This window comes from Bactrocera dorsalis, chromosome 1, assembly GCF_023373825.1.
Source record: "Bactrocera dorsalis isolate Fly_Bdor chromosome 1, ASM2337382v1, whole genome shotgun sequence".
In the NCBI taxonomy this organism is placed as follows: domain Eukaryota; kingdom Metazoa; phylum Arthropoda; class Insecta; order Diptera; family Tephritidae; genus Bactrocera; species Bactrocera dorsalis.
In genome coordinates this window covers 7,564,628-7,808,420 of record NC_064303.1, presented here as the reverse complement: position 1 = coordinate 7,808,420, position 243,793 = coordinate 7,564,628, and the positions used below count along the sequence as shown (strand labels likewise).

The 243,793-nt window shown below is 34.3% G+C and overlaps 5 protein-coding genes and 5 long non-coding RNA genes across 23 annotated transcripts; 3 read left to right on the top strand and 7 right to left on the bottom strand.

Moving 5' to 3' along the window:
• The first annotated feature begins 401 nt into the window (after positions 1-401).
• On the top strand, positions 402-183,475 carry LOC105233641 (protein FAM102B). 10 transcript variants are annotated; one of them, XM_049457062.1, is made up of 12 exons: positions 402-557; positions 1,589-1,864; positions 41,015-41,086; positions 118,828-118,889; positions 152,503-153,311; positions 155,609-155,920; positions 155,990-156,237; positions 156,313-156,704; positions 156,826-156,908; positions 164,323-165,681; positions 179,384-179,589; positions 179,659-183,475. In XM_049457062.1, exons 5-12 carry the CDS (start codon positions 153,136-153,138, stop codon positions 179,775-179,777), a joined length of 2,895 nt encoding a protein of 964 aa, XP_049313019.1. In that variant the 5' UTR covers positions 402-557; positions 1,589-1,864; positions 41,015-41,086; positions 118,828-118,889; positions 152,503-153,135; the 3' UTR covers positions 179,778-183,475. The 10 variants fall into 10 exon arrangements, with proteins under 10 accessions (XP_049313019.1, XP_049313042.1, XP_049313037.1 ...); XM_049457085.1 differs by lacking the exon at positions 41,015-41,086 and having other exon boundaries at positions 164,353-165,681; XM_049457080.1 differs by lacking the exon at positions 41,015-41,086 and having other exon boundaries at positions 179,393-179,589.
• On the top strand, positions 63,029-67,936 carry LOC109580083 (uncharacterized). Its single transcript, XM_049457100.1, has one exon. It carries the CDS (start codon positions 64,285-64,287, stop codon positions 66,205-66,207), a length of 1,923 nt encoding a protein of 640 aa, XP_049313057.1. The 5' UTR covers positions 63,029-64,284; the 3' UTR covers positions 66,208-67,936.
• Positions 183,476-189,615: 6,140 nt separating the features above from the next.
• LOC105233159 (probable cytochrome P450 6t1) lies at positions 189,616-191,426 on the bottom strand. The gene is made up of 3 exons (XM_011215140.3): positions 190,855-191,426; positions 189,981-190,790; positions 189,616-189,926 (listed from the first exon to the last, which is right to left on the bottom strand). The coding sequence occupies exons 1-3, from the start codon at positions 191,314-191,316 to the stop codon at positions 189,642-189,644; spliced, it is 1,557 nt and encodes a 518-aa protein (XP_011213442.2). The 5' UTR covers positions 191,317-191,426; the 3' UTR covers positions 189,616-189,641.
• A 2,397-nt stretch (positions 191,427-193,823) lies between these two features.
• Positions 193,824-194,537, bottom strand: LOC105233011 (uncharacterized). Its single transcript, XR_852856.3, has 2 exons — positions 194,374-194,537; positions 193,824-194,317 (listed from the first exon to the last, which is right to left on the bottom strand). It is a non-coding gene; the product is annotated as an uncharacterized LOC105233011 (long non-coding RNA).
• A 2,405-nt stretch (positions 194,538-196,942) lies between these two features.
• On the bottom strand, positions 196,943-198,555 carry LOC115065718 (uncharacterized). Its single transcript, XR_003845483.2, has 3 exons — positions 198,400-198,555; positions 197,443-198,337; positions 196,943-197,386 (listed from the first exon to the last, which is right to left on the bottom strand). It is a non-coding gene; the product is annotated as an uncharacterized LOC115065718 (long non-coding RNA).
• A 3,478-nt stretch (positions 198,556-202,033) lies between these two features.
• LOC125778617 (uncharacterized) lies at positions 202,034-202,756 on the bottom strand. Its single transcript, XR_007422824.1, has 2 exons — positions 202,671-202,756; positions 202,034-202,603 (listed from the first exon to the last, which is right to left on the bottom strand). It is a non-coding gene; the product is annotated as an uncharacterized LOC125778617 (long non-coding RNA).
• A 1,140-nt stretch (positions 202,757-203,896) lies between these two features.
• On the bottom strand, positions 203,897-204,644 carry LOC125778615 (uncharacterized). The gene is made up of 2 exons (XR_007422823.1): positions 204,260-204,644; positions 203,897-204,201 (listed from the first exon to the last, which is right to left on the bottom strand). It is a non-coding gene; the product is annotated as an uncharacterized LOC125778615 (long non-coding RNA).
• Positions 204,645-205,405: 761 nt separating this feature from the next.
• LOC105233644 (uncharacterized) lies at positions 205,406-206,198 on the bottom strand. Its single transcript, XR_852889.4, has 4 exons — positions 206,049-206,198; positions 205,712-205,908; positions 205,563-205,645; positions 205,406-205,499 (listed from the first exon to the last, which is right to left on the bottom strand). It is a non-coding gene; the product is annotated as an uncharacterized LOC105233644 (long non-coding RNA).
• A 10,481-nt stretch (positions 206,199-216,679) lies between these two features.
• Positions 216,680-220,703, bottom strand: LOC105233647 (keratin-associated protein 16-1). Of its 4 annotated transcripts, XR_003845481.2 has the most exons (5): positions 220,575-220,703; positions 220,374-220,504; positions 218,198-218,681; positions 217,185-217,601; positions 216,680-217,117 (listed from the first exon to the last, which is right to left on the bottom strand). XR_003845481.2 is itself a non-coding variant. In XM_011215779.4 (4 exons), exons 2-4 carry the CDS (start codon positions 220,479-220,481, stop codon positions 217,107-217,109), a joined length of 603 nt encoding a protein of 200 aa, XP_011214081.1. In that variant the 5' UTR covers positions 220,482-220,504; positions 220,575-220,703; the 3' UTR covers positions 216,680-217,106. The 4 variants fall into 4 exon arrangements, 3 of the variants coding, with proteins under 3 accessions (XP_011214081.1, XP_011214078.2, XP_049313096.1); XM_011215779.4 differs by lacking the exon at positions 217,185-217,601; XM_011215776.3 differs by lacking the exons at positions 216,680-217,117; positions 217,185-217,601 and adding an exon at positions 219,295-220,072 and having other exon boundaries at positions 218,541-218,681.
• Positions 220,704-222,834: 2,131 nt separating this feature from the next.
• On the top strand, positions 222,835-236,951 carry LOC105233645 (collagen alpha-2(XI) chain). 2 transcript variants are annotated; one of them, XM_049457012.1, is made up of 11 exons: positions 222,835-222,964; positions 226,777-227,056; positions 230,566-232,037; positions 232,102-232,176; positions 232,235-232,345; positions 232,416-232,676; positions 232,736-233,653; positions 233,713-234,288; positions 234,346-234,616; positions 234,673-236,378; positions 236,438-236,951. In XM_049457012.1, exons 2-11 carry the CDS (start codon positions 226,921-226,923, stop codon positions 236,579-236,581), a joined length of 5,670 nt encoding a protein of 1,889 aa, XP_049312969.1. In that variant the 5' UTR covers positions 222,835-222,964; positions 226,777-226,920; the 3' UTR covers positions 236,582-236,951. The 2 variants fall into 2 exon arrangements, with proteins under 2 accessions (XP_049312969.1, XP_049312962.1); XM_049457005.1 differs by having other exon boundaries at positions 222,865-222,969.
• The last annotated feature ends 6,842 nt before the right edge of the window (positions 236,952-243,793 follow it).

Genomic DNA, 243,793 nt, shown 5'->3' with positions numbered 1-243,793 from the left:
AATAACTTTGCGATCATATTTCTATATAAAATAAATTGTTTTACAATAATAGCTAACCGAATCGCATTCCTACAACCAATGCGAGCAGGGAAAAAACTGAAGAAAATATTGAAAAATATCAAATAATGCCCCAACATCTTGCAAATATTGTTATTAACGTTTACTAAGTTCATAAATATATTTAAAAATGTAATTTAATAAAAAAAGTCTTCATAAAATTCTTATTATTTTCCTTCACCAACCATATCCACCATACAGTACCTTTCAAACTGCTGACGCTGTACTACCAAGCTTAACCGCCAGTGTACACCAGTTTTGGCATTCAAAGCAGCGCTGGCATACGAACATGCTGCACAAAGCAGAACTGTAAAATTCACGGAATTATTTTTCGCCGTTGCGAGGCAAAACGTCAGTTGAGAAACAAATGGCGGATCGATTGTAAGTAAAGCGGAAGAAGTGCGTGTCGAATTTTCCATAATTTACGGGCAGTGCAAAAATAATATATACACACATTGTGAAAAATTGTTTAAAATATCAACACAATCATATATAATTAAGTGAGTATTCCCTTAATGGTGTTTATTTGTGTATTTTTGGCAAAGAAAATACAGCAGAGTACCGTGAAAATTTTTGCAAAGTTTTGTGAATATCGGTGAAAAAGTGTACAAGTGTGTGTGTGAATAAATTGCATAAAATGTAAATTGGAAATGAGAAATATGTGAAAGATAGACAACGAAACGAAACAATTGAATGTTATAGAATTTATGCAAAATGCGCTGGTTTTTGGAAATTTCAGCCAAGTGGGGGGTCCTTAGCAGTTTTCTTTTTAGTTGTATAGACAATTTTATCAAGTAAAACAGCAACTGCCTGAAAATGTAGTAAATATTATTAATAATAGCAATATTGGCACAAAAGTAAGGTAGAAAGGCTACAACAATAGCGTAATTGCTGGTGTGGCTATGCTAGCAGCAACAACTCGCCACGCCAAACAATTTTTATAGCTTGTGCAATAAATGTTGAAAATAAATAAACAAAATGTATACTATGTATTGCTATACAAAATTTGATTCTTTAGGGATTTTTAGGTTTTTGTCCATAACTACAACTAATAAGTTGAAAATTTTCATATAATTACTTCTTTTTTCCCTATTTTTCTATCGCCACTTATCTGCTACTTCTTTCTGTTTGCGCTGTACGCTTTGTGCTGCGTCTTCTTGTTGTTCATTCATGATTCTTGACGTCTGCTTTTCATCTACATTCGTAGTTGTTTTCCTACTTTTCTCCTTGGCATTCGCCAATTGGATTTTTCAATGCTGTTCAGTCGGCTGTCGGATATTTTTCGCCAAACGTTTGCGGAAAATCTAAAAATTTGTTAGTTAAAATTTTCAGTTTTATTTTTGATGACAATTTACAACAATTTCTACGATGTGAATTTAAAAATACATAACTGAAATTTAAATAAAAATAAATTTATGTAATAAATTATAAATGTGTTATAGTTCGTATATACGTTTGTAAACGTTACAATCGCTGTTTACTAGAAGAATTATCACTGTATTTAAAATAATATCGTAAATTTCAACTTTAGGCTTCCAGTTTATAGTAGTTCTGCGTGTTAATAATCGTTATTGTGCTTCGATTTAAAAATATATCAAATTGTTCAAAAAAAGTGCATATTATACCCGGCAATTAGTGTCAAACGCTTCTAAAACACAACAAAAATCCATAGCAGCTGCGTAAACAGTTAATTGGTATACAAAGGTGCGGCTCGCCTGTAATCTTGTCAAAGTAAAGCCTGTAAGCAGCGTTTAACTATTGTGCAACAGCATTACTTCATTTACTTCAACTCCTGTAGCTCAAAAAGGTAAGTAAGCCGGATGTTTTTGTGAAAAAGTGTTAATTTTATTGCGCGATGTTGGAACAAATTATGTATGTTGCAACCGAATGTAATATATTTTTTTTACTTTTTATTTTGCTTTATACATAGATATTATTTTTTAAAATTTTTATTTTTATTATTAATTTTTTTTTTATCATTTTTTATTTTTTTATTATTTATTTTATTTTTTATTCTTATTTTATTATGATTATTATTATTATTATTTTTAATTATTTATTTTTTTTATTTTATTATTTTTTAATTAATTTTCTTTGTCACTCACATATTTTTAATTTTTATTTTATTTCATTTTTTTCATTATTTCATATAATTTTCTGAAGCTTTGTTCGCCTTATTCAAATATCGTGTGTGTGTGTAAGACTTGTGTAAAAAATAAGTTGCTAATAGCTCAAACTTGCTTTGTGTAAATATTTTCTTAAGAAGTGCTTTAATATTTATTGTGAACTCGCAGGTGTAAACAAAGTAAACTTGAGTTAGTGATCCGGTTAATTAGGGAGTGATTCTCTTAGTGTTTTGGAAAATAAACTATAATATTTTTCAACAGAAAACACGCATGTGAATGATTCATATTAAATTATTAAGCATTTTGTGGTCAGGTGTATTTCTACATCCTGTACGGCGTATGCTGTTATAGAGAATCTTGCAAACATATTGCTGCGAAGAGTCCAAATCAAAAATTGTTCGAATCCAACAAAAACTGCTCAGCGCTTGGATAGTGAATACTTATATGGACCCAGTGTGTGAGATATAATTTGGAAATTCAAAGAAAATCCATTCCTGAAAGATATGTCTGTGTGCCACAAATGAGTTGAATCGGGTCAATAAATTCCTCAGCCCCCACATACCTAATATAAAGATTTTCGAACTTTCAGGTGACTTTATACCGCATATATCGGACAATATGTGAACTATCTCAATAATACAATATTAAAGGAGCGTGTTTTTTCTAATAAAGGTGTATTTTTTTGTTAAGATTGTATAACATCGGCTGAAAACTCCACCTAGACTGTGCATATAAGTAGTATGACTTACATATGTACCTGAAGGCACTTCCCTGGCTTTAATCCGGGAAAGTTGCAAGGGTATGAAATATTCGGTTATACCCGAACTTAGTTCTTACTTACTTGCTTATATTTTACCTATACTCCCTCTCCATTACAACGTAATCATTACTTATTCCACTCATTAAGTGCTTGCTTCCTTATTAAACTCTTCATTAGGCCTCCTCAGCACCACTGTCATGTATGTTGTTTCCTCCTTCTTTACTTAGCTTTTTCTTAACACCCTGAGCAACAGTAAGCCGTACATAAACAACAAGCTGATAAAAGCATTAATCCATTTTAGTTTGGCCGAAACTTAAACATTCCTTGAAATCTCTCATTCTGCGCTTCTTCATTTATTCTACTGCTTCAATGTTATCTTTCGTGTTTTTACTTTTTAGACTTTTTTATTAGCACTTGGAAACAAGTTTAGCCAGTTTGCTTGAGGCTCGTCTAATGTTGGGCGCTAAAAGTGGTGGCAATTTCTATACAAGTTCGACTTCATAAAAAGCAAAGAAAAAAAATAAAAATAAAACGCAATAAAAAAAAAGAAAATAATAATAAAAATAAGAATAAAAATAAGAAAATAATAATAAAAATAACAAAAAAATTACTCCAAAATAAGATCATAATTAAGAAGTGCTGAACAACAAAGAAAAAGTTCTAAAGAAAGCAAAGAACTTGAATCGCTGTATGAAGAAAGAGACGAGATTGACTAAAGTAAAAGAAATTAAAAATAAAACTAAAATATAAAGAAAGCGTAGAAGCCCCTTTAGTCGATTTTAATGAACGTGTGTGCTTCAACTGGTTGCCCTGCTTACGTACATATGTACAAACATATGGTATCTACATGCTTTGAAGTGGACGGCACACAGAACGCAAGCAGCCACTTGAGCATCTCAAATGACACAACAACAACTATTTTTGTTGCCCCACATGTCGGTGCGGCGAAGTAGCCCCAACGGCTACATATATAAAAATTTCAATTCAATCAAAAAAGAAGAGGTTTTGAATTTTCTGGTTTGCCTGCTGTGCTGCTCGTGTGTTTTGAGTGTGGCAAAATTAAATTGGAATACCAATTCGCAGTCTTTCTACAAGGAATTTAGTCAGTAATTGTGTACGTACATATGTATGTACGTATACATATGCTATATGTATGTGAAAGGGAAAATTGTAGTGAAGTTGCAAAAAGTTAGCTAGTTTTGGTGAAAAAAAAGAATGGAAAATAAAAAAGATTAATATAATATTTATAAACAATTAATTATTGTAGAATTTAGTAGTCTTTGAAGAATTTCTTCGTTTTTTTTGATATATTAGAATTTAGTGCTGCATAGTTTGACGAAAACAATTTGAGTGATAAAATAAATAATAAAAAAACACCAAAAAGACAACTTGTCAACATTTTGCTGTTTCGAAGACAATATCTATCACAGAACCATTTCATATAGCATAAGAGAACATAAAAAAGTATTTATCTTGACATTGATCGCTCAGATGATGAAGTCAGATCGATATGTCAGTTGATTTATTGTTGTTTTTATATATATGTACATTTAATACTTTATTTTTTTGATTTTCAAAATTTATTATTAGATTTTTTTGTAAAAATGTATTAAAATAATTTTTTAATGTTTTATGTTTTTTTTAACAATTTTTTTTTCTCTATTTGAAAATAAATTTACAGATTGTAAATGGTTTTTTCAGCTTTTTTTCTAACGTTTTATTTTATTATTTATTTATAGGTGCACTTTTACATAGTTTTTTATTAATTTTTTCCATGTTTTTAATTTAATTTTTTTTAATTTGCTTTAATTAATTTTTTTATTTTGTTTTTTATTTTTCTTTTTTTTGCTTCTTTTTTATTTTATTTTTTTTTTTAATGTTAATTTTTTGTTTTAATTTTATAACAATTTCTTTTTTCAATTATTCTTATTTTTTTATTTTATTTTTTTTTTTAATGTTAATTTTTTGTTTTAATTTTATAACAATTTCTTTTTTCAATTATTCTTATTTAATTTACTTTAATTTCTTTTAATTTTTTTTATTTGTCTTAATCAAAAGTTTATTAATTTCTTTCTTTATTTTATTTTGGCATTTTTATTCTTTTCTTGCTGTTGATTTTTTTTTAATTTAATAGTTAAATTCTTTAATTAATTTTTTAAATAATTTCTTAATTAAATTATTATTTTTAATTTTTTATGTTTCTTTTTCAATTTATTTCTTTTATTTTCTTGAGATTTTATTTCTAAACTTTTATTATCAATTGCTTTATATTTTTATTATTTTTTATATTATTTTTTATATATTTATATTTTTCTTTAATATATTTTTTTCTTTTTCTTAATTATTATTATTTTATTATATCTCGGTCGTGTAAGTCGTATAGGGAAAAAACAAGAACATGAAGATCTTACAGTGTAACATGCAAAGAAGCGAAACGGCTGACCACCTCCTGCCGCTGCTCATGCTAGAACTCGGAATCGAAGTAGCAATCATTAGCGAGCAATACAAAATAGCGGAAGATGGAACATGGCTAGAAGACACCACAGCAACAGCGGCAATATGGCTAACGGAAAGGAGTAGTTTCAAAAAAACAAACAGCGGGAGTGGAAATGGGTTTGTCTGGATAGAAAACGAAAGCATTACGGTAATTAGTTGCTACCTGACACCGAGTGACCCTATCACAGACTTCCAAGCAAAGCTCGATGCTATAGAGGAAGCTGCACGACAAAGAAATCACTTAGTCATAGCCGGAGACTTCAACGACTTCAATGCCATGGAATGGCGCGCACCGACTACAAACTCAAGGGGCCGGAAAATTCTCGACATGGCGGCTAGATTAGGCCTTATCGTCGCCAATAGAGGATCCCAAACCCTATTCGGAAGGCGAGGATGCAACGACACAACCTCTGATATCACGCTGGTGTCTGAAGGATTAGCAAACCAGGTGCATGAGTGGAAAGTTTTGGAAGACTATACTGGTAGCGACCACCAATACATATCCTACCTCATAGGTCCAGATAAAAATCCAGCAACGATGAAAAGAAGAGGAACACGTAAATGGGACGCTTCCAAGTTAAACTCAAAAAAGCTCCTTGCGGCCATAGATAAAAACCCACCAAAATGCCACGCAAGTAGCACAGCTAGGTTGATTGTCCAAGCAACTCTGAGCACCATCACTGAGGCATGTAAAGTAGCAATGCCCAAAATAAACGGCAGACATCCAAAGAAAAAAGTTTACTGGTGGACTGAGGAAATCCAAAATCTTATACAAACTTGCCTGCACAAAAGACGACGATATACAAGAGCTAGAGGTAGAGGAAGAAACGGAATGGAAGAGCATAAGGAATATAAAGATGCGGAAACTGAGCTGAATAACGTAATAACAAAGACAAAGAAAGATAAATGGGAAGAGCTATGTAACGATATAAACGAAAATCCGTGGGGTCTCGGATACAAGATCGTAATGAAAAAACTCGAAGCAAAACAGTACACCCCTGAGTTAAACGCCGCAACTATGGAGCACATCGTAAACACTCTGTTCCCAACTCATGACCTTGCAAGAGACCCACCAGAACATGCACAAAAGAGCTCATGTCCGCCTTTCACCTTGGAGGAAATGAACACGGCAGCAAACACTTTAAAGATGAAAAAAGCACCTGGGCCTGATGGGATACCAGTGGAAGTGTTAAAGCTAATCGCTATGGAACGCCCGCGCTTACTGCTATTCATGTATAATGCATGTCTGAACGAGGGCATTTTCCCAGAAATATGGAAGAGGCAGCATCTGACCCTAATAAGCAAAGGCAAAGGAGATCCAGGAACACCATCAGCATACCGACCTCTATGCATGCTAGATACAGCAGGAAAGCTACTAGAAATACTGTTGAAGCCCCGCATCATAGCTGCCATAAACGATGCTGGAGGCCTATCAGAGCGACAACATGGCTTCAGACCAGGCAGGACTACCATCGGAGCTGTGGACGACGTCGTGCGCAGCGTGGAGGAAGCTCATCGAATGAACAGCTTCTCGAGGCCAATAGTCCTCCTCGCAACAATTGACATACGAAATGCATTCAATAGCGTAAAATGGGAAAATATGATCGACGCACTAGAAAGTCGCTTCAAAACGCCCCTCTACTTGATGAAAATGATACGAAGCTATCTTAAAGACAGGAAACTACTGTACGATACGAGTGACGGTCCACAAAGTAAGGAAATAACCTCTGGAGCAGCGCAGGGATCAATACTTGGACCAGATCTATGGAATGCCAGCTACGACGGAATTTTAAACATTGAAATGCCTGACGATTGCTACCTCGTTGGCTATGCAGACGACGTCGCCGCCGTCATAACCGCACCTAATACCGACATGGCCAGGCGTCGACTAACAGAAGTTATGATACGAACACAGACATGGTTGGACTCACACGGCCTCAGCCTAGCTGCAGAAAAAACAGAACTGATCCTGCTCACTAGGAAACGTATCCCGCTAGAGGTAAACATGCAAGTTCATTCAGAAACTATTCAAACTACGAAAACCCTAAAATATCTAGGAATAAGAATGGACAACAAATTAACGTACCGGGCTCAAATCCAACATGCTGCAGAAAAGGCAGCCAATATAACCATGGCACTATCAAGACTTATGGCAAACACCGGAGGCCCACTTGCAAGTAGAAGGAAATTGCTTATGGACACAACACAGTCAGTGCTACTATACGGTAGCGAAATATGGGCCGATACATTAAATGTAGAATGTAGGCGGAAAGTGCTTGCAAAGTGCAGAGAACAGCAGCCCTGAGAGTCGCCTCGGCGTACCGCACTGTATCCGAAGCCGCAGTGCTAGTGATAAGCGGCGTCATCCCAATAGACCTTCTCGCAAAGGAGAAAAGACAACTCTGGCTATGGAAGAAAGACGGAATAGAAATAGAAGTGGCCACAAGACAACAGGCGAGGAAGCAAACTTTTAAACTCTGGCAAGATCGGTGGGCAAGGGAGAGCAAAGGAAGATGGACCGCCACACTGATTAAAGAAATAGAGAAGTGGCACAGTAGAAAACACGGCGAGGTAAATTACTACATAACACAGATGCTGTCCGGTCACGGGTATTTCCGAAAATACCTATTCAACATGGGATTAGCAGAAAGCCCAGCATGTCTTTACGAAGACGAACCACTAGACGATGCATACCATACCATTTTCGAGTGCCACCGATGGACAGAATCACGAAGCACTGTAGAAAACAAACTCGGAGAACTAAGTCCGAAAAATATTTTAGAAAAAATGATATCTAGCAGCGAAAACTGGGAAATAATTGCCTCGTACGTGGAACATGTTCTACGCACTAAAAAAATAGAAATGGGCGAGGACTCCCAATAGAAGACGAGCCAAATGGCTACAAAATCGTAGGCATCCCTGGACGCAGGGAGAGTAGCAATTGACCTGTAATGGGTCCATCTTGGAAACCTTACCCTGAAGTTATGCGAAGCGGTCCCGGGGTAGGGAAAAATTCCATGATAGAAGGGGGGAGTGTTTTAGTGGGCACACCACTCACGTAGGATGACGATCTCTATATGGTGCGAAGGCATTTTAAACCCTCCTTACGGCCTAAAAAAAAAAAGAAAAAAAAAATAATTTAACTTATTTTGTAATTTAATTTTTTATTTTATCTTTTTAAAATTTTTCCTTAAATTTTTTTTTATATTTAAAAAAATTAGCAAAGAAGCTGGTTGAAGTTTTCAATTTTGCTTAACTGCTTTAAAAAACAATTTTTTTAATTTTTATTGAAATTGCGTACTCTCTTAAAATTCTTCAAAAACCACATTTTTCCTTTGTACTTATATACAAACATTATTATTTTTCGGTTGATTTCATTGTTCTAATTTATTTTTGAGTTTGAAAAATTTGCAAAAAGTCGTTTGGAATTTTAATGGCATCAAGCAGTAATGAAAGCAAAACATTCAACAAAAATAAACAACAAAACAAAAAAAGACATAAACGTATGTGGAATTGAGCATCTTTTGAAAGGAATGTTATGTATGTACAAATCAGAGTTAGAGGGAGTGGCGCTTAAAATTAGATAGAGAACAATTTAGACTTAAATATATTAATATGTATGTATGTTTAACATTTTTGAAGGAATACTCCAAAAAAGCTTATTTGGAATTTTGTTTGTATGTAGGGAAAGCAGGGAGTGAATGTAATTCCATTTAAAATTCTTTGTCTTTTAGAGCCCTAAAATATTTTTGGTCGTCGATATCGACTTTGAAATTTCGCAGACGTCGTTTTTTCCCTAAGAAGCCACACATTTGTCGATCATCGGACAATAATAGCATATAGCTGCCATATAAACTGTTTGATCAAAATCAAGTGCTTGTATGGAAAACTTCTTTATTTGAAGAGATATCTTCACGAAATTTGGCATGGATCAGTTTCTGAGATAAAGCTTTAATCACCGAAGAAATTTCTCAGATCGAAACACTATATCATATAGCTGCCACACAAACTGACAGATTAAAATCAAGATAAATATCTTTATATATATAAATCTTCTGACCGTGTGTTTGCATTTGAACTGCTCCTAAACGAATGGACCGATTTTGATGAAATTTTGTGTGTATGTTCAAGGAGATTCGAGAATGGTTTAGATTTACAATTTGGTCCATTGCACAGAGCAATACAATATTTAAACGGGAACGATAAATACATATATGCGTACAATTTCAAACTGATCCTTCCTGAAAAATAATAAAATTGTTAAATATTGGGAATGGTAGAATAGAACTGCAATCAAATACACAATGCAATGAATTAAAACTGGCTCATTTATCATTCGATGAATAATATACCACGGGCATCCCAAAAGACTGATGCCATAACCTTGCCAGCCGATTTTTTTTGTCTTTCCACGCTTGAGAACCGTTTCTTAATATGCAGTCCACCAAGCTGATAATCGATTGGACTTTATTGATTTCACTGATGCAAAGCCCAAATTCAATAGTATTTTTACACCAAAAACCAATTCTTTCTTAACGCACGAAATGCTTTTTGATTCATTTTTGTTGCTTCATCAAAAATGCGATTATTCATTAACTAATACTTATAATCTAACTAATAGAAGTCATATAGATGATATTAGTAGTACTACCTATGTATCAGCCACAGTAAAACGTAGGCGGATCCTCTAGTATTTTTATAAATTTTATGCTATAAAAATGTACCTGTGAAGTGTGAAACCATAATTCATTGCAATCGAAGTTAACTTTTTCCCTATTTTTATATAACTCCAATATATGGTATGTACAGTGATAAAAATCTATAAATACTGCAAAAAATTTAATATTTTTATTCAAAATATTAGAGAAAATAAAATTTTTATTAATCTCGACATTTTCTTTCCAAAAGAAATAATTTTGAAAATTCGGTGGAAATTAAAATATTTCACACTCCCAATTCCAATACCCATCACATCAAAACTTGCACGCTATTAATTCTATTCGTCCAAAATATTCCACACTTTTGCTTACGATTTAATATTTTACACACGACTGTGCGCCGATAAAATCTAGAAATATTCGAAAAATGCTGCTATGCAAATAGCAGAAATTGCGCTGTGATTCAATTCAAACTGCTGCAGCGATTTCAATTGAAGCAAAATAATCAAAATGAGAAATAAAATCGCTAAATCAAATATAATGCGATTTATAGCGAGCATCCCATCAAAAAAAAAAAGTTGCCCAATGAAGCAAACAAGCGCACAGCCAGCAGAGCGGAGCAGCTATTTGCGCAACAATTGCCAGCTTAGAACCACATAGAAGCACACATATGTACATGTGTACATGTGTGGGTGTGTGCATTCGCCTCCAGCTGAAACAGCAGCTGCTCGCCGTTGACGACAATCGCGCAGCGGATCCCACAAATATGTAAATATTGGGGAATATGGGGCGCACAAATTTAATGAGGATGCATTCAATTAAATTCATATTTTTCACTTTACACAACAACAACAGCAACATGCAAGCTAATGTTTATGTGTGTGTGTGAAATAAAGATAACTTGTGTGCTGTCGGTGTACGAATTTGTGAGGGGGGTTGGAGCTACATATGTTGGGTGCCACAAAAAATTGAAAATTACTGCATATTTTTCACTCTTAGCCACATTAGGGTGTGTGCATGTCCATGTGGCAGTGCTATGCTTATGCACCTTTGCTTTGAGTCCCCTCTTGCTAGCTTTGTGCCCTCTTACAAGCTTCGACCCCTCTTACTAGCTTTGCCTCCTCCTCCCTTCACTCTCTGTTCAATAAATTCTGGCAAGTTCTTTGCTTGCGACGCTTTGATCAATACAGTCTTTGACAGTGCACACACACAATTCTTCTCCAAAAGAATTTGACACGCGCTTTCGTTGTGTCTGTCTGTTTATTCTGTCTGCTTGTCTACTTAGTTCTGTCTTCTTCAGAAAATGCAGCGCTGCGGATTTGAGTGTCTCAAATTTTTGTTGCATTCATATTTAATGTTTTTTGTTATTGTTGTTGCTGTTTTCGGAATTGTGCTGTAAGATAATATGTGACAGCAGTGTTTTAGTTCCATATGTACAGTTATATTTATGAAGATATCAATTTAATGCGCTTAAGAGTCTGTGTGGGAGGAATCGTGTGTTTGCAGTTGTTCTCTTGAATATATTTTTGTATTATTATCTTCTGGTTTTCTTTTGACTTTTATGTGGGTAGCTCTGTAAAACTCATTTATTAGAATTATTTAAATTAATTTCAGAAAAATTGATTAACAATTGAAAAATGAGTTATGATAATCAATATTACCATCATAAGATTAGGTTAGATGATTGATCAAAGATCGTACGTCGACTGATTTGTGATTCCATAGAAGAGAAGAACCCCAAAACTAGGGAGAGACTAACCTTAGTGAATGCAAAGAGATCACTAGACCTCTCGCGATCCATCTTGGGCCAAATGGATTTTGCGACAGCGCATGTACCGATGATGTTCCAGTGCTGCGAGTCCAGCTATTTAGTAGTAGAACGTAAGAGGATACCGGAGCACAGACCCATTTTACCGATAGCGGTTCTAGGGTGCCTTTTCTTGCTAGCCCATCAACTGTACAGTTTCCTACGATTCCGCCATGGCCTGGTACCCATATCAGTCTTATAACAAAGATACTCGATGCTATTGATAGCGAGGCACTCTTCGATTAGCCTTGAACGCACTGTTAATGAGTTAGTATCACCGCTCTATTCTCTTGTAGATGGTCACTTCTCTGAAGGAGTCTGTACTCCGGTGCAAGTAAATCTACTGCTACAATAGTGGCTGCAACCTCGGCCTGGAAGACACTGCAATAGTCAGGAAGACTGAAAGTGAAGGTTATAGAGACCTCTTGCCAATACACCCCTCCACCAACCTTCCCCGCAAGCTTTGATTCATCAGTAAAGAAGCTCACAGCCCCTCTCCTCCAACAGCTTCTTCCCATCCACAATTCCTTCGTCGGTATATGGGTAGAGAAGGAGCCGCCAGAGTTCGGTTTGGCGACTCCATAATTCAAGTGATACGGTATGAAGTCAAAGTGAGTGAGGATTTCCGAGTGTTTAGATCCCTTTTCTTTTAGTAACCCAGTCACTCTGAGTCGCGGCCATACACCTTCCGGCATTATACGTTAACGACCAGAGTCCATAGAAGAGGAGAGAGAACTCCACCTTGTGAGGTTCCCTTACTCACATTTCATCGAGCGCGTCCATTTCCCCATTCCGTTTCAATCACTCCGTCGCTCAGAAGGCTTAAATTGAGGTGTTTGAGGTTTGATTTAATTAAGACCGTCCAGAGTAGATACGACTGCTTCCGGCAGGACGTTAATCACAGCTGCCTCTATATCAAGGAAGGTCCCAACAGCGAATTCCTTAAGTTTAATGGATTCTTCAAGCCATTACACGATAGTATTCTTTCAATTCACTCATTTAATTAAATCCGCACGTCTCTTAAATATTTTTAAATAAATTATGATTTTTTCAATCTAAAATATTTAACATTTTGCCACCCATTTATATCAACCGAAATTGCTTATCATTATTCTTCATTATCTTGGTCAAATAATTGCCCGTGTACTGCTCCGCAGCTGTGCAACATATTAACGCTACCAACCTAACTGTAATTATTTTCCACCCTCATAATCGTCGGTAAACATAATTGCTTTCCATTTTTAACTCACCTTTTTTCAGATGATTGCTGAAACAAACTGAGTGAGCTATTAGCCCACCTCCCTCACCATCCAAGTAAACCTTTGCGCTCAGCCTTGTAAATTCAACCCTCAATTTGAATACCCCATTTAATGTCGACACTTTGTTGCCGTTACTTACATTGCTGTTTGTTTTTTCCTCTTATCTACCGATTCCCTCAACAATTTTGTTTGTTGTTTGCTTATTTTTGCTACTGTTTTCTTTGATTTCTTCGCCTTTGTGGCTTTCACGCACTCGCACAACACGATTGTCTGCCAGGTGGTTGCACGCTTTTTGGACACCCTTAGGTGTTTGTTAGAGTTTAATGCAGGATTTGTAATTCTTCTGTGGATTTTGTATCCTTACTTTGTTTGTTTGTTTTGTTTTAATTATTTTTTTTGCTTTCGCTTTTAACGTTATACTTTACTCACCTTATGACGGACTTTTTATGTTTTCCTTTGTTTCAACCCTTTTTTTGTTTATTTTGCTTTCATTTTTCCCTTCACTAGAGTTTGCATAATTTTTGTGGTGGGCAAGGTTAAGACAAACCATTGAACTCGTGGATTTCGGAGAGTTACAGGTTAGTCGATGAGCTTACTCAGCCTTAAAGGGATGTTATTTGAGAGCATTAAAATGTATATCCATCAAAATTTCAATTATATCATTCCGCTGAAGCTTTTTTTTATCTCTAAAAATAGTACAAGCAAAGAAATAGATTAAATGAGAGTTGAAGTAGTGATGCAGTACAAGAATATGAGGTTTACGACATAAATTGTATGGCTAAAATATGTGGAATCAGAACGAAATGTGTGTTAAAATATATTACTTGTCAGAAGAGGCATATTTAAACGAAACGATAGAACACAATTCTGGATAAATTTGTTCTAGGGATGGGATTTTTTCTTCGAAATCTTCCTTATATTGATTTTGAAACAAATACTTAATATAGAAGAGAAAAGACGAGGCTATAAAATATATAGATTTTGAAACAAATAATATTGCCAAAAGAGGCGTTTAAACATGAGAAGATGCTAAAGAACACAATTCTGGATAATATTGTTCTAAATATTAAAATATATCCATTTACAGTGTTTAAAATGATTTAAGATTCACGTGAAAGTTTAGATCTTGAATTCAGAGTATATTTAATAATTATGTTAGCAAAATCCTTAAATTCTATAAATGTGTTCCAGCTTCAAAGATTTTTTTGACGTAACGGTACATTGAATATTTAGGCAAGTGATATGAAAAAGATGTGCATACAATGTATAAAAGATGTGCATTGCAAATTTGTGAAAATTTGAACAGAAACAAATCACAATATTCAACGAATGTACCGTACTGAGAGAAAAACTCGATGTACAATGTTTGAAATTATTCAAGATTCACGTAAAAAGTTAGACCTTGCATCCAACGCAGTATATTTAATAATTATGTTAGTAAAATCTTTAAACTTTATAAATGAGCGCCAGCTTCAAAGATTTTTTTTGACGAAACGGTACTTTGAATGTTTAGTGAAGTGATATGAAAATGATGAGCACCTAATGTGTAAACGATATGTAATACAAATTTGTGAAAAACCAAGCAGCAACAAATCAAAAAAGTCAGCGAATTTACCGTACATAGAGAGAAACTCGATATATTAGTACAATTTGGCAGTGCCTATTGTTAAGAAATAATTTGATTTTCTTATGAAACTTTTGGAGGCATTTTAATAATATTTTCATCTTACACTAGGAACTGAGAAGTCTTGGAACATTTAGTTGGACGAATTTTTTTTAAGAATAAATCGATTTTTTTAAAAAGATGAAACATAGAGGCTCATCGAAGGGAAAATGGAGAGATTATTGATCTCTTCAAAAGTATAAAATGTTGTTCTTGGATTATCTTCAGACGCGAAAATGATCCGATCACTATCAGCGCCGTCAAAGATCGCTTTGAACTCCAAAAATTTTTAATTTTTTTTTCTTGTTTTGTTTTTCCAAAATTTCTTTACATATGTACAAATATACCCTATTTTTGTTTTCTTCTTCTGAATTTTGAACAATTAATTGTCATTATTTTCTTCATTCCCAAAAAAGTTTTTGTTTGAGCTGTCACACCAGTTATACCCCATAATGTCTTTACGTAACTTTTTTATAAATATCATTCGAAAGCGTATGCACATAATTTTCATCACATAATTGCTTCATTATTACATCAAAGTCTCACACTTAAGTACCGTTATTGACCGCGAACACTTCTACCCGTCACACCACTTAATTTTCCCACAAACGAAAAATTAGCGCTGCGTCCCAGTGAACTTTCCGCACCTAGACAGATACATACATTTAGACGCCCATTTACAGTTGTAATACAGTTATTCACCTATGTCTATATGTTTCTAGTGCCCTACAAGCAACACATTACTGCCTCCCATTCAAGCATTTAACTTACGTGTAAGTTTCCACGTGCCAATTTCCGCTTTGTTTCTTGTTTCTTTAAATATTTTTTGTTTCACATATTTTTATTGTTGCTATGTGGTCATGGTAGAAAATTGAACGTAATAAAAAGCCGGCTCTGAAAAGTCATAACTTTAATGTATAACGTAACACTTGTAATATAGCGCTCATGCTGATAACTAAGCGCTCGCTTGGGTGTGATGTGGAAAAGGTACCGACAAAAGACGATGAAGACCGTACGACGTCGCACACACTTAAAACAACGATTTAGTTTACATAATACAAGCGTAGCTGTAATGGAGTAAAGGTTTGAAGACACACAGACATACAGCCTGTCTGCATATAATGTCTTGGTAGTTAATGATTGAGTAAGACTATGCTGTACCGTTAAATGCTTGAAGTGATGCCAACAACCCACATGCTGGTGATTTACATATGCAGATACATATTTGTTGTTGGCTAGTTCAAAGTTAGATAGACTACGAAAGCAAGCCCTCTACATTGAGCTTGAATACATACTTACATATGTAGATTTAAAAGCAGAAATCCGGAAAACTTGCACCAATCACTTAGTTACGAAGCAAAGAGTGAGCGATAAGAGAGGTTAGCTGCTGTTAGACCCCCCTATATTATATGCAACTGAGTTTACACAGCTTCTTGCAACACACTGGCAACGTTGACCAAGTGAAGACCACTCACACAGCGCCAAAGCGTTGACTCCAGCGCTCGAACACATGAGTTTCGTCTCTAAGTCATACGAAATGCACATAGAACGACAAAGCAGCACCAGAAATCACATTGAAAACTGTAAACATAACGAATGGCTCCCTTAGGAAGCGTGGTTCTTTATGCCTCTCTATGTTGGGGGGCAAGTTGCAGTGCTAGCGTGCTAGCTAGCGGCGCCATGACCTCTGCGCGCTTACAGTTCATGCCGCTGATATGCGTGTTCTTCACACTTCTCACATGCAGCACAGGCCGGTGCTTGAGTTTTTATGTGTGTTCGTCGAAGGCATTGTCTATAAATTTTCATGTCTTCTAGTTTTATTCGTATACTTATGGTACATAATATATTTGTTGTAATTGTTGTTGTTAATATTTGTGTGTAGCTCTTTACAATTTTCTTTCGTATTTCTCAAATTAGTTGTTGTATTCAGTGACGTAGATCGCTTTTACGATTTTTCCCATGATATTTTTTTCAGTATCATTTAATCTATTGTTATTTATTTTTTTTATTTCGAATATTGGTCGATCCAATTATACGAAATATGATTATTAGTTAGCCCTTCAAAAGACGAGTGTATAAATTGCCGATCGGTAAAGCAACTTTTGTTATTGTGAAAAAATTGAAATTTCGCGTGTTGATAAAATCTTGCTTTTTGAAGAGAAAAAATACGGTTGAAGCAAAGACTTGGCTTGATGACGAGTTTCCGGACACTGCCTCAGGAAAACACTGTTTGAAGAGGTTCAAGCGCAGTAAACCTGATTTTTTTCATCGATATATGATAATGGATAAAGCATGGCTCTAACATTTCACTCGGAAGACCAATCGATAGTCTTCCGAGTGGACTGCAGCCGAAGAACCCGCGGGTGATTGGATTGATTGGACCATTTAAAAGACCAAATCTCTGAAAAAATCCACATTTCAAGAAAAATAAAGTGAAAACGATGGCAAAAATCCTTGATTTGGGCTTCGAATTGCTTCCACATCCACCGTGTTCTTCCTATCTGACCCCTAACGACCATTTCTTGTTCTCAGATCTCAAGAGACTGCTCACTCGGAAAATATGAAGAGGTGATCGTTGAAATTGAGGCCTTTTGTGGCGTAAAGGACGCATGGTACTACAAAAATTTTTATCGAAAAGTTCGAGGGCCGAATACATTCAGAGCTGGAGCCGCTGTCTCTTAGTTCGCTGAAATGCCGTTCCAAAGTACGCTTATACCGAGTTGTTGACGAGTGCTCTTAGAGAGCAAGAGGGCAAGTCGAGTAGAAAATCGTTCAGATGTCTATTGTGCTTGCAGATTCTCGACGTCGAGCGTTCCTTCTGTCTGTTGACGGTCGTTTTTTGCTCCACAGAGGCAGTTGCGTATCTTGGCTGCAACGCAATAGAATTCCAAGTCGATGTTAGGACCTCGAAGTGTCAATTTTTCTATGCTGGAATCTAGTACTACAGGTAACCATATTTCGGACCCCGGCGAAGTCGATCAGCCTCCACTCATTTGAGGATGTTTCATCATGGAGGCTGAATTTATCGACCGTTGTGCCAAAGATACCTTCTTTACTAATCCTGGTGTTATAGTCGCCAAGCACAAAATTGATATCGTGGAGAGAGGTAGGTACGCTCCAAGCGCTTGTAAAAGACCTCCTCGCCTCAGTCCTTGTCCCGTCTGTCGCATTTCTTGGACGGCGGTAATGTTAGCCTTTACTCTAAAGAGGAAATCAATCAGCTGGGCAGCGGTAAATTCCCAATTAAAGCACCGTACATTCGAGGTGCATGCCCTTAAATCGTAATCCTTAACATTTTTGCAGGGGTCGTCATCAAAAAGGGGATCTCACAACCGCGGATGTTTTTTTTGGTAACCCAGAGTACAGTCGGTTTACTAAAGAGAGTATACTAAGCGGAGAGCTGTTTGAGCCATGTGTAAAAGAATCGTTTCTGGCCACTCCCAAGTGAATCGCGTTCAGAGAACTTTCCGCACCTGCGTGAAATTCTACACGTGTCTCCATCCCCCAAGCTTAACTTAACATTCAAATATTATTAAAAATATGTCGATAATATCAGCGGAACTCAAAATGATTAAATGAGTTTAAGTCAACTTAAGCTATTTTAACTTAAAGCCAATAAATTAAATTTTTAAAATAGTTAATAAAAAATGTGAGGTCCATTGAGCGAATCTCTAGAATCAGAAAAATAAAAATCCAACACCTAACGTTTCAAGTTTCGGCGCGTTGAGTGCTTGGGCACCCGTTGAGCAAAAAACAAAGAAAAATAAAAATTCAATCAAAAAAAAGTTTACCTGTGTATGTGTATCCACTCACATACACACATATTTAGGTTCACAAAACCAGTTTTTGGCTCCGCAAAGCTGCTTGCCACAGTTTATTAACCGCTTCAAGTGTGTGTTCTACGCTCTTCAAGCTCAGCTCTGCCGACTCTGACTGGTTTTCGCCTAACTCAACCGATTCTACACAACAATTGCCATTAGATTTTCGCGATCAAATTATAGCATGTAATGTACATACATATATGTATATATATATAAATATATAGAGTATAGTACATACATACAAACACATGTGTCTGTTTACCGTAACTGTTGGCTTGGAGCAGCATGTGTAGCTCGCATTGCGGAGCGTTCGCGCATCCGCCGCATTGTTGTGCGCTTAGTAATTTGCATATGCGTCGCTTGCCGCATCAGTCGCTTATTAATTAATTACGTTTTTCGATTTTTCCGCCGATTATAAACGTAACGAGCATTTTTTGGTGTGTGTGCTCGGCTGTGTGTAGCCTCGTTTTTGAGTTTGCTTTACAAAATTTCACAGATTTCGGTTCAACGTTTCTTGTGTCTGACATTGTTACGTGTTTTTTGGTTTTGTTGTTTTATTTTTTTGTTTTTGTTTTTGTTGTTGTATTGTTTTTTGTTGTTTTATTTTTTCTTATTATTGTCGAATATTTTTGTTTATTTTTTGTTTTTGTTGTTGTATAGTGTTTTTTGTTTTTGCTCTTCTTTTACACATATTTATGCGGCGGCTCATGAATATATTCAATTTGTTTTGTTAGTTTCTTACCTGTACCATTTTTTGTCAAGGTCGTCTACACATACCGCCTGCTTTGTTTTTGTATTTGTTTTCAGTAATTTATCAACTTTTGTATTATTGGTTTTCTAGGTCTGCCTTTTTGACCATTTATGAAATCTATTAAGCTTATTGGATGTTGTGTTACGAGATTTGGCGATTTAAGTCGCCCTAAATCTCTTTTCAATTGCTTCCAATTAATGAATTTTGATGAAGAGTTGTTGATTTTTGGGTTCACTTTAATTTTTTGTTGTTGTATTGAATGTTTAGTTATACCCCGAACAGGATATATTAAGTTTGTCACGTAGTTTTTTATACCTAGAAGTGATCGTCAGGAACCCTTTAAGGTCTACATATAAAATGGTTAGCGGGAAGAGCTGAGTCGATTTAACCTCTTTGAACTAGTCTGTAAGTCTTTAAGATATCCATCTGAAAATTTGCACGTATTCTTTTCTCTTCAAGAAGTGGTTCATTAGTCGGAAGCGTTGATTTCGTACCACTACAGCATATAGCTACCGTATAGACTGACCTAATCAAATCAAGGCCTTGTAGGGAAAACTTTTTAATTATGAGACCAATGAACATCAACCTCCATTTTGAGTATATTAGGGACTTAATTTTGATATAAAAATCGAGTACAGGTTGTTCATCACCAAAACAAGGATAGGTGTAGTTTTTAAATATAAGTGTGAACATGGTTCGAACTTATTTTCTTCAATAAAATCTTGAGGCAAAGGATATACAGAGAGAAGTGTTGTATATCGGGCTCAGTTAGCACTAGCTGTGCCATTTGAGGGCCTAGTCGTGGACCTTTTTATTATTGCTATAACGTTTCGCTTTCTCTTTCAAATCATTTTGTGGTTTCAATTAAGCTACTAACGTCCGTTAAGCTTTTTGTAGAATCTCCGATAGGGCTGAGCATTCACAAAGAAAGTGGAAAATTATTTTCTTACTCCCTACTCGACAAGTTCGGTAGACGGATAGAGAGAAAAATGTCAAGATCATCAGAATATACTCCCGTGCCTACTTCGCAGGCCATTTTGAACCCGTCGGTATTGACTTAGATGGTATCTTCCTCCCCTATAATGCTCTTCCTCCATTATCGTCTAGAGGTTTGGTAAAATACAAAATTTTCTCGTCTATTTGACGATAAACAAAGAAATAGTACCTTGCTTCAGAACTAAGTTTCTGATCAATTAAATTGCAACCCTGTGTTTTCGAAATCTCTCAAGTTATGAGTGTTACATAGCCCCTACTGAAATTAAGGAAGTATTTTTCAGTATATCACTTTTAAATCTGTTCAAATTAAGTAAATGTAGCTCCGAATTTTTTTATATTTAAGATTAGGTGGTAACCTTAAAGTTATAAATTTTTTGAATGCTTTCTTCAGTCTTATAAAGTTATATACTTAGACTTAAGCTTTCTTGAATAATAATTTCGTATCAGTCCAACTTGAGTAAATGTAGCTTTCAAAACATTTTTCTAAAAATTTCGAATTAGGTGGCAACCTTATAAATTTATGAATTTCTTTAATACTTCCTTAAATAATATTTATTTTACACTAATAACGCCTTATATATTTTTAAAAAAAGTAGTTATTTAGAAGTTTTTGTTATTTGAGGTTGCCAGACTTACCATTCTCACATAAAAATGTGTTTAAAAGCTAAAAAATCTGGAATTAAGAATTTTAAAAATATTCTTTTTTAAGCGTTGTATAATATGTATTATTGTAAAGGGTGATTTTTTAAGAGCTTGATAACTTCTTTTAAAAAAAAAAAAAAACGCATAAAATTTGCAAAATCTCATCGGTTCTTTATTTGAAACGTTAGATTGGTTCATGACATTTACTTTTTGAAGATAATTTCATTTAAATGTTGACCGCGGCTGCGTCTTAGGTGGTCCATTCGGAAAGTCCAATTTTGGGCAACTTTTTCGAGCATTTCGGCCGGAATAGCCCGAATTTCTTCGGAAATGTTGTCTTCCAAAGCTGGAATAGTTGCTGGCTTATTTCTGTAGACTTTAGACTTGACGTAGCCCCACAAAAAATAGTCTAAAGGCGTTAAATCGCATGATCTTGGTGGCCAACTTACGGGTCCATTTCTTGAGATGAATTGTTGTCCGAAGTTTTTCCCGCAAAATGGCCATAGAATCGCGAGCTGTGTGGCATGTAGCGCCATCTTGTTGAAACCACATGTCAACCAAGTTCAGTTCTTCCATTTTTGGCAACAAAAAGTTTGTTAGCATCGAACGATAGCGATCGCCATTCACCGTAACGTTGCGTCCAACAGCATCTTTGAAAAAATACGGTCCAATGATTCCACCAGCGTACAAACCACACCAAACAGTGCATTTTTCGGGATGCATGGGCAGTTTCTTGAACGGCTTCTGGTTGCTCTTCACCCAAATGCGGCAATTTTGCTTATTTACGTAGCCATTCAACCAGAAATGAGCCTCATCGCTGAACAAAATTTGTCGATAAAAAACATTTCGAACCGAACACTGATTTTGGTAATAAAATTCAATGATTTGCAAGCGTTGCTCGTTAGTAAGTCTATTTATGATGAAATGTCAAAGCATACTGAGCATCTTTCTCTTTGACACCATGTCTGAAATCCCTCGTGATCTGTCAAATACTAATGCATGAAAATCCTAACCTCAAAAAAATCACCCGTTAATTAAAAAGTTTATAATCGTTATTTTCAAAGATTATATCTTAGCAATATTAAAAATTTTCAAACTGTTATCTTCCTTCACCCATATGGTATATTATTTTTAGATAGGTGGCAATACCAAAATAATTGTTTTCTTTTTTTGGCGATTTAGAAAATTTTCAAATCATAATTTGTTTTTCAACCAAAATATTAATTAGATAGGTGGCAACTCCATAAAACTATATTTTTGTAATTTATAAAATTTTTATATTATAATTTTCTTTCACCGAAATATTATTTTACTATAAATTATTATTTATAAAGTTATCTTCAATATCTTTACCGTTAGATGCATTATTACCATTTTTCCACAAATCTCCAAATCCCCTAACAAGAATACGTAAATTCCATCAAAGTAAGCGACAAGTTGTAATTTACGTCAGCTTAAAATATTATTTTGGCAAACACTTGTCAGCGAAAGAGCTCGAGTGGAAAATAATTTGCAGTGAACGAGTCCAATACGAACGACCTTGAACAAGGCCGTCATTTCAATCAAACCGAAAATACATAAGCGCACAGCTAAAATAATTTAGCAGGAAAAAATATTTTAGCAAAACCAACAACAAAGACAAAGAGACAGTTGCTGGCAGCGCACAGTCAGTCAGTCAGCCCATCCATCACAAGTAAACATTTCAAATTGTTGCAGAAATATTTTCGCTTGCAGCGCATTCGTGAAAGGGTGTGTCCATGCGCGGCAGCAATGCGTTCGCAAACACATACAAATATATGTATATATATACATATGTATGTATATGCGCTTTTTGTTGTTAATCCAGTACTCTATAGCTGACTCCAGTAGTTTTGCTGTTGTTGTTAGTGCTGTCAGTTGTCGCTCAAAATGCATTTACGAGACAAAGCAAAGTCGAAATGCATTAAAAAACGTAAATTTCCCACGAATTTCAACAATTTTTGAAGCACACAGTTGTTTTGGTTTATTTCGTTTCTGTTTAAGTTCTGTGGCGGTGGAGCTATGCGTTGAAGTTTTTACGTGTTGGCGACTAATAAAAATAACTTTCTGTTTCACTTTTGTTGAAAGCTTTCAAACGCATTTTTATTTTTTTTTTTAATTATTATATAACTCTTTCTTTTGTAATTTTCATATTCCATTTAATTTTAGTATGGACAAAAAAATTAATTTAATTTTTAATCAATTTAATTAAATAATTATTTTTAAATTGAATTAAAATTTTTCTATTTTGTTTTAATTTTTTTTCAGAATACTTTTTTAATTTTTGTTAATTTTTAATTAAGAAAATACAATTTTTTTCTTTCGTTTGAAATTTGCATATTTGCAAAATAAATAATTTAATTTTTAAACAATTTAATTAAATGTCTTTTTTTAACTAAATTTGATAATTATCTTTTAAATTTAATTTTTAATTAAGAACATAAAATCGTTTTAAATTTTCATATTTAATAAAAATAATTAATTTTTTTTTTAATTAATAAATTAAATAATTAATTTTTTAATGCTTAATTAGTTTAATTAAATGACTATTTTTAAATTTTATTTTCCTATTTTGTTTTTAATTTTTATCATTAAATTTTAAAACTGTTTTTATTTTGTAATTAAGGAAAATTTTTTTTCTTTCTTTTTAAATTTTCATATTTTCATAATTAATATAATCTTTAATTAATTAAACTAAATAATAATTTTTTCTTTAATATAAAATTTTCTATTTTGTTTTTAATTTTTTTCGGTAAATTAAATTTTTTTTCATTTTTAATTAAGAAAATATTGTTTTTTCGTTTTAAATTTTCATATTTCATTATCTAAAAATAACTAATCTAGTTTTTAATAAATTAGATTGATTTTAATTTTTTTTGTTTTTATTTTTTTACAGTAAATTTTTAATTTCTTTTGTAATTTTTAATTAAGAAAATACATTTTTTTCTTTCTTTTTAAATTTGCATATTTCATTGAATTAAACTAATTATTTTAATTTTTAATTCCTTTAATTAGTTAATTTAAATTAAATTAAATTTTTTTTTAATTTTTAATTTTATTAATTATTTTATTTACTAATATTTTTTAACTATAAAATTTTTAATTTACACTTTTTCATTTTGGTTTTAAATTTTTTATATTTTCTTTTAAATACCATTTTATTTTTTTTTTTAATTATTTTGAAGTTTTTTAAATATCCTTAATTTTTTGTAATATTTTTAATTCACTTCACTTTTCTTGATTTAAGAAAAAATTTTATTATACATATGCGGAAATGTCTATATTATCAAAAACGTTGCCTACCTTTAGGGTTATAAATTATATTTCATCAAAGACACACACCTAGGAAAATTAATCATGCAGTAACCTTACTAAGTTTCTAGCAAAAATATGTAATATTACAGGACTGTATATTATAAAGTCACACACCAAAAAACAATATTCTCTAAAGCTTTGTCAAATGGAAATTATTGCCTACATTTCGGCTCACTTCGTATTTTTCAACAAAGTTACTCACCTAGAATAATAAACAACATAGATATAAATTATAATTTCGAAGTTATTACAATAGACTAGATATATTTATGTAAATGAAGCCCTGCGGTATTGAAAATAAATAAATATATAAAAAATTCTTTGAAAAATTCAATAGAGCTGCTTTTCAGAGTTAATTTTTTACCTCTTGGATGTCCATATCGGTTGCGGTCTATGATTTACTAAATTAACAGTTGTTCTCTCACAGTATGTCATACTTTCAATGTTTCAAGCGATCAGTTTAATACAAAACTTATTGTATTAGGTAAAAAATTTGCCTACATTTAGGTGACCGACTCCTATTTTATCCAAGACACTTACCTAAAGCAAAAATTTAAAAGCATAGCTGGCATTTCTGTTGCGGACTATGGTTTACAAAATTAGCAGTTGTTCTTTCATATTGTGTTATATTTTCATTCTTTCGAAGCACCTTTTTTATTGACACAATAGAGTCATAATTAAAATCTTTGTCTGCCTTTAGGCGCCAATTTCTTATTTTACACAACTCACAAACCTAAACTAAAAATATGAATTCTATCAGTTTTATAGTGACAAATATGTGAGGAGTAAATTGAGAGTAATGATTTTGAAGCATAAAAATAACCCTTCAATGGCTTTCCTTGCTCCCAAAAATAATTTCCACTCCAGCTTTGCCTTGCTCTTGGGTTAAAAACATAACATGCTTAATAAAGCGCAATATTTATAGAAAATTTTCATCACAAAGTTTGTAAAAGCCCCAGCTAATTAGGTGTAACCCCCTCTCTAGCTAAAACATAAACTCTTTAAAGTACAAAGTTAGTCAGTAAGCTGAAAATATCCTTTAGCGCACTGCCAAAAACCACAACCGCCAACATTTTGACTCATTCAAGCGACTAATTGTCTGGCAAACGTGGCCCAAAGCGCGTCTACGGAGCGGTAGTGTAAATATGAACATATACAGTGAGCAACCACGTTCCTATACCGTTGCGTATTGGCAACGCGAGCAAAAGCGACGCTTGTCAACAAATGCGCTGGCGTGTCATAACATTTGAATATTCTATATAATACATATGTATGTAAGTGTATGTATTTCAGGCGTATATTTACATATCGAAACGCGTGCTGGTGGCTTGTTTGTTCACAGCACATGTCAGCTGTGCGCATGCGCAAACTTTTCATTCATGCTACAACCGAGCGACCACCTTGCGGGCGTGGAAAGCGACAACGTAGCCGAGAACCCCACCCAAAATGCCGCATAATTTCATAACTGAAATGTTCCTATTTTACTTGTTTTTCGCTTGTAGCAAACACAAATTACGAAAACATGCGCTGCATGACTGAGCTCGCGCGCTTGCCTGCCTGCCTGCCGCTCTCGCCTTGCTGCCTGGCTGTTGCTGCCAGAGCGTGCTATGTGCAAGTGTGGCAGCACAAAATCAATAAAATGCTGTTAAAGGACGTTGTTAGTGGCAGTGGTTGAGTGAGTGGCAGGAGGCAGAGAATTTGAATGTGAGTGAAATTATGGCTTGGAAGGGGGCGTTTGGATTGCGTTGTACTTATACATATGTATGTGCATGTGTGCGTGCTTAAATTATGTATGTTTTTCTTGGATTGTGTTGTGGGTGGTTGTCTGCTCGTGGTGCGCTACGATTGTTCATATTTGCCTGGCAAGATTTCTGGGTACACTTGTACTGATAGTCGCCTAGTTGCTATATTATGGAACTGAGTGAGAAACGAACGGACGGTAGTGTGACAAATAAGCAATAGCAAGTGACTTTTTCGGTACTGATAAACAGCAATGGAACTACTAGATGATTCCAGCAACCGAATTTACAAACAAAAAACGTAAAATCCACAAAATTCATTCACAAATACGAAAGATTCTTTACAAGAACTTAATTTTTATTGACCAGTTTGTATGACAGCTATATGCTAAAGTAATCCGATCTGAATAATTTCTTCGGATATTGCACAGTTGGCTCAGATAGTTATCCATGCCAAATTTCTTGAAGATATCTCGTCAAATGAAAAAGTTTTCCATACAAGCACTTGCTTCCGATTGTTCAGTTTGTATGACAGCTATGTGCTATAGTGATCCGATCGGAATAATTTCTTCGGAGATTGCACAGATGCCTTAGACAATAATCCATGCCAAATTTCTTGAAGGTATCTCGTCAAATAAAAGAGTTCTTCATACAAGCACTTGTTGCCGATCCTTCAGTTTGTATGGCAACTACATGTTATAATGGTGCGATATCGGCGGTTTCGACAAATGAGTAGCTTCTTGCGTAGAAAAGGGTGTGTGCAAAATTTCAGATCGATATTTCTAAAACTGAGAGACTAGTTTAGGCTATAAAAAATGCACCTGTCAAGGGTATTATAGCTTCCGAGCAGCCAAAGCTAACGTTTGTTATTGTTTAACAAAATTTAATGAATTTATAAAATTTTAATCATTAAATAATTTGAAAGTTTGTACAAAAAATCACTATCAAACTTTCCGTCAGTTTCATTTCCTCATATTTTTAAGTCTCTTTATTCGTATAATAAGTACATATATGTACAAGTATGTATGCATGTACATACCACCCTCATGAATGTCAGCTCTCTCGCCCAGCAAAACTAAAGCCATTAAGTCAGACCAGCGGAAAACTGATTTCTTGCCACGCTTATCGCACAAAAGCTACAAAAATATATTCACACACACACACACACATACACATAAGCATATACGCACGGATAACTGTATTTATGAATGAATTATGCTTAATGAAGGGTAACAAAATGTTGATATTACACAAATTTAATTCACATAAAAAGCACTAAAAGTTTCCCCACACAACGGAAGCAGGCCGCGCTGCCACCCTGCCTCGCCACAGACCAGCCGCTGTTTGTTGTTGTTGATTGTGGCATAGACATAAAAAGCGCTACGTGCATTATGCGCTCTGCCGCTTACAAACAGCATTGCAAGCTCCACCCAAAACGCCTACATACACGTTGCGTTAGCGCTGACGTATACGTTGACGTATCCGTTGCACATTATATACGCCGTGTGTCACCAGGAAATGCAGCATTTGTTTGCGCTGCCGCGCAACGTGTGGGCTAGCGTGCATAAACACACAGGCACATGCTTTGCTGACGGATAGCGAAAATATTGAATAGTAAAATCCACGCCTTTAGCGTTATATCCAACTGCCGCTGCGCCGCTGCACCAGTCCGCGCGTTATCTATGTGTAGCTATCTCGTTGACTTCGGTTACCTAATAAAGATTGTTTGCTTTTTGGTGGCAGCCATCAAGTGCTGTGAAGAGACAATGGCAAAATGGCTGTATGACAAAACCGTTGAAAGTCAACTTAACTAAACTAGGTTAAATGGCAGTTGAGCTAATCTGCGCTGCTGTGTAACTAAATATGTACACACTCCGTTACGTATGACGCGCTGGCAAATTTATGCGAAAATGATAAAGCTATCATAGTTTTATTAGCGTGCTAACGTCGTTTAGCGAGAATTCTGCATTATTTATAGCTGGTGTAACGGTAAAATAATGTACATACACAAATATTGAATTACGTTGCTGTAATGTGGAGCAAACTATGATATTTGGACGCAGTAAATTTGTCAAATGTGGAAAGAAATACATTTTTGGAAAGTGTGAAGGTTTAGTTTGTTTGTGAGCTTTGCTTGTTAGTTAAAAATGTTTTCCAAATGATATTCAAAATTTTAAGTTTCCAAGAAATTGGTTATTTTCATTCAAAAATCGTTTGATTTTTGAAAAATTGCAATATTTTTTCAGTTTTATTATTTTTATAATCTTTTACACAAAAAATGGATATGTTAAATCGTTATTACTACTTTTTCAAATTTTTTTTTTCAAAATTAATTGAAAAATTTTCAAATTCAACTTAATATTTTTTCGAAGTTAATTTAAAATATCTTTAAATTTTATTTAATTTGTTTTTAAATTTTTTTAAAATATATTTATGTAATTATAAGGTTTCAAAATTAATTTAAAATATTTTCAAAATTAATTAATTTTTTTTTTTCAAAATAATTTTAAAATTTTTTTCAGAATAATTAAAAAAATTTTTAAAATTATTTCAATAATTTTAATTTAGTATTTTATCAAAAGTAATTTAATTATTTATTAAAATTAATTTAAAACATTTTCCTAATTAATTAAAAAAATTTCAAAAACAATTTTCTGAAAAAATTTAAAACTTTTTCAAAGTAAATTTAATACTTTTTTAAAATTAAATAACATTTTTTCAAAATTAATTAAAAATTGTTTCAAAATTAATTTAGTATTTTTTCAAAATTTGTCTAATATTTTTTTAAATTAATTTAATATGTTTTCAAAATTAATTCAATATATTTTCAAAACAAATTTAAATGTTTTTTAAAATTGATTGAAATATCTTTCAAAATTACTCTCGAAAAGTAAATCGATTGGTATTTTGGGTAATTTACTTTTTCGAATAATTTACTTTTCCAAATATATACATAAATTATCTGTTTTTATAATATTAAATGCATTTTTAAACTTAAAAAATTCATTCATTTATTTGCTTCAATAAAACATATGGATTTACATGAAAAACATATGTATTTATTATGAAGAAAAAAAATTTTGAATATTCTTTTGTTTTTTTCCTTTTGCAATATATTTTCTGACCATTTACATATGTACATATCTCAAAGTTTATTTACTAAACAGACGCGATAAACAAGAGAGTAAGTGTTTTTGCAACATCGTAAAAAACGCTGCTTGCTTCGTTTCGAATTTTTTATCACATTCTCTGAAAAGTAAATTAAAAAATTTACTTTTTCGAGGTGCATGTGTAATCTTAAAGGTGATTTACTTTTCCGCGATTATTTACTTTCTGAGAATTTACTTTTCGAGAGTATACTGTATTTTCAAAATTAATTTAAAATTTGTTTCTAAATAAATTTAAAATTTTTCAAAATTACTTTAAAATTTTATGAAAATAATTTTGAAATTTTTTCAAAATAAATTTAAAAATTTTTCAGAATTATTAAAAAAATTTTTCAAAATTAATTTTTTGAAAATAAATTTAAATTTTTTCAAAATCAATGAAAAATTGTTTCAAAGTTTATTTAGTATATTTTTAAAATTTATCAAAAATTTAATTTAGTATTTTCTCAAAATTAATTTAATATATTTTCAAAATTTATTTACAATTTTTTCAAAGTAAATTTTTTTTTTTCAAAATTAAAAAAATATGTTTTCAAAAGTAATTAAATTTTGCTCAAATTTTGAATTTTGCTCATATTTTGAAAATATTAAATTAATATTTTTTAAAAGTTTGTTTAAATATGTTTTTTAATTTTTTAAAACCACATTTTTTTAATAATACTTTAAAATGAAAAAAATCATGTGCTTAAGAATAGTTTTTTAAAACTGAATTTGCCTAGTAAAAATAATAGTGTTGCCACAGAAAAAAATTAAGAACTATAATAATATTTTAAAACTAAAGGATTATAAATAATGTGTATAGTTATGTATATAAAATTATAGAAACTGAAAAATAAAATTTTACATGTAACAAGTAAGGAAGGGCTAAGTTCGGGTGTTACCGAACATTTTATACTCTCGCATGATAAAGTGATAATCAAGATTTCATTATATGTCATTTACATATTTCTTTATTTTGCTGTAAAATTAATTAGAATTAAATTCTGGGAGATTTACCGATATTTTCGGTGAAAAATTAGGTTAGGTTAGGTTAGGCACTGAGTTCTTCGTGTTCGATATCAGGGACCTTGAAAAGTTATACTCCGATCACGACAATTTTTCCACAAGGGATACCTCAGCTCAAATACCGTATATCCGTATATATATTATACAGAGAAGTGTATATATTATACAGAGAAGGCATCAGATGGAATTCAAAATAGCGTTATATTGGAAGAAGGCGTGGTTGTCAACCGATTTCACCCATATTTCATACATGTCATCAGGGTGTTAAGAAAATATTATATACCGAATTTCATTGAAATCGGTAGAGTAGTTCCTGAGATATGGTTTTTGGTCCATAAGTGGGCGACATCATGCCCATTTTCAATTTTAAAAAAAACCTAGGTGCAGCTTCCTTCTGCCATTTCTTTCGTTAGTGTTTGTGACGTTTTTTGTTAGTTTGTTAACGCACTTTTAGTGATTTTCAACATAACCTTTGTATGGGAGGTGGGCGTGGTTATTATCCGATTTCTTCCATTTTTGAACTGCATATGGAAATGCCTGAAGGAAACGACTCTACAGAGTTTGGTTGACATAGCTATAGTAGTTTCCGAGATATGTACAGAAACCTTAGTAGGGTGCGGGGCCACGCCCACTTTTCCAAAAAAAATTACGTCCGAATATGCCCCTCCCTAATGCGATCCTTTGTGCCAAATTTCACTTTAATATCTTTATTTATGGCTTAGTTATGACACTTTATAGGTTTTCGGTTTCCGCCATTTTGTGGGCGTGATAACTGTATTTTTATTGTAAAAATAATAGTAGTTAGAGTTGCCACCTATTGGAAAAATAAGGCTCAGAATAAAATTTTGAAATTAAGTGGACATAAATGAGGTGCTTAAGGAAACAATGTAAAAAACTGAATAGTGCCTGTAAAGTAAGAGTGATCAGAGTTGCCACTTCTAGAAAAAAGGAAAGCTAAGAATAAAATTTTGAAATCAAGACGACATAAATACAGTTTTTTAAATAATTTTAGAAGCTGAATTTTGGTAGTAAAAGTACAAAAAAGTAATAGGTTAGAGTTGCCACATACATATATAGAAGAATTAAGCTGTGATTATTGCTTGTAAAAATAAATGTTTTTTCATACTCTTCGAATTTGTTATTATGTAAAATTATTATTTTTTCCAAACATTTCATGTCAACAAGCCTCACCTCTTTTCCAAAAAAAATCAATATTTCAACCAATTAAACTTTTAATTTTGCATCTTTCGCACAAAAACGCTAACCCACACTTAACCCCGTAAGTGCCGCGTAAATCCACAAACCAAACAACAACATAATTCAACGAAAACCATCAAACTGTAAACTCCAATTAGACGATATGTTGTGATGTTGCGAAGAATTTCGTAAATCCACGCTTGACCGACCGAAGATGTTTCCTCATAATGATCAATAACACACGCACACATGCAAATACCTTGAATAAAAAAGCAACAAAACCCTTAATAATGCCGCTGGCTGTGCAGTGAAGCGGCGCAGCGGTCAATAAACGCAAATTGAGGAAGAAGAAGCAGCAGAAGAGGCAGCAAAGACATTAGACAAATATGCGAGTGGAGGAAGTGGTGCTGCCGATGGCGGAAGAATACATACTTCATATGTGTTTTTATTGTTTTTTTTTTCTTTTGTTGAGCGCTCATAAAGTAGCAGACATTAGCCGCCGGCTCGTTACAGCCAATTACTTAACAATTATGTGTCTGTGCCTGTGCGTTTGTGTGTTTATGTTAAAACCCCGCTTGATTGTTGTGTATGATTATATATGTCTGTGTGTGCGTTGGATCTGCATGAGTGCTTAATATAAGCGAATTTGCGTCGTTAATTACTTGAAAATGCGTGAGTATGTATAAAGTTGCAACTTTATTGCGAAATTATCTGGCTACTTATGCCACCAGCGCCTCACGCCCGCTCCCATCCGCACTAATATTTTCGCACTTCGAGCCGTACAAGCTTCCATTTACAGTTGCAACAACCAACGGTTTACAAATACAGCACACTTCACTTTTGTTGTTGTTGTTGCACATTTGAAAGTTTTTTGTTGTTAGTTTACTGTGTTGAATTTTTTGTTGTACCCATTTTTGTTGTTTTGTCTATTATTTTTTGTTTAAATTTGTTGTTGTTGTTGCAAATTTATGTTTATGTTTTTGTTGTTGTAGTTTTAAGTTTTTTGTTGTGCAAACAATTTTTGGTTTTTTGCTCTTCTCAATGTAATAGTATCTTATTGTTGTTGTTGTAAATTTAAAACTATGTTTTTGTTGTTTTTGTAAATTTGATATTATGTTTTGTTGTTGTTGTTGTAAATTTAATATGTTGTTGTTGTTGTTGTAAATTGTTGTTATGTTGTTGTTTTTCTTGTAATTTTAGTATTTTGCTTTTTTTGTTGTTGTTGCAAATTTAATAATATGTGTTTATTCTTATTGCTGTTGTATGCTGCCGGTGGCATCATCAGTTAGCAACCACAAAACCATCAACACAAGCTACAACAACAACAATGAAACTTGCAACAGCAACAACAAAAATAAAAACCCACAATAACTGTCTGCGTGTCTGCCGCTGATGTGTGCAATGCTTTTCCCCTTCACCGTTCAAGGACGTTCAGTTGCACATGCATGACAACAACAGTAACAATACACACACACACATGCATACAAACGCACATGCGAAACCGCTAGTTTGCTGCCACTACCGCGGTGCATTTGTTTGTTGCAAAAGTAGTTGCAATAAAAACTTTTTTGTTTGGGGAAAAAATCTGCAACAACAACAAAAACGAAAAAACCTGTTGCAATTTTTCGCCTTTTTTGTATGATTTTTTTCTGCCTTTCGTTGTTATTGTCGCTTAAATGTTTCTGTTTTATGATTTTTTACGTGTTTTTGTTATTGTTGTTGCCTGCTACTCGGTTTGACAATTATTTTCGGTTGCAGCGTCGCGGTGCAGGCATTGTGGCTGCTTTGCTCACCGCTTTTGCTTGTAGCTTTGGTTGGTAATTTAATGCGCGGCAAACAAATGAACACACACACTCACAAATACATACAATTATATATGTACATTGCGTGTTTGCGGCGTGCAACATGCAATTCTCAGTGGCACTTATTATTATATATATTTTGTTGTTGCTTTGTGCGCCACTTGGCGTCCCTCGCTTGTGGTTTTTAGCACTTATTTCGTTTCAGTCACAGTTTTGGCTGCCTTCTTTGCCTTGACTTATTATCGCCTGTATAATTTTGGTTAATTATTTTAACCAGCCTGGTATCTCGGTTGTTGACCTAGCATTGGAGACTGCGAACGCAAACTAAGCTTGTGTAAAAGTAAAGCCTCAAAAATATTTTATTTACAACTTTTGGCAATCTCCTAATATTTCTAAATATAATATGTATATTTTTGTAGAATTGAGGATTGAAGTTCAGGATCATGGGTGTGCTGTTGGAACATATCCTATGCTTTTGTTCATCGTTATGTAGAACTCGCCTTAGATATCAAGGGACTAGTTACAGTATCAAAATTAAATATCAAGTGACTCTTAAAGCTCGCGTTAACTGAACCTCCGTTACTAAGGAACAGTAGTATATAACCTAACCAATATAACACAAACCAACCTGACATTGTATATGTATATCAAAATGAAATGCCTTTCCCTTATATGCCCGCAGCATATCCAAACTACAACGTCTGGTATGATTAACGTGGGTACGACGAAAGCCTTACCCCACGGCACTCAAAAGCACAGCGGATCAAATTAATACTTTGATCCTCTTGGTAGCGTTCGAGAACCATATAAAACCTCTGCGGTAGTTTGAGTCCGACACCCGGTTGCAATGCAATTGCACATTCAACTAACAAAATGTCAGTTCCTCCCCCATTCTGGGTTTTAACCACAACCACCACGATACTTCTCGAGGGGTCAGTCCGCATGAGTAGGTTGGAGCGAAGTCCAAGAGCTCCTGCTCCCCGTGCTATCAGAATTAAGTCTCCGGCCAGACCTCGTAGCCGAAACTATTACCAGTTGAGTTTCCATACTGCCCTGAACTGGTGACCGCATACGCTTATTACATTCACACAAGAAGCTAATCCTAATTCCCAGTTTAACGCCTTCGCCGCCTCAATAATTCACGCGCAAACGACCCTAACTGTTCGGTATTCCAACTAGTAGACATCACACCGCTAACATCTAAACGTCCATCAGCGCAGCTAATTTCTATACCACCTAAATCCCTAATATCCTTGTATATTGGGCATATTGCAATTATATGCACCCAATCCTCTACCCGCGGCCTACAAAAACAACCTGACCTATCAGATAGGTGCATTTGACGCCGTAGGCAAAGAAAAAACCCAGACTCAGGCAAAATCTGAAGTCTGGGTTAACCTCAACAAACCCAACGTCCTGATCATCTATCTTATTTGCCTGATTTAGCCTGAATGACTTCTGACTGTTCACCAAACTCAAACGACCGCTCCTGGGAAACCGTTTTGAGTCAATCGAAGCCAATAAACGTGAATCACAATGCACATTAATGGCTATACCGGAAATTGATTTTATCAACTGTTTCGAGGATTGGAAAAAAACATTGGCACAAGTGTATTGGGGCCAATGGGGATTACTTTAAGCGGGACAACATACATTTTGAAAAATGAATTAAGAGTTGTAGAGTTATGAACAAAGACTTACTATTTTCTGCTCATATTAGTGTTGATGGTCTGTGTCTATGATGATTCAATTCTAAGATATTGAGAATAAGAAGCGTTGACTTTTAAAAAGGCGTAGAGAGACACTGTCCATAAAATACCACCAAACTTGGTAAATTATAAAAGTTTTTTTGTTTGTTTTTTTTTTATGTTTTTTTTTTTTTTGGTTTTAGTTGGAAATTAAATTTTTGTAGTCGGTGAAATCAATTAACTACGTCTGTTTGTGGTGTGTAAATGGGATGTGATACTTACTCTGGGTGACCGATTAGAACTTTGGGCGCAGTTTTGATTTCTTGGTATAAACCGACTCACGGTTGTGCAAAAGGCGAAAAAATAGAAGTTTATGGTGTGTGTCTTTGATAAATGAGTTTAACTCAGATTGAGTGACATTGTATTAAGGGTTGTGTCTTTGATAAATAAATTAACTCAGATGGAGTGGCATTGTTCTTGTTAACTCTTAAATGTGCAGAGCAAAGAAAAAACAACGAATTGTGTGAAAATATTTTCATATCGTTATATATATATTTTTTTGTCTAAAAAATGTTTTAAATTTTTATGTCTAAAATAATTTCTTATTAATATTCAAAATGCGCTTAAAGCGTTATTTTATTCATTATTATTAACATCGCATGTTTCTTTAGGGCGCATACCGCGCATAGATAAATTCCAAAAAAATATTGTACGTGACTTTACGAAAACACATAACACATTTTAGACGAAAAAAACTTGCTTTTATCACAAATTGTATTAAATCACAGTGTAGGCCAAAAAAGCAATACGCCATAATATAAAAGATTGTAAATACGATGACAAAAATGAACACAACGATTACACAAAAACGTGTAAAAAGTGCAAAAATAGCGTAAAATAGAAAAACAAAACGAAACGTAAGAAAAGTAACAAAAAACAGACGCACCGAAGTAGCGCAGCGCAGCACCAAAACCAATTGATTGGAACCGAAACTGGTTTGACACAACAAACCTTGTCGCACGCTAGCCGGAGAGGCTGTCCAGCGGCGATGAGTTGCCAAACAAAAGTCAGTGTTTTTTTGTATATTTTTTTTTTTATTTTTGAATTTTTAGTTTATTTTGTTTTTTGTATCTTATTTATTTAAAATTTTTTTATATATTTTTTTTTTTATTTTTAATTTACATTTTTTTTATTTTTTTATTTTATTTTTACTTTTTTTTTGAATTTTGTGTTGTGAACGCTTTCGGTTGAACTCATTTTTGTCTACTATTTTTATTTTATTTTTTTATTTATATTTTACTTTGGTACTATTATTTATTTTTTTAGTCTTCTTTTATTTTTTTTTCTCGTCATTTATTTATTTTTATGCGTCATTTATTTCGTTACGCTTTATTTACTTTTATAGTGATTTTTCGTTTCAAATCAAACTTTGACTTGGCAAACATTTCTTCATTTCTTCGGACGTGAAAAGAAAGGTGTCACGACTATTTTTGCGCCATTGTGCAAATCTTTTCTTGGAATTTCCTTTATTTATTTTATATTTTCTTTGTAGCAGCGAATAACATAGGCCGGGAAGTATTTGGCACGCTCGCTAATCACGCATTTTCTGGCGAAACGTGAGTGCCGATGCTAACTAAAACTGTATTTCACGATCTCTAAAGCAGCCGTAACAGCTGATAAATAATACGAGGTCAACTGTATGGCAAAAAATTACCTTTTTACTTCCATATAAATTACATCATGCCTTACTTTGTTATCAAGGCCTGATAATTGCAACACAATTCTTCGTGATTTTTGGCACTTTTTGAAAAATCCACTTCATTTAAAGATAATTCTAGATCTCAGTTGGCATACGCCAAGGTCTTGTACAACTAAGCCCGTAACGAAGAGCGACATAACCTCAATTAATCCACATATTTTACGTGTACAGATTCAGTTGTATATGCTTGACAAAATTATGCAACAACCTCGTGCCACATTGTCATGTCCTTCTTGAAATTACGCCGACACTTTGGCACATTTCTAGGCGACTGTCAAATTACCGAATTTGGTATTTTCAGTGCGTCTGCACCAGTGCACGGACGTGCCAGGCATTACCAAAAATTGTTGTGCACGAAAAATAAGTAAAAATTTAAGCTAATTATGCGCATATTTGTTTTTGTAAAACAGCGCTTGCTTGGCTTCCACTTTGGGGGTTTTATATCATTTTCCGGTTTTTTGTTGCTGTTTTTCAGTGTTTTTTGGTTACATTTTTCCTTTTTTTGTAGTTTTTTAGGCGTTGCGGTAAAGGAACTTAGCAACAGGCAGTTTATGCTGCGTTATATTTTAAATTTCTCGAAAAAATTATCTTGGTGATTACCCTCTTGGTACTCATTAAAAAAAGTTCCTTCGGAAGATTGCAAGATTATCTTATTGTACACTACTTAGCGGTTGAAAACTGGTCATGAAGATTTTATAATTCTTGTCATATGAATTGTAGCTAAAAAATTTATATAAACTAGTTCAAAACTAGTAGATTTCAGACTAGTTAAATTCAGACCAGTTTGTAACTAGTTATTTTTATTTTTTGTTCTTCCTAAAACTTAACTGAATTAGTATTACAGAAACAACTGTTATTTGTAGTAATTGCAAAGGTTGTATTCGTACTTTCTTTTCATAATTAGTGAGTTTCTGAGGAATCTTATCATGTTGAAGACAAATTAAAAACGTTTGAAAATTAGTCAAAACGATATTTAAGTTTGCTACCTGAAAAGTATCTAAAGTTATGTTAACAAACCACTACGAAACTAGCTACTATCGGTCTAGTTGCAGACTAGTTATATTGCAACCAGTTTGGAAGCTAAAGCCAGTCTGAATTAAGTTTGCTATCTTAAAAGTATTTACATTGTATGTTAAAAACTTGTTCAAAACTAGTTACGATCGAACTGGTTGCAAACTAGTTGCATTACGACCAGTTTGGATGCAGTTTATTTTAAACTCAAAGTTAAGTCTATTCCAAAAATTTAACCATCACAACCAAGTTATGACAAATATCAGCAAATAACGAAAATCGCGCTCTCGATTTCCTACTGGTCCCGCACGCACATCAACGCATGCCGTTGCGCGTATGCGTGTTTTCATGTCAATGCGTAAAATTTATCACCAACTTGGGCGCGATAACATGCCACAAGCAGCGGCAAGGCGGTTTGAGGCAATCACCAGCCATTGCGGTCTATACCATTTTGACATTGACTATGATGCAAGAACAACACGCACACAGTGAAACGAAAAAACATTCGCGTCGTGCGTGCCTTGCCACAATTGCACTAATTCCGCGCATTCTTCGCGTTGCTTTAAGTTTCTATGCATTTCTACACAAATATTTGCGCCGCAACTTGTGTCAACAAGCCGTTGTTGTTATTGTTGTGCCTGTTGCCACCGCATGCACCTAGCTCCACCTCCTGCATACATACATACATGCATTTATTGCCACCTGCTTGCTTTTGCTGCACATCCGCATTTTCTGCTGTTGCTGTTGTTGTTTTTTTGTTGTCTTCTATTGGAATTCTATAGAAAGTAATGTGTGGCATTGGCAAAGCGGCAAGGTTTCAATGCTCATCAACTCATCGTTGTTTTAATGCGATTTTACGATTTACGATGAAGCGCAACAATAACAATGCATCAAGTTTTCCACCACAATGCCATGCCATGCCATAAGGTAGTAGGAAGTTTGTCTTGCTCGGATTTGGATTTCGTCTTAAGTGGCAAGTAGACAAGGCCGCCGGTTGTACCTCCGGCTTTCTCTTCCACCTTCAGTCAAGCTTCTTCCATACTTCTCTCTTCTTCCTCCATACTTCTCTCTTCTTCTCTCCTTCCCTCTCACTCGTTTCGCTCGTTCTGTGTCTACTCGTCTTGCTTCGTTTCTCTTGAATTCATTTCTGTGGGACGTTTCCATTTCACTGCCTGGAATTGCACTTAATTAAAAGTGAAATATTCTGCCTCCCATTCTTCTCTACTGACAGTTATTGAAGCTTTGCCGCACAAATTTCGTTATGCGTAGCAATGTCTATGGGTTTGTCTGTTCTCTGCATATCTGTTATTAATTAAAACTTTGCTCAGATTCCTCAACAAAGTGAATTTGATTATGCCAACAGCTGGTTTGCTGGTTTTACGCAAAAAACGGTTAATTTGATAGGAAATTTGAGAGTTTGTTTGCTGTTATTCGTGCCTTATTGGACTTTATTGTGCTCGAAGACAAAGTCTTCTTCTCAAATTACACAAGAAATTGACATTTATAATGATTTATTAAGGCATTCAAGTTCCTGCAGAATCTGTTGTTAGAATGAAGAATAGCAAAGCTGTGCCGTTCATCTAAAATACGTTCTCTTACTATCTCAACTGGTTAAATGTATTTTAAATTTAACTAAATTGGCATTAGTGAGCTTCGAATTGAGGCTAATTGAGTACATTTTTGCCTTCCGATTCGACTAACTGAGTTTTTTTTATCCTTCCGATCACAGTGAAGCATTATCTCAGTTCACTATAATAAGTTCGAAAACCTATAGAGTTTCAATTAATGCGACTCACTCCAATGAAATTCTCTCAGAGCGGTATTATTACCTCGTACTTCGAAATTGTTGTAATCAGTTTCGAAATCGAATTATTGTATTAGTTTTCAGTTTATTTTTGTAATTTTGAAACTATTGTTGAAATCAAATAATTACTTTAGTTTTCGAATATTTTTAATTTCGAAATCGAATTATTGTTTTAGTCTTCATTTTATCTTTGTATTTTCAAAATTAGTGTTCAAATCAAATAATTGTTTTAGTTTTAAATATTTTCAATTTCGAAACCGAATTATTGTTTTAGTTTGCATTTAAATTTTGTAATTTCGAAATTAAATGATATGAAAAATGTTTTAGTTTTTGAATATTTTTAATTTCTAAATCGAATTGTGCCTTAAGCTTTCAATTTTTTAATTTCGAAATAAGTTCAGTAATATTCCAAAATTCGAAATCGAATTATATTTTAAATTTTCAGTTTGTTTTGGTAATTTCGAAAATATTATTTACATAAAATTTTTATTTTAGTTTTCGAATAGTTGTAATTTCGAAACTGAATAATTTATTTATCTTACTCTTTAAATCAAATTATTGTTATAGTCTTTATTTTATTTTCGTAATTTCGAAATTATGGTTGATATCTAATAATTGCTTTCGTTTTGGAATATTTATAGTTTGGAAATCGAAATATGTTAAGTTTTCACTGTTTTTAATTTCGAAATTATTTAAGTTATTTTCGAAAAGTCTAAATCGAATTACTTTTTTTAGTTTTCGATAAATTTGGGGATTTTGAAAATATCGTTGATATCATTTTCAAATTTTGTAATCGAAATCGATTTACTCACTTTCAAAATTATTTTCGAAATTTCGAATCAAATTATATAACTTTCTCAATTATTTCATAATATTTTTTAAATTTTTTTTTGCCCCTTCGTGGTGAAATTTTTTTGTGATTTCGAAATCGAATTATTTCTTTATTTTCGAAATTTCAAAATCGAATTATATAATTTTTTAAATTATTCCATAATTTCTTAAAATTAATTTTGCCGTTTCGTTGTTAAAATTTTTTGTTTTAGGTCTTGTCCACATTTCCACGCATTTGCTAATAAATTGAGTTTTCGAAGATTAAACTTTGAACCGGAACAACGTCATAAGTAGTTTTTGTTGTTTGCTAGCTACATTGAAAATCCGATATAGGTTTTTTACAATGTTGCTAGTTAACAGTAATTTTTGTTGCCAGTTATATACACGTTAGGAGAGCTTTTTCTGTGTGTGCATGTACTATTTTAAGTTAAATATCTGATTTTTATGAAATATATTTTTGGATTTCCAAATTTAAATTTACTCAAAAATATTTTGAAATTTCTATACTATTATATTCTATAATATGTTATCTACGCTCAATATCACTGTTTTTTATTTTATAATGACCTATGTCAAACTCTTACTTACTTTTATCTCTCATATCCACTAATTTGCCAGCATTTTCTTTTACTCTCTTTCTAGGTGAGTCTCAAAACCTGCATCAAAAATGTATTACTATTTCAACTAGTGCTTTAGAATGTCTGGCGCCAAAGGGTAAGTGCCGCAACAACAATAATAACAAATCGAAAAATTAGCCTTTCCGAAATGTAGTTCGAAAGTTGAATGAACTGTTGCACTATTCACCACAAAAAAACGTGAAAATTTCCGCTACTCACATTTCTCCTTGCTGACAGCTGTATCAATTTCCTTTTAGTTCAGTTTTTTTGTGTTTTTTTTGCACACCGATTTTAGGCTATGCTGCCAGTCACTAGTGAACTACTTCAAGGGTTTGCTTAGTTTTTCGAAGAGTACCAAACAAAAAACTACGAAAACCAGAAACAAACGCGGTTTGATAACCCAAAAAAAATATGAAAAAATAAAAAATGTCGAAAAAAGTGTTGGAAAAGGTACAAAAAAATATTGAAGGAGCATGCTGAAGCGTCAGAAAATGCAAATTCCACATACACAGTTTGCCAACTAGTTTAGTTCGCATTCTATTTTATGCTTTGTGGGTGTGTCTGTTCGAAATGAATGCAAATAAAAGCAGGAAAATGAAAAAAGTAACAAATTAAAAAAAAAATATATTAAGTGCGTGCTTTGTACCACTTCCAGCTGCCTATTTTAAATATGTATGAACCTATGTACTAAACACACACACCCTGCATTCACATTTTAAGTCCATAATGTCTATTTCCAGCATTGTGCATGTTGTTTGCAAATCAAAAAAGTTCGGCTTCGTATAACCTCACGCCATTTCGGTTGGAAGTTGTATGCTCACCCACAAAGGATATGTACATAAATACAATAATACAGTACCGTAACTTCCGCGTTTCGTAAAGTTTTCACCAAAACTGTACAACTTTCAGTTGTTAGCGCCAAAACGCCTACATGTAGGCAATGTTTTACAATTTTTCTTCGTTTTTTTGCTCTCGGCTTGTTTTCTCTGCGCCGCCAACTTGTCGTGCCAAATAATAAATTGTCTGCATTTTGCTTACTAATGCTTTGTGTTAGCCTGTCAGCGCTATAAACGCACATTTTTTTTTTTTTGTTTTGTGCTTCTTATTCACTTTTTTATATACTTCCCTTTTTGTCCTTTTTTGTTGCGTGCGCTTCGCATGTGGTCGCATACGCCGTTTGCTGTTTACCGCTATCCACTGCTGGGTCAATAAGCGGTAATGATTCGGTACACGTGCTCGAAAGCCTGTCCTGCCACAAGCCACTGGGTATATTATGGTAATCTATTTTGAGTAGTTACACTCATATGTTAGTTAAGAAAGAGAAAAGAAAAATTAAGGACATTTAAATAATAAAGAAAGAAAAAGCGTTAACTTCGACTGCACAGAAGCGTTAATACCCTGCACAGAGGCATTTCTTATAGCATAAAAACAAATAATAGTTTTAGTTTTCGATTATTTTTATTTTCGAAATCGAAATATATTTTTGGTTTTCACATTTAGTTTCCGAGTTTATGTAATTTGGAACTCAAATTATTTCTTTATACCTCACTTTCGAAATTAGTTTCGAAAACGAAATAGATTTCGAAATCGAAATAAATCTCGAAATCGAAATAATTTTTTTAGTTTTCACTTTATTTTTGTAATTAGTATCGTAAAAAGTAATGAATTTCTTCACATGCAAAAACTGTTTAATTTTCGAATATTTTTAATTCCGAAATCGAAATAATTTTTTAGTTTTCACATTTAGTTTAGTAGTTTTAGTTTTCGATTTTTTTAAATTAAAAAATCGAATTATTTCTTTATATTTCACTTTCAAAATTATTTTCGGCATCGAATTATCGTTTTAGTTTTTCACTTTATTTTTGCTACTGGAAGTTATTGTTGAAATGATATAATTGTTTTGGTTTTCGAAATGTTTTTAATTTCGAAATCGAAATATTTTTTTTTAGTTTTCACTTTTTTTAATTTTGAAATTATTTGAGTTATTTTCGAAATCGAATTATTTTTTTTTTGTTTCCAGTTTATTTTGGTAATTTCGAAAATATGGTTGACATCAAATTATTGTTTTAGTTTTCGAATTTTTGTAATTTTGAAATCGAATTATTTCTTTATATCTCATTTTCGAAGATATTTTCGAAATTTCAAAATCGAATTATATAATTTTTTAAATTATTTCATAATTTTACTTAAATCTATTTTGTCTCTTCGTTGTTAAAAATTTTAGTTTTTCAATTTTTGTATTCGACTTCGAATTATTTTTCGATATCAGAACTGGATTTTTGTCTGTCAGGTTGCGGGGCAATTTTTTCTCAACTTGCAAAATTTTTTTGGACCATAATTAGTAACAAATGTCAAGTTATCATACCAAATAAAAATTTTTCCTTCCAATAACGTGATTTTTTCAATTTGTATGGCAGCTCCTTTCTATACTGAGCCGAGCGCGGCGGTTTCACAATTGTTTCCTATTATTCATTTAATATTTATCTTTTATTGAACTCCATTTTTAGTTTTTGCTAGTCAGCATGATTAATTTCTTTTCATGCTCCCTTTATTTTCTCTGCTTAGTTCGCCGATTTATCAAAAGGGGCGCTTTGGCTTATTGCCATTTTTATGACTCTTAAAAATAAGTCGTTCCAATTTTTATAGGAACATTTCTTGTTCTCTTTAACTTTTCGCCAGTAATAGTTTTATGACACGTATTTTTTAATGAGCCAGCGATATCGCACTGATAAAACGTGCTAATGCCATTGTGTATTTTTTCTGGAACAAAAAATTAATGAAGAAAAAAATGCCTCAGGTGTACCATGTCGATAACAGAGAGTTAATGGTTTAGCACTAATTTTGTTTATGACTTCTTCGAAAAGAACAAGCACACGTTGCTATCGAATTTTTAATATTGAAAATTAATAATTGAACATGAAAAAAATATCTCTAAAAGGCTACAGACAGCATTTTTTACTATCTATCCCATTGGATTTTTCGCTACTTTCTTGAGCTATGCCCATAACATTCCTATAGAATAGTGGGCAGAAGATTGAGCTACACACTCCACGATCTCAATTCTATTTTCTCGAAACCTTATTTTGACTACGACGAATGAAAGCAAACTGTTTTAGATAATTTTTAGATAGATATCAGTTCTTGACGTCACAGACTAATGGAAGATTCTGTCAAACGTAACTGAAGATTGAGCTACACACTCCACGATCTCAATTCTGTGAAGTGAATAATTTTGCCAATGCTTCTTAAAAATATGCCACATTCTGTATCATAACTTCTATATTTATGCCCTCAATATATTAAGTTTTAGAAGGAATGGTCGGGAACCCTAAAAATCATATGGATCTTTCCATGCAAACTTTACAGTCAAAAAAAAAAAAACAGGATTTTTTTCGTGCGAAACATCCTTTTTCCGCAAGAATCTGCCCACTCTAGGCTGCTCGCAAAGTTTTAATATGAGCAACTTTAATATTTGACAAGATATCTTCACGAAGTAATATTCAAGGCAGCGCTATAATCTCCCAAGAAATTTTCCGAATCGGACTTCTATAGCATATAGCTGTCATACAAACTGAACGAACGAAATCAAATGCTTGTAAGAAAAATTATTCATTTGACGAGATATCTTCACAAAATTCTGCGTGGGTTATTCTAGAAGGCAATGCTATAATCTACGAAAAAATGGTTCAGATTGGACCACCCTAGTCTATAGCTGTCATACAAAGTAATCAAGCAAAGTTAAGTTCTTGTATGACAAAATTTTCTATTTGATGAGATATCTTCACGAAATTTGAAGAACGTTCTTTTCAATTTACGAAAATAACCTGGACAATGAAAAAAAAATCCCAATTCATATCTGAAACAAAGTGTTCCACTTGTTCAATTTTCGAAATCCACCCGTCCACCCGTTCCACTTGTTCAGTTAACTTCTTATTCTTGGCACTAGTAGCTTCAGTGCGGTCGATGTTAACATTTTTTCCTGTGTTTTTTTTTATTAATTTCATTTTTCTTACTTTTCATTTTATATACACAGATTATTTTTCCAAGAAATAACATTTCCTTAAAACAAATAAGTCCATTAATGAAAGGGTAACCCATGTGTTTGCGTACATATATACATTATCGTGTATATAATTAAATACAAATTATTGTATTTTTTGCATATTTATTCTTATTTCACTTTTTGAGTTCAACGCCACTGAAGCTGCATAGTTTCTGCCACACACAGGCACCAAGACAAAGCGAATTTTACTTGGAATTTACTTAAAGTATTGTTCAACCCATCAGTTGGCAGTTCCATCCAAAGTAAACACTGTTAATTTGCGCACATCACTCACTAAAAACCGAAAAGTAAGGCAACTCAACACACACACTCACTCAAACGCACTGAAGAGTGCACGAAGCCTTGACTGATTGACGAATTCCGCTGCGCTAAACTGACGTTAATGCGTTAAAGCGACCGAATATCGGTGGCAGCTTTGTCTTAATAAAAAAGTAAATCTTCGCTGCAAATTTTGCACATTTTTTGTTTACTCACGTATTTATATTTGTGTGTTGGTGTGTGTACTTTACTCTGTGCTGTTTGCCACAACTCACGGTCAATAACATCTTTATTAATATTTACTAAAGTTTTTGAGCGAAATTGTACAATTTTGTTTGCGCAGCTCTTGACGGCAACATTCCGTTACGCATTACAAGCACACATACATATCCACATACCTAAAAAGCCTCTACAGCAAACGTGCTCCAACGTTGTGCTTTTCTTCGCCATCTCCCGCTTCCACTCCACTCCACTGCACTCGTTCGCTTGCGCTGTTTATCTGTTACGCTCGTTATTTCCAAGTGTCTGACTGATTGAATGAATGAATAACGCAAGACTTGACAGTACCGCGTTTTTGCTCCACACTTTTTCTTCACACCTTCATGTACAATCAATTGTTGTAATTGTTGTCGATGTTCTCGCCTCTGTTCTGATCATTATGTACGCCACATTTGCCATTGCCAGCCTGCCTGCTTGTAATAAGTGTATTGACATTTCTTTTGTTGTTGCTATAATTGTTATCATCGTTTTAATGTTCTGTGGATTTTTCGCCTTCCTTTGTTGACTTTTTCCAAGTTGGTGTTACGTTTTATAGGTATTGTTTTGTATAATTTCGCTCAGCTTGTTGTCGGTGTGTTAACTTGTCGTTTAGAGTGTGTTTAAATTGAGTTGTTTTGGAGATATTTTTGTTTTTTGGTTGGTGCAAATTATTTGAAATTCTATATCTAATGTATTTAAGCGGCACACCTAGTGTTAAATTACAGAAAAAATTGATTTTCTTTTTTGTTATTTCTATAAACTAAGGAGTTCTACATAGTGATGAACAGAAGTCTCTCCCATGCCTACTTTCCTGAAGTTTCCGTATTTTTACGTATAAATATACCCTTTTAATTATAATAGATACAGTAGCTCTTTTTTTAGGTTCCTTAAAATCGTCTGTTTTAGGTTGTCATACCACGATTCCCACCTTTAAGGTTACAATTCAGTTATTTGTGTTGACTTTTACTCAGACTGTAGAAATTTTAGCAGCAATTCAAGTTTTACTACCCGAAATTGTTATTCCAACCAATTCTTCATCGCGATCTAACGTTGAATCATTGTACTCTGCTAAGAAAAATATGCAATATGTGAAGTTCTATGACGCTTGATAATGATAATGTAGGTTTCCTTCCACTTATTTTGTGTTTTATCGCAATAACTTTGTTCCATATTGCTGCTCTCGCTTTCTCTTGGCTTTGAACAACTTTTGTGACATAAAACCATAGTGAGATCATACATACAATAATTCCTCTGTCTTCGATAAAGCCTTGCAATGTATATCTAATGCTATATACAATAGTATAACACATTTTCCTATACAAAAAGGACTCAGTTTGCTGCGGGATTACGATAGATCGGTGTTTTCGCTTAGCGGTTTCAACAGTGGAACATTTATAAACGGAATATTATATGCATATTCGGCATATATCTACAGGGTAGGCCATTTAAAGTTGACCCATCTGGCAACGCTGTAACTTTTAACAGCGCTGACAAATCGGCTAATGTCATACCGCGTTAGAAGCGTCATTCGAAGACAATTTATACCATGGAACAGTACACTCCAAAAGAACGCGCTGAAATTGTTCAGCTTTATATTCAAAATAACTTTTCAATTGTGTTAACTCAACGTGCGTTTCGCAAAAAAAATAAAGTGAAAAGTGCTCCAGTTAAGAGCACAATTAAGTCTTTATACGCAAAATTTGTGAACACCGGTAATCTCAGTAATGCCAGTCATGCATCCAGACAACGCACAAGACGTTCTGATGAAAATATCGAAGCTGTACGAGCCAGTATTGAGGAGACTCCATCGACATCGAGTTATCGCCGCTCTCAGGAATTAGACATCTCTCGCACCACTCTCCGACGCATAATTCATAAAGATTTGAAGATGTTTCCATATAAAATTCAAATGGCACAAAAACTAAACCCAGCTGATTATCCGCGACGCCTTAATTTTGGCAAATGGGCCATCGAAATGGCTGAAAACGAACTTGACTTTTGGCGAAAACTCATCATGTCAGACGAGGCACATTTCTCGTTGAATGGAGGCGTAAACAAGCAAAATTGCCGATTTTATGCCACCGAAAAATCCTCAATTAATTGAAGAACAGCCTCTTTACGACCAAAAAAGTAACAGTTTGGTGCGGTGTTTGCGCGAATATGATCATCGGACCGTATTTTTTCGAAGACGATGATGGAGCCACGACAACAGTCAATGGTGAGCGTTATCGAGCCATGATAACGGATTTTGTGATACCCATTATTCGCGAAAATGACATGGATAACTTCTGGTTTCAACAGGACGGGGCTACATGCCATACAGCTGGACCAACAATCAATTTATTGCGACCATTTTTCCCCGGGCGATTGATATCGAAAAATGGTGATGTTGACTGGCCACCGAGATCACCAGATTTGACGCCACCAGACTTTTATTTGTGGGGTTATTTGAAATCCAAGGTATACGCTAATAAGCCAAAGACCTTAGCTCAACTGAAAGCCAACATTCGACGTGAAACAGCCGCCATATCATCCGAAACATTGGCCAAAGTCATGGAAAATGTCGAAAAAAAAGAGTGCATTTAGCTGTCAAAGCTAAAGGTGCCCATTTACGCGATCTAATTTTTAAATATTAGCTGAAACAAATCCCCTTGGACCAAAATAAATTATTTTTGAAATGAACAAAAAACATTGTTTTCTTTTGTTCTTTTTTTTTTAGAAACAAATGGGTCAACTTTAAATGGCCTACCCTGTAGTTAAAAGTAAATAAGTACATGCTATCTGATAGGCTTCTGCCATTCTTAAAATAGATATCAAGCCATAATAAATAACATAATCTAAAAATAACCAATATAACCTTTGAACATTTTTTTTTCAATTTCTGAGGCATTGAGACATTGTTCAAATAACACATTTTTATTTCAACTTCAATAATCATTTCCAACTGTATAAATAAAAAATATACATATGTGTAACATAAGAATAAATATCATAAAACTTGCTCACGACCCTCACACACATACACATGTACACATAAAAATTAACTTCCTTATAACACTGAACAAAGGAAGTAGCCAAGGTCATGGCAGAGTGTAGCTTGAGTTAAAAATATGAAACATAGCAGATATGCATACATACCATGTGAAATATAAATATGTATTATATCAACATACATATATACAAAGCCATATGCATACATACTCGTATTGTTCATATAAGTGTATATATAGTCAATTTCCGTTTTGGGTACTTTTTCTGGCAACTGAAAAAATTTAATTAAAATTTCTGGAACTTAGCAAAGCTTACTTTGCCTAATCAAGTGTATAAAGATAAATAACAATTCCAAAAAAAATTTCCATAATTGTATTTCCGCTGAAAACAGAATTTGAAAGAAGTTTATGGTTGAAATATGTGGAGATTTTGAAATACAAAAAAGCACCGCAAATTGTAATTAAATTCCACTGGTAAATGATATTTCAGAAAAATATATTTTACTAAGTTGGTAGGACTGTCCTTAATTACCATGTCAAATATGATCGCGATCTATCAACCAATTTGTTTACAGCAAAGTCGGTACACCTCAGTAGTGGGTTAGGATTTTTACAATGGATAAAAATATCGAACAAAGAATTTGACTCCAATTTTGCATTTCTAACCAAATTTCGGAAAAATGCGGAATCGTTGCGAAGGTTCGAAAAGGCTTACGGTGATTCAGTTTTATCAAAAACATAAGCCTACCAGTGGTACAAAGCCTTCAAAGACGGTCGATAGATCGTTGAAGACATATGTCGTTCTGGACGATCTTCAACTGATGAAAATACAAAAAAGTGCATGATGTGGTTCTTGAAAATAGGCAAGCAAGTGTTAGAGAGATGACCAGAGAGCTCGACATCTCTCGCGAGTCCGTTCGCAAGATTTTGGATATGAAACGTGTTCCTGTTCGACTCGTCCAGATAAATCTGACTTTCTTTTTTAAAGAGTACCGTAAACAGGTATCTTTGGTTATGCTTGATAGTGCAAATTCCATTCCCCCATTCATGGAAAGCATTATAACTGTAGATGACACGTGAGTTTATAAGTTTGACATGCAAACAAGTCAACAATCATCGGATTGGAGAGAAAAAAACCAGCCGAAACTAAAAAAGCCGCTAAAAAATCATTGTCATATTTTTGTTTTCATTTTCATGGTTCGTTTTAAGGGACAGACGGTAAATAAAAAGTTCTGATCGGCCGTATTGATTTCCCAAACTAAAATTGCCGCTCCGTGGAACTAGTTTTCAGTTGATCGAAACTACATTTCTCTATCTTTCTGGCAATTTGTGGATTACATCTGAAAAGGACTATGCTAGTTTGGCGGCCAAGAATCAAGCAAAGTTTTGATAGTCTGTTCTGATGAGAACCATATTTCATTGATATTGTTCTGCATCGACCGGAACAAATGGTAATCAGAAGGGGTAAGATCTGTGCTTTAAGGGAAGTCAGACCAAACTTTTCTGTCGCTGTTTTGCAACTACTTTTAACTGGTCTTGTAACATGAGGCCATACGTTGTCATGTTGGAAAATTATTGCCTCCTTTCTAGTCGTTATTCGGCAAGCACTCGCTGCAGTTTGTTGACTTCATATCGGTAGTGTTCCCCATTAATGAAATCACTTGATTTTAGAAGTGCTTAATATGTGTAATACGAGTATTATGGTAGAGCAGGCTCTTCTGATACCACCAAATACAGTGCAGTACCATGGCGTCATAGATATTCGACTTTGCCGTTGATTCGGCTGGTTGGCCAGGTTTCACATACATATGATAGATTTTTTTCGTTTAGCATTATGGTATTGGATCCAGTTTTGATCAGCATTCACAGTTCTGTTGACTAAAAACACTTTCTTATCTTGGAAATGCAATCCATCTTCTTTTAACTTCGTGGTGGTGTTTATTGTTATTTTTTAAATAGAAGGAGATTTCTACAGATTTTATATTGTCTATTTATATAATATAGTCCTAGATCATTGGTTTATAAACCGATTCCCCCACTACATGTCAAAGATTTATATTGATCTTAATAGCATTTGATCTCTAAATTTTCGAATATTCGGCATATTTTACTCTATGTAGATTGGTGATGGCATGATAAGCTCTTTAACGAAACCCAACAAGCATTTTATTGGTTTGTGGTATTGCCAAAAATAGATAAGAACAGGTCACTACGATCACCAACTCCCATATTCGATTAGAAGATAACACTTGTGATTGGATTTAAACTCTGTAACACTCTTTATAAACAATTCTTACATCAAAGATTTTTTACTTTACGGATTTTTTTTTAGCTTAGAGAGAGTGATCCTCTTTTATGACTTTTAGTTTGTTTGTGAACTCAGGTATAACAAGCTTTTAGGTCTCTTTGTTTACATTTATTTGAACAGCTTTGACTTCAGATCCTCCCTTTTTACTACATTATTTTCAGATTTAGAGATATGTAGCTTTCTTATTAATTATCTGTTAAGAGATTCGTTTTTCGATTGTTAATGAATAGTGATCAATATATGTATAAAACACATTAAGGAAACCAAACCTTCTTAAAACAATAATAACATAAAATTTACTTATTTCAAAGCTAATGACTTCATACTGCCTCATCAAGAACTGTTTTCCTGTTCAAATGCAAACGAAAGTTACTTAAAAACAAATCCAGTTGTAATTAGCATGAGAATCATAAACACGCTTTACAACCAATTTCTAGCGAAAAAAAATTATTTCAAAGTCAAAGTACAAACGTTACTTTGTCACTTTTTGCGGTAAAAGTGTTTACATTTCGAAAGTACTCGCGAAATTAGCGACTAATCAGCGAGCATTAATTTCGCTTTCTTTAATTTCGCTTACGGCTTATTATTTTTGTTGTACTACTTTACGCTTCAACAGTAGCACGTTACCGTTAATGATATCACCGGCTAATTATACCGCCATTGTTTAACTTATTTCGTACTTTTTATTATTTTTTTTATTTTAATTTTTTTTATTATTTATGTACATTTTTCTTCGCAAAGGCTGCCTTAGCACAACGCGGCGACACTGGCGTGTCACGGCATCGTCACATCCGTCACGTGCTGTACATTAAAAAACAGAAAGCTAAAAGATGTGTGAATATACATATATATATATACTTGTATGTATATTTTTGTATTAAATACAACATAATTACCGCAATAATTTAAAGCAAACCGTCAAAGTTTGACAACAAACAGCGAAAAGTAATCCACAGACAGAGGCAGGCGTGTGGATTCTTACAAAGAGTAGGCAGCAGCTGTGAAAAAGTAAAAATAAAAAAATATTTTAAATGAAAAGAAACGTATTTTATTGCCAAGTGTTCACAGACTAACTGCACTGCAGTGTCCACTGACCCGTGTTTTTGTTGCGGTACTTTGGAAATATATGACTAAATATACATATGTACACGTATAGCAGACCTCTATTGGTACATTTTTTGATACATACAGTTGCGGCAAATTCTTAGTAATGCTAGGCATTCTTTTCAGGGGTTACATGGGTTCCCTCGGGTAAAAAACAGCCTTCTTTCAACAAATTTTTTCTTTTATAAATATGAAATATTTTATTAGAACTTTTTATTGTTACAAACACACACTATTAACAAAGAAATCCTGAAAGTTTTGTAAAAAAATTGTTTAAGCTCGGCCATTTCCGGTGACCCCTCGGAAATAAGATGCGCCCGCGTTGGCAGGATTACTCCTTACAGAATCATCTACAGGGTCCGCGTGTTACCAACTAAAAGCCATAAATTCGGTTTGGAAAGTTATTTTTATTTATATTAAAGTACAAAATTTGTGAAAATAATCATAAATTCAGGACCAATTCACTTTTGCTCGATATGACCACATTTTGCCTTAACTATGGCCTTGAGACGGTCAAAAAACGAATCGCAAGCTGCTCGATTGTGACTTGCCGGTACAATGACTTTCTTCAGCATCTCGAGACTGGTGTATTTTTTACTTCGGACCTTGCTCTCCAAAATGGTTCGGAACGTTGTTTTTCAGCCATTTTTGGTTCACTCGTGCTTTGTAAGACGGTGCTGAGTCTTGTTGAAACGTCCATGGCTTGCGACCGAAATGTTGGCTTGCCCACGGCTTAAAAGCAGCCTCCAGAACACTTTCCCGATAATATGTCGCATTTACATTGACGCCAGGCTCGATGAAAATAATTGGAGAGCGCCCATCTGAGGTGACAACGGCCCAAATCATTATTTGGTGCGGGTGCTGCCTTCTGGTGGCTAACCGATCACTTAGATTCTCATATGAACGGTCGGTCAAGTAAACCCTATCGTTTTGAGAGTTTACGAATTACTCAATTGGAAAAATTTTTTCGTCAGAAAACACAATGTTCGGAATTTGACCGCTTTCAGCCAAGCGAAGCAACTCCTTCGCTCTCTCAAGTCTTACTTGTTGCTGCTTCGCAACTAAATACTAATTTCATAAAAAGGCAATATCCAATCTGAAAAATAATATATTTTACTACATTTTTGTCGAAGTTTCGGGTTTAATTTGTAAGTTTTTGAGCGCAGAAATTCTTATAATTTTTTGGATATATTTATAGATTATTACATCAGTACATTCGTTAGGGCTTTGATGGTATAAAATAAGTTTTTTTTATAAAGACGATATCGAATACTTTTTTGACAGTTCCTCTTCTACGTTTTACACACTACTAAAATCCGCAGCTGTACATACATACATATGTAGACATTTAAAACCACATTGTTAAAAGAATTTAACGACCTAAATTCTTTTTGGATTGATGAATGTGTGAATAAAAAGCACGCGCTTTGTTCTCAGTCCCTTACTCAGCCAGCGAAAGTGTCAGAAATTTTCTTGCTTTTTACTATAGACTCTCATTCATCTAGTACTGATTTGGGAATTACCAAAATATGTTATCAATAAGACAATATTTTCTTCTAGTTTCGAGCGATCGCTATACTTCCATGAATGAAGAACAAAAAATTCTGAACTGAAATTAAATATGGCAACGACGTAATTTTACTCACTTCTCCATACATTATTCGGTCAAGTGATCTCAAATTTCTTCTTATTTATTGCAAACTCCTTATTGTTCTCATAAAAGGAAATGACAACGAAGTGACCTTATTTTTATAAATCTCCCAGATTCTAGACTCGCTTCTCTTGAAATTCCTATACAATAAACTAGTTGTACTGAAATGAGTCAAGAGAAGGTGGGAAGATACGTTTGCTTTCCTATACAAGCCTAACCCACCATATGATCAAAAATGACCCGGACTGGATCACTAAAAATTGTGTTTCCTAGGTTGGTACAGATTGAAATCGATCAACGAATTTGCATATAATGAATTAAATCTACTGAGATGAAATAAGGGAAGGTGAGAAATAACTTAGCTGCCCACCATATGTTCAAAATGATCCTGTCCGGTTAGATCGATAAAAAATTTGTTTCCTAAGTATCTGTACCAACCAAATAGCGAATTTGCTTGAAATTTTGTTTTTTAAGGAGTTAGCTGTATGACGAAGACAAGTACTGGAGTAGCACAAAGCATTCAGAGAGTGTCGTAAAATCCTCCAAAACTTCAATCAAACGTTTATCATCCGAGGCTTGTAAGAAGTGTAAGAAAAATTTGATTATGCGTTGGCATGCTTGTATGGCCTCAGGAGCCCGATGTCATGTTAATGATTTGTATTAAAATACGTAAAAATATAATTTTTTGTCAGTCCGGGTCATTTTTAATCAGACATTGAAGTGATAAAGTTAACCCAGAGGGTTATATCTTTAGCTCTATCTCTATCGTAGAACCGAACAGCGTTGGTATATGCTTTTATGTATGATACTTCGAATATGATATATTTTTATCATGGAATTTTCATTTGTTCTTTAACGATATTCTTGGAAAAGATCGTCATATTTTGTACAGCTTTTACATTTAGGTTGAGTTCACAGTAATTGTAACATTTTTCTTCGAAATTTCATATGTTCCACGGGTCGACTCAAATGTAGTGAACTTTAAGGAATCTCAGGAACAGTTATATAAATAGTTTTGTTTCGATGTTTAATCGGACTTCGATAGAGTTCTCCTTAATTATCTCATCTTGACCGGTCTGAGCTTTAGAAACAAATCCTGTCAAAATATAATATATGTAATTCCTTGAGCCGTGTCAGAATGGAATCTTGTAATTTAATTAAGCTCTCTTTTGACAATATCCATAATGCTTCAATATTCGTTCTATAGTCAGTTATCTCAATGGCATAGCGAATTGTATTATTCTAGCGCTTATGGTTTACCAAATTTTTGTTGGTCGTGAATATGCCTTTCCTTAATTATGACGTTTCTATTCCAAAGGTCACTCCAATAAAGCTCAATTTCTCTGAAAGAAATTTTTGAATTTTTTGCGCTTAGTGGGTATACTCGCATTTCTATTTATCTCCAGTATATACAATTTACAAGCTTTTAATCTTTTCCGCAGCGAGTTATTTTTACTTTTATTGCTCAGAAATTGTCACACTTCATAATAAGGCCTGCTATCAACTTACGAGTACAACAACACTTTCGTGCGTGTTTATTTCGCTTTCATTTGTCATGCGTGAATGATTCAAATTGTTGTTGCTGTTGCTGTTCTTGTTATTAATTTTTATTATCTTCCTCATAACAATTCGCGCAAATTAATATTTTATAGAAAGTACATGAGCTTGTACTTCTTGGTTGAGTGCCTCGCGCGTATTTCTACATGGATATTTCTACTTTTTTTTTATTTATTTTTTGTTTTCAGTTTTTAATTGCGTTTTCAGCATTATGTTGCAAAGTACTTACGCGTTTGTGGCAAACAACATTGTTGAGTGAAAGTCCGGTTTGTGAAACGGAAAATCTATTTGCATTTACCTTTTTTGAATTGTTTCAACTGGCTTCTGGTAATCCATCCCATCCATATTAAAGTACCGAAATATCATATGTGTTTGGCTTGCTTCGGCATCAGTTTCAACTGATCCATAGTAATTTTCATCTATGTTTTCTGTTTTCTTCGATATCCCATCGTAGGAGAGCCTCAAGCAGTTCTGTTGTTTGGCTGATTGTTTTGATATCACCGCAGCTCTTCTGATTGGTTTAAATGTCGTTTGCTTTAGTCGGTAGGCTACCAGATCGCCGAACCTAACCCTGGCTGTCGCTGCTCTGCTCACCAACCTTCGGTGGGATCATGGGAGGGCAGAACTCGCGTGAAGCCTTGAGTTTTTCACAGATGGTTCTCAGCCTTTGGGGTGGGTTGGTGGAGAAGTACACTGTCGAAAACCCTCTATCAGCTCCAGTTTTAGGCTTCCTGACCACTGCAACGTCTTCTAAGCGAAGGTGGCTGCCGTAAAGGTAGCAGTAGATATACTCCCCCGCAGCGCAGCCTCCTTCAAGGTCCACTCCGATAGTCTACTAACCTAGAGTTCGCAGACTGTGCGCTCAATACTAGTTAAATGTAGTCTACACACTCTATCTCTAACTTCCAGTTATTCAATAATTCGGGTGGTTTAGATGCCTGGCCCTAGCCAGGAATGTTGGGTGTCAGACCAGCTCAGCAAAGTTCAAAGTGTAGGCCAACTACTAGCAACGCTGCAGTCGAAAGATCCTTCTAAGACACGGTAAATCGTGAGAGCTCTACAGAACCCTTCGACCTCAGCAATGTAGGAGTTCTAATTGTACACTTTCCGATCCGGAATCATTCAATAAAATTGAATATCGTACCGCATATCAGTTGCATTAGCTGTTTGGAAGAATATTAAACAGAATCATCGTCTAGCTCGAATGTCCCGCTTTTGCCAGTCCCTTGGATCTCACATTTTTAGACATCCACGATATTCACCTGCAGGAGTTTTTGGTATGGCTTCATAAAGGAGTGTACTTAGAAGACCAAGTGTGATCTCCCACCTTGCCGAGGGATCAAGCGTCTAACCTAATCTAAAACAAAGAACCCTAAGCATTCCAAGCTTTGGAATTTCGCTGTTCCGTTTGTACTAACCATTCGGAGAAGAAGTAGTGAAACTTAATTTCCTTCTCAAACTTACTTGCTTCGCTTTTGCCAGATGAAGTCAAAAACACCTTGGATCTCACATTTTTAGGCATCCAGGATATCCACCCACAGTAATTTTCAGTCTCCCTTCTTGCCGAAATACCAGCGATCTAACCTAACCTAAACTAGGAAGTTTCGAAACAAAGAACTTCTAACTACAATTCCAACGAGTTTTGAAATTCCACTGCCCCGTTAGTACAACAATTCGGAGTAGAAGAAGTGAAGCTCAATTTCCATCTCGAAATTACTTGCATTCCTACTTTGTCTTGGATTAATTTGTATATTATCATATTTTCGGACGTTGGCAACTCTATTTCCTTGAAAAACTTTCGGAACTGGTACTTTTTTTCTTGTATAAAAACAAAACAACTGCCTGACTACTCGTAATTTTCTTTTCTCCATTCAATATTTACAATGTCATTTCACTCTTCTTTAATTTCTTGAAATCAAAACACAAAAAAATCTGGCATTCAAAATAATTTCGGTTCAAAATTCTATAAATACATTTCGAAACGCCATCGATGCAACCAAACAGTGAATTCCAACGATAGTTAACGGTACTAAGCATTACTCATATAGGAACTAAATAAATACAACAAAATCTTTAGAGAAAGTCAGTGAATTTCAAGCAAGTCCGTTTATTTCAAAACATGTTACGCCCCTGCAATTTCGCGAAACCCGAAGAATGGCAAACATTAAGCGAACAACATCCTTGGCTGAAACAACACATGCGCTGCAGAAAGAAGTTGAAAGGCGGCGGTGTGCTACGAGAGTTCTCGCGTATACCCGGTCTCTCGGAGCGCACAATACGCTCTGTGCTTTTCGAAGAGAAATTCGACACAAACAAAGGCAAAAAATGTTGCGACGAGTGGAACACTCGCGATGTCGGACTGCATGTGCCTTTCAGTAATAACATGCTAGACCAGCCACCATTGTCGGAAGACGAATTGCTCTTACAACGATTAATGCAAAAGATGGGTTTCTTGAACGATGACGTGACAACTCAGTCGGAAAGAGAAATGTTACGCCGATGGCTAAAGGAACTCAACGATTTCTATAATCTACGTAATAATAATGTTTTGAAGCGTAAAAAATATGATTTTTCTAAAAGATACAAACTAAATTATCTGGATTATACACTTTTTAAATATCCTGGCGTCGATACGGATAGTGAATTTGACGAGGATGATGAGGAGGCAGTAAGAAAAAGAAAACGTCGCCAACATAAACCAATAAGAGAATTACCCGATGATGCGCGCGCCGATCTACATCATATGCGTTTTCGTTTGCGCAGCTTGACGAAGAAACGCAAAGCTACAGTCGAAGCACTACTTTTCTACCAGCCATTCGTAAGACAAAACACTGGCATTTGGCAAAGTTTCAATCCGGAACTGGGTTCAGTTGCCTTGAGAGCCAAGTTATCTGAGCTGGGTTGCGATCCGAAATTCACTGAGTGGGAAATGAAGGCGATGGATTACATAATACGTGGCGATCCGATACCAACACATCTTTACGATATTGATTTAGTTAGGGCACTACGTGCTGACTTGGCCAAATTGTTGGTGCGCAAACCGAAGCCCATCTATGATTTCTTTGGTTTTGAAATTAAAAGAAAGCACCGTCGATATTAATATGAAGCGCTCAATTTGTGATTGTTTGGTGGTGCTGAGATTCGAAATTTCATATGAAATTGAAAAAAAAGATAATAAATTAAATTATGCATTTAATTAAAGTGTGTTATTGCGAATTTTTTTTAAGTGGAGTGGAAGTGTGTGGAGTTGTAATGAAGGGAGAGTTAGGTGCCTTTCAGTTTTTTTTCATTTTTGTGTTTGAGTATATTACTTAAATATAGGAAAGTCGTCTACCTTCGATTTTTTTGAGTTAAGTTGAGCCGAGTTCAGTTGAAATAAATTTTAAGTTGAGTTGAGTTGAATTAGGTTGAGTTGAGTTGTGTTGAGTTGAGTTTAGTTCTGGGTTCAGTCGAAATAAATTTTGAGTTGCGCTGAGTTGAAATTGTGCTCGAGTTGAGTTTAGTTCTGGGTTCAGTCGAAATATATTTTGAGTTGTGTTGAGTTTAGTTGTGCTGGGCCCAGTTGAAATAAATTTTGAGTTGAGTTTAGTTGATCTGAGTTCAGTTGAAATAAATTTTGAAATGAAATTGTGTTCGAGTTGAGTTTAGTTCTGGGTTCAGTCGAAATAAATTTTGAGTTGTGTTGAGTTGAGCAGATTTCAGTTGAAAGGAATTTCTAGTTGTGTGGAGTTTAGTTGAAATAAATTTTGAATTTGGTTAAGTTGAGTTGTATTGAGATTGAGTTGACTTAAAGTTAATTTATAAATTGAATGAATTAAAGTTATTTAAATTAAACTGTAATAAATTAATTCAAACTAAGTGAAATGTGCTGGAAAATTTGCTGACTCTTCAAATATTTTTTTTAGATTAAATTAATTTTACATCAACTAAGCAGAATTACGATTATTTAAGCCAAAAAACTCCAAAATCAATTTGGGTGATTTTCTTAGATTAAATAAAAATGAAGTCAAAGTCAGTTTAAGTGACTTTTTTCGATTTTTCGTCTCAAATTGTTTAGATTAAATAAAAATTAAGTCAATTAAGTGGAATTGAGATTATTCAAGCGAAAGAAATCAAATTCTTTTAAGTGATTTTTTCCCATATTTGAGTCAGATTATTTTGGATTAAGGTTATGTGAATTGTACTGGAAGATTTTGCTTTCAAATCAGTTTAAAATAATAAAATAAATATGAGACTAGTCTCTAAAAATCCACAAATTTCTAAAAGTCGCAATTTTTGTCATTTTCTCACATTCGCCGCCAAGCAATTCTGTTACCTAATCGTTTATGTGCTCTAACAAATTGTAACGGATTCACTCAATTGAAGCAGAATGCATTCCACGTACTTTTTTTCAATTTTGTTATTGTTGCTTTTGCTTTTTCTGTTAATGTTTTTTGCCTTTAGCAATCGTCACGCCAATAGCTTTGCTCGATTTCAAATGCAGAGTGAAATTAAGCACCCATTGGAGTGCTACGCATACAGAGACGCAAGCACACATGCACCTACATACACACATATGCATATAAATACCGATACTTTGGAAAGATAAAAATGACGGCGACTTTTCTATTAAAACAGCTCAAATTACAAACAATAACCGACCGCCTTCTCCCTCGCTGTTGGTCTCTCGCGGCTGGACTCGCCCATCAAACAGCTGGCCATCCATATTATTCGCCCCTGCTGTGCGCTTTTGAGGCCTACAATTACTTTAAGCGTTGACAATAATTTTTTCTACGTTTTTGTTGTTGTTGTTGATGCCACACAGACACAAGGCGGCAGTTGATGTTGCCTCAAGTGGTTATATGCAGGCGACCGCATCACAGCTGCTGCGCTTAGAATCGCCACAAATGAGTACGCACAGAGGAAGTGGAGAATTGAGTATTTTATTGCTATTAATATTTTTTCTATTTATTTTTTTTCTATTTATTTATTTATTTTTTTTTTGTTTTTGCAAATTGCTGAGCATTTTTTTCATAGCAAAAGTCTAGCTGTTGCCTAACCGCAAATTACTTGAAATTCGCTTGGCAACTGACAGCGTGCGCCATTTTTATTATTAGTTGATGTTTTTGTTGTTGTTGTTTCCAGAATATTGCATAAATTCACTTGGAATTGTGCAAAAATGAAATGTATATGCATATGTTTGTATGTATTTACATATGTTTATGCTTGTATAGCTGTGTGTGTGCACACATTTTTTCTCGCAACTGTGTTAGTTGCTTTATTGGTGTCAATTTCACTGCAGGCGTGTTTTTCACTGCATCAATTGATTTGTATTGTATTTTAATATGGGTGGCAACAAATTGTGAAATAAATTGCCAGTATGTATAACATAGTTTCCGTTATGCAAATGCTGCTAAATTATTATTATTAATTCACTTTATTTTATTTAATATTTTACTAGTTTTTATTTTATTGAATAATTTTGTTAGTGGAACATGTAAAATAATATCTGTATGAAAAAAAAAAATTTATTGTGCCATTTTCGGTATATTTAAGCCAAAATAGCGTGCGAAGGTTGCCACATAGTTGAAATTTTTAAAACAAAAAAGAATTTACAGTTCAGTGAAAACCGCTAAAAACTCAAAACAATTAAGCAGTATGTCGTGGAGAACATTTTTTTAAGTGTTGCCACCTTTTTGCAAACAAAAAATAATTTTTTATATAGGCAAAAGTCGTTGGAAGCTGAAAGCAATTAAAACTCTTGTAGTTGTGAGCATTTTTTTGTAAAAGAGTTGCCACCTGTTTTTGAACAAAAATAATTTTTTTATAGACAAAAAGAAGCTAGAAGCTGAAAACAGTTAAAAAAACTCAAGATAATTAAGAAGCACGTCATGTGCAGCATTTTTTTTATAGTGTTGCCACCTTTTAAAAAAAATTATTTTGCATAAACAAAATGTGTTGCAAGCTGAAAGCAATTGGAAATCTTGTAGTTGCGAGCATTTTTTTGTAAAAGAGTTGCCACCTGTTTTCGAACAAAAATTATTTTTCTGTTAGACAAAAAGCGCTGGAAGCTGAAAACTAATTAAAAATCGTGTAGTTGTGAGCATTTTTTGTAAAGGAGTTGCCACCTGTTTAGAAACTTTTTATTTTTAAGCAAGCAAACACTGGAAACTGAGGAGCCCTGAGAAATTAATAATAATACAACCTAAACATAATGAAAAAGAGTTACCAACTGTTAAAATTTATATATGCAATTAAATTAAAAAATAAAGAAATATTTACAAATTAAGAAATATACGTACATTGGTTTTTAGGTGTTGCCACCTGTTTAGAAACTTTTTATTTTTAAGCAAGCAAACGCTGGAAACTGAGAATCCCTGAGAAATAAATAGTAATAGAATGTAAGCATATTGAAAAAAGTTGCCACCTGTTATAATTTATCTAAATAAAATTAATTAAATTAAGAAAGTTTAGAAATATTTTCAAATTATTTTAAAGAAATGAAATAAAAACAAAAAAGGGAGGCTATTGAAAAAAATCATATAACGTAAAGCCTTTTTAAAAAATGTTGCCAGATGTTAAAAAATTTAAATAGAATTGTAAGAAAAATAAAAATTTTGCAAAATAGGAAATTTATAAACTATCGGTAAATTAAAGAGGTTTACAAACAATTGCAATAAAAATGGTTATTGAAGGGTTACCACCTGTTTATAATTATTTTTTAGTCATGCAAATATGACAAAACTACAGTGATAGTATCAAAGTACACAGGATTAATAGAGTTTATTGCTACATACATATATAATTAGATGGGGTTGCCACCTGTTAGCAATTAAAAAATTAAATTTACACATTTTTTAAAAGAAAATGTTAAAATAATAACAACAAAAAATTTTTGGTATCACAGTAGAGAGAGTTAATAGGGTTTATTGCTGCATATATAATCAGATGGTGTTTCCACCTGTTTACAATTATATACAAATAAATTTATAGCATATTTTTAAAGAGAAAATAATAAAATTATGTAATAATTTCATCACTGCCTAATAACTGCTTTTTATTATAACATTTGTGCTAAATTTTTTCTGCTTCAATTTATCTCTTCGTTCTTAATATACTAATACTTGTATATAAGCACATGTGATTTACATAAGTAATATGCGTGTTTAATTGCTTACATTTCTGATTGTCGGTTGCTTGTTTATCAACTTAATTAAACATGTGTGACTGACATTGCTTTCAATGTCTGCTGATGTCTGGTTTTAGTTGCTTTCTACCGCCCACTTTGTTCCTATGATTTTATGTTAATTAGTAATTACTAGGAATTAGTGGCATGTCTGATTACTAAGGTCCTTGGTAATTGCTGAATTTATTCAGAAAAAATTCCCTGTCAGTAATTTTAGCTATTTAGTTGTTGTTGGTACAACGAAAAGTAACCGCACCAGTAGAAATGTGGGAAATGTCATTTCTCTTTGTAAAGGAAAAAGTCATTACAGTCACAACCAGTTAGTTGTTACTGAAATATGAGTGAGAAATTGGTATACGGATTCCTACAGTTAATTTTGCATGTTGTTTTTTGATAAAATCCAAATATTTTTCCTTCTTCTTCTCTTTCTATCACTCCCTCTTTCTATTCCTCAATAAATCTCTTCCACTCTTTTCTTCGTTTGCTCTCTCCCTCAATTTCTATAGCTTATATTATTATTTTCTTGGATTATCTGTCTTACTATCTTTATACTTCTCACATTCTTCGTCTTCCTCTTTCTTTCCGTTTGTCTCTCGTCTTCCTCCCTCTTTCTCTCTCTATCCCCTTCTCTTTCTCTCTCTCTGTCTCTCTGTATCTTTCTCTCTCTCTATGTATCTCTCTATCTATTTCTCAAAGATTTATTTCTCCCTTTCCCTTCTCTATTTATATATCTTTCTCTCTATGCCTTTGATCTCTTCCTCTCTATATATACTAGATACATGTATCTGTTACTATCAGATTTATTTTATCTCTTTTTTCCTTATCCTACTCTATCCCCCTATTTATCACACTTTTTCTACTCTCTCTATTTCTCTCACCCTTTCATTTTCGCTCTCTCTCTCTCTCTTTAACCCTCTTTTTCCATCTATCTAACATCTTGCCCTCTCTTTCTCTGTGATCATTCGAGTTTCTTCCTTTTTAATCTCCTTTAAAATTAATCCTGTACAGCTTCCCTCCCCAAGACCAATCGATTACGTAAATGAAGGAACTTACTCATCAAATTTTAATAGTTGTACAAATACTAAATGCGTTAATTTACTTCCTCTAGATACTCCGGCTATCAACATTCCGATTTCATAACTGACTTCCACAATTTTGAAACATTTCTACTCCAGACATTATAGTCGTTATAGTAGTTTATCTCGTCCATGCCCCACCACAAACAGTCAACTCCACAGTCTTCGATTTTTATCCGGTTACGAACTGTCAACTCAGTAATATTCCTTAAGATGTTTCTAGAGATATAACAAAATAATAGAGCTCCAAATTTTATAAGTCTGATATAATTAATCATGAGTCTGAAGTTTCTGTAGTCTTCGTTGCACTTTTACATTCCGATATCCTTGGATTTTCATATATAAGGTTAAGCTTTCAGCAAGCAACTTTAAACTTATTTGTTACTGAAAGAATTTACTTAGATAAGAAAAGGTCTTCATGGTCGAGACAGATGGTCCGAACCGCTCTACGAACCCTAACTTATGGTCTTCGTAATAAGATCGCGATAAGCGAAGCGAAAATGTTTACAAATCCAGTTCAGGAACTAACTGTTGACCCAACACTCTACTCTGTGTTCAGCTTAAACTATTAATTTGTCGTCTCTAAAGTGTAAAAAATTGATGTCATACAATTATCGGTTTGTACTTTACACCAAAAAAAAAAAAACACATCGCTCATTATCCGAATTTTGTACTTGACTTAAAATAAATTTTCCTTCTTGTCAAAGAATGAAGTGAAAAAATTAGAAAAAATAGAAATAAAAAACAAAATATTTTTGGCGTGCAATTTAATATATATATTTTTTGGATTTTGTCTTAATAAAATATATAAAATTTAATTTGCATTTTTTGTTGTAAATTTTTGTGGCGGTCTCCAAGTCAGACCATGCATACGCGAAATTTTTATGGCGTCGATATTGAAGAGGATCTGGGCATACCGTTGTCATATGATGCGGCCTGGAAGATCTTCAATCGTTGGCCGCGTGAAGTGCGTGTACAACGCCAACGATTGGGTCAACGTGCCACGCCGTCGAAGCACGCTTGGTGCTTTTGTCAGGAAAAGAATTGTACAACGCGTTGTCCGTTCTTCGGCTTCTATAATAAGAAAGACGGACCAATGGAGAATAAGATACAAAGTATAATGTCTCACACGCAAGGTACGGGACGTAGTCCACCGGAATATAAAGGATTGCTACGTAGTCTCAATAAATGGTACAACAGCCGATGTGCCGAGGGCTCGAGTCAAGTACTGGATTTGTCGAAGTTGGAGCAATTAACAGTAAAATATAAATATCCCGTGTTTGCATTAAACAAGCAGAATAGTTCGCGTCGATTTCGTAGACACGACAGTAGATCGGTTTTTTACCACGACACGAAGTGCAATCCGTCCTCGATGACGAGTAAGACTACGAAGCGTAACAGAGCTACCGAAGAGTACAGCTCTTCCGAATTGTATTACACAATTGAGAACCAATTACGCAATCTCAGCGTGAGTCAGTCGCGTCTCAAACACATGAGCGCAAGCCTCTGCCGTTTGGCCTACGCTAAAAAGCATGCCTCGCGGACGGGGTTACGGCCGAAGATCTACAAGCGTAAAGTTGTGCGTAGATATCGCAGTGACATACCGATTGTCAGCAATAGCGAGAGCACTGGCAATACCAACACGAGTAAAACATCGAACTTTTGTTGCAAAAGTAGCAGGAATAGTAAGTCCACGAAGAGCACCGATGCCAGTAAAGGCAGTGGAACAACCGAAAGTAGCAAACCTAGCAAAGACAGGAAGATAAGAAAACGTGGCAAATCCAACAAGAGCAAAAAGCCGAGCAAAAGTAGCAAGCCGAGCAAAAGTAGTAAGCCAAGTAAGGGCAAGTTGAGTGAGAGTAGTAAGACTACCGGGAGCACTAAGTCGAGCAAAAGCAGAAAGCTTAGTAAGACGAGCAAAGTGAGTGATACCAGTAAGACCAGCAAGACGAGCAAAACCACCGAGAGCAGCAAAACGAGCAAAACCAGCGACAGCAGCAAGACTAGCGAAAGCTACAAATCCGTCACTGGCAGTAAAATTACCGGCACCAGCAAGAGCAGTGAAAGTAGTCGGACTAAAGATACTAGCAAGAGTGATTACACCAGCAAAACTGGCGAAACTAGCAAGAGTGGCACGGCCAACTTGAGTACCGGCATTAGCAAGCGCAGCAGAACCAGCAAAAGTAAGGCGCCGAGTAAGAATAGCGTCAGCAGCAAGTCTACGAATGTCACAACAGCCAAGGCGATCAGCCATCCTGTCGTGAGAAGCATACGCTTCAACCTCGCCAAAAGCAAGCGAGGCGCCACGCGCTCCGCTGGCGATGAAGAGCTCAATTGCAAGCGCAAAGCCACCGGTAGCATAATGAAAGAACAAGCCAAAGTTGCCAAGCCGCAGATACAGCGTCTCGGCGGTGGTAATGAGTTGCTGAATCGTAGCAATCGTAGACCCACCATGGCTTGGAACAGCGGTGCCGGCGCTCCGAGTCGTAAGTCAGCAGCTGAAGCTGCGTCGAAACCCAACAGCCAGTTCGCGGCCAATCAGTTGGCGCCCAAGTGTTGTCTAATTAGAAAACCTAATAAACGCTCTATCTTCATTGATGCCGGTGGTGCCGGTGATGCCGTGGCTCATAGAGCTGGACGCTGCAAGGTTACTAAAAAACCATCGGTACGCATCTCTAAGCCGATATTGTCCATGTTTCGCAAGAAGTGTACCAGTTCCAAGCAAAGCCTGGCAATGCGCGGTCAAAAGTCAAGGTGTTTCTTCATTAAAGGCGGGCGCCGCAAGTAATCGAATCAAAAATTTCTAACGTGTGTTTGTTCTCACAAAGTGCGTTCTCGAAAATTTCTTACATTAATCAAATTCGATGTGGTTTTGTGAATAGGTTTCTGAAAATTATTACACAAAATCACATCGTAGTTTGTTGTTGTAAAAGTATATGTAGCTTTAGTTATATTTAAATTTCTTGTAATGTTATGTATTATGTTGTGGTCTCTAAATTATTGATTTCAAATATATTTGAAGATTCGAAAGTTTTGGGTTTTAATTGGAGTCTTCGCATTTATGATACTAGTATGTATAGTATGGTTTTGGTTAGGTTAATCTGGTAGGCCAACAAGCCACGCATAGACCAGTTTTGGTCCTTTGCAATACCAGCTGGAGTTCAGTTACTAGGTCCAAGAGCAGTCGTTTTCCTTTAGAAATTTTGCACTTGACGCGAATTTACCGTGAGGTCCCCAGATGCCCTGCTACATTTCCTGCAATTTGCCCCAATTTTGTGTACTTCCGATCTACCGTTGTGCACATAACTTTTGCAGTTTTCCACCCAGGTACCTCATTTCATCGGGTTTTGATTTTCTTTATCATGCTTCGTATAGAAAATGCATGGGTTTCCCAATGTTGATCACGTTTTCGCATGTCGTACACCATTCCTGGCAGTCTCATCCACTAGTATGGATTCATCTCGAGTTTTATTTAACTCCTAGCTTGAATACCAAAGTCAAGGCTTGGATACATCCTTACAAATACAATCATTTCTGCGAAACTATCTGCGGCATCAACTTCAGATTTTCGGATAATATTCTCTATATATAGAATATTTAATCTTCTGAACTAGGTATGCGTGGTTTCTATCAAATTATCGAAAATTGTTGATTACTTCTTTGAAAGTATTGAATTTTCTGAATACTTCGTTTCAATCAGAATATATTGAGTTGGCCTCCATTGGATTACTATCTCTTCGAGAAAACTGTTAGCTAGACTAAATGGCTTTTTCCTCATCCACATTTATTGGCTGTAATTCTCAAAAAACGTGAAATGCATAATTTTAAGAAGTTGACTGAAGACTCCTACATGCTGTTATCTCCGTAAACTTGTAAGGGTTGCCACTTAATTTTATCAATAATTATTACAATAAAATTCCAAAATATATTTTTAGAGCAGATTATGAACAAGTCGCTTTAACTATACTGGTATCAAATTAAAATACTGATATAAAAGTCAACATAATGTACCGTTAGGGTTGCCACCTGAAACATACATATATGCGAATGAAAATATTTTTGAATAAATTATGATGATCATACCATAAATTATGCACATAGAATAAGATAATTAGTGTAATTAAGTTAAGACTGTCATAGGGTTGCCATATATTTATATGAAACGTAATAGTTGCTAAATTAAAAATCTATATTTTCAGATTTTGTGGTGATTTATATATAAAAGTAAGCATTTTTTCATATGATTGCCAGCTAAGAAATACATACTTATATGAACAAACATTTGCAATTTCCTTCTGAGCCTCTGGTTGCCAACTATTTTTTAATTAATTAAGGAATTTTAAGAATGAATTTATAGAGAAAAAAATAAATAAATATCAGAACACACTTGAGAAATTCCTACCCACACAGCAAACCAATTTTTAATATTTTAGTAGGGTTGCCACATATATTTTTTTCTTTAATAAAAAATTTCATAATCTGCTTGTATAGTGGTCGTAACGTAAAGAAAAATTTTTATTGGAGGATACATTTTTTTTAATTAATTTTTTTAATAAAATAAAAATTTTGTATGAATATTTTTGTTATAAAATTTTTAATATTTGTCGAAAGTTTATAATGTCTCTCACCACTGGAGAGCCAAAAATTTGAAACCAGTAATATATTTTTTTATTAAATTTTTAATAGAGTTGCCACCTTATTTTAAATATACATACATAACGATAATTATACCAATACCTGCTTAAAGTTTCCAGTTAATACAAAAACTATTTTTAAATCATATATTTGTTGCCTACAACTTTCTAATCAGTTCGATTAATCAAAAAATTTAGCTGGTACGTTTTCTTCATTCTAATTTTTGTTTGGAAAATTATAAAAAAAATTAAATTAAAATTTTCAAATTAAATTTCTTTAACTATTCCCAAAATGTGGTGCTGGTTCTATCCGCGCGATTTCGATTGCGGTGCTGTCGACCCGCATGCGTGGAAACGCAACGTTAAAATGTGTGCCCTTGAGCCAACGGGAAGTCACCAAACCAACTTAAGCGCCAGCTGTAACATACATGGTTGCAATGACCACACGCTCCAACGCATTTTACTTCAGAATACAGTCTGCAACGATGTAATACAGAATATGTGGGATAAAAGCGTGCAGGTGCCGTTATGTGAAAATTACGAAAAGTACGAAATCGGGGCAAGATCGAATCTAAAACGTCGCTATGCTATTAATTCGCAGCAACCTTTGATGAAAAAATCCAAAAATGATCAAGAATTAATAAAACAGCTGCTGAAAGCGCACCCCGCGGGGTATAAATATGCTTGCAAATGCGAACGCACATTGGCCGGAAGCTGTAAATGTAAAAGAAGAAGCTTGGAAATGAATGGTTCATATTATAACGACATTTACGAGCGTGAGAATAATTAGAGGAAGAGCAGAAAACCATCGAAATATAAAAATGCAAAAGAAATAATTTACTAAAAAAATAAAATCTGACATAATGCAACGCGAGAAATAACAAAACTGTATTTTTTGTAGGCCTATCTGTCTGATAACTATGCTCTGGCAACTCTAGATGGTTGAAAATAATGTTTGATTATCCAAATCTAAAATTTTTAAATTTGTGTCTATATAATATATTCCAATGTTTGGCACAGTTTTTCATATTTTACAAGTTGGCAACTCTATTTTTTTTAAATTTTCCTGAATGTGCAAAAATACTGCGTTTTCAAGAAAACTTCTCTTCTCGAAAACTCTTTTTCACTCATTTTGAGTTTTTCTAATTTTTTTCTACTTGGCAACCCTTTTTTCATTTAAGCTTCTACAAATTTTTCATAAATTTTAACTTGACGTCTAAAATATTTTTATCGGTGTTTAGCACTATTTTTCAAAACTTGCAACTTGGCAACTCTAAATTACCTTTTTTTAGCTTTCAAACAAATTTTTCTTCTTTTCTTTGCAATGTTTGAAACTTTTTCCCAATTAATTTGGAGATTTTATAAAAAGTTTTATTATATGGCAAGCCTGTTTTTTATTTTAAATTCTTCCAATGACTCATAAATATTGAGATTGGTGTTTATAATTTATTTTTCTTGTTAAAGACAATTTTTTCCAGTTTTTTTTATGGCCCAATTTGGCAACTCTAGTCTCTGTTATGGTCCAAAAATGCTTAACTTATTTAGGTTTCAAAAAAACTTCTATTTGCAATATTCAAAAATTATTTGCAAACTAGTTTTAAGATTTTCTCAAATTTTTTATTACTTGGCAACCCTTATTTTCATTTAAGGTCGCAAAAATTCTCATAAATTTTGAAATTTGCCGAAAAATACTTGAAGTAAAATATTTATCAAAAAAAAATCGTAATTATTCCAAATCTTTTTGACTTCTTTTGAGATTTTACAAATTTTTTTTGTACGTGGCAACCCTATTTCAGTATTGTCACTCCTCCGTCTTTTAATTGTGAAATTTGTGTCTGTGACATATTTTTCTGTGCTAAAAACTATATCTGAAAACTTGCAACTTGGCAACTCTATGATTTTTTTGGTTTTCATTATCCTTAGTATTCAAACACACCAAAGTTTTTGGTTTTGAGAAAACTCCCTTTTTCAATATTCGAAAAAAATTATCGTAACTAATTTTAAGATTTGATAAAAATTTTAATTACTTGGCAACCCTTTTTCTGTATTTTCACTTCTCCCTGTTCAAATTTCAAATTTACATAATTTTTTTCTTTTTGAAGTCGTTACTCAAATTTTTATTGTAAAATTTTTGTTATTCGAAATATTCCATATTTTTTCTTGTCTACTTCTGGACTGTGTATTTGCCTTCAATGCCTCATAACAAAAAAAACTCATAAACTAAGATCCACAAAAACAAAAAACAAAAAAAAATTTAAATCCAAAATGTGCAATCCGTATTATAACTGTTCCAATTATTGCTGCACCTCGCCGGCAAATAAAAAGTGTCAATCGTCCTCTCGTCTCGATGAGTGCCACGGGTTAGTGCATTTGCTCCACCACTGGTACGACACCCCCGAAATGCCAAAGAAATGTACGTGCTGTGAGCAGATCAAGTGCAAGAAGAATAATCTCCTACATAAGTTGTGTCCCGTACCGGGTCTGCGTGGTGAAACTATGAAGCAAGTATTAGGCATGCCAACAATACCGTTATGTGTCTGTCCAGCCCTAAATTACACAACGATTGTACCAAAAACCGAAGCGTGTGAAGAAGCTATCATACAAAAGAGTATACCGAAAGTTGAGAGAGATGCTGCCGGACGTCTGTTGTTCGAACTCAACGAGAGCGCAGTGCGACCCCGCAAACGTGGGGGCGCAACTCAAAAGCGACAAATTAATACTTTCCTTAAAGGTCTCAAAAACTGGTATGCCAAACAAATGAAGGGTACAGCACGTTTACGCACGGCACGTGACACCGGCGCAGCATATGTCGACACAAAGCCACGCAAACAGAAAGCGAACCGGAAGCAAAAGCGTAACTCAGCGGCACGCAACAGCTATCATTGGACTCCAATTTTCTCGGATTTTAATTTTGCATGCGAAGATGACGAATCGCCAACCGATTCGCCAGCCGATTCGATTTTATCGATAATATCGGGCACGCGTGTAACGATTATAACGACCAAACCGGATGTCGAGGTTGTTGACGAAACGATTGCCATGGAGGATATAACGAACTTGTTGAAGCAAATACAAGCTAAACCGAAACGGCCGATACTCTTTCATTCGCCCTTCAATAGAGATGTAGTGTGGACTTGGCGTAATTATGATCCCTTAGACGATTTACCCAAAACGTTAGAGAAAAAGAAAAGGAAAAGGAAACAACCACGCAAATCCGAGTACACACCGTGGACTATGAATATTGTGAATGATCTGATTGAAGGTAAACCAGTGTCGGATAAACAATTTAAAACGAATACTGAGTTGCAAAGTGTGGTCAATGAATTGGCGCTTGAGATCAAGCGGGGCAAAATGCGGCGTGTCAAGCATAGCAGCAAACTCTAGCTGAAAAGCACGAACTTTATTAGCTGGGGTTGAGTTAACCGTAAATGTGTTGAAAGTAAGAGCGGACTACGGAGGATGGAGATGAATGGAAGAAGAAGATGGGAGGACCACTCATGAATACGCATGAATTGTAGTTGAGGTTCTGAGTGAAAATTGTTTCTTTGGTTATAATGCGAATTGTATATTTAGAAAAATTAGTTTCCGCTTAATTCAATTTGGTCGAGTTTTCTGTAAATCTTTAATGTAAATAAATCAAGTTGTATTAAGTGAATTGTATGTGTTTTATATACCAAAGTTCCAAGTGGAAAATATCCCTGAATATACCAGTGTTCCAAGTGAAAAATATCTGTGACTATACTGAAGCTGTTTCTTCTCTGAAAGCAATAAACTCTCAGCAACTACAAGAGAAAGAGTTCGATAGCTTTTCGAGGGCGTTAAAGCGATTTTTTTCGATAAGAATGATTACCTTGGAACTCTTCAATGGTCCACAGATTAATCCACGCGTTCTTTGGTTTTCGGATAAACTCAGAAAATGAAGTCAGAGAAGAGCACTCTGCAAATTTCGGTCATCACTATTTTTCACATTAGACATCCGAAACTTTTTTGTCACAGAAACTGTGTAGTTTTGTTCACAGTGAAGCTAGATCTCGTAGTCATTAATCGCCGTCACCAGAGACACTTCTACGGACTTTGTTGAAAAGTTTCCTACTCGAAAATCTGATATCAATCAACTCCGATGTCCTCCACTGGGGTTTCCATTTATCTTTATGAGCTTTCAGAGGACAGCAGCTTTCAAGAGTATCCCTACAGAGGTAGCTAAAGAACTCGACAAACTTATCAAGCGCACCCGTGAAAAAGATGTATTTGATCGTGGTTGGAAGAGCCGATCGAAGCTTTATGCAATGCAGATACAATTTGTATTACTGAGGTTCTTTTTGTTGGACGAGATTTAATGTAGGCATGATCGTGGTTGGAAGAGCCGATCGAAACTTCTTACAATACAGGTTCAAATTTTTTCCTGAAATTCTTGAAGGCGATCCGCCCAAGCTGAAACTAATGCAATTATGATTAGATCGTCTAAAACTTTCCCATCCGATATCAAGGGAGTGATTGCTGTAAAAGATAGCATTACATCAAGGAACTCTGCCCTGTTTGGGGTCAAAAAGTTGGGAAAGTTCCGCATAATAAATAACGTTTCACTACATTTAAAATTGAAAAGCGACTCAACTCTCGTACTTGTGTTCGAGCTTCCCCAGTCGAGCATTTAGTCAACAATGGGTGGTGGTTTGACTCCAAGTACGCCATTTACTGAGAGGGAGTGCCGATAAGGTTTTAATGGCTTCACAGTGCATGTCTAAAGTTTGTTGCGTCCGAAGTCTGTCGTCGACGTAGTTGAGGAAAGTTCTCTTGATGCTCCTAGGAGGCGGTTCCGCTCCAAGCACGTGGCAAAGATGGTTTCGCGTAATCATTATGCTCCTCCTTATGCTACGTGCCTCACTGTGCAGTTTGCTGGGAGGCACCAAGAGACATCCTGTTGTAGTCCGAAGTGCAATATTCTGACAAGTCTGAAGCTTCCTCGTCAGCGTTTCACTGCATCCAGGCGACCATATTGATGCGGCGTAGTTAAGGACCGGTCACCCGATTGCCTTATAAGTTGCCAACAACGTTTCTTTTACTTTTACCCATGTGCTGTCGGCTAGCGACTTGAGGATTTTTGTGGCTTTGTACTTTGGCAGTTATCCCGGTCGTGTGAGGAGTGGAGAAGCACAGGCTGTCGAAAGTCACACCCAAAATCTTAACTGGTAATTATTGAAAGCAACGCTTCATATAACTATTATATAACATTATAACATATCGACCGACTACTGACCGGTCCAAATCGAGTTCTTGTATGGGATCTTTTGTAGTTTTCAAGGGACGAGTGTTTGCTTTAGGAAACTCGTGGTAAAAAAGCTCTCAACCACTCATTTACATCAGGTTGTACAATTTACACAAGGTTTTACTGTATTTATTTTAATTTCTCTTCGCCCTATTTGGCTTTCTGACATTTACAAATCGTTTTCAGAAATTATATTTTCATTTTAAATGTCGAAATTGCTAAATTAAGTAAACATATTTTGGAAAACAAAACCAAAATTACAAGTAAGAGATATCGTTAAACAAAATGTTTAATGCGTATAATATCTACAGTTACGAGCAAGATTATCAAACATATCCCAATTGTTACAACAATAATCCCGATGACTGGCAATTCAACAAGCGTTACCTCAACCAAAATTCCGATGAACGTTTGCCAGACAACCAAGTGGTATTCCATCCAACTGAAGGCCCAGAGCCACCCACAACACCCTCAACGAAAACGCTGAAACAAGCCATTGCCTCGCTGAATGTGATGTACAGCGCCGCCAATGAGGAGATACCACTCCAGAATTACACAGCTGAAAGTGATATTTATATAACTGATTCACTAATGAGCGCCAAAATGAAACGGAGTAGATTTCGGAGGATCACAATGCCACGTCGCTTAGCCGATCCGAAGAAACTGGAAATGAATACTTGGTTAAAGCATATGGACGAATGGTATACGGCGGAAATGCGTAAGGATTGTCCCAAATTGGCGCTGAATCACAAGAAGGATAGAAGAGTGCGTATTGCGCAATTGCAACGCTGCTAGTTTGATGATGAATGGAACGATGAGAGCTTAGATCGTGCTTTAGCTATCTAATGCCGCGCATAACAGCTCCGCGGAACATGATTTCTGGATAAAATTAATACTTGCGAATCGAAAGCTTAAAATACTGGTAATCTGTCAAGAAGCTTGATATATTCATATAACTGTCTTGGAGAGACCGTAGATATTGGTCTAGAAACACTATTTTGCTGGTATACCTATACAATATTTAAATTTTTTTTTGAATAAATTTTACTATTTTACAGACAATTTTACTGTTTAAGTTACTGAAATATCTTGATACAGTGGTAACAGATCCTTAATGCATGCCTCTTCGCATTTTATCTCAAAGGTTTAAAAAAATGTGCTACTGTCCACCAGGAACCAGGCTCCATTAGATCCTGCGCTAAGAGATCGGTTCTGCTCATTTGCAGTATAAGACCCCCATTACACCCACGAAAGAGTTTGGCGCAATGTTCCCAATATCAAGTTTTATTAATAGAATCCAAAAACGCAGTGTTCAGCTCATATTGATGGACTATTCCAAAAAATTTTACCACATGAATATGAAGATTCTTTAAATATCCTTAGCTCCATGTTAGGTAGTGACCATATAAGTAGTTGTCAATTTTATTACTGATTATTTTAAACGCGAACGGTTCGACACCGATAGTCAGAGTTATTTTCCTAACTTTAAGGTCTTTCTGATAGGGATCCGTCCTTCTCCTCTTGATTATTCTGGCGGAGGAAGGTTCGCCACCAATCGTCTGAGCTATTTTCCTAACCTGAAGGTCTTTCTGAATTAGATTCGCCCTTCTTCTCTTGATTATTTTGCAGGAGGAAGGTTCGTCACCGATCGTCAGAGCTATTTTCCTAATCTTAAGGTCTTTCTGAATCAGATTCTCAATACATACCTTAACTTGGAGCTCCTGGAACTCTATTTACTTCTTAATGGCTTTCTAAATGTAGGACAAATTTTTGTGACCATTTTTTTCATTTTGACAGACCGAAAACAGCGTCTCGTTCCGAAAGCTCATTGTAAGAACCATTTTACGTAACTTTAGAGTTTCTGCTGAGGGATGCTGGAAAATATAATTTTTTACGAAATACTCTTCAAATTTTTACTGTCGGATTATAGATTGTGCCTTAATCGGTTATAAGTTTGCTTATTGTTTTGCTTATTTCTAAATCCTACGCTGCTAGATAATCAGTCGTATTCGTTTTATAAAACAGCTAGTCTAGGAATTTGCCTTCAAAGCTGAAGTCATAAAATAAAAATTAACAAAATAATAAATATTTCGGTTTTCCAAAACAATAAGTTGTGGCCGTCGTCAAAAAGTAATGGACAATCCACATTGTAACGAAACATATTCGAACGAAAAACCATTAGAGGGACTCAAGTGTGTCACCATGCTGCCGGAGCAGTTTATGAACTGGTGTCTCACCGGCCTGGAGAGAGCCAACGAAAGTCTACGCATATTAGTCTCAACTAATTCCGTAAAAACGCTGTCTAAAGATATGGCGACCATTACCGAACCACAGCTGCTTAACGCAAAAGTGCCAACAAAAATTGCTGGAAACAAAAAAACATTTACGAATAACACCAAAAGAAAACCCCAACCAACAGAAAAGAAAATGGACTGCAATGTTAACGAAATGTTTCCTTATCAACTGGATCGGCTGCGGCGCGTGTTGTATGCCGATGACGATCACATGGTGCGTCAGGAGTTGGCCGAGAAGCATTACAACGCAAACTTCTTCAATCAACTCGATAACGCGGAGTTAAATCATAATACTTTGAATGCGAAAATGGCGCAAGAAGCGCTCCTACAGAAGCTGCTACACAAGGATCAAGCGCCAGCTCGTACGGAGTCGGCCTCCACGCACAACGTGCTACAAAATCGCGAGAGCCGTTTGTGTCGTCTGCTAGGTGGTGGCGTTAACGAACGAAAGTGTCGTTGCAACTGCTGTGGTAAAGTCTGTCAGCCGAAACGCAATAACCGAACTTTCGTCGAATATGATTGGACCAACTATGATTGGTGTAAGCAGCTCAGAGCGGAGTTGCAGCGACGCACGAAACACTTGAATCGGCTGAAGAGAGAATTGCAACTGCGCGCAATACGTGTGCTGCCGAATGTCACACATTTTTAATACACAAACCATGGATTTATGCAATCAACTGTATGAAATGCTCAAAATTTTGCTGGAGTGAAGTTGCTCTCGAGCTGCTTTCTTTCTAGAACTGGCTTTGTGCCTTCGCTCCAATAGAATTTTTAGTATTTTCCATATAACGATCTAATGTGGAATGAAATATCGCATTTGTTGATGTGGATTGTCGATTTGCTTTAAAAAAAATTGAACTGTATTTTAGTAAATTTGAAAATTAAAAAAAATCGTTCCACAGAAATATTAATTTGTCTATTGAGTTCTCGAGGAAGTTTTCTGTCGTCTATATGGTTTCAGGTGTAAAATCTGCTCTCAGGAAACAATTTTTTTTTGTCCTCTAACAGATTGATGCATTTACATATAGGATCATATCCGGGAAAAGCCTCTGAAACCGCGTATGTAATCTATAGTTTCTAAAAAATTTAATTCTTGAATCCCTAAATCAAAAACGGAAAATATGAAATCTTCATTATATGTGTAAAAGGTTTTAAATAAGATTGAGTTGAGGAAAAGTTGGTAGTTTTGGAAAATTTTGTAGATTTTATGTATAGTCCAATAATCTCTTACTTGCCGAGTTTCAGTTCCACTACTCTGTACAAAATTTTCAAACCCAGAGCACTATCTATCAATGTAACATAATATTGGCTAACTTCGTTCAAGACTAGAATACTAAATCAGCTCGTCAAGGCCGGATTTCTAATATACCATACAAGATAAGCCTAACCAGAGCCCTATCTACCAATGAACCTTGAAGTTGGACAACTTTGTTCCAGACTAGAATACAAAATCAACTCGTCAAACTCGGATTTTTAAAAATAATACTAAAATAGATTCAGACCCCGTACTAGATAAGCTGTCTAACTGTTTAAGTCAAGTTAGTACATCTCCAAAGTTTTATACTTAAACTCATGAAGAGACTGGATCACTTCAGCCATAGCAACAGAACATATAATACCTTGCTCAGAACTGGTTTACCAAGCTAAAGAAGACACGATTCCTTACTTTTATAGCGAGCTTAAATTACCCAGCGTTTGAGAATGGTATTTGTCAGCGACTACCTCAAGAAGCTCGGATTTTTCTATACGATAACAACTCCCAAAATACAATGTACCGACTTTTCGTCAAAAAAATAATTTTAAGTCAACGAATTTTCAAACTTTCTCACATTACATTTCTTCCCTCCACGAAGCTTACAAAAACACAAAACTATTTCAATCAAAAAAATTAAAATAAACTAAATTAGAATGTGCTGTCCCTACACAAACAACTGCAATAATAGCTGCCCAGCAGTTACATTGGATAGTGTGCCCTTTTATTGTGATGCCCAAGATTTGAACGAATGGAAACGTTTCATGATTGAAAAATTCTGGCCCGAAGACGGACCACGCTGTCACTGTTGTGGACGCATAAAATGCAAGAATCGTGGTTTATTGCATAAACTATGCATGGTACCAGGTATGACAGGGCGCACCATGTACGACATACTCACCAAGTTGGATCCGAACTTCAGTGTGTGTCAATGTGGTGAAGCCTGGAATTCCTGGTCTAACGTAGCAATACCCTTCACAGACTTCCAAGAAAACTGGACAGATCGCAGTGGCAATGAAAGGAATGGAAGCAGATTGCCGTTAACTGGCGTCACCGACTTCCAAGAGAAATGGACAGATCGCAGTGACAGTGAAAGCAATGGAAACGGATTACCTGGCGTCAAAGGTGGCCACTCTTTGAGTACGCTACCAAATGATCCCAATTGGTTGAAGAAATTCAGTAATTTTTACAAACAAGCTTGTTTTACCGGTTTCGACAGAGAATACGCCTACAAAAAAGGCCGTAAACCCTATAATGACAATTACTTCTTAAATTATCACAAAAGCGATTATGAGATGTTGCGCAGTGAATACGATAGGCGTAATCGTTCGGAAAATGAAGGAGAACGTGAGCAACGTGGCAGCCGAAATCGCAGAAGACGTTCAAGAGGTAGTGGTGGAAGTCGCATGCGCGGTAGTAAACAACGTCGCAGCCCATCCATACACTTGCGCCATCCACAGCTGAGGGGCTTTAGTAATTCTAATCCTAATGATACTGCCAATACCAATCGCGATTCCATTTCCAATAGGTCCCTCGACAGATACTCATTAGGCCCGCCACTAAGTCAGCACGCACTGAAGAATTTACGTCGCCTGCTAGATGCCTTACGTGAAAAGCGTAAGGAAATGCTCCACATTCCAGTCGCCGTGCTCTATCATAGACCAAGTGTTTATCAGGAATTCTTGACGCAGGGAGATTTGAAGGAAATCGGCAAAACCCTCGTCGAAACTGGTTATGACGCAAAAGGATTGGCGGAATTTCTAAATTTAATAGGTGACGCTACAGCGCGTTACGATGAACCGAACATAATCGAACCGGTAATTAGCAAAGAGCCCGCACAGAAAACGGCATTCACCGCTAAAGATTTGGAAAAAATTGAGAAACATTTCATCAGGGTCATAAAAAGAAACAATGATTTGTATATTTAATTGTGTGGAAATCATTTGTGACTGCGGCATAACTTTCGACCGTAAAAAAAAACTAAATTTATCTGCTCTTTTTGGGTCTTAAAAAGGTAGACAGTTGAAAATTTTGCTTCCTTGAAATTTTTGGTGAAGTTGGTTGTAATTTGGTCGACTAAAAAATTTAATAAAGGAAGTAGAATTTAAAGGTTTGTGTTTCGATTTGGGAGAAATGTGGGGGAGGCCAGAAGCATTGGAGATCTGTAGTTAATAACCGTATTTCGTTTTCAAGAATCTGTGTTAAGTACTAATAATTTATTAGGAAGGAATATGGTTCCATGAATTGCTTTTATTTCCAAGTTCCTATATTCAGAGGTCACAAACTAACCTCGAAAGATCATTTGTGGACTCCATCTCTAGTTTAAAAGACCGAAGCACGAAATTTCGTTCTGGTTTCTATTGGAACCGAGTTTGTACTACCGTTATAATTAAGAATTGTTGTGGTGCTCAACTCCATCTTAAAGGCCAAAACCTGAGAGGATATTGCAAGGAATAGAACGGGGATCCAACACAAATAAAAATTAGGGTTGCCATATAAAAATAAAATAATATTCTAATTATTTTAAAATAAATCAATTTAATCAAAATATTTTTTCCACCTTTCTTAAATATCAAAATTAGCCTTAAATAACATAGAGTTGCCACTTAATTGATATTTACATATATGTCAACCATTTTGTATATTAAAAATTTAATAACGATTTTCAAGTAATATAAATTGAAATATTGTTTTAGTGAAACTTAAAATCAACAACAGTAATAAAAAATTAGGGTTGCCATATAAAAATAAAAAAATGTGCTACTTATTTTAAAATACATAAGTAAATTTAATACAAATATTTTTTTTAACCAACTCTCTTAATCTCAAAATTAAGCTTTAAATTACGCATAGAGTTGCCACATAATTAATATATCTAAACTATTTTTAACTTAAAAAACTTAAAGATGATTTTCAAGTAATACGAATTTAAAATATTGTCAAACTAATGTTTAAAAAATTCAAATAGCGTTGCCACATGGACGTAAAAAATATACAAATTATTTTACAACAAAATCGAAGTATAAAAAATATATATTTTTTACATCAAACGTCGTAATATAAAAATGTATGTTTACCTTTCGCATAGAGTTGCCAGATAACTGCAAAAATAAAACTTTTTTTAAAAACTTTATGTTTTATGTAAAATTATTGAATTAATGCTCAAGCCTCAGAATCTATGAAGAGTTTAATACTACAATAATTTTACTACCATAGTAAATTTTGCGCAAGGCCTCGCTTATGTTGCTTCATACACTTCGCCACATTCTACATAAAACTGTTCGCTCACACGTTTATTTGTGTGTTCCTTTTGTGTTACAATTAACGCCATTAAACGATTTAGATTTGCTAATCACTCTCATTTTGTGTGCAGCTGTCCATTGCCGTCTCTCGTTCGTCTTGGCTTTGTTGTGGTATACTTGATCGTAAACAATATTATATAATAATCTCATATTATCTGCGGCGTATGTATGTATGTGTTCTTTTGTGTTTTACTCTACTTGTACATTTCTGCAGATACATACATATGTATGCAGACTCTGCAGACAAGTTAATTTTAAACGCTTAACTTTATTTACTTTATTTTATGGCGCTATTAACGGTAATAAAAAGAGATTTGGATTATTTAACAATTGCCAAATACAAAAATAGAAGTTCATGTTGGAAAAATATTTTTATATTTCAGATTTTTAATGTACATTAAATTGAGATTACCAAAAAATTTGTAAAAGGAAATATTTATTTTCCATGTTTTTCTGCTGCCATCTCTGCTAGCTGTTAACTATTTATCATGTTACAAAAATTAAAAGTTTCGGACTAGTTGGTAACTAGTTCATTTTGGTTTATTGTTTAAAATATCCTAAAATAATTTTTGTAGTAAAATACCAAACCAAAACAAAACTAGTTACCAACTAGTCTGAAATGGAGTAGTTAAGAACCAACCCAAAAAGTTTAAGAAAAGACTTTTACATTCTTTTTCACAAATAAATAATGTTAGAAAAGTGGAATATGTAAAAATAAATGGAATTTGGGCTCGATTTATACAATATTAAAAAAATAATTAAATTTAGAAAATTATTTAATGAACAAAAATCTTGTTGACCATTTCCAGAAAATTAATTTATTACATAATATACAAATTAAAAATGTTTTTCTGTTCAACAATTGTCTATGAAATATTTTTCCTAACCACTTTTATTAATTTATATTTTCCTTTTATGCTTTCAGGTATGTCTTTCCAAGGGTTTCGCTAAATACCAAAAAACATAACGCTCAACATTTGCTTTGTGTGTATTTGTAAATATTTCCGTGTTTATCATATCTTTATTTACAATTATTTATTAACACTAATCGATGCCATTCAAATTTAAGGTAAATAAATATTTTCTTTCACAAAAATTTTCGGAAAAATTTTACATCTGCCAGTGCATGCCATTAGCTGTATTTATAATAGTGAGTCTGATGGCAATATATTGTATATTTATTTTTCCAAAATAAACTAAATGCTAAGCAACAACAGGAAAAACTGATAAATTTAGTTCTACAAAAGCTATAATACTCTCCACAAATAAAAAAAATCTCCATACAAAAACTTGATTTTGATAGCCCACTTTGTATGGCAGCTATATGCTATAGTGGACCGATCAGAACGACTCATTCGGAGATTGTAGCATTGCTCTGGATAATAATATATGCCAAATTTCGTTAAGATATCTTATCAAATAAAAAAGTTTTCCTTACAAGGACCTGATTTTGATCGTTCAGTTTGTATGGCAGCTATATGCTATAGACCGATCTGAACAATATATTCAGAGATTGTACAGTTGCTTTGAACAATAATTCATGCCAAATTTAATCAAGATATCTTACCAAATAAAAAAGTTTTCCATACAAGGACCTGATTTTGATCGTTCAATTTGTAAGGCAGCGACATAAATTCTTTCAAAGCTTGTTCCTTATTTCTTTTACCTTCACTGTTTTGCACCACTGTTTACTTATTTACATATAAATGTAAATCATGCGGCAATATTGTACTAGTAATACAATATGCACACTTGTCTCACTCTAATCTTATTTATGTTTTATTACGGCGGCGATTAGCTTACCGATCTACCAGACTCACATACGCTATACAAATAGCAACATACACATACATATATTTACCAACTAATGTACAAAGTGTATACATTTTCTTATGTTGTTTATTCGCTTGTTGCGCTACTTGAAAGCAAATTCTTGCGGGTAATTTTGCTTTCTGTTTATGGTGTTTGTTCCGTGCCATCAACTAAATCATTTCGAAGCTAGCGACGAGCTGCAGTCATATAAACAAATAATTTCGCTTATTGCGTACAACAAAGAAAAATTCCGTTGAAATGTGTGTTTATATATTAAATATATTTATGTATATGCTTATTTATATAATATATAAACAAATGAAGCGGACAAGGTCGTTCAAGGCCTTCTCAGTGGCTGAGTGCATTGTGGCACTATGATAGGGGAAATACAAATATAATATTTATGTGATTACACTAATGTGGAAAAAGTGTGCACATAGGTATATCTTATGCATACATATTGTTTCGCACCTGCGTTCGGGATCATTTGCACTACTCCTGATGTTAATTTTGACATAATTTTACTAGAGCATAGCCTTTCAAATAGGCAAAAAAGTGAAAAAATGGTGGTATAAAATTTATTAGAATAGGAAGATCATACAATGAAAATTAAAAGAAAAATAATTTACAACACTCTGGGTCCGGATTTGAGAGTGATTCCCCCTCATTTAACGTTATAAAGGTAAAAAAAAAAACTGTTGAATTCGATTTCCGAACAAACTACAAGTTCTATGAAAACGATTTATATGATAAAATTATAGGTAATAGGATAGTCTAGCAAAACCACGCATAGACCAGTTTTGGTCCTTAGCGATATCAGCTGGAGTTCAGTTACTAGATCCATGAGGAGTAGTCATCCTTTACCATGCCTGCGCTTGGCGGGAATTTCAACAAACTCTGTGGCCTTCTTTATAGATATCTCTTCCAGTTTTTCATAACGTGGCAATTGTATAATTTTTTTAATTTAAAGTTTTTTTTTATAAATTTTTGTTTTTATTTTTTTTTAATTTTTTTTTTAAATTTTTTTAAATTTTGTTTTAATTTTTTTCTTCAATTTTTTTTCTTTACTTTTATTCTTTTTTTAATATTTTTTTAGTTTTTTTATTTTGTTTTTGATTTTTTTCTAATTCCTACCTTCTAATTTCTCGCTAATTTGTCCTTTTTCCCTTTCTCTTATCACTTCAATTCACTAATATAATTTTGCAATTTTCAACTCACATTTGGCAAGCAATTCCAATTTTCGCAAATTATCTGGCAAAATTTCGTAATTAAACAAACTTGTTACGGTTTTCACTATTTTGCTTTAATTTCTGTTTTTAATGAGTTTCGTTTAACAAATCGAGACGTTCAACCGCAACATGTGTCAAAAACAGTGGCGGTGACTCAACCAACCATGCCACATACTAGTAGTTAGTTATTTACTTAGTTAGCACAAGCAGCCTTCATACATACATATCTACAAGTGTATATGCACATATGTACGTATATATGTATATATCTACATATATATATATATGTACACATGTGGTTTGCACCACAGCACGGTTAGCTGTTTGTCCGTCGGGACGTATGAGTAATTAAAAGTAAATATAGTTAGTCTACATATTTCAAGTTTTTATCATTGGGTACAGTTAGTTTAGTGATTTGTTTTGTTGCTTGCCATTCATTAGATATTATTGCATAGCTTTGTGTAACTTGCTTTTAAACAAACAATCTATTTTATTTCCTATAAATTTTCTTTATGTTATTTTTTAAATAATTTTTTAAAATACCAGCTAATCAAATACGAACTAGACAGACAAAAAAATAACATTTAACGTATTTTAATACAAATTTTATTATTAATATCGCCTTCAAAATAGGTTCCTTGTGAACCAATACAAGCATGTTAAGGCTTAATTCAATTTTCCATGCACTTGTCATAAGCATCGGTTGGAATGGCCTTCGGTTTTTCAGGTTTCGGCTCATTTTCATCGAAAAAAAAAACAATTAATCAAACTGTATTGAGTTGATCCATAGATAAGATTAGATAAGTAAGTGAGGATTGTTTAATTATTTTTCGAATTTAATTTTTTAATTATTCTTTTACTTAATTTTATTTAATTTAAACTAATTTTGTGCCGAATTTTGACAATCATTTATCTTTTTTATTTTATTTTTCATTTTTTTAATTAATTAAATTAAATTTTAATTAGTTTTATGTTTTTTTAATTAATATTTTTTACTTTAATTTTTTTCACACAAATATTTTTTATTATATTAATTTTAAATTTATTTGTAAGAATTTTTATGTTTTTATATCTAACAAAAAAAAACTTAATTATATGTATTTTTAATTTAATTTTTTTAATTACTTTTTTAATTAATTTTTATTTTATTTAAATTAATTGTATGCCGAATTTTGTCAATCATTTAATATACATACATACATATGTTTTTTTAAATTTTTTTATTTAATTTTTTTTAATTAATTTTATTCTTAATTAGTTTTTTTTATTTCTTTTTTTCATAATTTTTTTTTATTTTACTAATTTTTAATTTTTTTTTTAGTTTTTATTTGTAACAAAAAAAATCTAATTTAATTTAATTTTTATTAATTTTATTAAATTTAAATTTATTTTATGCCGAATTTTGTCAATTATTTATAATTTTTATTAAATTTTAATATTATTAATTTTATTTGTTTTACTTAATTGTATGTTTTCTTAATTAATTTTTTTTATTTCTTTTTTTCATAATTTTTTAATTCTATTTATTTTATTTATTTTTAATGTATTTTTAGTTTTTTTTTGTAAAAAAAAAATTTTCTAATTCAATTTTTTAATTAATTTAATTTAATTTAAATTAATTTTATTCCGAATATCGTCAAACATTTATATTTTTATTGAACTTTTTTTTATTAATTTTATCTAATTTTAATTAGTTTTGTGTTTTCTTAATTAATATTTTTTACTTTCTTAAGTTTTTTCATAATTTTTTTTTTATTTTATGAATTTTAAATAATTTATTTTTAATTTTTTAATTAATTTATTTAATTTTTAATTAATTTTTTTCTTAATTAGTATTTATTACTTCCTTAATTTTTTTCTATTTTTTTTTTATTTAATTAATTTTAAATTTAATAATTTTTTATCTTTAAATCTCTTACAACCATTCTTCATGTCTCCAATTATTTTTTTATGTCGGCAATCACTTTTCCTTTGACAATTTAAACCGTTACACACACTTATCCAACAAATATTACGCAACACATTTTGGTCTTAATTAATGATTTGCCAATGCATTGCGTCGCTCTTTACACAACATTAACGACGTAGAAGGGGGGAAATTACAAAAAAAAAACTCCCCACTCTAACTAACTTTACTTTCATTTTCAACACCAAAAAAGCAAAAGCAAAAAATTATACTAAAATAAAAAACAATAGACCTCGAAAACTCGACACCAAATTTAATTTCCTGCTTTATGAGCACGAACGAACGAATGCTCGAATAAGTTTTTATGTGCGAGCACGATTCATGCGGCGGACAATAGCTGGCAGCCGTGCAAACATTACCATAATGCCACTACATGCGGCAAACAAGCGACAACAACAACAACAATAACACAGTCATAAACTCAACTACTTGATTGTGGGCTTTGTCGCTGGCTGGCTGGCCGGCCTGTCTACCTGTCAAAATCAGATGCAAACGTGCAGTGATGGCACCCACTCGAAAGCGTTGATTTGGAAATGCACAAAAAGAATATTGCTGCCGAGCAGTAATGTGCTGAAGAAGAATGCACAAAAGAGAATGACAATTAATGAGTTACGAAATTTAAATTGTAAATTTGTCAACTTCCGTTGGGGTTTAAGAAAAGCGGCTGATTGAGTGGATATGCTTGGTGGAGGTGTAAATGATTTCTAAAGAGTTGCCGCATTGAAAAAAAGAAAAATAGCAAAAAAAAAGATTAAAATTGAAAAGCGTATTAAAATGAGATAAATGAGACAGTAGGCGCAGAGCATGAACGTTTATTAATTGCACTAAAACGAAAGAAGGAAGTCTTAAAATAAAAATAAAAAACACTTCGTGTATATTTTGCACGAACCGCACATGTGTCTAGCTGACTTCCCCTAACCGTGTGAGGTCACACAAAACACCCATTAAACGAAGTCGAGTCAACAAGCGAAGTGCATTGATTCACAAAAACAAAAACAAAAAGAAAATAAAATAAACGCCGCGACGTGACATGCATGCTGATTATGATTATGAGTTTTTAAACGTTGCCACTACGTTTAACTGTACATACATATGTACCTATTACATACTAAATTAAACTACATAAGCATAGAATTCTCATTGTGCATACCATTCACCTCACACAAATTAAGTAATGACTCCGCACCGCAACACTTGGTGGTTTGGTGTGCTAAGCGTGAAAGCGTAATTATGGTTGCCAGATAATGTTATATTTAGTTTTAATGACTTCATTCAACCACAGGCCTATAGGCACGAACAATTATGTTTTTTATTATTACTCATATAGTTTTAGTTTATATTTACATATATACATACATACCTCATATACAATTGCGGTCAGTTCTGATAATGTCAACAAGATTTCGCAGAATTTTTACAAAAAAAAATTATTTTTGGAGATAAAAGCAAACAGCGAACAAAACGCAAAACCAGACGTTTTTTGGAAAAAAATGTGGTTCTTGAATTAACTTTCATAATTCCGCACATTATTAAAAAAGTTTTTTTTTGAAAAATCAAATATGTGGCAACCCTGTTTATACATTTTTATGTCTAATATTTACTAAATTCTTGAAATAACTTTCATAAATCCCCGAAGTACCTCAAAAATTAAAATTTTCTTTAAAGAGCAAATATGTGGCAACACTGTTTATAAATTTTTAAGTAAAATATTTTTTAAATTCTTGAAATAACTTCCATAAATCCATAAATTACCTCAAAAATGTATTTCTTATTTAAAAAGGCAAATATGTGGTAACCTTGTTTATACATTTTTATGTATAATATTTACTAAATTCTTGAAATAACTTCCATTAAGCTACAAATTACCTAAAAAAATTATGTTTCTTTAAAGGCAAATATGTGGCAACCCTGTATAAGAATTTTCAAGCAAAATATTTTCTAAATTCTTGAAATAACTTTTTTAAATCCACAAATTACCTAAAAAAATTTATGTTTTCTTTAAAAGGCAAATAAGGTGGCAACACTTTATAAGCATTTTTATGTATAATATTTACTAAATTCTTAAAATAACTTTCACAAGTCCACAATTTACCTAAATAATTTAAGTTTTCTTTAAAAACTAAATATGTGGCAACGCCGTTTATAAATTTTTGAGCTAATTATTTAAAATATTTTCAATAAAATTCTAATTCCACATGCTATCAGGGACGCTTATATTTCTATGTTTTATGACCATTTTAGCTCTACTTACATTATGTGGCAACTTGGCAAAAATTTAAATTGGAACTATCTGATGTAATTAATTTTCACTCACCATTTTCCTTACTATTTTGCTATAAATTTTAAAAAGTATAATCATTTTTTTTAAACTGCAATGTAATTTCTAAATATGTGGTAACCCTATTTTTACATTTTTGGGTCAACTATTTTCTGAACAAAATTTTATATCACTCTCCATGCCCCCAGAGTCGCATATACTCTTATGTTGCTTATTTAACTCAAGTTTTTAATTTTTCTTTTTCAAAACATATGGCAACTCCGCAAAAATTCAAAACGTATCTAGCTGAGTCTTTGGAAGTCTAGTTAATATTCACTACCGCATTTTCTTTATTTTGTGCCATCATTTCTACAAAAAACATGTGGCAACTCTATTGTTTTTTTACTTTTATTTAATACCCTTCACAGTAAAACTTCACTTTCGCATTTTCTGTATTGTTTTGTAAAAATTTAAAAAAAAAATTGTTCATATTTTTTATTTAAAAAGCAAAATTTTTATTAACAGAAAATATGTGGCAACTCTGCCTATGAATTTTAAGTAACTGCTTTTATAAAGAAAATTTACTGCTTTCAGAATCACTTACATTGCTACGTTTTATGGGGTATTTCTTAATTTGTGTTATTTAAAATTATGTGGCAACTCCATTAATATTCAATAGCTGAATTTTCGGAAAATTGTATTTCTTAAAAATGGCCAAGTTTTCTGAATATATTGCATATTCCTTTCAGATGTTAAGAGTTTCCTTTTAAACTGTGGTTCATAACTTCAAAACAGGTGGCAACCTCAATTTTTTTACTTTTCTTTTTAAAGAATTCTAAATCTAGATTGTATTTTTTTAAGTGCCTCCTGAACTAAGTTCATAAATCCAAAACAGGTGGCAGCCGTGAAGTACAGATGGCAACACTGAAGGTTTTTGTTTTTTTTTATAGGAATTCTAAATCGTAAGGGTATTGCTCAAATATCTTGTTTTATGACGGTACATTTAGTTTTAATAATTTATGCTTGAAAAGGTGGCAACTCTGTTTCAATAAAAATTTAAATTTACATCAGATATGTTAACCCTATATTTTTATTAGCAGTTTCTATGTAATTATATAACTTTTTTCTATAGAATTATATGGCAACTCTATTTAAAAAGAATTTCCAGCAATTGATAATTAAAAGTATTACCTTCTGTCAATATAATGTTAATAGTTTATAATAACAATAATTTCTTTAAATAATTGAAGCTGAAAAATATAAATGCCTGGCAACCCTTAACAGCTAATATTTGCCTATGTATTATGTATTTCAATATCAAACATTCTTATAACTTTTAGAATCCATTCTTGTTGGTTTTACGTCTACATTCTTCTTCACACTGCACTTTGCTTCTTCATATTTGCAACCTGCTCACGCCTGCACTAGCCTACACCTTCAAGCGCCTAACGGTATTTCTACCAGCCAAAATACATCAATTTAGTTATTGGCAGGCGCTGAGCTGTCAGTCCGACTTCAACAACATAACGGCGCAACATTTTTTAAACAACCAACTTACATACGAGTATACGCACACACTCAGGCTCATAAGTATACCTACGCACACGTTCACCTCAGCGCTGATTCGTCGATTACCACATAAATGATTGTCATTAACGAGTTATTATTTTCATTGTGCCTCCTGTAATATTTTTTAATGTATTTATTAACAGTCTGCCGTGGTTGGCCAATGTCTGCAATTATGACTATACCATACTAGCATTGACTACATTCTTATATATGTACATACACACATACATAATATATACAAACATGCTTAAAAGGCGAAAAGGCAGTTAAAAGCTCATTATGGCTCGCTCGTAGCAATAAATGTACGCTGTAGGTTAATGATTTTTACATCGATTTGTAGGTCGACTAATTATTTTCATACTGTAAAATTGAAAGTTTCCAAGTGCGGCTGAATTAAGCTGTTTGTGCTTACAACAAATACGCTTTAACTGCGATTTGTTAGCTTTGCATCAAATTTTTATATAAAATTATAGAGTTTTGTACTAATTTTTTTTTTTTAATTTCTATAAATATTTTAATGTCTAAAATTATTTTAATTTTTATATAAAAAAAAATTTTGTATGGCAACACTGTTTTTCATATTAAATTGTTTCAACTCTCTTCTTCGGAGTATATTATATACATTATTTTAAAAATATTTTTTACATATGGCAACCCTGTTTCTGTATAAAACTTTTTTCCGATATTTAACTTAAAAAAAAACACTTTTTCTTTAATTTCGTTAAATATATTTTTTTAATATCCAATTTTTTTTTTGCTTTTGGCAACACTGTTTTTGGTATTAAATTAAATTTTTTTCAACCGTTTGCATTTGTTTACTTTTTATATGTAGTATCTTTTTTTACTTGTGGCAACCTTCTTTTTATATAAAGTCTAATTTTCTTCCATCTTTTAACTTAAAAAATATGTATAGTATAGGTTTTTAATTTCATAAAATATTTTTACTTTTTAGTATCCATAAATATTTTTTCACATTTGGCAACACTGTTTTTGATATACATTTTTATGGGTTTTTCAACCGTTTGTATATTTTTGATTTTTAATGTTTTCTATTTAGTTTTTATGTAGGTATTTTATAGACTTTAATTTATTTGTTTACATATGGCAACCCTGTTTTGTTCAATTTTTCATTATCTTCCAATGTTTTGCATCGTATTTAAAATAATTTATATAAATATTTTTTTTTTTTATATGGCAACACGGGTTTTTAACTTTTTATTTTTGTTTTTTTTTTTTTATTAATTTCTTTGCATATGGCAACGTTATTTTTGTAAAAAAATTATACTAAATTCAAATATTTTCGAACTTTTCATATAGGTTTTTATATTTAAAATTTGCTTACATATAGCAACCCTAATTTTGTCGAAAATTGTATTTGTAGAATGTGCACAAAATACCATTTTCGACAAAATCAGGGTTGCCATATGTAAGCAAATTTTAAACATAAAAACCATACATATACATATGTATGTAAATATGGATGTACCGTTCACATTTTAGCCATTGTCAGCGGTATTCGGCGTAAATTTATCTTCAAAATATTTTTCCATAAAAATTTTTGGTATGTGGCAACACTGTTTTTGTACTAAATTCGAATTTTTTCAAGCCTTTCTATTTTTAGGTTGTTAAACAATTTCTTTCATTCGGCAACACTGCTATTGTATTTATTTTTATTTTTTCTTTTTTAGGTTTTGTGATATTTTTTTCATTTGGCAACACTGTTTTATATATTTGTTCTTTTTTTGGGTTTATAAAAATTTGTTTAAAATGGCAACCCGGTTTTTTTTATAAAAATTTTTTTTAATCTTTGTATTTAGTATACCAATCTGACCTCTATAATTTTCTTTCGAAAAAATAAATACATTTTTTTTTAGATTTTATAATATTTTTTCATTTGGCAACCCTATTTTTGTATTTTGTCTTCGTTTTTCATGGTTTATACCATTTTTTTCATTTTGCGACACTGTTTTTATATATTTTTTTAGGGTTTTATAGTATTTTTTTTCGTTTGGCAACACTGTTTTTGTATAATTTTTTAATTTTTTTATTCATTATACTTAGTATACCTATCTGGTTTCCATATCCCCTCTTCAAAATAATAAATACTTCCGTTCATATATTTACGGCCGTCAGCTGTATTTTGTCTAACCCATCATCAGCAAATTTTATTAAAATTTCACGTCAATAATTAAGCATTGTATACTTTTGTTGCATAAGCACCATATTCTAGCAGCTTCTGTGCTTCTTTTTTCATACTCTTTGCGGTCGTAAAGTTCTTTTTCTAAGCACTCTTTGAACTCTAAGTACGCCACACATGTCGGGGATACTCACATAGCCACACACGCACACTCAATGAGGTGCGCGTTCTTCTTTCGCAAATCCGCTAACGAACAGCACATCAGCTGTCTTCACCGGCAATGTTATTGCTGCCTGCCTTGTTATTAATTCCGGGAAAAGTGCTACAATGCTACACAAACACAACAAAGTCAGTGAAGTAGCGGAAAAAATCGCTTAAAATAACAAATTAATATTTTGCTTGTTTACGCAACGCCATATGCGCTTTCCGTCAGCAATTTGCAGAAGAAATAAACGAATGTGTCTAAAGTGATTGAAACTAGAAACAATTTTTGTAGAGTGAACTTACAAAAACAATGCCAATTTGTGCAATTGGTTGGGAATGCCAAGAAGAAAAGAATTTTGCTTATGACAATGAATGAAGGGTTTTTCCTGGAGTCCAAAAAAAATATTTTTTTTCTTGAATTTAAAGTTAAAATATTAGAAGAGTTATTTGATTAGGATGTTACTGCTGCTTCGATTCAAAAAATATTTTTTTTATAATTCTTGATCAAGCCGTATGTGGCGACCCTGCATATTTTAGCGATCACAAATAATATTTCAAATATTTACTTTTTTTTGGCTAATATTGTTAATGATAATCATTTTTATTCGTTTTCTTGTGGCAATCCTGATTTTCTTTCATTACGATTGTGTATGATTAAATTTTTGAAACCTCTTTGAGAGTAGAGTATATCAACTTATTGCCGAATATAAGCATATTATAAGGTTTATATATATGTGAAACTTACAGTTGGCAACCCTAAATTGTTTCGATAACGCTAAGTGTAGGCTTAAAGTCTTTTTTGGCGATGTTTCAATGCTTAGCTCCAAAAAAATATATATATCGCTTCCCTATTTCCAAATTAATACAAATTACTTTACTTCCCAAACCTTTTTTGGCTTAAAACCATTATTCCATATGTATGCTTTTAATCCGTAAATAATTATGATGAATTCGTAAAATCGCTTGTCAGCTCAAAAAATTCGTAATTTATGGCTTTCGGTATTTTATAATATTATTTTTGTATCTGTATAGGTATGTACCCACAAATGCATAACACATACACCAACAATAATTTATCTCACAAGTTTCGCTGCAAATTTTGTTTACATTCTCCTCTTTGTTTGACATGACTTATTCGACTTGTGGTGTTATTATAATTTACCGCTGACGTGCCACATAAACCGCGTGCTAAGATTCTATGTTTATAGTCCAGCAATTTTTCATTTGTAAACAATTTATGCAGCAATATTGCATGTACGGAAATTTGATTGATTCAGAATGGTTGCGAGTGCATACGAATATTTCTATATTTGTATATGAAAATGTATAAAACTCTAAAATGCGTTAATAAAGAATATGAAGAAAAATTAAATTAAAAAAAAAAAAATTAAGACAATTAAGAAAAAAATTAGAAAAAAAATATTTAAAAAAATATACATAAAACATTTTTTTTTAATTCAACAAAATTTCGAATTTTGTAAAATTAAAAATATAAAAATTGAAGAGAAGTTAAATAAAAAAATTAGGGAAATTAAGAAAAAAAAAAAATTATTGAAAAAAGAAAAAAAAAATAAAAAACATAAATTAAAACAGAAATAAAAAAAATAATTATAAATAAAAATAAAAATTAATTATTTTAAAAAATAAAAAATAATTTAAAAAATTTAATTTAGTAACAAACTTAAAAAACTACAAAACGAAGTTAAGAGAAAATTAAATTTAAAAAATTGTTCCCAAAAATATATAATAGTTACGGAAATTTACAAAAAAGTTCATTTATTATTATACTTAAATAAAAAAACGAGAAAAAATAACAAATAAAAATTAAAAAATATCAAAACAAAATTTTAAAAATTACTCATAAAATTTATAAAAATTAGAAAATTAAAAACACTCGTTAATTATTTTCAAATAAATTTGATATAAATAACATTCAAATAAAACAAAATTTAATTAAAATTAAAAAAATAAAAAATAACTAATTAAAAAAATTCATATTCAAAATTTATTATAATTACAGTAAATTAAAATTACAAAAATTAAAAATAAATAAAAAATTAAAAAAAAAAAATTTTCTCAATTTCTAGGCCTTCATCAAAATTTTTATAAAAAAAATTAAATTGAATTAATTAAAAATTGATTTAAAATTTTTTATTTATTATTTATAATTCTTTATTATTTTCTTAATTAAACCCTTTCTTATTTTTTTCACCTATTTTTTTTTTTTAATTTTTAAAGAAAAAAATAAATAAATTTCAATTATTTTTTTTTTATTAAAATTATTTATTATTGTTTTAATTAAAATTACTATTTGTTTGTTATTAAATAAAAAAGAAATATGTGTCTAAAAAATTAAAACAAAAAAAATATTCTATTTTGTCTAAATGGTTAATTACCTTAGAGTTGTGTGCTATATATGTAGATGTCCTAACTTTCCTTCACTGTCTCCTTGTGTACTTCACTCCGCTGTCAGCATTTTTAATCACTCTTCCAGTTGTAATCATATATGTATATATATTTATATTAGTATGTGTGTGTGTATGTTTTTGAAATAAACATTTATCTATGTTTCTGCAAAACAAACAATTAATCACGCTCTAGGAAAAGGCTACACACGACACCTCTCTACTCGTGCAAACACATGTTACTCATACGCATCGTGCCACCTTGCAGTTTACTGCACTGTCATGCATTCGCACATCTATTGGAATATCTTTCTGCGTAATGCTGTTGCTTTATATAGCTTTTCAGCCTAAAAATGGCAGTTAACGCTAGCAATTAATGCAAGCATAACCCCATCCATCATCTACGCTTTCGTTGTAATTTTTTTTATAGTTCTAGCGTTTTATTTGCTTCGATGCATCGATTTTTTTTCTATTTTTTTTTTAGTTTTGTCTTGAATTAATTTGAATTTTTATTTTCTTTTTCCTTTGGTTTTCGTTTTTGGTTTCTTTTTTTTTATTTACTTTGTTTTTGTTTTTATTTTCAAAATTATTTATTTTCTTTTTAATTTGGTTTTCATTAAATTTTTTTTCACTCTTATATTTGTTTTCTTTTCATTTTCTTTTTATTTATTTTTAAGTTTTGTTTTCTTTTGCTATTTTCTTCTCATTTTCACCCACATCGTCGCCCGCATTTATCTTACCACACTAGTTGATGTGCGCATTGAAAAGTATGCGGAATTAATTCTATCTGCCTTCATCTGTTTGCAATTTGCCAACGTCTGGGGCACGCTGAGCGCTCACGTCTTTTCACAAAACAGTCAACATTGCTGTCATCTCGAGTTTATCGCCTGGCATTTGTTTATTTCTTGCATATCTTTCTCGGAATTTTTGTTTTGCCTATTTTCTTCGAACGCTGGCGGCGGCTGTCTTCATTGCTTTGCTTTTGCTACTTAGTGGTTTTGCCATTTTTAATTTATCACTTTTGTTTATCTCGTGTGCAGTTTATTTTGCTTTGCTATTTGAGCTGTGCAGCAGCTAGTTGTGATTTAGTTTTTCTTTGAGCGCTGAAACCTTTATTTATTTTTTTTGTATTTTATTCTACTTTTTTGTTTATATTGATTTTTTTAAATTTTTGGTTAAAATATTTATTTCAATTTTATTTATTTTTTCGGCATTTCGTTTACTTTCTTACATTTTTTAATTTCTTAAATTTTTTAATTAATTTAATTTTTTTAATTAATTTAATTTTTTTAATTTTAATTTTTAATGTTTTTTATTTCTTATTTCTTTAATAAATTAATTTAATTTTTTCTTATTTTTTTCTTCTTATTTTTTATTTAATTTTTTTTAATTAATTAATTTTATTTTTTTTTTAATTTTCATAATCGTTGTTTTTATAATTTTTTTAATTTCCATCATTTTGTTTCCTTTTTCCCCATTTTATTCTCATTGCTCCGCTTGCTGCGGCGCCAGTTTTCTCATTTCTCACATTTTTCGCTTTAAATCATTTGTCGGCTGCCTCGTCTTGCATGAGAAAAATCGCAATTATTCGCTTAAATTCTCGACGTAATCGTTTATATTTAGCATTAACTTTTACACCTGTAAATTGGCCTGTAATGTGTGCCAATTAATTGTGCTGATTTATTTGATTATTGAAAATTGGCTCAAAGCAAATTAGTTTCACGATCATATAAACCTTTTTATGTGTTTATATTTCGCTCAAATTTTCATGAATCACTCGGTCAGTAGGGGTTAAAAGTGGAAATAATGGCTGCTTGTGGGATTTACAAACCACATGTTGGGTGGAGTAGGTGGGTTTCAGGAAAAGTTGTGACATGAAAAATATTTCTTGAAAATTTAGGTGTGTAAATATTTATAAAAAAAATATCTCATGCTATATTTTGTGGTACATAGTTCGCATTTAAGTCAAAAATATAAATTTATTACTGGTTTTAACTGAAAATTCATTTTATTTTTAACATTAATTTGTAAAATCACTATTTTTATTCAATCATCCTCAATAAATTGCGCCTTTCAATTTTGGTCTGGCTGTGTTACTAAATGTGTTCCATAAGTTCATAATGTTTGCGCTATAGCAGTGTAGTCATAGTGTTTCACAAGTTCATAAATTTTACATAAAGCAGCAAATATCATGCTATCCCGCTCACACCCACGCTTGCTCCTATTTACTTCTTAACAAGCTACTGTTAAGCTGACGTTCCCTTAAAAACGCTCTACTTACTTCAACTTCATGTAACAGCTGTCAGATTTGACACCGTAAGCAATTTATTTAACTTAGGTGCATTAATATTGCGCTCGTATTTATAGCAATTAAATATCATGAGCGCGTGTATCAATAAAACACGATTGAATTGGCCGACAGGCAACACAATGTCAGGGACAATTAAATGTGGCAGAGCAATAATAATAATAATTTGAAGCAATAAAACAATAAATGGCAATAAAAGCTGGAATTTATATAAAAAAAAAATATTGATAAGTAAATGAAACTGCTTGGCGACTGAAATTGAAGGGAATAGAATGGAATAAATCCTGAAACAGAACTGTATAACAAACATATAGTATATGAAAGAAACACAGTAAAACAAAATGGGATGAGATCAATAAATATTTACTCAATAGTAGGTGTTCTCAGAGGATGAAAAGTAAAGACGTATAAAAATTAAAAATGTAGAAAATCGATCAAATGGCTAGCAAGGTGGGATTAGATTCAAATTAACCTCAAAAATAAAAATATTGTTGTATGGGAAATCATACTTTTTTTCCTATCATTTAACGAGATATCTTTGAGAAATTTCGTGTGCATTATTTTCCAACGCAAAACTATAATAACCGAAAAAATTTTGCAGATCGGACGCTTATAGCATATAGCTGTCATACAAACTGACCGACTGAAAGAAATTCTTTGTATGGAAAACTTTTTTATTTGACAAGATATCTTCACGAAGTTTGGTATACATTATTGAAAAAGGTAACAACAATATCTGCGAAAAAATTTTGCAGATCGGACGCTTATAGCATATAGCTGCCATAGAAATAGATCGTTCAAAATTAAGTCCTTGTATGAAAAACTTTTTTATTTGATAAGATATCTTCACGAAATTTGGCACACATTATTTTCCAAGGAAAGTCTACAATATCCAAAGAAATTTCGCAAATCGGACAACTATAGCATATAGCTGCCATACAAATTGATCGTTAGAAATCATGTCTTTGTATGAAAAACTTTTTTATTTGATAAGATATCTTCACGAAATTTGGCTTACATTATTGTCGGAAACAACTGTTCAAACTGTCCGGACATATTGTTGAGATCGGACCACTATAGCATATAGCTGCCATACAAACTCACCAATCAAAATTAATATAGAGATATTTTTTACGTATTTTTACGAAATACACCTGTTAACGATATTCTAGCCTCGTTGCCACCAGATATAGCGTTTTTTTTTTATTTTTGTATATTTTTATTTCAATATTTTCCGATCAATAAATTCTAAATTTAGCTGACTTTTGTTTACATTTGACTGAGAATCACTATTTATACCTTTCATACAAAACTTTTTTCAACAAAAATCTCCCAACGACTTACCGTTTCCAACATACTAAACCAAAAAAGGTTTTCCACAACGCATCATTAATAATTTGCGTTGCCAGCTCTGCAGTTTTCTACTGAATTAGCGTAATTACACTAACCCCTACTTGACTCAGTGCGGCATGCGGGGCGTATGAGTAATTAATGTAAGCACATTTTTCTGTACTTACTAAGTTTATTTAATAAGCGTTACACGCCGTTGCTTCCCCTCAAACCTCATCACAACAGCGTTTTTCTGCGAGTGGCAAACTTATAATAATTAAAAGCCGACAACTCAGCTTTTCAATCATTTCAACTCAGCTGAGTACACTTTTGTGCTCTTATGCTTTCAACTTTGCTGTTGCCATCGCTGAAATTATTTAATTTATTAACATTCGCTCGTGCTGTTCGCCCGCTCTACTCCACTCGCTACTACTTCATTGATTCTTTCAGTTTGCCCCACTGCATCACTCTCGTTTGTACTGCAACGGCAAACCAATCACTCAAACTTTTTGCTTTGCATGCAATCTTTTAACGTTGAAAATGTTAAAAAATGCGCGAGTTGTTCAAATTCATTGGCGCCCTGTTGACTCGCTCACTAACTGCAAGCACCGCCTGCACGGCTGGCAATGTAGCGACAGGCAAATGCGCAGTCGGCGGTCCTTTCAATGCCAAAGGACATGCTAAAAGCGCGCTGGGAAATGACAGAGAGTGAGCTTTTTGCAGTTTTTTGTGCTGAAATTTTTTGCATATTTGTCATTTTTTATTATTTTTACTATTTGTTTTCATTGTTTATTCGCTTGTATGGTTATTTAAATAGCGCAAACATATTTATTTATTCATTTTATGATGCCAGCAGCCTTTTGAAGGCTTGATGACACATTTTTTGTGTGTTACATTTTGTTGTTGTGATGGTTTTTGGTTACCATTGATATTTATTTAACATGTTTTTCGTATATTTTCGTGTTGGATATCAATAATGTAGTAAGGTGCATTTATTGTTTAAGTTTCTATTGCAGATATTGATCAAGGTATGAAGATCAGGGTATATTCAGTCTGTCAGGTAGCTGGTAAAAAAAAGAAAGAAACGTCTGAAGTTTTGCGGACCTTATTTTCTCTTCAAAACGCTGCTCATTTGTCGTAATCGCCGTTATCGGACCACAATAATATAAAGCTGCCATACAAACTGAACGATCCATTTAAAGTTTTTGTATAGAAAACATGCTTATTTGTTAAGATATCTGGACGAAATTTGGTATAGAATATTTCGCAAAGCAAAGCTACAATCTCCGAATAAATTTCTCAGATCGGGCCACTATAGCATATAGCTGCCATACAAATTTATCGTTGAGAACCAAATCTTTGTATGGAAAACTCATACATTTGACAAGATAGCTCGACGAGATTTGGCTTAGATTTTTGCGATAAGCAATTCTGAAATATGCCAAGAAATTGTTCAGATCGGACCACTATTGCATACAGCTGTTATACAAACTTACCGATCCATTTAAATTTTTTGTGTAGAAAACATGCTTATTTGTTAAGATATCAGTACGAAATGTGGCATAGACAATTGTCCTTGGAAACGTTACAATCTCCGAACATAATTTGTAGATCGGACCACTATAGCATATAGCTGTCATATAAACTGACCGATCCGAATCAGGTGCTTGTATGGAAAACTTTTTTATTTGATAAGCTATCCTCACGAAATTTGGCATAGAATATTTTTGAATACATGGCTACTATCTTCGAGGAAATTATTCAGATCGGAGTACTATAGCATATGGCTGCCATACAAAGTGATCGCTGAAAATCAAGTACTTGTATGGTAAACTTTTTATTTGACAAAATATTTTATTTAATTTTTTATTTTTATTTTTCTATTTTATATTATTTTATTTTTTTTTTAATTTTTTCTTAATTTTTTTTTTAATTTTTTTTTTTAATTTTTTTTTTATTTTTTTTTTATTTTTTTTTTTTCTCATTTTAAAATTTTTGTTTTAAATTTTTCTCTGAACTTGTTTGTCTTAATTTTCTACTCGCTTCATATTACTATCCAGCTGTTAAATCGATTTTAACTACACAAACATTTAAGCTTGTATACAAAGCACTTATTTGTACCACAATAAATCATTTGTTATTACTCATATCATATCGGCCAACACAATATTTATAGCGAAATAGCTCCCCCGCCTGTGCTGCACTGCAAATTAATTGAACAAACACCGACGCTTTTAGCCAACAAATGCTTTTAAAGGGCATAAGCACATATGAAAATACATGCGTATATACATGCCTACATAGATATATGTATAAATACAAAATTACACAAATATATGGACATATGTATATGAACATGCTTACAGGTATGACATTTTATTTGTTATTATTTTTTTTCTTTAATTTTTTTTCTTTAATTTTTTTATTACTTTTCGTTCACAATCACACAATTAACATTCAGTTTGAATTATCCGTCAGTTCCAACGAAAAGCTGGTCGATTGCACATAGCAACCTATACACAAATATACATACAAATATGTCTGCCTCGTTTATATACTAAGCCGCAGCGGCCTTCTATCGAGTGCGTCAACGTACTCGGTGCAAACAAATAAAATATCCACTGGATATATGTACATATGCTTGCAGGCACACACATGAGTAATATAATCGCTCTACATACATGCAATATCTACTTCTAACCTGGCAAACAAAGAAACTGTGTGTGTGAGCGCCGCTTATCGTCAAGTGAGTTGTAATCATAATGTGAACGCATGTTTTCCAGCTAAAACTAGAGTGAACTTGAACTTTTTTCTCGCTCAAGTTTATGGCCATGTTTTGGTGCGTAAATACATATATAAACATAAGTATATAATCATATCATTGGTGTACACGGATAGTTATGCTTTACGGCAGTGAAAATTTAGTGCCATGCCGGGCCACAGGGCGTATGAGTGATAAGCGCTGATAAGCAGATGCCTCAACTGGAGATTCATTTTATGTTGTTTGAGTGCAAATATGTTATCAGTTAGTTATGTAAAAGAGTTTATAGTGCTTCCATATACATATAAAAAAGCAAACATTTTTTTTTTTAATCATTAGTTGCTATAACCTCTTAAGGGGTATTCTGATCTAAAGGTCTAAACTAAAAATTCCAAAAAAAATATATAAAATTTTCTAAAATAAAAAATAGTTTTTCACAATCGAATTTCTAAAAAAAACTAAAAAGAAATATATTTAAATTTTTTTTCAAATTTCTACATATAAAAACATATTTTTAAACTCCAGTTTGCGCATAGTAACGATGACGTGTTGTTCTTTTTGACTATTTTGACTACTTTCCAGTTATATCTCGCTTGTAGCTTGCGGTTAATATCAATAAATATGCACTCATTTCCATCATAAAACCGTCATTACTAGCACGCTTTGTTTTTGTTGTGCATGTAACAATGTCATAATCGCTATCTTAACACCCACTGGCCTTTGTGCCGCGTATCGAAGTTCAATAAATCTCATTTATATACTCACATATGTGTTTTGCAAAGCAAAATTTTATCAGTTTGCACTCTGACAAGTATCTCTCTACACACAAGCGCTCATAAATACACCTATCGTTCGGAATCGAAGCAATTTTAATCGTTGCTGTCGCGTGCGATAAGCGAAATGCCTCGCGCTAACAGCAAAGTAAAGCGTTTTTTTTTCTATTATAATTAATTATTTTATTTGTTGTTTTTGTTTTTTTTTTTCTCTTTATTTGCTTGCTTCATATACATGTATTGCACGCTTTAGTACTTGTGTTTATGTTTAGTCTGTTCGCCTAAGCCACACAAGTGAGTGACAGTGATAACGCGCTCCCTCGCTCGCTGATAAGATTGCGTTGGCGTACGATTTTGTTTTTGTTGTATTTTTTTGCAACGGTGTTCGTTTTATGAAGTTGCGCTAATCTCTTTTATATTATTTTCATTTTTGAGATAGCGTGCAAAAAGTGCGAGCTTTTTGTGGTATTAACTAATCATTAACATTATCTTTGGTGCTTAGTTCCTGAAAATCGCTTTTAACGGAAAATATTAGTTTGTAATTATAAGATAGTGTGCATATAAATATATTATGTACATGATCGTATATAATATACATATGTATATTCAAACCTACTCTTAGGTATTAACTTTTGTAATATGGATTCCAACCTAGCTTAATATTATTTAGAGCCAGTGTTTTAATTTAAATTTTTATTTTATTTATTTTCAGGTAAGCAAAAATTGATCTGTCTTGAAACACATAAATATGGATAGTACAATAAAGTATAATAATTGGTAAGCTTAGAATTAAGCACTGAATTTTAACAATTAACTAATTTTTTTTTTTCAACATTTCCATAAAAATATGTAAATATTTCTTTTTTATAACACTCGCGAGCAACAAATCTCGATATGAGAAGAAATTCTATAAGTGGATAAATAACTCATCAATTAAAAAAACTAAAATTTTTTAAAAAGTTGAACATATCATCTGATCATATTTGACCCAGACTGACAAAAACATTTTCCAATATTTAAATAACTATAGATTTATGTATTTGTGTAATTATTCTCAACAATCAAAAAAAAATGTTATTGGTCAAATTTGACCCGGACTGACCAAAAATAAATTTTCAACTATTTAAATAAGTGTAGATTTATGTACATATGTATAAATGTTTTCATTCTCATCAACTTAAAACAAAAACTAAAAATTTTATTAGTAAAGTATACCGTCTGATCAAATTTGACCCAAACTGACAAAAAATCTTTTCAAATATCTAAATACCTGTAGATTAATTTATATTAAAAAAATCCCAAAACTTTTTTAGTTGAATGTACCTTCTGATCAAATTTGACCCGGACTAGCTAAAAATACATTTTTAAATATTTTAATACGAATCTCTATAATAGCCATAAAATTAGGCTTCTGAACCAAAAACAGACTGTTAACTATTGATGCAATTTTCCATACACTAGTTATATACCTCAACTGGGATAGCCTTTTCTGCTTTAAGCAAATTCTAGTTTTTCGGTTTCAGTTAATTTCTGGAGCGACCAGTTTCGATGTAATATTCTTTAATTGCCTTCACGACTCATCACCAGTGATCATGCGTGAAGCGTCGTCAGCTACTTGAAGCATCTATTTCCTACCCCTACTGGATGACCTTTTTGCAAAAGTGTCAAGTCTTTTGGTATGAGTCTAACGTTGACACGTTTCGTTCCCGAAACATTAACCAAACTGTCTTGAGTCGATTCTAAAGATATTTTTGGATGCTCTGTTGTCTCTCAGATGTCAATACATTTTCGATGTTATCGTCATTAACAGAAGTTGATGGATTAACCTGGCTTGCCTCGATTAAAACTTTAATTTGACTGTTTCCAATTCTGTGGGTTGTTGTCCAAACTAAAAATTTGGTTGTGTGCATGGAACACCAAGCAATCGGCCGACGTACAAAATGAAGAACACAAGCTAGTATAGCATCTGATCGTTAATTGAGTCTTTCGTTAATCGCGTAGCCGGCTATGCAAACAAGGTTTCTGAATTATAATCTAAATGAGCTAAATTCATTTGGCTGGGAAAAGGTTATAAGGCAAGTTTTCGTTCACTTAACGATTTTCACTGCATGAATTACTTATGTTCTTGATAAAGTAGAGTCCCCAAGCACTTCTGCAATATTTTCAATAATTCCGTAGCTGTGGTTCCAATAGAAACAGAAAAATCAAGGCAATCTTTTTGTTTGTTTTTTTTTTTTAAATCGCTAGAAAAACTTTTAGCTTTCTTATTGATCTAGAGAGAGGTGGGAAATATATATGTGAGAGCAATAAATTTAATAAAATACAAGTAGTGCTTTTGAGGTAAGCCAGATTTCCTGCAAGTTGCGTACGTATAAAATGTTCGGTTACTACTTAGCCCTGCCTTACTTGTCAAAAATAGTACTGCTTTCTGACAACATAATGCCTCTCCTTATCTCTCAATTTAGCCGCTTCGCGCAATTTCGCAATTTGCACTCACTTATCACAATCAACTGTTGTTCTGTTCTAGAAAAACTTCACCATAAAGCCCCCACATACTTCGATCAATATATACAAAACTATATTTATAGCCTTGTATTCGCCCTAATTTCTACACTATCTCTTTTATTTTCACTTTATCAGATAGCATTTAATTCACTTTTATGCGAATTTCCTTTGTTTTTATTTTATACACATTTCAGTGTTTTTGTTTTTTGCGTTTACGTGCCTTTGTGCCTTTCCGCTTAGTGTCTTTATTGTTTTTATTGGCAAATTTTTTTCGCTTCGTACTTTTTTCTGCGTTCTTTTCTGTTTTTATTTTTCTTTGTTCTTTTTTTGTTTTTATTTTTCTTTGTTTTGTTTTTTTGCTTTTACTTTTTTTAGATTTTTTTTGATATTGTTTTTGCTTCGATTTTGCCCGGTTCGATTATCGGCCGCCTCTGCCTATCTGCCTGCTAGTTTCGCCAATGTTCGCTCATTCCGTTAACCAAATCGACACACAACGGACGGATCGGTTTGCCATTTCGCCCGCGAACAGCTGCTTTTTCGATATTTACACGAGTGTGCATTCTAAATATTATTGTGTTCTGTTGGCTAGCGCTAACGCTCGTGCTCGTGCGGCTGTCTCGCGTTTGTGGCGCAAACAAGTTGACTTGCGCGAAAAGCAATAAAAACGCTGTAAAACAAATAGATTTTGTTAATTTTAATGTCGCCGATTTTTTCGCGTTTTTCGTGCTAATTTTCTGCAGCTTTTTATTGCATTTGCATGTTCAGTGTGTAAAAAGTAGCTGCAACTGTGTGCATTTCTCGTTTAATGAAGTCATTAAATTGTGAAAACGTCAGCAAAGTGCAAAACAATTGTCTGAAATTAATGACTATTCTGTGCGCCCACAAACATATGAGTGTAAATTTTAGCAGTTTCTTAAAAGTAATTTTTTTGCCATAATTAGTTCAATTTACTAAAAATAAATGAAAATTATTTCACAAGACTGACGTGTGTGTATTTCAATCAGCTGAAGTGATATATTTGTTTTTGAAAAGCAATTGTCTGAACAACAAATAATAAAACCAAAAAAGATTATAAAATTTACGATCAAGATAATGCACGTCACGTTTTAGATAAGCTTAAATTGAATAATAATGAGTGTTAAGTAAACTTCTTTGAAAAAATTATCAAAAAAAGGCTTCAGTCTGAAATACCTCGTACTGAAAATTACTTGAATATTAATGAAAAAATTTTTTGAAAGCAAGTTATAAATACAAAAATTGATTTTGTGTAGTGTGTGAGTTCACTTAGACAGCTCTATTAGTACAACATTGCATTTAATTTCAGGAAAAATTGGTGAGTTGGAAATAATATTGTGAAATTTTTCATAAAAATTCCAACAAAAATATAATTTAAATATTATTGTCTCAAGTGCATGAAAAGATTTAATTTAACCCCAGTATACGAACATAATTTTCAACACGCTTACTGTTGCCGAATAATAATTTGTTAAAAATCAAATATGGTGAATATAGTATGTGGTTCAAAAATACTTTAAGTGAGCTGAATAAATTTTTTTTCTTCTTGATACTCATAGTGACACCTCCTTTTTGGCTTCAAAAGAATTTTTTCCTTGTTGTACTTATAGTGAAGAATTTCCTAATTGAGTAAACCAAAACCAAGCCAAGCAAAGCATTTGAGGCAATTGTCAAATGAATCAGTGAGCTGTTGAATCCAATTATTTAAGATTACTTAATCAATACTACATATATTCAAGAAGTGATAAGTAAACAATTTGCTATTTGACACATTTAAGGACATGTTTGAAAAACATTCAAGGCAATTAAGTATTTAATGTAGTCAATTGGGTACTGAAATAAATTACTTAAACTTAGGTAATTAGTATACGAAAGGTAAAAAAACAAACAAGCAACTGATTGACTCAATTACAGACATAGCGTAAAGCAAATTAGTGTTAATATAGTAATTTAAGTCTTGATTCCGATCAATAAAGCTTACACAATTAATATAGAACAGTTGGTAGAACACATAAGTTACTAACTGACTAATTAAGGATATGTTTGAAAAGTAATTAAACAATTAAGTGTTAACTAGGTCACTGAGGTGTTGGTCAGTCTATTATGCCACCATAATTAGTATTCAATAACTAATATATATAAAAAGTAAAAGAAGTAATAGCTAAAACAGTTTGCTAATTACCAAAATTAAGTTTCTGCCTCAAAATTGGTGTTTGTTGCAGTTAAATGTTAATTAAGTCATAAAGGTGTTGAGCAGACGATTAAGCTGTACAATTAGTATTTGAGAAGTGATGAGTAAACAACTAGATAATTGTCTGAATTTACAAAAACTAGATAATTGGCAAGCTAATAAGTCTTTCAGGACGTACATATGTGTTAAATTGAGTCACTGAGCTGTTGAACATATTTAATTAAGCTTGCAAAACTAATATACTGCGGATAAAAAAGGCACCAGTTTATAAATTTAATAAATTAAGAACTTGTCTGAAAAGCCTCTTAGGCAATTAAGTATTAATGGAGTAACTGAGATGCCAAATATTTTCAATTAAGCTTATACAATTCGTTTCAAGACAGTTGATTGAATTAAGCAAATTTAACAAAAAAATACTAATTAACTTAAACAAATTAAAAAATTTTTATTGACTAAATTAAGCAAGATTAAAAAGTATTCTAAAACAAACTAATTAAAAAAAAAAATACTACTTGACCAAGTTAAACAAATTGAAAATTCTAATTGAGTAAATTAAGCATAATTAAAAAGCTTTCAAATTAACTAAATTAACTTAATTAAGAAATTGTAAGAAAAAAAAATTCTAATTGACTTAACTAAACAAATTAAGAAACTCTAATTGACTAGATTAAGCAAACTTTAAAAGTTTTAAAATTTACTAAATTAAGGAAATTTAACAAAAAAAATTATTGATTGACTAAACTGAACAAATTAAAATTCTAATTGACTAAATTAAGCATAATTAAAAAGTTTTCTAATTGATTAAATTAAGCACATTTGTAAATAATTTAGAAATTTTAAATAAACTGTAAAATGAATTTTCGCAAAACACTTTTTTAATAACGTTAGAAGATTTTTTTTTTTATTTTCGTTTTACTTTTAACAGTTTTCGTGCTCTCCTTAATAGAAAATTCCCCACATGAATTTTAAACAAATGAGAATATTTTCTTATTTTAATTCACTTTATTAACAGTTTTTTTCTTTCATACCGAACTAGTTTTAAGTTTGCCTAGGAAATATCGCAAAAAATTATTCAAAATTCGAATTTGGTTTTGTTTTGTAAAATAATTAAAAAGCGAAAGTCCAAAAATCAATTTTTTCTATAGTATAACGAAAGTCTTCTGTCAACCAAGTTTATTAGAATTCCTTCAAACTGAGAGTATTTACAGTCATGAGAAAACATTTTAAGCCCCAAAAATTAATTTAATGTTCAAATTGCTATGGAAATTTAGTTCAACTAGTATTATTCTTGCAGTCACCATATCAATTTATACTTGGCCTAATTGCCTCGACCTTCAATCATATTAGAAAATATTGCCTTCCTTGATCTAAACAAGCACTCAAAACAAATTCTAAAAAATTTGCAAAATTTCATATTTTCAAAAATGTCTATGGCACTGACCCAAAATAGCTTTAGAAACAGCGAAAAATTGCTCAATAATTTTCATATTTGTTTTCTGCAAAGCAATATATCGCGCACATTCCCATCGTTTCAAGGCCAATTTCGGCATTTGAGTAGAAAAAGACTCGAAGGGTCTCTCCACAATTTGCTTAAAAAATTCATTACATTACTTTGACTGCTTTTTAGACGATGAAGATTGCTTCGGCAGCCACTGAATGGCATGAAGGATAGCCGCTTAGCAACTTTAGTCTGTATATATAGCTGATGAGCCCTTTTGTATGTACTATATTTCACTTTACTATACTTCCCTTTATATGTGTGTGTATGTATGTTTCTCAAGTCCCTTGTTTCACGCTGTTTGCCAATGCAAAAGTGAATTATTTTCATTTCCGTTTTTATCGCTACCCCACATTCCAAATTTAAGCACTCGCAATTATTTTTACGAGCACAATTGCTCAATAAAAAAGCCTCAAATTGAAATGGCAAATTCGAAATGTATTTTTTATGTAAACATTGCATGACATACATACCTACATATGTATCTACATTAATGTTGAGAGCTATTTAGAGCGTTATATTTCAATTTCACTGTGAGGTTTGTGCACAAAAGGATGTGTTTACTTATTTTAGAAGAAAAGAGAAATAATTCAAGTTGCTAAAAAGATATTAAAACATAATATTATCCCAATGTGTCTACTCCAATAAAGAAGAAGAATAAGCTTTCTGTTAGCACTTAAGGCGGAATGAGACTGAGCTCAAGCCGCCAAGGATTGCAGTTTTTTGAACTGTTTGCGGTCTAAGACCTTAGGTTAGCTGTGAATACCCACCACAACCTTTTTTGGGTTCTGCTATTGGCTTATGAGATTTTGTTCTATAAGAAAAATCTGTAGGTTTAGGCGTTATATAATATATAGATTACAGTCTCGGCTCAAATGTAACAAAAAGCTTTTCAACTGTCTTCTAAAATCATCAAAATACATTTTTTTAAGAATTCCATGTACCCAGCGCCACCTAGCGACTCGATCGTCAAATATTATTTTCTTGGTAAGTTGAGAAAACAATGTTAAAGAAACGTGTTGATTACAGCTCAGGCATTACCACCACTTCACCACTTCTAACCCGCCATACCTTCTTAATGAAGCAGTAGACAGCTTTTAAAACTTTGTAAACACTTTTAATGAGTTCGAACGAAGTTTATAGGTACACTACACACATATTTTGTACCTTAAAAGCTCATGAGCAAGCTGCTATTGCAATAAAGTTGTGAAACGTAAGGCAGCCCGAGCAGATAAAAATTACATGAGCTAACTTTTTAATGCTGCATGTTGCTTTTAACTTAAGCAGAAACTGCTCTAAAGCAACTTGGTCACAAAAATATTTAATATTGTTACAAAAACAACATACCGTTACACTAAAAGTTTGACCAAATTGAGTGCTTTCCTTAAATATACTAAAGTCTTTCGCTTTCTATCACGAAAAATCACGACACGCCACTTGCCCAGTAACCTTTTAAGATTTCGCTAGATATTTGCGCTTGCAATTTTGCAAATTTGTCGTCAGTTGCAAATTTACAACCGCACAACGCATTTCCTCAGCATTATCCTTGGCAAAGAAATTGCTTACAAAATGAAGCGGAAGGAATCTGTATGCAACTCTGCACACATACACACGCTTTTTGCATTGAAATATGATCTGCTCTACTGTTTCGCCACAATTTTTTGGCAAGCCTTCGAATGGAAAGTGTGCTGTTGCCACAGCGCCACAGTTGCACAGGGCCTCTATGTAATTTTAGCTATATATATACATATATATATATTACATTTGTACTCTATTGTGCTTTATGCCGCTCTCTTCTCACTCCTTTTTTGATTCCTTGTTCGACCATCGCAAAGACTCTGTGTCACCTGGCCAAGTGCCAAGTTGCGAGTTGGCCCATTACAGTTACTAAATGTGTGGCAAATGCAAAAACATATGCAGCTATAAATATGCTGAGGATATATATAGTGTATATATATATAAGTTCTATATATCTACAATTCTATTTCGAAAGTAAATTACGAAAAATGTTAGACAATGCACGCTGCTGCAAAAGGATGTACAAAATTTGAACAAGCAACTCGTTAAGAACAGTTAAATTTGCAGCATTAAATTACAGTTATGTAACTCAATAACCGTTATTTCTTATAATCTAACAGCAAACAACTTTATCTTAAGACCCTTACCAATAATTTTTCTCGAAACTCGCCGGTGAGTCGGCAAGGAAAACTTCTCTGAAACGCCTCCCAAAACTTTAAAACTTTTCTGGATACTCTCTCGAGAGTTGGTAAGGAAAACTTCTCTGAAACGATTCCCAATTATTTAAACGCATTTTTCTCCAAACTCTCTCGAGAATCGATAAGGAAAACTTCTCTGAAACGCCTCTTAGAAATTTAAACGCATTTTTCTCGAAACTTTCTCGAGAGTCGGTAAGAAAAACTTCTCTGGCACGCTTCCCAACTCTTTAAATGCATTTTTCTCGATATTCGGTCGAGAGTCGGTATAGAAAACTTCTTCTAAATGGTTGCTCAACTTGAAATTTTCAAAAGACCTTGTGAACTATATTTATCAGGTAATGATTATAGGAAAAGATTTTCCATAACCCGATGATAGTTTCGATTTTTAAACCATTATGAACTGTCAACTTTTCACGAGAAACTCTTTGTTTTTTTTTGGAAGCCGCCGATTATTAGCCGCATTTATCCGACACCCCTCTTTTAGAAGTCCTCCAGGGGATAGGCTGCGGAATTAAGGTCTTCCAAAATTAACTGCTTTAAGAAAATACAAGAAGCAGATCACAAAAAAACCGTTATCATGATTTCAGGTCTATACAACCATACTATAAATGTATTGTATAGCTGCTGAGGCTGTAAGTTCTTGCTTTTTATTAAAGGTATAGGCCCATTATTGTATTATTTTTTACTTCTTTTATAGGACTGATTTCTAAAAAAAGTTCGGTTTCATAATTTTGCTGTTGGGTCACCATGAAATTCAGGCATCTCTTAAGTTTTTATTATTAAAAAATAATTTTATAGTTTATTTTCTTTTAAAAATTTCTTCTCTTTCTCTTTCTTTTTAAAATGGTTAAGATGCACTACATTTGTCTGCTACACAAATCGAAAATGTCTTACAAAACGTAATGAACCGTTGCTTGCAACGAAGATAACATTATTTTATGACGAATTAGCCTTCTCGATGAAAAGTGGAACATCTACAGTTAAAGGAATATTCAGCGAAATAAAAGAATTGTCAGCCAAACTGAATGAAATGTGATCTTCAAAAAAATACTGATTGAATGAGTCAATAATATCACTTTGTAATTCTGATTTTTTTTTTTTTTAATTTCTTATTATAAAATAGTTAATATACACCACGTTTGACTACTCCACAAATCGAGAAGCTCTTAAAAAACCTAATCAATCGATATTAGTCACAAATAACACAATATTCTACGATGACTGAGCCCTTTTAATGAATACTAGAACATCTAGCAGTAAATAAATCTTCAGCGAAGCTAGAGTATTGTCAAGCAAATATTACCTTCCAAAAACCACTTGTTGAATGGAGCAATGACATCACTTTATACTTATCATTATTTTAAAGGTCTTAAAACAGTTAAGTTGCACTACTTTCGATTGCACCATATACCGAGAAGGTCTCATTAAATGCATTAAATCAACAGTAGTAACGAAGGGCACACTATTCTATGATGCTTCAACTCTTTTCTTGAACACTACAACATCTAGCGTTAAAGAAATCTTCAGCAAAGTTTGTGAATGTATCAATACCACAAGCTCGAGTTTCACAGCAGAGCTCCATTTCTTTATTTATTTTTTATTTAAGTGTCAAGTGTCAAGTGTCTATTGACTGCTGACAACTTTAGAAATATCTAAAGTACTTTATGCAATTCATTACTCAACCCACGAGTTCTGTGCTAACTGCTTTCTAATTAAAAAAAGTTGTTTAGTTGTGTTACTACCCATGCATCTCGTTATAATTATCTAAACAATTATCTACTTTTTTTAGCGAATGAGTCACAATCTATTTCCTTCACTCACGCCCCATTATCTACAAAAAAGCTGCATTTATTTATTAAACTAATGTGAGGAAAATCAGCAAAAACACATATCTCCAACTGATAGTAAACATTTTCAATTAAACATTGAAGCGCGTGTATTAATTTTTTGTTATATTTTCGCTAGTCAAAGGGTAAAAACCCACCAACTCAAATCTATTTTTGTATGTTTGTATTAATTTCGGCATTTTGACCAACCCATGTTTGTTTGATTTTCCCGATATACCATTACTTAGCCGATTAACTGATTTTTGCTGCGCATTTGGTTAATTGCGTACGCTTTTTATATTGTTTTTGTAAATCTTTTTTTTAAGTTTTTTTTGTATTCATTTTTGTTGTTTTCTGTTAGGTTTCTTTACTGTTTTCTGATATTTTTTTAATATTTTCTGATAGTTTTTTTTTTATTATTTTCCGATATTTTTTGCTGCTGGCTAATTTCTGTTGAATACATTTCATTGTGTACATTAATTTTCAGGCTGCCAATCAAGTAAAAATAATTACTAAAACAGCTAACAGCAGCGGCCGCAAATTTGCTTGTTGACAAGCGAAGGAAATTGCGACGTACAGTGGGACAGTAGTAACAAAATATGTGTGTAAAAATATTATGGACAAAATTAGTATTAAAGGCTAAAAATGAAAATTTTAAATAATATTCGATTGATAAAACGAAAATTGGAATTAGACTAAAAACAATAAGAAATTCGAAAATAAAATATTAACATAGTTTACAAAAATTGAAAAAAATATATTTTATACATATTAAAATACATATCCAGCAAACCGGAAAAATATATCAATCGTTAAAAACGACTAAAAAAATAATAAAAATAAAATAAATATAATTTGCACAATATCATAAAATATTAAAAATAACATATAATAATCAAGATTTTTTTTAAATTATAATATTCAATTAATATAATGCTATATTAACAATATATTTTATAATCATAACCCTAGTCTCTACGGTATTGCTACATCCAACCAGTATTTATTTTTATTTTTATGTTTTTGCCAAAATCTCTAACTTCGATAAAGATTTCTTTAACGCTAGATGCTTCAGTCTTAATTGAAAGGCTTGTGTAGCCATAGAATAGCGTGACCTTCATTGCTAGCATTGATTCAATATGTTTAATGAGATCTTCTCGGTTTGTGCAGCATCCGAATATAGTGCAACTTAACTTGTTTAAGAACTTAATTATGAAGTGATATTATATAGCCATTGAACTCGGATTTTTTTAAGACAAAATTTTCAGTTATTCTTGATAATCATCTAAGTTCGTTGAAGATTTGCACACCGCTAGATGTTCTAGTTTTTATAGCGTTTTTTTTTAAAAGTTATCAAGCTCTTAAAAATCACCCTATAGTACTGACTGATTCTTTATAAAATATTGTGACCTTGGTTGCTTGCATTAAGTAAATGCGTTTAGTGAGATCTTCTCTATATGTCGATCAGTCAAATGTAGTACATCTTAGTCGCTTAAGGATCTTGGAAAAAAAGATTATTAATAATAATAATTTAATGATTAATTGTTTTTCCAAGGAAAATCATATAAATTGTCTAAATGTTAAGAAGATACAGATTTTTTTTTCATAGCGTTGGTGAAGATATTAAAAAATTATGCAATTATGGAAAAATATAAAGGAAAACAGACCCTTTTGGAAGTCAGCAATTTTTTTTTTTTTTGGTTGATAGTCCTGAGAAGAAAGTAAAAAATCATAAAATTTTGAAGAAATATCAAGAGATAGTTACATGAAACTGTTTAAAGCCCAAAGAATACCCAAGTAAGGACAGAAGTATTTTACAAAGAACTGAAATAAATTTTTAAATAATTGTAAACTTCCTTTGAAGAAACGGACAACATTCATAGCACTGTTGTATAGACCTAAAATCTGATTATTGGCAGAAAACACGCGTCAGGGTTATTTTTTACCGAAGAATTCGAAATAAAATATTTTTTTGAAATCTTTTACACAATTTATTGGTAAATAAAAGTGAAAAAATTAATTGTTTAATAAAAAAAAATTCGAAAAGGGTGAAAAAAGCAAAAAAATATTTGAAAGTATATAATAAATATTAATCAAATAAAAAATAATTATTATAAAGATTTGATTATGTGGGTCGGTCCATACCTACTACGTGTTAACAAAGCTTAGTCATACAATTCTTTGAAAAACCCATTAGAGCAATTAGAAAAAAATAATTTTATGCCACAACAAGAAACAACGTTAACTTCGGCTGTACCGAAGCTGTAATACCTTTCATAGTAACATTTGTTATGGCATAAAAAGATATAAAAATATATCTATCTACACTACAGGGGTCTTATATTGGCGGCTCCAACCACTGATAAGCCTCTTAGCGAGTAAAGAATATATGAAAAATTTCACGGCGATATCTCAAAGCTTAGGGAAATTCATCATATATATACAGACGATTAGACGGACATGCCTCAGGCAGGACTCAGCTCATCACGTTGATCACTTATATAAGTATAATTATATATATAAATCTTAAAGTTGAGGCCACTGACTCTGTATTTCGGTAGTAAATTTGAATATTTTCGACTCGTTGTTGGACCGCATATCTTTCCATAATAAAAATGGCAAACCTTACTGAAGAGAAATGCCAAAAGAGTTGGAAAAATATGGCGTCGTTAGCTGTCCCTATCGGTCTACTTTTGTAGTGCCCTTTTGAAAAACCTATACTTCCAACGCTTCCTGCTGGATGTTGCAAACTTTTTATACCTTGTGTAGGGTATAATCAATATCAGAAAGCTTTCATTTCACTATGACGACATGCATAATTGATAACTGGCTTGTAAAGGCGACAAAAGCGTTAATACATACATACATAAGTATAATGAGGCAGGCATATGAGCTGTTGGCTACAGCTTTGCGTAATGGCTAAAATTGCACAATAAGGTCATCACTTGGCATGTTGCTGCTCATCGTTATACATATGTACGTACAAAAATACAGATATGTAGTTATGTACATACATGCACTAAACCTGTACACAAGTATACACTACAAATTTGGCATGTACATAGATGTATTCTCTGTTTGCCAAAAAACCAACAAAAAACTCAACGAACGAATTTGCCAACTGAAGCTACCAAGCTGTCGCACATCACCGGTAAATATTTTTTATTTGCTTGTTTGACTGCCAAAAGCTGTGACACCTCATCACATTACTTACAGTTGATGGAATTGGCATTGCATGACGCTGTTCGAGCGATCGATATGTGTCTACTCGCATACCAATGCATAAATTGTCTTGTAGATGTAGATACATATGAGCTTTATGAGTGAATATCATATTATAATTTAGTATAACATGTTTACCGTTAACTTCAATGGCCACTTACCACTTCAAGCGATAATTGCAGCGCCTACGATATAGGTACATACATATAAATATATATTTATTCTTTGAAACTAGGTTGAACATACCTGCTTTACAAATCATAGTCATTTTATTGGTTGTAATTACATTGTCCAGTCGTTATGCTGTGGGTGGGACCGCTTGCTGCTAATGACAATAGCAACAATTTACTCAAATTGCATTTGCATGTCAAATGTTGTTTTATCATTTTTCACATGCTATGCTTCATGAAATTGGTTCTGAATTAGAACCTTTCATTACTGGCAAACTGGTAACACTGCCATGAGATCTCTCCTGATTATGAGACATGGAATTAATGTCCCATACGACCTACAGAAAACTTTGTTTAAAACCATCACCGATTATAACAGAAGCTTCTAAATTTCAGGAAAGAAATGTCATACTGATTTATCACCCCCATTATATAAGAACCTTGAGGCTCCAAGTTTCAGTAAAACAATGTATTATACTGATCTACCAGAATTTTTATCTTGCAACCTCCCTCGATAATATAAAAACCTTCAGCTCAGTCTTGAATGGTTCATCAATCGTCGCTAGCTGGTTGGCATAGACCATAGACTTGACGTAGCCCCATAGGGAATAATCTAACGCATTCAAATCGCACGACCGCGGCGGTCAATTGACTGGACCATTTCGTGAAGTAACAGGTTCACCCAACTTGGTTTTCAATAAATCGGTTGTGACGTTCTCTATGCGGCTTGTGGTGCCGTCCTTTTCGAACCACTTAGTATCCAAGTCCATATCATATATTCGTTTATCATTGAGCGGTAGCGATTCCCATTCACAGTACGACGGTCTTGATCATCACGGCTTCAGTTCTTGCGTCAATTTGATCTTGTAACGATCAAGGCCAAGATCTTTTCGTAAAATTCGCCACAACAACGTCACAGAGATCGACGCTTGAGAACTGTGTGAGAGACTCTGATTTGGGTTTTTCTCAATTGATGCACTAGCGGCAGCAATATTTTCGACGCAACGGGCACTTCTTTGTCTCATTGGCACGGCAATACTTTGTACTTGTGTCAGTGGATTCAAATTATCAATATGTAGCTTCTGCTGTCAGCTGTCATATATGTAGCAACTGTCACTTATGTAGTCAGCTCTCACATATCTGTCAACTGTCAGACGACTGTGAATTGTTTCCAGAAAGTATTCTGAAATTCTTTATCAGTAATGTTACTTTTGTCGTAGACATAGAGCTTTAAACCGTTGTCAGTGGTAAGCTGTCAGGTATACTGTCGGCTATTCCCTACTTCAACTATTCACTACTCTCATTGTCCCAAAGAAAAGTGCATCTATTGTTTTACTATATATGTTGCATTAAAAATAACCTCTAATGGAAATATATTTCTATTATTTTCAATAGTGCTCAAATAAAATTTATTGATATTCAATAGAAAAATAGTATATTATTATTTACAAAGCTTACGTGCGCTTGAGACTCACTTTTACTACGCGCTCAATGCACGGAGCCAACTATTTGTCATAGAGACAGCTATTTGACATATATATTGCCCTATACCTTTATATACAATGAAAGTCTCCACAAAACTACCCACAAACGCTTATATCCTCAAATTGACTGCAAAACTGTGCAGCGCTCAGCTAACAGCTGACTTGTTGCCGCGACGTCAAGCACCAGTTAAGTGATATTTTCGAAACAATGCGCCCAAAAGTATGCGACTTCCGCCAACTTGTCTCCTTAAGGCGCATAAAACAACTAGCTGTAGCATAACAACAGGCGTGTAGGCAAATTTCAAAGATTCCTGCACAAAAAGTGCCATGGAAACTTGCGCTATCATAAATGCTGCGCTGCAAAACAAAGTTTATGGTCGTGGGAAAACCTCGACGTGGGAGTCCTTTACAGCAAGCAAAAGTGAAACGTGCAAGTGTGCGAAGATGTAAAGTTCAAGCAACAGCGCATAGTCGACTTTTAGGCGCTTATATAAATAAATAGATTTGCGTGCGCGTTTGCGCCTAAAAATAGACTTCGCTAGTTTGCATTTAGTGCAGCTGTGATGCATGAAAAGCGTTCTGTGCGTCACAAGCCGGTGTGACTAAATGCGCTGGCAGGAATTTTAATGAGTTTTACAAGTTTTTAAATGCGGGTTTAGTGTGATGAAGGTGGGCGAGTAAATAAATATGTGAAAGTAGAACCATTTTGTATAGTTTTAATTTATATTATTAGATATTTGAAAGGCAGTGTGGCGTGTTTGTTTACGTAGTGCTTTATATGGATGTGTGCTTTAATCTATATATAAAAGATACGGGGTCTTGAATTCTGGTAATATAAACTATGACTAAGTATGACTGTACTAAACGATTGAGTTAGGTGAACATATTCTGGAAATCATTTTGTTGAATAATTTAAATTTTTGTCCACATATATATACTAAACTATAATTATACCAAAGCTATACATACTCGTGTACTTATAAAACCACCGGCTGAACGTTCGCTTCACATGGAATGCGGTCAACCAGTCACTATGACTCATCCTCTGATGAGAAAACGATTTGATGAGGTTAGTCACCCATATATCTAGAATTGCCGCTCTCTGATTATAAATGACCTTTAGTAACTCAGTAACTCCTCGACCAATAACAACTAAATTTGGTTCGGAACATAATCCCGATATTCTTAAGTTACATTCCTAAAATAAGCGCAATCGCACGACAGCCACGCCTACTTTTCATACATCACACATTTCAATTCCATCTGATTCTTTCACGTAACATTATATTAACCAAGCACCTGCGCAGAGATTCGATCAAAACTTCACACAAATAGTCTTTACAAGGTATGCCATCTCTTAGCAAAATATGTTCGACTTTTTGATTTTGATCGAAATTTTTAAAAACCATAGATACCGAATATGTGCATCACTGTGCCTATGTATGACTTTGTACTGCAAATTTTCGACCAAACTTTAAAATATATTAATGAAAATCAGAGAGCACCTGTACCTGATAGTAATATGCCTTTGTGTCACAAATAAATAAAATAGGTTCTGGAAGTTCCCTAGCTCCTATATATCTAAAATACAAATTTTTGTAATTTCCGGTTACTTTATAGGGTATATATCGGTCAATTAGTGGGTCATCTTAAAATACAAATAGAATGGCACCCTCCCATTATAATTGGCTATATTTGTAGGTGAGGTTTTCACAACCATTATACGTGACGTGACGTTACTCTTCACAATCCTTACATCCTTCGCATAATGCAATTTTCCAGCGTAGGCTCTTAATGGCTTTCACTACGAATTGTGTAGGCATTCCTGGCTTTCGCCATATACCGAGTGATGAAGCCTTGAATTATTGCCACAAAAGCCGTTATTTAACTCTTAATGGCTGCACTGTTTGTATTCGTATTGATATTGGTAGACGTTGAAAATTTGCTGAACGGTTTTGCACTGTTCTCCGTTCGCTGAGAAAACATTAAAGGAGCTTTAGTTGTTATTGTTATAGCTTACTTTACAGTTATTTCATAATTAAATTTTTAATTTTGAATAATGGCGGTAAATCTCTTGTGGTTCAAATCTTACATAAATAGTAGATACATGCAACTCTCCGCCCGCACTGTTGTCCACCACGCGCTTCTACACATCATTGCATCTCTCCATAACTCTTGCTTGCTTACGTACGGCACTCAGCGCCTCGCAGGTCTTACATACTTATGTGCATTTCTTTATTGCCAATGTAATATCTAAATCTTGTGCCACATATGTATGCCTCTCCATCTACTTCAATCTTTAACTCTCCTTCCCTCTGTGTCCTCTCCTTAACTCTTTTACTGTTGCTATGCTGCTACGCTTTGCTCTTTGCATCTGCGTTCTTGGGCAATTTGCTCCATCATTCAGAGCAGCCGCAATTTATAGTCGTCTTTGCCTTCCACACCATCTCACACCGCACCTTCCATACCCCACATGTGTGCGGCTCTGTGTACCTAAGTGTAGTCTTTTCTCATGCAAACTTTCGCTGCAAATTTTCGCTTGAATAATTGTTGATCCTTTGCATGTGCAGACGGGTGCCCCTTATTGTTTGCATTTAATCCTCATGGGTGTAATTTGATATGCTCCACTTTGTATGCAAGTTTTTGCACAAACTTCGGTTGAAGGTTACAGCATAAATTTGCAAAGCTTTTCGTGTGTATTCGGCTTTTGTGTTTCTTCTTAGCTTTCAAGTCAACTTTGCAATGAACTTAATTTTCTAAAGTGTGTTTTCTTTTATCCTTTACAGGCATTCAATTGTGTGTCTGAGAGACATATTTACATGCATACAACCACAACATTGCGGAAATGGTGAGTAACTGCAAAAATTACCCATATTTTAAACCATATATGTATTACTTACTTAATAGAGAGCAATATGCATATATTGTAAATAATTTGGTTAGATGATAAGGTCTTCTCTTTTCTCATATTTATCGGATTAGGACCGAGTCCTAGTAAGAGAAACTTTTTTATTTAACAAAATATCTTCACGAAATTTGACCCAAGACAATGCTATAATTTTCAACCATATAAAAACACGAAAACAGAATTTTGAATTTTTTAGAATAGAGAGTTGCCACCTTTTTATTTTAATAGATCTTTTGAGATTTCAGAAACTTCAATAAATTTTACGATAGCTTTGTATAATGTAGTTAAAAATTTTCTTATGCATAGAGAGTTGCCACCTCTTTGAAAGCCACCTTTTAATTTTAATACATTTTTTTTTTTTTTTTGAGATTTTGGGGCCTTTAGGAAGTCTTACGATAGCGTTAGTATAATATTTAATTTATTTAAAATTTTCTTTTTGGGTTGCCACCTGTTTGAATTAAAATTTTAATAGAACAAATGTTACACAGTTTTATAAACCCTTGTTTTAAAAAATGGCTTCAAGCTTCAATGAAATGCAATATTACGATAAGAACATCAAGCTCAAAAACGTAAGGAAAAAATATTTTATGTTTTGAAAGGTTTAAGAATTAAAAAAAGGAACAAAGTTTGCAATATTAAATTTTAATGGACTAAATCTTATGAGGTTTTAAAACTTTTTGACCTTTTAAGATTGATTTGAGTTCAATAATTTTTTTTGGGGTTGCCACCTGTTTGAATTAAAATTTGAATGGACTGATTTTATGACGTTTTAGAAACTTTTAGATGTTTTAAAACTGATTTGAGTTCAATAATTTTTTTTGTGGTTGCCACCTGTAAAATTTTAATTTTAATAGCACAAATTTTACGAAGTTTTAGAAACCTTTAGTTTAAAAAATGTTTTACGGCTTAAAATTTTTATTTTTTTATCAAATTTTTTAGATATCAAACCTAAATATGTTTAATGTTTCAATAGTCTTCGTTCGTTTCGATTTTATATTTCTTTACCCGTTGAAAATTGTTTTGGTTTATGTTCATCTGATTGTTTTGTTTAGAAAAATATATGTATGTACATTTAGTCCCTACATTTGTTTCAAGCCATTATAAAATGTTCAATTCAAACTTGATTTAAAATTAATTAAATTATAATTAAACGCCAAAATCATTATTTGCATATTTTTGTGAATTGCGCTTCATTAGAACCCCCGAAATGTCTACTCATTCACACATATTATAAACTCATAAAGGTTTACACTCACATAAAGTTATAAATACCGGCCATATTCCATCTAAATCTGCCACTAATTACAAATTGAATGAGTGGGCATTAAAAGGCAGCTATGCAAATAAATAACTAATGAAATTTGTGACAAAAAATAATTATTATTTCACAGAGTTGAAACGTGATTTCGTAGGTTAAAACAAATAATTGTGCTTTTGGTATATAATACATATACATACATACCTACATACATATGTAAGTATTTATAAACAGAATTAATTTATTTTTGGATTTCTCAATATATGTACATATACATATTTACATATGATCCAACTTCCAACACCAACTATTAGTTTATGGTTAGATAAATAATTAGCGCTTGATTTCAAAGCTGTGGGTGCTTTACTCTCTTACTAATCCAGCAAAATCAAATAATTTATTGTACAAATAAATATAAATGTGGCAATATTTCGTCATTTGTGATATTACTTAGTTCACACCTTTAAAATAATAAAGTAAAGCGCTGCAAGTGACTACAGCGAGTACAACGCTGCTAAGGCTGTGTACACAGTGGTGTTAAGAGCTTAAGGGTGATATTACAAAGTTAGAAAAAAAATGATTTATGTTTAATGCAACGTTTCAAATTGTGAATTATTTTTTTTAAGTTTTTGGTTTGTTCACTGCTGAGTTGCCATCTAATTTCTTTTGCAAATTAAGAAAAAATAATAATTTTTGTTCATCATAGTAAGGCAATGTGTAAAGAAACTAAACCACGGAAAAATAGTAAACAGAGTTGCCACTTTTTTGTATTTTTAAATAATATAATTTTTTTGGAATTTTATAATGTTTGTTTTTATACAAAAATGTTAATTCTATGGCAATAAAAATTTCAAATATAAAAAGTATTTAACAAGGTTGCCACTTTTTTGTATTAAATTATATTTTGATATGGTATTTATTGATTGTGTGAGTACGAAATCGAGTTTCCTGCAGAAATAAAACCAATTAATATTTACTAGTCATTGGTCAACAGCAAGTTTCCGAATTATTTATCGCAGCGTTGCCACATATTTTGTATTTCTTATTTAAAAATAATGTAAATTTCTTTCAAGATAGTAAAACAAGGTGAAAATAATATGTTATACAAAATACAATGTGCAACAGAGTTACCACTTAGTCCTATTTTTTTAACAATTTAATTATTTTGTGTTTTTGAACGTTTGTTTAATACTGAAATGTTAGTTCTATAGCAATAAAAAAAATTAAATACAGAAAAAAGCTTAACAGAGTTACCACTTGTTTATATTTTTTGACAGTACATTTTTTTGGTGGTTTAAATGATTGCTTTAAAACTAAAATGTTACTATTATAGCAAAACAAAATGTATGAGAGATTACCAATTATTTAACAGAGTTGCCACTTATTTAAATTTTAAACACTATAATTTTTTTGTGTGCTTAAATGTGTGATTTAAAACTAAAATATTATTATTATAGCAATGCAAAATTTGAGAGATTAAAAATATTGCACACAGTTGCCACTTATTTAAATTTTTAAACACTAAATTTTTTAAATGTTTGATTGAGTACTTAATCGTTATTTTATTAATCATAAAAAAATATATAATGAAAAAATTTTGGACAAAGTGGCCACTTTTACCAATAAAAAAAATATTTTTTTTAGTTTTTAATTTGCTTGTATCACAAAACAAGATTTTTATCGAAATTTGACCAATAATAACCAAAAACAAAAATATTACTTATATCTACAGAAATTATATAACAGTTAAGTAACTAGTAGTATATACCAAATAATTGAATGAACCTAAATATCACACGTAAAACCATATGCAAGGTCACACTAATAAAAATGCAGTCATATTTATGCTCTACTAAACCAAGGGTTTTTCCAACAAACCAATTAACGGCACGCACACAAGTCTCCAGCGCTGGCGGCAGATGCGCCGCAACACCAACTTACCGGCTCCCGCATTGACAGTGGCCATTACAAAACGCATCAAGCTACTTCAGCAGCTACACAAACAGCAACGCTCTAAGCACATTTTCAGCTTAAGACGCGAGCGTTGTGAAAGTGCTGTCGGCTGGCCCTTAATGTTGTTGCATCGCATAGTTGTTGTACATACTTATGCGTTGCACAAATTCGAGACGACAACTAACTAAGCAACTAGCTATGCTTTGATGATTTGATGGTACAATGTGGACCTAGCGTAGATTGTGTTGACCTTGACAAGTGAGGCGTTAATAAATTTCACAACTTATGACAGGCAAAAAGACGCTACAAAGAGAGAGTGTGTGAATTATAAGAAGGGAGCATGCGGAGGAAGAGAGTAGTGTAAGTTGGGGTTTGGAGAGGAAGGAGTGTTTTATATGAAGAGATATGAAGTGCCAGTTAAATTTTGTCATAAAATTGCTAAGAATTGCTTGAAGCTGCCATTAAAATATAAATTTATGGTTCATAAAGACATCCCTGATTTTCTACGCGTTTCCTTGGAGCGAATTATCTCATTTGTGTGCTAATAAAATACAATTTTTAATTGTATAAAAATAACATAGTATATAACCTAATGTGAATCCCACTCGTGCTCAGAGATAGCAATAAAAACCACCATTTAAAATCAATAAATTGTTTTACTTTTAATTACACCTCAATATGCATATCCGTTTCCTGTTCTAGAAAAAAACACTTAACCTGCCAATTATCATACAAATTCTTAATTACAAATTTCCACTTAATTTCATTAAGTATTTCTAAATTCACCGGAACTTCACCTCACATAAAGCTTGCATTTCCGTTGTAAACACTTCTTGTTCAGACACTTAACACCTTTTGTGTAGTCTATAAATATCTATACTAGTTTACCTCATATAAAAAATATAAACAAATCAACCCGCAAATTTCTTAGAATTCATCAACAAGCTACAAGTTGTTATCGCCGGCAGTAAACATAAGTACTAAATTAATTTAAAATTAGAACAAAGACATTCTGCTTGCTTATCTAAAAAAAATTATCAGTCTTGGAGTTTCCACGTTTCTTATCGATTTTATAGATCCATTTTAAACTAAATTATATTAGCTTAATTATAGCATTTTGCTTGTCTAGCATGAAAACCAATTTTTTTCAAGGTAATGTGCAGTAAAGTGTCGCAAACCTGACAGAAAATTTTATTATGGAATTTTGTGATAAAATAAAACTCTGTACACATCCATCTATATCTAAATAAATTCTAGAAAACCACAGCTTTTATATTATTGGTCATATTCCCAAGAAAACGTATAATCCTCTTGTTATCAGTTGTTATTGTTGCCTACCTTTTAGCGCGCAACAAAAGTTCGAGCAAAAAAAAAGCAAGAAATTTAAGTTAAATACTTTGTGCTTAGCAAGAATTTATCCTTTTCGATCACATATGTAAAGTACAAGACTTTTTGTCTGCTCTACAATAAGTTAATCTTTTCCAATCCGTTTGTTAGAGAGACTTTTTGTTATTGTTGCCTACCTTTTGGCGCGCAGTAAACATTTTGAACACCATAAAAAGTGAGAAATTTAAGTTAAATGCGGTGTACTTAACAAGCATTAAGTCTTCTTCGATCAAGTATGTAAAATATGAAACTTTTTGACTGAACTACAATCATTTTATCTTATTCAATCCATTTTGTAAAATAAGAGATTTCTTGTTATTGTTGCCTACCTTTCGGCGCGCAGTAAAAATTTCATAAAATGTGAGAAATTTAAGTTGAATGCGGTGTATCTAACGAGAATTTAGTATTTTTCGTTCAAATATTTGAAATATGCGACTGTTTTGGCTGTCCAATAAAATTTTAATCTTTGACATTTATTTGATTTCATAATTTAATTTTACAGATTTTTTGCTGACTGAAAAGCTTTTTATTTTTTATTTGCTATATCATTTTCGAAGTCACTATCTCTTATGTCAGAAACGTTGTTTAATTCATTATATTTAATTTTATTTTACTGCGTTGCATACATTTCGGAGCGTAAGGAAATTGTTTAGCCAATAAATCCCACGTTTCAAAGTGGCTACAGAAACGCATATGCTGCTGGGATTACCTACATTTTAGGTAGACTTTTACTTCTACCTCTTCTTGATATGTCATATTCTTCCCAGCCAGACATTTTTAGGGTTACATAGAGACGGTATTTTGTATACTTTGGCAATTAAAATGTTATTGTGGAATAATTAATTGCTTCTGCCTATATTCAAATTAGAAAAACCTTTAGAACTTTAATTTAATAGGAGCTAGCCTTATTTTTTCATTGAACAGGTTGATTTCATTGTGATACAATTTACAAACCTTTTTAAATTACAAATTACATAATTGTTAAGTTTGTTAAGCTCTTCACAGTTTATATAGAAATTGATAGAAGTTAGCGGTTAGACAACTCAAATTTTCTTAATTTCTCAATTTAGACCCTTTTTCCTCTTCCTGAAGACTTTTTACGTAAAATTTTGCGATCAGATTTTTTCTTAATAATTGTATATCAATTTACTAATGCATTTTAAATTGAGAACAATTAACAGCTAAACAGCTGATATTTTTTAATTGCCCAATTATGAGCTTACTTTATCTAATAGAAGACTTTTTAAATGGAGATTATTTTCACTAATATTTTTATAGTAATATAAATCTGATTAAACAGTTAATTAGTTAATTCCTTTGCTACTTTTTAAATTAAGAACAAATAGCATACTCTCTTCTAGTGTTAAGTTAATTATTAATTAATTTTTTAAATTTCTTAATTGCTTAATTAGCAGTTTTTCACTCTAACCAATACAACACTAATTAACCATTGAATTATTAAAAGTTTAGACCTGAATTTTTTCATTAATTCCAATCAATGCAACAATAATTAACCAGTAAATTAGTAAAAAAAAAAATACTGTTTCGTCCATTCGTTGAATTGGACAGTTATTTAGTTAATTTGCGCTGTAATATTAATGGAGAACAATTAAAGGTCATAAAGGTGAAATTTTCTAAATTGAGTATTTAAGAGTTTAAGAATTTAGTTTATTGTTCAATCTATTTAAAACGATGGATCGAGATTTGTTTACTAACTTTAAAAAATTTAATACTAATTGGACAGTTAATTTGATAATTTCTTCACTGTGTGGTAAATTGAGAACATTTGGAAGTTAAAAAAACCAAAGTTTTTTTAATTACATAATTAAAAGATTTATTTCTCTCAAGATTTCCTCGGTATTTTTTCACTAATTGATATAAATTGTGCAATTAGTTAAATAGTTCTCTAACTGTATTGTTAATTGAGAACAATTAGCGGTTAATTACTTAAATTTTCTTAATTAACCCATTAACAACTTGTATGCTCGAATGACCATTAAAATGTTGCTTCTAACTTTTTGTTAATTTAGTATTTAATTATGCAGTTAATTATTTAATTTTTTCACTGTAATGTAAATTGAGTACAATTAACGGTTGAAAAGCTAAAATTTCCCTAATGACCTAATTAAGAGCTTTCTTCTTCTCATTTAACATTTACTATGTTGGTATTGACGCTAATGACGCAATTAGTAAATTAATTATGTGGTAAAATAAGCGAATTAATCTTTTTTTGAAATTTCTTAACAAGTTCAGGGATTGTGCTTGGACTTAGTACTAAATTTTTCTAAACTGTTAAGAAAATAAAATCAAATTGTGAAACTGTTTTAATTCAAAAAAAGTTTTTTTTTTAACTATTTTTTTATATAATTTTTTTTTTTTGTTTTTCGGAAAGAAATCTTTCATTTCCCTTTCATTAAGTTGGAAAATATTTGTTTTTGCATATTTGATTTATACAGTTGCAGAGATCCATTTCTATTTTAATTGTCCTTTGTACAAGTTTCCTTGAATTATGGCTCCCCCATTAGTTTTCCTCAAAAACTCACAAGCTTTTATAAAAATTCACCAAATTTACATAAATATTTCTTGCTACATAATCTCTACATTGTAACGATATTTAACTGTGTTCCCTGGAGTCTAATTTTAACACTAAACCTCCATCACACACTTACACTTGTTGCCATTCTTTTCTTTGAAAATTCAATTTCACCTACACAGATTTGCAACTGTTGTTATTTTTTCCCCTTGTTGCCCACCACTAACTTTCAAGCGTACTTTTCACTGGAATGCGTTTTATATGAACCTTACTTCATATACAGATAAACATATGTAACTATGTACGATTTTTCAAACATGCACCCCTATAAACATATTTATATATTTGTTCATATGTATATGTGTAAATAAGCTCCTTCGTAGAACTCGTTACATAATGAACTCCATGACCACCCAACCATTTCGATATGCCACTGAAGCACAAACATCCTTATTAATAATACGCCAAGCTGTACTTGTATTTGTTGTACTACACATTTGGTCAGTCGAGCGTTTTTGTAAAATATGGCTGCCGCATATTCGCAGAAATTGCAATCTGCTGGCTGCTGTGGCACTCAACTGTGGATTAGCTGAGAATGATGTGGAACATAAGCACTAAGGAGTTATTTTAGGAAAATTTTCGGAAATTCCAAATGAACTGTGAAAATTTCATTCAACGAATTTCCAATTAGGTTTTTCCAAAAATTAAATTTTTTTGCTGCAACAAAGTTGACTTCCGAAATTATTATTTTTTGCTTTTAAATCATACAAATAATAAAATTTTGTTATTCCATGTTTTGTTACTTCCTTACGCTGTTAGAGTGTCAGAAAAATTAAATTTTTTTTAATTTTTTTTTTTTTTTTTAATTTGTTTTTTAAATTTTTTTTTTTTAATTTTTTTTTTTCATTTAAAAATTCAAAAATTTTTCAATTATTTTTTCTCAATTTTTTTAAAATATTTTTACCCATTTTTGTCTCTCACTTCACTGAAATTTTTCTGCATTTCTTGCTAATATTTGTAGCTTCCTTATTTTTGGTTTTTACTGCTACTCGCTTTTGTACTAACTGCATTTTATTTTAATCGCATTTTCATTGTCGTCGCTGTTCATAAGCCGTGCAATTTTAATAAGTGTCATACACAACCGCACGCACTCTTGACACACACACTCACCAGACTTACTTACACACATGCTGTGGCCATTTGCTGCCACTCTGCAATCGACAGCTTATTTCTGCCACAATATCCGCATCTTCATCACAATAAAAAGCAGGCAAACATACCTACCTACAAATGCTTTTGTGCTCAAATATATTGATATGTGTGTGTGGGTGTGTGCCTTCATGCCTGTCCTTAAGTGGCTTTCTGCTGACCGCCTGCTGCTAAGTTTTATTACGCACACACATACATACATATGTACATGTGTGCTTCCATGCGCTACTGTATTGTCAGCAGATATCATATAAAGTGTCTCCATGCAACCGTTATAATGTAGTATATACATATGTACTTATATACATGCATATATGTAATATATAAATACACATATTTTCTTGTCACTTGTCCGATCTAGTGTGTGCTATTGGCGCTTTAAGTGCAAAACAGGGTTGCCAAGTGAGGCGAATGAAATCTTGTTAATATCTGGGAGGAGTTTAGAGCATTTAATGAGAGAGTGGAGTCTATAATTAAAATATTTGATATGAGCAAATATTTTTTGTAAAAAAATGCATTAAAATTGTCAATGAAAAAATTAAAATTCTAAAATATAAAGAATTCAAAAAAAAATTTAAAAAATATAAAAAAAAAGAAAAATTTTAAAATTGAAAATAAAATAATTTTAAAAATTAAAAAAAAAAAAATATTTTAAAATATAAAAAAATTTAATAATACATATCAATATTTTTAAAATATTTTTTTGTAATTAATAATATAAACAAAAAATTAAACTTAATTTTATTTATAAAGAAATATTATAAATTTTTTCTTAAAATCTACATTTTTTACATTTTTTTAATTTTCAATTCATTTGGCAACCCTACACATTAAAACAATGCGACTTCCTGCCTTTGACAACATCTCACACACCTCTCTCTCCACTTTCTCTCTGCTTCCAACTACTTCAAATTTTCGACTTACATCCCCCATGTTTTTTTTTTTGTTTTTGTGCCTACTCTGCCATTTTTAATGACTTTGTCACATAATTGTCCAAAAACCGGCTACGTTGTAATTTACTAGCTCATTCCGTAAAATTTTTGGTGCCACACTTCGCATATTGTGCACACATTTCAATAAATTGTCACTTATTCATGCTCGTTTATGTTCGGGCACAGCCTCCAGATGTCACATGTGCTTATTTTAGAATTTTTGGAACTTTGCGCTCCATTTGTTCCTACTTGACGCTTCGGCTAGTTTCAAATTTTTTCTTCGCTCATAAATTATTTAATAACAAAAATGTGTGTTTGATTGACAGGCAAGAGGCTCTAAGTGTATTTTTTTGAAGGCGTATTATATTTTTAAATTTACTGCAAAAAAGTGAAAAATCCCTGTTATACGGTAGTTTTCCTTTTCTTTTACCAAAAAGTGTAAATAAAGAACTCAGAAAAAATAGTTCTGATATCTATTTGAAAAAAATATAAAAAAAATTCCGTTAGGATAAAAAATATTAAAAAAAAATCCTTTGCAAGGATTTAAGATATTTTCTAATATCTTAAAAACTCTCCAAATAAATTAATCTTAGTAAAAGACTTAGATATCTGTCGACAAAAATGTGAAAAGAATGCTGTTGTGATAAAAAAGTGTAAAAAAACGCTTTTCGAGGATATTTTTGTTTTCCGAATATCTCTCGAAATTAAAAACTATTAGGAAAGAATTCTGTTATCCAAAAAAATATGAAAAAAACTCTTGTTACGATGAATAGAAAAAATCCTTTGTAGGGAAATTTTCTAATTCTTTAAAAACTTTCTAAATGAATTATTCTTAGTAAAAATCTCTAATATCTGTGGAAAAAAATTAAAAACAATTTAGAATAAAAAAATTAAAAACAACCCTTTTGTGGGATATTTTTCTCTTTTCCAAAAAAACTCGAAATTAGCAATCCTTAGCAAATAAGTTTGATAACTATTAGCAAAGATGTAAAAAAAAGCCTTGTTAGGATGAAAAATAAAAAAATATCCTATGTAGGGAAATTTTTTATTTTCTTAAGAACTTTCGAAATAAATGAATCTTAGTGAGAATTTCTAATATTTGTTGAATTCAAAACAAAAAAAAAACTTGTTAGGATAAAAAATATAAAAAACCCTATTGTGGGTTATTTTGCTATCTTGAAATTAACAAGTTTTAGTGAAAAAAATCATATATATATACATATATCGCAATTAACTGTAAAAAAAAATCTCGCTTAGGACTAAAAAGTTAAAAAGCCCCTCTGGAGGATATTTAACTATTTTCTAGAAAAAAGCACACCATCATCAAAACACAACTCTGAGTGAAAATTTCTGTTATCTGTCAGTAAAAAATAACATAAAAAATCCTGTTAGGATAAAAAGAAAAAAACAAGAAAATACCCCTTGTGGGATATTTTTCTATTTTGTAAAAAAAAATCTAAATCGTCAACTCTTAGTGAAATTTCCTACTTCAAATAAGTAAATATAATACAAAATGTACAACGTCAATTATAAATATTATTTATAACCGAAGCAATGAGCATTAAAAACGACTTAACTCAAATAAAATTTTATTTTATTTTTTGCAATTTTTGTCTGCTGAACTCCATCCATTTATATTTATAATTTTCTTTGCACTTTATATTTAATATTTATTGGAATAAGAGTCCAATACCACCCAGCAAAGGACAACAACACGTGTGGCACACATGTCGCACAGTGTCAGATAGCATAGGAGTTCCAAGTAGCGGATTACTTACTCTTTCTTTTTCGCAGCTTTTATTTCTCATTGTACTTCCTTCCACTTAAGTGCTTCTTATGGTGCATATGCACACACACATAGACATATGTACATACGGACATATAATTGCCTTTTGTAACCCGCCGACAATCAGCCAACCGGCATTCAGCTTCAAAGCAATGCAACAACAAAGCATTTTACGCATTTAAAACGCATTCAATCGAAAAGCTCGATTTCTTGCGCATACTTACATATACATATGAATACACAGACACATATATGTATGTATATATGTATTCATGCATACATACCAGCCTTTCTTAAAACCGTCCATCTCTTCATCTGCCACTCGTTGCAAGTGCGCGTTTGTTGTTGCTGCAGCTTCATTTACCAATACACTTTGTATGCACATTCCGTCCATCCTTTTGACTGTCTGTCTGTCTATCATATGAGTACCTACTGTAGCGCACCGTATTTCTGTCCGTCCATCAGGCTGCTTGTGTGCATCATTTTTCGTGCTCATCCATATCTTATATCGCTCGTCGTTATTATTATTATTGTTAATGAAGTGTAACTAACAGCTGCTAACATATGGGTTAATGATGCACACATGCAAGCATACGAGTGTGTGTATGTGTATATGTGTATTGAAAGATGGCGTCGTTAACTGAAACGCATCAAATACTTGATTGGCAATCGAGCAGAAGAAGTTCGTGGAGATCTGATGGCAGAGTTCTTCTTTTTTTGGATTTTGGATTTTTTTTTTGTTGTTTTTGCAATATTTGACACCAAAGAAACCAAAAACAATTGAAAAAATGAATATCGAATACTCAGGTTCATAATCGAAGGATCTTATCGTGATTTTCACCAATCAGTTTGTATGGCAGCTGTATGCTATAGGTGTCCGATCTGAACAATTTTTATGGAGATTGTAGCGCTGTCGTAGAGAATAATTCATGCCGAATTTCATGAAGATAACTCATCAAATAAAAAAGTTTTTCATACAAGCTCTTGATTTTGACTGATCAGTTTGTATGGCAGCTATATGCTATAATGATCCGATCTGAACAATTTCTTCGGAGATTATAGCTTTTCCTTAAACAATAATCTAAACCAAATTTCGTGAAGATATCTCGTCATATAGACAATTTGTCCATACAAGGACTTAATTTCGACCGATCAGTTTGTATGACAGCTGTATGCTATAATGGTCCGATCTGAAAAAAATTTCCGGAGATTGTATCATTGCTTGAGGCAATAAATAATATCAAATTTCGTAAAGATATCTCGTCACTTGAAAAAGTTGCCCATACAAGGTATTCATTTTTCCCTATAAGTTTATTTATTTTTATAATTTTTTTTAATTTTCTTTATGTAAAAAAATTCAACATAAAAAAATTCCTAGCACCATAACTCTCACATAACCATTTTCCATTTTCGTTGGCACTTTTAAAACTCTTTTTTAGCTGCCATAAATAACCCCTTCAATCTCAGGCGAGCTACTAACTGTCTCCTTACTACCATCTAAACAAGAAAGCCTACATTTTGTGGCTAACGAAGTGTCATTGCAGTCAAGTTGGAAGTTCAAATGCCTTTTCTGTGGTTTTTCAACCTAACTTTAATGCCAATGTGTTGTCCACGCCACAATAGCAGACCGAAAACAAACAAAAATAAAATCAAACTTCTCTGCAGGCCACCGCACTAGCAGCTTCACAACGGACAACAAAAGAAAAAATATTAAAATGTTTATTCATAAACCACAATTTTTACTATGGCAACGTAAATAAACAAAAATAACGTTGCAGCGCTTAAATGAAAATTGCGAAAACAGAAAAAAATAATAAAAATGTAAACAAAGGCGCTAATTGAAAAACGAAATTACACTTCGAGGTAGCCGCGTTATAAACGAAGCATGGTTGAAAAGTAATCAAGAAAAGACATTAATGGAAGGTGTAGAGAAGCAGGAAGTAATAATTGTTTATATTTTTACAATAAGAGACAAAATATTTTAAAAAGAGCTGATAAAAAATGCAATTATTAGAAGCGATGAAATAATAGTGGTTTTGAACCTCCACTCTTAGAGTGGTTTGACAGCGCTTAACCTTTTATATTTTTGGGTGAAATGTGTCTTCGCTCTGACCCACTATGTGCTTAGCTTAAGGTCTGTTCATGAGGGGCTTAATTGAACAGTCGCTGCTAACTTATAGCAATAATTCAAAATTTTCTGAGAAATTAATTTTACACCAAATTCATATTTTCTGTGAAGAAAATATGGCATAAACAATTTATGCCATAAAAATTATAGCAAACAAGGAATATAATTTCCCACACATTTTCTTTGTTAAATATGTCTAAATAATATTAACGAAAAATTTCGAAAATTTTTGTGCTATAAAAATTATAGCAACTGGAATCTAAATTCTAACTTTTCTGTAAATGCAATTTCTTGTTTAAATACAGTTCTGTTAGCAAACATTCTTTATTATTTGATTCGAACACAATTTACCCCGATCAAATTCCATTCTAAAGCTCGTTTGACTTGTCCGGGTATTTATAGGGGAATAACTCAAAAATGTTGAAGACTTTTTCACTAATAAATGGTTAATTGAGTCTTAAAAGTGTTATTTATCAAAATTTTCAGAAATTTGCTTGCTATAAAAATTATATGAAACCAGTACCATAACTTTTCATGCCTTTTCTTAATTAAAAGTGTTATATGATATGATTTTTTCACAATTTTCGAAAATTTGTATTGCCATAAAAATTATAGGAAACAAATTTTTCACACATTAAACGGGTTTAAATGTTATTTTATGTGAAAAGAGTCCAAAAAAATTATTCTATAAAAATTATAGCAAACCAAAATCATAATTTCAGACGTTGCTGTTAAGTGATATTCTCTTTAAAATTTAATTTTTATGAAAAACAATTTTCAACTAATCATTTAAGCAGTAATATTCCTCGAATAACATGCCACCGTTCAAAAGAGTTAACCTCACTTCGTTTGTCGGGGTGTTTGTCAGAAAATAATTCAAAAGTATAGAATGAATTTTCTAAACATTTTTGATTTTATTCCAATAAGTTTAAGTGATAGTATGCATCACAATTTGCGGAAATTTGTAAGCCATAAAAAATTATAGTAAACAAAAGAGTCTAATATTCCACAAATTTTCTTATTTAACATGTTTAAGTTATATTTTATTTCAAAATTTTCGATTTTTTTTTATGCCATAGAAATTATAGGAAGCAAAGAACATAATTTTCCACAAAATTTTTCAATGAAATGAGTTGAAATGATATTTTGTCTTACAATTTTCGAAAATTTGTATTCCATAAAAAATTATAGAAACTAATTAGTATAAAAAAATAAAAAAAATACAATTAATTAAATGTGTTTAAATGATATTTTTACGAAAATTTTCCAACATTTTATTTGCCATAAAAATTATAGCAAACAAAGATTTGCTATAAAATGAAATTCTCGTTAATATTCAATTATTCAGAAGCTTTTTTATTATTCTCTTAAGCAACGATTTTGCTCGTGCAACAGGCCATTTTAAAGCACTCAGCCTCACTTGACTTGCCAGAGTGTTTGTAATTCAAACACGTAAAAACAATTTTCCACATATTGAAAATGAAAAAATATTCCCGAGGTGAGAGTAACTCAACGGAAATTTGCATATTTCTCCAATTTCTTTTGATGCAAAAACGCGCTGATTTTCATACACACGCACATATGCATCCACTCAAGTGTATATGACGCAAGGTTGCCTAGCTGAGAGATCCACCTCCATGCATATGCAAATCATAGAATTTACTAGAAATTTGCTTGACTTTATTTTGATTGATGCGTTTTTAATGCGCTGACAAGCCAGACACACCGTTATCACAGTCAGTATGCGCGGTATTCGCATCATCACAATGCGTGTGAGCGTATGTGTGTGCGATTGTGCGGAAATTATGCAACAACAAACTAATCAAACGCAACACTTGAATATGGAAATTGAAAAAAGCAAAAAAGAAATGTGTCAAATGATACGGGCAAGGTCAAGTGGCGTATCATAGCTGCCAAAGCATGCGCGGGAAATGCAAAATTTCTACAAATTCATGTGAATTTTCGCTAAGGAGAACGTGGGAATCTATTGTAATGGCAGCACAAAATGTTAAATTGATTAATTGGCAATTGATTGATTGCATAACTATTAAAAGATCGAATTAGAATGCTTTGGAAATATTTCGAATTATTTAAACTCAGTTTTTATGCGGCGAAAATCGGAATTTTTTAAAGGCTTCAAAGTGAGTTATGTTGGTACCATAATTTTAGTTAATTCAGTAATTGATTAATTGATTGCACTCATGTTTTAGTGCAAGTACAATATATCAGATATGAATATCAATCTTTAGTTTCAAATTGGATTAATTATTTTTAGTTTTGTTTAGTCAACTCAACCTTTAGTTTTAAATTTGATTAATTCTTCTTAGTTTTGATTAATCATTTCAATATTTGGACTTAAATTTGCCTAATTTCGTTTTTACTGATGAATCAGTTCAATCTTTAGTTTTAAATTTGAAGTTGGGTTAGTTTTGATTATTCGGACTAATCTTTAGTTTCAAATTTGACAAATTCATTTTAATTAGGATTAATCAATTCAATCTTCAGTTCGAAATTGATTAATTCCGTTAAGTTTCGATTAATCAATTTGGTTTCAAGCTCCATTTTAAGCTTCATCACCAGCCAAACGCCTAAAAATTACAACATACCACATCACATGAGTCTACCTACATAACTTCAACTTCACGAGCTCACCAATCAGTCAGCTGCGACTAACCAGCTGACTTCAAACGCTTCGCAAGTGAATGCGATAATTCGCTTGATTATTATTTTATATGAACAACTTGACCTTTACCTTGACGAGAGATGCATGAATAATGTGCCGGCGCGTAAACGCCAGAGCAAGTTTGTACACATGCATGAATGCACTCACACACACACACACATACGCCAAGCGCACAACAACAGAAGCGAAATTCTGCGCGAGCGTGCAACAAGCAAATAAATGAAAAAGCAAGCAATGCAATCAAAATTAATAATATGAAATTTAAAATGTTTGCTAGCGAAACGAACGCCAAGCACAGTGGCGGCGACAGCGGCGCGGCGACAGCGGAGCGCAACACGGCGTATACGTGATGGGCGATGAGTTGCAGAAAGTCGCAAGCAAGCGCCGCCTTTATTGTTGCCTATTATTGCTGTTATTGTTTTTGTTGTGAATGTTTTTGTTGTTGTTACTGTTTTTTGTTGCTATGCATGTGTATCGTCGCGGCGACTAGTTTGCATGAGCAGAACAATAGCGTGAAAATTGCCAGGCATCGTTAATTGAACGCGGCCGAATGCCAAGCAGTCAAGTGGTTAGCGAAATTTGCGACGCACGAAAGTGCTGGCAAAAGCAAAGGGCGATCAGTGACGTCAGGTGATGGGCATAAATAAAACATGTTCATCGCATTGCTTCTACATGTTTGTGTGTGAGTATGTGTAAAATATTCGCGGGCATGACGAACCGCTTTGGCACTGACTGTGTTTGATTTGAAAGCAATTAAAAAATAAATATAAAATGGTTGCTTACCTATACATGCTAAATGTTATTTTCTTAATAATTACTGCCTTTATTAGCTGCTTTATTACGAGTATTCAATAACAATTTTAATAGCTATTGGTGGTTTTGTTAGCATTTCCTTTGTTATTGGTTTGCTTTTTGCTACAAAAGTACTATTTTGTATGAAAAAGTCTATAAAATTTTTAATGAAGTCTAAAATTTGAGAAGAAAAATTTATTTTTTACTTTTTGTAGTTTACATAATACTTATTAGTTTTCTGTTACTCTTAAGTATCAATCTGTGGTTGCTTTTCAGAATATAACAAAAACAAGAAAAGACGTTAACTTTGGCTGCAAAGGAGCTATAATACCCTTCAAGGTGCATTTTTATACCATAAAAAGGTATAAAAAGGTCTTTGATTTGATTATGATCGGTCAGTTTGTATGGCAGCTATATGGTATAGTAGTCCGATCTAAACAATTTCTTCGGAGATTGTACCAATGCCTTAAATAATAATCTGTGCCAAATTTCGTGAAGATGTCTTCTCAAATAAAAAAGTTTTTCATACAGGGACATGATTTTGATGGGTAAGTTTGTATGACAGCTATATGCTATAGTTGTCCGATCTAAATAAATTATTGGTGGATTGTAGTATAATCCACTCAAATTTCGTGTTTTTTCATACAAGGACTTGATTTTGATGGGTAAGTTTGTATGACAGCTATGTGCTACAGTTGTCCGATCTAAATAAATTATTGGTGGATTGTAGTTTTCCCTTGGATAATAATCCACGCCAAATTTCGTGAAGATATCTTCTCAAATAAAAAATTTTGCCATACAAGGATTCGATTTGGATCGGTAAGTTTGTATGACAGCTATGTGCTACAGTTGTCCGATCTGAACAATTTCTACAGAGATTGTAGCAATGCCTTAAATAATAATCTGTGCCAAATTTCGTAAATATATCTTGTCAAATAAAAAAGTTTCCATATGAGAATCTGATTTGGACGAGTCCCTTTGTATGATAGCTACATCATATAGTGATCCGTTATCCGCGGTTCCGACGAATGAGTAGCTTCTTGGTTAGAAAAGTATGTCTGCGAAATTTCAAATCGATATCTTAACAACTTAGGGACTAATTCGTGTACATAAATCGATTCAGCTCGTAACTCTGTTAACACTATTCAACTAATGTGAAGGAAAAATTTATGACCGACGTGCTAAGAGCATTGTGTCGCATTTGAGGTGTGCTGATTGATTGTTCAAGAATAGTGTATTAAGTGTTAATTATAAGCTTATATAGTATGTGTCTTTGCTATTATTGAGAGTAAGCCTAATTGTAGGCAACAATTTTAGAGCATCAGTCGTGGCTCAATTAAGTTTTATAAATATCGCAACAAATAATTATAAATGCTAAAAATAGCATACCCTTAGGGTGATAGTTTAATGTATGGTCGCAAATACGAACATACAAAAAATTGTTTTTTATTTTGTTACGAATTTTTTTGTAACGGAAGAGGCAGCAAAGCACATTTGTTTACTAATCACATGCCTCCAAGCGTACAGTATGTATCAATTTTGCACTTTGTAAATAGGAAATATTTGCTTAGTTGTCGGCCACATTGCCAAATGACGCAATATTTGCCGATCAAGTTGATGTTGCAATATCCATGCAAAATACAAACATACTCACATACACATGCAGACATACATAGATGTAGGTGATATTTGCTAATAGAGTACAGTTAATTAATATGTGTGCATATGTGCTCATAGTCGAAAATTCAATAATACACACAAACATACATACACACATACATACGCACACACATGTGACTCGAAATCAAAGCTTGCCATAAGCGTGTGAGTGTCCATCTATTTGCTCCGACAGCTGACAATCAATTAATAAACAGATGCAAGCGCACGGACGCCAGACTCTCAGACAAAAATATTTGCATATAGTACACCTGTACATACATACATATGTATGTATATGCATGAGTGCCTGTTTGCCCACTATTTCACACCTCTTAGCTTGGAGTTGCACTATTTTGGGCAACTTGACATTTTCACATGCACAAATATGTTTGTATGCAAATTAAGGGTGCGCGCCTACATGGCAGGCGTTCTTTATGGCATTTTGATTTATTCAGTAGTCGTAAATTAGCATATTTATAGAAATCAAGATTGAAAGCGGATATAGAGATATGAGTGATGTGGATCAACAGCAGGAAAAAAATAGATTCAGTTGAGGCAGTGCAACAGTTAGGGGGGGAAATGAAAGAGATTGAGACAACGAGATAATATTTAAAAAAAAAAAAAAAAAATTAATTGTAACAAATGTAGAAAAATTTAAACAAAGTAAATTTTATTTCGAAATTAATTAATTAATTAATAGAAATTTTTAAAACAAATTCAATGAAATAAATTTTACAAATTTAAATAAAATAAAAAAAATTTAGAAAGTATTAAAAACGAAATAATTAAGATTTTAATTCAATAAATTTAATTTAATTTTAATTTTAGAAATTTATTAAAACAAAAAAACTAAAATAATAAATTAAATTTTAATGAAATAACCTTAGAAAAATTGTAACCAAATAAACTAATTTTACCACAATAAAATTTTAATGAAATTAATTTAAAAAAAATTCATAAAACAAAATTCTTAAAAAAATTATAAAAAAAAAATTCTAAATTAAATAAATACAATAAACTTAATTTATTCTACGAAATTAATAAAAATTTTCAAAAAATAAAATTTTTTTTTAAATAAATTAAAAATTAAAAATAGTTTTAAAACTTAATATAAATAAAATAAAATTTTAATGAAATAAATAAAAAAAAAATTAATAGAAAAAATTAAATAATCCATAAATAAGAAAAAAAATTCCCGAAGGAAACACAAATTTTAATGAAACTAACTTTAATCAACAAATTGTAATGAATTGAAAAAAAGTTAACAAAAAATTATAATTTTAAATATTTAAAAAAATAATTAATTTGATTTAACAAAAAAATTAATCGTAGAAATTATCAAAAAAATTCACAAAAATACAAAATTTAATTTAAATAATTAAAAATTAAAAATAGTTTCAGAAACTTAGAAAAATTAAAAAAAAAATTTAATGAAATAATTAAAAAATTAATTAATAAAATTATTTTCATTATTTCATTCATTAACTGTTTTATGGTAACACTGAAATTAAATACTAAATATATAAAATAAAAAAAAAAAATTAATAAAAAATTAAAATTTAATTTTAGTAAATATATTGTATATTGTGTGTTTATTTAATAATTATTTTTCTTTATTAAAATTTATATTTTATTTCATTATTATTTGTTTTTATTTTTTGTTTCCGCTTTTATTTATTTTCTGACTTGACTTTTCCATTTCTATCTTGTTAAACATTTTTTACCGTCAATTTTCATTATTTAACTTTTATTTTTCCTTTTTTTAAATTTTTTTTTTCAAATATTTTTTTTCTCCAAATTTTTTTTCTAAAAAAATACAAAAAATTGTCCCGTTTTAATTTTTATATTTTATTTATAATATTTTTTATTCCAGTTTTCTCTTGTTAAACATGTTTTATCGTCCATTTCCATTATTAAACGTTTATTTTTCTTTTTTTTATTATATTATATATTATTTGATTTTCTCTACTTTTTTTATTATATTTGATTTTCTCTACTTTTTATTCTCTAAAAAGAATTTTTCATAAAATTCATTTCTCCACAATTTATTTTTCTTTCCTGTCTCTATGCACTCAGCCTATTCCAAAAGCCATAATCGATATTCAAGTACAAATGCACATACATACATACTATGTATACTCTGCTGATATGCAAATTTCCAATGTAAAATGTTTGTTATTGACATTGAATTTGTAAGTCAGCCTGCTTGTCACCTTCGGTTGGTCTCTAGTGACTTTGAGTGCCCCAACAGCAGCGGCTCATATTTCATTGAAGCACGAATTGATATTAATTTGGCAGACATGACATGCATAAATTTTCATACCTCAATAATTTTTGGACTTTAGATTGAGCTGATGTTAATAAAAATATTATGAAAATAAAAGAAAAACAAAAACAAAACGTTGGAAAATGTGCAAGGCAATTAAAATGGAGTGAATTTAATTCTTAGGGGCGTTTTTTGTAGTGGAATATTTGGAAATTATTAAATAGTTCTATTTTTAATTTTTTTGAATTTATCTACGAATTAAATCAAATTTATTTTTTAATATTTTTTAATATTTTTTTTTTTTTTTTTTTTTTTTATTTTTTTATAAATTTTTTTTTATTTTTTTGTAAATTTATTAATTTTTTTTTTGAACAATTTTTTTTTTGGAATATTTTTTTTAAATTTTATTTCTTTTTTTATTATTTTTTTAATATATTTTTTTTTTAAATTTAATTTTTATTAGCTTTTTTCTAATTGTTTTAAATTATTTTTTTTAATATTAATTTTTTATTATTTTATTTTTACAATTTTTTTATGTTTTCTTAATTTTAATTTTTGTTTTTAATAATTTTTTTAATTAATTATTTTTAATTACTTAATTTCTTTAATTTCCTGTAATTAATTTTCTTAAGTATTCCCTTTAACATCAAAATCAATTTACATAGTCATTCAGGTGCACGTGTATACACCAGCCACTCTGCCAATGCTCGGTCGAGCGACGCACACCCGGGCGTATACGTGCTCTGTGCCATGCCTTCGCACAAATTCTCTTCTCTTCTATATAAAGCACACGGAATTCGTTTTCAAATTGCATTAATTTAATATGAAAATCATGTGCCGCAATTTGTATGCCAAAAGAAGCTCGTGCACTCGTCTCGTCTTCATTCTCTATCACATTGTTGTATTTGTTTTTGCTTTGTTCTTGTGTTTGCTCAGCTTGTTTGTCGCAATTAATTTAATAGCAATTTGTTGTTAATTTGTTATGGTTGTTTTGCTAAAATTCACCTTTAACAGCTATTTATATAGCTATGTATGTGTTTGTGTGTGTGTTTTAGTTTATTTGCTTGTTTTGTTGTTTTATAGCTGTGCATTTGTTTGCATAAAATTTTCGACGCCCATTGCACTGATATTCATACATGTTGCTTGTATTCGTTTGTTAATATTTTGTTGTTGTTTGCAAAAATTGCATTGTTGTTTCTGTAAAAATTATTGTTGTTGTTATTGTATAAATTAGTTTTGTTGTTTTCATACCTTTTTGTAGACTTTTTATATTTGGTTTTTGTTGTTTTTTTATTTGTTTGTTATTGCTTTTTATACATCTTTGTTGTTACTCTTTGTACTTATTTGTTATTTCTTTTTAAATTTTTTTGTCGTTGCTTGTTACACTTTTTTGCTGTTGTTTTTGCTTTGTGTATTTACATATATTCCTCTTAAATTTGCATTCTTTCATTTTTTTGTCTGCCTTGATTTTTATTAATTTCAATTGGCGTTATTTTCTATTCAATTGAATCTTGTTGCTGCATTTGTGGCTGCAATTGCGTTGATTGAATTTAATTCAGTTAACACATTGGCAAAGTTTAGAATATGTGGCAATTTAAATGTGTGAAAAAATAAAACAAATTTTATATTGTATATGAATCTAGAAGTCTAGATATATTATTCTTGAGAAAAATTATTGAGTGAAAATGTAACTAGTTACGAACTGCTCCGAAAAAATATAGCTTACGTTTTATTGTAAAATACCATTTTATGTATCAAGATTAAAAAAAAAAATCCACTGGTTACAAACTGGTCCGAAAAAGTATAGTTCACGGTATGGTAAAATCTTTTGTATTGCGTCTTAGTAACCGAGTTTTATTAATATTATAATATTTTGTATTGCGTCTTAGTAACCGTAAAAGTAACTTGTTACAAAAAAGTTGAAAAAACAACTAGTTAAAAACTACTCCGACAAAATATAGTTATTTTTTTAAATAAGATAAAAAATAATTCAAATCTGGCTTTGTTGCAACTAGCAAACTATAATAATTTAACTAGGTAAAAACAAAATTATATTTAGAAACATATGAATGTATATTTATATTGTATATTACCGGAAATGAAATTTTTAGGGTAGAAATGTAACTAGTTAGAAAGTGGCCCGAAACAATATAGTACTGTTCTCATTGTAAAATCTTACATCCGATACGTAGCTTAACTAATGCAAAATGCAAATAATTACAAATACTCCCAAAGAACATCAGCGGTTAGTTTTTTATATGCCATAGGAATAATAGAAAATATATAAAATACACCGACCTATGGTTTGCAGCAACTATACTAAAAAGTAACAGTTTAATTGTGTGAATAACGAAATTGTACATAAAAATGTTCATACAAACAAACGTTGTTATAAATAAAACTTTTTTGAAAAATGTAACTAGTTACGAACTGGTCCAAAAAGATATAGTTTTTCTTTTTAATGTAAAATATTATATTTAGTGATTTTAAAGAAAATATAAAAAAACAAGTAACTAGTAGCGAACTACACCGAAAAAAATATAGTTAGATTTTTAAGCAGAAATGAAAAAAATATTGATCTTAAATCAATGTTTTGATTTTGCAGCAAATTAAAAAAATGAACTAGTAACAAAGTACTCCGAAAAAGTATAGTAATATTTCCATGTAGAAATAAAAAAAAAATATTAAACAAAAATCAATGTTTTGTTTTTGCAGCAACATGTAACAAATAATTATAAATAACTTACTTAGATTTTGTGTACATACATATATTCTTATACAACAATAACACCAACATTGTGTTCTAAATTATAATTGCATAATAGCTACTCACTTTTATTCGCCGACTTTTATAACCTTTTAACTTATAAAATTTCTATTTTATTTCTATTTTAATTGTTATTATTTCGATTTGAGCTCGTATAATCTGCCCCCTTATGCGCGCAAGCCTTAATCCCACTACTTGAATACAAACGTACATATGTGTAGTTCAATGTACCGTTTGTACGCCTTTCTTATCGCCGCATTAACCTTTTGCTATTCAGATGTGACAGGAGTTCAAATTGATTTCAATTAAATCCTTATCAACGGTGAATCTTATAATGTAGCGATTTCCTGTCTCGTACCGTTAGTCGCAAGCTTTATGATTATAAAAATACATATGTATGTATATGTATGTACCTATATGTATGTATATACAGACCTACAGATTAAGCAATCACACTGCGAGATTACAGCACACTTCTTAAGTGTATTATATTTTAGATTGGCATATATTCTGTATATTAGTAAATGCCCTGTAGGAAAAACTGGGGTAACGAAATACGATCGTCAGTTTGGAGTTTATGGTATTTTAACTGGTAATGGGAAGTTTGTAAATTATTATTTTTTTCTACTGAGCAATTTTAAAGCAACTTTTTGTAACTTTATAACTAGTTCCATTCGGGCTGGTCACTTTTTGATGCATTTTTAATATTTTTTTTCTCTACTGAGTTATTTTTTTTGAAATGTTTTTAATATGTTAACTAGTAATAATCGGACCAGTCACCTTTTGATGCATTTTTAATTTAAAAAACAAATTTTATAAACAAACTTTTTTTTCGACTGGGTTACTTAATAACAACTTTTTATACTATCGTAACTAGTTCCGTTCGGACCAGTCCCCTTTCGAAGCAATTTTACTTAATTTTTGTAATTTTTTCTCCACTGATTTACTTTTTTATCAACTACTTATAATATGCTAACTAGTTCTCATCGGACCAGTTGTCTTTTGTTAAAAATTTTATTTTAAAAATAATTCGAACTACCTTTTTTCCTGCTGGGTTTACCTTAATTACCACTATTTATAAATGACGTCGAAGCTGCTGAAATGTCATTAGCCTACTGCTCGACACATTAAATCGTAATCGTCTCTAATCTGGCAGCTATAAAGTTAAGCTCATCTCTCCGCCACTTAAGGCTGATAAAGTGCTGCTCTGTGTTGTATGTGTGCTTATACACGACAATATAAGTATGCATGTTTGTGTGAACAGTTCACTAAATATCTATAAATTTAATCGCAAGTAAGCTAAGGAATTTCTCAGCCATTCAGGCGGTGCGTGCTGCAATTAGGTAATTTTTCTAGGAAAATACCGCGACTCACATATACATAGATACATATATACGCTTATTTATGTATTTCGTTAATCAATTCTTCATGGAATTGACGGCGTTGCCCCAAATACATCCTCACCAAGCTGCTTACCCAGTCATCAAGCACATATTCCAGCGATTTTATCGCTACTTCAACTAATCTATTGCTCTTGTTGTTGGTTTTTCGTTTTCTCCCTATAACATTAGCTAATTGCACTCATACCAAAATAATTGTTATAAATTTTTTATTGATAAAGAATCGAAATGTCGTCCCTCAATGCGTAGGGTCACCAAAATGTCATACCCATATATGGCATGAACCGTTATCCTCCTGTTATGTGGGCGTGCTCGTTAAGCTAAGTAATTTTCTGATTGATTGATAAACTGCTCGTGTGTTACGTAATTTTCTGAAATAATACATTGACTTACCCTCAAAATTATTGCTTTCACACACACATTACTTTTTGTTTCTTTGAAAATTTCCTTTTGCTCGTGTGCTTTCCTTTCATTTACTCGCCTACTTATGTTCACTTTAGTAATTTCCCTTGCATGTCCGCAATTCGGAAATGAGCAAACGCCCAACATAAAACACTTTGTGAAATTTTTCTTTCCATTTCCAAGTTAATAACAGATGTGTGCTTTGTTTGTTATGACTATATTGTGGCAGGAAATGGTGAGACAACTTTTTAATGGTGTGTACATATGTTTGTATGTATGTATTTATTTATAAATAAGATTCTTTTCGCTGTTATCGGCGATCACATTGACATAATTAAGTTTCTATAAATCATGATGGACCAAGTCGATTCTAGAAAATATTGATAGCCTATCAGTGCTCATAATAAAAATGTGTGGCAACTATATATAAAAAATTTAATTGGTTAAAAAAAACTAACTAAACGAATTTCTCAAGATATGAAGTCTAAAAAAAAGTAATCTCCACCAGATGTAATATATGAACTTATACCAACGATTTTTCCAGTCCTCGAAACACTTCTTCCAAGCACTTTTTGGGATGGTCTTCAACTCTTTCATCGAATTTTGTTTTATCTCTTCGATAGACTGAAAACGGGTTCCACGGAGCGGCAATTTGAGGAACAAGAAAAACTCACACTGAACCAAATCCGCAGAAAACGGGGGTTGATCGATGGTATTCATTGAATTTTTGGCTTAAAATTTGGTCCCCATTGTAGCTCGATGCGATGGTGCATTATCATCGTGTAAAATTCATAGATTTTTCTTCCACAATTTCGGTCGTTTTCGACGGATGTTCTCACGCAAATGCCTCAACGTAGAAAATAAAACTATTTATTGACCGTCTGTCCCTCCGAAAAAAATTCATGATGGACAAAACCACGAATATCGAAAAAAAAACAATGAGCATCACCTTGATTTTTGAGGGTTTTGACGTGGTTTTTTGGTTTCGGCTCGTATTTAACCTCTATTCCGATGCTCGTTGACTTGTTTGCATGTCAAACTCATAAACCCATGTCTCATTGGCAGTTATAATGTTCTCCATGAATGTGCAATCGGAATTCGTACGATCAAACAAATCCAAAGAGACCTGCTTACGGTAATCCTTTTGAAAAATATTTAGCTTTATCGGGACGGGTCGAGAAAGAAAGTGTTACATACCCGAAATATCCACTAAAATCATTCAAACGAACTCGGGGAAAATGTCGAAGTCTCTTGCCATCTTTCTAACATTTGCCTGATCATTTTCAAGCACCATATCCGAAGCGAAGGTCGTCCAGAATGAGGTATGTCTTCAACAATCTTTCGACCATCTTTGAAGGATTTGTACCACTCGTAGGATTGACAAAGTCACATAAGGACAGTTCTATCAACTGAGCAAAATCTAAAGGGTTTGTCCTGAAAGTAATAAGACTGATTTTCTTCCGCCGTGACTGGACTTCGGAGCGTGCGCGCACCGACTGGATTCGGTAGAGGACGTTCCTAGCTAACGATCGAGCGGCTAGTTGTCTCCGAGCACCTGGAGAGTCAGGACAAACATTTTCGCACGACGTGTTTCTGTGAGTGGTGCTAGCCAAAAATGCAGCGTTCGTTAGAGTATAGGTACGTGATTAAGTTCTATGTGAAACTCGGTAAATCTGCGACAGCGACGTTTGATATGATCAAGCAGGCTTATCGAGATGTTGCTTTAGTAAGAAGTGGTGTGCTACGGTGGCACCAGGCCTTTTTGTAGGGTCGGGAAGAGGTCGCTGATGAAGACCGGAAGAATGAACAAGTCCAAAGTGAAAAAAATGCACATTGTCTTTTTTGACATCAAAGGCATGGTCTACCATGAATTTGTTCCCCCAGGACAAACTGTCAACTCCAAGTTTGACTTCGAAGTTCTCGAGACTCAAAAAAACGATCAATCGGGTCCAACAAGACATCACAGCCGATTTGATATTGCACCATGACAACGCCCCGGCTCACGTCGTTCTTCTTGTGAACAGCTACCTTACCAAGGCCAGCATCCAAAGGCTTCCGTAGCCGCCCTACAGCCCAGATGTGGCCCCAGGACTGTTTTTGTTTCCTTGCCTGAAAAGGCCGATGAAAGGAGACCCTAGCAGCATGCACCTCGGCTCTCAAGGCTAATCCGGGGAATGCCTTCCGTGACGCTTTCAGTGCTTGGAAATCGAGCTGGCAGCGCTGCATCGACGCAGGAGCTTATTATGAAAGTTTTTAAAGAATTGTAATGATTGGTTTCATAATTTTTATTTTAATCGACTCAGTCCTAGTACTTTTCGGTCAAACCCTGTAAGTGTATCGCAAAATAAAGTGTTGCCACATCGTGTTGGTTATATTAAGCTAAATAAATGATAGTGCAAAGTATTACTCTGGTTGATTCAATTTTATTATACCAAAATTTGCTTAATTTTTATAGAGTTGCCACATGCTTATATTATATAAATTCTAAACACAGAAATTATACTAATAAAAATACTGGGTTATTATGTAAAAAAAAAATATAAAAAAATAAAATATAAGTAAATATCCCTTCAAATTTATACAGTTAGCAGCACTAAGGTTACCTTACCTTCCTCCCTAACAAACTTTTAGTTCAGACGCTTTGCCGGATGCTTTCGTGAGCTTTTAAGTGAAATGTGGTGATGTGCTGACTAAAGTTTTGCATTTCAATTTGAAAGCAAAGTCTGAGGAGTGGTTTCTCTATACTTCGTTGCATTCTATGGAGTTTACTGAGAACTTAAGTAAGTGAAAAGAAGTTTTTCTTGATAAATCAACAGCGCTTAGTTGCTTTCCATTAGCAGCATTAAAAGCTGAGCTGAAAAAGGACACATTTGACACATGAAAAAACTAGTATGATTATTTGATATTCCATTTATTTGCTAATCTTGCTTTATTTCCAGAATATTTCACTCAAAAAAATTGAACGACTTTCGTTCATTTTTCATCATAATAGCTTCATCTCTCTTTACTCTTATAAATATGAGTAATATGAGTATATCTTATTTTTTAATATATACTTTTCATCTTTTCCATACTTTTCCATTTCCAAAGAAGTAAATCACAGTTTTCACATTATTTGCTTTCCCTTCTAAACTCATTCGTCAGCTCGTTGCACATACAGGTCAAGTTGTACGCCCTCCAATCCCACCCGCAACGCATACGTAAACGTTTGTGGACACACAACCAACCGACTGGCTGGCTGCTCGATTTGCTCTTCGTTTGTAGAAAGTCAAGGCTTCTCAAAGGCATTCACATACACGCCAACATATCTACAGACACATCCTGCCACAACTGGGTCAATTGACTTTTTCGGTTATTAGTTCGTTTCGTTACGTATCGCTTTAAGCTGTCGTTGCATAAATGCGGCCACAATTTTCCACAATTCCATAGTATAGTTTACCGCACCGAACGCAGCACAAATTTAGGTGCAGCTGCACTCAGCATTTATGGGTTGGCATGAATGAATGAACTGCTGACACACATGTCGTGCCATAGCCGTTGAGTATGTGGCTGTGTAAACGATAATAAATGGGGTCATACAGGTTCCTCGAGGGGTTAGAGCTCACTTGAGTTAATATTTGTATTAATAAAGCGCATTTTGTAGGGAGTATATAATAAAGTTGGATTTAATTGCGTTGCGTTGAAAGTGTTTGTTACGAGAAAGGTAAAAAATATAACGGAAAATGCGGTTTTACTGGAGTTAAATATTTTGAATAGAACTTGTGGGAGTAAAGAAGTTATTTTAATGAAGTGGCTTTGATATCGTTTAGCGGTAGTAAGAGTACTCATATTGGGTGTGTGTCTTTGCTAAGGCGCACAGATGTAGGCTATATGAAAAAGTATAACTGAAATGTTGCCTACATTTAGGAGTGGCATACAAAAAACTATTAATCTCAGTAGACTGTTTCGAATTTCAATCTAATAGCTTTTTTGGTCTTCGCTAAAGCGCACAAATGTATATTACAGGCTTTTATATGCAATACTATAAAAAAATGTTGCCTACATTTAGGAGCGTCGACCAAAAAACCCAGAAAATTCATTCGATTGTTACGAATTTCAATATAATAGCCTTTTCACTTTATATTATCAGTATTTTATTTACTCTAACTCTTTACCTCTTCACTCTCTATATTTACTCCGACATTCCTCAAAAATCTCACACTAATTTTAATGCCCGACATGAAATCATTTAGCACTTATCCCGTACTCTATTTTCACTAAATTCCAAAAACTTGTCCCGCACCCAAAGAAATTGCATGTTTGCCTTTACAATTCATTATATTCCCAACTCCCTGGCACGCGAAAACCCTTAATCAGACATCCGAGCCCACACTTGCGTATACTTCGGTCACTCTGTGCTGCGTCATTAAGTTTTGACGCGCCATAAGTGATGCATAAAAGCCCTGCGTTGTGGGTTAAGTATTATTTCAATGACCAAAGTGCTGATTTCGTCCACACGCAAATATGTTTGTTTGTATAACGCCCACCGGTTTTAATGATTTAATGATTTTACCGTTTCTATTTTGGTAACATTGAGTCAGAGCGAGTGTCTGCTCCGGCACTCAACTGCCACTCGTGACAGCTAATGCATGCGAATTGCTGGTTAGCGGTTTAGCTGTGTTCGAAATAGCTTTGGTGCGCCTAAAAGCATGCTATCGACGCCGATGACGCGGCAGTCGCACCTAAACAGCACTCTTTTGAGGGTCCTGTAGGGAAATAGTTGGATTAAAATGTGCTTAGTTTGATGCTCAAGGATTATTTTGACAGTTCTAATGTATTTGCAATCAGCGCTGACGGATTTTGTGAGCATTGCTGGTCTTTAAAGTAAGTTTTTAAGTTTTTTTAGTAATGTATTTTTACTAATTGACATATTTAAATGGGTTTTAATAGTTTTAAGCAGCACTACTTTTCCGAACAAAATCAAGTCTTACAGGGAATAAAAATTTGTCGCCTTAGTATATGTGTATTGGCAGACAAACTTACTTGTGCATACTTTTAGGCGCTTATGCCCTATAATTTAGAAATACGTGTTTACATTTGTCGAAATTCGCTTAGGCAGTTCGTAAATTAACTGCTCTACTAGAAAAACATTCTTACTAGTATTAATTAATAGTTCAGTATGTTTTTCAAAAAAATTTAAATATTTTTCTAATATTTAATTTAACTGCGGCTTGATTGAAAAATATATTTTCTGATGAATAAAAATATGAAAACAGAATTTTGTTATAAAAAAAGACAAAAAAATGTATTATCGACAAGAATCGGATATTATCAGAAAAAATTAAACTTATCAAAAATCAGCGAGTGGAAAAGAGGTCAAACATGGTAAAAATTTTGTAGTTCCAGAAGATTTCGATCAAAAAAACGGCAACTTGAAATACATTTAAAACGGAATTATCAAAAAATAAGTTATCGATAAAAAATCGATTTTTATCGGAAAGTTTTGGAATTATCGAAAATTAGATAAACGGCAATTAGAAATGAATATGTGACGGAATTATCAAAAAATAAGTTATCGATAAAAATCGATTGTTATCGGAAAGTTTTGGAATTATCGAAAATTAGATAAACGGCAATTAGAAATGAATATATGACGGAATTATCAAAAAATAAGTTATCGATAAAAATGGATTGTTATTTTAAAGTTTTGGAATTATGGGAAATAAGGTAAACAATAATTATAAATGTATACGTGAGTAAATAATCAAAAACGAAAGTATCGATAAAAATCGATTATTATCGGAAAGTTTTCGAATTATTGATGATAAAGAAAATGTTAAGTATTAAAATTTAAATTTTTTTTCGATGTACGCATATGATCAAACCTGCAAGTAACCATAAACTTTGCCTACACCACTGTTATTGTTGCAAAAAGATTTTAAAATATATTTCATGGTTCAATACTTCTTCCTTAAAACTTATTTTTCTTCTTTACTGGCGTAGAAACCGTTTACGCGTTTATAACCGAATTTGCAACAGTGTTCCAGTCGTTCTTTCCCTACACTGTTTGGTTCCAATTTTAGTGTAGTGTAGCCAGGTCCTTCTCCACCCGGTCTTTACAACATAGTGGAGATCTTCCTCTTCCTCTGCTTCCCCGGACGAGTACAGTGTCGAATACTCTCAGAGCAGGTGTGTTTTTATCCATAGGTCTAGCGTAGCCGCTGTCTCTTAATTCGCCGAACTATGTCGTTGTACATCTCGTAGAGATGATCGTTCCGTCGACTGCGGTTGCCAATGAGCAAAGGATCATAAATCTTTCGCAGAACCTTTCTCTCTAAAACCCGTAACGCCGACTGATCAGCTATCATCGTCCATGCCTCTGCACCATATAGCAGTACAAGGATGATAAGTGACTAGTAGAATTTGGTGTTTGTTCGTCGAGAGAGGTCCTTAATTCTCAGTCCAAAGTGGCACCTGTTGGCAAGATGGATTCTGCGTTGCTGACATTGCTGTAGTGTTAACGGAGCTCAACGCTAATGTACACAGCCGTATTAGTTTTGCGGGGATACTAAATTCAGACAAAGCGGCATAAAGGTAGCTCCTTTTCGTGCTGTTCAAAGCAGGTTTGAAATCGAAAAAGAGGTAGCGCGCGTCGATTGATGACGGTATTATGTTGTAGAGGCTTATCCCACTATTTTATTTTCTTAAATTTGTCAAAATTTTATACTAACTGCTAAATTTTTATTAAATTTTTTACTAATTTTATCATTACTAAGTAATTTTTTCTGCCAAGTTTCAATAAATCTTTGCTTTAAAAAATTATTTTCTTGTCTTAATTAGTGCAATTAGTCCGCAATTATTTATTATTACTATATTCTTTAAAATGATTACGTCAGCCACATTTGCACCTACGCAATTTTCCCATTTGTTGCTCTGAACGTAAGCATTTTTTATTGCATTCAGCATTTTAACGAGAGCAGTGAACTCGTACTCTAAAAACAAATAAATTGAGCAAAAACAGCTTAATTTCATTAATTAGTACTTAAACTTGGATATGTCAATACTTACACGTGCGTGAGTTATTATTAATTTAAAAAATATGAAAAAAAAATTAATTATTTGCTGACTACGAAATATAAAATAAAATGTATTTTATATCAAAAAATAATATTTATAAAAAAATAAAAAAAATTTTATTTAAAAAAATATATATATGTACATATATTATACAAAACATAAAAATATTTGTTTTATAAAAGAATATATATTTTATAAAAAAACTGCTTTATAATCTCATAATCGTTCAAAATCATACCAAATAATTATAGACTAGTGTAGAAACCTTTGAAAATGATAAAAAAAGAAATTCATAGTAGTTTGAAACCCATCGGAAACGATAGATGAAATAACAGACATTAAAGGCAAAGTAACTTACGGGCGATCTGAGGTCGAGAAAGGAGGAGGAAGAAGAGCCGTGGTTGGATTTTTAATGGTTAAAAACATCTGCATATCCCGCCAATCTACACGTCTATAGAAAACAGTCATACGCAATGCTGTAGGTTATGAAAGGATCTGTAACCTTCACATAAAGACTTTTTTCACATAACCTCAAATTGATGCGAAAAATTCAAATAACACAACTTTATAATTTTTTATTATTGTCTTGGACAAAAGAAGAAGCTTCTTTCACGAAATTTGTTGTAAACTTACATATTTATATCCCACATAAGATAAATAAATAGATAGGATTGCACCGCGACCTTAAGTCTATTGTGCTCTATGACCCGCATACACAGTACTTTTTCTAATATTGAGCAAAAAACCTTATTTTGAAGTAAAAAAAACCAATTTTCAATTAAAAAAGTTCAAGTAGAAGCTCAACATTTTTTTAAAAAGTCATCTGACTTTATGCTTCCTGAAATCTCTACTTTCCGCTGCTATTAAAAATATATACATTACAATCGTAAATTTTCTCAGAAATGCCAAAAATACCCCACTATCTATGATTCCATCCAAAGTTTTTAATATAATTTTCAATTAGAACCGATCAAAAAGGCATAAAGTGTCCTAAGTATTGGAATTTCCATGCTAAATGAGTTGCAGCTTTAAGACTTTTAGCTTCTTTCACCACCAGCTTCATTTTGCCATACACAAGGCAACGATACGCCGCCTTTTCCAATTAGATTTTTGTGCTGTAATCACAAAGGGTGGCAGAAGTAAGAATGTGCAGTAACTTGTTTTATACTCGCATTTTAATTGAAAATTGAATCTCCCGAGCTTAAGGTTAAGTTGCTTCATACGTTAGGCAAAACGGCAGTGGCCATAACCTCACTTTATACGTGGCTCTCTTTTTAATTGTTTTATTTCAATTAAACTGCTATACCTTCATACTAAATAATGTGTTTTTCTTTTATTTGCAGTTGTGGCACTTTGAATATCGACAAATGCTGAAACTTCAACAACAACAACAATAAAAACGCTTGTTTTAAAGCACATCCACGAAGCGGTATCAAGCACACCATGTCGCTACCAACTTAACTGCGTAGAATTGTTACACAAAATACAATAAAAGCAAAGAAACAAAAAACAACAACAAAACAGAAGTATCCAACAAAAAAATAAAACAAATCCACCACTAAAAACCAAACACAATCAACAAATCCGCCAAGAAGCAAAGCAACAAAAGTTTTCCAGCCCTTCCGAGTCTCACAGCGTTTCTCAAGCGTAGTCTCTGTTTTTACGAGACTTTTTACTCAAAACCGCAACACCTTTTAGTATTTATTTTAATTTTTTTTTAACTCAACACGCGCAAAACATAGAAAACCCGTTACAACAACCTTTGTAAAAACGCTCAAGTGCGCTTTGAGTTCGTGTGCGCTTCGTTCTTCTTTTTATTTTTCGTTTTTTTTGGGTGTTTTTAATCAAGCTCTTCGTTTGTTGTGCGCGGCCGATGTAATTTTCGCTCGTCGCAGCTAACCTCGAAAGTGTTTCGTTAGTTTGTTTTTCGGCCAAACAGCGATATCCCGTTTTTGCGTCTATTGGTGTAAAACTGTATGACATTACTTGGGCCTAGCGCCCCTGGTATGGCCTTTATGATGAAAAAGAAAAAGTATAAGTTTAATGTTGAGGTACAATTACAAGAGCTCTCCGAGGTGGCGCTCGTGAATGAGGTGCTGTTCGCGAAGATACGTCTACTGGATGGTGGTTCGTTTCAAGAGTACAGCAGCAGGTGAGTTGCAAGCGAGATGACTAATATTCTATTTCAAAAATTATTTGGTTTAAAATATTAAAATTTTCAAAAATCCTTTGAGCTTTAATCAATTGATTATTGCGATCCTGCTAACTTTATGAAAGTATAAATATTGTATTCTAAGGATAACAAACGACAGTGAGATATCTGATGACTCTGCAAATGTAGACAGAATTAAAAACCTGTTCGAAGCTTCGTGTGAGAGAAATATATATACTTTTAAAGTACTACAGTAAGCTGAAGAGAAATTATTGATAAGATATTTGGTCTCTCACTGAACGAAGTTTTTTTTTTGCTATCCCCAAAATGTTCTATATAAGACCAGTGAAGGATGATCTAGACTTCTTAGTAAGCTGCAGAAAATCTATTGATAAAATATTGGGTCTCCCACCGAAAGTAGTTCTTTTGGTAGTTCTATGTAAAGATAGTCGACCCCAAAATATTCTATATAATTATTATAGCTCGCCGACTGTAGCTTCAAGACTAGTGAAGGCATATCTAGAATTCCTAACTTTGATATCGAGTTATTTCATAAGTAGACTAATTTGTTTGCCAATTCACAGCGGTATTTCATGGCTGAGGAGGTTGCTAAGTCACGTACCTTAGTGTCACTAGCTGCAAAATGTAAACGGGTAGTAACTCCGTTCATTTCCTGCGGTTCAATAGTTGATGGTTGGCCCTCTGTGCTTCAAAAGGTCCATAAAAAGTATCATAAATCCTAAGAAGTCTTGTGAGCTCTTCGCCCACAACAAAGTTCACCTTTCAATAGTTAGGTTATGTAAACTGGCTGATTTCTGCTGAGCCCACAAATTATCCCACTTGGACAGCTAGAGGCACCTGTCCGTTGTGATGCCCAAAACTCCTGGATCAAAAAGACCGTCGTATATCCACAAAACGACTAGAGCCTGTCACAAATTTACTGAGACGTCTCATACTCGTACCAATGCCAGCCAATTCAATAATTGTAGGAGTCGAAAACTACGGAATCCCATTGTATTAGCTGCTTATAAGAAGATGAAATATAATCATCGGAACACTTCCTTCCCTAATGTTCTGTCCCTATAAGATAAAGACTAACGTACCTTAGATATCACACTAAAAGTACTTCCGGGTGAAATAACAGAAATAGATATAAAGTACCGAAACAGATTTGGGATAGGTTCAAGTCACTCTGTCGAGGGTTAATATCCAACTACAAGGATTTTAAGCTTCACTAAAAGACTGTATATAGCTTTCGGAGGAAAAGCAAAAGCTCAAATAAAAATAATTCGAAATAGTATAGCTTGAATAATAATTTTTAAAAGATTTTTACTGAACGACTCTAAGATAAGTTCACAAAATCTCTACAAATAAAAGTTTGAAGAAGTTTCTGAACTTTAGAAAGGAAAGTGAAAGCTTCAAATGACATTATTCGAAGTGGAATAGCATGAACAGTGAGTTCTGAATAGATTTGCGCTACGAGATGCGTTTAGAAAATGTTCACAATTGAACGTCTGTAAAATTATCAAAGCTTTCGCAGGAAAAGTGAAAGCTCAAAAGGCCATTATTCTAAGTATTATAGCTAGAATAGTAAATTCTGACAAGATTTTAGACTAAAAAGCTTTGCGATGAATTCAAAAAATAACCACAAATGAACGTCTGTAGAAGTCTCTGAGCTTCCGGAGGAAAAGTGAAAGCTCCAAATGACATTATTCGAAGTATTATAGCTGGAACCGTCGGTTCTAAAAAGATTTTCGATTAAAAAATAAACGTCTGTAGAAGTTTCTGTACTTTCGTTGAAGGCTCTGAGCTTTCGACGGAAAAGTGTAAGCTGTTGTCATAATGCCAAATAGTATGGTTTGAACTAAGATTTCTGAAAATATTTTCGATTGAAAAATTTCCGTACCGAACCGTTCCCATTTCACTGATGTGAAGATCCCTCTTCTTTCCAGCTCTTCAATAGTGCCTCCGAAATCTTGTATCTCCAGTTTTATTTGCGTTAATGGCAAGGCCACTATCACGCTGAGATACCCTTGTGTCTCGATACTTAAGAATTCTGCCTTGACGTATTCTTTCCACAAACCTCAAGTTTTATCAAGTCCAATCTATCGCAAGGAAGACTATGCATAAGGATAAGATCAACCAAAATCAGACCTATTACAGTGTTACAACGTTCCTTTTAGTTTAAAGACTTTGCATAAAGAGACTGCATTGTCGAAAACTTTGATCCACAAACTTCGGAATACCACTTTGTATCTTATAAAATTCTTAACATTGATTTCCCTTTTAATCCACAGAGAGGAGGTGCGCGATCATCGTGTAGTATGGAATCGCAACTTCGAATTTCCCTGCAAAATGTCCGCCAATGCATCCACAGGTGTATTGGATCCCTGCTATTTACGCATCTCCATACGCAAAGAGATGAAGGGCGGACGTAGTTATTTTAAGTTAGGTTTTATCGATATAAATCTTGCCGAATTCGCCGGCGCCGGCCTGACGTCACGACGCTTTCTGCTCGAGGGCTATGACTCGCGTCATCGTCTGGACAATTCCATGCTGCTGGTATCCATCAAAATGCACATGCTCAGCGGTGATATACTCTTCAAGGCGTAAGTGCAAGCGCGCTTTAATATTATTTCATTGAATTTATTTTTAATTTTTTACATCCAATTCGTCAGACCCACGCCGAATCTGAAGAGCAAACAGAAACCCTCAACAGATGACCTGGCCACCGCGTCGACGGGTGTGGGCCTACAGACGCCCACCGCCACAGCGTTGCCCAGCATGGGTGGCGGTGTCGGCAGTAGCGGACCAAGCGTCGGCGGCGGCAGTCAAGGCATACCGGTTAGTGTTGGTGGCGCTACGCTAGGCGGCGGACTGAATAGCGCGACCAGCACGCGTCCCGTCTCCACCGTGCGCGAGGATGGTAAGCATTGTTGGGAATTTTACTATTTTTAGTTCAAATTTTATTTTTTAAACTAATTTCCTTGCCTCCGCGCAGATTTGGACCCCCAAGTAGTGATCGCTTCGATTGTGACGGACTCCGGCTTGTCGGAATCTTCCGAATCGGCTACTACACTCACCACAGAAGCGTTGCTGTTGCAGCAACAACAACAGTTTATCGCTTATCCACCGCAAAATACGTTAGGCTCAACGACAACAACAACAACCACAGTCGTGACATTGACGAATGCACAACAAATGCAGCCATACGCTGGCATTGGCAGCGGCACCAGTGGTGGCGGCGCAGCGTCCACTATGGGCATTGTCGGTAGCAACAATTGTGGCACGACCAGCGCGAATGTGATGGGCGGCGGCGGCCTGGGTGGCACTACCGGCACGTCGTCGATTATGGAAATGGGCCACTCGCGTAATTCCAGCAACACTAGTCAAGTGAGTGCGCGCGCCGCCAGCATAAAAGACACAGTGATTTGTGCGCTTTTAACTGCAATTTATTAATATTTCACCTTTTCTTCTTCTTCTTTGCTTTCTCCCTCTCTCTTCACTTTGTTAGATGTCGAAGGGTTCGGGTTATAGCAGTTTTTCGCACAGTCAACATTCGAGGCAAAGTTCTGAAGGCGATTCGGGGCATGCAAGGTAAGCGTTTTGTTTGCAACACTGCAACAACAACAACAGCAATTAATTTATTTAATATTATATTACCTACCTTCTTTCGTACGTACGTATGTATTGTATTTGTAATTACCAATTCTCTTTTCTTATCAATATTTATATACTAATTTGCCATCCAAAACTAATTTGAGTACAAAAAAGTAAAATCCAAAAAAAAAACCGAAATAAGCGTTTAGTTTATGTATGGTATTATATAAATTTTGTATGAAATAGTTACGTTTTTTGTTTGAAATTCTACTTTTTGTTTTTGTACACACACAAATGCCTACTCAATACTCAAAACAATTAACAATAACAAAGCAACACTAACAAAAAGTATATTTACAACTAACAACAATAACAAAGAGGCGCCAAGTCGTCGCCGTTTTAACCCGCTAAGCTACTACCCAACATTCATACACCTACTAAGCTACTAAGTAACAAGCAGAAAAAAAAACAAAACAACAATAACAAATTAACACTTCTCAAACGCTCAATTATTAAACTAATTTTGTTATATAACAGTTTTAAGATAATATTTTTTGTGTATTTTTTTAAGTTTACTCCGCCGTGGGTTAATTAGCTTTCACTCTACAATAGCGTCAAGTAAATTTTACTTGCCATTTTTAATAGTTTAGTTATGTAACAGTTTTTTAGCCTACATTTTGGTGAGAATTTAAATTTTTAGCGTACTTTTGCATTTTTTTATTCACAAAATTGCTAATAGCGGCTTTTTTTAAAAAATTTTTTTTTTTACTAAATTTCTCTTTATCCATTTTTGAACTGCTAGCTTTGAGTTAGTTTATTTGCTACCTCAAATTTTCTCTATCTTCACAGAACATTAAGCGTTATAAATTATTATAATTCATTGATTTTTTTTTTTTGATTCTTATTAAGTAGACTTTAGCCTTACTAAAGTTCAAAGTATTCGATTTTACATTGTTCTACGTTCTAACGAGCATCGTTATTTTGCTGCTCACGATGATTGTTAGTCGAATCGATGCACGTCCAGGGTTCGTTAAAAGCTCACCAGGCTACATAAGGGTTAATGTTGAGCTGAAAATCTTCACTCAGTGTGTTTTGCATCAATTAATTTGTTTTTGAAAAGTTCAAAGTGCATAAAAAAATCAAAATATCTAAATTAACTGAAATTAAATGGAATTGAGCGGAATTTAGAAAGAAAGTAAATGAAAGCCAAACACAAAAAAAAAATAATTTTTTTTGAAATTTAAATGATTTTCAATGATCTAAAAAGAAAAAAAAATTAAAATTAAATTGAAAAATTAAGATTTATTAAGGAATAATATTTAAATTAATTAAAGAAAATTAATCATCTTAATTAAACTTAAAAAAATAATAATTAATAAAAAAAATAATTAGAGTCAACTTAATTAAAATTAAACATAAAATAATTGGTAAAAAAAATTAATTAGAATCAATTTAATTAAATTAATTACTGAACAATTAATTCGAATCAATTTAAATAAAAATAATGAAAAACAGTAATTAAATCAACTTTATTAAAATTAAAAATAGTAATAATTATTAAAAAACTAATTAGAATAATTTAATAAAATATATAAAATAAATTAATAATTAATAATTAAAATTAAAAAAATTAAATAAAAAATTAATAAAATTAAAAGTTTTATAATTATCAAAAAAGTGAAGACAACGAAATATAAATTAAACTATATTGTATTACATTTACTTGGAGGCATTTTAAATAAATACATATAAGCATAAATTGAATTGAAGTATAAATTAATAAATTTTAAAATTATAGTTAAATAAATAAAATTGAATTAATTAAAAAAAATGCAATAAAAATGACTACACCAATTATATAATATATTGAATAAAATTGAGGGCAATTTTATTAAATATATGAATAAATTAAGTTGAGCTAAAATTAAATTAAATTAAAATTAACTATAATTTATTTAATTTATTGCAAACTGAAGTAAATTTAATTAAATATGTACTGAATTAATTTTAATTGGCGGCTAAATTAAATTAATTATAATTAAATTTAATTAAAATTAATCGAAATCTATCGCATTACAAATTATATAAAAGACATAATATTTCATTCAGACTAAATTAAATCACAATTCAGTTGAAAAATTAAAAATAATTAAATAGTTAATTAAAATTAATCATTTTATTTTAAAATGACGTAAACAAAACAAATAGTTAACGATGCTAAATTGAAAAAATTTTGAATTGAAATTGAAGAATCGAGTTTTATGGAATTATAAATTCTTAAAACTATTTAAAAAATAATTTTTATATAAATAACTAAAATTAATTTAAAATTAAAATTAGTTAATTAAAATTAATTTAATTTATAATTTCACTGAACTAAATAAATTTACCTAATGGGATCGTTTCGGCTTTGTTACGAAGGCTAAATTAAATTAAAACTAATTGCACTGAAATGAATTGATTTGAACTGTATTTAATCGAATTTAATTGAACAATGTGATTAATCGAATTCTGCTGAACAATAAATTCTGTAAAAAACGAGTAGTTTTAATAAGGCTAAATTAAATCTGTATTAAATTGAAAAATTTAAACTAAGTAAAGAAATTAAATAATTAGTTAAATTAATAAAATTAAATTTTTTATAATTTTTCAATAATTAACTAAATTGAATTAAACATGCGAAATAATTCAAAGTGAAACCAAATGCATTAAAATACAAAATGTTTCATATTATAATATGATATATGTATGTACATATATAATAACAAAATTATTCTAAATAATTTTCAAAAATAATTTGATTCTTCTGAATTCCGGTTTTAATTGAAATAAGCTACTTAAATTTGGAAAAAAAATGTTTCTTATATTGGAAGAAGAAAACTACATAATTATAAAATTAGATACAAAATTTCAAAATGTTTTCAAAAATCTTTATTATTATACTTTTATTCTCTGAAAACACCGTAAAGGCCATTGTCAAGAGTGTTCGTTTGCACATAATTGCACAAAAATAATATTTGCGAACTCAAAACATTTTTCAATGCTAAGTTTAAGGCCATTGCGCGACAGTTTGTCGTACGCTCAAAGGTGACGGCATGACTCAAGGCATATAATGTGCGTAAATATATAAGCAATACACATATATTCGTATGCATTTGAACGGAAATTGGTATAAAGTTGCACAAATAACCAAGTAATGTTTATAGGCTGCCGCGTAATTTCAGTGAAATTATTGAAAATTGTCAGGTGTTTCATTTTAATCTAATGATTTATTGATTTTGTAGGTTCGTTAGTGTAAACAAGTTAATTTGACACAGAGTGCTTTACGGCATTTGTTTTCCCAGCCCAAAAATGTTTGCTTTCAAGCAAGAAATTCAAATTTCCTAAACTCACTTTCAAATTTTTCTTTCAAACCAAAAACAAAAATTTGCTAACCTCACTTTCAAAAACTTGTTCAATGGTTTATTGGTTTATTTCTGCGTTTGTTTTGCTTGCAGCATTTGTCACTTGCAAATGCACACACCAAATTGGCAGCCAGTCAAATTTGTTACCGAAAGCGAGCAGTCTAAATTTGTACATTTATATTTGCAAAAATTTTATACAAATTTGCATTTCGCATTTGCCAATAAATTCTTTAGCTCGTAAAATTATTTTGTTGACTTTACGCTGTTGTTGTTGCGTGGCGTCGTTCGAAGATATTGAAATTGTGGCAAATGTTTCACTCGGAATTGAGTACTTATAAGTACATATGTTTGTATACCTATCTAATTTTGATTATTTTTCGTGTAATTTTGGGGCGTAAACCGCGATGAGCTCATCTCTTCGGCACGCAGTTGCAATTATTTTTATCAGTGCACTTGGAGTTGGTCGTAATTAAAATATTTGTTTTTGAGTTATGAGGGGCGCAGCTTATTAATGCCAATTTTGGTCAGAGACAGTTAGAATTTTATGAGTAAAGAGGCCTACGCTCTTGGAAATATTGGATATTGAATTCATATAGCACGATATTACCAAATTTTAGACTCAAGAGTTAGTTACTTATTTCCATAACCGATAAAATTTGAGTGGATTTGTGAATACATCCGATTTTTACTGTTCTTTCTCTCCATACAGTGATGATGATCTCCTTGTTCAGTCAAACATTTGTCTTTCGCACAATTTTTCGTCATAGTAAAGCTTAGAATTCTGACCTTACACGCTTCTTGAATCAAATCTTTCCTTTCTACAACACTTTTGTGTAATTTTTAACTTTTGATTTCAAATTCTGTTCCTTTTTAAACTAATTCTTAGTTTTCCATAAACTTTTTCACTACCTACTGTTTTCGTTGCCTCAGTGCCTTCACTTTTGGCTCATCTTTTCCAACCAATATTGACGGTACCCTCATTTCTCTTTGATATTATTAAGTGTATCGTTATTATCCTTTATTTTATTCCGCTTTTTTCTATTTCTACAGCATCTATATACATATTTCTTCTCCCATTCTTTCGATTTTTTCTATAAGTCTTAAATTGATCTGATATTATCTGAAAAAACATGTTCTAGCGTCAAAAATTTTTCTACTTTGTCTGAAAAAAGGCAAGGTAAAATTATCTCGCTATTTCCGTGTTTCTACTCAATTAAATTCTGACTCCAGTATACCCTGGAGTCATATATTAAAGTGAAAAAACTCAAATTCTTTTTTTGTAAAAAAACACTTTAAATTCTTTTTGTGTAAAAAAAAACAAACTTTCCTTTGATATAAAAAAAATATTTTTTCACTCAAATAAATTCCAACTCAAAGGTTACTGTAAAACTTTTGAAGTTTTTTATCTATAAAAAAGTTTGTTTATTAAAAAACTAGTATTTTGCTAATTAAAAATTTTTTCACTCAAATAAATTTTTACTCCAAAAGGTCACTCAAAAATTATAGTAAAAAAATCAAGTTCTTTATTTGGAAAAAACTTTCAGTTTCTCGTTCGATAAAAAAAAAACCTACCTAATAAATGCTGCCTGAAAAGTGTCACTCATAAGTTACAATCAAAAAACTCAACTATATTTTCAAATAAAAATTTCAATTGGCAGTTACTTTGAAATAAATTTGCTTTGAAAATTCCACTTGAGAAAATTATTAACTCAAAACAGTTTCGTTTCTTGTGTAAAGAAAGTCCCATGCCTTCTTTGTTTGATAAAAAAAACAAGTTTCCATTCTAACACAAAGTCACTCAGGAGTCATAGTGAAAAACTGAACTATCTTTTACAGAAAAAAAATTCAATTGGCGGTTGTCTTTCAAAACACTTGTTTTGAAAGAACTACCGAGGTACAATTTTACGCTCAAAAATTTTCACTCGAAAAAAATTTTCACTCAAAAAATTTTCTTATTTTTTTGTTAAGAAAGTCTCATGCCTTCTTTGTTTGATAAAAATCAAGTTTTCACTCAAATAGATTAGAACTCAAAAAAATCACTCAGAAGTGAAAGTGGAAAAAAACTCAATTATTATTTTTTTTTTCATTCAAATAAATTCTGAATAGTGAAATAAAAATTTCAACTATTTTTTCCACTCAAAAAGGTCACTCAAAAGTTATAGTGAAAATAGTTATTATTTTTTTTCCATTCAAAAAAATTCTGAATAGAGACATAAAAATTTCAACTATTTTTTCCACTCAAAAATCTCACTCAAAAGTGACAGTAAAAGAACCTAAATTTTTTTTGGAAAAAACGTTTCAGTGTTGATTGCGTTTGTTTCAAAAATTAGTGTTGCTGGTATTACTCACATCTCACCACTTTTACTTAGAGTTTTAGCTCACGCGTAATTTTTAACGCTTTGTTAGTGTAATATTATTGCAAATTTCATCTTCAGTAGTTTGAAAATTCAAAGAATTGGTTGGTTGCTCTACTTATTGGATTGTGGTTTGGTTTCATGCAAAACTAAAATTTTTTTTAACAATTTATTTATTAAAATTTGTAAGCAAAATAATTTTGAAAACTAATTTTTTTTTTAACTATTTATTTAAGAATTGGTTTAGAAATTTATTTATATATTTTTTTTAAATTTATTTATTGAATTGGTTTTAGAAATTTATTTAAGATTTTTTTTTTTGATTTTTTTTTGTTATTTATTAACGAAATTTTTTAAGCAATTCATTTATCGATTTTTTTTTAATTTTTTTAACAATTTATTTATTGAAATTCATTTATAGATTTTTTTTAATTTTTTTTTAATTTATTTATTGAATTGGTTTTAGAATTTTTTTAGGGAATTTTTTTGTAATTTGTTTATCGAAATGTTTTATTTATTTTTTTTTAAATTAATTTATTTATTGAAATTTTTAATTGATATTTTTTTTAATTTATTGAAAATGATTTGGTTTTAGATATTTATTTAGGATTTTTTTGTTATTTATTAACGAAATTTTTTAAGCAATTTATTTATCGATTTTTTTTTAATTTTTTTTTTTAACAATTTATTTATTGAATCGATTTTAGAAATTTTTTTATGAATTTATTTATCGAAATTTTTTTACTGAATTTTTTTTTTAACAATTTATTTATTGAATCGGTTTTAGAATTTCTTTTTCTGAAATTATTTTTTGTAATTTATTTATGGAATTTATTATAAAAATTGTTTATGATTTTTTTTGTATTTTATTTCTCAAAATTTTTTTATGATTTTGTATTGAATTTGTTATTTTAATAATTAAAAAAAAAATATCAAGAATTTTCAAGATTTTTTTTTAATTTTTTTTTTAATTTTTTTATTTTTAATTTTTTTTTTAATTTTTTTTTTTAATTTTTTTAGCAAATTATTTATAGACAATTTATATAGCAAAAAATTATATTACGAAATTTATAATAATTTACATTTGATGGCATAATTTTAGCGTAATTATTTGTATTTGTAGTTTTTTATCATTATTTTACATAATTTTAGGCGCATAACTTTTAGCAGCAGCACTTAGCTTAGTAATTTTAGTTTATTATTTCTTGCAATTCAATATTTTTCCTCTAATCAATATTTTTTCGTTTCTTTGTATTCTATTTTATGTTGATTTTCGTAATTTTTGTAAATTAAAATTTGAAAAATTTGTAAAACGAAACAATTGTTGGTATCATGGGCACCATCCACCAACACACAAACAACAACAATAACAATAATATTGTTTGGTATAAAACCTGTGTTGTTGCTACACAAACACCGCAACTGCAACGAACGTACGCAATGTAAACCTATATAACTGTAATGTACTGTATTATACCGTTATGTAATGTAATGTAAATTTGCGAAAATATTAACGACATTGCACCAACGACCGAAAAAAAATGTGTGAATCCAACGAACTACGCCGCACCATATTTTCTCTCTCTCTCTAACTCTCTACCACCCACCACCAACCACCAAAAACCAAAATCCACATACAAACACGTACCGCAGATTCAGCAAATCCGTTTCTCTACTTAATAGACTCAATCAGAAAACCGCCAACGCCATGAAGCTAAATATACCAGCGTTGAACCATCAACAACAGCCAACGGAAACTATCTGCGAGTATGAATGCGAAGAGTTGCTCTTTCAAACGCCGAACTCAACCATGCGCGATGAGGAGTTCCGCACGCCACTCAACGAAATGCCACCCTCAACCAATAGCTCTCTATCGATTTACGGTGAAAAGTTCGTGTTAAGCACGCCCTCGCCCACGTATCGCAGCGTGGCGAGCAACAGCCGCAGCGGATCGCGCGCCTCACAGATCTACGAAAGCGGCAGCGCCAGCGGTGTTAGTGGCAGTGGCAGCGGTAGCGGTGAATCGGGTTCGGAGGAGACCGCGGACGACTCGGGTTTGGATGAGAATTTCCATACGCCGCGCGTGGCCAAAATCAAATCGATGGAAAATCTCTCCATCATCGAAATGGAGTTTCATCGCGCCTCACAGGAATTGGATCGCAATTCTCCGCGTCGCCTCAAGTTGCTGGCCGAAAATGGCGGCGGTCATATACACAAAATACGTTCGCTTAGCAATTTGCGTTTCGATGATTATAGCGAAGAGCAGATCCGCGAGGAATTGCTGCGCATACGCGAACGCGCGCTGGAGGAGAAACATCGCTTCAATTTGCAGCAACGCAAAAATTCCACCTCATCCACGAATTCGGGCAAGTTGTTTGTGAAGAACAAGGTGGGCAATGCCAAGTTCATTGGCAACGATGACAGTCCACTGCCGCAGCAGCCAAACAACCAGCAACCGCCCTTATTTTTGCAACGTGGCTCACATTATCCCATCCAGAAAATGCGTTCGATGGGCACCATACCGGATTTGGTGACGGAACGCGTCGAACCGGATCCGTTTCTCACGCCGACTTCGGGTCGCAAGCCGAATTTTCCGCTGGTAACACAGTCGGCGGAGAAACCCTCACCGCCGTCGTTCGTTGCGCGCATACTTAACTACGATGTCGTGGACTCACCGTCCACGAATAGCCATAAGCAGCAGCAGCAACCACAACTGCACACACACGGCTCCCTAACCGAGCTCTATACACAGGATCGTGTGAGCAAGTTGTTGTCGAATGATCCGAGCACTGCGTTGTCGTTCATGTCGCGTACGCCATTTGAGCGCGCCTATCGTCGCACATTGCTGAAGAGTTCGACGCCGTTGCGTCAGGCACACGGCTATACACAGTACACTACGTTGGAGCAGCAGGAGTTGCAGCAGGGCGGCGGCGTACAACAGTACATGTTAGGTCATCAGGAGCCGCTACTGGCGCGTCCGCATTCGACGAACGCCGCCTACGAGTTAATGAGGTTTGTAGAGTGCACACAGTTAACCAATCAATCAATCAATTTCAAACAAGCAATTCTCAACTTTCATTATATCACTGCGTCACGGATCTTCTTAAGTAGTAGTTCGTACGCGTGCCTTAGATCTTAACACGTACCTATTAGTTTCGATAATAAGTTACATATGCGAATAAATTTCACGTCTCATTCGCCGCATCTTCTACAATTATGCCTTGTGGGTGCTTTTCCGGATTTTGAAACTATATTCGAAAATTCGTTCAAAAAGTATGGAAAATCTCGAGCTTTTCACCATAGAATTTTGTCGCAATTCTTACTAAGTAAAAAATTAAAAAAATGTGAAATAATTGATAAATCTTGGTTCTTGAGTTCCTTTAACTTTAAATCAGTTCTTAAAAAACAATCTTTCGACTAATTATTCCCCAACTTAGTTCTTCTAACTTAGCCTGTAATAGACATATACTAAAGTCATAGGTATATTTTAATAAAAATAAGGCGTGCTGGTAATGGTATAATTGAAACTTCTTAAAAAATAATAATTCTTATAAAAAACTGACTTAAAAACCTTGGGGACCTTCCGATATATTTCAATTGTCCATCCTTCCGATAATTAGTATCAAAACCACTTCATTATTTGTCTCCAACAATGCATAATAAAGCAATTTAATGTTGTCAATAGACAGTAATGTCGATAAAAAATCGATTTTAAGTTTATCGACCATGAAAAAAATCGATCAAAAATCGATAATTTGAAAAATATTTTTTAACTTATTTAATTAATAACTTTCTAAAAATTCAGAATGTATAATCGTTCTGAATATTGCAAAAATATCGATTAATTATCGAAATAATAAATTAATCGATAAATTTGTGTTAAAAAATATCGATTTTTCTATTTAAATGTATCGAAATAATCAAAAATTCGTTTGCAGTAACTGTCCCTTACCCGTAGCAAGCATTTATCAAATCGATAACTTCCTGAAATAATCAATAATTAATCTGAAATTTTCAAAAATAACTGCCGACTATTAGATTTAAGTGTGCCGGTTTTAAGCAGAATGACTATCAAATTAATCAAAAATCGAAAAAATATGTACATATATCAGTGAATTATCGGCTCTTCCATTTGAGTGAATCGAATAATTGAGAAATCTCCCTAAAACATACCTACTAGACGAAGCTACTGCCTCAATAAATCAGCAATTCTTTTATTCTTAAAGCAAAAAACCTCGATATCAATATCGTTAAATTACAGTGTCAGTTCAAAAGTTATCGATTATTAAATTTCTATGTTTAATGGCCAGCTTAGCTGACCAGAATAAATCGCTATTACTGTGTTTTCAAAGTAAAAAAAGATATTTGACCGATTAAAATATCGATTATGAACTAAGTCATTTAAAAAGTTATCGATAAATAATTATCTATATTTAATAGACAGATTAACTCACCACAATAAATCGCTGATATTGTGTTTTCAAAGTAAAAAAATATTTGATGAATTAAAATATCGATAATTTATTAAGTTACTTAAAACATTATCGATACTTAGTTTAATCGTTGGAGCTACTGACCACAATGAGTCAGAAATTTTTCTTTTCTCAAAATAAAAACAAAAAAAATTTCGATAATTTTATAAATTAGTCTAAAAGTTATCGATAAGAAAGTATCAAAATGTAATGGACAGGGTAACTTACCATAATAAACGAGAATATGTTTAAAAAATATGCCGATACAAATATTAAATTATCGATATTTACGTTAAAAAGTCATCGATAATTGATAAAGAATGTCAATAAATAAATTTATGTTTCTATTTTACTCTATTTTCATTATAAACCAATGTCATCGATGAAAATATCGATAATTTATCAAGTTAAAAATTTATCGATAATCGAACAAGAAAGTAAATACAGTTGAACTTTCATAACTCGTACATTTATTACTCGAAGGTCTCCATAGCCCGAACTCTTGAAATGACATTAGAAATCAAATTTCATACAGATTTCCTGCCATAACTCGAGATCTCTGGCACTCAGAGTTGTTTCTATGGGTTGTGGTGATTCGAGTGAAAGAATTATATTTTTGATTTATCGATTAAATTTGGTTTCAAACTCTACTAAAAAGTTATCGATTAATAAAATGCTATCGATTGCAATTTTTAAACGATTTTCAAACAAACCAAGCAATACCAGCATCGCCTTATTTACCTCAAATTTAGCGCGCCAGGTTTAACTCCTTCATGAATTCTCTGTTATTTTTTTGAAATAACATTAAATTTGAAACCGCCACCGACGTCACTGCGCTTCATTAGCGCCCACCAAACAGCACCACAAACCAGCTTAAAATAAGTTACTTAAGCCCTTCAAGTTACCCCCACCTTCATGCAGTTGTTGTTGCGAAACCGGTTCTATCATTTACTCGTACATAGCACATTCATACAAGCAAAATATTCCCATTCGGGTTGCGGCGCATCAATTTACATCCCATCACTGTGTTTCTAAACGGGAATTTTTAATCCGTAATCAGTACCTAATTTGTACTTATTTCAATAATATTTATTTGCATTTATTTACGCTTCAACTTAACGCTTTGCATTTACGCCAAATTTCCTTTTATTGTATTTTATGGGTTCATTTATTATTTATGGTTAGTTAAGTATTTAATTAATCATCTGGTATAATCCATAAATAAGTTCATATTTGTATTTATACTTTAATGTTTTTTTAATTTTAATTTTAAGGTTAAGTGCATTTTGTTGCGTTTTCGTTCAGACGTTTTGCTTTGTGTTGCGCTTTAACTGGTTTTGGCTTAAGTTTATCATTAATTATTACCTACGATATGATATTACTTAATTGCATTTATTTTCTTCATTGCAATAAGTTGTTTATTTAAAATACATGTTAAACAATATGTGGATATTATATTCAAATTTTGTGTGTGTATATATATTTAAAGATTTATGTGATTGCGATACTCATTCGACGATCTACAATTGAAGAAATTGAAAAAATGAATTTATCGCATAAATATTGAGAAATTTTTCTTTTTCAACTGAAATCTAACAATATTTAAGTCTAGGCATTAAAAATATGAACTTTCTACTTAATTTTCTTATGATTTCATTCGTGCTCAAAACGTGCTTGTAATGCTCCACCTATGAGTTTTTGGTGTAACTAAACGGTATTCAAATTTATAATTTATGCAATTTCTGTGCAAAGTTGTAGCTTATGATCAACTTTCCAACAAATCCCAAATTCAATTATTCAGCTCATGGAAAAACGTATCTTAAGCTGAAGAAAATTTCAGTACCAACAGTGTTCAATAAAGTTTCTTAAAATGCTGTCTAATGACAGTAATTACCTAAGCTGTTCCAACTGTTATTTCTCAATCTAGAGCATACATTTAAGAATCATTTTCCGTTATTATACTTGTATATTTTTCTTTACTTAAATTCTTACTCTCTCAAGCTCAACCTGTGTATGAAGGTTGCTAAATTGCTTTACCAATACCCATAGCGGCTTTTTATATAAAATTCTTATATTTGTAGCACACGCATTTAGTACGTTTGAAATATGTGCGACATTTGTATAGCAAAACTAAATTATAATTAATCTCCACTAACTGACAGCCGACTATGAAGCTTATATACGGTATACAAGTTTATAGAAAATATATGTACATATGTATTACATAGTGTTCGCTGCTGTTGTAGCATGCAACAGTTGTAATTACCCTGGAATTACTTTCAGCTCGAGTACATAAGCACTTGTACGTGTAGAGCTGTCAACACCTCTGCCGCAGCTAACTCTCCACCATCGATGACAGTGACAGTGGCAGCCATGACAACTGGCTTGTACATTTATTTGTATTGCTGTTGTTGCTGTATATCCTTTAATTGCATTACCTTGGCAGTTGGACACTTAATATTGTCATTCGATTTTTTTGCTGTCTAGCTTGTTATGTACTGTTATATTTTTCTTTCTCCTGCGGCTGTCACATGTGTTGCGCGGTTGACATGTGCAACATTGAAACTAACTTGCAACTAACCTTAAAAACCAAATGCAGGCGCGCGTGTTTTATTTTCACTTTTTATACCCTGAACGGGATATGTTTAGTTTGTCACGAAGTTTGTCATATGCAGAGCAAAATGTCAGCTACTCCTGTATATACATACGTGTATTAGTCGCTCCGTTTTTGAGATATCGATCTGAAATTTTGCACAAGTTCGTTTCTCCACAAGCAGCTGCTCATTTGTTAGAATCGTCGATATCGGTTTACTATAACATATAGCTGCCATATAAACTGAACGTTCAAAATCAAGTCTTTGTATGGACAACTTTTTTATTTGACAAGTTAGCTTCACAAAATTTAGCACGGATTATTGTCTGATGTAATGGTACAATATTCTTAGAAATAGTTCAGATCGGATCACTATAGCATATAGCTGCCATACAAACTGAACGATCAAAATAAACTTCTTGTATGAAGAACTTGTTTATTTTACGAGATACTTGCACGAAATTTGGCATGGATTATTGTCTAAGTCAACGCTATAATTCCCGAACAAATCGTTCAAATCGGTCCACTATAGCATATAGCTGTCATACAAGCTGGCCGCTCCAAATCAAGTTACTTTATGGGGACATTTTCATTTGTGAAGGTTATTTTAGCTTCGTTGCAGTCGCAGTTAACTGTTTTTGTTGTGTTTAGTTTTTATTTTCACTTTTTGTTGTCCCTTTTTTGCGGCTAGCAGTTTCCGGCTGCGAAGCATGAGCGTGAATGCCCATAAATGTCAACAATAATAAAATATAAATAAATTTGTTGAACTATAGCAACTTTTTTCGTCGTACTGTATGTGTGAAAAAATTGCTCAGGCTATTTAAATATGTGTGTGTAAATATGCACAGATAAATAAATTGGAGCAAGGATATGCTTCCGTTATGCTTGACGCAAGGCAATCTACAAGCGTGTACATCTAAAATTCATATTTATTGTGTTGCACAACTACTATTGTTGTTGTTGTTGCTTTTGTTTTTCTCTACACGCTAACATTTTGTGCCATGACACTCGGCTACTCGGGTGCACTTGCACTTGCACTGCTGTCGCCGTCATGCACAGTCTGCGAATTTCATAGCATACCAACAGGCGCACAATGTTCTAAGGCCCAAACAATTGTGAGTGTGTGTGTGTGCATGCATACAGATTTGAGCTGCATTGTGCTTAGTTGCATTGTACTGGGTCAATGATTTTATGGCCACAAGGCGAATTTCAGCTAGGGCGCTGCTTGCGACAATAGGTAGGCACTTTTTATAGAGCTAAAAGACCCTGTTGGAAATTAAAAAAAAATTCAAATTTTTAAAAATAAACAAAAATCTCAAAGCCTTAAAAAATTAAAAAAATTGGTATACCCCACTTGTGCTGTCTATATTCCTATTTTTGTGGTCTGAAATCATTTCAGCGTCACTTAGCCTCAAGACTATACTCCTGTCTTCTACTCTCTTCCACCATCGTCTTCATTGTGTAATATTTTCCAACTTTGTCTTAGCCCTTAAATAGCATGCGTGTGTTGCATATGTGGCCACATTCATATTTTCCTAGCGCTTATCTTTGCTCTTGTCTGATTTATCGCTTCGTGTGCGAAATGTCCTTTTCGCTTCTTTCGGCATTACAACTCTGTGTCGCGTGATTTATTGAGCTGTAATCGCAAGTGAATTATTCGAAAGCACTTAAATACTTTACGTTGTCACGTTGGCGTTGCGTGACGCAGTATTTAAGCAGTTAAGTTGACGTTATGTGTTGCTGTGGGTTATGAAAAAATGGAGGAAATAATTTTTTGTAATTTTTATAATGAAAATTTTGAATTTTATCAATTTCTTCTTCTTCTTGATTGGCTAGTCTTCTGAAAAACTGAAAAAGTAAATTTTAAATTTAATTTTTATGCTAAAATTTTTTAACTTTATCAACTGCTTGTTGGGCGAAAAGTTTAATTTTTGAGATTTTAAAGGAAAAAAACGAATTCTGTAAAATTTTAAAGATATGTATACTTCAACATATCTTAAGGAAAAACATCAAAATTATTTCAGTAAATAATTTAATATTTTTCAATTACATTTGCATCAATAAAGCAAAAGGTTCTTCATTGCTACAGTGATTCCGGTATTCTACATGGATGAAGCCTAAAAAAAAAAGTTTACTAAAATATAATATGATACTAAAATATGTTTTGAATGACTTACAGCTAAAAAAAAAATAATTTTATTTATTGTTAATTAAGTAACAAACTGGGAACGTTTGAAAAAAAACGTATTTTCATAAAAAAAGAAACACAATTTGTTTTTTTTTTTTTACCCATCAAACTTTGATTTTTGATCAGATCAAAACACTGGTTGGTCTTTATATGAAGAACTATATAGAGAACATATACAAAAAGTTAAATTAATTGGATCATTTCTCTCTTACGTATTGAAAAATAAACTCATGGAGCTGATTGAACAAAGCGGCTACACTTTAGAGGGCTGTAAATCAAAAACTTATGACTCATTATCGATTTAAAACTTTAGTCTGTTGGTTTTGAAGCTAACGGGTGATTTTTTTGAGGTTAGGATTTTCATGCATTAGTATTTGACAGATCACGTGGGATTTCAGACATGGTGTCAAAGAGAAAGATGCTCAGTATGCTTTGACATTTCATCATGAATAGACTTACTAACGAGCAACGCTTGCAAATCATTGAATTTTATTACCAAAATCAGTGTTCGGTTCGAAATGTGTTTCGCGCTTTAATTTTGTTCAGCGATGAGGCTCATTTCTGGTTGAATGGCTACGTAAATAAGCAAAATTGCCGCATTTGGGGTGAAGAGCAACCAGAAGCCGTTCAAGAACTGCCCATGCATCCCGAAAAATGCACTGTTTGGTGTGGTTTGTACGCTGGTGGAATCATTGGACCGTATTTTTTCAAAGATGCTGTTGGACGCAACGTTACGGTGAATGGCGATCGCTATCGTTCGATGCTAACAAACTTTTTGTTGCCAAAAATGGAAGAACTGAACTTGGTTGACATGTGGTTTCAACAAGATGGCGCTACATGCCACACAGCTCGCGATTCTATGGCCATTTTGAGGGAAAACTTCGGACAACAATTCATCTCAAGAAATGGACCCGTAAGTTGGCCACCAAGATCATGCGATTTAACGCCTTTAGACTATTTTTTGTGGGGCTACGTCAAGTCTAAAGTCTACAGAAATAAGCCAGCAACTATTCCAGCTTTGGAAGACAACATTTCCGAAGAAATTCGGGCTATTCCGGCCGAAATGCTCGAAAAAGTTGCCCAAAATTGGACTTTCCGAATGGACCACTTAAGACGCAGCCGCGGTCAACATTTAAATGAAATTATCTTCAAAAAGTAAATGTCATGAACCAATCTAACGTTTTAAATAAAGAACCGATGAGATTTTGCAAATTTTATGCGTTTTTTTTTTTAAAAAGTTATCAAGCTCTTAAAAAATAACCCTTTATAATGAATCAAAATATGAAAAATATATTCCGAAATTTTGTTAATTTTTTGTCTTTTTAAAAAATATTTGCTAAAAGATACCGCTAATACCCTAAATTTTTGTATTTTTTATAATTTTCTTTATTTTTTTTTCGAAAGCTAATTCGAAGTGGTACCTCTAATACCATACATTTTTGGAAATTTTATTTTAAAACATTTTGCGATATATTTTCAATTATTATAAACCGCAAAGGAAATGTTGAGGGAGCAAAACTTCGTCACGGAATTATATGTTATAATATTTATAATTAATTTAATTTTTTTTAACTTTGTTAGTTTTTATATTTTTTTTAATTTTTAAAATTTTCAATATTAGTTTTTTTTGTATTTTCAATTCATTGTTTTTTTTTTTATTAAAATTATAGTTTTTTTTTATGCAATTTTTTTTCCGAAGAGTCAATTTAACCAAAGTTACTTTCCAATGTTGAGAAAAATACTCATAAGTGTCTCAATTGTTCTTTTATTATCTTTTTAATGAGTGATATAAATATAAATTACTAATTAAAAAATAAAAAAAATTAAAATTAAAAAAGTTAAAAAAAAGTATGGAAAAATTAAAATTATAATTAAAAAATGTATGTTATTAAATTTTAATTAATTAAAAAATTATTGTTTTTTTCTTAGGATATGCTGTCCTATTTAAAACCAAAACTACTTTTCAAAGTTTATAAAAGTAAAACTTTAAAAATTAAAATTAAATTAAAAAAATTATAATTATAATTAAAAAAATTAATTATTTAAAATATTATTGTTTTTACCTAAGGCTCTGGCTGTCTTATTTTTAACCAAAACTACTATCCTAATTTTTACATAAAAGTATTTTTTTTTGTAATTTTAAATTTAAATTATTAATTTAAAAAAATATTAAAAAATAAAAATTTAAAAAACTAAAATTTAAAAACAAAAAAATTAAAAATTTTTATTAAAGAAAATTTAATAAAAATTAAAGTTATAATTAAAAAAATTAATTAATGAAAAAATATTGTTTTCACTTTAGGATTAGTAATTCAAAAAAAATTGAAAAATTATAATTTAAAAAATAAACAAATTATATTAACAAAAATTAAAAAATTTAAATGAAAAAAATATAATTAAGAAAATATAATTATAATTAAAAAAATTTAATTAATTAAAAAATTTATTGTTAAATTTTAAACCAAAACCACTTTAATAAGTTTAGAAATGTTTAATTTTTCACATAATTTTCTTCATTGTTTTTTTATGTTATTATTTTATTTTAACACCTTTTATATTCTTAAAAACAAAAGAAAGTTTTGCCATTTTGCTAGAACAGTCCATAAAAATTATATTTATTTAATTAGAAGTTAAATATATATATTTTTGTTGTTATTATAATTTAATTTCAAACTTAAAAAAAAAAATTTTTTAAAGCTTAATTTTTTTTCTGAAAAGACCCTATTCATTAAAAACAAAAATATTTTTATACTTTTTTCATGTTATTTTCCTAAAAATCATAAAAAGCTTTAATATGTTTTTTTTAAATGCAATATTTCTGAATAAGATTTCGCCTTCTATGTTGTGAATTGTCCTTCGAGTTCTCGAATAAATCAAGATAGCCTACCACAAGGCTTCAAAGTTCGCTGTGTGCTCTGAGCAGTTATTAATTTGTCCGCAACTAAGTTTCATACTTTTCATATTTCTTTTCGTTATGTGTTTTTGTCTTCCGATTCTTGTGGTTTTTGTTGTTTTTTTGTTTGTTTTTTTGCTTTAAATTTTTTTTTTATTTTTTTTTATGTTTTTTCGAATTTTTTCTTGAGTGAAACCACATCCTACACGCACCTCACACACACATGCATATTTTGAGGCAAATAGTTACACACATCGCAATACATCAACACACACATATGTACATAGTAGCTATATATATTTGTAAATTTCTTTTCCTTTAAAAAAATTTGATGGCAAAAATTATTGAAAACTCAAATTTTTGCTTCTTGTTGTGTTGAAACCTCTATTTACGTTACAATGCTTATCAATGTCTATACAACAACATACATATATAGTATATATATACATTTCTATACATATGAATTACTATAAATATATATATGTGTGTCTTTTCTACTGTTTTTCCGTCGTTATTTTGCTTTCCGCTTCGCCCTTGACAAAACCAAAACAAAAAAAAAACTCGTTAAATAAATAACGTTAAAAAACCGTAAATCACGTGCTTGGCAAACGAAACAGCACCGGTCGCAATTTCAGCGGCGTACCGCGTCGCCTACTCGACGGCAGCAATCGCCAGATCTCATCCATCGCACTGGGCGCCAACACATCGCCCTCCGCCGCTGCGGCGTCGGCCGCCAACACCAGCTCCTCACCCAGCGGCACACTCGGCAGCATCCACTCCACGCATTCGGCATCCTCGTCCAGCGGCAGCAGCAGCAGCGGCGCCGTCATCACCTTCCAATGTGCCGGTGGTGCACACCCGGGCATCGGCAGCAGCAGCGACACCGTCGATGGCATTGGCTTCAGCGATGGCGGCGGCGGCGTCAGCACACCCAACACCAACAACGCCAACCAGCAGCTGATTGGCTCACCAAGCAATAACGGTTTTGGCAGTGGTGTTGGTGGCGGCGGCGCCGTCGGTGGCTGTGGCAGCAGCGGTGCGAATAGTCCACGCTTGGCGAGCGGCGGCGCGCTCACCTCCACTTCGGCGACCACAGATGCGCTGAGCTCCTTGGCGGCCAGTCCTACCGATGCCTGCAGCATACGTTCGAATCCGTCGGCCGCATCACTGCTGCTCACCACCGCCACAATGGCGGCAGCCGAAGCGGCGGCGGCACAAGTGGCCGCCAACAATAACGCCGGTCTGTGCGCATCGGGCGCGACTCTGTCACCGCTCGCGACCACACAAATCATACGACGGCCCAGCATTACAATGTGCGTTCGCGCTGGGTGACTTTTTTACTTGGCAGCCTTCTTGCGAGGCAGTCTTCAAATGCATAATTTAGTCTCTATTTTCAATGTCCTCGAACGCTACAAACTTTTCGTTTCAGTAAAAATTTAGTTTGACTTGTTTTCGAAAGTAGTGTCGGAAGTGCTCGGTTATGTTTTTGAATGTGCGCTTTTTCGCTCGAATGATTTTGCGTTTTTTTTTTTAATTTTGCACGCATTTTACTCTATGTTATGCTCCCGGGTACTTATTTCTGAAAACTACGAGTATATGCGTATATTCTTGGTTTAGATTTGTTTTGTCGAAATTTGGTCGCATGTTTTATGATTTTTGTACACTCGGGCACTCTTCAGCATGTGTGGTGAATTTTAGACATGTTTGGTGTCTTCTGTTGAGTTCTGTATGCAATTGAATACACTGAAGTTTAAATGTTGGTAATACATTGTAATTTCTATTAGAGAAAGTTCCTCCGTCTTACAATCGGATATAAATTTATGTAAACTCTCCGTTGAGAAAATCAAAGATCTATTCTTAACTTTCAGTTTTCATTGGGTGTTTTTACATGGCGGGTCCCAAACCCAGCGCCCAACCTTGTGCAGAAATGGTTCGCATTCTCACTTTAGCTCAGAGGATACTTCATCTAAGACCCAAAGTCGTGAGCTGCTTAAGCCATATGTAAAAGAATCGTTCCACTTTCCTCACTTGCGTGAACTTCTACATATGGCTGGTATAAACCGTTAACTCCTTATCTAAGACTGATTCCATTTTCCTATGAAATTTGTACCATCCAGATCCCTGTTAAGTTATGTATATACAATTGATCAGCCTGACGACCTAAGATGATTGTGTTATATCCGTCAGTTTGTATATAGGTGATATAGTCCTTCAGTTTTTTAGATATTGTTCTGAAATTTTGCACATGCTCTTTTCTCTCCAAGAAGCTGATCAATTGTCGGAATCGCTGATAACACATCGCTATAACATATAGCTCCCATACAAACTGAACAATCGGAATAAAGTGCTTGTATGGAAAATTTTTTCATTTGAAGAGGTATCTTTAAGAAATTTGGCAGGGATTATTATCTGAGGCAATAGAGCAATCTGCAAAGAAATTGTTTAGATCGGGTCACTATAGCATATAGCTGCCATACAAACTGAACGATCAACATCAAGTTCTTGTATGGAAAACTTCGTTATTTGACGAGTTATCTTCACAAAATTTTGCAGGAGTTGTTGTTAAAGACAGCGGTACAATTTCTGAAAATAATGTTCAGATCGGACTACTATAGCATATAGCTGCCATATAAACTGAACGCTCAAAGTCAAGTTCTTGTATGAAGAACTGTTTCATTTTACCAGATATCTTCATGAAATTTGGTATAGATTGTTGTCTAAGTCAACGCTACAGGCTCCGAAAAAATTGTTGTGATTGGTTCAACCTAACTTATAGCTGCCATACAAACTAACCTTTCGAAATTGAGATGAAGAGCTTTTTGCACACTTTAATGTTATAAAAAATGTTCCTGTGAAGGGTATACTGTTTCAATGCAGTTGAAGTTGGCGTTTTTTTCTGGTTTCAGGTTATCTTGACCCCTTTGAATTATATATTTAACGAAAAGTTTGATTAAAACGAAAATATTTGGACTGCTGAACTTTATCTTTCTATTTCTCTCTCTCTTTATATGGAAAAACTACTGAGTTAAATAGTTTGCACTACTTCGGGATATGTTTTAAAAGTTTTAGGAATTTTAGGGTATTTTTTACCACTTCATTTAATAATTCGGTCTTACTCAGTAAAAATTTCGAACGAAAAATTATATATGTACATATTCTAACTTAACCTCAAATTAATAACGCATGATTTATCTTTAAATGCAATATTTAACTTTTCTGCTAACTTATCCTATCAAAAATGTAGAAATTTTACTGAAAAAAAAGTTTTATATTGCAACCTAACCTCAAATTCTGTAAATAAAAATTTGTTTCTTTCATTTTTAAGCATTTTCTAATCACTAACGAATGTTTTTACACTTTTCAATTTTTAATATGATTTGTGTTTTAGTAATAATTAAATCTAACCTCAAAATAACATTTTTTCTCAAAGCTAACCACACAACTATATTTTTTGTAAATTTATTCACAATTTTTTTTTTTTTTTAAGTTCTGACCCCAAAATTATTTTTCATTTCAACTCTAACCTTAAAATTATTTTTTATTTCCAATCTGACCTCAAAATAAATTCTTTTCTCAAATATAACCTCAAAATATATATTTTTTTATATTGATTCTAACCTCAAAATAATTTTTTTTATTTCAATTCTAACCTCAAAATTATTTTTATTTTAACTCTAACCTCAAAATATATTTGTTCCTCAAATCTAAGCTCAAAATAATATATTTGTTTTAATTTTTCTAACCTCAAAATAATTTTATGATTACATTTCTAACCTCAAAATAACATTTGTTTCTAAAATCTAACCTCACACTAGTCATAACATATTTCTTACATGTCTGTATGTAATAAACAAATATTTTTATAAGCAAGTTACGAAATAATGTGCTGTCCTGCATTTTATTTATCAAAAAAGTTTAATTTTTGGTAGAAAAATTTCGTATTTTAACCGTACCGCCAACTATTCACCACCCACATTTTATTTCAACACATTTAGCCGAACTACCCACTATTCACCACTTACTAGCTAGCAATGCAACAACACTTTCCTCATATCAAATGCAACACTATACACCTTGTATTCACATACATAATTTTTAAGAACATTTTTTCGTCACGTGATAGAAATTTTTGTCTAATGCATCAACTTTTTTGTCTCAGAACGTTTACTTTTGTCCAAAAAAATACAACAATTACGCAACAACAAGCACTCACACAAATTTTTGTAGCCGTTTGCATAGCCAAGTAGTAGCAAAAAAGACTCCACGCGAGTTGTACCGTTATATGTATATGTTACCTTGTCTCATTTTTTGTTGGTAAAACATTCTTACATACATAACTAGATGTTAGCAACAAAATTTACAACAAAAAATTGCATTTAACTGTAAGCTAATTTAATCCTTTTCTATTTTTATGCTCTTTCCCAACAACAAACAACACTTGAAACAACAAAAACGTGTCTGCAATGTGGAATTAAACAATTTTCGCATTTGATTACAACAAACTAACAACAACATTATGTACGCATACAATCCACCACACCACTACGCCTGCGTCACATTTGCTTCAGGAACCCCAGTTCCGGCTCGTTAGTCATAAGTGAAACAGGATCTCTAGATCGCATGAAGAATGCGGCTGAGAAGCGCAAGAAGGGACCGCTGGACGATGGGCCACGCGTATCGGATCGCGTCGAGGAGACGCGCGTCAATCCCAATTCGCTAATCGATGAAATACTGAAGGATACCAAATTGGATCAGTTAGCCGAATCGGCGGAGAGTGAGTAGCCATGCCGTTATATTGTCATAAAAAGCAAGTAAATATATTTTTTCCACTCTTCCCGCTTAGCATCCGGCCTGCAGCTGTATATAGCACGCGATGGCACCGCCTCGTTGGGCAGCCACGAGGTGAAAGCGCGCGTGCCGACCGGCGCCTTCAAGCAGGTGGTCATGAAGAATCCAAGATAGTAGCGTAAATTGTAAGACTCGCAAGCCGGAAGCAAGAAGACTACAAACTACACACTAACTACTACAACAACAACATACGTATATAGATACAGGCGTGCGCGCACATACACAAGCAAAGTTGTGTGGCATGCCGCCGTGGAAGCGAAGTGCAACAAAGGAATTTCGTAACCCAACCAACAAAAGCAGTAATAGCAACAACAGCATTAACTACAACAACAACAAATACTACTACTACAAAACTGCAGCAACCATATACAACAACCATACACACACATATATATATAATAAATAATTTAAAATAAAATGCAAAACTAATAATAAATATAAAATTATTTATAGCATAAATAAATACATACATACATATTATATAAAAATGCTAAAGCTAAAGAAAAATTGTAACTGTAACGAAAATGTAAGCCAACAAAACCAGCAGAACAAACAGCAAGTGTATGCGAAAGCAAGTAGTCCGCCGATGAACTAGCAAACTAACCAACTACAAAAAGGCAAAAATTAAGCATAAAACATACATACATACCACATGTCAACTAACCACATACATACATTACAAATTTCATACGAACATGTAAATCCTAGAAATCATTAATCCATCAGCCAACTCCATCACATACATCACCCCAACTCAAGCCATTATCACTAAGCTGAAATGCGAAGTTAGCAAACACAAACAACAACAATGTGTAAACATATAAATTTCAAGCGTGTAACGGTAGTAAGTAAGCTTTCACGCTCAAAAATAAAAGTCAGGCGCGTCCGGTGTTAGAAATAATGCTAGAAAGCTGCATACATACAAACAACATAACCTCAAAACTCTCAAATCGGCTGCATTTCAAAGTCAGTAAACGCGTTTTGGCACATTAGACAAAGCTAAACTTTCGGCAACGCTCATAAGTGTGAGTAATTTGTATATACTTGCTTATTTTAAAAATAGTAAACTCATAGATTATGACACGAGCAAAGAAAGAGGTTAGAAACATTTACGAAAAGTGCCTGTGATAGGCAGGCGAGATAAATAGTAGTTGAAATGCATATTTGAAATTGATTTTGAACTTTATTACAACAAGAATTGAAAGCTTTTAAACCTAATTTGATTATTTTGGCCGCACAAATTTCAAAAGCTCATGAAAATTATCACTTTGGCTGCTAAAATATGAAAAAAGCTCGAATCGGCTGCAGAGCTTAAAATAAGCTTTTTAAAACAACAATAAGAACAATATTTAAAAATTTTAATTGGAAAACCAGCTTTCATAAAACAAAAACCGAAAGCTTTTAAGCCTAATTTGCTCATTTGGAGTCATGAATTTAAAAAGCTTTTGAAAATTATTACTTTGGTCGCTAAACAACAAAAAAAAACTTGAATCGACTGCAGAGCTTGAAATAAGCTTTTATTAAACAACAATAATAGCAATGTGTAAAAATTTTGAATTGAAAAAGGAGCTTTTTTAACTTTCTTTTTAAAAGCTTTCGAAAATCACGATTTTGGACGAAGCGAAAAGTCTCAGATCGACTGAAGGGCTTAAAATAAGCTTTTGATAAAACACAGCAACAACAATTTTTAAACTTTTATATTATAAAATCAAGCTTTTTTCATTTATATTTGCAATGCTTTTGAAAATTATGACTGTTAACTTAGATTTCAAAAACTATTGAAAATTATGACTTTTGCCACACAGAAAAAATTCAAATCGACTGCAGAGCTAGAAATGAGCTTTCAGAAAAACAACAACACAATATACAAATGTTTGTGCTTCGAAACTTGACTTTCTGAACCAGTTTTGTATGATTGGAGAACTAACTGGTCACAAAACGGCGAATGAGCTTTTACTTCAAACTGTTTTCAGTCAAAAAATTATGATTATGAGCTTTCAATTGAAACATTTTTTGTTCAGAAAAATACGTCAAATAGGTGTTATTGTCTGCCTAGAATGAACTGAAATTGCCAACGGAGCTTAAAAAGCTTGATTGCCTGTCAAAGCTTAAAAAGCTTGAGTAAACCGATAGCAAAGTTTAAACTTTTATAATTCAAACTTTAATTTTCTCAGCTCAGTTTTGTAAGTTTGGCACACGAACTCACATCACAAAACGGTCGATGAGCTTTTTTTTTTACCAAAAAAAGAATGAGCGCTAGCAGCATTCAACTTCAATTTAAAATTTAACTTTCTCAGCTTAATTTTGTATGATAAGCCCTAAAGTCGAGAAACGGCCAATGAGCTTTTTTGAACTTTTTTGTAACAAACCCATATGAGCTTTGTTTGAAGCATTTTTGAGTCAGAAAAGTTCGTTAGTCGACTTTTTATTGCCTACCAAATGTCATCTGACCTTAACAAAAAATATTTAATTTCATGGCTTCGTGATCCACAGCTATTTGTACGAACCGCTGAAAATTTGGAGTTGATTCTACATAGATAATATATATATGTATACATATTTCCAAAGCTCCAGAGTGACTGCCATCACACAGTTACTGGACAACTTCAGTCGCTTTGGACGAAAATAAGCTAAGAACTTTTCCGTTCAGCGACACGTAACCCGAAGAGACACGTAGACCTTATCGTCGAAGATTTTTCCAAGGATATACTCTCAGTATTCTCTATTCATCTATTCTCTAAATCTATTTAGAAACTATTTTATGCCATCGTAACAACAAAAACAGCTCACTACTTTTCTGAAGTAAGATCCAAATATTTATCATTCCCACAACAGCCGGTTCTACGCACCGGAATGACGCGGACTTTATCCAACCAAGGGCTGTTAGCTCAGCAGACTAATTTTACTCAAAGAAGTTGTGCCTGCCTTTGAATAAATGCAGCTAAGTGCAGGTTTGGAGTGTATTTGATTGCTGATAACATGAGAACGATCATTTTCGGAAAGGTAGTTGCAGAAAGCTTTTTTGTGTTACTACGGTTGTAACGGAAGAAGAAGTTGCCAGAAAAACATATATTCTGCAGTTCTGCCAGAAGTTATGAAGTTCTGATTTCGAAATTCATTAAATTCAATGATATTTCTAGTAGAGTGCGAAAGCTCGCAGGCAATAAGAAATCTCTGAATGTATTTCGGTGGTGTAAGATGATGAATAAAACCTCAAATTTTTTTGAATTAAGTCCTATTTCTGTATATTTATATGAAAAAAAGCAAAAAATTAGTAAAGTTCAAAAACTTGGCAGACGATAAGAAAGCTCTACCCGCTTTTCTGTTATGAAAAGGAGGCACATAACCTCAATCTCGCTATCTAAATATTTTATATGAAAATTGAAGATTTTTATTATATTAATCGAGTTTCTGGCGGTGATTTTCGAGTGCGATGAGTTAAAAATAAATTTAGTATTTTTTTTTCAAATTTAAATTTTTTTTAAATTCAACTTTAATTAAAATATGTTTCTCAACTTAGTTATAAAAATTATTTTAGCTAATCATCAGCATTATTCTTTAAATTTGTTACAAAATCCATTTGAAATTGCAAAATTTTTGCAGAGTTGCCACTGTACGCTGACTTAAAATTTGATAAGTAAAGAAAAATTCAAAAATATCAAAAAAATATCTGACGAAACTACATACCTAACAAATGTGTACACAAAAACAAATATCGCGTTGTTATTAATTAGCAAATTTTTGGCAAGCACTTAAAAAATTAAATTAGTTAAAAAATTCAAAAATAAAAAATGCTAAATTCAAAAAATTAAAAAAATAATGTTAAAAAAATTTAATAAATATTAGTATTGCAACTATTTGACAAAGAGTACAACTACAGCTTACAATTTAAACGTTCTTGCGCATAACCGTTAGGCTCATTTTGCATGCTGTCACTTTAAACAGCAACAAACTTACTTGCATAGACAGGCTTGTATGCATAGCTGCTGCGCTTAGGGAAATTTAAAAACAAATAATTATAATAAAATAATGGACTAGCTTAACAAAATAAGCAAAAATATGTATATTTTCGACGCGATTATGGACATTAGGCGTATTCCAGCCAACTTTGTTGATTTTTGCTACGCGCATGCGCCTTCAGTTTGCTGCTCAAACCCAATTTTTACTGTTTCGTTTTTAGTTTTTTTTTATATTTTTATTTATTTGACGCTTTTTATTGTAGTTGTAATATTTTTTGTAATAGTAATTTTCTATTGTCGTGGCAGTTGTTTACCTTTTTGTATTAAATATATTATTCACTATATTTTATTATACTTAAATTTATTTTTAATGCTATATTTTCACTATTTATATTTTATTATATTATTTTTTACACTTGTTTGCTTTGTGTTATTGATTCTTATTATATTTTTTTGTCTCATTTCCATGCAAATATACAGTCAGTCGCTAAAGTATGTGCACCACAAAGTTTTTTAGAGTTGCTTAAGAATAAATTTTTGTTATAAAATATTTATTATCAAAATTTATTGTTTTAAAACTTAAACCGAGCTTAAAAATAGTCTTATTGAATTAAAAAAAAATATTTTTTGAAAAATTATTAAAATTTTTTAGAGATTTTATAAATAGTATTAAAATATATAGCTTAAAATATTTTTTATTAAATTACAAAAAAAAAATATTGAATTAAAAAAATATTATTTTGAATTAACAAAAAAATTATTAAATATTCTTACGGGTTTCTAATATTTTTTCTATGCATATTTTAGTCCTTGTTTGTATAGATAGTGCTAAAAGTAACTCGCTGAAGCTTAATACTTCAAGATTTTAAAATAAAAAAAAAATTCATTAAAAAATATTCTAAAATTCAAAAATAAAATTTAAGTAAATTATTTTTTGTGAATTTTCAGCTCTTCAATATTTGTATTTATGCTTACTTTAGCGCTTGACTGTATAAAAAGTACTAAAAACTATTCCCTAAAACTCAATATTTCACATTTTTAATTTAAAAATTTATTTTCAAATAATTTAAAAATTAATTAAAAATATATTTCTTTTTAAATTAAATTAATTTATAGTTTCAAAGTAATTAAATTAAATAATTTATGATGAATTTTATTTTTAAATAAATTTAATTAAAAAATAATTAATTTTTTTTTTATTTTTAAGCCCTTTAGTGTTTGTATATTGGCTGACTTTAGTGCCTGACTGTATAAAAAAATACCTAAAATAATAAATATAATAAAAATAATTGCTAAAGCTCTATAATTCATATTCTATAAATTTTTTAGTAACATTTCTTAAAAAATATTTTTTTTCTTAATTTTTCCTTACAATTTTTATTTTAATTATTCTTAAAAAAATATTTTCCATTATTTTTACTTAAAAGATAATATATTTTATTTAATTTAATTTACTCTTTTCAAAAAAATATTTATTTATTCATTTTTCTTACAAAGTGGTTTTTATTAATTTTACTTAAAAATTTCTTTTTTTTTGGATTTATGCAACAAATTTAGCGAGTAGCTTATAAAATACTTTTTTTCTTTCTAATTATTAACTTTTTCATTAATTTTACTAAAAATAATTTTTATTAAATAATAATTGTTCCTACAAAATTACTTTCTATTTTCTTTTTTATACAAAATATTTTTTTAGCATTATTCTTCAAAACATTTTTCATACAATTGCATAATATAGTTTTGAAAATATTGTTTCTGAATTTTTCCACAAAAAATGTTTTTCGCTTATTAATTTTTCTTACAAAAGTTGTTTTTATCAAATTTTCTTAAAATTTTTTTTTTAATATTTCTTACAAATAATTTGTTTATTAATTTTTCTAGCAAATTTTTTTTTTTACTTCTTTAAAACAATATATTTTTAGCTTTTTTCTTCAAAACGTGTTTTTTAATATTGTATAATATAGTTTTGAAAACATTTTTGCTCAAGTTTTCTCACAAAAATAATTTGTTTATTAATTTTTTTGTTAATTTTACTAAAACAATATATTTTTAGCATTTTTCTTCGAAACTTGTTTCTTAATATAGCATAATAAAGTTCAGAAAATATTTTTTCCCAACTTTTTCTTTCAAACATTTTTTATTAATTTTTCTTTGAAAATTGTCCTAATATTTAAAAAAAATGTTTGTTGATTAATTCCTCTAACATTTTTTTTTCTAACACAGTCTTGTTTTAGCATTTTTCTTCGAAACTTGTTTCTTAATATTGTATAATTTAGGTTAGAAAATATGTCAAATTTTCTTACAAAAATAATTTTTTTTTTTTAATTTTTTTTTACAAAAATTGTTTAAGTCAAATTTTCTCACAACTTTTTTTATCTTTATTACAAAATATTTTTTATCTTAAAAAATAATTTTTATTACATTTTTTAAAAAATTGTTTTTAGTACTTCTTTTTCAAATAATTTTGGTTTTATAAATTGTTCTTAAAAAATATATTTTTTGGTTTTTTTTTTAATATTTTTTTTTAATATTTTTTCTTAAATATTTTTTTTTTTTTATTTTTTTTAAATATTTTTTTTTTTACAAAATTTTGCAGAGAAATTTTATTAGCCATTATATCTGTATTAATTCCCCTGCCTAACAAGCCCCTATACCCATCTACCCATAAAACCTCATTTTCTCATCCACAACTGTCTTTAAGTTTTCCCACCAGCCACCTCATCCCAATTATACCACACACATACACACACTTGCGCATTATTTTCGTATAAGTACTTGTTGGTTCACTTGTTGTGGTTTACTTTTATCTACCTACTTCTAGTATATATGTATATTAGTGCATATATGTATGCGTTGAACTATTTAAAACAAGTATATAAACACATATACATGTATATTTACATATGTATTAATCCTGCCTAGTTCTTAAAAACCAACAAAAAAAAAGCAAAAACAAAAACACAAATTAATGAAAATGAAAATGAAAATTGTGCGTGTTTATCTGTGTAAATTATATAATGATTGTGTTTAGTTAATATGCTGCTCTTCGATAAACTATAAATATAAAAAATTCAAGAAAAAAACTGCATAATTATAAATATTAATTAAAGGCATATAAGTAAATTGTTTGATTATAAAAATATAATTAATTATTTAATTAACTGATGGAGAAAACCAGAATTATTAAGCCTAAAAAATATCAATTATAATATATAGTTGTTAGACGTAGTTAGCCTTTTAAAATACATACATACATAAATACATATAATAATAATTAAATATATAATAATTATATTAAACAATTATAATAAAAATTACATTAATTAAATTTGACATAAACAAGAATTGTGAGTAAATAAATATGTATGAAAAGTTAAATTAATAAAAAATTGCAAATTAAATTACCGTAAATAATTTAATTAATTAAATACCACTTTCAAATTTGTTTACAAATACAAAGCAAATAGACGCATATAATTAATTACAGCAAAAGATAATAATTTGTATAGAAAAGAATTGTCTAAGAAAGCAAATTTTTAAGCCACCACCCATACATACAAACATACACACGCACCTATGTGTGTGTATACGACACTTTTTTGTTGTAATATTTGCTTTAAAAACGCGTTGCCACATGCTCATCAACACATCACACTCGCATCAGCCATCAGCCGCTTTCACTTTCAGCAAATTCAACTTGACTCAAAGCTTTCTTTGATTTAACAATATTATTATTTTTAAATTAAAAAAAACGCGCATTATTTGCATTAAATTTGTTATGTAATCAGCGTTTCTTGCTATTTATTTTGAATTTACGAATTTTCCACACATTTTATTCAGTATTTTTGAAGCAGTTGCTAAATGTGGTCATTTGTAGTCAATAATAAAAAAATTATGTAAAATTTAATTGCTGTTTTTTTTTTTATGTGATCAACTTAAACATTATATATTAAAAGGTGATCCATTTCGAGGTTCGCTATTTAAAAAAAAAACACCGAAACTTCAAATTTAATGGGAAAGGTTTATTATCAATCGAAAGTGCATTCTTTGTTATTTATTTGTTGAAGATAATCTCTTTCAAATGTTGGCCGCGGCTCCGTTTCAGCTGGTCCATCCGTTGAGTCTAACTTTCCATGACTCATTCAAGGATTTCGACTGGTAAATGGCGAATGACACACGTGATGTTTTGCCCCAAGGCCTGAATCAGAGCTGAGTTGTCCACATAGACTTTAGACTTTACATATGTATTCCACAGAAAAAGGCTAACGGTGTGAAATCACATGATCTTGGTGGCCAATCGAACCGCTCAAAACGTGAAATTATCTGTTCACCGAATTGTTCTCTCAATAAATCTATTAATTGATGTGATGTGTAGGATGTGGCCCTTTCCTGTTTAAACCAAATGTCGTCGAGATCAGTCACTTCAATTTCAGGCATCAAACAGTCGGTTATCACGGCGCGATAACGGTCGTTATTGACGGTTACGTTGTCATCGGTTTAGAAGAAATATCGACCGCTGATTCCACCGGCTCATAAACCACACAAAACCGTTGTCTTTGATGAATTTCTGGATGAAATGGCTGCTCTTGAATTTGGTCAGGTTGTTCTTCGTTCCAAATGCAGCAATTTTGCTTGTTTCATACCCATTGAGCCAGAGATGGGCTTCAACGCTGAACAAAATTTAACTCTAAACAAAAAAAAATGTTCTTGAATCCCTTGGCCGGATAAAATCCGACTCAATTCTAGTATCGTAGAAGCGACTGTTGTGGAAATCACGCCAGTGAACACCTATCTCTTGGAACTTTCTCGCTTCCGTCGTTTCCGTCGATGATGTCAAAATTCCGACAATAAAAAACTCAAAAATGTTTTAGGTTTCACGGTAAGTACAGAGCCGCAACTTGATCCTTAAGTCGCTGGCCCAGAGACAAAAACAAAGAGACGTTGTTGGCAGCATACAAAGCAATTGGCCGGCTGATCTTCAACTACGTCGACCCAACCTCGTTGCCTGGATGCAGCAGGACGTAAATGTTGAAGTCACAGACCTGTTAGAACACCACACTCCGGACTACAAAAGGATGTCTTCTGATGTTTCGCAACGCACATTTATACCCGAGACAGACATGTAGTAACAATACCATTGTTACACAGTGTGGGTCTGCATGCTTCCAGCAAAGGAACATAACACTCTTCTATACAATTAGTTACTGGTCCCTACAGTCAACTGCTTGAAGTGAAACCGCCCGTAGAAATATCAGCGGAACATTCCACCAAAATGTCCCCGTACTAAGACAATATACCCAATTTCGGAAGCGAACAACCTTAGATGTGTACTAAACGTCGAGCTATATAGGCCTTCATTGATTACCTTCCAGTGAAAGCCGTACATGAAGTTAAACACCACCCATAGCTGAACAAGAGCTCGTGTTACCGCGTGAAACCAGAGCGGCTCTGGCGTAACTTCGTTCTGAATATTGTTGCCCGTTAAACTTTCCTTATCCAGACCTTAGTTTTACGTACGATCAGCAAAGAGAGCAGACCATATTTTACAGTTTTTCTTTGATAAAGGTGAAAATGCAAGATATAAAAATATACCGCTGTTAATGAAAATAGCCGTCATGCTTAGATTGCCGAGGAATCGATACTTTACTGAAGCGAATGATTAATGGTGAAATCACAGTGAGTCGGCGCAGACGGTCGCTAGGATTGTCTATCAAAGAAAGTTTTGTGTGTTTGGTGGAATTGGCAGGGCATCATCTACTATTCGGACCAGCGCTGTTAATCGTTGAACCATCTAAAGGACGAGATCGTCCAGAAGCGGTCAGCTTGGACGAATAAAGAAGGAATTATGTTCCATCAGAACAGCGCCAGGCCACACATCAATAGCTATCCACCACGAAACGCCAAGTAGTATTCATTATTAACCGTTTGACCCTGTGAAACAAATTCATACCATCACGGTCATCGGGTTCTTCTTAGATAACAAGTAATTTTAAATGCTCGAATAACTCATTTATTGCCGTCAGTAAATTTTATCCTTCACAAAACGCAAATAAACGCCACCCTTCGGCGCTAAAACAAAGGCTGTCTCCTCGAATTTCATTTCTGGCAAAGTTGAGTCGCAAGTCTCCACACGAAAGTTCTTCAAAATATGCACAAGTCCCGTTTTTACTTCCAGCAAACCCAATAAAGTGCCAATACAGCCGCGTGGACCGGCACCAAACGGCAAATAAGTCATTGGTACATGTAGCTTGCGGTTTTCAGCTGAGAAGCGCTCCGGATCAAACTCGAGTGGTCGCGGCCAGTACTGCAAGGAAGTAGAAACTATAATAAATGTTTAAGACAGAGCCGATATACGCACCCGTGCATCACGATGTAAAGCGAGCACCGAAATATACAACGGCATGCCTTTGGGTATACGATAATTGCCGCTTGTTTGCTTCAGCAAGTAACCCTGCTCAGCGGTGCAGCGTCGATCCAGAAATGAAGTGGCTGGATACAAACGCAGCACCTCATCGACCACCATGCGCATGTATTCCAACTCACTAGCAATCGTGTCATAGTCAAGTGCGCCACTACCTTTCAGCAACGCCTCACGCAGCTCGGCGCGCAAACGCTGCTGCAACTCGGGCTGTTTGGCGAGTTCATAGAGCGTGAATGTGATGGTCGAGGAGGACGTGTCGAAGCCAGCGAGTAACAAGAAAGCGGCCTGTGCTACAAAGAAATCGGATTGATGCAGTACGCTGTCTTTGGCGCCGTTAGCAGCTTGACGCTTCAACGCGATAAATATATCGATGAGATTGTTGCGTTGGTTGCCACTACGCATGCGCTCCGCAATCGCATACTCGATGGAGGTACGCATGAACTTCTCATACTCTGCTGAGTACAGATGTGCGCGTACGAGCCTGACCCGCTCCGGCACGAAGAATATGGTAAAGAGATGTAGTAGACGCCAGAGACGCGGCTCATTCACCTCAATGCACATGCGTCGGAATTCAGCGTGTGGATTCGCCAAACTGTTAGCTGCGATGCCGAACTCGAGTGAGGATATGATGTCGGTGGTGAAGAGCGCACACAACTCCTTTACCTCAACGACCGCCCACGGGTACGAGCACGCATCGTCAGCTGTAAAGTTCCAAGCGTTCATATGCGTCTCCAGCTTACTGCCAATCTTTAATGGAATGTAAAGAATTTATAGTTAATTTTGGAAAGTATTTCAAGGTGTTAAGACAAACCTCTTGCAGCAGCGGATACATTTGTTTCACCTTGCCATGAGCAAACAGCGGTGAGAAGATATTATGTATCTCCTTCCATACATCGTATTCCGCAAAGAATAAATTCAACGAGCCCATGGCATCGCCTACCGAGTCACTGCGTTCGAAGCGGCTCGCAAACGCGCTGAAATCGCTAACCAGTACACGCTTGATAAGCGCAGGGTCACGCAACAGCAGCGCATGATTATGCAGCACATGTATGCCCACAAAGTCTTGACCGCTGGCGGCTTCATGATTGTAGAGCCGCTCAAATTGCTCGCCGAAGCAGCAGCGATAACGGAGTAGATCGAAAATATTGCCCACAATCAGTGTGGATGGTATGTGCGGCACGCGACGTCGTTCCCAATAGCGAAAATGCTGGCGCAACCAGCTGTAAGCGACCGCTAAGAGGCTAAGGCTTAGCGCTAAAAATATGTTGAACATAACTGCTTCTCTGCTGGTTTGGAAAAATATATATTTTTGATAGTTTTTCACCTGAAGATTTGCGTTTGTGAACTGCACTAAGTGGTTTGCCCTTTGAGACTAGCAGCTTAGCGCTCATTGTCTGTCTAATCAGTTGCAATTTTTAAATTTGATTTCTTAGTGCATTTAAAGCTGATAAGCCAGACAGAGCTTTTAGTAGTTGCGCTTTTGCACTTAAGTCTCCATTTTTGCTCTTGTGTAAGTTTGTAAGTGTGGTCTAAGCTTTATTTTAGCTTTATTTTATGGAAGGCTTTGCTATAAAAAGTTCAGTATTGAAAGCTCGGAGAAAAGTTTGTGGTCGGTAAGTGATGTAAACAAGCGTACATAACTATCTTTAGATGGGTCACAGGTTGGAGGAACTATTAAGGTATCCTCATCTCTTTATATCATCTAAACAAATTTGACTCTGACTGGAACAATTAAACTGTTTGTCCGGTGATTTTTACCATGAAAAAATACTAAAAAATTAGTTTGCTTGAAATTTTAGGTTTCCAATGAAATCGCGATTATGGAATAGTTGAAAATTTTGTATGAATTTCAATTTGATGCATCACGAACACAAGCATTTAAGTGGCACAAAGCTTTCAGAGAAGCTCGTGAAAACTTGCCTCATGCAAATCGCTCTACCACCTCTCTTAATGATGATACCATAACATCAAAGAAGTTAAAGAAACTCTGCTTGAAAATCGTCGTATAGGCATCAGAGAGATAGCAGAAAATTTCACCATCTCTTCTGAATCGACTCAACATATTTTGGTTAATATTCCGGGTATGAAGCGTGTCAATGCTAGACTTCTACCAAAAGATATGAATCTTTAGCAAAAACGACGTCGAGTGCATAGAGGTCACAAAAGGGATGGTTGAGCTGAGGAATCATATTCATCAAACTTATTATTACTGGTGAGGAGACTTAGGTTTAAGAATGGCACTTCAAAAATGAGTTGAAATCAAAAACTTAAAATTCACTGAAGACACTGCAGGCCATCCCAGCCGAAGCTTATAATAAGAGTATAGCGAAATGGATTAAGCGTTGGCATGCTTGTATTGGCCTCTTAGCAGCCTATTTTGAAAGCAATAATAAATATTTATATAAAAATGCGTGATACGTGTTCTTTTCTCAGTCCGAGTAAAATGGGATGAGCTGGTAAAGAGTTTTTTTTCGACCACTTTTTGCAGCAATTCGGACTTACAGCAATGATGCGCAGTGTATTCACTTCCAAGGAGTCTGTGGTCGCAGGCTTATTTGCGTAGACAAGCGACTCCACATAACCTCACAAAAAGTATTTCAACCGTGTTAAATCGCACGATCTTGGCGACCACGCCACTAACTCTCGGCGCGAGATAAGCACTCATTAAGAAGTTTCCTAAAATAAATGAATTGCTTCGTTGTCTGTAAGGTATGTAACACCGTCTTGTTGGAACCAAAGATCGTCCACATCAACATCCTCCAATTCACGCAGTCTTTAATATGGCTCCATAGCGTTCCCCATTAAAATAAAACACCATGGCCGACTTTATTTTTGAAGGCATATGGGCCAATGATTCCTTCTGCCCATAGAGAACACCAAACAGAAAATGTATGAGTATGGAACGGCGTCTGAACTATCGATGAGTGATGATACTCCAAATGCGACAATTTTGTTTATTAAAATACCCATTCAACCGGGAATCGGGATCGGTATGGTCATGTCGTTTTTGGCCCATTTACCAAACGAACGACACGGATGGACTAATTTGGTCTTGTTGCATTGTAGCAATAGTATCTTCGGCGTCTTTTAGGATGCGATTTTATTACGAAATAGCAAATGGTATTGTTTCATTGAAAATACATCCTATATAGAAATCAGTAGTAAAGGCAAACTTTTACAAAAATGGATTGTGCCAATGTTGAATGAATGTTGAAGAACAAATAGCTTAAATTTCATTTATGAAGTAAGAATTAATGTGGGATATTATTTGTATTTTGTTTCTGAGTATGCCGTCCGAAGCTTAAATCAGTACCGAGTCTTCGTCGGCTAAAAATGAACGATGTTAAGGAAAAATTATTTCCCTACGATAGTCTTAGGCGCTTGTACATATGTATAGTGGTAAACGGTTTCGAAATCTTGAATATTAATATGTAAATCTTTAATATTTCTTGAATATTGGAGACGAAATCTTGAATATTTGGCTACAACGCAATTTTCGGCAAAGGATAAAATGGATTTCATTTACGTGTTGAATATCATTTCGTTCGTAATGATCATCAAGTGGATTATCTTCATTAAAACGTAAACCTATGTTTAAGCTTCGCCGTAGCACACCTACATACCTTAGACTCTCAACCATCCTTTCCACTCAGCGAATTAGTTGAAAATCTAAGAAATTTCATCATCTCAAAAGCTACGAAAGAATGAACTCGCTGATCCTCTAGGACATACAAATTATTCATATTTCTACCGTTACCACGAAAAAAAAACGAAAGCCACCTCATTTTATTGATGTCAAAACGTGTGTATGTTTATTGGCCAATTTTCGTGTTTACAACACATCAACTTCACTCAGCACAATGTGTGTTTGTCCTGTTATTCGTTTTTCCTGTAACATTTATTCTTGCAAAAACTTCCAAAACGTTCGGTGTTTTGTAGCACAACGCTAGCACCAACAATGAACGCACCAGACGCAGATGGCTCGCAAACACACTTCCTATGACTCGTGTTCGCGACGATGGTATCTCAGCCGAAATAGAAACAGCCTGTGGGTCGACAAATATTTGACTCACCACAGGGTTTACGACAATCAAGACATGAGCCATATGATCCGCTCGGTCCACACGGTGCACAGCATGGCCGACAAGGTCCGCAGGGACCACATGGTCCGCAAGGGCCACATGGCCCGCATGGTCTGCATGGCCCACAACGGGGCGAGCAGCAGGAATATGAGCTACAGCAGGAATAACACATCGTCGCACGATTTCTTAAAGCTGTAGAAATTAACTAAATAATTTTGTACTACATTTTAAATCGTGGCTTTACTTACAACTTAGTTTAGAAATTCCTGCGAAACAAAAAGTTACAAACGAAAACTTTTTTGTGGCCTATCTTCCTGACGAAAATTTTGATATGACGGAAAACTGAAAATTTCAAGTGAAATTTATTTCAATGTACATATTTTATTTATTATTGTTACAGTGAGTTACAAAAACAAGTTTAAACCTTTACTCAAAAGATCCTTGTTTCTTGGATCCTTAGTAAAACAAGCGTCAGCAGTTAGACTTCTTTACGTTTTGATAGCTAAAAGATATTCTTTTAAACAAGCTACAGGTTGCTTTAGAATTATTAACTGTGGCCAGAAGTAATAATTTTACTAATCAAGCCTTCTATGACGAATCAATGAGGGAATATTATTTGAAGCTTACTTCTATGCCATCGCATGCGGTTCTGAGGTATTAATCCGGAGAAAATTGATCTCCTTGTGTAGTGGAAATGCAAGAGACTTCTCTTTCTCTTATGTAGTAGTACCTAGAGATTCAGAGGCTTGCTGTGCTATGCATAAAGAGCACTCCAACGGCGGTTCTTCAATTAGTGCTAAACCGGTCATATTCGCTGAAAACTGCTCTGCAAAATCAGCGGGACGTCTACTGACGGCAGGAGAATTTACATATAGAAGCTTCGGGCATAGCTCGGTTGGTAATGACGGTGTGTCAAGTACAGACTAACTACATGATCCCACTTTTCAATTGAGAAAAGGTGTTCAGATTAAACACAGAAAAATATCGTTGATGTAAGGGCATGCTAGCTGAGCACAACACATTAATTACGGCTCGGAAATGGCCAGAAGTGCCTTCGGAAGCAGGGCAGCCAGGTAGCCAGGAACAAGCGATTTCACAGAAAGTGTTCGAGATTCCAAGAGCAATGTACGGCTGTCATCCAGTAATGTGAACGACATTGCTAAACACATGCAATATCTTTACGACGATCTGAACAAGAGCATGGAAAGGAAGGTTAAAATTCGATGGAATAAAAAATATTCGATGGATAAAGATACACAAAGTATCTATGCGATCTTAATAGAAAAGATTGTAGGAACATGATTCTATTGACGGCAACATGAAAGAAGACTACTTCTCATGAATTACGCAATGCCGCTCCAACTCACATAGTTCAAAACTCAAAATCGGTCTATGCGTTGTTCATGGGCCTGCTTGAATAACCTAACCCAAATCTTAGAAAATATAAGAGTTGATAAAAAGTTGAGTGAGTTTGAGAAAAGGATAGATGATATTTTATCGTTTGGTGTAAGGGAATCAGTCGAAATCAGATGTACTTCGATGTGGTGAGATAAGATGAGATAAAGTGAACAAATAATTTGACAAAGTGAGAAATTTGCTAGCAAAACTGAAAGAAGAGACTCGAAACTCCAAAAAATTCGATCCCTAAACACAAAATCCGCAGCATAAAAAAAGAAACTTTAAATTTCGTAACTCAAAAAGGCGTTCTAAATGAAAGACCCAATGATACCCCGGTGTTGGGTCATCTAGACAATGTCTTTTGAGGATTTTGAAATCGCCTAACCCGAAAATTAGCCGTGAAATCAGATGAAATACGGCAAGACAACATGAGATACCTTGCATTCTAGCGTCGAACACCTTTTTCATAAATTGGAATTAGAAGCCATAAGGCAAGTTAGGATTTTTCTTAGGATCTTTTTTTCGAAGGTTTGCAGTTTGGTTTCTTCATTGTCGATTAGCATTCATGATTCTGCTCCGTACCATAAAACTGGTCAAGTTATGGTTTTGTATTATTCTAGCTTGCATTGCCTATCGAGTAGCTTTCATTTGAGCAGTTTTATTTGGGACGCGGGTGACTTAATAGCGGCTTGTATTCTATCATCGATACTCAGGCTTGTTGAGTTATCACAACCAAGTTCACAGCCCAGATAAGAGAAGGATTTTACAGTTTCAAATGCTTATTGGTCAATGTTCATTCTTGGTGCTGCTTTATTTTTTCTGGGCATCATCATATATTTCCTTTTAATATTAATTCATGTGATGAGACTAAAAATCTGGGCAATCGCTAGTTGTCGAAGTTGTATGAAGGATTGTGATGTAGAAACAATCAAGCACTTACCTTTCCATTTTCCAGCCTATACCTATATGGAACCACGAGACAAATCCGAAACTGGCATTGGTTGTCTTAACAAATTTTGTGATAGGATGAAAGTACTTTGTGGATTTTGAAGCGTCTCAGGATGCATTATATAGGAACCTTTTTGGGCACTAGAATGGGTCAGCGTTCTAAGCTGTTCAAGAGAGATGATCACCTCAAAAAAGGGCGGCAGAGCCTCAATAAGTAGACAAATTAAATCGAAAATGTATTCTATTCGTAATATGGACCTATCTGACTTAGTGTGATAAAACAATGAACGTAACAATGTATCAAAAAATTTCGAAAAAATCTTAAACCCAAGAGAGTTCAAAACGTTCAACATTGTTCTCTTGTCGCTTACTGACTACGCAATGTTAACTGTAAAGTGTTCCTTAAAAACAGCTCTGCAAAGACTTCAGCAAAGATTTTTCTCCAACAAACAAACCTAAGCATGTTTATGTTTTTGAGTATTTTGCACACTTTTATTTACAAAATCTCAAAAATTAAAAAAGATATTTTATATTTAAATATTTTTGTATGATTTTTGTGCCTTCACCTTGCAGTTCACATGTTTGTAACGAAATACACTTGCCATTATTGCAATTCACCCAATTCATTGCCCAAATCGACGCTGCGTTTCCTCATTAATCTCTACCTGCTTGCTTTGCTGCGTGCGCTCGTTTGCATCGGTAACTTGCTTTAACAACATCTACGCCCATAACACGAAGAGCCGTAACACGAACTGCCACACGGCTGACACGAACCCCACGGCGCACCACAAGGCGTGCATGGACCTATGGCACCGCATGGTCCTATACAACCCCATGGACCGAAGGGGCCATAAGGACCACAAGGAGCCGGTCGATAGCACCAGCAAGGGCACTGCATTAGGTGATGGCTGAAGTCTACAACAAAAAAAAAATAATTAAGAACTATTTTTCGTATGTCACGAATTACTCACGTTTTTAGTTAGCGCAGAAATTTCTAACAAAAAAATTTTCCGTGCCAATGAGGTGTTGTTTACTTTCGGAATTTTTGAAATTTTATGAATTAAAAATGATCATCTTTGACAATTAATGCACTTACTCGGTGATTTTTAAATTTTCAAGCAACCTTTGCAAGGTGTACTCTTTTTATTCGTTTATATCTTCATACAAAATATCAAATGAACAAAACGACATATGGCAATTGCAGACGCATTCTTTGAAATCTATTATCTAACCGCTTGATCGACTCGTTGTCCAACGATCGCCACTACTTGTCAGCGCTTGTTGCATTTGAAATTCTATTTCCAACCCAAGTGTCTCCATATTTCTAGTAACTCGTTCCTCAACAAACCCGCCCTGCACACACAGTCCCAAGTTTTGTACTTCGTAAATGTCCAGCAAGCGCGTTACCTTAGTACTTAGTATTTTGGCTTTAGATATCGGCACGGGTTCGGGCATTTGGAACACGGACAACCGAACGCACAGCAGCCCGGATATGGATTGCAGCAGGGTCCGCATGTACCACAAGGGCCGCATGGACCGCGCGTTATACAAGGACCGCACGGGCTACAGCAGGGACCACAAGGTCCACAAGGACCACAAGGTCCGCACGGACCGCAAGGTGAGCACGGATCGCATGACGACGGTCCGCAGCAAGGTCCACAAGAACCACATGGGCCACAGGGGCTGCATGGGCCACACGGTCCGCAGGGGCTACATGGGCCACATGGTCCGCAAGGTTGGCACGGTCCGCCTGGTCGACATGGTCCACACGGACCGCAAGGGCCACAAGGGCCAGTCGGGCAACCATAAGAGCCGCAGCAACCGCAACAGGGAAAGGACATTTTGAGCTGTTGTTGTCCAAGTAGACTAATGGAGTAAAGTGTTAATTGATATTTAGTTGTAAGCATTATTTACAGTTGTTTTCATACCTGTTAGTTTGAAGATGATAATCGAGAAGTTCGTGTAATTTTGTTGTTTATGAAAAGCCGAAAATTTTTTGAATGATTTGAGTGATTTTTTTTCCTGAAAAACAAATAGTACAAATAAAATATTTCTCATTGAGCACTTGGGATTAAATTTAGAACAAGTGGTTATCTCTAATCCAACCTTCAGGGTAACGGTGAATTGGTGGATTAAGTGTACTGTGAGACCTTTTTAATGCTGGGTGAAATACCCTTGGGATATGGAACGCCACAGCACTTCAATGAGTTAATTGGAGTTTGAGCTCCTCCCATAAAGGAAGCCTTTCTTGATTTTGAAGAAGTTTACTATGCGGATTAACGGTTATCTTTACGAGCTCGACATAGATTTTCAATCAAATATGCTTGGTATTACTTTCGACGCCTTGCAGCCTGAAGCTCTACGCTGATATCATCATATTTATCTGACTGAGAAGAGTCATCCAAATTTATTTTTATTGACTTGAGTTTGACACTCCGAACTCTTCTGTGAGTTTCCTCCAAAAGTATTGGTTTCGAAAAGGAATATTCCCAAAGATCAAGTAGAAACCTTTCAATTTTATTGCAAAGAGAACTCATACTAAAAGAAGTGGACATTTTACTCTGCAGTCAGAAATCTAATTATTATGATCCTATAATCAAAAATACCCTAAAAAAAAAGAACATAACCTGTGACAAACCAAATTCCTGTTCCCTTAGATATCCGATTTACTTATTCCCACCATAAAAACTCCAAATTTTCTTCCTGTATGGCTGAGGTGTGAGTTTTATTTTTTCAAGCATTCTTGTAAACTATCTTAAAATCATTAACAATCTTTTGTAGACCCTTACGAAGTTGGCTGCAGGGCAGACTGTTCGGCATCAGTACTGAATTTCTCCGCGGATATGGTGGAGACTTCTTTTTCGCGCTGTACCGAGTTTCAAATCTAACAGCGGGAGTGTGATGTGGCCGACGAAATTTGCCGGGATCCATACGCACCGCATCGGCTAGCTCGCTAGATAATAGAAAATGGACTTTCCACTTGTGCAGGAGCGTTGGAAATCTGCACGCTATAGATCTTGTAAAGTCCAGCGCCAGTTTTGTACTATCATCTAGATGCCTACAATGACGAGTACAACCCCGGTTTTTGGGTTAATTAGAAAACCGCCATTTTAATTACATCATACTTAAGGGTTTTACTCGTCTCCAAAACTCGCGATGGTATGATCATAAGTTTGGTTGGTTTCTTCAAATCCTCGCTGGAATCCTGTCTGAAGCTGTGTGGAAAGTAATAACTCAGTAGTGTTTAATATTTTTTTCAGCAGCTTACGTACACCAGGGACTCCTTTGAATCGTTTGGCATAATCATCACGTGCGGTGGTGGATCACTTTCTGGCGCAATGATGACCTTCGCTGAGCTACATAGAAGAGAATGAGCGAAAAAATACAACCATAAAAGCACGTCCACCTCGGTTTTTAGTAATAGCGTCACCTACATTTGCGGGAGACTATATTCCGACTGCAAGACTAATAGTTTCGTTGGTTTTTGCTTTTCTATCTCGTGTAATTTTTGCGATTGCCTCAGCCGTGATGTTAGTCACGCCCAACGTTGGTGTTGTACCCAATTTGACTGCGATTCACGGCTAAACGATTGGCTTGGCCCAGTCCAGGCCGTTGGATCTGGTTTTGGACTTTGTGGTGTGCGTGTACGGCTGCAATAACCATTAGGACAACATGTATTACAATAGCCATTCTGGCAAGCGGAAGTAGACGAGCCATTTTTATTGTTATAGCAGCGATCGCACATTCTGGGTAGGGCGTTCTTTGAATGGAAGAGCTGTGAAGTCGCAGGGGGAGATTAGAAAGCGAAAATTAAAAGAAATCCAAATTTTGCTGACTAGTTTTGTAACTTACGATTTTTTTATTATAAACTTTTAAATTTTTAATGTTCTTGCAAAGCCGAAATATTTATGAATGATTCAAAAATTTTTTTCTGACAGATAATGCAAGGTTGTCTGGTATGAAATATGTTCTCACTTTGAAAGTACAGTGGGGCATCAGTGTTTCGACAGGACTTTTTAGGTGTTTGGCCTGCATGAGCCGGTGGCTGGAGATGATGATATTGAGTTTTAGTATTCTAAGACAATATTTGTTCCATTTTTGACAAGATTGTTGAGGAGTGGAACTCGTAAGAGCGTCTTGTTGGCATTTTTTGCCTTTATCGCAGACTCCAGTCCTTAATTATTTTAACTAGAGTAAAGAAAAACTCAGGGAACTTAGTGACTTTGTATATTGTTGTAGAGGAGCAATGGGGAAGAGGAGGGCTCACAGATCTTCGAAATAACAGCGCTTGGCCGGTAAATCCGGGTCAATTCCTTGGCGTAGAACCGGCTGTTTGGGAATTAGATTTCGGCGATCTAACCCCATTTAGATCGGTAAATCTTAGCTTAAGTAGTGGGAGGCCTGTTATGGCTCTATGAAACCGTAGTTAAGCCAATAATCGTTTACGGGCTCGTTATGTGGTGGAGGGCGCTCGGAAAAACTACATTAGCTAAGCAGCTGGAGCGTGTTCAAAGAGTGAACCTTGTCGGTATTTGTGGTTCACTAAGGACAATACAAACAATGACACTCAATGCAATCCTACACTTTGCATTTGTAGACATGCCAAAGCTGGCAGATGCTTTGCGAAGACTTCAATTAGACTTAGCCGTTGGAAGGAGGTAGAATTTCCCATTGGGTGCTCTGTATCACCTCAAGTTTCAGACTACCAGACTATTCCATCAAGGTAGCGGTAGGTATATTGTTCCGAAGTGCAAGTTTCTTCAGAAAGGTGTGCATTCACTTTGATAGCCGGTCGGTATTGTGCGCTCAAAACTAGTCAAGAAGTACATAACCTTATTAGCATTAGCTTCAAGCCATTACCTTATTAGATTTGTATGAAGACCCGGTCACAGCGGAATCCACGGAAACTGCAAAGCCAATGAGCTTGCAAGCGAGGGCACTCCTAACCTAATTTCATCCGATTGAAACTGTGTTGGTTGTATGATGTCCTCTTGTGTTCTAACGCTGCATCCATGGACCTGTAGTGGGCTTGACAAGCGAGATCCTTATGGCCCAAAGTGAACAGTCTGACTGGACATTGTACAATAGGTACACACGGGTTACAGCTACTTGTATATGGAGAAAGGCAAGGCAAACTCATTTTGTCACTCACTCTTTCTTCTTTTGTCCGACTTTTGCCAGACTGAGGCTGAAATAACTCGTTAAATACATCTTTGGGGAACCAAGCGAGGTGGTTGAGATTGATAATAATTTGCGACTCAAAACACTTCGTCGGTCTATGAGATGATGCACTTTAAGGAGTCCCTGTCAAAGTAAGATCCATCGATTGTTTTTGATGAATCCTACCTAAACTAACCGAACCTATTACTTTTTCAGGGGTCATCGCGAAGCACCTACCCTTGAGATAAAATTTGAGAAATCTTCAGGCTCCCAATGTTCCAACTTGAATACATAGGGCAGTCGGGTTGAAATAAAATAAGTATATTACCAAATTTACCGAGACCTCTGAGGAAGCTAAATACAGTCTCCATAAGTTTTACCAATAAAATATCAATTTTAGACTTTGTAGACGACTATTGCAAGAATTTTATTACCAAAAACGAAACATTGGGTTACCATTTCTAATAAGACACGGTTCATATTTACATGCACTATATAACACAAAGAGCGCTGGCGATTACTTGTGCATTCAGTACATACAAAGTTAGTCCCTCTCTACTGCATGTACAACTGATACCGTAAGTCAACCGTTAGCTCAACACAAACAGTCTACGGATGTACATAAGCGCTTGTTGCAACAAATTTTTTCGCCCCAATTCAACTCAAGACATGCATGAAAAACTCCTTTAGAGCGAATATTAAGCTGACACCAATTTTCAGTCCAATTTCAGAGGCAACATGGATTTGGACAACAGTTGGAGCAGGGATCGCATGGTGGTGGACAGCAGCCTACTGGACAAGGTGAGGGACAGCAGGGCGGGTTCGGTGACGAATCCGGTATGCAAGGCGGTCCATAAATACCATGCGCTCCGCAAGCGGTAATCGGTCCATATGGTCCTATGGGTCCGTAAGGGCCACACGGCGCAACGGAAAAGCCGCAAGGTTCGCACATTTTCAATTGGTTTGGGGCTGCTGTTGGCGAAAGTGAGTGGAAGTAAGTTAAGGAAATATTTATTAAGTCTTTGCCAAACATAATTACCTTTTTCAAAATAATTGTAACGGACAAATTTTTTTGGATTTATTTTTGGTTAAACAAAAAGTTTTGTAATGAAAATTGTATTACATTTTTATTCAGCAATTGAGACATTGCTTTGCTTTTTATTGTTTTGTCTCTTGTATATAAAGTGGTTTCAGGGTTCAGTATATGGTCAATCGATTGAGGACGATTTCGCGAATATAGGATATTTGTTCTGCCTCCGTTTATGTCACGCCCTTAAATGGTTTAGTATGACTATGAGATGACAAAATCTGTAATTTCGGGTTACCGAAGGTCTGTATCAAGGTCCTCAACCTATCGCTGACCACTCAAATACCGGATATGTGGAAAACCGGAAGTGTGGTCCCACTACTGAAACCTGGGAAATCCGCCAACATAGGAGAGTCCTTTCATCCAATAACTCTCCTCTCCCCTGTAGTGAAGACACTTGAGGCCCTGCTACTTCCGACTTTAACACACCACTTGGGACTAACAAACCACCAGCATGGCTTCCGAAAAGTGCACGGTATCACCATAGCACTTAGCGTCATAAGCGCCAGATAGTTCATGGCCCTAACCAAAAACTTTCTGCGAGAGGACGATCTTCGTAGCATTGGGCTTGTCAAAAGCCAGTCAATGTGTGATTGATTGACGATACATGGAGAAAAATCTGCGGTTCCTCCAGGACTAAAAAGATGGACTATGAACAACCTGAGCGGTCGTCAATCATCGAGGTAAACTGCACTCTGGACTACGACAGGATGCCTCTTGATGTCTCCCATCGAACACCTGCATAGTAAAGTCCGTATGCTCACATTTAAGCGGCATAATGAACTCCTCTCCAAACAGTTCCTTCTGGGGTGCTTTCGCAGAAATCATCCCCGCAGTCACCTGCTTATAGCGAAACCGTCTCCTATAAGCTGACCAGAAACCGAACGCAACTAGCATCCAACAAGCATTGATCGCCATTCACATCTTCACCTTTGTTCCGATCCCGTCGAAACAGTACGTTTCCTGAGCCTACTGATGGATAACTCCGAGGACAAATTATCTAATCCTTACCATCCTAATGAGGATTAGGTACACGTTACAGCAATAACAACAGAGCTAAGATACCAAGAGCAGTTTGAACTACACAAAGGCTAAATGTTCTTGAGAAGACAAACAAATTTTCCACTTCAAATCGGCGGCTTTTGAGTAGATTTATTGCAAGTACTGAGTTTTCAATGTTTTTTTCCAAAATTTTACTTTATTTTCACTTAAAACTTCTTAATCCAAAAGCATTGTATACCATATATTTGACTAAAATTAGTTCTGACGACAAGCTCCATTGCGGCATTTCAAGTATTACTGCTTAGCAGCAACACTTGGGTGGTGTATTATAGCAATGAGCCTTGCATGGGCATGGCCAACGGCAGCAGAAATCCGTGCACTTCAGGTACCTGCAGGGGCAGACGCATGGCGAGCAGCAGCAAGGACTACAGCAAGGGCTACAACCAGAACACATTTTGTATGCGTTTGCCTAGATAGTGCCCTGAAATGTGGAAGAAAATTAGAGAGGCTTTGGGTGCTTATTAAAGATCCTTACTTACTTTTTTAGCTTTTGAAAAAAGTATAGACTGGAAATTTAGTTTCGTTTGTAGAGCCAAAAATGTTTGTAATGATTTTGAATTTTTTCTTTTTGAAAGATGAAAAGCTGAAAAAATTTAGACAGATATTGCAGTGAGTCCATGTTTGATGCAAGTAGTTCGAGTGTTTCAGTGTAGAGATTCCTCTTGTCTGCCGCATTTAGGTTCAACTCGTGCGCATACCTGCATTATTACCACTGTGTTCTGGATTTCTTCCTTTTCACTTTTTGGCGCCCATTGGAGATTCCAAGTGTCGCCAGGTCCTATTCCACTTGTTCTCTCGAACGAAGTGGATGCCTTTCTCTTCCTCTACTTACCATTTGTTACCCTACCGTTTCCAGTCTGGAGAAAGCAGAACTGACAGCGCGCCACTGATGTCGATTGTACCTTCTCTATTCAGCTCTGCAACACGAATATTGACAACGTAATAAATCCCATAAATGGTCATGGTCTTAAATTTCTGATTTGTGTACCTTCCTAAGGAGTAACTTGATCCGTTCTACACTAACGTGGATATATTTCCATTCTTCTTCTGGCCAATTGCTTTGATTCTGATTTAGGAAAAGCTATAATAGATTGCTAGACCATAGACAATAGATACTGGCGCTAAACTCTTAAGGAAGAAACAGAAATAGTTAAAGAGGTAGCTCTTCAAATAAGTTTGGCTTTTGATAGCATCTTCCATAAACTAAACAGGATTATGAGGGAACACGTTCACCTTATCGAAAAATAGTTCGAAGTTTTTTATTATAAATACAACCCTCCAAGGAAACCCTCAAAAAGACTACTGCTTAGGAATATACGCGTGTCATTCTGACCCCATTTCTCTGCATCTCCGAAATGTTCTGGAACTAAAGTGGTCCTCAATGTCATATTCCAGGAAAACTTTGAAGGATATAACAAACGGAAAATCCTATTTTCTTGATTCAAGCCAGCTCAATAACTTTGTAAGCCTAAACAATAGTCTGAATAGTCGATCAGCCACAAACGGCTTGTGAGACTAACCTTTCCATACTACGAATTTAATAAAAAATCTCAATTTAATAAAAGCAGTTTCACTTTTATTAAAAAGAAAAAAGAAAAATGTAACCAAAAAATTGTGATATCTTAAGCTATTTTATATGGCTGCCTAGAACTTTTCTGGTCCGCTGTTGCTCACGTTGTTCGAGGACACTGACTTTCTTTGGTTTTACAGTCCATTTAACTGAAAGTAAAAACAAACCATTAATTTTAGAAGAGTTTGGGACCAAATGTACGCAATAAATACCGATATTTTTGCCGTTCGCCGTTCATTTGACATTTAGCCGCTTTGAATTAATGGTACTCTAACTCCCAGAAGCTGAATTGGGACTGAAGGTAGATAAGAAATGAATTTCAAAGCATGTTCTAACCAGCTTTCAAAGTGGTTGTACTTACAAAAGCGGCGTAGAGACGTCTAGCAACGGCCACAGCAGGATCCGCACGGGCCACAGCCGCCACAAGGTCCACAGGGGCCACAGCAGGGTCCACAAGGACCACAGCACGACCCACAGGGGCTACAGCACGAGCTATAACAGGGACTACAGCAAGAGCCATAACAGGGACCGCAGCACATTTCGATGTTAGGTTAATTTCTGTAAGAAATGCAAATTAATTTTAAACGGTACGCGACAAATTATCATCAATGAATTTAAATAAAAATTCTTTGAAATGTTTAGTGATATGTGAAAAGGATACGGTAAATATATTTGTATATATTGAAGGATTAACTTACTTTTGGTCGCAACGGAAATTTGTTAGCTGGTTTTTAGCCGAAATATTGTTTTGGAATGAGAATTTTTCCAAATTTGTTTTACAAAATATTTTCTTGCTTGAAAATATTTGCATGACTTGCTTGGATTTTTAAATATGAATAGAAGTACAGTATTTTAATGAACAAGCACTAAATTGGTTTATGCTAAATATTTCCCAAAAAGTCTAGCCGTACCAAGAATTCCGGCCGAAAAAAAGTTCAAATGCAAACCACCCTACTCGAAGGAAAAAGAAAGCATCTAATAAAGTTTGTATTTTACCTTTGAAGACGAGGATGATTGGTCAAAAATGCTATAGGTTTGACACCACAATCTGTGTCTTCTTTCTTTACTGGTGGAGACACCACTTATGCATTTATAGCCCAGTTAACAACAGCGCGTCAGTCGTTTCTTCTTTTCGCTACCTGGCGCCAATTGGATATTCCAAGCGAAGCCAAGTCCTTCTCCACTTGGTCCTTCCAACGGAGTAGAGGTTTTCCTCTTTATCTACTTCCCCCGGCGCGTACTGAATCGAAAACCTTCAAAGCTGGAGTGTTCTCTTCCAAACGGACATGGACATGGCTTAACCAGCATAGCCGCTGTATCTTAATTCGCTGAAATATGTCAGTGTCGTCGTTTATCTCGTACAGCTCTTCGTTCCATCGACTGCAGCCAGTGCGAAGAAGAGCATAAATATTTCGCAAAACCTTTCTTTTAAACACTCCTAAAGGCGACTCATCAGATGTGTTCATCTTCTATTCCTCTGCACCACATAGCAGGACGGGGATTGTAGATTATGATCTTTGTTCGTCAAGAGAGGACTTTACTTCTTTATTGTCCTGAAGTAAACCCTGTTTGCCAAAGATATTCTGTGTTGGATTTCGAGGCTGACGCTGTTGTTGGTATTAATGCTGGTTCTTGGGAGCTTGTTCAATAAGCAACTCCACATGGACATTTCTGAGCGTTAATTAAGTCGGCTGATATTAATTCCGGCCAGTTCGCCGAAAGTGTGACTACCGAGATGTTTCAATAACAGTCTGGCAAAAGGGGGACAGCTGAGAAGAAAGTGTTTAGATTATTCAACCTCGCCTTTTTCTATACAGCTTTGGCATTTGCGTCCGGCAAGATACTAGACCGCGTCCAATCGTAACACTTACAATTGCGGCGAAATTGACTTTGCTAAGTGCGAGTAGCTCGGAGGGCCTTTTACGGTTCACTTTGGGCCCGAAGGATTTCGCAGGCGTTGTGGTTGTTGACCAGCGCTTGCCGAGCTCTCTGAAGATCGACAAACCCAGCGCTAGAACGCAATAGAACATCGGAAAACCGATCGCTTTCAATTGAATATTTTTGGAGTAAAAGAGCCACTCCCAGCAAGATCATCGAGTTTGCAGTTGGCAATTCTGTTGTGCCACCAATACTAATATTTTGTTGAAAAAATTTAAGCTGTTGCTAATAAGGTCTTGCACTTCTGGACAAGTTTCGAGCGCACAGTCAGCGGGCTAGAAAGGCAGTATAGCCGCTCGACTTAAGCAATGAATGCACATCTCTCAAGGAGAGTGCCCAGAAGTGTACCTATCTAACCTCTTTCAGCTACCTCATGCCATGGGAGACTCCACCTCTTACTTTCCCTCTTAACTTTTCTCAATATATGAAAAACCTCACTGCACCTCTTCTTCAACGGGTGTGCCCGGCCCACATATCCCTCGCAGGTTTGTGAGCACAGAAGGAACCTACAAGAGTTTGTTCCGCAGTGTAGTGATATCGATAGTAAGGAAATTAAGAAAAATAGTGGAGTTAATCAGTCTGTCCCTGCCCTGGACCCCCATATACCCAGCTTACCTAAGTCTATCAGAAGCCTTCGTCGTTAAGTACCTATCAGCTAAGTTTATAAGTGGAACGTATGTATGTAATGGCATTGACAAGGACCACACTAACAATAACACTCACAGTGAATCTGTCATCCATGAAACATTATTGTCTTGACTACGCTTTCGTGGAGCCAAGACACCACTTTTGTTGAAAGGCCCACCTCTTCACAATTGTTCCTCTACAACAGTACAAGTATAAGCGATTGATGCCTTTCTTAATGTCTAGCGATGGATAATCGAGCTCGGAATTTTGAACTTATCTTGTTCCGAAATTATAAGAATTTTTCTACGACGATCGAGGTGGGAGAAGATTTCAAATACCCATTAGGAAAAAAATATATAGCATTCTTCATGAAGCTTTTGGATCAAGGGCTACTAGTTCTGTTGGATATGAATTTAAAATAAGGGTTTGATTTGACTTCAAACGAGTATAATAAGCAAGGAAGAATAAAACCTGAGATAATGATCGGATGAGTTTCGTCCGCTTAATTTTGATGTAAAGAGATTCGTTTTGTGTACTATATTCGTAAAAGGCTCAGAAATCACTAAATTTTGAAGCCTGCCTCAGGACGTCTCACTAACCGTGGAATGAGATAAGCTGAGGTAACGGGTGATTTTTTTGAGGTTAGGATTTTCATGCATTAGTATTTGACAGATCACGTGGGATTTCAGACATGGTGTCAAAGAGAAAGATGCTCAGTATGCTTTGACATTTCATCATGAATAGACTTACTAACGAGCAACGCTTGCAAATCATTGAATTTTATTAGCAAAATCAGTGTTCGGTTCGAAATGTGTTTCGCGCTTTAATTTTGTTCAGCGATGAGGCTCATTTCTGGTTGAATGGCTACGTAAATAAGCAAAATTGCCGCATTTGGGGTGAAGAGCAACCAGAAGCCGTTCAAGAACTGCCCATGCATCCCGAAAAATGCACTGTTTGGTGTGGTTTGTACGCTGGTGGAATCATTGGACCGTATTTTTTCAAAGATGCTGTTGGACGCAACGTTACGGTGAATGGCGATCGCTATCGTTCGATGCTAACAAACTTTTTGTTGCCAAAAATGGAAGAACTGAACTTGGTTGACATGTGGTTTCAACAAGATGGCGCTACAGGCCACACAGCTCGCGATTCTATGGCCATTTTGAGGGAAAACTTCGGACAACAATTCATCTCAAGAAATGGACCCGTAAGTTGGCCACCAAGATCATGCGATTTAACGCCTTTAGACTATTTTTTTGTGGGGCTACGTCAAGTCTAAAGTCTACAGAAATAAGCCAGCAACTATTCCAGCTTTGGAAGACAACATTTCCGAAGAAATTCGGGCTATTCCGGCCGAAATGCTCGAAAAAGTTGCCCAAAATTGGACTTTCCGAATGGACCACCTAAGACGCAGCCGCGGTCAACATTTAAATGAAATTATCTTCAAAAAGTAAATGTCATGAACCAATCTAACGTTTCAAATAAAGAACCGATGAGATTTTGCAAATTTTATGCGTTTTTTTTTAAAAAAAAGTTATCAAGCTCTTAAAAAATCACCCTTTATTATATTGCAGTCTTGTGGCTTATACGCGACATACTTAAACTAAATTTTTATCCGATTGGTTGGAACAAGTCTGTCGGGATCAACGCTTGCACAGCTGTTGAAAACAACGAAGTCAGCCGAAGAGGTTCATTCATTTACGACCACCTTTAAGTTTGTAGCAGAAGTGAAACATATACCTTTTTTATTCAATGAAGAAGGAAACCACCATCTAGTACTTTATTAACATTTGCTTTTTCAAGGAGTTTCGGATGCATCGTGTTAAATCACATATATACATACATATGTAGATGCATCGCTACTTAAATGCGAACATTAAGGAAAAGCAAATACACAATTTTCGTCGGCGCCAAAAGTTGTGAGATCAACCACGCTTGAGTTCCGCTGCAATTGCTTTCGCTTCCTCTATCACAGTGCTATATGCTGTTTGCCTTTACATCATTGAAGCCACTGTCTTGTATGTAGAGTTAGTGTAGGGTGTAAAATGATGAGAAGTGTCGCAAACGACCCGGTCAAAATGAATTGAAAACACCGGCGTACGTCTAAGGAGGGCTGTCCATGAGGCATGTCACTTTGCAATTTTAACCGCATAAATCTGAAAGGAAGCAGATCGTTAAGGACGTGCTCGGATACGCTAATTTCGTGATCCGTACTTACGTAAGAGTACCGCAGTGCCTGCTAACATAGTCTTCGGCACAAGGAGTGATGGCACAAATCTTGTAATCCATTGCGTTTAACGCACATGCAAGTGCAATGTATACCACACAGTATACCGCGTGGACGATCCCGCGTGGGTCCTAAAACGAGATAGATAAATAAAATATCAGAAAATTTAAAAAAGTAGTCGAAATACACGGCCGCTCTATATGTGACCACCACCGCTGGGAGTGCCATGTTGCGCGCAAAGCCGTTAGCAAGGTGGGTTTCACGCAGCCGAAATCCACCTTGACAGTTTTGCGCGCATCAAGGTAAATTCGCCATGATGAAACTCACCTTGATAATGGCTAGTTAAGTCACTTTCGGCTTTTTAGATTATTTGGTTTCGCATACTTTCATTTTCAATTTAGAAAAGGTCCATTCTTCTCCAAAAATAAATATGAAATCAAAATCGAATTATTCGCAAACAAGACTATCATATACATAGGCATGTATATATGTGTATGTATTTAACACGACGGGCCACAAGGATTGCACGGTGGGCACGGTCCACATGGTGCACACGGTACTTGTGGACCGCATGGCCCGCATGGGCCACATTGTGTATTCCACGGTGTCGGCGCGCATGGATAGCATGTGCCACACTCGGGCGCTTCGTATGGACATCCTGGCATGCAGGGACTGCAAGCGCCGCAAGGTCCGCAGGGTCCACATGGTCGACTACGTCGGCCGCGTGGCCCACAAGGTCCACAACCTAAACAACATGGATCGCACGGCGGTGGTACATACGGACCCGAAGGCATTGTCAAACCACATGGTCCACAATTCGGTATACAGCACGGTCCGCAGGGTCCGCATGGATTACACGGTCCGCATGGCGAACAAGGGCTGCCACAGGGTCCACATGGGCCGCAAGGGCCGCATGGGCCACATGGTCCGCAAGGTCCGCAACAAGAATAGCATGGATCGCACATTTTGATATGTTGTTGTTTTGTTTTTTTTTCGAATTCTATAAAAGAGTATTTGTAATTATTATCTTGTTGGAAGCTGTAAGGTAAACCTTGTGACTTACTTCAAAAAGTTGCCTTAAGAGAAAAATGCACAGAAAATTTGGAAGTGTTTAGTTTAAAAATTTTGATCTGAATGAAAAAATTTGAAATTTGGAGAATTTTGATAAAAATTTAAATGTTATACCAGAAAGTGATGCGTTAATACAACAAGTATATATATTAGTTATACTTGTATGTAGTTTTCGGTCCATCTTGGGTCTCAGCAAGTTGTTAAAGGATCGTGCTCAGTGACAACTAAAAGAGAGTTTACTGAAGACTTTACGTGAGCTTACGTAATTTCTTTCAGAAGTACATACCAGAAGAACCAACGACTTATTAAATAGGTCAAGGAAAAGTGTTTACAGAGTAACAGCTACCACAACAGGGCACTGGCCATTTGGGGAACACGCATCTAAAATGGGTATGCCCTACAACGCCATTTGCCGTGGCTGCAGAGCAGCAGGGAACAAGGAAACAATCTTCCACTTTCGCTGCGAGTGCCCAGCTCTAGCACAGATTCAACACAAAACACTTGGAATCCATCTAGCACCAAACCTTGAATGGATTTCCACTAAAAGCATATCGGACATAAGTAGTTTCATCGAAACCTCAAAATGGTTTGAGAGAGAAGGTGAAACGTAATACATAGCAGATACAGGAAGTTCTACGAACAGTGTATCAAAATGGCACATCAAGTGCTAATTGAGCCCGATAGGTCTGCACTCCTACCTACTTACCTAGATACCAGCAGATAGGTTAGGTTAGGTCCGATGGCTGATCCAGAGTTCGCACTTGAACTTCTATATACAATCCTTTGTGGAACTTTATGGTACTCTTGTATCTGAATTTAATTCCACAAGCTTCATGGTATATCTAAGAGAACTCCTGCAACTGATCTTCTTCCCACAATCCTCGAGGAATATCGAAGCGTGAGAATACGTGCCAATCAAGAAGAAAGTGTTAGGCTGATTCAGAGATCGCACTTGGACTCCTATTTGTGAAACCATAAAAATAGAACTCTTGTATCCAATTTTATGCCCTCCTGCAACTTATCTTAGTCCCATAATCTTCGAAGCGAAGAGTATGAGCACCAAAGTGTTTAAGCCTTGATATCGCAAATGCGTGACAAACAAGACGGAGTCTAAAGGTGTTTCCATCTCGTCTTCTAGTATACAGCTTTTGCAGCTGGTATTCTTCTTAATTATCAACTTTACTTTACTAAGTGGACCCCGATAGAGCAACTGTCTGTTTTTGTATTTGCCACAGAAGTTCTTGCGTCCTCATTGAACGCGCAGTATCTGGCGTCGCTACCTTTCCTAATAGAATCATGGTTACCTAAAGTCGTAGTAAGTTGAGTCGATGCCCATACAGCCATGACGCGAAAATACAAAACCAGGAACTCAAAACTAGCCCGATTGTATTGCCACTGGCAGATCGTGAAAGCTCGTGACACAATATTTCACTCTCTCTAACAGGAGTTACGAATTTTATTGCTTCTCCGCCAGATAAAGCAGCTTAACGCTTATTTCGAAGGCAAGTGCGAGAAGACTAAATTCTACGAAGTCTTTCCCGTCCAGCTTCGAGCCTCACTCTAACAATCAAATGATTCATAACAAAATGACAAAAATGTATAGTATAGATCTCTTTCTTTTGGTTGATATACTCGTACTTCTAGTTTCAGATTTTGCCAAGTGCCAGAGCTATTCGGTTCAATTTAGTGTTGTCCTTCTAATTTTTGGGCGAAGATCGGTATGCGGTTCATTTATTATTTTAATATCATCTAGCTTAAAACCCTACAGTACAGTTAATCTCCCGAAATTTTATAAAAAAATATGATTTTGAACTCGAACAAGCCCAACCGTATTGCCACTGACAGGTCCTGAAGGCTCTTGACGCAATTTTTCACCCTCTCTGGTAGGCGTAACGAATATTTTTGGTCCTCTGTTCGTTATTGCGACTTGATGTTATTTTGAAATGAAACTGCAAGAAGCTGGCCGGGAAGCAACACGATGAATATCAAACGATTCGCAGGGGAAAGACGAAAATATATGTAGTCTAACCTATAGTACTATAGTAAAGTCTCTCGACTAGATGTCTTTTCTTTGGTTGGTATACTCGTATTTCCAGATATTGTGAAATTTCTTACCTAATTGCTTCAATTTTGGGTAGTACTTCTAATTTTCGAGCGAAGATCAGTATATGGATAAATATATATTGTCGTCTCTTAAAGAACTCTAGTATTACATAGCTTAAAGACCCTTAACTTTACAATATGCTTAATCTCCAGGAATAGTAAAAAATATGATAAATCAGAGAACTTGTAAATTTATTTGTAAAAACCGGACAACTGGATGTGTGTATATGAAATGAATGTTTGCATGTTATTGTAACGGTTCAAATTTGTACCGGAACTCCTTAAATTGAGACAGTCCGCAGATCCGAGGACCTTGTAGTGCAGCGATTATAAACAACCTTTTTTTACAAGATAAAAGTTATAGAGTTAGGTTCCGAAATTTATACGTTCCATCTAACTTACATGTGTATGAGGCGGGTGTATTGTGGCAATTCCACAGTTGTGGAAAGGGTATACAGCTACTTATAAGTGCTCCACTGCTGCCAAATGTTGGCGAATAAGTCAACGCATATGGTTGTCCACAGCCACAAGGGCACGTTTTACAACCAGATTCTGCGCATGATGAGTTGCAAGTTGAGGTTTGTACGCTTAGTAGGCATGGACCCAGACCACAACCGATACATGAAGGCCACGTACTAAAGCCTGGATTGCACATGCCGAACTGGTACTATCTGAACTCCTTAAATTGAAAGGAAGACTTAGTCTCGGTGCTGCTTGGAGCGCTCTTTTACACGAATAATTTAGCGTTTAATCATTGAAGTCGGTTTGCCGGATAAAGAGTTGATTGAAAGATTGAATTTTCATATACACAAAAACGGATTTATTTCGTATTATGATTTAAGCAGCTAGGTGCCATTGATTAGTAGTTTAAAATTAAATTCGAAAGATAAAGTTCACATATCGTATTGTGGTGGATACCAATCATTCAGATTATTCCAAGTCTCTACCTGGATTCCGCCTACTTTTTATCCGACACGATTTGACGAATAGCAGACAATGTGACATATAGCTCTATACATAGTAGTCCGATGTTAACAATTTGTTTGGAGATTGTTACAATGGCTTGGATAAGTATCAATGCCCGATTTCATGAATTTATCTCTTTAAAACAATTTTCCACAAAAAGACTTAGCATCGGAGACTTTGTATGGCAGGCATGTTCTCTAGTTGTCTGATAACGGCAGTTCGGCCAAATGAGCAGCCTCTTGAAGTGGAAAGGACCTGTTAAAAAATTTCAGATCGATTGTGCAGTTTATGGACCTGATACAGTTTCCATTTCCACCGCACAACGATGGTTTCAACGTTTTCGTTCTGGTATAGAGGTGGTCGAAGATGCGCCACGCTCCGGGAGGCCTGTCGTCGAAAATTGCGATAAAATCGCTGAATTGGTCGAAAGAGACCGGCATAGTAGCAGCCGTAGCATCGATCAAGAGCTGAGCATGAGTCATCAAAAATGCATTTCAATTTCAATAAAAAAAAAAAATCAATAAAAACTCCTAACATAAAAGGTGGATCTCCATCGATCGACAAAGCGTTTTTCCAAAATGTTTATAAAGGCGGCTATTATCAATCCCAGCAACTTCGCTATGTTGGTCACAGGTGTGTGTCTACCTAGATAAGTATGTCAATTTCAGTCTGGCAAGAGCTGGGCAAGAGAAGGAAGTGGCAAGATTATTTCATCTCGCCTTCCTCCATATATGTTGCTTTAGCAGAAGGCAACTGACAATATATAGCAGTTCCGTGTGTAATCCTATTGGACGGTGCCCAGTCAGAACATCTATAATTGTGACGACAGAAGGATCACGCAGTCATACGAGTTCTGCTCACTGACCACCACCAGCTGAGCTCACTTAAGGATCAAAGGTCGTAACACCAGAATGCAAACAGACATCGGAGAACCAACTCCATTCCAAACAGATGAAATTGCGAAAATGATGCCCTCCCTAGCCAGCTCTTCGACTTTGCAGTTTCCAGCGACTCCACTGTGACCAGGTACCAATACCAATCTATTATGGAGGAAGCTTGAAGCTATTGCGATTGAGGTCATGAACTCCTTAGATGATTTTGACCCGCAGTCAGCGAGCCAGTATAGCCGCACGGATGTCGGGGTGAACTTGCATTTCTCTGAAGAGGCACTACATTTGCCGCTGCCTTAGTGCCTTTGTTCACTTGCAAGACGCTACAGTGAACTGGTAATCTGAAACTAGAGTTTATGGACAGCTACCGACAGAAGAGTCCACCACCGACTCTGCCTCTTCGCCTCGATCCATTCGTGAAAAAGCTGATTGCACCCGTTTTCCAACTTCTCCACCACGTCCACAAATCACAATCAAGTGAGTGTGCTGAAAAGGAACCGAGGATTTTTGCGGCGCAGTGATCTGAGTTGGAAAATTTTAGTGTTTCTTTGGCTGTGCCATCTCATACAGCCAGCTTCCTCAAGTTTAATAGCAGCCTTCGCTGCCAACATCCTACCAGCTACATCCACAATTGCAACGTAAAAATTGTACTGAGTACCATTGTATGGGTAGTAATCCTTAGTGCACCACAAATACCGATGAGGACCGCTCTTTGAATTTGCTCCAACTGGTTAGAGGTCTTACAAGCGTCTTACACCAGATAACGACCACATAAAACATTATTAGCTTAACTACGGTTTCATAGAGCCAGAACATCACTTTTGGTGAGTGACCCCACCTTTTCCCAAATGCTTCTCTTCAACAGTATAAGACAATATAGCTTTCCTCACTTTTTCACCGATATTTGGCTTCCATGAGAGCTGCATATCAAGTATAAACCCCAAAATACTTCATTCTGTCCACCAGTCGGAGAATAGAACCTCCCAATTAGAGGAAAGTAACATCAGGAACTTTATCTCCGGATAGGACCATAAATAAATCTAGGTCTCTATATAATGTTTTGTCCGAAGAGTTGTCTGATGAAGATTGATTTAGAATGCTATTTAAGTGCAATAGAATTCTAATAAGGATTCAGGGTTTGTCTTGTAAAAGCTGTATCTAACAATTGAGGAACTTTTCCAAAAGAAGCTATTCTAAAGATTCTAAAGAGATCAAGGTTGGTCTATTGTTCCAGGTTTCTATCAAGTCTTTCAAGATATTCTAAAGATTAGTCAGGGTCTTTTGTTCCAAGTTTCCATCTAGTCTTTCAATGGAAAGTTCCAATAAAACGTTCCGAAATTCGTCTCCCATTATGGGTTTAATACGAAAGAGGTACCTCAACCACTAATCACCAGATGAAAGCAGTTCGAGCTAGTAATATTATATAATATAATTTCCTATGGTACCAATTTCATAAAGTGCAATACTTACCACCAAATATCAAGCATTCCGAGTCGAGCCGACACGAAAATTACATTGTATTAGAGTTTTAATAAAAATAGCCACTACCAAGCTTTTATTAAAAAAGAAAAACAAAAATTTTCGAAAGTTTGTCAAAGTACTTAAACGTGAAAAGGATGTCTCGCACTGAATTTAATGAAACTCCTCACTTCCTCTTTTTCTTGCTCTCTTTCGGTCTTTTCTTCGTTTGACATCGTACTTTTCTCTTTGCGTACGCATTTTATGTTAACGTGTTCTCGTTGGAATCTCTCGTATTTGTGGAATTTTTCGGATATGTATATGCATTTATAATGGGACTGCAGCGTCCAAAACGTTTCCATTTCGATGCCTTCGCGCGAGTTATGGATTCATTACACAACAACAATAATGTATTGTTGTCAGTATCCTTTATCAGTCGTAAAAGTAATCTGCCTTAGCTTCCTTCCTTAGAATAATATTTAAAAACCACCTGTGTCGGAGAAGAGAAAGAGAATAGAGAGAATCCGTTAATATGCTGATATACAACAACTACTTACAAAACGCTAAGAAACTCAGAGAGAGAGCGACAGTAAAAACGAGAGAGAAGAGCAACAATAGGTAGTGGTATGACACAACTCTGCTGAATGTGGAACTTTGCGATTTTCATTAAAAAGTTAAATCAAATTTAAAACGAACAGCACACAAGTGTCGGGTACACGTAGCTTCATCAAGAGACTTTCACACAAAGAATCGCTGTAGCGAACAAGATCTTCTCACAACGTGTACGTTTATTCGAGCTTTCACACTTTAGCGACTACGCGAAGATTTTGAAGATTTTTTGCTTTGAAAAGTGACCTTATTGCGCCTGCCAAGTTTGGGATCAGATATATCGGCGTGTTGTCCCATTGTATACTGATTTTCTGGCATAGAGCCATAACTAAATCCAATTATGCGTAAACCTGAAGGTAAATTCCCTTTAAAAAAAGAAATGTGGAAAAAGTTGCATTTAAAAGCAGCAAAACTGGCGAGATTGTTTAGAAATTTTGGGTGAGACTAATAGCGGAAATCTTTTTCATTCAACTGGAGTGAAGAGAACGAAAAGGCTGAGATAACTACAGTAGAATTCACTGACTTTTAAAATCAGACTGAAGAGTCGAACCCTGAAAATAAGTGCAGCTTCAGAGCTTCGGCATCCCACATTGCTGACAACCGATATTCAAAGAACTTTTGAATTTAAAATAAGAATGAAGAGTCGAGCCTCGAAAACAAATAGAAATAGAACTCAAAGATTGTTCGGACTTTTAGTTGCTCTGAAACTCTACATTGCTGGCTACTGAAACTCAAAGAACGTTCGGACTTTTAGTGGCTCTGGAACCCCACATTGCCAGCTACTGAAACTTAAAGAAAAACCTAGAAAGAATCATCGAAGGCTCTTACTGAACTATTCAAACAAATGGATCTGTGGTTCGATATGCTAGAACTCTTCGAACGGCAACCTCTTTTGCATGACGACCCTCACAAAAACTGACACGGAACTAAAACTAAAAACGAAACTAATTAGAATACTTACATGGATATGTTGGAGGCGTATTATTACAATTCCACACACACGGATTTGGGACACCAGCTTCCACAATTGGTGGACAACAGCCTGGTGCCGGTGGACATGGTATCGGAGCTGGTGCACCACATGGTGGATTCGATGCACCACAACAAGCAGTATCACAACACGGAGAACATGACGGCCCACAGGGACCACAAGGACCACAAGGTCCACATGATGGGCCACACGGTGCACAACCACCACAGGCTCGCGCACATAATGCGGCGGTTTCCTTGCAACGCATTCGTCTATTATTCACACCCATTGTCATATTGGCATAGCGCAGTGGAAACGAGGCTGGACAGCAATTCGGAACGGGGAAGCACATACATGCAGCACGCCCCTGGCAAAGCGATCGCGGACATCGGTCTTGCAAGCCATTTCTTTTGATACAGTCGCAGGTAGTGTACATAATTCCACAACGCAATTCGCGACTACGACACGCTCTAGGCTAAAATGTGTGAAGTGTAAGAAAGGTGCAATAGAGAAAGAAAAAAGAAAAGGAAGAAAAGACAAAAATAAAAGGAAAAGTGTGTATGTGTGTGCGGGGAAGAGAAGAACAAAAATGACACTCATTAGACTGGTGGTGGTGAGCATACTGTTATCGTAACCTCGAACGGCGCAAACCATATCAAGGTGGGTTTCACGATAATAGAATCCACCTTGATAGGTTTGCGCGCATCAAGGTAAATTCGACATGAAACTCACCTTGATAGTGGCTAATTCAACAAAATTTTGAACCGAAATATATAATCTCAATGTTTGAAGCTTGTATGAACTGTTGGTATGTGAACGAATCTCAAAAGTTGTTTGTATCAAAATTAATTCTTTCTAAAACATTCGTCTTAATACTATTAAAGTTTGTTGGGTTTGCATAAATTGCTTTCTTTTTTTGGTCTTTAAATGGACCACTAAACTTAAATGGCGTGCGCAAAGCGCTTATGATCCGCAAGAGCCGTTCGCTGGCATTGTCGGACATGCGAATGCCGTTTCATCATCGGCCGCCTCGAATGGACCACAAGCGCCTCCACCACCGCCGGGACCAAAGCAGCCGGGAGGCATACCACAAGGTCCACACGGTGCACAATTTGGTACGAAGCAAGATGTACCGCAAGGTCCACAAGGTCCGCACGGACCACATGGTCCGCATGGTCCACATGGTCCACAAGGTCCGCAAGGGCTGCACGGTCCGCAAGGGCCACAAGGTCCACAAGGGCCGCAAGGTCCGCGGCACGGCGAGCAAGGTCCACAAGGACCGCAAGGTCCAGACGGCTTGCACGGGAAGCATCCGCTCGGTTCACAAATCGGATATTGATTGGTCGAAAAGCATGGCAATGCACCGCAAGGTCCGCACGGTGAGCACGGTCCCATTGGACATGGTGGACATGCTACGCTCGGCTTGTAATTAATCGGTCCGGTGGGATAGCAACAATATTCACGTGGCGGCGGTATATCAATTGTTTGCGGCTTCGGCTGGCATAAGATCGCTTGGCATACTTCGCGCGGTTCGCATATACGTTTCGGATAGCAAACCACATAGGGATCGGGCACCATCGATGGATAGTAGATGACCCTTGGCTCGCGGACCATCTGTGAGACCCACGTTAGCTTGGGTACTTTTATGACACGTGTTGTATCCACAACTTTGGGTATGGTTATTTGGCGACAACGATTAACCACCATCGGTTCCGGTACTATTTTCTCATTGAAGACGACACGCTTGCGACAGATGAGTCGTGGCGGTTGTTGTACTGTTATGCATTTCGGGCATGGCGGCGGTACGCGTGGCGCACACTGCGGCAACGCATCCAAATGGGCGCCTGTATAGCATTTTGGCGAGCACTATATCCATTTTGAGGTTAAGTCCGTGCCAGCGTTAATCCAAACGAAGTTTTTCCGTGTAAAATTTTGTTGTTGAGCGCCAGTGTTGCGTTGTTGTTCACCAGTGTTGCGTCGTTGTTCCAATTTAGTTTATATTTTTATTAGCAATTGTTGGTTCACGATTTTTTTGTGGTTGTGGTTGATTGTTTGTTGGAGTGGAAGAGCAAAAAATGTGAAATTTCTGTTTGCTACACAATTTCGAGGCAAAGAAAATTTGCAAAAGCGTGTTGACGACGTGTTGTTGTCAACGCCGTTGACTTACCTCAAACGGTGCACAGCATGGATCGCAGGGGCTACAGGGCCCGCACGGCCCACATGGGCCGCAAGGCGATGGACACGGTCCGCAGGGAGAGCAGCAAGGGTCGCACATTTTGAGACGTGTTTTTTAAATTTCTGCAAACGAAAGCGCATAGTCATTGAGGTCTGGACTCTAAACCATGGTTATTGCCAACAAAATACTTACTTTTTAACTTTTTAAAGAAAATAAGTTCACTTGAAATTTAGATACAGCTAAAAGGGCTGAAAATTTAGAAATGAATGAAAATTTTTTGAAAGAAATTTCTGAAGTTTAATTTATTTTACCATGGCTACGTGTACTAAATGTACAGAGTGTTTTTCACAGGAGGTGGTGATGCAGAGTTCTAAAGGATATTGGGTTAATTCAGATCTAGTCGATAAAACTTTGTGTCGGTTAAGCAAGAGTGTGTTGATTACTGGGTTAAACACAGCGACACTTTCGACGAATGGGTCTTAAAAACTGCAGAAAATCTCTCCTGATTTTCTTATCATTACAGAAAATCATTTCTCAATTTCTTATCATTAGGAACCAAGGACACTTTGATTCCTCTATGGCCACAGATTCATACTAGTAGGATGCTATTTTCAATAGCAATACTGTTCAGCATTCTTATGCACTTCCGTTCCATTGCTGATTTGTTTTCAAGGGTCAAGTTTGCCTGAAGTGTCCCTTGACTCTTACTGAGGATGGCAATTCGTTCCCCGTGGTAGCTTATCTCTAGAACAATTTCTACCGATCTGCTAATGGCATTGATCTCAGTTTGAAAAATACTTGGAAACTTTCCCATGAGCACTGACAGTTTGGTATGTGGTTCTACTATACCAGCCCTAGTTCCATCTGCTGTTTCGAGCTGCCTGTATAACATTGCACTGTGCTTCTGTGAAGTCACGCCTCAAGAATGGAGCCCATTCATTAACTTTTGTAGTCCAGTGGGGGTTTGAGTCTAGGAAAGAGTACCAATGGTTGACTCTATCCAATGACATTCTGTTCCTGGAGGTTTACTTCTAGGAAAGAGCACCAAAGGTAGACCTTCTCCAATAACACTCTGTTCGTGATCGTTTATTAGCCTTTTCTTACCACGTCCTGATGACGAGCAGGTCTGTACCTTTTTGCTGTCATTTCTACAACGATATGGAACGGAGTGAAGTCCATTTAATAAGAATATTCAAACCAAGACTTGACTATCAGAAAATGTCTGATTTATTTCCCTTCAGAATATTGAATAATGCCTTAGAGAAGATATCGGTTTCGTTCACTTGACGCGTTTTGGGAGTTATAGGCTTAAATCGACTATATGTTGACAGAATTTGTGGAGTTAATTTGTATTGTAATATAGGATCTAAATCGATTGAGGAGTTGCGTAATTAGGCTTTCTTGGAAAAGTAAAGAAAAAACACAGAAACTTCGAATTTAATGGGGAGTGTTTATGATCATTCGAAATAACATTCCTTGGCATTAATTTTTAGAAGATTATCTCCTTGAAACGTTAGCAGCGGCATTTCAGATGGTTCATTCGTTGAGTCAAAATCTCGATGACTCGTTCGAGCGTTTCGATTGGTAACTGGACAGAAAGAAGTCTAGCGGAGTGATATTTCACGATCTTAGTGGCGATGTGTGGGAAGTGACGCCGTCTTGTTGAAACCAAATGTCGCCAAAATCACAGGATTCAATTTCAGGAATCAAATGGTCGGTCGTCATGGCGCGATAACGGTCGTTGTTGACGGTACCGTTCTCACCAATGTAATTTTTGAAGAGATATGAACCGATAATTCCACCGGCCTACAAACCACACCAAACCGTTGCTTTTTCTGATAAAATGACAGCTCTTGATACTCTTTAGGTTGCTCTTCGTCTCAAACGCGCGACCACGAGCCAGAAGTGGGCCTCATCCTTGAACAAAATTTTGCTTGAATTCGTCGGATCTTTTTGTTCATAGAGCGACTGTCGATTGAGAAGGTCGAGCGGCTTTAGTTCTCGCACTTGCTGTACTTCTTACGCTTTCAAATTAAAATCGCGACGTAAAATGGGTCAAGTCGTTCCATACGTCAGTCCGGTACTTGGCCATATAAAATTAGCAATGAAGGTCTGACCACTTTTTCTGGAATCTCTAATCCATGTTACGAAAAAAATTATCTCATGCGGTATTTTAGCGAGACTTTCATGAGAATAAACATCCATCAAGAACTGGTAAATTGCGAAAGAAAGCCTTGTTAAAGATCCAGCTAAAAAGACTCTGCGCAAATCTCATTAACAAGAAAAACACACAAGTCGAAATTACGGCTTTCTACTCATTGCTCCAAAAATTAAAACTAAAACCATTGTTTTTACGCTCTTGAGCTTATTCACCACACCGACACGCCGCCAGCTACAACGCGCTCCAACCAAAGTGATCGTCATTGAGATCGCAACATCAATTCGAGCTTCTTAAATGCAACTTCAAATACCGTTGGCTCAGTTCGTGTTCGGCGGCCGTTGGTTACAGTTTGTGGTTTCGGAAAATAAAATAAAGATTCTTGTGCAAGTGAAGTGAATGGCTGGAGAAGTGCTTGATTGAGGTTAGGTGATAAGCTGAAAATATAAGAGAAAATCCACTTTTTTATGCAAAAATGCGAATAAAAAGATAATTGTGGATAAATAAAAGTGAAGCAGATGTGGAAAAGTGATATTTCATGCAAATTAATAAAGAAAAAAGTGCAATTGAAGCGATCTAAAGTTAACGGGGTCAACCGGAAGTGACATCACTGTCTTCGCATATAAGTGCGAGACATTAAATTTCTTAGTTTTGATGCTATTAAATATATTTAAGAAGGTTTTCGCTACTTTTGAAAAGAAAAAGGGATTTTTGAAACAGTTTTAAAGAAGAAAATTTAGTTTTAGAAATCATAAAAGTTTATGAGGAATATTTCTGGTGCTTTTAACGGTTTATTGTGTGACTTCGAATTGTTTAATGTGTTTCCTTTTTAATTTTTTGAAATTATGGAAAATTTTTTTCATCTTCGCTGCTAAAAATATATTTTTTACTAATTTTTTAAAAAATATATTCAACCATTTCCCCAACTGTGCTCCAAAAACTTTGGTTTTCTTTGCATTCGCTGGCGCAGCAAGCGAGTTTTTTGTGATAAAGCCATCTAGTTTGCTAATAAAAAGTTCATAATGTTATCAAGCGCACTAACTAAACGAAAGCTGAGAAACTAAAATTAAAATTCGGCGCTGTCCTCTTCTAGTCGCATCCGCTTGATTGCGACGCTGGCTGTGCTAGAACTCGGAACTCGGACTTGAAGTGCGTTTAAATATTTTCGGCGTTCTTATCAGCTGCTTGTCTGCTGCTATATATACAGTTACTATGAACAGCTGATGACACACATATTAATAGCATTTATTTACATACAAACATAGTGTGAATGCGCCAGCCGGCCGCCGGCTCAGATAAGCGCCGCGCTTTATCAATGAAATAGCTTTTTTAGTCTCGTTTATTCTGAAAAAAACTTAATTTATTTTTAATTACTGAATTTGCTGTAACTCTCTCTGTAGTTTTGTCGCTCTGGGTCGCGTGGCAAAGTGGTGAAATTCTTTTTGTGTCTTTTGAGCTCTTTTAGGATCTTGGCGTAGGTCAGTGTTTGGCAGGCACTGATAAGCTCGGTTGGCTTATCAATGAAGGTGGAAAAACTGTGTCAGTAGCGTGTATATTGACTGTGACAACCAGATTTATGCCGGCATCTATGTGTATATATATACATATATAATTCCCACGCTTATCGCACGAAATGAAAAATGTTTTGAAAAAATATCAATGAAAAGTAAATAACAATATTGTGTAATACATATATGTATATATAATTTAAATTAACTGAAAAAAATAAGATCACAAGTTTACAATTAATAGAAAATAAAATAATAAAACAAACAAATTTTACTAAAAATTATTAAAATGATAACAATCCAATTAAATAATATAAAAAATAATAATAATAAATATTATTAATTATTTAAAGTAATGAAAGGTATAAAATTATTACTAGATTGCGTAATATTTTTATAATTAAATTTTTTAAAAAAATTTTTATAAAATTGCAAATTTTAAATGAAACATTAAAAAACTAAAATTATAAGATTATTTTCGGGTGAGGTGGTGGAAAATGCTTTCCGCTGCACAGCAACAGGATGTGCTACTTGCAGGTCACCAAAAACCTCCCTCTAAGGAACCGTCGCCTACACTGGAATCACATTTGCATTACTTCAGTATGGCATTACATTTTTCACATTGAGATTTTTACACCAGCTTCCAGGTCTCACCTTACTCACCTTACTATGCAGCAATTAGCAAAATTTGCTGCGAATTTCTGAGTAATCACTCTCCAGCAGGACGCTGATTAATTTATGCGCGTTTATTGGAGCAACTAGGGCTTCTGGCACGGTGCGTTCTTCTTATCATCGCACACATTCAAAAAATTGTGTACAGGCATGACGACTCTTTGACTTTTCCCATTCTGTGGAGGTACTTTTTGAAGTATCCGTGACCGTAACAGCTAAATTGTATAAAATCCGAATTTTCGGTTTGTCCATAAGTTTATGTCTTTTATTAGTCTGGCCGTCCATTCCGCCACAACTCTTATTCTCCCATCTTCGTTGTCATGTTCTTATTGTACCTTTCTTTATTTGTTCCATTGCGCTCTTGTTATTTTTGGATATTTCCTTTAGCTTCAACAGCCTTTTCTTTTCGTATGGCATTACCGCTTATAACAAATATTGCGTCAACTGACACTATTGTGGTTCGGTTACGTTGTTTTTCCTTTTTAAGGACAACTGTCTGGATCTCAGCTCCGTGTAATAGGATGCTGATTGCCGTCGACATTAGGAGGCTTCTCTTTTCTTGGCTGAAGCCTCCAATTTTTCCATTAGTCTGCTAAGTTGTGACGGGAACTTGGTTGCTTTTCCTGCGGGGTACTGGATTTGTACCCAGAAGGTTAGTTTGGGTTGCTGTCTTACGCCTGGATAATTTATTATTTTTTGTGTTCTAAGAATATCCGCCATTCGTATACTTACTTTGAGAGGTTATATGATTATTTGTTAGCAGTAGTAGCTCTGCATTTCCGTATAGAGCTAGAGTTTGCGTAAGTCTAGCCCTCTTTGCGGGTATATCACGACCTGATTATTCTTTTTTCGCTCTTCTTCTATATCTCGTACTATAATTACTGCTGCAATGTCGTCCACCTAACCAATTAAGTACGAATTGAGCACTCGCCATAAATTCGATTTGGATAATTATTTTTATTTATTTTAAAGTACAAAAGGTGTGAAAATAAACATAAATTCAGGACCAATTCACTTTTGCTCGATATGACTACCTTTTTCCTTAAATATGACCTTGAGACGGTCAAAAAACGAATCACAAGCTGCCCGAATGTGACTTGCCGGTATTTTGGCCCACTCACGGACAATGGTTTTCTTCAGTATCTCAAGACTGGTGTATTCTTTACTTCAGATCTTGCTCTCCAAAATGGTCCAGAGAGAGTTTAGACCGAAGTCTAGACCAACTAAGAACCAACTTTTTCATTTAAGGTTGTTGTAGGAGATATTACATTAAACTTTTTAGGGAGTTGGGCCCTTCTTAATGGGATTTGTAGCGCCAATTAACAGTTTTGTATCTTAGTTTGCTGCTTATTTATGGTAACTTATACATAGGTTTTCAATAAAAAGCGTTATGTGGGCGTGGCAGTGATCCGATTGCGCTCATTTACGAAGAACTATATACATCCTGGTCTAGAAGAGATTAGAGTTAATTTTTTGAAGCGAAATAGCATATCTTCTTTCTCCATTATTTAAATAATATATTACACATATCCCATATGCATGAAAGTAGCGGCCTTTTGGAACTTGCAGATTTTGATAGAGGGAATTTCAACACTAACCTAAAAAAATGCTGAAAAAATTGAAATAAATACAAACAAAGCAATATATGCATATTATATATTAAAATCTTAAAGCAAAAAATTGAATACTCTTAAAAAAATATAAAAAAAATTGTGTATATAAAAAATTAACAAAGCCAAAATGGAATAAATAAACATAATTATAAGATATATCTGAACAATATTAAAGCACATTTTAGTGAAGTGACTAATAATCTGACTAAAAAATAAAATAATAATCGCAAACAAAAAATGTAAATATATATTAAGACTATATTGTTTGGTATATTAAGTGACAAAAAGCCGAGAAAAATGTAAAAGACACGTGAAATAAAAAAAATATCTGTTGTCTGAAATATTTTATTAATACTGTTATATTTTCTATATATTTTTTTATAAATTAATATTTTCCTTTTCATATTTTCCATGCACAAAAATAAAATTTAATACAATTAAAGTGTCAATCCCAACAATGAAGTGCGACTATTTTTTAACTAAATTGTGAAATTGTTTTAACTTTTGAAAAAAAAAAATTGTGTTTTGATGCGCTGAATTCACCATACATTTAGGTGAATCTGCCGGCATCAGAAATACTTCGAAACATGAGATTCCCATGGAATGTTATGTTGCGAAATCATCATTTAACTGGACTCACGAAAATTGGCTTCTACATTGTTTTTGCTGTGACTCTACTGGCTACTAATTTTACAACTGCAAGGGCAGCGGAACCAAGTGATGGTGAGTAGTTAATAAAAAATATGAGTACTACTATGAGTACATATATTATTTTTTGTATTTATGTACATATATGTTGAACTATTTTTAAACAAAATTGTCCTAAATGTCAATCCCGAACTATTGTCATGGTATTATTTCATTAAATTGAAATAAATCATTAGCTTGGGCCTGTCTCGCATCCTATACTCGTACTGACTTACAAAAGGTAGCACTCCACATTTCTCATCCCAAAATTGATATTCGTAGATTTTTGATTATTCTTGTAAAAAGTTAGAATCATGGTAATGTCTGACAGCCATTTTGTTGCCTTAAGTTAGTTCTTGATTGTATTTCTATCAATGATTCATTGCCATTGAAGTGGTCTTCAACACAAGAGCTATCGCTACCTCCTTTTACTGAATCCTCTCCTGGATTTTAGATTCCCTTAAAGTTGTGCCGAACTCCTGAATGCCTACAAAAAAGTTGTCAAGAGGTGTGAAACTGCTTAAAATTATCTCAAATTAAAAATCCAAACATTTGTTAAAAGGTGGTCCATTTCTAGGTTCCCTACTTTTTTTTTAAGAAAAACCCTAGAAACTTCAAATTTAATGGACAACTTTTATTATCGTTCAAAAGAACATTTTTTGGCAATTATTTAAGAAGATGATACATCCGTTGAGTCCAATTTTCGATGACTCGTTCGAGTATTGCGGCTGGTAACTGGCGAATAACATGCGTGATGTTGTCCTAGGCCTGAATCAAATCGGAATTGTCCGCATAGACCTTAGACTTTACATATACCTACAGGAAAAAGTCTAACGGTGGGATATTACACGATCTTGGTGGCCAATCGACCGGTCCAAAACTTGAAATTATCTGCTTACCGCAGTGTTCTGTCAATAAATCGATTGATTGAAGCGATGTGTGGAAAGTGGTGCCATCTGGTTGTCGCCAAGATCACGAACTTCAATTTCAGGCATCAAATAGTCGGTTATCATGGCACGTTAACGGTCGCCATTGTCGGTTACGTTCTCATCGGCAAGATTTTTGAAGAAATATGGACCAATGATTCCATCGGCCCCTAAACTTTACCAAACCCTTTTTTTTCTAGATGAAATGGCAACTCTTGAATCTCTTCAGATTACTCTTCGTCCTATATACGGCAATATACCTTGTTTACATACCTTTTGAGCCTGAAATAGGCCTCATTGCTGAATAAAATTTGGCTCCAAAACGTTGGACCTTTTTTGAAATTTTAAGATCCCATAGAGCGTTGCTATGTCGCTTAGGAAAGTCGAGTGGCTGTGCGTTTTCAATTTAAAATCTCAAGCCAAGTCGTTCTATATAGACTATCCACGGTCTCGAAATGTATCACCCTTTAATATGGTTTATGACCTTCATAATAAACTATTGCCAAAATCATGTGATCGAAATTTCCGGTATTCCAGCGACCCATTTTTTTCGAACCAAAAATAAAGCAATTATACGGTCTCATTACTTATAGCAAAGCTTATAATAAGATAGATCATTCTACACTACTCTCGTTTACACATATTCATATACAGAGTTGTCTATGCGTCGGCTTCCTAACCATTAAACAGCGGCAAACTTTTATCATTCGCATACAATCAAATCATTTGTGCTTAATTATCCAAACAGACAGCGCCACACTTATTCAAATATACATACATACAGATATATAGAATATTATTGGAAAATATCGGAAAAAGCATCGTCAAAGTGTTAAAATTGTGCGCAATGAAGCGATATGATTTTTAGTCTTCCTCTTTTTTTCCATAAAACTGCATATCAGTCATAAAGTTTAATCATATGTGACGCCGGACATGCGACCAAGTATGTCAACTAGAAATGTCGCCCATCACTTTTGAGCATGACGTTGTCGTTGACTGCCGTTATGTGCCATTACATGAGTACACAGCACGAAGTGCCTTCTGCCACCCAGCAATGTTCTACGCTTCTTCTTCTTCTTCTACATAAAAATGAATTGCAGAAACCATTAGCAGCAGTCTGCGCTCTCTCCTACTCCCCTCAATTCCATTAGGCGCAAAATTTCTTTGCAATTTGTAAATTTGCAAAAACAAAAGCAAAGGCGCATACGCCGCATTCTGATTGTTGTTTTATCGATCAGAATTGATTTGTCATTTCTTGACGTTTGTTCGTATTTGCTAATCACAGCTGTCAGTGTTCGTGGCTGCTCGTAACTACACTGATTTTTGTGTGTCAATGACCAATTGTCGTGGCATTGACGTCACTGACCGATCGGCACAAGAGGCGCTGAAGGTCGTTAGCAGTGATCCATATTTTTTCTGAACTGGCATGGATTTATCAAAGGCCTAACTGATTTAATTGATTGATATTGCTTGTTGTCAACTAGACTAATACCTTGAGATCTTTAGACAGGCAGGCGGCTACTATGAGTGGTTTGAAGTTAGAAATGCTGTGGCGAGCGTTCTACTTTGAGATATTGACTAATTTTAGTTCCCATTGTTTGTCAATAGGTCGCTCCAGCAGCTACTGGTGATACATCCAAAACGTGATAGACTTAACCTAGACATTTGGAAAAGAAACTGAGTTTCCATGTTAGTGACTTTGTTCATGTGTCATATACTTTTGGGAATGCGAATACTTATCGTTTTTTGTCAAATAATCGTCATTTGCAGAGTGCGTTAATTTTCTGCCTTCAGTCAAAGGTGTCGACGGCTGAAGCACATCGGAAGCTCCAAAAAGTTTACTGAGCTGTTAGCCCAAGTGAAACAACATGCCGTGAATGGTTTCGTTCCTTCAAAGACGGCGATTTCGATATTAACGGCAATCCATGTGAAATAATCACAAAACCCTTTGAAGACCGTGAATTGAATACGTTGGTCGATGAGGATCCGCGCCAAACGAAAGAAAGCTTGCATTAGCTTTTGGAGTCAGTTGCCAAGCCACTGCAAATGCACCGAAAACCATAAATCTTCCACAGAAACTTTTTCTCCAAAACTCGTTCTGTCGACTCATCAGATGTTGTCATTGTCCATGCCTCTGCACCAAATAGCAGGACGAGGATGATGAGTGACTTAATGAGTTTTGTCTTTGTTCGTCGAGAGAGCACTTTACTTCTCATTTGCTTAATCAGTCCGAAGAAGCACCTGTTGCCAAAAGTTCACTAATCCGAGGCTGTTTTCTTTAATTAGGGTACTTTTGGTGAAACTAAAATCCCGGCCATTTTGTTTTAGACAAACCTAGGTTACGGATTCCATTTAATAGTCAGACTTAAATCAAGTATAAAGCAAATAAGTAGTAACTGGTTTTCAATATGCGAATCGAAATGCTTCCATATAATCTCCCAAAGACAAAGTGGATTAGTTTTCACTTCTGGAAGTCCACAGATTCTACATTTTATGAGAAGTACCCCCAAATAAGATTAAATGTATCAAAAATTCCTTTATTTCTAAGAGGACTACTCAAACCTCTTTCCGTCGAATAAATGTATAATTTCTTAACAATGCTCAACATATATATTCCAGATGGCTTTGTGAATTTAATACGCGAGTTCGGCTTACCCGAACTGCCGCCTGGTATCATTGGTGTACCGGGCATGTGCGGCGTGGAACGTAATCCTTATCAAGTATACAACTCGCCAGCTTTTCGCATCTCCAAAGATGCTATGCTTACCATACAAACCGCACAAGCCTTCCCCAATGGTTTTCCCACGGACTTTTCAATTATTTTAGCTTTGCGCAGCAATCAAACGAATCCAACGAAGGCGCCCATTTTTACCATCTATTCGGACGAGAGTGAGGAGGTACTTTCGCTTAGTCTTGGCAAGGAGATTAGTCTTAGCTATGAGCAATCAGATGCGACTTTCAGCCAACGTAACACCATTAATTTCGGGATTGGTATAAGTGATACGAATTGGCATCGCATTGGTGTGAGTGTGAAAGGCACGGCTGCAACTTTGGTGGTGGATTGTACCAAACAGGTGACGCGTAGAGTGGAGCGTTCTCGTGGCAGCACCATTTCGACAAATGGCCTAATACTTACTGGCGCACAAATGACAAATGATCAGGGATTTTTCGCCGGTGATGTGCAATTGATGGCCATTGTAAATAGTCCGGAAGCGGGTTATGAAGTTTGTACACGTTATGCCACACCTTGTGTGCAACAAGGCGTTGTTACTTTAGAGCGATATACAAGCGTTGGTGGCGGTGATGGTGGTGGTGGTGGAGGTGCCACTTGGTCGTGGTCATCATCATCGAGCAGCAGCAGCAATGGGCGAGCAGGTGATGGAGTCGGCGATGGCGCCGGTTTGGGTGGAGCCACGCTCGGTCTTTTCGAAGGTAGGAGGCAACTCGATGGCAGAGCAATAAATGGAGCTGTTGGTGGGGTCCTTGCAAGTGGTCCTAACTTTCAATACAGCAATTCACGTAGTTATAGCTCGGGACCTCTGGTAGATAGCGGCGATTTAATTGGAAACCTCCAAGTGAACGGTGGTGGACGAAGACAGGAACAAGGCGCTAATGGTATTAGCGGAAATGCTGTTGGTGTTGGTGAAGGTGGCCAAGAAAGTGCTGCTCTACCGAATTTCCCAGCAGAATTTGATTCAGATGATTATGCCATCGACCCAAATTTGGATCTGAACTTTGACAATTATGTTGATTTTACCACACCCTCTAACCAAGAAACTAATGACAACGAAGAAGCCAGAAAAGGTTTGGAATCTGATGGCAATGAATCCAACGTAAATTCTACAGAGCCTCACATCCCCGCGGTAAATCGAAATGTAGATGGACGAAGAAATGGTGGCCCCAAACAGAATTCGTCAGATCCAAGCTATGTTGTGGGTGGTAGTAACACCATCTGTTATCCCGGTCCCAGAGGTTATACTGGCACGCCTGGACCACCGGGCGAACCAGGACCAAAAGGTGAAGCTGGTCGAGATGGTTTGGCGGGCACTCAAGGCATACAAGGACCACCAGGACATGTGTTTGTAGTTCCTGTAAGATTTTGATTAATACTAATAAAAACGAACTAAATGATTTGAATTTATTTATTTTTTACAGACGACACAAGGTGGCAATGAGAAGGGACCGGATACACAAGCGGAGGCTCTGCGACAAATGATATCTCAACATATGGCAAGTAGCCGAAAACTATGCGGTTTGTTGTATCTTATAGAAAAAATTTCGATTTCAGATGGCTTTGCGTGGACCTGAAGGACCGATGGGACTCACAGGAGTACCTGGTCCACCAGGTATGCCTGGTCAACGTGGTGATAAGGGCGAACCCGGTGATGTTGGGGAACCGGTAATTAAATTTTTTGCTAATTTCCTGCTTTACATATTGACCTAACGTTTAGAATATATACCTTCGGCAGGGGTTACGAGGATTGCGAGGACCTAGTGGCCCACCGGGACGTGATGGACGACGTGGTCGTTCTGGAAGAGATGGTGAACGAGGAGCAGTTGGACCTCAGGGACCGAAAGGTGAAATCGGTCCAATGGGTCCTATTGGTTTGCCGGGTGAAAAGGGTCATCGTGGTTTACCAGGCCTAACGGGTGAGAAAGGCCAGCAAGGTGTAGAAGGACATCCTGGCGAAGAAGGACCACCTGGCCTACCTGGTTTACCTGGAGAACTGGTGAGTTATTTGATAAATATTATATGGTTTTAAATTTTCTAATAAATAAATTGCTTCAGGGCCCACGCGGTTTCCCAGGACCACGTGGTTTCCCAGGACCTGCAGGCAATCCAGGGTTACAAGGAGCAGAAGGCCAACAGGGAGCCAAAGGTGCTACTGGTTTAACAGGACCAGCAGGGCCTCCAGGGCAAATAGGTCCAAATGGTCCTCCTGGAGCACCTGGGCCTCAAGGAAATCTTGGACCGCCCGGTATTGCTGGACCACCTGGTAAGCCTGGACTTCCAGGTTTGCCTGGGGCAGATGGTGCTCCTGGTCATGCGGGCACACCAGGCGCCATTGGGCCAAAAGGCGACCAAGGAATGCAAGGCGTACAAGGTCCTGTCGGATTTCCCGGGCCTCGCGGACTTAAAGGCGACGATGGACAACGTGGTTCTCCTGGCGATAAAGGTGATAACGGCGACAGAGGATTAGACGGTGAAAAGGGTGATGCTGGTTTGCCTGGTGAACGTGGCTCACCAGGTTCACCTGGTAGCCCAGGCCCAGAAGGTCCAGAGGGTCCAAAAGGTTTTGAGGGTCCAAGAGGCGAAACTGGTTCACAAGGTTTACCCGGTGAAAAGGGTAAACAAGGTCCACAAGGCTTTCAAGGTTATCCTGGTCCGTCTGGTGATAAGGGAGACAAAGGTGCAACTGGAACTTCCGGACCGGCGGGTATAAAAGGCGAACGTGGTTTGCAAGGACAGTCGGGTGAACGTGGTGAAATGGGCCCTAGAGGCTTTAGAGGCTCGAGGGGAAGACGTGGTAACGATGGTAATCCCGGGCCGAAAGGGGACACCGGTCAACCTGGAGCACCAGGCCCTCAAGGTGAAAGTGGGCCACAAGGAACAGAAGGTCCGCGTGGTTTCATTGGATTACCAGGTGCACCTGGCGCAGATGGGAAGAACGGTGTTATGGGTCCACCAGGAGAACGAGGGCAGCCTGTATGTATAATGCATGTAGGATTTAAATAAGATGTATTTATTGCATTCTTTTATTAAAGGGCGAAGCGGGAAAACCTGGACCTCCAGGAGAACCAGGAGTTATTGGACCACGTGGAGCACCTGGCGAACTAGGCCCTATTGGAGAGTCTGGAGCACCAGGTTTGCCAGGGTTACCAGGAGAAGCAGGCTTACCGGGTGAATCAGGCAAAGAAGGCCCACCTGGTCCGATTGGTCCTATAGGAATCCCTGGACCGCAGGGTGCAACAGGTCTTCCGGGTTTTCCAGGTGAACGTGGTCATCAAGGTCAGCCTGGATTACCTGGTCTGAAAGGGGAGCAAGGTTTACTAGGTGCCCCTGGGTATCCTGGTGATAAAGGTCAGTCGGGGGAGCCTGGAAATTCCGGTCCCCAGGGTGCTCCAGGAAATCCTGGTCCTCCAGGCAGTGCGGGTTCACCTGGTGCTAAAGGTGAACCTGGTGAAAAAGGACCAATTGGGCCAGCTGGTAGAGACGGTTTGACTGGACTACGTGGCTTACCAGGGCCGCCGGGTCCTCAAGGTACGCCCGGTGAAGATGGTGACAAAGGAGAAACTGGACCACCTGGTGAAAAAGGTCTGAAAGGAAGTAGGGGCGAACCAGTAAGTTCAATTTAAGTGCTGATTCTTTCAAGATGATTTAATAATGAAATATTTTAGGGTCCAGTAGGATCCACTGGAGCACAAGGGCCACGTGGTGAATCTGGACCACCTGGCTCGCCGGGGGACAAGGGACCGCCAGGAGAGACTGGTCGAAGGGGTATTAAAGGTGAAGATGGAAAACCCGGCCTACCAGGACCTGTTGGTAAACCAGGTGTTCAAGGTCTACCAGGGCCAGCAGGCCTTAAAGGTGAGCGCGGTGATGATGGACTAATTGGTCCAGTAGGACCACCAGGTTTGCCAGGAGAACAAGGCAGAAGAGGATTGAAAGGTTCGTACTTCAAATAAATTTGGAATTAAGAAATGCTATTTATATTATTTCCGTAGGAGTACATGGACAACAGGGAAAACCTGGACCCCGCGGTCCTCAAGGTGCAACGGGTTCAGATGGACCACAAGGGCCTCCGGGTCCTGTGGGTCCAATGGGTAAAATAGGGGAACCTGGGTCACCAGGCCCTAAAGGAGAGCAAGGTAAATCTGGGCCAATCGGTCCACCTGGACGAAAAGGCATACAAGGTCAAGAGGGGCCAAAAGGTGCTGTTGGCCCACGTGGTTATCCAGGCGCGAGAGGTGAGCCCGGTTTGATGGGACCAAAAGGTGATGTGGGACCTGACGGTGAAGATGGAAAACCAGGCGAGCAGGGACCAATCGGCGATATGGGACCAGAAGGCAGAATAGGTGAACCTGGCCCAACAGGAAAACAAGGTCCTGAAGGACCAGCTGGCTTACAAGGAAGCCCAGGACCAATTGGTGAAAAAGGTGATAAGGGCGATTTGGGGCCGCAAGGACCGCAAGGTATTTTAGGCCCACAGGGATTGCCCGGACTACAGGGACAGCCTGGTACAAGAGGATTGCCGGGTGAAGTAGGTGAAACAGGATTGCCCGGACCAGAGGGTGTACCCGGAAAAGAAGGCAGTATTGGAGAACAAGGACCAGCAGGACCCAAAGGTGATCGTGGTAGACGTGGGCCAAAAGGCCATCGTGGCGAATTAGGAATGGTGGGATTGAAAGGTGATCAAGGTGATAAAGGTGATCGCGGCTTACGTGGCCCACATGGACCAGAGGGACGCAAGGGCGAACCAGGCCCTGTAGGAGCACTCGGACCTAAAGGCAATGATGGTCCACAAGGCCAACCTGGACCAATTGGTCCACCCGGACCTAAAGGAACTGAAGGAGCAGCTGGCGATAAAGGTGACACAGGTCCACCCGGACCAGCTGGACCACCAGGTGCGCCAGCCGAAGCTCCACTCATACCACCAGAACTGCTCTTCCAAATGCAACAATACTCGGGCACAAAAGCGGAAACACGTCGACGACGCGATATAGACATACACGAGGATTTAGTGCCATTTGAAGAAGATGATGACTTCAATGAAATTATGGGTGTGCCTTCAGCGCCAGAACCTACAAGCGCTACACAAGACCATCACAAGAAATCAAAACGAAAACGTAAGAAGAAGCCAACACTACACGGCGAAGCGGCAGCGGGCGGTAAACTGGTGGACATGTACAGCGCCATCTACAGCATGCGTTTAGAAATGGACCGCATGCGCAAACCGACCGGCACGCAGGACAACCCCGTGCGCACCTGCCGTGACCTACACTATGCGCATCCACAATTCGAGAATGGCTGGTACTGGGTCGATCCGAACGCCGGCATGCCCGATGATGCGATCTATGTCTACTGCAACATGAGCGCCGGCGGCGAGACCTGCATACAACCAGATGCGCATACAGCAGAAGCGCCATTGGTACCGCGTCGTCAACCCGGCCAACTCGATTGGTATTCACGCCTAAGTGGTGGCGAAAAAATCACCTACGACGGCGTGGGCTCTGTGCAGCTGACCTTCTTGCGCCTGCTAACTGAGGAGGCGCATCAGAATTTCACCTACATCTGCAGCAATTCGGTGGCTTGGTACAGCGCAGCGGAACAGGGTTATGCGCAGTCGCTGCGACTGCTTGGCGAAAACGACATGGAAATCGCACACGAGGGTACAGATCTTAAACCGGAAGTGCTGCGCGATGAGTGTCAGGTAATGAAGAATTGGTCTCTCTGTGGAGTTTTTAAACCCTATTTTTCTGTTTTCTCTAGCAACCAAACGCGCATGGCGAGACTGTGCTCTTGGTACGCACCAAACGGCTCAATTATCTGCCACTGGTGGACTTCTATCCGCGGGACTTTGCGCGTACGGATCAAGCATTTGGTTTCAAGGTGGGGCCAGCATGCTTCAAATGAGCCATAAAATGACCACAAATATCACATATAACGTTATAAAGAGAGCGAGAGAGAAACTGAACGAGCGAGCTGAGAATTTTTAAAATACATATTTATCTAGTAAAAATATACCAACAACACATAGAGTTAATTACGTCATAAGCATAGAAGTTTTGATTAGACTTAATCGACTGCTATAATTGTTTAAGAAGTCTATAAGCATTCGAATTGTTGTAAGTGTATTTAGTTTTAAAGTTTCTAATTTGTTTACATATATCTACACTATTTTAAGCTGAGAGAGTCTTTTGTTGTAACTTAAGTTTTTTTTACATGAATTCAATACAAACATAACTGTAAAAATTAAGTGAAATAAAAAATAATGACTATGAAATCAAGTATTTGTAGAAGTTGAGGTTAGGTTAGCTTAAAGAGAGAATTAATAACTAAAATCTTTCCAGTATTTTGGGCAAAAAGGACCAGAAGCCTGCTTCTGCTTTGTTGTAACAGTTGAATGTGTATCCAATGGCGCAATTGTTAAAAGTCTGGAAATAGCTTAGATAAATCCCGCCATCATAGCTTGCATAAAAACTCTACTGAGCTGCAGGAATATTAAGGTGGAATTCAAGCAAGTCAGATTTTTCAAAGGGGAACTCTTGTAGGGGGTGCTAGTAAAGTGATGTAGAACGCTCTGAGAGTCATACACCGATGAGTGATATCGGCTATATACTCTACAAGGTGGTATAAGATCGTATCATCCCTGAAACTCAATTTGGTAGAGCCAACAATTAAGGTTTATACCAAGTATACCAAGTACCTGGAATTAATAGCAGGCTGAAGTGGAAACTTAGGTTGGTAGACAGGGTAAAAAAGGCCAGTGGTACTCTCTAAGTGTGTGAGAGGAAGCTAAGGACATCATGGGGCCAAGTAACAAGAAGTACTTTTGATTAGCAAACTGATGTGGACAATCAATGTGGAGGAGAAGATGAAATAGGCCAGTGGAGCCAATATAGCATGTAAAAAGATGCTAGATCTACATGGAGCCTATCACTTGGCCTCATCCATTGATATGGTGGACAGTTATCCCCAAAATTTCATACCGGAAACCAAGTACCTGGAAGTACATAATTTTGGTTAGCAAACTGTTGTGTAAGTTCAACGTGGAGGAGAGAATGAAAGAGGACAGTAGCGTCTCATAAGCATGTAAGAAGATGCTACTTTCTATATGAAGCCTATCACTTGGCCTTATGTGTTAGTGCTACGTTAGTCAGCCTTCTGCTTCTTACTTTATGGTGCTTTGGTGTAGTGGACCGCTGTCAGCAAAATCTCTTATAGAAAAATGTTGGAGCGAATAGAGTGGGTCTCTCTATAAAGAGAGAACTCAGAATCACTCCACCGACTGCCCTAGAAAAATTAATTCTCCTACCGCTAATGGAAATTGCAGTGGAAAGCTCTGTAGTGAAACTAGCTTTAAGATAGGCAGCGTTAGGATAGATTTCCATAACAATCTTCGGACATTGCTCCATAAGCAGGGGGTCAATGAATAAAATAGACCCCATAACTCTTGATAGGCGAGATAAGTTACGTTAAAGGAGGGTGCATGACGCAGAAGCATGCGACCCACCAACGAAATTTTTATCACCTACACGGACGATTTAAAAATGGCTAATGGAATGAGCGCCGGAATCTACTGCGCAGAGCTCGAACTCAAACGACTCATCAAACTGTCGGAGTACCGCATTATCCTCCAGGCAGAAGTCTTTGTGGTCAGGAAAGCTGCAGAGATAATTAATAACGCAGGAAATGCCATAAAAGACATCAATATATAGCGGTAGCCGCGCAGTAATCGGCTATAACCGCGTAATGGGTGTCCACGCCAATAAAAAAGAAGGAACCAGGCAACAATTAAAGCAATAATTTCAGTTCGCATTGCACCATAGAATATTCTTAGAAGCAGGGAGGCAGTAGATAAGATATCAGGCGGAAAGCGATTTCGGACCAGAAGTGCATTCCGCGAAACGAAACGGTTTATGAGATTGCCAAAAGTGCCAGCCACTTGGCTAGAGAACCAGTTCAGGGTATACTCAACTCGTTAAGAACGATACACAACGAAATTTTCGAACTGATGAAGACTGACAGACGGATCAGGGTGACATGGAATGAGTTAAGGACATGCAGGATTACTATGATCATTTGTAAGAGTACGGAAGGAAAATACGCATCCTTTTTACTCACATGTTCTCGAAAAGACTGCAGGAAGGTTGTTGGCCTAGTTACAAAGCACAACTTATTGACATCACATGCGAGATGTGTGGACATTATTGACGATGACACATGTAAAAATATGGCTTTATTAGGGACTGTGGCGTGACAACGTCCTGTATGTTTAAAGTTGGTACCAGCTGACCACAGTCTTATCCAACGCCGCTCAAAAGCACAGCGGATCAAATAAAATCATCATCAAATCAATGCGTTGATCAGTGCACTGAAAATGCCAGGCATTTTTGAGTACCAATTAGCAGTGTGGAATGGACACACTAATCACCTTGGTAGTCCACGATATTCTCTGAGGGGCCAGACCGCATTTTCAGGTTGGATCGAATTCCAAAGGCTTCTCTTCCCGTGGCACAAGAATTAAGTCTCCGGTCAGATTTCGTAGCCTAGGGCGTGACAGCCAGCCAGTATAACCTAACCCAACCTATTACCTAATCATGTTGTTACTTTTTGATCGTATTTTGTGGTTACAGTCTCCCCTTACGCCGGCACGAACTTTAAGAGACTCCAAAGCCATTAATTTATTCTCAAGGGGCCTATCTCTTTCGTTAGGTGTATGTATGACTAATAATAACTTTTTATTTGCACTAATTTTTGCTTTGGCACGTAAACTTTTGGAATTGCAATTGGTTTTTAAGCAAAAGAAAATTCCAGTCTACCTTTGACCATTTTCATTGTACCTTTTTCATTATTTTCTCTAATTTTTTAAGAAATATTTTTCGCATCACATTTCTCACTTATTCATTTTTGCAGCAATTGCTACAATCATTCGCAGAGCTTTTGTTTTTAATGCGCCCGCTCACCACTCGTCATCTGCTCCTCATACATGCTCGGCTCTGTGTGCTTGTCGTTTAGCGTTGCAAGGCAAAAGGATTAGTGCAACACTCTATGCATAAACACTTTAGCTGAATAGCACAGTGATAACTAGGCAGAACAAATGTTTGGATTTTACTTTAATAACTGTGCTTTTCTCGCTTCCTTTTTTCAATTTTTTCATTTTCTTTTGTTCGTTTTTCTTTTGGATTTTTTGTTCTTGTGCTTATACTACACTTCTTCATTCAGCACGCTCGTCTTGTGTGCCTCGTGTTCATAGTCAATGTTTCGCTAATGCATTTCTACTTTAGGGCATTAGTAACGGTTTACCCGAAAAATTCATATTTTTACATAAATCATAAAAAATGCACCCGCCCACGGACACAGAGACACAAATAGTCTCATTCGTTCATTAAACGCATTTCTTTAAATTAATTTGTATACCCTGAACAGTTTTTGAGATATCGCCGTGAAATTTAGCGTACGTCCTTTTCTATTCAAGAAGTTACTTATTTGTCGAAATCGCTAATATGGGACAACTATAGCATATATGTAGCTGCCTTACAAACTGACCCCTCAAAATGAAGTCTTTGTATGGCAAACTTTTTTATTTGAGAAGATATCTTCACGAAATTCGACATTTATTGTCTAAGGTATTGCTATAGTGCGAACAGTTCTTTTAGATCGGACCACTACAGCGTATAGCTGCCATACAAACTGGACGTTCGGAATCAAGTGCTTGTAGCAAACTTTTTTATTTGAAGAGATATATTTACGAAATTTGCAAAAATTATTCTCTAAGCTAAACCATGAATCCCCAAATATGTTGTTCAGATCGGACTACTATAGCATATACATCGATCATAATCGGGTCCATGTATGAAAGACTTGTTTATGTGACGAGATATCTACCCAAATATCTAGATAACTTATTATCCTAGACAACTTTATAATCTGTGAACATATTTTTCAGATCGGATCACTATAACATATAGCTGCCATACAAACTGTACACTATCGAAAGCAACTCTTTGTATGGCAAACTTTTTTATTTGAGAAGCCATCTTCAATAAATTTGAGACATATTGTTGACCAAGGCATTGCTTCAACATCCCAAAATTTTATACAGATCGAACTACTATAACATATAGTTGTCATACAAACCGACCCTTCAAAACAAAATCTTTGTTTTGCAAACTTTTTTATTTGACAAGATATTTTCACAAAAGTTGACCTGAGTTATTGCCTAAGTCGTCGCTACAATCTTCGAATATATTGTTCTGATCGTAGCATTATAGCTTATAATAGCCCAACAAACTGAGCGAACCAAATAAAAATAAAAAATCTTTGTACGCCCTTTTATGTTATAAAAAATGCACCTGTGTAGGGTATTACAGCTTCGGTGCAGTCGAAGTTTACAATTTTTTCTTGCTTTCCTTAATTTTCCTAAGTTTTTCATCATGCATTTTTCTCACCACCTTCCAGTTCATTTGCAGGCGCCTCTTTCACACCCAACATATTCATCAACGGGACATCACTTCATTTCATTTGGTTTTAAGTGAAAAAAAAAAAAAAAAAAAAATTGCCTGAAAGAAATATGAAATCACATTAAAAGGATTGTAATTCCAGCGCCTAAACAAATACTTGAAAAAGTGCTCAAAAAGCGCTAGTAATCTGCAATGTAACACATTTATGAAGAACGTCAATAACCAACGCTGGAAGTGCGGTTTGTCGCGAGGTACATGCATATGTATCTACTCATTTTTTTCTTTGTTGTATGGTAGCGAAGAGTTTTAAATTTTGGATGGAAAGTGATTAGGAAATTTTCGTAAGTGTTTTCTAACCGATATTTAGTATTAAATCTCAGGGTAGCTAACTGGTTTCACACTGGAAACATCAAGTAGACTTAGCTTCATTATTTTTTTTTGGAGATATTAATTAAAGGAATTGTTAGCAATTGAATTCTACTATATAATTGGTGAAAGTTTTTAATCTCAGCTCAACTGTTAGACCTGATGATATCTTTATCGTATTCAAGGAATCTTCGTCTGTACTAAGGGGTTACATGGGTTTCTTTAAGTAAAAAACAGACTTTGATCAACAATTTTTTTCATATTTATAAGAAATGAAATATTTTATTTGAATTTTTTGTTGTTATATACACTATAAACAAAGAAATTCTGAAACTTAAAAAAAAAATTTGGAGAAAAGATGCACTCGCGATGGCAGGATAACTCCTTTCAGGCATTTTTACAAAAAATAAAAATTTGCATGAAAATTTCGCGGCATTTTTTTTCAAATAGTTGAAATCTGTTGCAGAATTTAATAAAATAAAAAAAAATTAATAAAATAAGAGAAAAATTCCACCTGTATTCCTTTAAGAAACGCATACAAGAAGCCGTCTTCCTTTTACGAAAAGAAGGTGATTTATTAAAGCTCAAATCGTCGTGGGCTTCAAAAACAGTTGTGCCAACATGTTTTCCAATCTTCGAAACAGTATTTAAAGTCAGTTTCCCTAATAACCTTCAAAATGCGTAGCGATTCTCCTTTAATGTCTTCAATTAACAAAAAACGGTTCTTCCAGAGCGGTCGTTTGAGTTTCCTGAATAGCCAGAAGTCACACGGTGCTAAATCAGGCGAATACGGTGGCTGCGGCACGATATTGGTAGATGAGACCACAATAATACATTTCATGACAACCAGTTAGTCGGCAAGCATTGTTTCACAGACGTTAACATGACACTGCTTTTCGAAAAAAAAATTGGGTGATTTTGCAACCAATCGTGTTTTTACTTTTCTTAGGCCCAAATTAATCTTTCAAAATGGTTTTCACTGATCCTTCTCACATACCAAAGAAGCCAGTCATATGTCTGACTATTAATCGTCCATTCTCAAGCTCCAATTCCTTTTTTTATTGACGTGTTGGTCATCAGTTGAAGTTGATGATCGTCCTGGACGTGGTTCATCGCCAACGCGTTCTCGACCCTCTTTGAATAATTGGTACCAATCAAAAACACTTACTCGCGACAGACAATTATCACCATAGGATTTTTTCAACATCCTGAACGTTTTGGTAAAATTTTATGGATCTTCTCTGTTGAATAATTTCACTCGTCGTAAAAATCGCCGAATGCACTTTATGTACTTCAGAAAGACAAGCGTATGTATACTAAACACTAATGGCACAGGTGTCATTGATAGTCATACTAACATAGAAATAAAAGTATGACTGACAATCATGTCAACTTAAAAATTTAATATTTCGAGGAATAATTCTTCTACTCTGGATCCGCCCCTGCTGCTACAAGTATGTGTCAATAAAATTCTTGTGCTTCGGAGAAAGTAGACTCCCCAAAACACTTCTGCAACATTTCTAACGATTATGTAGTCGTGTTTCCATTGGAAATACAACATTTTGCGCAAACTCGGGTTAAATGTTTTTTCCATAGTAAAACTCGATAGACAAATACATATATCAGATGGCATGGAACTTATAACACGTTCCTTGGAAAGATGATGATGAAAGGTGACAATAAACGCTGTGACCATGATGAAAATTGTCAGACTCTTTCTAGATGAATTTCATTTCATTTCTAGAGTCCTTCAATATTTACTGCGTTCACTTAGCACGATTAACACCATATGAAATCACACAAAATCCTTGAAATTCGGCACAATCAGTACCGGGTTATACCTTCGACTATATAATATTTTGACATTATGCAAGGCGAAATGCCTCACAAAACTTGTGGTTGGCTCAAGGCGGTTTGTCGATAAACGACAGTCTTTACAATCCAAACCTAGAAGTTCTGAACATCACTAGGCACAAGCGTATCCAGCTGTCTAAGTGGGATTATTCGTGTCATTGCTTGCCCATGTTAAATTAGGTAACCTTACCTTTACTTTTGTTGGCAGAAGGTTCTCTTGACAGCTTAAAAATAATTTTTTTCCAAAGGCCCTTATGAGGTTATGATCTTACCTTGTGTTGTATATTGTATATTATGTAAATTAACTATATAAATATCTAAATATACATATATAGTGTTTGCCTCAAATATTAATTGTAACTAAAAAAGACTTTGAATTCCGCAACTGGCTTGCCTTCTACGGTCCAATGTGTGTAAATTGCATATTCACCTTCAGGCATCG

What these genes read in the sequence shown, in the direction of transcription:
- LOC105233647 (XM_011215776.3), bottom strand. Translation starts at nt 220,481, where the DNA reads ATGTGCGACCCTTGCTGCTCTCCCTGCGGACCGTGTCCATCGCCTTGC. An exon ending in CATGCTGTGCACCGTTTGAG is followed by an intron (nt 220,073 to 220,373) that starts GTAAGTCAACGG and finishes AAATGGATATAG; the next exon opens with TGCTCGCCAAAATGCTATAC.
- LOC109580083 (XM_049457100.1), top strand. Translation starts at nt 64,285, where the DNA reads ATGCATACGCGAAATTTTTATGGCGTCGATATTGAAGAGGATCTGGGC.
- LOC105233159 (XM_011215140.3), bottom strand. Translation starts at nt 191,316, where the DNA reads ATGTTCAACATATTTTTAGCGCTAAGCCTTAGCCTCTTAGCGGTCGCT. An exon ending in TGTATCCGCTGCTGCAAGAG is followed by an intron (nt 190,791 to 190,854) that starts GTTTGTCTTAAC and finishes ATTCCATTAAAG; the next exon opens with ATTGGCAGTAAGCTGGAGAC. An exon ending in CTTTACATCGTGATGCACGG is followed by an intron (nt 189,927 to 189,980) that starts GTGCGTATATCG and finishes ACTTCCTTGCAG; the next exon opens with TACTGGCCGCGACCACTCGA.
- LOC105233645 (XM_049457012.1), top strand. Translation starts at nt 226,921, where the DNA reads ATGAGATTCCCATGGAATGTTATGTTGCGAAATCATCATTTAACTGGA. An exon ending in CCGGTGATGTTGGGGAACCG is followed by an intron (nt 232,346 to 232,415) that starts GTAATTAAATTT and finishes TACCTTCGGCAG; the next exon opens with GGGTTACGAGGATTGCGAGG. An exon ending in TGCTGCGCGATGAGTGTCAG is followed by an intron (nt 236,379 to 236,437) that starts GTAATGAAGAAT and finishes TGTTTTCTCTAG; the next exon opens with CAACCAAACGCGCATGGCGA.
- LOC105233641 (XM_049457087.1), top strand. Translation starts at nt 153,136, where the DNA reads ATGACATTACTTGGGCCTAGCGCCCCTGGTATGGCCTTTATGATGAAA. An exon ending in ATTCCAGCAACACTAGTCAA is followed by an intron (nt 156,705 to 156,825) that starts GTGAGTGCGCGC and finishes TCACTTTGTTAG; the next exon opens with ATGTCGAAGGGTTCGGGTTA. An exon ending in CGACGGCCCAGCATTACAAT is followed by an intron (nt 176,129 to 179,392) that starts GTGCGTTCGCGC and finishes CAGGAACCCCAG; the next exon opens with TTCCGGCTCGTTAGTCATAA.